Source organism: Pleurodeles waltl, chromosome 4_1 (assembly GCF_031143425.1).
Source record: "Pleurodeles waltl isolate 20211129_DDA chromosome 4_1, aPleWal1.hap1.20221129, whole genome shotgun sequence".
Classification (NCBI taxonomy): Eukaryota; Metazoa; Chordata; class Amphibia; order Caudata; family Salamandridae; genus Pleurodeles; species Pleurodeles waltl.
In genome coordinates, this window is record NC_090442.1 from 889,883,989 (window position 1) to 890,172,346 (window position 288,358).

General features: G+C 44.5%; 2 protein-coding genes across 2 annotated transcripts; one reads left to right on the forward strand and one right to left on the reverse strand.

The window, feature by feature from the left end:
* Window positions 1-11,387: 11,387 nt before the first annotated feature.
* On the forward strand, window positions 11,388-158,294 carry LOC138288251 (ADP-ribosylation factor-like protein 8B-A). Its single transcript, XM_069229645.1, has 7 exons — window positions 11,388-11,613; window positions 54,767-54,847; window positions 62,262-62,335; window positions 73,282-73,375; window positions 134,613-134,680; window positions 150,548-150,618; window positions 155,575-158,294. The coding sequence occupies exons 1-7, from the start codon at window positions 11,491-11,493 to the stop codon at window positions 155,622-155,624; spliced, it is 561 nt and encodes a 186-aa protein (XP_069085746.1). The 5' UTR covers window positions 11,388-11,490; the 3' UTR covers window positions 155,625-158,294.
* A 9,121-nt stretch (window positions 158,295-167,415) lies between these two features.
* On the reverse strand, window positions 167,416-171,996 carry TMEM229A (transmembrane protein 229A). Its single transcript, XM_069229646.1, has one exon. The coding sequence runs from the start codon at window positions 171,619-171,621 to the stop codon at window positions 169,291-169,293; it is 2,331 nt and encodes a 776-aa protein (XP_069085747.1). The 5' UTR covers window positions 171,622-171,996; the 3' UTR covers window positions 167,416-169,290.
* Between the last annotated feature and the right edge of the window lie 116,362 nt (window positions 171,997-288,358).

Below are 288,358 nucleotides of genomic sequence, written 5' to 3' on the forward strand. Positions count from 1 at the left end.
GGTCAGTTTCAAAAGAAACAGTTGAGACTGGCCAATATCCCAAGGCACTCTCCCAAAACTAAACCGTTCCCTACCATACCATAAACATCACCCTAGTACATCCTTATTTCTCTGACTCCCCCATATTATGCCCTAGCTCGTGATAAGAAAGAGCACGTAGAGTGAAAACATGAGCGAAAACCACATTCCATAACATGTGCACGGAAAAATACATGCATGGTGTTTAAAGCAAGGTTACGCACAAAATGGAGTCTATAATTAAAATGGAGCTGGTGGTCACCAATGTTCCGGTGTGCAGCTAGGCTAAGTACAAAGTGGAGTCAGTGGTCAAGATGGAGCAGGGATTAAATACAGATATCATTACACCTGATCATTGCTGCCTCCCATTTTTTTGCTGCCCTTTAGCTCACCACAAAAACCCAGGCTCCCTCCACCACTAGATTGTCCCTTTATGAGAGCCTATTGCTATTGGCCTCTCACATTACCTTGATTCACTGTCCTGCTCTGAACCTGGCTTTTCTGATGCCAACCTCTCCTGAGGATGAGTTACCTGATTGCCTCCTGATTATAGCCCACCTGACAAAACCACAGACCGATCTATTCAATGAACCAATACTCAACTGCGATTGTGCCAATTTTGTCTACAAAATAGTATAGAACACTTGTAGCTGGTTAAGCTGCATGTTCATTGCACGAAATTCATGAAAACCAACGTAAACCACAATTCCAATCATGAAGCCTTGACCCACCCATGGGTTTTTCCTGATAAACACTTTGAAACTGTATTCATACTCCAAATATGCTTTTGGAGTTGGCCACAACTTTGAGCTTCTGTGGAAGCACACTCCAACCAAGAAAGAGAGGTTTGTACAGAATTTGTTAAATACTCTCATTCTCCGACTGCACACAGCAGTTGGAAAATGTGCTGCACATTGATCTACCTCAAGTGAATTGTCTCAGGGAAATGTGTTAGTTGTCCAAGCAGCTAGTACGGCTGAACTGTCCTCCTAATGGTGAAACTACCATGTATGTATTACAAAATGATGTATTACCTCTACTTACTTTTAACGATTTGTCTACATTGCAGGAACTACCATTCAGTGTGTGAAAAACAAATGTGGATCAAGCAGGACTGTAAAAAGTACCCCAAAGGAGTGTGGAGACACAGCACTAGCAGAGTGATTGCTCTGAAATTATTGCTTTCCAGCCTATCTTGATTGCATCACGACTTTGCCCATGTTGGAAGGATAGTAAGACTAGCGCTGCAGTGGCCAGCCTACATACACCCTTATTTCCTTCTATTGCCCAGAACTATTGCAATGTCACTTCCCAGGCTCACAACAAAGTAAAAGGTCTTAAGCTTACCCCTGGCCGAGTGTCAAACTGGCATCTGCTACGACCTGAAGCTGGGTGAAAGCACTCTTTGTAGCTACTGTGGAAGGACACCTATCAAGTCCTGCTGAGCTCCAACACTGCAGGGAATTGTGGTTCAAAGCCAGACACTGCAAGCATGCACCTGCACCTTCAGATGCCCACCAGGTTGCCCCAGCTGTGCATCTGGACCCCGAAACACCTCCTAGTCCTGGGCCTGCTCCAGCATGTCAAGTGAACAGCCTGTTGCCTGCACCTGTTCAACCTCAAGATGCGATAGCCCCTCCTCATTGATACCAATACGTTCATGGTGACCAACTGGATACCCGTTACCATCTTTTCTGCAAGTCTCCTTCTTTGGATTTCTGGTACCTCATCTGACTTGCAAAAGTGATTTGTGTGGGAATAAATTGCTTCTGCAAACCTCAGGATCTGTTGTTTCAAATACCAGAACAACTATATGTCCCTTGGACAGCTACCAGAAGAGTTTTAATCTTTCATCATGCCGGATTTGCACTTACTTGCCTACTGAATCTCAAGAGATGATGCCAATGATTCATGTGCCCTTTAGCAAGGAAGAAACCTGCTTAGACCTGTACTTCCAAGGTCATCACATAGAAGAGTGTCTTTCTTTCTTCAAGAAGTACCCCATAGACCATAATGGATTTAAACTTCCTTATGAATGCCTCATCGCCCCACCCGTCCACCTTGCCCATTGGCTCAGGAAAGGTTCTACAAGACAAGTAGTGGAAGTGACTTTCTGGGCTGCAGCTTGTGTGACATTGTTTTTGACATGATTCCTGATTATGTTGCCCTTTTCACCATTGGAATTCTCTACACTTGTTATAACCCTGATGGATAATGCATCTTTTATTTTGCATATAGCAGACAAGCTTACTTCTGGCTCCCTAGAGGCTGGGCAGACACCTGCCAAGTTGCCTATTTAATGGCTGGCGTTCTTCACATGTCTAATAAACTTCTTCACAAAGAAATATTTCCCTGTATCATTTCAGAAACAAAATGTTTCTTTTACATAGACCGCTATGGAGTTGGACAGGCCAACTGTGAAGTTAAAATAAGTTCTCATGTATGAGTCCGGAAAACAGCATGCTCCGGATGTGGTCAGAGAGGTAGATGGTGGTGTCCGTGCCATAGTTGGTTCTGAGTGCTAAACAAATATCCCTAATACTTCTCTCAACATTCATGAACAAATAGATACCACTAGAGACAGTGTTAGGGAACTGAATAAGATGAAAGACTCATTTAGCTTAGATGCAGGAGAGATGTGGCCCTGGCCGAAGGGTATCTTTGAAGATGGGAAACGATTTGTGAAATAAAACATGCAATGCTCGTTCTCTTGGTGGTTGTTTATACTTTCATACAGTTGTGCACGAGCACTATTAATCATGTTGCAGCTAAAAAAGGTTAGGTGTTCATGCTTATCCAATACCAACTGCTGAAGATTGCTCTAGTGATATCCGATCTTGCATTTGTGATGTTAGAGGAGACATCATGAAGAAGAATGTGCTACTGAAATAAACCGAATAAAGGCTATAAGTGTTCTTTAATTTGAATCTCGGGGTACAAAGGGGTGAGATTGTGAAAACGATTTGTCATTCCGTTGATTTATGCCAACTTACACTGTATTTAATGAGAATGCCATATTTATATGTAGCCATTTTTGTAAGCCCATGTTATCGTAAAGCCTACTCTGTTTTTGAGCTTCTGGTGTATGCATCCTTCTTTGCGTATTGGCAATTGTAAGCGATTATTCACAAAACACAAGCTAAATATCGGCGAAATGTATAAGATGTGTATCTTTTCAAGGTCTTTTCCATCCTTCTCATGACAAAGGCTTGCACTTGCTAAAACTTCCACTGTCTGAAGTTTTGGTTTCTGTCACACGTATCGTTTCCATTGCTGCTAATAGGTTTAAAATGCATAAAAGTGAGTAAGTAAGTAAGTGAGGGAGGAGCATTGTATTGCATTACTCATGATCTTAGGAGGTGAAGTGCTGTCTCTCTGAATCCTTAATTTGATAGTGTTTGCCTTAACAAACATACTTTAGACTTCAAGTAGGCATGAAGCTATTATTTTCATTAATATGTTTAATTCGCTCGTCTCATCTTAGGAGCAAGAAAGTGCACTTGTGATGCAAAAATGTTGCAGATGTTTACCTTACAAACTAAACATACACTCTCTCACTGAACTGATTTTACAATAAGTCTGATCCAGAAAATGTAAATAATAATAATGAATATATTTTTTGTGGCTGTTCCTCTAGGCCTCAAGTCTTTTTAGCGGATGTCCCGCTAGGCCTCATGTCTTTTGAATGCTGCCCTGTATATTTATATTACATAAATTCATTTTTTTTAAATTCTAAGTTAAGCTACCGCTGCAAGTATTCATGGAAAGACCCCACTAACTTTTTTGCTTTCATTGCCCCAAAAGCCTATTGACAGCCTAGAGCACGGCACTAACACAAATATCTGCTGTTAGTGCATTATCCCACTGAGCATTTATCACTAGTTGGAGCCTCAGACTGGAAGTCTGAACACTGAACTATGCTGCATGCCCTCACCTTGCTGAGCCATCATACACAACTCTCTAGAGTATTCAACAAAATAATTGAGCTACTGTAAGGGGAATCACTTACTCTGAGATATATATTCAGAAGCAATTATATTCCTGTAATAAAAATAATAATTCTACTTTAAATGTGTTAACTGTGAAGTAATCAACATTAGAACATTGGAATGCCGGGGGCTCCATTGAAAACAATGGAGTGCTGCGGGCTTTTACAGGCCGGTAAAAGCCCGCAGCGCCAACATTCCAATGTTCGCTTTGTTCACAGCAATAGCTGTGAACAAAGCCTCACGGAGCCCGAGGGGATTTTAATCCCCTCAGGCTCCGTGAAATTTTTTTTTTTTAATAGAACATTCTGCCCTGTGTGGCAGAATGTTCTAATAGCCTTAGAACCCGCCGTAGCGGGCTCTACCAGCTATTAAAGTCCCTCTCAATTGTTAAATGCCCTCGCCTTCGGCTCGGGCATTTAACGCGGGGAGCGGGCCTTTAATAGCTGGTAGAGCCCACTATGGCGGGTTCTAAGGTTATAATATCTGACAGCACTAGGTAAAGTTTATATTTGCTAACAAAAATGTTATTAACATGGTGGACAACATTCTGAACATTCAGAAAATGTTTCTGAAATCATCGGGATGATTCAGAATTTGCCAAATAGAAACTAGTACTGTTTCTGAAATAATCAGAAAGCCATTTTAAACAACCTCAAATCTTAATGGACACAATTATAAAAGTAGATGATGTCTTAAGACCGTGTTGATGTTTCATGACAAGGGAATGGCATTAATGTAGTAGGATAATCATCCAGTGACTTCACAGTCGTCTCTACAATAATGCCATTTTTCGTGGCAACCAATCAATAAATCAGTGCATAAGCTTCAAGTTTGAAGATGTAAAAGACAACACCACATAGCAACTGAAAATAAAGACCACAGATGCCAATATTTTAGAATAGCTATGCAGCAGATTTAGAAAAAAAAAAACTTTGGAGGTGGCGTCAATTTCTCCATTCATTTTCAATGCTGAGGAAGTTATTTAGGGAGAAAGCATAAATGACATTTATTTGCTATAAAAAAATGATGTTCTCATTTACAGAGGAAGTGTTGGCATAGACCGATGATTTAATCAATTACTAAAATAGAGCCACTTAGCAAAGCCATAAGAAATAGCTTGTTCTAGACACTGCCCAAGTCGAAAGAGAAGTACTGGTTAGTGTTCGATCTTCCAGCAGTGAACATCAATAAAAACCGTCAGTGTACCTTTCAGTGGACTACAAATTGGAACCACCTTCCTCAGGACAATAGGAGTTTATTTAGTGATATTCATGGGACTTTCAGTCAAACATTTTTGAGGCCATCAGTGAACAAATAGATAATTGTCTCAAATAGTATCAATATAATAACATTAACAAAACGAAAAACAAGCTAGCTTGACCGGTTTTCAGAGATATTTGGGAAGATACTTTTTTTTTTTTTAGTAAAGCCTACCAGTTGACCACGTTACCATGGACGTGGTGTTAAAGACTGAACGGCAAAAATCCTGAATGTGGATGAATTTTCCCGATTATTAAAGTTAAAAAATATGTTTGTTTAGTTTTCTCACTCTCGAAATGTCTTCTTCGTGTAAGTTAATGGGCTGTTCTCAAACGTTCTACTCCTGTTTTTTTTTGTTTGTTTGTTTAACAACCTACTGGGTTATGTATCTTGTAGGCTTGGTTTATTTCAGATTACCCTTTTTTAATAAGATAGGCAAACTATGATTAGAATTCTTGGTGACGAGGAGCCGTCTACTGGGATACCTTGATAATCACCATGGACCTAAATGTATTCCAGTCCATCAAACAAATGCCATTCTAAAAGTTTAAAAAACACCCAAGAGTATTTGTTTTTTTCAGAAACATATCAATCAATCAATCAGTTAATTTGTAAAGTGCGCTACGTATCCGTGAGGGTTTTAAGGCGCTGGGGGGGGGGGGGGGTGCTGCTACTGCTCGAAGAGCCAAGTCTTGAGTAGTTTTCTGAAGGAAAGAAGGTCCTGGGTCTATCGTAGATCCGGTGGGAGGGTTTTCCAGGTCTTGGCGGCGAGGTATGAGAATGATCTGCTACCGGAAGATTTGCGTCGGATGCGGGGGATGGAGGTGAGCGGAGCGGAGATGCCGGGTGGGGGTGTAGAAGCCGAGTCTGTTGTTCAGGTATGATGGTCCAGTGTTGTGGAGTGCCTTGTGTGCGTGAGTGAGGAGCTTGAAGGTGATCCTCTTGTTGACGGGGAGCCAGTGAAGGTCTCTTAGGTGGGGGGTGATGTGGCAGTGGTGAGGGATGTTGAGGATGAGTCGGGCGGAGGCGTTTTGGATGCGTTGGAGGCGTTGGAGGAGTTTAGATGAGATACCGGTGTAGAGGGCGTTGCCGTAGTCGAGTCTGTTGCTGACGAGGGCCTGGGTTACTGTTTTTCTTGTTTCTGTTGGGATCCATTTGAAAATTCTGCGAAGCATGCGGAGGGTGTTGTGGCAGGAGGAGGAGATGGCGCTGACCTGCTTTGACATGGAGAGTGAGGAGTCGAGGATGAAGCCGAGGTTTCGTGCGCTGTCGGTGGGCGTCGGTGGGGGACCCAGCGTAGACGGCCACCATGAGTTGTCCCAGGCGGAGGGGCTGTGCCCAAGGATGAGGACCTCTGTTTTGTCCGAGTTCAGTTTTAGCCGGCTGTCTCTCATCCAGTCGGCGATGGCTTTTAGTCCCTCGTGGAGGTTAGTTTTGGCGGTGTGCGGGTCCTTTTGGTGAGGGAGAGGATGAGTTGGGTGTCGTCGGCGTAGGAGATGATGTTGAGGTTGTGCTGACGGGCCACTTGTGCGAGGGGGGCCATGTAGATGTTGAACAGCGTCGGGCTGAGGGAGGAGCCCTGGGGTACGCCGCAGATGATGTTGAAGGCTTTAGATTGGTACGGGGGAGGCGGACTCTTTGGGTTCTGCTGGTGAGGAAGGATGCAGTCCATTCGAGGGCCTGGTCCTGGATTCCTGCTGCGTGGAGGAAGGATTTTAGGGTGTGGTGACATACGGTGTCAAAGGCGGCTGATAGGTCTAGGAGCATGAGGGCTGATGTTTCTCCATTGTCGAGGTGGCTTCTGATGTTGTCTGTGGCGGCAAGGAGGGCGGTTTCGGTGCTGTGGTTTCGTCTGAAGCAGGACTGGGAGGCGTCGAGGATGTTGTTGTCTTCGAGGTACCGAGTGAGCTGAGTGTTGACGATTTTCTCGATGACCTTCGCCGGGAACGGGAGCAGAGAGATGGGCCGGATGTTTTTCAGGTCCTTGGGGTCCGCCTTTGGTTTCTTGAGAAGGGCGTTGATTTCGGCGTGTTTCCAGCTGTCTGGGAATCTTGCAGTTGGAGCGGGTGGAGTTCGTGGTGGGTGGGGTAAGAGCGTCTGGAGTGTGAGGGGAGTTGAAGCTGCCGTGGATGTCTGTGATTTTTTGGTGGAAGGCGGTTGCTAGGGCGTCGCAAAGTTCTTGGGAGGGGGTGATGTCGTTGACGGTGGCGTTTGGGTTGGAGAGTTCTTTTACGATGATGAAAAGTTCTTTGCAGTTGTGGGCGCTGTTTTCTAGGCAGGTTTTGAAGGAGGATCTTTTTGCTAGCCTGATGAGTTGGTGGTGTTTGCGTGTGGCATCCTTGAGGGCCGTGTGGTTGTCTGGAGTGCGTTCGAGTAGCCATATTTGCTTGAGTTTTCGGCAGTGGCGTTTGGAGGCTTGGAGGTCGTCGGTGAACCAGGTGGCTTTTTTGTTGATGTGGTTGTTGGAGGGTTTTCTGAGTGGAGCAAGGCAGTCGGCGCAGTCGGTGATCCATAGCTTGAGGTTGTGTGCCACGATGTCAGCATCGGTGGGGTTGACGGGCAGTTTATGGCGTTGATTAGTTGAAGTTCGGTGACTTTGCCCCATCGGCGGCGTGGTGGTTGTTTGGTGAGGAGGTGTTCTGTCTGTTTCTTGAAGGTGAAGTGAATGCAGTGGTGGTCGGTCCAGTAGAGTTCGGTGGTGTGGTTGAAGGTGACGTGGTTGCTTGTGGAGAAGATGGGGTCAAGGATGTGACCGGCTGTGTGGGTGGGTGTGTTGATGAGCTGTGTGAAGCCGAGGTTGGCGCGGTTTTCGGTCAGGGTGGTTGATTTGGTGTCATTGTTGTTTTCGAGGTGAAAGTTCAGGTCCCCGAGGAGGATGTAGTCCGTGGAGGCGAGTGCGTGGGTGCTGGACAGGTCGGCGATGGCGTTGCTGAAGGGTGCCCTGGGTCCTGGGGGTCTATAGATGAGTGTTCCTCTGAGCGTGGTGTTGGGGTCGGTGCGGATTTGGAAGTGAAGGAGTTCGGCGGCACTCAAGGAGTCGTCTGGGGTGGTTTTGACTTCGAGGGTGGCTTTGTGGACGATGGCTATGCCTCCTCCGGTTCTGTTGGTGCGCTCTGGGCGAGCGACTTTGTATCCGTTCGGGATGGCTATGGGTGCTGAGGAGTCGTTCCACCAGGTTTCGGTTAGGAAGGCCACGTCCTGGGAGGTGGGGTCGAGCAGGTCCCAGACTTCGATGGCTTGCTTGCGTGCTGAGCGGGTGTTGAGGAGTATGCAACGGAGGTGGTTGGTCTTGATCCTAGGAGGCATGTGGGCTCAGTTGCAGGTGAAGCTGCAGTTGTGGCAGGAGAAGGGTCCGTGCGTGCTCTTTGGAGAGGCCTGGAAGCAGGTGGTGAGTCGGCTGGTGTTGAGTGCGCGGAGGGTGTTGGCATCGTAGCAAATGCTGCCGGGATGGCTGTTGCTGGGGCCAGGGGTTCTGGCGCTGGTCGCGGTCCAGGCGCGGACGGGCGCAGACGGGCTTGCCTTTGGCGCGCCTATGGCGCACCAGCTCCGTGGCCGCCATAAGAGGAGGGGAGGAGAGGGGAGGGGTGGGTGGGAGTGGCAGCTAGGAGGGGCCGCAGCAGCAGGAAGAGCAAAATCAGGAGGTGGCAGCTAGGAAAACGGGATGGAGCGCGGAAGGCGGAGCGGGGAGCGACCTGCCTGCAGTAGCAGGGTCAGAGGTCGCTCCCTGTCACCGCGCTGCGGCTGCCATAAGAGGAGGGGAGGGTGGGAGTGGCAGCTGGGAAGCGGGAGGGCCTGACCAATGAGAGGGCTGGGGGGAGGGGCCGCAGGGGACGCAGCGGCGGGAAGAGCAAAATCAGGAGTTGGCAGCTAGGAAAACGGGATGGAGCGCGGAAGGCGGAGCGGGGAGCGACCTGCCTGCAGTAGCAGGGTCAGAGGTTGCTCCCTGTCACCGCGCCGCGGCTGCCATAAGAGGAGGGGAGGGTGGGAGTGGCAGCTGGGAGGCGGGAGGGCCTAACCAATGAGAGGGCTGGGGGGGGGCCGCAGCAGCGGGAAGAGCAAAATCAGGAGGTGGCAGCTAGGAAAACGGGATGGAGCGCGGAAGGCGGAGCGGGGAGCGACCTGCCTGCAGTAGCAGGGTCAGAGGTCGCTCCCTGTCACCGCGCTGCAGCTGCCATAAGAGGAGGGGAGGGTGGGAGTGGCAGCTGGGAGGCGGGAGAGCCTGACCAATGAGAGGGCTGGGGGAGGGGCCGCAGGGGACGCAGCGGCGGGAAGAGCAAAATCAGGAGGTGGCATCTACGAAACGGGGTGGAGCGCGGAAGGCGGAGCGGGGAGCGACCTGCCTCCAGTAGCAGGGTCAGAGGTTGCTCTCTGTCACCGCGCCGCGGCTGCCATAAGAGGAGGGGAGGGTGGGAGTGGCCAATGAGAGGGCTGGGGGGACGGGCCGCAGGGGACGCATCGGCGGGAAAAGCTGAAAACGAAGCGGAGAGAAGGAGGGGGGAGGCGGGAGGGGCCGCAGGGGACGCAGCAGCGGGAAAAGCTGGAAATGAAGCGGCGAGAAAGAGGGGGGAGGCGGGAGTGGCCGCAGGGGACGCCCCAGCGGGAAAAGCTGGAAACGGAGCGGTGAGAAGGAGGGGGAGGCGGGAGGGGCCGCAGGGGTCGCAGCAGCGGGAAGAGCAAAATCAGGAGGTGGCAGCTAGGAAAACGGGATGGAGCGCAGAAGGCGGAGCGGGAAGCGACATATTGTTTTCATAGATAAGCATATTTCTCACTTCATCATTATTTACAGTGTTACTAACTTTGGCTTCTTCCTCGCCTTTCAACAAGCACAATACCTCCCATCTATCAGAAAGGAGTCATTGATCCAGTAGTACAAGAACGGTTTCTCGAGTGGGACTGCTGATTAGCAGCATCAAAGTTCTAAAGACATAGGATTGTGAAAAGATGAATTGCTTATTAAATAGAAGTACAATTAATGATGGGTTCCCGTTTAGTATGGGGAAGTGCTAGATTCAATAATGCAGTTTGAAATATATTACATGAAGCAAATGGCTGAATCGGGATCTTGCGCTTGGGTCGGGACGCCAACTTGTGCAAAGCTACTGCATTTTTTTCCTGAACACAAACTTTGCCAGAATAGACCTAGCAGAATTTTTACATGAAAACACTTAAACCTCTTAATAACAGTATCCCTTGTTACAAGTTGCAGAACACAAAACATTGTAGTTGCCGGAATACCAAACCTGGCAAATACAGAACTACAGCTGTATTTACTGGGTTTGGCTACTTCCTCCATGACGTGGGTCTCGTAATGGGTCCTGGACTTTCAATGTTTTTTTTTTAACTGCATTAAAAGAGTATTTGGGAAATCCAGCAGATGTTTTTATTTAAGTGTGCTATAAAATGTCTTCTTTCACGCTCTCTTGTACCCCAGCAATAGTGTCAATTGTAAATAGTTACAAAATGTCTTTCCTTTTGAGCAAGGAAAAGTAAATATTATGTATTAAAACATGTCAGCAACTGGCCAAAACATTTTGTCTGACTGTCTTTGAAAAGAGCAACTGTTGCAAATGAAACACGCAAATGCATCTTTACTGATAGTCTTCAACATTAATGTTAATGTTATGTTATGTGGGGGTGGATGGTGGATGGTGCGCTGAAGCACTTCCCACTGCCTAGTTTAGTTCAGCTGACACTGCATCCAACCCGAAAACACGCATCCCTCTCTCGAAATAGTCTCATCCCCCATGGGACAAAACAATTGAACCTCCAAAATCACTCGATATCGTCTGCCGGGGAAATCTAACAGTAAATGGGGGTTACAGCGAAAAATCCAGCTATTATCTTCTTCACAACGTCACAGTTAAAACGGTACTCGGTGAAACGCACTTGCCGGAATGCCTTACTTCCGTAGTGCTCGGAAGAGGAGTGGCGTTTCGAGGGTAGTTAGACCAATGGAGGGCACGCCTTTAGGAATCAATCATAGTAAACCACTGATAGTTTCCAACAGTACCCCGGAAGCATAATAACAGTATCCCTGGGGCACTGAGCCCTGTCTGTACCCCGGGGGCGCCAGAAGGAGTTAAAGTCCGCTCTCTGTCGCGTCTCGAGTTGTTGTCTTGTGACGTGGGGTGGTCATATGACATTTGCTGCCTGAGCGGCGCTTCCCTGTAGCCCCTATTCTGCTCGAGCTTTGCGGGTGCTTCCCGTCCCTTCCACCGCTGACATGCTGACCCTCATCAATAAACTGTTGGACTGGTTCAAGTCTCTATTCTGGAAGGAGGAGATGGAGCTTACGCTGGTGGGGCTTCAGTACAGCGGCAAGACCACCTTCGTCAACGTGATTGCGGTAATTTAAGGCAGGATCGCTGCCACCATGATACAGCACAGTTATATTCACCTCCTGTGTTACCGTTTAGACGCCCTCACTTTTCTTCCGTGTGTCTCTGTAATGCAAGGTGGCAAGAAGAGGAACTCGTCCGCCCTTCCTGTGCTATATCTGATTTTATTTCACATTACTCTATGCCGTACATTCCGCCCATTCTGCTTTTTCTGTTCTACCTTTCACCTTGTTCCTGACATCTTACTCTTGTCACTTCACCCACCGCGCCTTCCACATGTATCCTGTTCCCATGCCCCCTTTCTCGAGATCTGTGCCTAGGTAACTCAAATAGTTCATTTTCTTTTGTCGCACTCTGGTACGTGAGCTCTAAATTTCTCCACTTCCCTCCCAGTTTTCTACCTACATATGTTATTGTTCTTTTTGCCAACTCTAGCCATTTACATTGTTCCAGCGTGCCCAGCATTCTCCCGCCTCCATTTCATTCCTCAACTCGTTATTCTACTTTCTTTCATTCTTCTCCCACCAAACATTTCACCCAAGTTATCTTGGGTAACCCTTGTCCTTTCCCCCAGGATCGGAGTAGAATGCTCCAGTATCCGGGCCTCGATGGTAGTATTTACCATCCCGCTCTTCTGATACTGCTCCCTGTTCCTGTTGCTCTTGACCGTGTATTTACTTGTTTAGAAAGTTTTATGACTCTTTTTTTGGTAATTTGTCCATTCTTGGGTGATTTCCATATCCACCAACATATTCTACAAGCGCACCCTTTTCCGTAATTAGTTATGTGGTGAATGAAAGCCTAATATCTAACAAATAAGGCTAACTATTAATGTAGTGTTAATCACGATAGTAAAAGAAAACATCATGTTGTGTCTCTGTCGACCGCGTGAATCTTGGGAACGAGTTTTCGAGGTTTGTCCTGCTACTCCCCAAATCAGAGAAGCCTTCTTCCTGTCACGAGACTAGGAGTAGCATCTTGAAATTTAGTGTTATTTTTTTCCTTCAGGCCTCTGGGTATTGCGACAGATTGTCTGGGAGGAAAGTAGAAGTGTGAGAGATGCACTTTTCAAGTTTCGTCTGTTTTGAAAACGAGGACAGCAGTTCCCCCCAGGCTTTGACATATTGCAAAGTTATTGCTTATGTTGCAATGACACATTGTATGCTGCAGACAATAGTGATGTGCATTACTGTTGCTACTTAACTATTGTTTTTCCTTTGTTGTTGCCAGTGGAAGACACAGTAGAACTTGATAGAAAAAAAGAATACCTAAACTTGAGAGTGTAAAGGCATGGTCAGTGAAATATTAGAATATTTGGCTATTTCTAATCATCAAACATGAAACGCTTCCTTAAACGGAACACCTTTTTTATTCCGTTGCCACTCTTCATGTACATCTTTGTTTTTTAGTTTATTTTTTTAACTTGTATTCTTTTAATATGCCATGAGAATTTTTAAAAACTCATAACCTGGGGGACCCTTACCACTAACCTCATTACATTTGTGCTCATCGGTGCATTGTAGAGTTTGTTTTCTAATCAAACCTAGAAAGGTGTCTATTTTACTTGTTGGGTCGGTTAGAAGTTGACGAATGTTAGTCTGAAGCCTGGATTTCCTGTCAAATACAATCTGATGAACTTGATGTTGCTTATCAGATTAAATTTCTTCTACTTCCCTTCTATCCGAGATTAATTCATTTTGTCTTTAAAATGCATTGCTCGATTGATACCTTTACATTCTTTGTTATGGAGGAAGTGGGGGGAGGAAGTGCCTCTTGTTATATTAACCTTTTAAACGTAAAGCATTTCCCCCCCCCCCCTTAGGTTGTTAGCAAAGACGTGTGTGTGTGTATACACACACACGCACCTATAACTTGCACTGCTAGCACCAGTTTAGTTCTAGTTAGTTCTGACTTCCCATAGGAAGTGCATTTTTTTGTTTCTTTAACCCCTTCGCTGCCAGGCCTTTTCCCCCCTCAGGTGCCAAGCCTTTTTTTGGCTATTTAGGGCAGTTTGCGCATAGGCCTTCATAACGTTTTGTCCACATAAGCTACCCACGCAAAATTTGCGTCCTTTTTTTCCAACATCCTAGGGATTGTAGAGGTACCCAGAGTTTGAGGGTTTCCCTGGAGGAGACCAAGAAATTAGCTGAAATACAACGAAAATGTTTAAAAAAAAAATAAATAAAAAAAATGGGACAAAGGGTTGCCAAAGAAGGTTTGTGTTTTTTCCCTGAAAATGGCATCAACAAAGGCTTTGCAATGCTAAATCACCATCATCCAGCTTTCAGGAACAGACAGACTTGAATCCGAAAACCACATTTTTCAACACAATTTTGGCATTTTACTCGGACAGAACTCATTTGTACTTTTTTTGTGCTTTTTAGCCTCCTTCCACTTAGTGACAGAAATGGGTGTGAAACCAATGCTAGACCCCGGACAACTAAATGTTTCTGAAAAGTAGAAAAAATTCTGAATTCAGGAAGGAGTCATTTGTGTAGATCCTACAAGGTTTTCCTTCAGAAAATAACAGCTGAAATAAAAAAAAAAAAAAGCTATTGAAATTGAGGTTAAAAAAAACGTCAGTTTCTCTCTGCATTTTACTCTGTAACGTTTTCCTGCAATGTCAGATTTTCAAAATCAGTATACCGTTACGTCTGCTGGACTCTTCTGGTTGTTGAGATATATAAGGCTTGTAGGTTCATCAAGACCCCTAGGTAGCAAGAGGCAATAAAGGAGCTGCACCTTGCAATGGGTTTTCCTTGTATACAGCATATCATTTGCTGAAACTTAAAGAGTGAAAAATAGGTATCAAGGAAACCTTTGTATTTCCAAAATGGGCTCAAGATACGTGTGTTGAGAAGCACTGGTTATTTGCACATCTCTGAATTCAAGGTCCCCATACTAGCATGTGAATTACAGGGCATTTCTCATATAGTCATCTTTTTTTTTTTATACACTGTCTTACATTTGGAAGGAAAAAATGTAGAGAAAGACAAGGGGCAATAACACTTGTTCTGCTATTCTGTGTCCCCCCCCCTCCAAGTCTCCCCATAAAAATAGTACCTCATATGTGTGGGTAGGCCTAATGCCGGCGACAGGAAACGCAACATGGACACATCACGTTTCTACATTGAAATCTGATGTGTTTTGTGGAAAGTGCCTAGCTGTGGATTTTGTCTTTTAGGGAAACCTAGCAAACTTATACATTTGTGAAAACTAGACACATAGAGGAATTCCGAATGGGGTGACTTGTGGGGCTCTCACCAGGCTCTGTTACATAGAATCCTTTGCAAACCTCAAAATTTGGCAGAAAAACACCTTTTTCTCACATTTCGGTGACAGAAAGTTCTAGAATCTGAGAGGAGCCACAAATTTTCTTCCACCCAGCATTCCTCCAAGTCTTCCAATAAAAATGGTACCTCACTTGTGTGGGTAGGCCTAGTGCCAGCAACAGGAAATGCCCCAAAACACAACATGGACACTTGTTTTTTTGCAAAGTGGGGCAGAATTTTTATAGCTGTGACAATGCTCGGTGGTACGAATTTTGTGGATACCTGTAGATTCCAGAAGGTTCCATCACAATGTGGGGAAACTGTGTGATTTCAAGCAAAGTTGGAGATGTGCAGGGCATTGTGGGTAAAAAAAAATGTTGCAGGGTACATGTGAAGCACACCACTCGTAGATGTTTCTGCATGGCAGCGTCCCAAAGTGCAGTCCTCACCATTTGAAGTGGGACGATTGTGAGAGTTAGACAAGCTCTCATGGCCCAAATGTAACACCAAAAACCAAAATAATCAAATGTCCTCTTGCTTGCCTTGGGATAAGAAGTTTTAGTGTGCGGGGGGCGAGCTGAAAGACTGTTACCCCCTTCAGTTGGGGTGGCAGCATAACCATGCCCATACTGGTTGGTAGCCACCACCCCACTATTTTTTTTTTTTTAATTCCCTGGCATCTAGTAGGCTTTCTGCTCCCGGAAAGTGGATCGTGGTAATATCCCCTTTTGCCCACTGGTGGCTAGAACAACTTTGTCCCCATTCATTTGGGGTCAGGGTATGGCCATACCACCACCCTCTTCGTTCGTTCTTCTTTTTGGATTTTTAAAAAAAAATAATTTCTTCCCTGGTGCCTGGTGGGCTTTCTGCCCCCCTTTGAGGGCAGATGGGCCTTATGAAAATAGGCAAATCTGCCCCAAAGGGGCAGAAATTGCCTAAAATGGCCCCTAAAAAATTGGAGAGACCCTTGCCTAAGGGGTCGCTACTGTTGTGTGAAATTGGTTAAAAAAAAAAAAAATCCCTGGTGCCCAGTGGTTTCTGCCCCCTCAGGGGGCAGATTGGCCTAAGGAAAATAGGCCAATCTACCTCCAAGGTGAGCAGAAATGGCCTGAAATAAAATTGGCCCCCAGGGGAGCGACCCTTGCCTAAGGGGTTACTTCCCTTGTGTGAAATTGTCAAAACAAAATCCCTGGGGTCCAGTGGTTTCAGCCTCATTAAAATAGGTTGATCTGCCCCAAGGGAGGCATAAATGACCTAAAATAAACTTGCCCCCCACGGGAGCGACCCTTGCATAAGGGGTCGCTCCTCTTCCTGAAATTGTAAAAAAAAAAATCCTTGAGTATCGTGGTTTCTGCCTCCCTTGGGGGCAGATTGGCCTAATAAAAATAGGTTGATCTGCCCCCAAGGAGGGGCAGAAATGTCCTAAAGACAATACCCCCCCCCCCAGGGAATCAACCCTTGCCTAAGGGGTCGCTCCTCGCCTCTAAAAAATAAAGCAAACAAAAATAAATGATCCCTGGTGTCTAGAGGTTTCTGCCACCCTTTCCTGGAGCAGAGCAGCCTAATTACAATAGGCCGATCACCCCCAGTGGGGGCAGAAAAGGCCTTAAAAAATGCCCCCCCCAGGGGACTGACCCTTGCCAAAGGGGGTCACTCCCCTATATTGTTTATTTCTTATGACACAAAATCCCTGGTGTCTAGTGGGCATTTCTGCAGCCCGATTGCTTCACGATCGTGATGCAGAAATGCTCAGGGAGACATCAAAGGAAAGGAAAAGCCTTTCTTTTCCTTTGATGCCTCTCCCGCCCCCAGCACGTGATTGGAATTGGCGACCTCTGATTAGTTCAGCGCACAGCTGCATGCTGATGTCATCAGATGTCACAGGGAGAGGGGGGGGGAGGGGGAGTGATTACCCTTCCAGCCCTGCATTGCAAGCGTTTGGGGGGAGGCCCGACGGGGGGGAGCGCTAGCGTTCCCCTCCCCCCCCCCCAAGGGCCTCTACCAGGACGTAACGATTATGTCCATGGCGCCTCAGGGCCGCAGCCAAGGATGTAACCGTTATGTCCTTGTTGGTCAGGGGGTTAATAACTGTGGCTCTGTTAGATGAATCTGTACTAAACATTCCAGAAAAACTTCACTCTCTTTGGCTTTTTCCTGGAAAGTTTCACACTGATGGGTCAAGCGTGGGGTAGGAAAAAGGAGGGCGGGGCATAACATGGATATGCCATGTTAATTCCCATAGGAAGCTTTGCTGTGAGATACAGAAAAAATCGCAACACACAAAGAGATGATGGACGGAGTGCTGAAACGTTTCAACACTCACCCCCAGTCACAGATCTGGGTTAAATCCATTGTTCTTTTGCTCACCATGCACCCCAGTTTTGGACCCAGCAATAGGCAAATCGGTCTTGAACTTGCTCCCCATGGCAACAGTCCAACCCAGATCTGTAACTGGGGGCACATGTTTGGAAAGCTTCAGCATGTTTCAAAAGCATCATCCTTTTGTGTTGCTAAAGATACTGAAAAAAAAGCCTGATCAAAATAACTCCAGATCTGGCACAGAGTTAGAACTTTATTAATAAAGTTTGCTTTTCAGTGTTTGGTATATATCCATTCAGTAGGTTTTGAGAAATTTTGTGTTTAAAAGTGTTTTTAAGGATCATCAAGGGGTTACTCTCCTAGCAAGTTAGTGATATCTGGACAGCTATGTAACACAGCTCTCCTGTGATACAGAACAGAAACCCTATTTTCTGTAGGCAGCTAATTTTATACTTTTGGGTGACCTCCATCGTCCTCTTGACCAGGTCTATGCTTCTCCCTCTTGATGCTTAATTAGGAACTTAATGTCTCTCTCTAGCTGTCTTTCCAGTGCTACCCACTCATATAGATGTGCATCCGTTAGCTCCTCTATGTTCCAACACAGCACTCGTGACACTTATTTCACTCGAATTGCTGTCTTGGATGGACCATTTTGTGGAGCTTTTCTGTTAACATATGTCACAGGCCCATAATGCCCAGGACCACGTCCAAGCAAATTCAGAAATGGCGAAAATACTCCTTTGAGAAGATGGTGACTGCTGTAGCCACAACCTCTCCTGTGTTAACAGAAGAGATTTCCAGTACTGCATCTTACTTCAAAGCCTGAACAAGAAATGACTTGGATTAAGTCGTACTTCTGAAAACTTTTCAGAGACTCTGGAAGACCCCTTCCTCTTCCTGGGTTATGATGAAGTTTTCACAAACAAATTGCTTTGTAAACAGAGTGCATATGGCACACCCATTACTTATCCATGAGCCATGATGACTGTGAGACAGCTATCAGTGATTAACATTAAAAATGCCTGCCAACGTTGTGCCACTAAAATAGCCACTGCCGGCAACTCGGCTAGGGAAATGTTTAAGATTATAAAATGTTTTTCTTATTCTACTGCATGTGCTCAACTAACCCCCAGTATTGCAGATAAAATCAACAAAATATGTGGCTTTCAAATCTTTCTGTCTTCTGCTTTGGAAAGCTGTGATAATCTTGCTCAGACTGTGAATGGTTCCTCACTTGGGGCCTTCCAACAACTAGCAAAGTCAGAAATTGAAACAGCTTTACTCTCCATCAAATCTGGCTCCCCGGTTGGCCCTTGTCTCTTCAGAGTCTTTGCTCAATTACCTTATCCTTCTGTCCATCATCTTGCGTCATTGCAGAGTGTTTCTATATAATCTTCCACAGTCCCAGCCAACTGAAAACATGAACACATGACCACTTAGCTCAAAAAAGCCTCAGAAGCTCTCAATTTTGCAAACTATTGCATTTCTCAGTTCTCCTGTTTTTAGAAAAGATGATTAAGCATCAGCTCTTTAACAATCTCAAGTCTAAATCTTTTCTCGTCCCTCTCAATTTGGGTTTTGTGCTAACCACAGCACTAGGCTAGCTCTGGTGGCTGCACTGACAATCTCCTAACAATTATGGATCAAATCTGCCTGGCTTCCTTGTTGATCCTGTGTTTGTCAGCTGCTTTTAACAGTGTTGCGCTCTATCCTTGTAGAACGACTTCAGGGAACAGGAATTGATCAGTCTGCTTTGAAATGCCTAGGGAAATTTCTCTCAGACAGAACCCAGTCGGTCTGCTATTCCTCTTTCATCTCACCGATATATCACTGAAATGAAGTGTTCACAAAGATCTGCCCTGAGCTCCACTCTGTTTAATATTTGTATGCATCTATTGACAATTTAATGTAATCTTTTGGCTTTGATGATGATCCCCACCTTTAACGATCCTTCAGTCATGAAACCAATTTTCAGGCATTGTGTGCAGTCTTTTTATGTGTGAACTCTAGCTGTTGGAAACTAAATTTGAATAAGACCAGGGTGCTTGCGCAGGGTAAACAGCGCACCTTGTGCTCCAGAGAGTGGTGGCCTACTACTTTAGGTACAGCACCTATCCCGGTCTCTTTTGTGAGAAATTTCGAGGTCATTCTAGATAACTATCTGTCTATGACACAGCATGCTCTTCTCATCATCCTTATTCTATATCTTAAAAACGGTCCGTAATGCTTTGAGTGCCCTTCCGCTGGATTGTTGCACATCTATCATTTGTGTGCTCAAAATCTATGGGCTGGACTAGGACAACTGTTTATTTCTGGGCACATCTCTGGATGTTCTGGCACAACTACAAAGAGTACAGAATGCAGCTGTAAGATTAATCCTTGACCTATCCTGTCCCGTTTACTTCTCCCCATTTATATGTGATCTCAGATTGGTGGCTCTCAGCAAAATTGCTATCTTCAAAACTTTGTTTTACTCCCAAATCTCTATCTGGCAGAGAACCCAAATATTTTCTAGGCAGTATCCAGGCCTATGCATCCAGAAGTCTCGTACACATATCCAATACAGGACTGATGTAGAGATCATACAATCTTCTAGCTAGCCCTTAAGAAATGAAACAACCGTGCCTCACCAATTTAATGCAAAACAGACTTTTAACAGCTAAAACAAAATAACAAAAAAAACTAATGACCTGGCTTTTTTCCTCACCTTAATTTCATAACACAACCCTCTCACATACTGTCTAGTGCCAGGACACTCTTTCCTGCATTTTACACGTTTATTTAAAATGACATACCATAACATCATTTAACATATCTTTCTCTCTCCATTCCAGTCAGTATTAAGGATGAGTGTCGTAAAAATTTGTAATAGTATTTTAGGCGTAACTACAAAACGTAAACGATATTGAGAAATGGATGACTTGGTGTGAAAAGAAAATCACTGTTCAGAAGATGGCAAAGTATGGTATTTAACTGAACATAATAAAATGCCAATAATTTGTTATGAGATTGAAGGAATATCTGGTTAAAAGACTTTAAGTGGTTATGATTATCTATGACATCACCTAGCAGTGGTTGAAAACTTAATAATAGTGAATTATTTGAAATCTTATATGCTGGGAATTCTGAGTTGTTGCAAAAGTCTGCATACTTAGCGTATATAGAGATCTTAAGTGATTAACGTGTATACCACCATACTCTGGCTGTGTTCGGAATAGTCTTTAGCCTATTTTTCTTTTAAAGAAAATATTTATGGGAATACTACTTTACTAAATCATTTGAAGGTAAAGATAAACAAAATCAGATGCAATTTCCCTGCTTCTATGCTGTTTGGAGCTAACATATGTTGAATTGATTGTCATCTAGCTGCCCAATAATATTTTATGAAAACCTAGTCTCTCTCTACGCCCCCTTGTTCTATTTTTCTGCATTAAGAACTTTAAAAAAAAAAGGGAAGATAACTTTGGTTGTTTCTATTTTCCCAGATAAAATGGGAAATATAAGATTCTAATTTACCGAAAAAGGAGTTAGGAACACAGAAGATAACGTGATGAAGTAAATAGAGTACTTTCTGCAATATTATTGTCTTTATAGAATTTACCTGACTGATCAGTGAGATAGACAGACAGGTTTTGATTACAATCTAACACTTGTTTTATCTTTTGCCCATCTCCAAAGGTAATTCAAGGGCAAAACATCTAACTTCTTGGGTACAATAACACCTAGATATTTATCCTTCTCCGAGTTAGAAGCTGCCCAATTATGTCGAATATTGACATTTCACTCTATAATTTAATGATTTGTTATAATCTTGTAACATGACATCGGAATCACGCTAAATTGGTTCAAGGAATGTACTACACAGGAGACTGAGTCCCACTCCCAGGTCAGCTCTAGAATTTCTTTGGCACATAACTTCATGTTACAATGGGCATCCCAAATGAGGAAGCTAATGGTTGAATTGATTTCATATCTTTATATCTGAAAGCTTAATAAATGAGTCAAAAAGTAAGGATGAAAGAGGGCATCTCTTCCCCATCCCTCTCAGAATAGAAATATAATGACATATTTTCATTCACTGCAATTTATTAGTGTTGGAAAATGGGTCATTGGTAAGGGCAGGTAGGTACCTACACTTAGCAATAGGCCACTAACCTCCACTTGGGTCCAGTTAGTTCTCAGTAAATTAACCCATCTCAACCCTTGGTAGTTTGGCAACGAGTGTCAAGGCTTAACTTAGGAGACAGAGTGTAAAGCATTCAAATATCACAAAACAGTAATTAAATAAAACACAGGAAACAGTTTAAAAATCCAAAACCAATTTATAAAAATAGATTATATTTTTATCTTTAAAATGACACAAAAACGAATAAAATCGGATAAGGTGAACCGGAGATATGAATTTTTAAAGAATTATTGTTTTTTTTAGCGCCTAGAAACAAAAAGCGCCAATCGGGTCATCTGGTTGCACCTTGACCGGGGCAAAGTCAAAGTTTAAGGCCGACCGCGATGGAGCCGTGCTCGGCTACAGGCCGCGGGAGGCCTCTGTTAAAAAGTTTACCTTCACACTTAGTCTCTTTTTCGAAGATTTTCTTCAGTGGGACGAACCTGCCAGTCCAATCCGACCTCCTGGAGCCCTTCTCCAGATACGTGTCACGGGAATCCTCGGTGGAGATTTTTACCTTCGGACTTAGTCGTTTTTTCGAGGTGAAAATCCTTTGACCGGGGTAAATCTGGATCTTGAGCCGACGTCCCTGGAGCCCTCCTCGGATACGCTGGCTGGGAGGTCCCGGTCAACTTTTTACCTTCGGACTTAGTCTCTTTTTCGGAGATTTTCTTTTCCGGGACGAACCAGCAAATCAGGCCGGGTCGCGGTTGAGGCAAGCCGGCTAGAGTTGCTGCGGCTGGTCGGTCCCTCTATGGAGCTTTTCTTCAAACGTTCTCCAAACTTCTGGGGCTTCTCCCAGATGTCCCTTTTAGGTTCTTTTGAGGTCCACAGCTCACCCCAAGGGTCCAGAAGTTCTGAGATGGTCTTTGGGGGTGCGGACTACAACTCCCAGAATGCACCTGGTACAAACTCCTTTTTGGCCACTGGACAGTGGTCAGCTGGTCGCTTTCTTCAGGAGTTGGTGCAGGGGACTCTGGTTAGCAATTTTTCACCTGTAGCAAACAGGGGGTCCCTCCTTGAACAAGTTGAAGCCAGGCAAAGTCCTTCTTGTGGTGAAGCCCAAGCGTGAAGCTGGTGCAGTCCTTCTGAGTGCGGGTTCCAGGTGCAGGCCAGGGGTCCAGCAGGGCAGCCCTTCTTCTCCTTTGGTTCTTCCTTGTTGGATGTGGTAGGGAACTGAGGTGTGGGTGCAGGTCTGCCAGTTTTATCCTTGCTCCTGGGTGAAAAGCAGGGGGGTCCTGGTTCTCCAGTCAGGTGCAGGGTCCTTCCCCCTGTGATGACCACTTCCTGGGAAGTGTGGCAAAAATCAATCCCAGGAGGCAACATTCTCCAAAAATCCATCATGGCTGAATCTGATTTTAGGAGGTTACATCTGGCTGAGCCCACCCACTGGTGTGGCTAAAAATCATAAACACACCCCTCTCCTGCCCTCTCCTAATCTAATCAAGGGGGCACCTAGTTGTCTGGTGTTGCAGCATGTGGGGATGTTGCTGGTTGCTCCAAATGTCCTTCTCTGCCTTTGAAGACCAGTTTGGCAACCCTCCCCCTTCCTGCCTCACCATCTGCTGAGAGGAGATTCCCTCCCACAGGCACATTCCTTTGTGTGAAGCCGGCCACTTCACACCTCATCAAGGCAGCCTGGCCAGGCTGCTAGAGGCTGGCCAATCAGAGCACAGCAGCAAAAACAATGCCGGGCTGAAATTGGCAACTTTTCAGGTAAAGTTTAAAACTCTTTACCTGAACTAGTTATATTAAATCCAACAACTGGAAGTCGTGGGATTTATTATAACAATTAATTTGATACAAAACTCTTGGTATCCATCATTTAAGGGGACTTTAAAAATTAAAATAAAGTCTCCCCATTCTAGCCTATGAAGGCCATTTACTACAATGAGGCAAAAATGAATTTGGCTGTTTTTGCCTCACCAGGGCTTATAAAACTATTTTTATAAGGTCCCTGCTTATAGTTACGTGGCACCCAGCCCTAGGGGCACATATGGCACACCTTAGGGGTGACTTGTATGTAAAAATAAGGTAGGTTAAGACTTTGTAACTACTTTTAATTTCAAAGTCGAATGTGTATATAACTTTAATTTAAAGCAGCCAGCAAGGCAGGCCTGCCTTTAAAATGACAGTGGGCACCTCAGCAGTGCACCTATGGGTGCACTACCTATGCTGTGGTCCCTAAACCTACATGCCCTACCATATACTAGGGACTTATAGGTAGGCTAACTTAGCCAATTATAATTAGCCTAATTTGCATATTGATTTTACACAGAGCACAGGCCCTGGGACTGGTTAGCAGTACCCAGGGCACCATCAGAGTCAGGAAAACACCAGCAAAAAGTGAAAAATGGGGACAAAAAGTTAGGGGCCTCTGCAATCAGCCCTGTTTTCTCACAATTAGTCATTGTGCCATGCTACAGTGCTCAAATAATAGCAACTGAGTAGAACTGTTCTAAAATAGCTCACAGACATGACCAGTAGACCCCAGCGGGATGCTTTCTGGCAACTTTCAAGTCTGTCAAGGGAGTGGGGGAGAGATATAGAGGTTGCCCAATCCACACACGTAATAGGCTCAGCTATATTTTTGTTTGTATCCACGCTCCGGTAAACCCTTGTTGGTCAAAATGCGTTTAGATGATTTAAAATGGCATGAATATGGGTTGCTAACAATTTCAAGCATATTTTATAGTCACAGCTTGGTAGGGAATTAGGGTAGTGTGCAGGACACAGAGTTCGGCCTTTCAGCATTGTAGCAGTAAGATATCATTGCTTCATGCCAAGATTTTTAAGTAGGTTGTTGTAGCAAACAGTCTTGGCAAACAGATGGAAATTTGCCTTTTCTGCATCGTCAACCATATTTTTTTGCCCTTTTGCCGAAATCTCTTTTTGCCACCCGTAGAACTCTATTCACTTGACAATTAGTACAGTGCTTGTGTTCCTTCTTTTAACATGATGAAATCGGTAAACACCTGATAGGTTTATTTCATTTGCTTATACGTGCCTAGTATATGGTACAAAGTGTACCCTATGCCTGTAAAATAAATGGATTGGTATTTAAAAGTGGCTCATGTAAAAGTTTAATGTTAAACATGTTCTCACAGTGAAAAAGCTCTGAAAGCTATTTTCACTGTAGCTGGGTTTATTGTTCCATAGGAAAGCATCGGAATGCTCCTTTTAGTTTAATACATTTTATCTCTGATTAGCAAACAGCTACAGAGTTAATTTTTTGGAATTTGTTAAGTATTTATTGCAAGCCCAATTTACTTACGGCTTCTGATTTGGAATACGTATTGTGGAATTATGACTTTTAGAAAGTTAGCTTTGGCCTGCCTGAACTCCCTGGAAGCTAACTCTGCATTTTGTTCTCTCACTACTGCCAGCCAGTAATTCTCACCTGTATAGTCATGAATGAAGTGTGATCTTGCACCCAGGAGCAAACAGTAGGCAGGCCTGAATGGGCAGAGGTGGCCCATCTGAACCTTACAGAATATCCTTGTGGGGCTGTGAGGATTCTTTTCTAAATTAAAGTGTCTGCTTAGGTTTTTCATATGATACTTTGGGCATACTTCAAAGAGGCCTCCCCTCTCACATCCATTTGTCACCCGTCACTTGGCAGGGCCCTTCTTTTTTCCTCCCAACCAGGGAGGCCCACAACGCACTTGGGCCTCTTTCACAATGAGCCTTTTTTGGCATTACTGTGTAGAAACATGCTGACAGGTCTGCGAGTTTATATGTAACATTTGAGGTTTCAGCTGAGGGACACTTCAAATGAAGGACACAAGATGCCAAAACAGTCAGTGTGTATTCACTATCTGTTTCTGAAACTCAGCTTTTTTTCTACTAGACTTCTGTCCCAGAGTTTGTTGTGGGTCCAAGACCTGCTGGATTACAGTGTTGAATGTGGGAGGGCAATAATGTTACAATATTACACTCCCCACACACACACACCCAGCCCTCAGAGCCCAAGTTGAGTGTGGCCAATGCTTTCAGCCATTTTGACAATTCCTAAAGTGTTAGGGATTAGCCCTGAGAACCTTTACCCCAACGGTTTGGGCATTCAAAGGGTCACTCCCACTCACTAGCTTGTGCCATACATAAACGATCATCTCCAGGCATCCACCTCACAACATGTAGAAGATCAGAAGATGACCTGGATCTGTTCTCCTTCTTGTACCCAGGAGAAAGAAGTGAACACCAGAGGTCATAAGGCTGACTTCCTGTACAAGCTACAGGGATACATCAAGCTGCAAGAGACATTTCCTGCATCTGGGCAACTGATCAGTGGCAACCGGACCTGCACTGGACTGTACTTGACACCTTGTGATTCTCTAAGTACCTCCATTGAGGTCTTGGTCGGCTTTAGAAGCATACTCCTATGGTGAATTGGGACTTAAAGGACTAAAGTCAGAAGGTAAAATCTCTTTTGTCCTGGACAACCCTGGTTGGTGTCTGACCCATGCTAAACTGGTTGGTGTATCTGATCAGTGCTTCATCCGAGTCAGCATCAAATTGTGCCTGTGTCCTGTTCTCAAGGGTGTGGAATTTATTAAAATATCTACTTGTCCATGGGGCAAGTTACTTCTTAAATCTACTTATCCTGTAAAAAAATCTACTTGTCTCTTTGGTGTCAGGTAGTGCGACGACACAAAATGGCAACAATCTCATTAGGTAAGAGTTCTGATAATAGCCTCTCTGATTATGTCAGGGCTACTACTATGGTAGGGCTTGAATACTTGCAATTTCAATCCCTACTATAGCAATATCCTCATTTTGCCACCTTCCCGCAGAGCTACATACTGGGGCTGGAGGAAGCAGTAAGCAATAGTTCCAGGGCTGGAATGCCTTTGAGTCGGCAAACCTACTAACTTGCATGTTTAAGGATTTCCACCAGCTCTCTTCTAATCTTTTCCCATAATTAGAAAGGTTGGAAATTTACTCCTGACAAAGGCAGAAGTAGAAGTTCTTCCAGGTTTGGAGGGGAAAAAAAAGAGGTTGGAGGGAAAGTGGACTTGTAAACGCTCACTAGATTTTCACATGAACAAATCTACACATGCATATTTAATTGTGCTAAAATACAGTTCACAAATATTTTCTAGGAGTACGATTTCCTGGTCTACTTCAGTAAGTTCTTGTGAATTCATGAAAGCCACTAATTCAAAGACATAGACCATGAATGTACTTCAGTGACATTCTTTAAGAATTGGGTCCCTAATTAGGTCTGGCGTTAACAAAGACATTTTGTCCCAGATTCAAGAAAAGTGGTGCTTCACATCTTAAAGTGCCACTTTTCTTGCGCCCCCCTAACGCTACTATTTAAGATACGGCGCACCATGGCGGAATTAGGTACAATAGTGGCAAACCTTTTATGCTATTGTGGCGCTTTGCTCCACTAGTGTCAAAACTTCTGATGCTAGTTGGAAAAATTGCAAGGAGGCCTATCGAATCCAAATGGTGCATCCTTTTAACGTGTGCTTTAAGCAGGCGTTAAAAATGACACCAAAAATGGCACAATTCAATTTTGTAGACTTCATTGTGCCATTTTTGCAGGTCTCCTTGTGCCAGAAAACCCCTTTGCATACATTATGAATGGCGCATGCATAACGTGGCACAAATGGTCACAAAGTGGCGCAGTGCATGCCTTGTGCCACTTTGTAGATATGGTGCAGCGTTTTTGGCAAACTAATGCACATTAACATCAGAAAAATGACGCTAATGTGGCAATAGATGGCGCAAGGCCATCCTTAAATTTGGGCCTTTGTTTTCAATAAACATCTATTTCACTATCTATTGGCTGGCTTTACAGTGAGTGATTGCCTTCTGCTGTTCCACAAGGAGCACATTGGCCCACAAAGTAGTTTTGTGCAGTGCCAGGAACCACTGTGGCAATCAGTGTCGTAATGAAACTGGAGGGGCCCCGCCTGCAAAGAATATGAAGGGCCCCTCCCTCCAGACTAACTCAGGGCAGGTGCTGTGCTGAGGGGGCCCCCTGGAAGGGGGCTGCTGGGCCTTTGTTACACCACTAGTGGCAATGTGTGCTTTTTGAGACCAAAAACTTTTTTTATTTTTTGCAAGTGTTTGTTATTATTTTATGGGCCGGGCAGCTCCCACAAAAATAGTGTTACAAAAGCCATGTCAAAACAAGACACGCATTGACAAATCCAAAAGAGACACAAAAAAAGAAAATGTCAGATTGGTTGGCTTTGCCAGTGCTTGTTTACTTTTATGCTTCTTATAATCTTGTTGAAAATGGTTACAGTGACTTTCCATTAGGAAATATTTTTGGAAATACTAGCATGCATCAACACATTTGACTACATGACGCTTCAAAGAAATAGCATCTTTCGTAGAAGCAAAACTTTTTTTTCCTGCTTGCATTTTTTTCAGAACATTGAATTTTAAAAACAAAAAAGCACTCTTGCTTACAAGCTGCTGCAAACATTTGCATCTAATCGGAGAGCATTTTGGGAGCATTATACTTAGTCTCATACTGTTAAACTTTTCAAACAAGTGTGTACACGTTTTTTTGTTGTTTTTTTTGTATTTTGTTTTTACTCTAGCCACTGCCAGTAGTGCAGTGTGTCCTTAAAATGTTTATTCACAGCGCTCACCCTAATAATAAAGGCTTTTAATTAATGAACCATAAATACAAGTTTGAACCGCATTAACTTTTGGACACACATATCACCTCAACTGCAGACAATTCCCTTCTCTGTAAACTGGCAGCCAAAGGGTTTGTGCTGCAGGGGGTTGGGCCCTACTAGTCCCAAGGACAAAATAAACATGAAAACTTGTTGCCCTCGAACCCAAACAATATGTCCTGGGCGTCGGGCGATAGGAATTCCACCACCCTGTGTTCTACCATAACCATTGACTGTCATGAGCAGTTTGTGTTTTTTTCTGCTGTTTCCAATTAAAACGTAAAAAAAAAAAAATATATCATGTTTTGCTCCTTTTATAATTTGTTTTGAAATTCTTATTGCTTTGCCTCACAACCTTATTACTGTTTATGTACTGCATACATACTTTACACAGAGCCTGTAAGGTAATCTAGTGTGGGCTGCACTATAAGCTACAAGGGGATGAACTCAAGTTTATTTAGCGGCTTTAGTGGTTCACCCTCACAAGGGTTGAGATTATTACTTAACGGGGGGGGTAGCTACCCCCTCTGCTAATTATTAATTTTTTTACATAAACCATGAGGAAACAATGGCTGATTTGGCTTAAAAATAAGTGGGACTCTGGGTCTGAGACTTTACGCTTTTTTTTTACAGACAATATTATTGATATCCACTTTTAGTTTTCCATTGGTTCTTGAAGGTTATTAACCGTTTCAGAGAATATCTCTTTGGGGATTTCAGAGGTCTAAGTAATATCGTTGGAACGCCTCCTTAATCTTGTCCCGGGATTGACAGTTTATACTACCAGAGTACATAAGGGTGACCTGTTGATTTCTTTTTCTTTTTTTTTTTAAATCTTATTTTGCCCTGCTAACATGTTACCACTCTTTTTCAGTAACCTCTTATAAATCTGCATTCTTCCTCATCAGCCTCTGAAGTTAAGTTTAATGTAACAATCTCTTAAACTTGACTTTGGCTGCTTTCATACCATTTGTGTATATATCTTACATTCTTGGGTCAGTATCTTTTACCAGCAGCTTTTGTTGATTTTAGGCTTTGCTCAGTTAGAAATCATGCATCATTTTCCTGCTTTTTCTTTGTTCTTTATGCATGAAACATTTATTATACACCCTCCTAAATGTTTTTAAAGCATGTCAAATCATAAAGAATTGGGCTTTACTACTCTTTAATCGAATACTTTCTTCTGTCTTTAATTTTAGATGACAATGGAATTCTTAATCCTGTAGAAGAGAGTAATCAAAAGACCAAGAGTTGGTAGGGAAAACCACCTGCCCACATTTCAGTTTCAAAGCAATTATTGCACAGTCTCACCAGTCACTTGAATATGGACACATCCAACTATTGATTGTTTGATTCCCTAGGAATTAAGAAGTCGTTGAATGTAGGAGAGGACTGAAATTAAAAAAAAAAAATACAAATTGTAACTAGGACTGAGAAGGATGGTAATTCAGTAAAAAAGAAAGTGGTTTATTAGTTTGTGTGGAAATTCTTAATTTCTTTTTAGGTAGTTTTAGGAAATATGTTTTTTTTTTCTCCTCGTTGAGTGTCTATCCAGTTAACTGGCAGTGACAGTCCAGTCACTTCCAGTTATGATTGATTTCTTCGTAGAAAACAGCTCATTTTCCAGCTGAATTGCTGAAGGAGGATAGTCTTTATTTGGGCCTAAAAGACTGGTTGCTGTTCAGATTTTATTCTGAATGTTTTTCTCAGTAATCAGCTATAACACCCTGAATGGCCAAATTTCAGTTTCCTCTAACCAAGACTTCAATATCTCTTATTGTTGATACTTACTGAAGGCAGATACTATTGAATCCCAAGGAGTTCTTTACTTTTTTATTTGATTGCAAATTTATTATGTGTATTGTAAAGCAATTTCAGCATTAGTGTCACTGAAAGACTGTAAATCTTTCTACTGTGTAATAGGCCATTAACATTCCAATAAACTACCTTAAATTTTTACCCACTCATTACCCCAAGACGAGTTACCTTTTACAAAAATAACTATCTGTTTTTCACCAGTCCCCCCATAGCTACGTTGACCTTGGTGCCTTCTAACTATAGTGACCTTACCTCCGTAGTCCCATACCCCTCCCCAGTCAAACCCCAAAATGCTTCTTTGAGCTGCAATAAAAATAAAGGGGCAACTTGTGATTGCAAGAGCGAGCCGCAATCATATTGCATAATCTGTGATGTCACATTTCCTAGTACAGTTCCTTTTTGTTATTCCTAGTTCATTAAACTGTGTGTCTGTGATGTTTCTGTATGTTATGCTCTAGTGGTAGCTTTGTGTTTTTGGGAACATATGCCACTGCATCCTTCAATATATTATATTACATTAAAGAAATTTATTTTGAACTTGCTGTGATGGCATATAGATGATCAAATGTTCTTACAAGAGTTTAAATACTCCACAAATGACTCCAGTAAATGGTCAGAATTGTGAATAAATTATTGATGTGGTAAACCAAACCCCCTCTTGCTGACTTTGTCCCTCATACCTAAAGCTGTTCCTGAAGATGCACTTCAAAAAAGCCTTAAAGGTGGCAGAAAAGACTCCATAGCTATGCCCTCTGACTGAAGATAAAAATTCTCAATAAACTCAAATTGTTTTCTTTACAGCGGTGGTCCTACCTTAACCATAATGCTACACTAAGGCAGTGACCGACCCCAGCGATGAGCGACTTTGTCCCTCATATCTAAAGCTGTACCTGAAGATGTACTTCAAAAAAGCCTTAAAAGTGGCAGAAAAGACTCCATAGCTATGCCCTCTGATTGAAGATAAAAATTCTCAAGAAACTCAAATTGTTTTCTTTACAGCGGTGGTCCTACCATATCCATAATCCTACACTAAGGCAGCGACTGATCTCCTGCATAAAAAAAGTATGTTCTTGATCCCCACTGAAGTTTACAATCTGGTATATAAAGATTGCCCTCTGTGTGACCATGTGATAACTAACCGCCCAAGATGTCTCACTGCTTTTTCCAAAACATCCCATCCTCGACAAGGAACCCAAAAATAAGAAGGCAGAAATTGACTGATAAAACGGGATACATGAACAGCCATTATTTCAACACTATACATAGCCTATCTACACAGTGACAGTTGTAATGAGTTGTGCACCTTAGGTAGCTTGTAAAAGTGACAGTGGTGGAAACTGTACATCTAAAACATTGAAAGTTAATTATTAAATACACCTATTTAATGTGTGGGTACCAACAACACATGAATTACCGCTGAAAAAGCAGTGATCGTTGTCACTCAGTCTTCTATCTCTGGTAGTCTTCGTCCTGCAACTGTTTTTTTACAAAAACGCCTCTATTTAGCTTGATTGCATTCCTTCCCTGTCTCTCAAATTGTCAACGTATCAAGACTATCGCAGACAGATCTCTCAAAGGCATTATGTAATTTAGCCTCCCCACCCATTGAGTTGAACAAAACCCTTTCATTCAGATCACTGTCACATTTTCTTTAGAATAATGTTTTTCATTCTTGTAGAAGGTTGTTATAGTAAAGACCATTCTCTGCTTAGTGTAATGAAAACAAGTTCTCTTGATACAGAATTAAAGGTGTACCCAGAGGTTGTCCCGTACATCTGATGTTTCACCTACTTGTGTTTCCTGCAATATGCATATGAACTTTCAACTTTTTTTTTTTTTTTTTTACATTTTGTTTATAATAATTTGTCAGTAGAAAGAATAAACAGACAAAAATAAGCACAGACTGCTTCCATTACTTCGAGTTAGGGTACAGCACATGAGAGTAAACATTACATCAGCACTAGTAGTTACAGGCATTACAACATTTCAACCATTCTGGCAGTATGCATGTGGTAAATATATGGATGTCATCTGAGGTTCGATACCTCATGTACCCCACTGTCCTCTGTTCACCTCTATACCTGTGAGTGGCCACCCTGCACATGTGGTATGTTGTGTCGGGGTCAGCAGACAACAGATAATTACGCAGGGGCTGCCATATGTTCTTGGGACGTGATGTGGGTGGTTGAAGCTCTGCGTATAATTCCGTAGTGGTTTCTCAATATATAACACTGTGTAGCCAAGCTCCTGCCTTGGGTGGCTTTTTATTTCACCAGTGTATGGCAAGTTCACATTTCGCTAGTAGCAGGGCTAGCGCTATATATAGCCTTACAGATTTGGAGATATCTACTACGTAACCTATAAGTGTGAGCATAGGACAGGGATCCAGTATAACTTCTATCATCAAAGATATTTTGCTAAAAATATCCTGCCAATACTGTGCCAACAGGGGACACTTCCATGTCATTGTGCAAAATCTGCCAGGGGTGCCAGGCTTTAGGACAATTGATGGAGCTTGAACGGTCTAACATGGCTGTGGCCACTGGCGTTATGTATACCTGTCGTAAGAATTTGTAATATATGAGTCTGTCGGTAGTTCATAGAGACTAATTGAGTTGGTAAGCAGCATGCCGCCCAAATTTGATCTGTGATCGGGCGTCCTATTTCCTCCTCCCAGGTGGCCCGCAGCTTGGCTTCATGAATTGGTAGCAGTTTGAGGCACATTTGAAATAGGCGAGACACCAGTCTGTCCCCTTCAGCATCCGTGATAATCCTAGTCGGGGTGTCAGAAGGCTCTTACCAATTACTTCCACTGGAGCAGATGCGAAGACTATTCCCAATTCCCTTCCCAGAACAAGATCTGCTCTCAAATAAAACTGAACAGAAGCGCTCTAAGGGGAGAAGGGGAATGTGGGAGACGAGAAGAGGCAGCCTTGTAGTCACTGGTTCCTTCTCTTCTGTGTGTTTTCTATCTTCTATGTGTAGAGCATGTGATGCTGCTAATTTGTTTTCTTATTGTGTAGTTTAGGATCTGCAAAAGAAAAACAACCATTATCGCTTTCATTTTTTTTAAAAACTCTACTACTTTTACATACCCAAAATGACTAAGGCTACTGCTCCTCTTCTATGTGTGTACGGTGTTACATATGAGAATTATATATATATATTTTTTTTTAAAGAAAAGTTGATGATTGTACTTCTGTCTAAATGAATAACCTTCTTGTTCCACTCCTTTTTTTTTTTTTTTTTTTTTTTTACTCAGAATTGTTCACAATTTGCCAACTAGTTTTAAATTTCCTTTTTTATTATATATAAAAATATATTGAGCGTTCATTAATTGTCTTTTTTTAATAGATGTACTTGACAGCTCCAGAAAGAACAATGTTCAAGGGAAAAGACCTTTAGCTTCACAAATTCTGTAGTTTTAATTTCCTTTTCTTATTTCTTTTTGTAAAACTGCTGGCCTTTCGATGCTAAGCGGAGAGTAATTGTTAAATTCAAGGTCAAACCGGTTCACTGAAAAGCCATGAAGGAAATAATGTTCCACTCTCTTTCTGACAGACAAGTCTTCGTTTCCTGGGAATTTATGGTTAAGACTGTCTAGCATTAACCACTGGAGGTACAATATTTCTCAAAACAGAAAGCAAGGAAAGCATCGAATAAAAAAAAAAAAAAATGCAGTGGAAAGACCCTTGTGACTGAAAGGAAAAATTAAATGTTTACCTTCCTAATCCAGGCTGCTGACATAAGAATTCTAAACTCTAGACACTAAAATACCGCTAAAATAACGATGCCTCTACCTTAACTAGCTTTCCCGACGGAGACTCTGGAGAAGGTTGTTCTCTGAGGAAATTCTTCAGTGAAGTGCACATTCCTTAGCTAGCGCGCTTCACATTCCATTCGTGCTTGGAGGAGAGAACAGCTAATGCGCTGCTGAGAAAACTGATCTGGCAGCCATCTTGAGGTTCCAGCGCTGCCAGTTCAGTTTCCAATTGTTTGTTTTCCTACTTGTTTCCTACTTTTGATTTTGGTTGACACTACACTGGCCATTAGAGTTTTGCCTACAGAGCCGTAAGATCCTGACTCAGGGTCTTAAAATCATCCGGTGCTAGGGGATATGTAGGAATCAGGGCCCTCAAGACGCTTTGGAGATGCCGCAGTACAAAGTGGTCCATGTTCGTGGCAGTGGAGAACCTTGCGTCTTCCATCCTTGAAAACACATACCCCCCCCCCCGGGAACAGGTCACCAAAGGTTTGGAGGGAGAATTTGAATAGTGTACATTGGACAAGTGTTTCCCTCGTGATAGGGAGTCATGAATTGTTTGATTGGGGAAATGCTGGGGAGTAGAGATGGTCCACGTGGAGGTGTTGATTCAGTTTGCGTCACGCCCAACAGGTGGTCAAAACGGTTTGTCATTGGGGTCTAGCGGGTATTCCTCCAGCAGGAGAGAGGCCGGAGAAGCCAGGTCCCTTTTGGATATGTTGAACTGCAACCTGGCGTCTGGGTGGTACCAGTGGAATGCAAAATGGCCTTGTGCAACTATGTTATACAATTGGAAGTGTGGAACTCCCAACCCGTTGCATTCATAGGGAAGTGTCAATATGTGCCAGTGGATCCAGGGGCGTTTATTATTGTAAATAGGCTCCTAAATTCCAAGAGGAACAAATTGTACAACAGTATAGGATTGTTCATGAATAGATAAGAAATCGGAGGATGACAACCATTTTAATAATGGCCATACGACCCGCCACCGATAGGGAAAGGCGGACCCATCTCTCTACCTGTGTGGACAATCTGTCAAGGGCATTCCCGTAATTAAGGCGAATCACTTGGTTCTTGTCCCCGTGTATATACACTCCCAAATATTTGAGGTGTTCATCACACCATGTCAGCAGAAAAAGTGACCGACCGGGTGTTGTCGTGTTTGTGAGTGGGAAGATTTCGGACTTGGACCATTTTACTCATAGCCCAGAATAGGTACCAAATTGAACCACCTCCTGCAAGACGGGGTCTAAATTGTCCCGAGAGTTCCTTACGAACAGTAGTGTATCATCTGTGTATAACAATATAAGCAATGGGCCTGTTTTGAACTTTAGTCCTCTACCTATATGTTTTTGTTGGCGGTGACACATGAGTGGGCCCATAGTGATAATAAAAAGTGGGGCGACAGCGGGCACCCCTGCTACGTACTTCACGAAATCAAAAAGGTTGGGGAAAAAGTGTTGTTAATTCTGAGTCTGGCTTTTGGCTCAGAATATAGGAGTTTAACCGGGAAAAGGAAGCCACAGGGGACGCACAGAGTTGCTACCAGAAATGGCCCCTCCAATGAATCAAATGCCTTCTCTGTGTCCAGGAGTGCCACCGCTGCAGGACAGTGGGGGAAAACTCTATCAAGCGTGGCACATGATGTATGAAGGTTGATAGCTGTCATACATTGTAGGACAAAGCCTGATTGGGCTGATGAGCTAACGCTATCCATCAATAGGGATAGTTGCATTGCTGGTAGCTTAGCCAGGACTTTGTTATCAAAGTTTAACAGTGAGATGGGGCAATGTGAGCTGCATTTTGTTCGGTCTTTGTCTGGCTTGGGCAGAAGCGTAATTACTGCTTCTCTCAGTGTTGGTGGTAGTATACCGGATTCCAGTACCTCGGTGTACATTTCCAATAGGCGAGGTGCTAGTATGTTCTTGTATGCCTTGTAGAAGGCACCAGTGAAACCATCGAGTCCAGGAGCCCAAGAGACATCCAAGGTCTCTATCGCTCAGATGATTTCTTCGCATGTGAATGGTTTTCTCAAAAACAGTTGTTGCACATTCGTGAGCCACACCATGGCTACTTCATCAAGATATTGTGTCAGGGAGGTGTTATCAACGTTCTGGTTGGAAGTATATAACTGTGTGTAGTAGGCGAGAAATTCTGAATGTATCCCTTCGGTGTCGGTTATGTGCGTGCCGTCCGCATCGTGTATTTCAGGTAAATGCGAGGAGGTTCTGGAGGGTTGATGGGACCTCTCCAGAGTGTGGTGGCAGTCGATACTAGCCAATAATCTATTTGTGTCCATGTGTTATGTGTAGCAGAGTAAATGTATAAGCAAGGGTATGTATGTTTTGTATGCGCCAGGGGTCCCGTAGCCTGTGGGCCTCACAGATGCCCCGCAGGATTCGCAAAGAGCGAGGTTTGATGGTGGGGTGTACCGATGTGGTGTCGTGCAGTGCGTCCATAATCATATTAAATGCTGCTCCCACAATAATTTGGTCTATTCAGGACAGCAGGGCCCGGAAAAAATCAGGGTTGTCTGTCTTTGGGGCATAAATATTAACCAACAAAACCTTGTGCCCAGCCAGCGATCCTTGCTCTAAATATATATTTTTCCTGTTAGCCCGCCGAGGTGGAGATTGGATGGAACGGCAGGTTCTTTTGCACCAACATACAGACCCGTCGGGGGTATGTGCTATAACAACGAGAAGTACCTGTGAGAACCCCAACTAGCTGCAAATTTGTGTGTGCCTTGTGGCAGGAGGTGGGTCTTGTAAAAATGCTATCTGTGCCCCGTGTCTATTCAGGTATTGCAGTACCTGTTTGCCCTTACATGGATTGTTCAGTCCTTGAATGTTCCAGGATAGAAAGACACCCTCCAGGCCCGCCCGCTCATCAGACTTATTGCCCACCAACTATATGGATATATATGTGTGTGTGTACAATGCACTACAAGTAATAGCAGTCTGTGCAAGAAAACAGTAAGGTGTAACTGATACGCAACAATTATGCAAGTCACTGTCCCATCCCCGCCCCCCACCCACACCCATCAACAAACTGCCTGGTGAATCCCCAACAATAAAACAAATAGAACACATAGAACAGAAGAAGTCAGAAAGCCCCCAAAAGATGCATGTGGTATCAACCATGAGGGGAAGCAACACTACGACTGCCGTCTCCTCACCGAATCAGGATCTGTCTTTGATAAGTTTCTAGATGAGCCCATTACGCTTTCCTGAAGCGCTATCTTTAGTGTCTTTACCAACTCACTCACAATTTCTGGATGTGTGTAGGCCAGGCCTACTGATGGACGCACCCCTGGCCCCAGCGCCCAGTTAATTCGCTGAGCTACTCTCCTGGAAACATGTCCAGACTGGCTGACTTTTGTGTGTCGGGTGGGGACCGTCCGGGTGAGACTCTGGAGCCCTTGTCACGGTGTTAGGCAGTGTTTTTACAAAACTCTAGAGCAACAGAGTGGTTCTCCAAGATGCACAACCTTACCATTAATGTCAACAACAGGCACGCTGGATACAGCATTCCATATCGAACCCCTGTTTAAGCAGCAGTAGTTTCACTTCTGTAAACTCGCGCCACACTTCTTGGACAGCGATTGTGAAATCAGGGAATATTGACACTGACATACCCTGATATTGCAAGGTGCCTTTCTCTCTTGCCAGGTGTAGGTCAGCATCCCAGTTCCTGAAGTTTAGAATGGGGGCCAAGATAGGTCTCCGTGGCGCACAGGGCGCAGCCCCAGGTTTCTGTGGGCATGTTCCACCACAAAAGTGGCGGTGAAGTTGTCACAACTTATCATTTCAGTCTCTACAAAAGTGTCTAGGCGGACAGTGTTTGTGGATTCCGCAATTCGTAGGATACAAATGTGGTTACATTGTCCACAGGCATCCAGGTCTTCATTTTTAATTGTGACCGTGCGTAGCCTGTTCTCCAGCTGCTCAATACGTTTCTCTGCTTTGTTAGCTTCATCTTCAAGGTGAGAGATATGATCTTTGGCTCCCTGAATTCTGGTGTCTTGCCTGTCCATTCTGTCCCTCATCTTATCCAGACGGGACACAATTGTGTCAAACCGGGCATCTAGCAGCTGGAGCGCAGTTCCTCCATTGCTGCGCCCAGATCCATAGGCTGCGCCACAACGAGGCCTTCTGCCGCGCCACCCCCCCTCAGCCATGTTCCCGTCTACAAAGGTGGTGCAGAGTGACATTTCAAATTTTAGCTTTTTTTGCTTGGAGCCCCCCCTGACCATGACCACCGCATGATGGGCCGCTGCGCACAGCTTGGGGTGTCTTGCTGGGTGGATGTTCCCAAATAGCCAATCCCTAATTTATAGCAGTCTGCACACCACAGCTCAGTGATCTCCAGGCACCATTTCAGTGCGAGCAGCTGCTATTTCGTTACCCACTTATCCCGGTCTGTCCAAGCTCATGGTGGCCATGGGGGAGGGGGGGGGCGCCACCGGTCCGTCAAGACTGGATTATGTGTAGGTGTGTAGGTGCTGCCGGTGATGGTAGTTTCCCGTTTTCGAAACTATGCGCAGGGAGGCCTCAAGCCTCAGCGGTATCAGCACTTACTAGGGGGCCCCTCTTCACTCCATCTAAGCCTTACCTGAGATTTCCCAACACTGCTGTTCATATCTTTCTCTCACTGGTGGGCCGCCAGTAGGGGTCGACCCCGGTCTGTAGTACGCGGATATCGGTGCGTGTTGCCGGGCTGCACCGGGCTCCACAGGCTCAACCGCGGCCTCTGTCACTGTGGGACCTCCGGAGTGTGAGACAAGACGTGAAGGCCTTGGTTCACCATGCAACATCAAGCGGGGGTCAGTGGAGTCCCAGCTCCCCCAGACGGTTGCGGAGGGATCGCCTGGTACGTCAGGCTGCACCACGCAGCCCCCCTAGCCCTCTGCCCCAGGTTTACCAGTGGCCCCTGTCACAGCAGGACCTCTGGGGCACGAGACAGGCCGGGGAAGGCCCCCGATGGTCCTCCGGCCACACACCTCACACTGGCCCCTCGCTTCACTCATGCACCTTCCATCCTGCACTGAACATCGGATGTGTCTTGTACTGGTCCAACTTTGCACAGTGAGCACATGCAGCATGGATGGAGGAGAGTGCCCATAGGAGCTTCAGTGCCTAGCAGCCATGTTAGTAGTTTGCGTGGTTCTGCCCCTGAAGTCTCAACTTAAAATGAATTGGTTGTACTCGATTCATAGAACACACATACTACTTGATTTGTGAGAAGAGCAGACTGAAAGAACACACACTTATGTCAGTATCACTAAGACTTGTATGAAATAGATCATAATCAAATTTCAGTCAGGATGGGTTTCACTAAAAGATGGCTCTGGGTGTGCCAAAATTCATATCTTCTCAACACAAACACATAGTAAAAAAGGCAAACCATTTTATTGACTTCCCAAAATATTTATTATCTGATGTGAAATGTATTTTTTCTCCAGAATTATCTACTTATTTGTATTTTTGTGTCAACTATTAAATCTTTATATTTCTCTGTGTTAGCTATGACCCAGTCATCCAATATCCTTTTCTGGTCTGATTTGACTGTGCAGTTGTCTGCCAATCCTACTGTTCCCAATTGTTTAATATACATAAAGGGAGGGCTTTGGCTTGTATGTGTTGAATTTTAGAAAATATCTTCTTGTCCAAGGGACACGATTTTTCAGAAGTTTGTTAGTCCTGTGCAAAAGTCCACTGGTGCCTCTGCAGGGAGATGACAAATTGATGGCATCATTCTCATTATATCAGAACTCTGATAATAACCTCTCATATTATGCCAGATTTCATTTCTAGAGTGGGTCTGATTATGCCACCTTTCATTAAAAGTACTGGACTCTGAAGACAATAGGGTTCTGTATATTTTAAATTATTAACTCAGGTGCTCATATTGTGAATGAGCTCTGTTTCAGCTAGCTGTTTGATCACACTAGAGCTCTGAATATGCTACACCTTCTCCATGCTGATGTTTTTATTATAGTCCAATTCAGAATACATCTTAGTCTTAGCTAGTGTCTTGTGAATTGGGCTTGAAAATGAAATATACTTTTAACCATTTATTCAATTTTACAATATTATATGATAAATAAATGAAGATTATAAATTCAGTCCAGTGATTCCTTTACCAAGTGAGGATTATTGACACCGCTCAGTCTGGTCTGCTCTACTTGACTACATTTTGTAATTACATCTCACTGTACCTTAGTTGCTTTGTTTCCCATAATTTCGAGGACATATCAAGAGGTGGATCAGTGACTGTTTAACATTTTACAAATAGATGAAATTGACAAAGTCTTGTAGAGTTAAAGTTTTGTGGACCTTACTAGAAAATCTGTTTACATATGCATGTTTGGCGTTTGTGTGCAAAAGGGGATGTTGTGCTCATAAAAGCGTTAACTATTTGAAGATTTCCTTGGGAAGAAATCTTACAAGGAATAGAAGTAGACTTGATGTTGTAGTCACAGGCCTTGAATTCTTGAAAGTTTGTGCATTCCAACAGAATTACTTGTTTAAGGGTATTCACCTGTTCCTCTCCATCCAAGTCACAGTCACACCCTGGAAACAGTCAGAAAATGACTCCTGACAGAAGGAGAAGTGAAACATTTATTCTGGTGTGACAGAGTCTCTCTCCAGTAAAAAGGTGAGAGTATAGGGAAATAAATATCCCTATAGAGGGGTAAAACAAATAAGGTTTTAAGAAGAAAATGTGTGATTGCTGTGCACGTTTTCACCTTAGCAAACATGCTTGTATATATATACTTTTTACAGATGTTTACTAGGTATATGTTTTTCAGGCTTACTTCTGTAAACGCTTGTAAATTCATAGTCCTACATCTGCACCAAAACAATGTCATCGAACAGCTTGTGGACTCTTCTAACTTTCTTTAAGAATGGGGGCCCCTAATTAATTTTTTCCTTTTTTCCGGATAATATTCTCTTCACTCGGTTTACACTTCCAGTGATTCCCAACTATTATATTTTTAAAGTACTTGGATACATCTTTGTTTAATTAATTATTACCTCTAGAGGATTGATAAAGTTGACCATAAAAATGTGCATGCTTTATCAAAACTGTCTTTAACCGTCATGCCTTTTTTCAAATTGCAAATATTGTTTGGGTACACTTTATTTTGAAAACAATCATGAATTGTGCCTCCTCTGCACGTCTTTAAAATTATTAATGTGCACTTTGGGAAACGTTTAAATAGCCACTGATTTAAACTATTTATACACATGTACACAAATTTGTATATTTGAATCACTGTCACTAATGCAAGCTAAGATTACAGCTTACTGTATTTTTTTTTTTGAACGCTTACCCTAACAATATGGCTTTGTGTTAATGTACAAAAAGTACGATTTGTTACTGTAAACTGTTAGCAAAAAGGGTTGTGCTGCTCGGGATTGAGCCCTCTTGTTCAGTGGACAAAGTAATTTGACAACTTCTTATGCTGGACTTTGAACAATACATCCTAGGTGTTGGGCTAGGGAATTCCACATGCCTCTCCTCTGCTCACCTCTCTCCCCATGTGGTTGGCGTTTTGTATTGATTCCTCCCCCTAAGTAACGTTTGCATTGTAGTGCAATATGGACTATATTAGTTTCAAGAATACTCTAAATCATCATACTTTAAATTCTGTCTCTCAATAAGCCATTATATTCACAAAACAATCTGCATTTTTTATGATTTTTTTTTTTTTTGACAGCCATGGACTTTTTTTTTAAAATAAATTATTTCATCCAGGAATCGAAATACATGCCAGCCCTATTGACTTTACCATTGACTGCTGTGCTTATTTGTTTTTGTCCGGAGTGCTCCACTTTAGATCAGTCATATTCAAATCATATTGCACATATTTGCAGAAGTCCAAATTTGTAGTCTTTTAGGAATTTTTGTGGTTCTGTTTTATGGGTTTTCACCGATTTGCTCTCTGCACATTTTAGTAAAACTCTATAGTTCTCTAATCTAGATTATTTTATACATTTGATTTATTTGAAGTACCAGCATATAAATTAGATTGAAATGGTGTTTAAAATGTAGTTTTAAAGTTGGAGTGTAAAGGTTTGCTGAAACAATTACTATGACTTTTGAAGAAGAGCTTCACCTCTTCAAAAACACGCACAAAATAATAAATCACCGGATAGTTACTTACACCTGAAGAATAGGACTTTATTTCAAACTCATCTTTATGGTGCCAGTTTGTAGACCATCATCTTAAAATACCTAGCATGTTTCTCTTTGGAAGCACCAGCTAGCTGTTAAGTTTTCTGAAACGTCTTTATAAAACAAAATATCTTTTAAATTCTATTCACTACTGAAAACAAAACTTGTATTTGAATTCTTTTGCTCATGATCTCTTCAGTGATCCAGCTAATTGGGTTCTTGTACAGAGGCCTTCTTGTGAAACAAGCTGTATGCATACTGCATGCTAAGTGGAAGCACATGCCACAAGTCCCGGTTTGAAATTCAATTTGTTGTACCTATTTAGGAAGTAACGATGAAGGGTTTAATTATGAAAATTCATCGGGACTTGCTAAGCAGTTGCCTAACTGAGAATTCTTGAAATGGACCAGTAGGAAGATTTGGTCTGTGGATGTACTTTGTCCTTTAGGGCAATTTCAAGCATTAGGCATAGTTGCAGACTTGTATCTTATTTGTTGGTTGTGAACACTACAACATTGCTTGTGTCAGTCTCATAATCTGCATGCCCTTATTGTATTATTCTTGTGCATACTTTGTCAGTTTACCCCTTGTGCTACTTCTGATGTGTCTGTTTCACTGAAGAATAGCAACATATGCGTTCTGTTGTCCCTTCTATTCCATGTCTCCCAGTGATTCTGTTCACAAAGACGCACACAGATCAACCCCATGTTCACTCAGTTCATTGACAGATGCACCACATTTATGGGTTTAGGTGGGTTTATAACATTATTCTCTGTGTGAATGATGTGTACTTGTCTAGTTGGTTATGTAAGGAACTAATCAGTTTGTGTTTTAGACAAAAAAAGATATCCGCTGCTAATTACACACCCAGCTATAGCATAGTTATATGTATGTATGTCCTGTGTTTGTGTAGTGTGTCGGAGATGCTGGGTAGATTGAAGTGGTTTGGATAATTCTCTGTCTGGATTAGTGTGTTTATAATTGTGCCTGTGTGAAACTTTTATTTGCATTCATACTAGCCTGAAGAGGGTGTGTTTCTTGTGTGATGGTATCTCTGTGTTTTGTGCCAGGTGTAGAAGGTCAAACATTATTTGTTTTTCAATATTATTAAATCTTTAATCTACACATTAAAAAGTTCAGTTTACTAGAAAAATAACTTGTACTTTATGACCCCGCCACCGGATTGTGGGATATGCAGAGCATGTTATTGTTGAGAACTTTTTTCTTTTGCAGAGTTATATGTTATGATTTTTCATTCTAGAGAATGAAAGGGTGAACACTTCACATGGCTTATAAAAATGTAAATCACATATTGCAGTACCTGCCTTCTAGAGTAAAGCAATATGTTTTATCCTAAAAGAAACACAAATTAAATAAATGTCCTTAATCACAATGTGGCTATTTTATTAAAAGCTTTTGCTCAGACTGTAAATGTAAATTTACTGTGTAGCCTAGAGGTGTTTGTGGGGCAGGGGTATTGGTACCGCTAGAAATTCAGGCCTTATTTTAACCTGGAGTCTGCACTTATTATCCTGATAACCTAAGAATAATCTTTATGGAATGCAACAACCATTGTGGCAAGTTAAATTCCTTAATCAGTGTTCAACCCAACCGTATGAGTGCGCCCCAGTTACAATGATCCACACATTTGATCAATTGAATGCCCTCTATAAAGAGAAATTGAAAACTGAAAAACTGTTTGATAGTTTGGGGGCATTTTCCAGAATTTTTCTGTCTCACCCATACATCTTCCACCACCCTCTTGCCCTGCCTGAACATAATTTGTCACAGTTGAGGGAAACTGATGAAGGTTTTACTTACATCTCACTAAACATAAAGCATCAGTTTAGATGAACACAGATACAATCCTCTTGGAGTCTTGATCTCTAGGAGGAAACATGCCAAACCATCCTAGTAATGGGTTGAATATTCCTCCACAGGCATAGATTGACAAGGCCATCTCAGCCTGCAGGCATCTCACAGGGATTCTTGTATTTGTCCCATGAATACATGAAGTCCATCACTTAGGGTGTATCTACTTAAAGTCAAGTCTTTCTATGTCATGACAGTGAAGAACTTTATGGCCTCAGGTGGTGGCTCATCATTAGTGGACTACTACTTCAGCTCCTTAATATCTGGACACCTGAATCCTACAGCATTATCATAAAGGGATACCACCTTGCACCACCATGGTGCCCAAATGTTCATGGGTGGCTCTCAACTGTATTGCCCTGATGTTTTAACTTTCACTAGTCGGTTATGCCTCAGTTGCAGATCCTTGCCTCAATCACCTTGCCTCAGTCTCCACACATTTCAGTGTCCATCCTAGGGCAAGAAACACTGATTCTTTATGCTACTCCCTCTCCGTTAGTTAATGCGGAGCTGACATTAGGTAGGATGCAACCCATGATGTGCTGCTTGATTACCATGACACAATCTTATGTTGAGGATGACTCTCCTGTCCATTTTCCTACCCGGAGGATGTAGGCCTTCTTTTACTCTGACTGCAGTGCTCTTCAAAGAGCTTGTCCCTCATAATGAAGACAACAATGAGGAAGCGGACAGCTTGCTCCAAGACCATTATACTGATGCTGGTTTATAACTGATCTGCAAAATGGCAGTGTCTTAGACACCTGCCCAGAAACTGAATTAAATTCACCCTTGGGGACTGAAATTAAGAAAGTGCCTCAATTGCGGTGGTGGAATGCAGAGCTATTGAGGTGTTGGATTTACTTTGGAAACTAAAGCTAATCTTATCACCAAGATCTTGCCGCCTGAGTCTTTGACTTTGAAGCCCTTGCCGCAGTTTAGTGAAGCCTTGACTGAGTAGCTCATGGCCATCTTGTCCAGAACTTGCCCTGCCGGCCCCAGAGAGTCATCCCATTGCTCAGTGACCTAGAACTGCACCAGGTGATTCAACCTTCTTGACACTGCATCCACCTCCAGAAAGCCTCATAATTCAATCATGTAGAAGTAGAATTAATTCAAATACATTAACCCCTGAGCCACTGGACAGTGATTCTAAGAAAACTGACACTATGGTTGAGTCATCACTTAGGCTAGGCACCCTGATCCTTGATTCCTGAATGCCACTTGAGTTGCAATATCTATGCCCCTTAGGACATGCTGAGCTAGATTTTGCCCTCCAAGTCTTTCCAGAACTCCATATTCCAGGCTTTGAGGGATGCCAAAGAAGTTGTCAAATATATTTTGACACCCACCTTGACACTACAGTTATTGCTTGGGCTGCGGGTAACAAAGTTGCGATCTGGTTCTATCCTTGGATACATGCGCCACCCATTTTTCCAAGGACTTCCAAGTGTCTCTAATGGATGAAGTTTTTGATGAAGCCAAGCTGCTTGGTGAGCTCTTCAAAGATAACAGGGCTATGGCATGTTCGCTGGGGCTACTCCCCCGCCCCCTCACTAATTCCACCAGCAGCATTTGAAATTTTGTGAATGCTCGAGAAATCTTGCTCACCACTAGAGGCTACTCTGACATTCTGTCTTGCAGCCAGCTAAGCCATTTCATGCCTCCAAGGGCAGGAGTGATGATTGAGGACAAAGCCACCAGCAAAAACAGCAGTCCTCCTCCTCTCCTTTTCCTGCCGCCACCAACAAGCTGTTTTAGGTCACCGTCCAGTTGCCGTCTGCAGCCAGTAGGGAGAAAGATTCATTATTGACTTTCTGGCAGGCGCATGATTACTTCAGACCAGTGGGTCCTTCAGAATGTTCTGTTTGGTAACCCTTTCCCTTTCCTAGCTTTTCCTCCCTGCAATCCCCCAGTTTTTACCCAAACAATGGTGGATTATACAAATATTCTCTCCAGGGAAGTACAGATGTTGCTTGCCAAAAGTAGAATCGGACTGGTGCTCAAGGTGGAGAGGGTACTGAGACTGATCTTAGACCTCACACTGAATGCCTTCCTCTAGGAAAACTAAGTTCAAATTGATGATGCTGATCCAGGTCCTGTGGGACTTTGACCCGAAGACTAAATGGTTTCATTGGACTTGCAGGAGGTTTACTTTCTTGTGCTAATCTCTGATTTTTGGTGAGACATTTTCATTCATGAACCTACCTTTTGGCCTTACGTCAACTTTGCGGTCATGCGCAGTGGTCATGGCAGTTTTCACAGCTCTCTTCAAAGGCAGGGATACATATATTTCCATATCTCGAAAACTTGCTCCTGAAGGCAAACTCACCTTATCTAGTCTCACACCACCTGCAGGTGATGGGTTCATCCTTGATCAACAAACCAAAATTCTTCCTTCCACCTATGCTGGGATTTCGTTTCAGAGAGGCCACCCAAGATACAGTGGCCTCAAAGGATTTTCTGCCCCACAGCGAGCCTGGAATAGTCAGACTATGATCCTGATGTTTCAGAAGCGAGCACATGTTCCACACCTGATGGTTGTAAGACTACTTGGGCTCCTGCCCTTGTCATCCTGCTGATGCTTCATGATGTTGGTGCATGCAGCTCTTCATTGGACCCTCCAACTTTGTTGAATCAGGCAGTGGAAGTACCTTGTGAACAACAGTCAAATTGCACACTAAGTGGCCCAGGATAGGTGGTGGTGTATGACGGAAGCCCACCTGGCTTGGACCATACATTTCTCCTTACCCTAGCTACTGTTTCCAGTGGTGATAGATGTGGCATCTCTGGACTGGGGCCATCTGGATGAGATGGAGATCAGGGCCACTGATGGTGCACCGTATCAGTCTTTTGTTGCTGTGCACTACCGTATGTCCCTTCAAGACTTTCACGCTTTCGATCAAGCCCATGTCAGTCCAAGTCCCAACAGACATGACTGCCATGTGATACTGCAACATGCTGGGTGGTGTGGTATCCTAGATGCTCTGAAAGTGTGGTGATGGCTGGAATCTCATACAATCTTCTTGAAAGTCAGTTAACTGGCAGGTTCCCTCAACAATAGTGCAGACTAACTCCAGAGGTGTCATCATGTCAGTTACAAGTTACTGCTGCATCCAGAAGTGGTCCAGTGTGTTTTTTGCCCAGTGGGGCACCCCTTTGCCAGATCTCCTTTCTTCTTCTGAGAACTGTCATGCCCAACCTTTTGTGCGCTGGAGTTTTCTTCCCTAGGCCGCTTTTGCAGGCTTCCTGCTGTTTCCCTAATCCCACAGGTCCTGAAGACGGACAGGTGGGAAGAGGCTCAGCTCATTCTGATTGCCTTGGACAGGACTTTAAGTGTCTGATACCGGGAGCTCCTGAATCTCAGCATATGCCCTCAGCTTCAACAACGTCTTTGGTATGACCATCCACTGGGCATGGTCTTGCATCTGATCATCCACAATCTAAACCTCCATGAATGACGATTAAGTGGAACCAGTTGAGAGATTTGATCAATTTCCGAGGTGGGGGGGGACTTAGTTTTGGCTGATCACTGACCAACCACGAAGCCTGTTTATTCTGTCTGTTTCAAATTTGTAAACTGGTGCTAGAAGAAGCAGATTGACGTTCATGATGATGAGTTTTTTTTTTAAAGGTCTTTTACATGTTTTTTCTGCTGTCCCCTTCAACATGCTGCACTAGGCTCTTCATTAGGTCCTTACTTTTCTGGTGTGTGCTCCCTTTGTGCCTCTGCACACTTGTACCCTGACATTCTTGACTCTGAAGACAGTGTTTCTCATTGCCATCACTTCTCCATGTCCTGTGGGCCTTTGACCCCGAAAACTGGATAGTGTCCTTGGACTTTCAGGACACTTACTTTCTTGTGCCAAACTCCAATTTGTGGTGGGGTAAGGACATTTTCATTCACCAACCTGCCTTTTGACCTTGCATCAGCACTTTGGGCATGCGCACTGGGCATGTTGGTTTTCATGGCCCACCTTTGAAAATCAGGGATACCCAGATTTCCGTGCCGTGGCAACTTGCACCTGAAGTCAAGCTCACGTTAGCTAGTCTCAAACCACCTGGAGGTGATGGTTTAATTGCTATCCGCCGTGAGATCATTGATTAACAAACCAAAATCCCACCTTCAACGTGTGCAGGAGACTTTCTTTCAGAGAGACCTTCCAGGATACAATAGCATCAAAGAACTTGATGTCACCAATATTATCCTGGAATACTCAGGCTATGATCCTGATGTTTCAGAAGCAAGAACATATCCCAAATCTGATTGTTCTGAGACTTCTTGACCTCCTGCCCTTGTGCATCCTGCTTATGTCCGTGGAAATATCACATATTCATAAACCCACATAGAGGGGAGCAGTGGGAAGCCCAAAAGCATTCCAGTAATAAACCATGCTGATGGTGGGAAACCATGGATGTAAGTGCTCACTTGCCATTTTCTCTGCTTAGAAATGTAGGTTGTGACAAACCCATCTGATAACATTGCCAGAATTAGTTTTTTTCAGGCATAGGAACAAACACAGTGTTAAGTAAAGGGATGGGTCAGTAGCTGTACTGGAGCATGACCAGTTTGGGTTGCTTCTCGTTTTTTTAAAATCGGCTCCTACTCAAGAACCGCCATAAAAGGGGGAGTGTGGCAATTTTTTTTGGCCCAGATGAGGCTGACCAATGATATCTCGTTGAACAGTGGGACAAGTTTATTCTTCTCTTACTGTTATAAATATCAGTGACCCGTGCGCAACCTCATTCTCTGTCCATCCACCGCAATTTTCGGCTGGATGCTAGAGTTAAAGAAAGACAGCATTAGGGCTGATAGGGCATTTAGGAAGCACCCTGATTCTAAGGTGCTGACCACTAAAGAGGCTCAGAAAGCGTATAAGAAGGCAGTCTTTCTAGAAAAACAGGGGTGCTCAAATATGTTCTGGGCAAAACTCCTTAGTGCAAGTAAGGATTCGAACCACAGAAGTTTTGGAGCCTTGTAAATGATCTGACAAGGAACCAGTGGAGATCTGGCCTCGCCAATATTGCGGAGAGTGATTGGGTTATATCTTTGACAAACCACTTTGCCCTTAGTAACTTGGAATGTACTGAGCAGGGCGGGGGTTGTAACGGGTTGGACACACCTCAGGTCAACCAACAATTGTAGGCGGTCGGCCACACGCACTTTACTCTGGAAGTTGGGTTCTTTTCCTTGATGCGTCTTCGCCGCATAATTGATAGGGCAAGATGGGATGGTGCCCCTAGGCCCAACGGTATCCCGCAGGCTGTGTTTAAAGAGTACGCCCCTTTTTGGGTGGACCGCTTTGCAAGTTTGTTCCATCAATGTATTTTTTTCCTCGAGGATTCCCGATTCATGGTGTGGTGCCATTATCCATCCGAACTATAAAAGTGGCTTAAGGTCAGATCCTGCCAACTTCAGGTTTAAAGCTCTCCTCGACAATGAGGCTAAGTTTTATGCTATTATTTTGAAAACATGGAGCAACCCAGTACCTATGGTTATAGGTGCTTATTTGAGACCTGATACTTTTAACCACAGTTTGGTTTTAGTTTTCATGTAAATAGCACTGCAACACTTATGCCAACACATAATTCACTCACACTGTGCTGTTATACAGTAGCACCTCGATTACTTTACTTTAAATTGTTGAATTTAAGTTTCCAATAAATGTGATATTTTATTCACAAACCTCATCGGTACAGAAATGTCTTTATAGTACAACCACTGTCGTGGAGGTTAATTCATATCCTTCCCCCAGAGGGACCAAAACATTTTTTTATATATTATAAGTTTTATGCTAGTCATCTCTTAGAGGATCTTCGATCCTGGGAGGATCTGAATGGCTTAATTCCCATTCCCAAACAGGGCTTTTGGTCACTACTGGCATGTCCACAAACCTTTTAGTATTGTCCATCCTAACAGACAAGGCATGACTCTTGGCCTCGGTGCTGCACTGTTGCTTTGTCGACTTTAGGGCAGCATTTGATCGGGTGCCCCATTGTGCTCTTTGGGCGAAACTACGATGTTGGGGTATTCCTTCTGTGCTCCTGGGGGCCATTATCCAACAACATACTGCCACTTGGATTCATATCAAACTAGGAGATGGTTGATTTATCTTTAGAAACATTCCAACGTTTCGTGGGGTAAAAAAAGAATTGTCCTTGCTCCCCTGCTGTTCAATTTGTAGATTTCTGATCTGTCATCTGCACTCGATTCTGTCAACTTACATTCCCCCAAAATTGGGGGCCTGCGACTGAGGCATCTGCTGTATGCAGACGACCTGGCAATGCTTAGCTATACAAGGATTGGCCTTCAAAGACTGCTTAAAAAGCTGGCCTGGTATACAGCTGAGAATGATTTAGAGGTAAATCTGCTTGAGACAAAAGTAGTCTCATTTTGCAGGAGAAGGCTGCTGAGCCCCAGTTGGTTCTATAAGACCAACAAGCTGACCTCTGACTCATCATATAAATACTTGGGAGTGCATCTCGTCGCCAGAGGCAGTTTTGTCATCCAAAGGAAGGAGACAGAAGCCAAAGCAGTTGCCTTGCAGGTTGCCTTCGCAAAGTTATCTAGAACATTGAAGGGGCCTAGTTTCCTCCCACTATTGAAGGCTATGACCGTAAAGATCATCCCTTCTCTGTTGCTAGAGCGCCCGGTCCTTATTAAGTAAAGTTACAAGGAGTTGCATATAGGTCGATGAACCTTTTGATTCCCATGGAGTATCCTAGTCATGGAGTAACCAATGCTCATCAACAATTAATATACAAAACCATAATCAGTAAGCAGTGCATTAATCAATAGTTAATAACGTCAACATTCATGACTAACCACAACTCCATATACGTTTTATCAATTTTATTTCCCTATTAGTTACAATACTAAGTGATGGAATTAATTCAAACTTTATTCAGAGCAAATCAAAATTAATTCATTAGTAACCACCAATAGCATAATCTAATCAGAACTTGTAACATAATACATTCTTACGCTTCAGCATAAGCCAAAATATGAATCAAAGGAGAATACGTCAACATGAGTAGCAGAGTTCAGCAAATCAGTCAGTCAATCATTTGTCACTGTAGTTGTCAGTATCTAGAATAGAAACCCTACCTAACCCAAATTAGCATGTGGGGCTTTATGTGAAAAAGGTTTGGAACATACATTTTGGAAAAACATCTAACTAAGACAAAAACCTATGAAACAGCGCAGTTGGTACCTAGAAAGAAAAGGCACAAAAGTTAATTCGGTCACATTGTCATAGTCTTCGTCTTCAGGTCATAAGTCGATCAGCATCTCATCAGCTTCTCAAGAGCATGAGCCCAATGACAGAATCTCGAATCTTCTCCCCCAGTATCGCATCAATTTCGGAATAAGGTCTGAAGAATTTTCCCTCTATCTCACGGCATTATATCAAAGTCACCCAGACTATCCCCTATTCCTAATTGGTCAATTAGTCACCAGTTATGACTCTGTCCAATTACACATTTACTCCAAAACGTGTAATTTTAATATTGTACAGTTCTCAGATTGTTGATTGGTTCACTCTGCAATGTCCTCATCCGGCTCGTCAGGTATCGAAAATGTTGCATCTTCTTCTCAAGTCAGTATCTCCATTGTTTGAGTCCTGGGAAAGTACATCCTGTCTGCTTTACACTGTCCTTGTTACAATTCTTGATTCCATCATCTCCTGTTCGTTGGTTCATCGCAGAGAAATTTTACTACGCAGATTTTATTGAACAACAAGCGGTTCATGGTCAGTTCAGCACTTTAGCTTCTCTACATTGCGTATTAAGACTCAGCTTCTGCACGAGGCCTGGCAAAACTAGGCCACAACTTCGGCTAAGTTAGCTCTACAATATAATGCAAAACATACATTATGGGGGTCATTCTGACCCCGGGGCCAGGGTCGGCGGGAGCACCGCCGACAGGCCGGCGGTGCCCCGCAGGCCATTCTGACCGAGGCGGTTCGGCCGCGGTCAGATGCGGAAAACCGGCGGTCTCCCGCCGGTTTTCCGCTGCCCTTGTGAATCCTCCATGGCGGCGGAGCGCGCTCCGCCGCCATGGGGATTCTGACACCCCCTACCGCCATCCTGTTCCTGGCGGGTCTCCCGCCAGGAACAGGATGGCGGTAGGGGGTGCCACGGGGCCCCTGGGGGCCCCACTTTGTATTTCAGTGTCTGCTTTGCAGACACTGAAATACGCGACGGGTGCCACTGCACCCGTCGCACCTTCCCACTCTTCCGGCTCAATTCTGAGCCGGCGTCCTCGTGGGAAGGATGATTTGCCCTGGGCTGGCGGACGGCCTTTTGGCGGTCGCCCGCCAGCCCAGGGCAAATCCCAAAATACCCTCAGTGGTCTTTCGACCACGGAGCGGTATTTTGGTGGGGGAAGTCTGGCGGGCGGCCTCCGCCGCCCGCCAGACTTAGAATGACCCCCTATATCTCTTAATATGACATACTACTACATTGTTATAATACATTTTCTACACTTCATACATTTATTCATTTAATTAGTACATTTGTGAATCTTTGTGATCGCTCTCCGAGGGCACATTTTCAAACGGGTACATTATTTTTCTACGTTATTTATTTCTACAATTGTGTATTATTCAATATGCATAAACACTCAATGTTTCTAATTAACATCCCTGCTTCAGCACTGTCCTATGGTCGAGAAGCAATGATTAATATTGGCGGCGGGTTATTAAATCGGCTGGTCATTAGGATCAATAAGAGGGTCTTACACCTACCGCAAACTACATCTCTTGCGCAGGTGAGGCTGGAAGTTGGGCTTTTGGACCAGCGAGCTATGGGCGCCGGGGTGTTTTTTAAATTCTGTCATAAATTGCGTAGGGCAAAGGCCGGCAGCTTAGAGTCAGTACTATGGCGGGAACTAAGCGCAAACGAGATAAAAGGGTCATATTACTGCTTTTTGGCCAATTGTAGACAGCTACTGGAAGTCAACATGCTTTGGGCTGCCAATCTTTCACAACCCTCATTTAAGCTGGGGATTAAGAAGAGCGTTCAGCTCTGGTCTTAGCATTGTGACCGACCGAAAGCAGGGCTGGTCAGTTATTAACTCTATTTCTCCTGTACCTATTGTATTCACCTGAAAGAAACATTTATGGAATTGAGGATGGGTGACTGGGACTTCCGGAAAGAAGCACCATCTTGGCGCTTAGCGGCAGGCGAGGGAGTTACGTGTAGGGGCAGTGGTATCGGGGAGAAATCCCTTCAACATGTGGTTTGCTTGTGCCCATCATTGCTTCAGGAGTGGAGAAGACGGCTAAAGGCTATGTGCAATGAACTGACGGTCCGCTCCTGTAGACAGGCTGTAATATCGTCGTTGGATCCTAAGAATACAATGTTAAATGTTTCAACAGTCAAATTTTTCAAAGCCCCCCCTTGGCCAAATTTCTTCGGGGACTGCGAGCGCGGTTTAACGCATTCTTGCTCCATCCATGTTGGGCTATTCTTCACATTACCTGAACTTTCACCTTGGTCACTTGGCATGTGCCTTATGGTTGTAAATGGGTTAGTGAATTAGGGCATGCCTGTACTTTAAGGGTAGAGGGTCTATTGTCTAATTCATGTCCTGTCGAAGCCACCCCCCCTTGTTAATTGGTAACTATGGGGATGTATTGTTAAAGGTTTCGGGTCCATGTTATTGCCATCAATAAGGATAGTTCTAGCTGTGTATTATATTATTGATTGGTATTGGTTTTTATTTTGCAATGGATTTAAATTGTAATGGATTTTATTATCCCAACAATGAAGATGTTTTGTTGTGTTTTTAATCTGTATTGCCATTTGATGTTTTTTTTGGCTGTTAATCTTAAATAATGTAGGTTGTATGAAGCCCAAACTAATCGGAACCTACATTCTTCTTTCTTCACCACACATTTCAAGTATTTATTTAGGACTTGCCAGTTCAAAGTGCTTAAAAAAATTGAGATGGGGACGACAACAAAAGTGGGGAGACCATTAAGGTGGATGCCTAATCGAAAGCTTTGCTAAATAACTGGATTTTTCAAAATTTCTGAATTGAATATAATTTGATGCAGAGGGGAGCTGACAGTCATTAATGTTCTAGAGTTTCAAGCCTTGGTCCACCACTGATCTACCATCCTGATTCCGACGTTTGAAGGATTATTGTTAGACCATAAGGAGAAGGTTGATCATACATTCCTGGATGTGATATGATAAAGTGCCATATTTAGATGATGGCTGCAGCTTTTGCTTCAGTAAGCCTATACATATTTCAGAGATTCTTATGCTTCATTCTGTTTAGAGCCGACTTCATACGATCCCTTATACATAAGTACAAGCACATTCATGCCACCAGATTCAGTAATCTTTGTAGCAATGGTTATGAAGAGATTTTGAGAGAGGCTGGTGTAAATCACTTTACTGTAGTCTGAACACACTATTACCAAGGCAAATGTATCAGCTCTATTGAATAATTAGTCTAGAAGAATTGTAAGATTTTCTTTAAAAGTGCAGCAAATTGTAAGTTGGAACCCTGAAACCTTATACGCAGCCTACAAATCAATGCAGTGGCTGAGTCAAAGATTATTCCAAGGCTCTACATTTGCAGGTGAATTGAAATCGAGTTCTTCTGGGATTCCCTCCTTGCACAGGACTTGGTAATGTTCTGAAGCTCTCATTCATCCAGCGGTGAATTTAGAATAAGCACTTGGTAGCTATAAAACTTTTCTACAAACATTGCGATCCTGGATGTTGTTGGCACATGTTTAAACGTACACCTGATCATACGTCAGAATGTGTACCAAGGGGAGCATGTAGGTGGATACAGTAGTAAATGTGGGAGAGAGGACCACCCCGTGGAACGTCATATAACTTTTACTGCAGGATAATACCAATAATCCAATTCATTTTTGCTGGCTTCAGATGCCAGTCAGTCCATTACAGCCTATATCTTCAGTCTCTTGAGCAGAATTCTGTGATTAAGGCCCATTTGCTTTATTGGACAAATATGGATTTAGTTCTGATTCATCTTATTTTTTGGCATTTAATAAAACGAATATGTGGAACATTTATTTCTTAAGGATTTTAGTGCATATTCTTTCTGGTAATGATGTTTGCTTGTTTATTTTATGTTTATTGTAGTCTGGACAATTCACAGAAGACATGATTCCAACTGTTGGCTTTAATATGAGAAAAATAACAAAAGGAAATGTTACCATAAAGGTAAGATTACTTTGCATTTTATAACTGCTTTAAATATGTATGAACAAGTTAAATTTGGTTTGGCTTGAACATCCTTTGTGTTACCAATGCACTGTAAACACTCTCCTATAACTGCATATGTATCCTTCTTTTGTACTTTTTAGCCACATCCAAAATTAATTTAAGAGTTAAAGAGGTGGAGAGACTCTTGAGTAAATAAATATGAGCAAGGAGGGACCAGTTTCGATCACAGCTGTGCCCAACAGTTGTGCTACACCTGACACTTGCGTGTCTTTTGTGTGTTCACAATAAACGAGCAAGGGTTCCTGTGTGTGCATCTTGCTATACTCATAAAATTGGCAGATTGGCAGGGTTGTTTGTACTGCCAGGGTGCTCGTTGGTGCCTAAATATCAGTGATTATTTGGGTGCATAGCTTAAGAAGAGAAGGTGCACCAGAAGGAAGTGAAGGTGAAAGTGAAGAGCTTTCATAGGCACTACACGTTGCTGTGGGCCATTTAAATGTTTTAAAATGTTTGTGCAGTTGTGGGCATGTATGCTTTTATATGTTTGCCCTTTGTGCTTGTAATCTATACTTTTGATGTATACCTTTGATCTGGAGGTAGTGAACTCTAGAAGTGGGTGCAGCATGTAACCATTACCTCAGGTTCTACTGAGCAACTGCAGCAAGCAAGACCACCATCCCTGCATTCCCGTTCTTCCACCTTCTTTGACTTTTCCTGTCCTTCCTTTTTAGAATAGATTTTTCATCACCCTGTCATACTACTGTCAGTCTAAGATACTCCGAAATCAGGATGAGAAAATGAAAGGTTTCCCACACACACCTCACCACCACAAGCCTTAAGCAGTGCTGGATTATAGATACTTCGTTGGCTCCGGCGTTTGAACTCTCACTAAGGTTCCCAAGATCTTTAAGTTTCAGATACAAATAGGAGTGTCTAATGTTAAACTAATATTATAAGCTCAAGTTAGGACATCAGAGTTGAAATGATAATAGATTAAAACACTGTCAGTAACAACCATCAACTGTTTGTACCAATGATGAGATATCTGCCAAAGCAGCAGCTGCTTAGTGGGGCGAGGGCAATGATGCCACATCAGTAGCATTGTGTGCCACCAACACAGCATGAATTAAGCACTTAGATTTCAGATTTGGTGTTTCTTGATAAATTGCCCTCCTCCAAACTAGGAAAAATATTTTTTTCTGAATGCTCTTTTTTGGCATATTTTACATATTAATGTGAAGCATGTGAAATAGTGGCCCAAGTTTTGTAAGAGAAATGAAGCTCTGAGGTTAAAGGGTACATAGTTCAAACTATGACTAGTATATCATTGTTTTGATAATGAGCCTACCAGTACTTGCACACTAGTTTAACACTCTCTGTGAAGTGCAAAAAAGTTGCTTTCACTCTCTTTTCCTATGGCAGAGGTTTGGGTAGACTTAGTGGTTAGTAGCTGAAAAAATTAAGTTGGACCCTCTTTTTTTCTGTGGCAGTGGTTTGGGGGTGCTTTAGGAGTTAGTAGCTGAAAAATTAAGGTTGGACCCACAAGCATCAGCAAGAGAAATGAGGGATGGTGCAGTGCAGTGCATCAAGTGCACAGCACAAGTGCTTGATCACACAGTCCTAAAATGTGTCCGGCACAGGCGCGGATAAATCTACTCACCCACTCTCAATGGTGAGTCAGATTTTATCAGGGCAAGCTATTTTTAGGGCCCACTGGCCCAGTCTGGCGAGAGAGCTTGAGCTGAGGAAGAACAGCTGTTCTGATCATTCAGAAAGTGAATGAGCAATAAAGATGCCCTCGTGTTTTTTGTCTCGTCACATTTGCTGTGTGTTCAAGGACAGAGTTCAAATGTCATTTTATGCCTTTTAACAAATGCTGCTTATTTTATCCTGGAGATTGGTGTTAACTTTTTTTACTCTGACTGCACAGTGAGAGGACCTTGTTAGGTGAAATGTCCGACAATCGTGTTGGGCACACAACATTAAAGTAGCATGTAAGTGACTTGTACAAGTCTTTCAAAATAAGTTATTAGAGAGAAAAACACTTTCTTGTAATTCTGAAGGGAGATGGAAGCAAAGGTTTTAATAGGATCTAAACAAAATCAGAATACCTTACTTGGTGATGTGTAAATTATAAATATTTGATGAAACCTGATTTACACTGTATCTTTTGTGCGCTATATAGTTTTATCGGTAAAACTGCAGGTGAGTGGAAAAGGCTGTGGTCGTTTCAATAGAAAATGTTTGTAAATGATAGTGTGCTATCATACTATGCTTTAGTAATATATATATATATATATATGTATATATATATATATGTATGTATGTATATGTATTTCAAGTGAGTTTTTAAATATGAACTGAGAGACTCATGCCCCGCCCTGATAACAGTGCTGTTAGTAAACTAGCCAGCAAGTCAGGAATCTTGCCACCTTGTACTTGCACAGGAGGCGAAAAATATATTGACACTCCTTAATCAAGGGGCATAATCCAGTCCTTTTGCTTATTTATGCATTTGCAGAAATATGCTTGGCTTAGACTTTAAAATACATAATAAGCAGGAAATGCTTCTTAAGACGGAAGAGGGGAATGCAGTGACATCAGCTAGTCACAACTTGTATGGTAGAGACCAAACTCCCTAATTAACTGCCACTGCCAAATGGCCCTTGTCTGCTCTGTGAGGCATGCCCTGTTGATGTTTAATCCCTGTACTTCTCCTTGAGAGAGCGCTGCTTTTTTAATTAAAACTAAAAATAAAGACCCTGCAAAGAGATTACCCTCCTTCCCCCGATTACCAGACAAGTGCAACCCTACACACCCCCTTCCTTCAGTTTTTTTCAGAGACTTCATACTAGTTCTTGTAGCCACAAGATCTGCCCCCTTCCATTTTGTCCACCTCACCACAGCTCATTTGCTAGACATGTGGAAAGCGCTGAGGAAGTGCATAGTGTAGTATTGACTTGGAATACTAAAAAGGTTTAGTATGACAATTTTCACACAACAATTCTTGTGCATAATAGAATTTAAATGATTGTTTTTAACTGAGAGGATGTCACATTCTTTCAGCTTTTCACTGTGATCTGCCATCTTTTTCTTTTGTTGTCACCAGACATTGTTGTATAGATTGCCTGATTTTGCAAATAATCCTGTTTAAAATACAAAAACGTATTCCTTTAATAAACAATTCTTACACAGGATACAATACATTGGCTCTTCATTCAATCGTATCCTTCCTTCCTCCCCTCCCCTCCCTCCCTCAACAGCCATAGGAGTTATTATTTACACCGGCATAATTCAGTAGTAGTGCTCCTAGTTGAATCTGTAGTTGTTCATATATTTTGGAACAAAAAACATATTTTAATTGCAATAAAAAGTGTTGGGTAGGTATCCTTCATAGGAGTTCAGTTCTGTGTTGCAACATTCATGACTCCCCGTGCTTACTTTTTCAACTCTGATTAGTTTGAGCATTCCTCTGCATTGCACTAGACTTTTCAATAAATTTACCTTTCCAAACATAGTGATAGAGATGAATTCCACCTCGGACTCCGCACTCCAGTACTACCGATCATAACCTCTACAAAATCACACAATTAACTAACAGACCTGAATGACTTCTACATTGGCCTTCAATCAATCAATCAGATATTTGTTAAGCACGCTACTCACCCTGAAGGGTCTCCAGGCGCTGGGGGGAGGTGCTACAATTCGAAGAGCCAGGTCTTGATGTGCTTCCTGAAGGTCAGGAGGTCCTGGGTCGAACGTAGGTTGACAGTGAGGGAGTTCCAGGTTTGGCGGCAAGGTGGGAGAAGGATCTGCGCCGGTTGTGGTACGGTGAATGCGGAGGACGGTTGCAAGGGCGAGGTTCGCGGTTGAGACGCTCGTTGAGGTAGGCCGGTCCGTCGTCGTGGAGAGCTTTGTGGGTGTGGATTAGGAGTTTGAAGACGATCCTTTTGTTGATGGGGAGCCAGAGGAGGCCTTTGAGGTTGGCTGAGATATGTTCATGACGAGGGTGGTTAAAGAAGGAGTTGAGCTGAGGAGTTCTGGATGCGCTGGAGTTTCTTCTGGAGCTTGGCCGTTGTTCCAGCGTAGGGGGCGTTGCCGTAGTCCAGTCTGCTGCTGACGAGGGCGTGGGTGACCGTTCTTCTGGTTTCCACTGGAATCCATCTGAAGGTCTTGCGGAGCATTCGAAGGGTGTTGTAGCATGAGGACGAGATGGCGTTGACTTGCTGGGCCATAAAGAGTCCAGTATGAAGCCGAGGTTGCGTGCGTGGGTGGTTGGCGTTGGGGCCGACCCCTGAGTGGCAGGCCACCAGGAGTCATCCTATGCTGATCTGTCGGGGCCGAAGATGATGATCTCTGTCTTCTCCGAGTTCAGCTTGAAGCAGCTTGCTTTCATCCAGTTGGCGATGGCGTGGAGGTTGATGCGGGGTCCTTCGTGAGAGAGAGGATGAGCTGAGTGTCGTCAGAATAGGAAACGATGTTGAGGACATGGGATCGGACGATGTTGGCGAGCGGAGCCATGTAGACATTGAAGTGGGTGGGGCTGAAGGAGGAGCCCTGTGGAACTCCGCAGATGGTCTTGGTGGCCTTAGACAGGAACGGGGGGAGGCGCACTCTTTGGATCCTTCCTGAGAGGAAGGAGGTGAGCCAGACCAGGGCTCTGTGGCCAATTCCGGCGATAAAGAGGCGTGTGCGCAGGGTGTGGTGACAGACAGTGTCGAAGGCTGCGAAAAGGTCAAGGAGGATGAGGGCAAGGGTTTCACCTTTGTCGAGCCTGTTTCTGATGTCGGTGCAGGCGATGAGGGCGGTCTCGGTGCTGTGGTTTTTGCGGAATCCAGACTGGGAGACGTCGAGTAAGTCGTTGTCCTCCAGGAAGCGGGAAAGTTGGTTGTTGACTATCTTCTCGATCACCTTCGCAGGGAAGGGGAGGAGGGATGTAGGACAGTAGATTTTGAGGTCTTCGGGCCGGCTTTGGGCTTTTTGAGCAAGGCGTTGACCTCGGCGTGTTTCCAGCTCTCCGGGAAGATGGCAGTCTAGAAGGAGATGTTGATGATGGTCTGGAGTTGGGGGGCGATGGTTAGGCTGGCCTTATTGAAGATGTGATGAGGGCAGGTGTGAGTGGAGGAGCCGGAGTGGATGGTGCTCATGATCTTGGCAGGTTCCTTATCGTTGGTGGGAGTCCAGGCGCTCAGTACGTTGGTGCGGCAGGGCCTGATGGGGTCGACCTTGGTGGTGGTGGGAGACAGCAGTGCGAAGCTTCCATGGATGTCTTGCGGTGGAAGAAGGGGGCGAGGGAGTCGCAGAGGTCTTGCGAGTGGGGTGGTTCAGCAGACCAGGATTCGGGGTTGGTGAGTTACTTGATGATGTTGAATAGCTTCTTGCTATTGTGCGCGTTGTTGTCCATTCGTTCTTTGTAGAAAGATCTTTTGGTGGACTGGATGAGCTGGTGGTGTTTGCAGATGGCTGATTTGAGGGCGGCAAGGTTGCTTTCTGAATGTTCTTGGTTCCAGATCTTCTGGGCTTTCCGGCATTCTCGTTTGGAGGCCTGAAGGTCTGCGGTGAACCAGGGAGCTTTCTTGTTGGCGTGGGTGATTGTGGTTTTCTTGAGTGGGGCAAGGGTGTTGGCGCAGTCGTCAAGCCACTGTTTGAGGTTGAGTGCGGCGGTGTTGAGGGTGTTGGTTGTGGGTGGTAGGGCGTGGGCGAGGTTGGAGATCAGTTTGTCCTTGGAGATCTTGTTCCACTTGTTGTGGGGGATCGGGAGCTGTTGGTGGTGGCTGGTGGTGAAAAATGAACACAACGGTGGTCGCTCCAGTGGAATTCGGTGGTGTGAGTGAAGGTGATATTGCTGCTGGAGGAGAAGATGGCGTCGAGTGTGTGACCAGCTGAGTGGGTGGGTGAGGTGACCAGTTGCTTCAGGCCGAGGTTGGCGAGGTTGTCCAGTAGGGCAGAGGAGTTGCTGTTGCTAGAGTTCTCCAGGTGGAAATTCAGGTTGCCGAGGAGCATGTAGTTCGTGGAGGCGAGGGCGTGGGAGCTGATAGTGTCAGCGATGGCGTCGCTGAATTTAGGGTGGGGGCCTTGCGGTCTGTAGACGAGGGTTCCTCTCAGGGTAGTGTTGGCATTGACATGTATCTGGAAGTGCAGGTGTTCTGCGGCGTCCAGGACGTCGAGGATGTCTGTTGAGGTCCTGATGGAAGTTCTGTGGACTATGGCGATTCCGCCTCCTGGCTTGTTGGCTCCGTCTCTTCTGGTGATCTTGTAGCCCTCGGGGATGGCTAGGGTGATGAGGACGCAGGCAGTGGAGCAGCCGGGGTTGAGTGCGAGGAGTTCTGAAGCAGTGTAGTGGCGTCTGGCGGTGAGGGAGGCGCGTGGGGCAGGGGGACTGGCGCTGGGCGTGGTCCAGGCGAGGGGGGGCGCAGACAGGCTAGCCCATGGTGCACCTCCGGCGCGCCAGCGCGCGGCTGCACTGCAGCCGCCATTAAGAAGGGGAGGTGGGAGGGAGGAGCAGCTGGGAGGTGGGAGGCGGTAGCAAATGGAGGTGTGAGTGGGCGGGTCCTTAGGGGATGCAGCAGCAGGACTGGGGCGAGGGAGAGGTTCGGGCAGACAAGGCAGTGAGAAAAGGGGCAATGAAACTGGCAAAAAGACAGCGGAAAATGGCAGTAAACAAAAGCAAAACAAACGGTAAACAAAAAAGGCACAGCAAAATGGCACAAAAAGGCACTAACACAGATTACAGACACACACTATACTTACAGCAAACCACTAGACACCAGGGATGAGGCACAGGCGGGTGCCTGCTGGGTGGTGGAGGGCCTCGAACCCTCGTCAGTAGCGAGGGCGGAGTTGGGGGCTCAGAGGCAGGCTGGTGGAGCTGCTCGGCGTGTCCAGTGACTCCTGGCCTTAAGGCAGGTCAGGGGTCACCCCTTAAGGCAGGTCAGGGGTGGCCTTCATGTAATTACGACCTTTAGTGCCTTGAACTTTCACTTGCAAGAGGAGTACTGTTTTAAAGAATTTGCCTTGTTCGTTGAGCAGTAGATTAGCCTTTTCTTTTAGTCTAGTTTAGACTTGAGAGTTGGCATGTATCAATGGAAATGAAGAACCTACTCTGTGAGATCCCTTTTGCCTCAAACTGCGATGAATGGAGATTGTTTGATTCTGGGTGCAAATTTGTTCAGAAGCTTACATATAACAGCACTATTGAAAGCTTTCACTTCATATGACCCGACAGGTGGGCCCCTCTGACCTGTCACCCCCTCTCGTCCGGTATTGGAAGGGAAATTATCCAATTGGATTGAAGTTGTTCATTTGATCAGTGGACAAAAGGATGGTTCTGCCTTTTTAAGAAACTGCTCTTGTTGCTGATTCGAGTGAAATGTATGTTGCCTTTAACTGACAATGTCTTGTTCGTATTTAGGTATGGGATATTGGAGGGCAACCACGTTTTAGAAGCATGTGGGAGCGTTACTGTCGAGGCGTCAACGCAGTTGTGTAAGTATTCATTTGTTTATTTAGACTGCTTCCTATTTTTCATTGTAAGTTTTTCTTGTGTTACATTGTTTTTTATTTTCTATAGTACCGCTATGATAACTTTTAAAATACCCTTGTCTAGAATTCGTAAGTTGTGCACAGTCTCGAGTATTTTGTGTGCTTCAATATTTAATAGTTCTGCTGAAATGTATGCTTTTGTGTAGGTAAAAGCACTTTGCTTATCCAGACTTATAACTAAGTAATCACTCTATATTCATTGGTCTTGCACATTTGATTATCATTTGTCATACTTACTGTGGCCCCTGTGCCTCTCCTGACATCATTCCTTATAACATTAATAACCATTTAGTCTATTATTTGGTGTATTTCCTTAATCCTCATTACTTCTTCCAGAAGGAACAATTTAATTTCTCCGCCATAGCCAAAGAAGTCTTCAAAGTCCTAAAGGAACTTTGTTAAAATGCAGGCACCAGAGAAATTTAAGTTGATGTGTGATTTACTTCCTGAAAGTCATCTTTCACTTGGATACTATGACCAGTCACCAAGCATCACTGTCTTTGGTTAATTTGCTAATTATACTACTTTCACATTTCTCCCGAACTTCCTAAATTGCCACTGCTTGTTGCCTCTCCACTTCTCTACCATAATATGTGCCCAAGAATTTGATTAAACATGTCATTTTGAATGGATTGTGACTTAAAAAATGCATAAACGCTTCATAAGTTAAGAAAGGAACAAAGACGTAAAATACAGCAAATTATCACTCATTCTCTGTTATCCTCACCTTTTAAATGCCTGGGAAAAAGTGTCAGTGAGTCACATGAAAATAAAAGAGTAACGTTCCTACTCTCAAGCGAGCTTCCACCTTTAAACTGCAATGGGGTCTGTAATGGTGGTGATTGTTTTTGGATAATCAAGACTCCAGGTTATGTCTTTGTGTTTATACTCCTCTTTCTGGATCATTTGGTGGCTTGTGACAGCATTTATCATTCTCTGTTGTGTCTGCATAAACTCTGCATTAGTGCTGTCCTTGAACTCTGCCAGAAGCGCGGTGAATGTCATATCTGCCACACTAACAATTCCCCTTCTCTATTTAGTGTTAAGGGAAGTGACATATTTCCGATGAAAAGCATATGCTAGCTCACCCAACGGGCACCTTTGACGGATGACTCTTTGGACTTAGGGCTGTTGGTTAAAGTACTTCACACTGTCCACACTATCTAGGGTGGATGTTCTTTTTTCCTGTTTGGGACAGCAAAGGAAAGCTGGAGAGCCCTGAACAAGAAAGCATCTCTGGGGTTTTGTATTTTTTTTCTCCAGTTTTTCAGTAACAAACTCCTGCCTGTGAAGTTTGTTTTTTATTAAAAAAAGAATGAACATATGTGGATGAGCTGATCTATTGAACAAGGGGCCAGTTAAAGTTTCAATGCCCTCTGCGGAGCCGTGATGACGGAGGCTGAGCTGAAGGCAAAGAGATTGTAATCTTCCTAGTTGAGGTCTCAAATTATGTCAGTTGGTCTTCCTAATGAAATTTAAAGAAGATATTTTTTTTTCTCAGCCATTTTATCTTTCTCACTCCTGACCACATTTAGCTGTAGTCATTAACTTATTTTCAGCCCTTGCCCTCTATAGCCACGTCATTTGTGGTAAGCATTCTCTTCATTTCGATCCAAAGCTGTTGATTCACCAGAAAAAGCAATAGAATTTACAATCACAATTTGACATTCCTCAATTTAATGTCCTAGGTTTTGAGAATGGTGGACTGCTTTGTTCCCTTTTTCCATTCAACCTCCTTTTCATCCTTTTTGAGCACATGCAGTTTTGTCAAAAGAACTTATTTAGGCCACTGTGTTCTGGGGGAGGTACACGTTCCTTAAATTTTCTCTTTTTCTTGTTGGCCATTAAAAAGGGATTGAATGTCCCAAATTTAAGGGTCAGTTATTATTTTAGACCACCGAAAAAAAAATCTAACATTAAATAGAATTTTATATGGGTAAGTGGGAATAATGCAGATGTTTGTGTTCCGAGTGACATTAAATAGTTAGTAGTAGCAAAGCTCAAGTTGCCTGAGATGTTACCCAGAACTGTAAGATGTAAGTGATTACCTTTATTCATTTTTCCCCATGTTTAATTATTTAGTTATGTATCATACTTCTTTTTAATCTCCCCTTCTGTCCTGTGTTATGCAGCATTGGAGGACTCGTGGGGGAACCACATAAAATATGGACTCACCTGTGCTCACCCTTGTCCAGTATAAAACCTGGTGTTCTGCTACCAACCCCCCCAGCTGCTCGCCCTCTATCTCTTCTGCCACTCACATTTTAAAAACTAAACCTGGCATCCTACCACCTTCCCACTCCAGAATGTTATTACAAACAGCTTTCACACCCAAATATAAAAGTAAACACCCAGTGCTGTGCCAGCGTCCCTAACCACCTTCAGCATTTACCCTTCCCTCCCCCACCAAAAGAAGCAGCTGCAGGGTCTGGCACAAATATTACAAATACACAACTATAATTTTGCACTCCTTTCAGCCTTTTTAAAAAAAAGTGAATAGACAAAGTGGGGTGTGGTGATTGCAAGAGAAAGAGACCTTGAATGTCTGAGACAAAGGCCTTCGACAGTTCATCTGTGCGAATTGGAAAAAACAGTTCTTCCGTCCAGTATTTACATAGTTTGTCTAACCATGTGATCCACAGTATACTATTAAGGTTTGTAATTGGACTCCATCCTCTCCACTCTCAACCCTCTTTGGTAGAATCCTTTAAGAATGCAGAATGGCTCTGTGATTGTGGTTTAAAAATGCAAGTCGCAAAAATTCACATTGCATGTGACTGCCTTTATATTTTAAGTGTGCTTTGTACATTTTTTAAACCAGTTCTTTTAACTTATAAGGTCGCGATCAGCAGATATGGATGTCCTCTTTTTGGCACAATATGTGGACGTAGCCTGTGCATGGGCTAGATTCTTAATGGCTTTAAATGGTTTTATCCCCATAAATTGTTTGTTATTTCTGGTACTATTTTTAGACTGTTGTATTATTTAAATGCTTTTATAATTTCTTACTTTGATGGATTGCTATTATATTGTTTGAGTGGTCAGCTGTCACCTAAATTAAAATACTTGGTATCCTGCCACCCTCTTCATGATCCTCTATCTAGTTCCTGTACTTCCCACACCTTCATTGGAAGGCATACAGAAGAAGCATTTTCTTGTTCAGTAGTTTCTTGTGAAATGTATCATCCACTATAGCTAGCTGCTGCAGTTGAGACATTACATGTGGTTGAACCTTTTATAAATATATATGTTCGATGGCATCTGTCGCTGTAGATACGCATGTTCTGCAATAGCTCGCCATCTGGTGTTGGGCCGGAGTGTTACAAGTTGTTTTTCTTCGAAGAAGTCTTTCGAGTCACGGGACCGAGTGACTCCTCCTTTTGTCTCCATTGCGCATGGGCGTCGACTCCATCCTCGATTGTTTTTTTTCCGCCATCGGGTTCGGACGTGTTCCTGTCGCTCCGAGTTTCGGAACAGAAAAAATAGTTAATTTCGGAAGATTTTCGTCGGTATTGTTGCGTTCGGGATCGGCATACTTACATTCAACACCGCATCGAAGATCGAAGAGCTCCGGTGCCCTTCGGGGTAATTTTTCGATCCTCCGTCGGGGCCTGGTCGGCCCGACCGCGTGCTGAAGAACGCCGATGGAACGGACCCCGTTCCGTTTCTGCCCCAAATGCCACAATAAATACCCCTACACAGACCAACACTTGGTCTGCAACCTGTGCCTGTCACCTGAGCACAGCGAAGACACCTGCGAGGCCTGTCGTGCGTTCCGGTCCCGAAAAACACTCCGAGACCGTCGAGCCAGAAGACTTCAAATGGCGTCCGCACCGACAGCCCGACGGGAGTTCGAGGAACAGGAAGAGGAAGGTACCTTCTCGATCCAAGACTCAGACTCCGAAGGATTCGACGATACACAAACCGTGAGTAAGACGTCGAAAACCACACAAAGAAACATTTACAAGGCCCAGGGGACGCCACTGCCACCAGGCCATGGCTCAACCCATAAAATCGGTGACCGACCGTCGGCACCGAAAAAGGCCCAAACAGTGCCGAGATCGTCCGACTCCGGTCGAGACACCGGCACGCAGCCTTCTCGGGACCGAGAAAGTGCTGGAGACAAGCCTCGACACCGAGATGCCGGTGTGGACACGGCTCGACGCCGAGACAGCGGCACCGAAACAGATCGACGCCGAGAGGTTTCGGCCCCGAAAAAGAAAAAAAGTCACCTCGGAGCCGAAAAAACACGCAGACAAAGTTTCGACGCCGAAACAAACTGCAAGCGAACCAGCTTCAGGCTCTTATACAGAAGAGCACTCGCTAACCTCCCAAATGCAGAAGCATAGGTTTGAGGAAGAGCTACAAGCAACTGATGCGGACCATACGCAAAAGCGTATCTTCATTCAGCAGGGGACAGGAAAAATAAGCACCCTTCCCCCCATTAGGAGAAAGAGAAGGTTGGAGTTCCAGACGGAACAAGCACCACAACCAAAAGTGGTGAAAAGAGTTACACCACCACCCTCTCCTCCGCCCGTGATTAACGTTTCACCAGCACAAACGCCATCACACTCCCCAGCTCACACCACCATGAGCCAGGGTGACCAAGACCAGGACGCATGGGACCTATACGACGCCCCAGTGTCAGATAACAGCCCAGAGGCATACCCTACAAAACCATCTCCACCAGAAGACAGCACCGCGTACTCTCAGGTGGTGGCTAGAGCAGCACAATTTCACAACGTAAGCCTCCACTCAGAACAGGTCGAGGATGATTTCTTGTTCAACACACTCTCCTCCACCCACAGCTCCTACCAAAGCCTGCCTATGCTCCCTGGTATGCTCCGGCACGCAAAAGACATATTTAAGGACCCGGTCAAAAGTAGGGCAATCACACCAAGGGTGGAAAAAAAGTATAAGCCGCCTCCTACAGACCCGGCTTTCATCACAACACAGCTGCCACCAGACTCTGTTGTTGTAGGAGCAGCTAGGAAAAGGGCCAACTCTCACACATCTGGAGATGCACCACCCCCAGATAAAGAAAGCCGCAAGTTTGATGCAGCTGGTAAAAGAGTCGCAGCACAAGCTGCAAACCAGTGGCGCATCGCGAACTCCCAGGCACTACTTGCGCGCTATGACAGAGCCCACTGGGACGAGATGCAACATCTCATTGAACATCTGCCCAAAGACTTCCAAAATAGGGCAAAACAAGTGGTTGAGGAGGGACAGGCCATCTCCAACAACCAGATCCGCTCCTCCATGGACGCTGCAGATACAGCTGCACGGACAATTAATACATCTGTAACTATCAGAAGGCATGCATGGCTCCGAACGTCTGGATTTAAACCAGAGATTCAACAAGCAGTTCTCAATATGCCTTTTAATGAAAAAGAACTGTTCGGTCCAGAAGTGGACACAGCGATTGAGAAACTCAAAAAAGATACGGACACTGCCAAAGCCATGGGCGCACTCTACTCCCCGCAGAGCAGAGGGAATTACAGCTCATTCCGTAAAACGCCCTTTCGAGGGGGGTTTCGGGGTCAAAGCACACAAGCCAGCACCTCACAAGCCACACCGTCCAGTTACCAAGGACAGTATAGAGGAGGTTTTCGGGGACAATATAGAGGAGGGCAATTCCCTAGAAATAGAGGAAGATTCCAAAGCCCCAAAACCCCTACTACTAAACAGTGACTCACATGTCACTCACCCCCTCCACACAACACCAGTGGGGGGACGAATAGGTCATTATTACAGAGCATGGGAGAAAATCACTACAGACACTTGGGTTCTAGCAATTATCCAACATGGTTACTGCATAGAATTTCTACAGTTCCCTCCAAACATACCACCAAAAGCACAAAATTTAACAACACACCATTCCAATCTCCTAGAGATAGAAGTGCAGGCACTATTGCAAAAGAATGCAATCGAATTAGTGCCAAACACACAAATAAACACAGGAGTTTACTCACTGTACTTTCTGATACCAAAGAAGGACAAAACACTGAGACCAATCCTAGACCTCAGAGTAGTCAACACTTTCATCAAATCAGACCACTTCCACATGGTCACACTACAAGAAGTATTGCCATTGCTAAAGCTGCACGACTACATGGCAACTTTAGACCTCAAGGATGCTTATTTCCATATACCAATTCACCCATCGCACAGGAAATACCTAAGGTTTGTATTCAAAGGAATACATTACCAATTCAAGGTACTGCCTTTCGGATTAACAACCGCACCAAGAGTCTTTACCAAATGTCTAGCGGTAGTCGCTGCACACATCAGAAGGCAGCAAATACATGTGTTCCCATATCTAGACGACTGGCTAATCAAGGCCCATTCGTTAATAGAGTGCTCAAATCACACAAATCATATCATACAAACCCTCTTCAAACTAGGGTTCACCGTCAATTTCACAAAATCCAAAATTCGGCCACGCAAGGTACAACAATACCTGGGAGCCATAATAGACACATCAAAAGGAGTAGCCACTCCAAGTCCACAAAGAATTCAAAATTTCAACACCATCATACAACGCATGTATCCAACACAAAAGATACAAGCAAAGATGGTATTACAACTCCTAGGCATGATGTCATCATGCATAGCCATTGTCCCAAACGCAAGACTGCACATGAGGCCCTTACAACAATGCCTAGCATCACAGTGGTCTCAAGCACAGGGTCACCTTCTAGATCTGGTGTTAATAGACCGCCAAACTTACCTCTCGCTTCTGTGGTGGAACAACATAAATTTAAACAAGGGGCGGCCTTTCCAAGACCCAGTGCCACAATACGTAATAACAACAGATGCTTCCATGACAGGGTGGGGAGCACACCTCGATCAACACAGCATACAAGGACAATGGAACGTACATCAAACAAAACTGCATATCAATCACCTAGAACTTCTTGCAGTTTTTCAAGCACTAAAAGCTTTCCAACCAATAATAGTTCACAAATACATTCTCGTCAAAACAGACAACATGACAACAATGTATTATCTAAACAAGCAGGGAGGGACGCACTCCACGCAGTTAAGCATGTTAGCACAAAAAATTTGGCATTGGGCAATTCACAACCAAATTCGCCTAATTGCACAGTTTATACCAGGGATACAAAATCAACTCGCAGACAATCTCTCTCGAGATCACCAACAGGTTCACGAATGGGAAATTCACCCCCAAATACTGAACACTTATTTCAAACTCTGGGGAACACCTCAGATAGACTTGTTTGCGACAAGGGAGAACGCAAAATGCCAAAACTTCGCATCCAGATACCCACACAAACAATCTCAAGGCAATGCCCTATGGATGAACTGGTCAGGGATATTTGCTTACGCTTTTCCTCCTCTCCCTCTCCTTCCTTACCTGGTAAACAAACTCACTCAAAGCAAACTCAAACTCATATTGATAGCACCAACTTGGGCAAGGCAACCCTGGTACACAACGCTGCTAGACCTATCAGTGGTACCCTGCATCAAATTGCCCAACAGGCCAGATCTGTTGACACAGCACAACCAAAAGATCAGACACCCAGATCCAGCATCGCTGAATCTAGCAATCTGGCTCCTGAAATCCTAGAATTCGGGCACTTACAACTTACCCAAGAATGTATGGAAGTCATAAAACAAGCAAGAAGGCCATCCACCAGGCACTGCTATGCAAGTAAATGGAAGAGGTTTGTTTGCTACTGCCATATTAATCAAATACAACCATTACACACAACTCCAGAACATGTAGTGGGTTACTTGCTTCACTTACAAAAATCTAACCTAGCTTTCTCTTCCATTAAGATTCACCTTGCAGCAATATCTGCATACCTGCAGACTACCTATTCAACTTCCCTATATAAAATACCAGTCATTAAAGCATTCATGGAGGGCCTTAGGAGAATTATACCACCAAGAACACTACCTGTTCCTTCATGGAACCTAAATGTTGTCCTAACTAGACTTATGGGTCCACCTTTTGAACCCATGCACTCCTGCGACATACAGTTCCTAACCTGGAAGGTGGCATTTCTCATCGCCATTACTTCCCTGAGAAGAGTAAGCGAGATTCAGGCGTTTACTATACAGGAACCTTTTATACAACTACACAAAAATAAAGTCGTCCTAAGGACCAATCCTAAATTTTTGCCAAAGGTTATTTCACCGTTCCATCTAAATCAAACAGTGGAACTTCCGGTGTTCTTTCCACAGCCAGATACAGTAGCTGAAAGGGCACTACATACATTAGATGTCAAAAGAGCATTAATGTATTACATTGACAGAACAAAGAACATCAGAAAGACTAAACAACTCTTTATTGCATTTCAAAAACCTCATGCAGGAAACCCAATTTCAAAACAAGGTATAGCCAGATGGATAGTTAAATGCATCCAAATCTGCTACCTTAAAGCTAAACGACAGCTGCCCATTACACCAAGGGCACACTCAACCAGAAAGAAAGGTGCTACCATGGCCTTTCTAGGAAACATCCCAATGCAAGAAATATGTAAGGCAGCCACATGGTCTACGCCTCACACATTCACCAAGCACTACTGTGTAGACGTGTTATCTGCACAACAAGCCACAGTAGGTCAAGCTGTATTAAGGACATTATTTCAGACTACTTCCACTCCTACAGGCTGATCCACCGCTGTTGGGGAAATAACTGCTTACTAGTCTATTGCAGAACATGCGTATCTACAGCGACAGATGCCATCGAACTGAAAATGTCACTTACCCAGTGTACATCTGTTCGTGGCATCAGTCGCAGTAGATTCGCATGTGCCCACCCGCCTCCCCGGGAGCCTGTAGCAGTTTGGAAGTTACCTTCAATTATTTATATATGTATCATCTCAACCTTAAATAAGTGCATACTTAGTCACTCCATTGCATGGGAACTATTACTACAATTCAACTCCTACCTCACCCTCTGCGGGGAAAAACAATCGAGGATGGAGTCGACGCCCATGCGCAATGGAGACAAAAGGAGGAGTCACTCGGTCCCGTGACTCGAAAGACTTCTTCGAAGAAAAACAACTTGTAACACTCCGGCCCAACACCAGATGGCGAGCTATTGCAGAACATGCGAATCTACTGCGACTGATGCCACGAACAGATGTACACTGGGTAAGTGACATTTTCATTCTCTCTCGTGTGTGTGTGTGTGTGTGTGTGTATATGTGTATATATATATATATATATATATATATGTGTGTGTGTGTATGTAAATGCGCACACACAATGACGGTCACCACTGGTTAGTTATAGTTAGGACCATGTTTCCTTAGGAAAAAGCATTTTTTTTGGCTTGCTTGTAACGTTGGTGCCATTCAGCAAATCCTAATGAAACTTTCCAAAAAATGTTGCCTCCGCCTCAGCTCCTTCCTGGAAAGTTTCTGGGTGATTTGTCAAGCAGGGCTGAGAAAAACAGGGGTAGAGTCCCAAAAACACATTTTCCCCATTAATCTTCCATGGGAAATTTAGATACAGCTACAGCCCTAACGGGTTTACATCAAATTTCACAGAAAGGTGGATCTTGGTCGAGAAAATGTGTGTTTATTTTTGATTGGTGCTGTCTGTTCAGTGTTTTTTGAGCAATTAAGACTCAAAAGCTTTGTATATTTCACGCCGCAGCAGATCTCATGATGAGATCAGATTGGCTGCCACCACATTAACAACAACATGGTGACAACCATAGTTTGACTCAGGACTGAGTCCCAAGCCCTAGGTAAAAAGGTTTAAAAAAGATTTAACGGGGTAGGGTAGGGATACCCTGCACTCGTCCATGTCTGGTGAGGTGTGGGGGGTGAGTCCCAGAGCCTTCCTGGGTCTAAAAACAAGTATTTTTTAAATTTTACAGCAAATTTGCAGTGGATCCGAAAATCTGTGGTGGTTACGTGAATCTGCAGTAAAAATTAAAAACATTATAAAATGCAGTGTTCTGCGCTTTAAAATAATAACCACCTGGGTTGGGACTGGGCCTGGGGGAAGCAGCATAATCATTTCTTATAGGGCAAGAGGGCATGAAGCTGCTCTCCCTAATGCCTGTTTGGAGCCCTGGGGATTCCATCCTTAGGGGCCAAAACTTTAATTAAAGGGGATGGGACACATGACCCTCCGAGGCATTCTATGGCTCGAGGGACTTCATTCCCTTGGTTTCCCTGTCCTACAGAGCACTGTTATGAGCTCCCACCGGTGCAGGGTGAGAGCACAAAAGTTTCTCTCTGTCTGCTCTCTTGTGGGCAGGGAAAAACACAGAATTTCTCCTGCCCGGGAGCAGCAACAAAAAAAAACCTGCTTCCGGGTGAAAGAAAGGCAGGCTCCTGCCATACCCAGGATGGTTGCAGGCTGCAAAGGCTCTGGGGCTTCCCCACAGCCCCCAAAGCTACAGATGCTGTGGAGTGCCACAGATGGGCACACCGAGGCACCCCATTAAAAACAGAAATTAGCAGTGCTGCTGCTTCCTGCACTATCAGGGAATTTGCCCCCGTGGTCCCAACATCAAAAAAGGTGTAGGGTACTCGCAGTGGACACTGGGGCACCCCAGATTTTTTTAAAATAAATGTTTGCCCACTCCTGCTCAGCCCTTTGCAATATGGCCATGTGCAAGGAGCTGGTTGGCCCATGGTACCTATGGGACTACCCCTACAGCTCCTAACAAAAAATAAAGATGTGGTTGCACTTCTGTTGCTGATGAAATACTTCGAAAATTCTGTCTTGTTTTTGACTCGCCCTCCACTTTCCCACAAATCCTTTCTCGTTATTTAAGTTGAGTATGTGGTGTTCAAATGTATGGCCAGTCGTAATCTATATGATTTTATAATTTGCACAGAAAGGTATATTATTTTAACCTAAACAATATTAAAATGAGTGTGTATTTCCATTCATAGGTATATGGTAGATGCAGCTGACCTGGAGAAAGTTGAAGCTTCCAAAAATGAACTCCACAATTTGCTTGACAAACCTCAGCTGCATGGAATTCCAGTGAGTGTATTTGGTTTCTTTTCATGGTAATTATGCAAAGTCTAAATATTTACAAAATGTCTTTCAACTCTTACTTTTTTTTAAAGGTGTCTGTGAAGATAGGTGATGTCTGGACCTGTAATTTTAGAGAGTTACCATAAACAAGATTGTGCCTAGGCTCCATCCATAGTCACAGATCATAAATGGTCCAAGAATCTGGCTTCGCATTTAATGCCAACAAGCTGTACTTTGTTACAGTTTGAAAGGGTTTCCATCTATGGAGCATGTTCAGTGCTTCAAAGAGATTAGTGTTGCTCTGTCAATCACCTAAAAATCACATGAGAGTCTGAAATGTTCTATAATTAGACCGCTATAAGGTGATAAATGACCTATTTTATCGACAAAGATTATATGAAGACCTAGTGAAGGGCAACCTGTTTTTTCTTGCAAAAATTCAGCAGTATTTTTAATTTTCCAACACAGTTCTTTTTTGGATTAACTCAAATGTATGTTATTTATGACATAAAAAGTTGAGACTGCAATAATTCTGATGTGATGCAAACACTATGGATTAGCAGTTATGATATCTATGCCTTTATTGGTGAATTTGCTTCTGCACCTCTGTAGTTATCATTGTGTGTTGCTCCTAACTTCTTATTGAGGCATTTTTCTTATACCGATTTTCGTTACAGACTGCTATTCTGATCATATTTACTGAGGCCTCTACTAGGCCTCTACTAGCGGTTCTCTTAGCAAACTAGCTCTTGTATTATTTTTTTTAGCTGCTATCGGAAATGAAACACTGGCTTCCTTTTTAAAATATTCTGTTTGTCCCTTATTTCCCAAACAGCTTAATCTCAGTTTTATCTTATGCCATTCAACTTTATATCAAGAGGTGTTGTACACTGCACTCGAATCGGACCACATAAAACTTGGTCTTAATTATACAGCAGTTTGTGGCTCAACATGCATTATCATATTTTCTAGTTAATGAAATTGTGATGTGTGTGTCTTGTGCAATGGATGTAGTGAGTGTTCTAGTGCACTTTCTGTAGCATTATCCACTTGCCAGTTTAGTACAAAAAGGTTTGCTACTACTCTTTGACAAACTTGTTTTGGGAACCAATTGTACATCTTTGGTAAAATGGTAATGCATGTCAGTTATATCATCATCTGTTGTCTCATATATGCTTCGTCTTACAAAGAAATTAAGCCGTTTATTAGCCTACTGTCCTTTATTGTCATTGTCATAAACATTGCTGGTCATCTATTCAAGGTAGGGCCCTACCAGTTAAGCAGAGTAAGAATGTAAGGGTTAGCCCAGAGAAGGTCACTAATACACCTGTAGCTTTAATCCCCCTATAAGTGCCCCTATAAGTCCCCCTATAAGTGTGTGGTACTTTTAGCTGGATTCCAAGTACGCCCAGTCTCCATAGGAGCACATGTTAAATCTACCCCTACTTTGACCTCTGCACCTGGCCAGCCCAGTGTTGCTGGTGGTGGGTGTTTGGGGTTAACTTGAACCCCAACCTATGGACATCCTAACCCCCAGAAACTGGAACTGTAAGCCTTGTACTTACCTTGAAACTGTGCTAACTTTTCTTACCCCCAGAACTGTTTCTGAAAATTGCATTGCCAACTTTTAAAACAGATATTTGCTATTTTCTTGAAAACAGTTTAACTTGCCAAATTGAAAAAAGTGGTGTTGATACATATTTTTGATGATTACTTACAAATGTACTTACCTGCAAAGTGATTCTTGTGGTTCCAGGAATAAAGTAACAAAATATTATTTTGCTGAATAAAATAATTGACCTGGAGTTAGTCATTGAGTGTGTGCTTCCTTTATTGCCTGTGTGTGTACAACAAATGCTTTAAGCCTACCCTCTGACAAGCCTTACTGCTTGACCACACTACCACAAAGGAGAGCATTAGTATTATCTACTTAGGCTCTGTTAAGTCTTTGGAGAACCCCTGGACTCTGTGAACATAATATGTAATTTTGATATAGTACATATAGAGCCAGCTTTCTACAGCGTTCCTATGCAGACTCAGTTTTATGCGCTTTTAGACCTGGCATCCTTGGCGTGGTTTCCCCTGTCATTTTGCCTCTGCCTCTTTTATTTTTGACTATGTGCTGGTTAAAGGGCTCTTTTATTTTTGACTATGTGCGGGTTAAAGGGCTACCCACATGAGTAGCCCTTTAACCATGTCTCAGACCTGCCATTGCAGTGCCTTTGTGCGCAGTTTTAAACTGCCATGCCGACCCGGCAAGTGCACCTACTTGCCAGGCCCAAACCTTCCCTTTGAGTACATGTAAGGCACCCCTAAGGTAGGCCCTAGGTAGCCCCAGGGGAAGGGTGCAGTGTATTAAAAAGGTAGGACATGTACTTGTGTGTTTTACATGTCCTGATAGTGAAATACTGCCAGATACGTTTTTCACTATTGCAAGGCCTGTCTCTCCCATAGGTTAACATGGGGATTACTTTTGAATATCTTTTAAGCCCAGTTTCCCGTTGAGAGCAGATACAGATATGGAGTTTGGGACCTCTGAAATCACAATTTAAAAATACATCTTAAAGTAAAGTTGGTTTGTAGATTGTGAGTTTGAAAATGCCACTTTTAGAAACTGGCCATTTTCTTGCTTAATCATTCTGTGCCTCTGCTTGACTGCTGAATCCACGTCTGGGTCAGACTGACAGTTGGGATGTTTGTGAATTCACTCTGGACAGTAACACAAAGGGAGCTGATGTGTGTCTTGCATATCTTGATATGTCTTCCTGGGCTGGAGTGGGAGGGTGGAGCTGAGCTGGAGGTACTTAAAAGGGCTGAGCCTGACCTCACACAAAAAAAGTCTCCAGCCCCCCAGAGTTTGGCTAGGGCAGGGCAAGGAAGAGGCAGGATCTTGTGCACTACAAAGACTTTCCTTTGAATTTTGCCTACTTCAAATGCAGATGAGTATACGTATTGGACTGCTTACCCCACAATTAGAGAACACTTCTGGATCAAGAGGAACCGCTGCCAAGGAGAAGTACTGCACCTTTACTGTGCGTGCCTTGCTGGGTTTGCCTGCAGTTGCTACTTCTGCATAAGAGAGGACAAAGACTGGACTTTGCTCTGTATCTTGCTTGTGAAGTTTATCCAAGGGCTTGGACTGAGCTTTCCTCCTGTTATGGAGTCTCAAGGACATCAAAGACTTAATCTGCCAGTACCTGGGCTCTCTTGCTGAGACCTCTGACTTGCCAAATGGTGTCACCCCAGTCCCAGGGGCCTTGGGAGGAGAAGCTTGAGTGAAAATCCATGGACCGGAGCAGAGCGGCAGAAAAATTGTTCCGGCACCCGTTCCGCGGCTGTAAAATCAACGCAGCACCTGCCTCGTGGCTGTAAAACAAAATCGTGCAGTACCAGTTCCGCGGCTGCAGAAATTGACACATCGCCAGCTGTGCGCGGTTTCATTGTTAATGTGCGTCCGGATTTTCCAAGCATCGTCCATGGGTGTCAAAACTTCAAAATCGCCGCACAGACCCCAGGCTGCCTGTCCGGATACAGACTGAATGCTTCTCTGTGAGGAAAAAATCTATTCATCGCTTACCTGAAATAATTGATGCACGGCCTCACTTGTGAGTAGGGAATCTACACATCGCTTGCATTTCAATGCATCCTTGCCCCTGCAGCTTTATTTTTTACGCATACCAGGTACTTTGTTCTAAAACAATGCATCCATTGATTCTCATGGATTAGGACTCTTAACTTTAAAACGTGACATCTTTACTTGTGTATCTTTTATTTTTGTTGTTTTGGTTTTGTTTTAGATAAGTATTGGCTATTTTTCTAAACTGGTGTGGAGTCTGTGTACAAATACTTTACACATTGCCTCTGACAGAAGTCTGACTGATTGAGCCAAGCTAAAAATGGTTGAGCAGGGGATAGCTTAGCTGCCTGACTCCCTTACCCCGACTAGAATTAGGATCCCTACTTGGACAGGGTGCAAACCACAGCCAAATAAAGACCCCATTTCTATGGTATTGCTAACCACCAATGGTAAATTTCAGTGGTTTGACAAGCTTATGCAATACTAAATATCTCTTTTTCAACTGTATTCTTCAGTGATTTTTTTATTTTTATGATTTACCTAATACTGTTGTGTGCAACAAGTCTATGTATCCTGTCACCACCGCACATTTGGAGCCTCCCTGTCACCACTCGATGGCCAGGGAAATTATTTTCTAACAGCCAATGCTCTTGAATTAACACTGACTCATGAGTTTTCAAGATGGAGGAAAAAAGCATTTCTAGACATAATCTAGGGAATTACATTGTGTGAAATATCAAAATGTGATTCACCGAACCAACTTGTGTGTTTAATCAGCATAGATGTTCAAAAGTGTTTAACCTTTAAATATTGCCCAGCATCTTTTTTTAATGTGAAAATCTCAAAATCTACTAAGAGGATGTAGACAAATAAAAAAAAAAAAACACAAAAAAACAGTTTTGTGAGCAAAGTTCTACTTCAATGCCATGATGGATGCAAATCGGTTTAACTGTTTGTGTTCTGCCAATTCCGTCAAGTAGTTTTGGCGCTATAGCTGTTCAATTTTTCCTATTCCTAAACAGAAAGGTAGGTCCTAGTCCAGAAAGCAACTTTTTTTTTTTTTTTTTTTTTTGGTGTAACTCCGTTTGGTAGCTTGTGAGAAATTAAGGGGAAACAAATTTGAAATATAGGGACTCGAAGGATTCAACCCTTCCCAATCTTGTGCTGAGATCTGATTGGTTGTCAACCCTTCAAACAAGAGGTGTTGGCTGCCATCTTGGGACTCAGCAGCAAGTCCCCCAAAAAAGGCGACAAAAAAAAGGAGCTAGGGTACAGACACTCTGACCGTTTATCTCTGGTGGTGGGGACCCCCTCAGGGCTAAAAAGTATTTTTTTAAAACTTTTTGCTGCGATTCATGTGGATCCTGTGAAAACTAAAGAATAACAAAGCACGGACTCCTGTGCTTCTTCTTTTGAAACCCCGGGTGGGCCATTCTTTAAATAGAATGCGGGGGACTGCTCCCCCACCCCCAACATCCCAGGGACTACCACCACCCTGGGGCTAAAATAATTAGTGGCATGGTTGAGGCCCGTCTGTTTCCCTACAGCCCCGGGGTCCGGCATCTCCTCCGGGGCTTAAATTAATTTATGAATTTACAAGCGGGAGTGCCATCTGGCTCCACACCGCCCCAGGGACTGCCACCTCCCTGGGGCTTTATAAATCAAATAAGGGGGGTTCCCGGCCCTCTCCGCCCAAGGAGGCTGCTCAGCACACTTCCCCCCCCCCACCCCGCCCAATCCCAGGAGACCGCCACCTTCCTGGAGCTTGATTTCTATTGAGTGTGGAGGAGGGCGCACGGCCCCCCATTGCCCTGGGGACCACCACCTCCCCTGAGGCAAATATTAAAAAGAAGTCAAGGGGGTCCTGGAGACCCCATCTCCCCGGGGCTATACTTGTTGGAGGGTGCGCAAACCCCTCCTCAAGGAGCCAGTGATGGCCCTGGGTACCCCCACCCCTCAGGACGGCTCCTGCTATGTCCTGGGGTGCCCATCCCCAGGACACAGCTGTTTGCTGTGTCTTGCTGTAGCTTTCACAGCTGCAGCGAAGTCACTGCAAACCCTCTGGTTTCAGACAGTGGGATCTGTCAAGCAACGATGAAAGCTTTGCTTCAGAAACCACGGAGCTGCTACTTAAAGCAGCTCCTTGCTTGCTAAAGCAATGGGACTGCAGGGGATGCGTTTAGGCTTCCGCCGGGGTCCCACATTATACAATTAAAGAAAAAAAAACATATGTAGGGACCATGGGGAAGCCCTTGAGGGCTCCCCCATGGTTCCAGATAGTCCATAAAGGGCTAAAAAAACATATTAAAAGAAACCGAGAAAAGCCACAGACCTTCACACTGAGCATTGAGGGTTTGAGTTCCTCCAGACTCATTTACCTCCTCCTTTTTTTTAATTTGTTTTATTTATTTAAAGTAGAAATGTTTAAGGCTCATACAAATGGTGATTTTACAATGACAAGTACATTTTTCTTTTCAAATTGTGTAGAAATCTCATTCTAGCTATTTCATACATCAATGCCTAAAAATCTGTCTCGCTCCCTCTGTCTCTCGCTCCTTCAATCTTTCTCCCACTCACAGACGCCCTCTCACAGACCCACTCAGACTCTTGTTCACCCGGTCACAGTCAGGCCCTCGTGCACCCACTCACAGACCCGTTCAGACTCTTACAGAACCACTCAGACCCTGAGTGGGTCTGTGTGAGAGTGCTACTATGAGTGAATGATTTAGTGTATGAATTACTCTGAAAATGTTTTTGTTGCCCCCGATATTCACAAATTTGATGCAACATTACACCAGGTTGGGGGGGGGGGGGGGGGGGGGGGCGTGGAGGATGTCATTGAGCATCGTGATGTATTTGCAAATATCGCCTGGCGTGCAAAAAAATATTTTAAAGTACATAATAGACCCTCACTGAACCCTATATCACAGCTCTAGGATCAGGGTTTCTCCACCTTGACCCCATATGCCACATTTTATTTTATTTTTCAGTCCTGAGGACTGTGTCCCATTACCTAAAATAGCGCCGCATCTTTCTGGTCAGGTTGCGGCCAGCCAATCACAGCACTCCTGTTGGGGCGCAAATTCACAGTGATCACTCCGAAAATGGCGTGGCCCTGGGTATACAGATTTGTTTCCCCTTAATTTCTTGAAAACTACTGATTGGATTTAAACCAAATATGCAAAAGTGTAACCTGTGAACCGAAACTGACCTTTCTGCCAAATTTGGTGTAATTCTCTTCAGCAGTCCGGGCTGTAGTTGTGTTCGAAACTCCTATGGGAATTAATATGGGAAGTGCACGTTTTTTGACATATATGTAATCGATGACCTGTGTAGCTGCAGATACACATGCTTTGCATAAGTCCACCATCTAGTGTTGGGCTCGGAGTGTTACAAGTTGTTTTCCTTCAAAGAAAACTTTTGAGTCACGAGATCGAGTGACTCCTCCTCTCGGTGATAGTGCGCATGGGCATCAAGTCTTTTGTTAGATTGTTTTCTTTCTGCCGTTCGGGTCGGGCGTGGTTCCTCTTGCCGGTAGATCTCTGTTCGGTACTATCTGAACTTCTCTCTTCTTTTCTATAAACATCAGTACAGTTTTTGATTGAGTTTTACAATCTTATATTCAATCCGATTGTAATCGTGAACAATGTTGGGTTGATGGAACGGACTCCGTTTCGCTTTTGCCCTCGGTGTCACGCCAAGTTTCCATACACCAATCAGCACTCGGTATGCGATCTCTGTCTCTCTCTCCGGATCACAGAGAAGAGAACTGTGATGCTTGTCTGTCATTTAGTTCCAAAAAGACTCTTAGGGATCGAAGAGCGTGTAGATTGGAGATGGCGTCCAAGTCATCGGAACTTACACGCAACATCTTCAGGAATGAACACGCAGAAGAGGAATTGGCACACCATGTGACCGTTTCCATCGCGGACTCTGATTCGGATCGAGATTCCGATGTTGACAGCTAATCCATTCTACCGGCATAGTACGTGAGTACACCAGACCACTCCCATCACCCAAAAACAATCATACAGACTTATTCACTGGTCTTCAGCCCCCCACTGCTTGCCAGCCATGGTTTGACCTGAAAAATACAGTTGGATGACCAACCTTCGATTTCGGCACCTAAACAAAAGGCCAAAGTGCATTCCGCACCAAGCAAACAGCTTGCCACACCTGTTTTGGTACCGAGCCGAAAAAAGTAACAACGCTTTCAGAGCCGACATTCTAGGAGCGACTCAAGCATTCGGTATCCAAACTTTCAGAGCTGAAACCGGTTGTTGGTAAATATGCTCCAGTTACTGAGGAGTCTTAAGAAATAAGGCCCATTTTGGAAGTAATGGATGCTAAACAGCGAAAGATATATATATATACATAAGGACACAGGAAGGATAATAGCCTCTCCTCCTCCAATAATCAAAAGAAAATTGACTTTTCAAGAAACTTTGGAAGCTGGGCCTCCACCTGCTAAAATATTTGAACAAAAGGAGAAACCAAAGGCACCACAACAGCCTTCACCACCACATTCTCCTTTACTTTCTGCTTCTACACCACCAGATACTCCACCACCTTCACCTACACAATTTTCACCACAATGCCCTGTTTCACCACATAGGGAGGATTTATATGACACTCAAGAGGATATAGACCCATGGGACATATAATGACACAGATCCCATTCCTCCTAATGATCCTGATTTATACCCTGCAAGGCTATCTCCACCTGAAGATACCACTGCTTGCAATCAGGTTATAGCTAGAGCAGCTGCGTGTCATAATGTACAACTGCATACAGAACCTATTGAGGATGATTTTTTATTTGATACCTTAACCTCTTCTCATAAAGAGTATGAGCGTCTCCTTATGCTCCCAGGCATGTTTAAACATGCAGAAGACATTTTCAGAGAACCAGTAAAATCCAGAATCATTACACCAAGGATGGATAAAAATTATGAACCTGCACCCTGGGGTCCGGTTTTTATTAGAACACAACTACCACCTGCGTCTACAGTGGTCAGTGTAGCAATAAAGAGGGCCAATAGCCAATCTATAGGGGATGCTCCTCCTCCAGACAAGGAAAGTCGCAGATTTGATGCAGCAGGTAAAAGAATAGCAACTCAAGCTGCTAAATATTGGAGGATTGCAAACTCTCATTTATCAAGATATGATAGGGCTCATTGGGACCAAATGGAAGACTTGTGGCAGTACTTTCCATCAGAACATCAAAAAAGGGCACAACAAATAGTAGCGGAAGGGCAGCTTATTTACAATAACCAAATCAGATCCACTAAAGATGAAGCAGATACAGCGGTTAGGGGGATCAACACACGTATCATCATTAGAAGACACGCATGGTTAAGGGCTTCAGTTTTTAAGCCAGAAATACAACAGACAGTATTAAATATGCCCTTTACTAAAGAACATCTATTTGGGCCAGAGGTTCATACCACAATAGAGAAGCTGAAAAAGGACTCTGAAACAACTAAAGCTATGGGTGTGTTATACACTACATCTACTCGGGGAACTTTTCGTAGGCCACAGTTTGGGGTGGTTTCAAATCATCAACCACACAACCATCCACATCCCAACAAAAACAAGGGCCACAATATTACAACAGAGGCTCCTTCAGAGGAAATAATTATGGAGGGAAAGGTAGATAAACCGCGCCAAGAGGTTCTTCCACCTCAACAAAACAGTGACTTCCTACACATCCCCACAGAGCATACATCTCCTGTGGGAGGAAGATGATTTTTTTGTTACCCACAATGGCACAACATTACTAAAGAGCAATGGGTTCTGTCAAGTATCCAACTTGGTTATTGCCTAGAACTCATATATACTCCATCAAACATTCCCCCTCGTTCACACAAACTTACCCTGAAACATCTTAATTTATTAAAACAGGAGGTACAATCAATATTACTCAAAGGTGCCATAGACATGGTACCTATATCCCAACAAGAGGCAGGAGTGTATTCACTATACTTCCTCATACCAAAGAAAGATGGTACTGTCAGACCAATCTTAGATCTCAGACCCCTCAATCAGTACATTCTTTCAGAACACTTTCACATGGTCTCTGTACAAGACATCATTCCCCTACTAGAGAAACAATATTACAGGTCTAAAAGATGCTTATTTCCACATTCCCATATATCCAGCACATCAAAAATATCTAAGGTTTGTTATAGCAGGAAAGTACTACCAATCCAAAGTACTACAATTCGGAGTAACAAGAGCACCAAGGGTAGTCATCAAATGCCTAGTGGTGATTGCAGCCTTCCTCAGAAGACAACACATACATGTCTTTCCGTATCTGTACGATGGCTCATAAAAGCCAGTACAATTCAGATCTGTCAACAGCACACACAGTATGCAGTGGACACCCTACATAACCTAGGATTCACAATCAATTATCAGAAATCTCACCTGCAGCCAGCCCTAATACAGCCACATCTAGTAGCAATTCTGAGCACTCAATCAGGATTAGCATACCCAAACCCAGTGAGGATTCATACATTTTACTGTTTCAAATCTCAGCTGCAATACAACCACATTTATACAGTGAAGTTGGCCATTAAACTATTGGGAATGATGGCCTCATGCATAGTAATAGTACCCAATGCACGACTACACATGAAACCACTACAGCAGTGTCTTTCTCAGCAATGTTTTCAGGCACACAGTCACATTCAGGATCTAGTGTTGTTGGACCGCTAGACTTATCAATCTCCGCAATGGTGGAATCACACCAGCTTATTAAAGGGGCATCCTTTCAGGACCTTGTGCCACAGACCATAATCGCAATGGATGCATCAATGACAGGTTGGGGAGCCCATCTCAACAACCTCACATACAAGGGGAATGGGACTCAATCCAACACACTTATCACATAAACCATTGCAATTACTAGGAGTGTTCTTAGCACTCAAAGCTTTTTAACACAAATCACACACAAGACAGTGTTAATAAGGACAGACAACATGACCTCAATGTATTATCAGCAAAAACAGGGGGCAGCACATTCATCTCTATTGTCCCTTTTGGCTACAGACAATTTGGAAATGGGCAATTCACAATCCCATTCAACTACTAGCAGAGTATATTCCAGGGATCCATAATCAACTAGCGAACCTCATAATCAGTCCGCAGCAGCAAGTACACAAATGGGAGATTCACCCACGGGTGATTCAACAATACTTCCAAATGTGGGAAACACCAGACATAGACCTCTTCGCCACAAGCGAAAACGCAAAATGCCCTAACATTGCATCCAGGTACCCACTCCCTCAATCCAAGGGCAATGCTCCAGGGATCAATTGGTCAGGGATATATGCTTACGCTTTTCCACCTCTCCCACTAATTTAATTTCTGATCAACAAGATCCATCACTATGATACTCATAGCTCCCACGTGGGCACGTCAACACTGGTACACAACATTGTTGTATCTGTCTGTAGTACCGCTTCAGATACTACCAAACAGACCAAACCTATCTACTCAAAACAAAGGTCACATCAGGCATCCAATCCCAGTATTCTCAACCTGGCAATTTGGCTCCTGAAGTCATAGAATTTGGCTATTTACAGCTTCCATCTGAATGTATGAATATTCTAAAGGTAGCGCGCAAACCTACAGCTAGACAGTGCTATGCAGCTAAATGGAAACATTTTGTCTGTTATTGTCAGCCCAAACATTAACACACTTAAAGCTTCAGTACAGGATATAGTCTGTTATTTGCTACATTTACAAAAAGCAAATCTTGCATACTCCTCTCTTAAAATGTATTTAACAGCAACAGCTGCTTACCTCCAAAACAGACAGCACACATCTCTGTTAAGATTTCCTGTTATAAAGGCTTTCATGTAAGGCCTTAAAGGTATTATCCCACCTAGAGCTCCATGAGCTCCTGCCTGGAATCTTAACATTGTACTCAACAGACTTATGGGCCCACCATTTGAGCCCATGCATTCTTGCCCTCTTCAGTTTTTATCATGGAAGGTTGTCTTCTTAGTAGAAATCAGTTCTTAAAGAAGAGTTAGTGAAATTCAAGCATTCACTTTAGAAGACACCAGAACAAAATAGTCCTTAGGACAAACCCAAAATTGGTACCAAAAGTAGGTTCACAGTTTCATATCAATCAGTCAGTGGAATTGCCAGTCTTCTATCCATAGCCAGATTCAGTTGCTGAAAGAGCTCTTCATACCCTTCATGTTAAAAGAGCTCTCATCTATTATATATATAGAACAAAAACTTACAGAAAGTATAAACAACTCTTTGTGGCTTTTCAACAACCTCACAAGGGTAGTCCTATTTCAAAACAAGGATTAGCCAGATGGATAGTAAAGTGTATTCAAACTTGCTATCTTAAAGCTAAAACACAGTTACTAGTAACTTCTAAAGCACATTCCACTACAAAAAAAGGAGTTTCAATAGCATTCTTAGGAAATATACCAATGGCAGATATATGTAAACAGCCACATGATCTACACCACATACATTTACTAAACACTACTGTGTGGATGTGTTATCTCAACAGCAAGCAAAAGTTGGTCAAGCAGTGCTTAAAACACTATTTCAGACTACTCCAACTCCTACTGGCTAGCCACTGCTTATTTTGGGAGGGGACTGCTTTACAGTCTATACAATATGTCAAAAACTGTTTTGGTCCCTCTGGGGAAGGATATGAGTTAACCTCCACAACAGTGGTTGTACCATAAAGAACTTTCTGTACTGATGAGGTTTGTGAGTAGTATATCACGTTTATTGGAAAGTTAATTCAACAATTTAAAGTAAAGTAATCGAGGTGCTCCTGTATAACGGCGCAGTGTGAGTGAATTATGTGTTAGTATAAGTGCTGCAGTGCTATTTACATGAAAACTAAAACCAAACAGTGGTTAAATTTATCATGTCTCAAATAAGAACCTATACCCATAGGTACTGTGAGCTTGCTGAAGTTTTCAAAGTCAATCCACAATTTCTAATACAATGTCGATGTTTTGACCCCAATCAAAGAAATTAATTCAGGCGGGTCATCATCAGGGCAGAATATTGAAATAGGAAGCACCTAGAATATAATACAGAAAGCATGTATCAGTACTTTGCCTGCCTTCTGGTCAGCATCTATTGATTCAACAGTACAACATATTGTATGGTTATATTATCAAATCCATATTTAACATGAGTTCACTACTTCTTGATGTGATAGTCGACCTCTTAAGAGATGGAAACAAAATTTACATAATTAATTTAGAAAATAAACCAATTTGAAGGCGTACTCACCCCTATTTAATTGTACTCTGACACATCCTAGTCATGTTAACAATAAAACTATACCAATTCACCTTCCATCTCATGTAGCCCTGGTGTGTTGTTAATAATACCACTTTTTTACTTTGCATCTAGAGAACATTTTTATATATATATATATATATAATTGTCTTATTGTTGTTTCCAAGGTTGAGTCTTCTGTATAGGGTTTGAAAATAAAGCGAAAAATTGCTTTATAGTTACCCAATGACTTCAGGAATTTCTTAGATTGTTCCATGAAAATGAGCCAAGTGTTTAAAGTCCTATTTAAAACTTGTTGGCGTGGTCCTATGTTAAAGTTAAGGATCTGCAGCCCTGATTTAATCAGGTTAAATGCTCTAGTTTTGGGTAGAAAGTAAACAAAATATGATGAAGTCAGATAAATGAGTCTCTGCTAGCTAAAAATTGCAGCAATCTTGTTGATTTGATCTACTTAATTGGCTGGTAGTTCAGCCTCACGGTGAATCCATTAGAGCCTGCTGCCTATCTTGTTCTATTTATAGATGAGGAAGCCAGACTTGTCTAACGTGTACGTGCACAAGGATACAGTCTATACAAAGCATGTGTATCTGCAGCTACACATGCCATTGAACTGAAAATGTTACTTACCCAGTAGACATCAGTTTTTACAAATAAAGTACTGCAATGGCTACAGGCTTCCAGGGAGGAAGGAGGGCACATGTGAATCTGCAGCACTACATGCCACAAACAGATTTCTACTGGGTAACACACATATATATATATTTTATGTTCTGGTTGGCAGAGATGTGCACTCTGTCCAAGCAGGAACCACAGACCTAGTCAGGGTAAATCACAAAAGCACCCCAAAATAATCTGTGCTCACCCCCTAGTGGCTTGGCACAGAGCAGTCAGGCAGTGTGTGAAGTATTTGTTCTGCACTTCAAACAGTAAAACAGTGCAGACACCACACAAAACGTTACCTTGTTAGAAAACAGAGCTTAATTCAATGAACAACACAGGACCGAAACAATTTATGTCTAATAAGTATAACTTGAGATATTAATTTTTAAAGAATAAATTGAAATGTAGTGCTTAAAAGCTTAAACCGCCAACTGGGGCTATCTGGTCGCGGTAGACCGGCTCAAATCTGAAAGTTCAGGCCGACCACGGATACAGAGACGGCCTTCTCCTGCTGCAAAAGTACCTTGTTTGCGTTGAGGGAGGTGGAAGAATAGGGGAGGCAATGCGTTGTTGTGGATCCCTAGGATGCAGGCGATGCATTCGGTACGAGCTACATAAACTTGGAAATGCATTATAAATGAAGGCGAAGCACCATGCCGTTGGCGATCTAGTGTCATTGATCATCGCAGCGATGGTTTGGCAAGGATGGAGATGTGCGTATTCCAAGTGGGTCACTGGTGTTAAGTGTTGATTTTGACTGGAGCAGCTCTTTATACCCACTTTTTTTTAATACTTATATTTTATTGGAATTTCATAAATTACATTTAGTTTACATCACATATTCTCCAACCATTGTGCATATATAGCTGCTTCAGGTGTACACAAGTCCACGGCACGGGCATCTCAGCGAACTTGTCCCAATTAGTATAGGATAGCAATTTTCAAACATGCAGCCTGTATGTAAGATAATTAGAAGTGATATCTACTTGTTGGTATAATGTAGTCCATGGCCAGGCTAGGGCCGGGTTGACTCAGGGAGTAGAGTATTACGTGTTGACTTAACATCCAATGCATTCTTGCCACATATGCAGAACTAACCAAACTTAAAAAAACTAGACACTATGAAGTCACCCGTGGTGTAGACACATCTCAGGTGCCCTAAGTAGCTGTAGCCTCGCTACGTTGTACCATCCATTCAATACCAACTAAAGAATCCGTGGGGAATAGGCAGTGGAAAGGTAGGTTTGAAAGGGGTAGGTTTGAGGGGCCCTAGCCTACCAATCACTCATGCCCTCAGTTTGTATATCTCCTCTACTAAGTCATCACTGTCTGGCTCAGTCTTCACTTCCTGAGGTTCCCTCTGAGTCGGACTCCTCGCCCAGGCCCATTGTTTCCCACTCATCTATCAGCTTAGTCCACAGAGGAGCTATTGGCTTACGCATGATCTGTTTACTGTCCTCCCTCCTCCAGACCCTCTCTTCTGCTTTGGCTCACTTAGTAACATCCACACACCATGTGAATAGGCTAGATCCTCTGCTTTGTCTCCAGGCCAGTGATACTCTGCGTTTAGGCACTTAGCAAGGATCAAAGCCAGGTCCACAAATTTGTTACCAATCCCCTTGGGACAAGGTTTACTGTACAAACCCAGGAAGCAGGTTGCTATGGAGTTCTCAAGTCCTCTCTACAGGACCCAATTTATTGTTTGTATGACCCTGTCCCAAAAGTCTTGAAGTCACGGGCACCCCTTGGTCATATGACCAAAGTCTGCATCCTGCATGGTGCAGTGGGGACAGCACACCGCATCACCGCTATATATAAGCCTAAGCCAACGTGGAGTAAGGTAAGTACTGTGGGTGTGACTGTACTGAACATATTTCAGTTGTGTATTTCGAGACACTGTTGGCGCTTAAGCTAATAACTTGCTCCACTCTAAGTCAATGAGGGTTATATTCAGGTCGGTCTCCCATCTGGTACGGAGGGCATCTAACAGACTAGGTATCATTCCAAGCAATGCTCTAGATATCCAGGAGACAAGGTGAGAACCCCCTCTGATAGACAGCATGGTCTGAAGGACCATATATGTTGTTGGCTCCTCTGGTGCCTCTTCCTAGAGGTCCAGAATAGCCCTCACCACTGCTTCGTATGTCAAGAATTGCCCTTGAGGATAGCCAGTTTGCTCCGCCAGGTTGCCAAACGGAATCAGCATTCCCTGGCAGTGCAGTTCATTCAAAGTTTGTATTCCTGCTGCCGTCCAGTGACATAGCTGTCTTTTTATGAAGCAGGAATATGGGTCACCTGGGGGATTTCCACCAGAGGAGTAGCCGGCGCATAAGGTGCTCCAGTCTTTGTTTTCCTTAGTGCCCTCCACCAGTTGGCGAGGGCTGACGCCATCAGTACACCTGGTTTGGGGCCCCCAAGATTAGATTTCAGTATTGAGGCTAGAAGCCCACTCCGATTCATGTATTTCGCATTGGGAGCTGTCTCTGAAAGGTCCACACCACTGAGCCAACTTGTAGGGAACTGGAACTGGACTGCCAAAAAATAAAGCTCAAAGTCTGGTATTCCTAGCCCTCCTGCCTCTGCTGGTAAGCGAAGAGTGGCCAGGGCCACCCGCTGACGCCCACAGTCCCATAGTAGTTCCCAAAGTAGTACATCCAATGACGAACTAGGAGGCCAGGAGCAATATGGGCAGATTAGCAAAATAATAGAGTAGCCTGGGAAGCATCATCATCTTAGTGAGGGACATGCGTGCCATAATGGGTAAGCAGAGGGAGCGCCAAAAGGTGACGGCTGCCCGTAGCACTCAATGCGCCTTTCCCAAATTGCCCTCCCGGAGGTCCTGAAGTTCATGATAGATCTGAACACCAAAATAACGGAATAAGCGGGGTGCCCAAGTGACGACATCTGGGCAATATGTGCCACTCGTGATAACTTCAACGCCCGTCCCTGAGATATACAAGGAGGTTGTCGGCATATAATGAGACTACATGGCAGCTTCCGTTCTGATATAGTCCCCAGTCGTGTCTCACTTCTCTGAGTCATGCTGCCAGGGGTTCAATGGCTATAGCAAACAGCGGTGACAACTGACACCCCTGTCGTGCGCCTCTTTGAATGCTGTAACTACTTGAAACCACCCATCTCGTCTTAACCTGTGCAGTAGGGTGTGAATAAAGTAACTTGACTCAGTCACCCCAAGCAGTCATAGTCCCATCTGCAACGTGGTGTTCCCCAGGAAGTCCCAGCTCACAGTGTCAAAAGCTTTCTCAAGCTCCACCGACACATTTATTTCTGTTGGGCTTGAAGGATAGGAGTAGTCATATAGCAGGGAATAGAGCCTACGGAGGTTATGGGAGGTGCCCCGGGTAGGTATGAATCCATTTTGGTCATTGTGTATCAGAGCGCACACGTGGGGCAACAATCTGGTCGCTAGGGCGTTGCAGAGTATCTTAAAGTCTGTATTCAGCATGGACAGCAGCCGAATCCGTAACCCTCACATCAGACTGTGTGGATTTAGGTAACGGGACTACCACTGCTTCGTGTGTTGAGTACAGCAGGACCTGCCCCTCAAAGGCCTCGGCATACATCTCTGTGAGCCGCAGTGCCAAGACTCCAGTATACAGTTTATAAAATTCCAGCAGCAAGCTATCGGAGCCCGGGGTCTTACACGTCATCAAGGTTTTAATGCAGCCTTAATTTCCTCCACTGTCAGCCGTGCCTCCTGTACATCTCTATCCGGCTCAGAGAGAACACCCTGGAGTAGGGCAGCCAGGAAGCTCTCTTTTTTATCAGACCCACCCACCTGCAAGGGGCTGTGTAAAGACATATAGGTGGTCAGAAACTCTGTTTATATGAGTGGGTGAATACAGTGTGGTCCCCTCCATGGTGGTCAGTTTGGTGGTCGGTGTCCCTTCAGCCCCCGAGCGAACCAACCAGACTAACCACCTTCCTGCCCTTTCTTCCTCATGCACTCTGCTAATAAATTTCTTATAGTTGTGGCAACGAAGGCGCTCCAGCCCAATATTATATAGTTCCTGAGTCCCCAGAAGCCTTGTCTGTGCCCCGGGTGCCATATAGTTCATTGTCGTATTTGTGGAGGATGGCTTCTAAGCACGTGGCATCTGGCTCAAGGTCTTGCCTAATGCCCACTGTTTGTCTCAGGCAGTGCCCTTGCATTGCCACTTTTAAGGCCTCCCATTCCACTCCCCGGTTAAATGCTGTCCCAGGGTTCAGTGACAAATAGTCAGTCAGCCTAGCCGTCAATGCCTCCTGATAGACCTCGTCCTCTAATGCGTTGGAGTGTAACCGCCATGTCAGGACCGGCAGGGGCGAGCCTCTGTAGTGAGATTCGCAGAGGGCTATGGTCAGATATGGTCTGACCAAGGTATTCTGTCTGCATGACCATACCACTAATGGAAGCAGAGCATAGAATACAGTCTATTCTAGTGTGTGCCCAATATAGAAGGGAGTAGTACGAGTAGTCTCCATCATGGGGGTTTTGAAGGCGCCATATGTCCACCATGCCCCACTGGGTTATCCAGTTTGTCATGCCCGTCGCCACCCTAATTGTCTCTGTGCCCTGCAACTGCGGCTCGAGCGGTCTAGGAGAAAATCCAAGACTCTTTAAAATCACCCCCTAGGAGGAGTGGGACATCAATGAATCTTGTCAGGCAGGCAGCCACAGAATGTAAAAAGGGGATATGTTCTTGGTTAGAGCCATATACAGCTCTACAAGTTTACCATAGAGGCATCCCTCCACAAGCACATAACGGCCCTCTTTGTTCACATCCACTGAGGAAGCTTCAAAGGGTACCCCCGCTCTCACCCGGACTGTTGCTCCCCTTGCAGATGCAGAATATATAGTTGCAAATAACTGCACCCCCCAGCGCCTCCAGAGACGCTCCACCTCCACTTTTGTGTGGTGTGAATTCTGCAATATGGCGATATGTACCCCCTAAGTTTCATTTAAAAGATAATTTTATGACGTTTGGCCATGGAGCCCAATCCCCGGATATTTCAGGACATTAATTTAAGATCAAAATGCGTGGCCACCATTCCAACTACTGAGTGCATTAGGTGTTTTAGTCCACACCTCCCCATGTCCCCCCCCCCCCCTCCCCCCCCCCCACAGGGCCCCTTAACATTGTAATGTGTTTCCAAAATGACCACAGGCTTCAGCTGTGTGGGTTTTGTCACTCAAGCAGGTTCTGCTGAGGCCCGTGAGTGCTGCCTCTTACCTTGGCGCCTGGGTGGCCTAGGGTCCTTGCAACCAGCCATCTCGACACCCACGTCTCAAGCCATGCCCAAGCCTCATCTGGATCCTTGCAGAATTTGGTGCAGCCCTCAAACATGATCTTTAGTGTAGAAGGAATCATCAATGAGTATCTGATTAATTTGTCACATAAAACCCATTTCACCGCAGTGAAGGTGGCACACCTGGCCTGGACCGCTACCATGAAATCTGGGAACATTGTGGCCCAACCACCACCTACCTCAAACGGGCCTGCTTCACGTGCTGTCCGTCACGGTCTTTGTAGTATAGGCGTTTAGCCACAATTGGTTTGGGCGACCTCCCCAGTGCCTGCGGGTGGGCCGGGACCTGGTGCACCCTTTCCAGTGCAAAGAACGGCATGGAGGGGTGATCCTCCATAAGTGTTTGCAGCTGGATTCCAGATAGGTCATTGCGTCCGGTCCCCCCAGGAGCCCCACAATGCGCATATTGGTACGCCTGCTGTGTCCCTCGGCATCTTCTGCTCGATGTTCAAGTTTCTGGACCTGCTCGGTGAGTGGGGCAGTGTGTAACTTCATTGCCTGATGGTTCCCCAGCGCCGCTCCAGCGTCCTTCACCCTATCTGACAATTTGTGATGATCGGTGCATAGGTGGCTTAATTCAGCAGAGACCGTGCCTATCTCTTGTCTCAGAGTCAATTTAGTATACTCAATTGTCCCCAGTATCTTATTCAGGGTGTCTTGCATATTGGAGGGTGCAGGGCCCTCACCCACTTCTCTGTCCGATCAGAGCACGAGACAGACATGTTTGATCCTTGAGATTTGGGCCGGGGCTTTCCCATGGTCAGTGTGTGCCAACTATTGAGTAAAGGACTGGAACCACAGCGCATGAAAGCCGGCACCAGGATGCCAGAGGAGGTCCCCGGGCCAGCGCGTTCCGCTGGACTGTTGATTGAGTAAGCCAGGAGTCGCGAGTTTCAGGGGCCCCCTTGGTGGGAGCAACTGTCGCAGTACATATATAATCAGGGTGCCTCCTTGCTCTACCACCAGGGCCAACTGATGGGTCCGTCTCACTGGCAGTGTACAGGTAGACCTGCGGGGCAGGCCACATCCCTGCAGCCCCTTTCACCAACTTCCATGCAATACCAGTGGGCCACTGCTCAAATGCAGGAGGGTATACAGACACCCGATGGTCCCAGGTTCACTGCCTCCACAAGTTAATAATGGTCTCCAGAGCCACTCAAAGCGTCGCCATCAGGGCAAGATCCACGTTTTCTCAACGACAGGCCGGGTGGGTTATGCAACACAGTTATCCCACTGAGTTCTATGCTGCGCCAGGCCCCAGCTCCCCTACAGATCGGACTCCACCAGGCCTCCAGCTGAGGGCACCTTGATCCAGGAGGGCCCAGGAAGGAGCCCCAAGCGACCCACAGTGACCCCAAGAAAATGGTGATCTGTCTTCACAGCCCCTTGCACAACTGGGCCGTCCTGCCCCAACATCAGATGACTCTAGTCGAGCAGGGTTCCTGAAGGCTCCCTCCATTAGGTCGAGCTGCTCCACATGCGGTGACCGTGGGGGGCCTATATGCGTGCCCCGCCTACCTTCTGCCGCTCCTCACCTCCTCTGTACTGTGCCAACTTCTCTGGGAGGTGGGGTGAGTGGCAGTGGGGCAGACCCGATCTCTTCCTGAGGGCGCAGAGAGCCTAACTGCATTCCCATCAACCCCGGCCCCCTCCCGCTTATCGAGCGGTGGTGGATTTGGCTCCAGATCATCCCGAGAGGGTCCGAGGCCTAACTGCTCTTGTCTGCGGGTCCAAGTTCAGGCCGTGCCGGTCTAATATGCAGGCCCCGCGATCCCGTGCCACAATGTTCATCAGGCCCGCACACCAGCACCTCCCTGACCCCACTTCCAGGCAGCAGGAGCCCCTGTCGCCAGGACAAAAAAGAGGATGTTTGGCGGGCTCTGAGATTAGGTGGCTGCCATCTTAGCTAGTTATGCTCCGCCCCCCTCTTTGTACCCACTTCAAAGGGCTCAGGACTGGATTGGCACCACTTGTTGGACAAGACTCACAATTGGCAGATTCCAGGTGCTGTAGCTGAGGACTTAGACATCTTTTACATCCCTGAGACTTCAATCAGGAGCCAAACCAGCAAGCCCTTGGAGTCACTTTTGTTCTGGTTTGGAGAGATCCAGGTCCAGTCCTTGTCACTCACAAGCAAGTAGGGCACCAGGTCAACACAGTAAAGCAGAACTCCAGCAGAGTAGCAGTCCAGCAGAGTGGCAGTCCTTTTAGCAGCACAGTAGTCTTTCTGCCTGGCAGAGTATCCACAGGTCCAGAAGTGTACTGAGTTGGTGGTGTCTGAGGTCCAGTACTTAAACCCCTTTAGGCCTTTGATGTGGGGAAATCTGCAGAGAGATGCCTTTGGAGTGCACAGAGTCCCTTCCCTTCAGCCCTGGCTCCAGACTCACTTCAGGGAGCTATGCATTCCTTTGTGTGTGGATAGGACACAGCCTATTCAGATGAAAGTGTCAACCCCTCCCTCCACACCTGCCCAGGATGGCCCATCGGGATGTTGACGGTCCATCAGTCACACCTAGGCTCCCTTTGTGTGTGGCTTTCTAGAGTGAATGGACAAAGCCCAGCTGTCACTCACCCGAGACATGTATTCAGAGATAAGCAGAAGGCATAAAATGGCTGAAGGAAGAAGCTGCCAACTTTCTAAAAGTGACATTTTCAGAATTACAATTTAAAATCCGACTTCACCATGAGTTGTGATTTTAAATTCTGTTTTCAGAGACACTAAATGTAAGGGTCCCCTCATTTCCCATTTGGAAATCACACTGCTAAAATGTAATGAGGTAATCCCAATGTTATCCTGTGGGAGTGATAGACCTTTCAGTGGTGAAAATGGAATTAAGAGTTTTTCACTACTAGGACATGTAAAACTGAAAAGTACATGTCCTGCTTTTGTACTACACTGCACCCTGCCCTTGGGCTTTCCAGGGCCTGCTGTAGTAGTGACTTATTAAAGAGGAAGGCTGGTGCCTGGCGAGGGGGTTAACTTGACAGATCCACATAGCAGTTTAAAACTGCACACACAGGCTGTACAGTGGCAGGCCTGAGACACGTTGAAGGGCTACTTAAGTGGGTGGCACAATCAGTGCTGCAGGCCCACTGTAGGAGGCTAGCCTGGCTTGTAGTGGGTACCAATGGTACTTACACCTTGTGCCAGATCCAGTTATCCCTTATTAGTAGAATAGAGTTGTTTCTAGCAGCTTAGGCTGAAAGAAGGTAGCTATGGCAAAGCAGCTTAGGCTGAACTAGGAGACATGCAAAGCTCCTACTATACCACTTATATCATATGCACAATATCATAAGAAAACACAATACACAGAGTTACTAAAAACAAAGGTACTTTATATTTATGACAATATGCCACAAGTATCTCAGTGAGTACCCTCAGTAAGAAGGTAAGTAATATACACAAGTTATATGTGCACAAACCACAAATAGGTAAGTAAGAGTCAGAAAAGTAATGCAAACAGTGTAGAATTACAATAGGTTGCAATAGGCAAGCATAGGTCTAGGGGCAACACAAACCATATACTCCAAAAGTGGAATGCGAATCACAAATGGACCCCAGACCTATGGGAGCTTGTAGAGGGTCGCTGGGACTGTAAGAAAACAGTCAGGGTGTCCAAGATACCCCAACCCAAGACCCTGAAAAGTAGGAGTAAAGTACACCTACTACCCCAAAAGAGCACAATAGTCGCGATAGGGGGATTCTGCAAGAACAACAAACACCAGCAGTGCACTGAAAACGGATTCCTGGACCTGAGGACCTGCAAAACAAGGGGACCAAGTCCAATAGTCGCGACAGTGTCCAGGGTGGGCAGGAGCCCAGGAAACCCCGGACGAAGGTGCAAGGAAGCTGCCTCCGGATGGAAGAAGCTTGGAATTCTGCAAGAACGAAGAGGACTAGGAACTTCTCCTTTGGATGGAAGATGTCCCACGTCGCAATGAAGGTTGCAGAAGTCCCACGCAGAAATACTGCAAACAAGCCTTGCTAGCTGCAAGGGTCGCGGTAGAGGTTTTTGGGTGCTGCTGAGGACCAGGAACGACCAGGATGTCGCCCCTTGGAGGAGTAGACAGAGGGGGCGCTCAGCAACTCAGAGAGCCCTCACAGAAGCAGGCAGCACCAGCAGAAGTACCTGAACAGGCACTTGGAAGGTTTGTGAACCGAAGTCCACGCAGAGTTACAAAAGAGGGTCCTACGACATCAGAGGCCAACTCAGCGGGTTGAGCACTGCAGGACGGAGTGCTGGGGACCCAGGCTAGGCTGTGCACGAAGGAAATCCTGGAAGAGTGCACAGAAGCCGGAGCAGCTGCAAATCACGCAGTACACAGGTTTGAAGTCTAGCGTGGGGAGGCAAGGACTTACCTCCACCAAACTTGGACTGAAGGATCACTGGACTGTGGGAGTCACTTGGATAGAGTTCCTGTGTTCCAGGGACCACGCTCATCAGGATGAGAGAGGACCCAGAGGACCGGTGATGCAATCTTTTGGTGCCTGCGTTAGCAGGGGGAAGATTCCGTCGACCCACAGGAGATTCTTGGCTTCTGGTGCAGGGTGAAGGCAGGCGACCCCCAGAGCATGCACCACCAGGAAACAGTCGAGAAAGCCGGCAAGATGAGGCGCTACAATATTGCTGGTAGTCGTCTTGCTACTTTGTTGCGGTTTTGCAGGCGTCCTGGAGCAGTCAGCGGTCGATCCTTGGTAGAGGTTGAAGATGGAGATGCAGATGAACTCTGGTGAGCTCTTGCATTCGTTATCTGAAGAATTCCCCAAAGCAGAGACCCTAAATAGCCAGAAAAGGAGGTTTGGCTACCAAGAAAGGAGGATTGGCTACCAAGAAAGGTAAGAGCCTACCAGAGGGGGTCTCTGACGTCACCTGCTGGCACTGGCCACTCAGAGCAGTCCAGTGTGCCCCCCACACTTCTGTTTCCAAGATGGCAGAGGTCTGGGACACACTGGAGGAGCTCTGGGCACCTCCCATGGGAGGTACTGGTCAGGGGAGTGGTCACTCCCCTTTGCTTTGTCCGGTTTTGTGCCAGAGCATGGTTGGGGGGGTCCCTGAACCGGTGTAGACTGGCTTATGCAGAGATGGGCACCATCTGTGCCCATCAAAGCATTTCCAGAGGCTGGGGGAGGCTACTCCTCCCCAGCCCTTCACACCAATTTCCAAAGGGAGAGGGTGTAACACCCACTCTCAGAGGAAATCCTTTGTTCTGCCTTCCTGGGCCAGGGCTTCCTGGACCCCAGGAGGGCAGAAACCTGTCTGAGGGGTTGGCAGCAGCTGCAGTGGAAACCCCGGAAAGGCAGTTTGGCAGTACCCGGGTTCTGTGCTAGAGACCCGGGGGATCATGGAATTGTCCCCCCAATACCAGATTGGTATTGGGGGGACAATTCCGTGATCGTAGACATGTTACATGGCCATGTTCGGAGTTACCATTGTGACGCTATACATAGGTAGTGACCTATGTATAGTGCACGCGTGTAATGGTGTCCCCGCACTCACAAAGTCTGGGGAATTTTCCCTGAACGATGTGGGGACACCTTGGCTAGTAACTTGGCACCCAACCTTCACCAGGTTGAGGTTAGACATATAGATGACTTATAAGTTACTTATGTGCAGTGAAAAATGGCTGTGAAATAATGTGGACGTTATTTCACGCAGGCTGCAGTGGCAGGCCTGTGTAAGAATTGTCTGAGCTCCCTATGGGTGGCAAAAGAAATGCTGCAGCCCATAGGGATCTCCTGGAACCCCAATACCCTGGGTACCTTAGTTCCATGTACAAGGGAATGATATGGGTGTACCAGTGTGCCAATGAGAATTGGTAAATTTAGTCACTAGCCTGCAGTGACAAATTTGGAAAACAGAGAGAGCATAAACACTGAGGTTCTGGTTAGCAGAGCCTCAGTGATACAGATAGGCCCCACACAGGGAACACATACAGGCCACATACTTTGAGCACTGGGGTCCTGCCTGGCAGGATCCCAGTGACACAAGGGCTAAAACAACATACATACAGTGCAATATGGGGGTAACATGCCAGACAAGATGGTACTTTCTTACACCCTCTAGTAACATTTAATTTACGGGCCCAGGGCATAGGTAGTGCATTTTACTAGGGACATATGAGTAAATTAAATATGCCAATTGTAGATAAGCCAATGTTGCCATGTTTTAATCAGAGAGCATATGCACTTTTGAACAGGTTAGCAGTGTAAAGTGCCCAGAGTCCTAAAGCCATCAAAAGCGGTCAGCAAAACGGGAGGTCTGAAGGCAAAAGTCAGGGGAAGGCATGCCAAGGATGCCAGGTCTAACAAAATATGTATATATAGCAAATTGCTACATTGAATTCATTTTCTGTCAACCCCATTTGTCTGTGTGACTTTGATCGCAATGATTATGCGACCATAGATTGAGGACTTCATCTTACTCCTCACCTTTGCTGATTTGAATACTACCACTAATCGCCGTTATCAATGTAGCTTGTCTTCTTTGAAGACTGTATTGATTATCCATAGTTTGTAAAATTGAAGTCCTATAACTTTCTTCATTACAGCTTTTGAAGCCTTGTTTTTTGTTCCTGTATGTAAGAAATGAGCCACAAAGTGCTGTTTAACATACCACCATTTTACCGGAAAGGACTGCTCAAAGTCTAGATTTAATCAACAGATGTTGGGGGGGGGGGGTTATGGGCAAAATGGGCATGCGCTGACGATAGTTCTTTTATTCTAAAACATGTTTTTGGTGAGCACTCCTTAAGGCCTCCTGTCTGAGAGTCACGATTTATGTACAGATCTGATTATTATTACATTCTCTAATTGAACAATACTAGTACTGGCTGGCCAGATTCTGTTTATCACTTGTTTAAGCTTGCTGCTGCTGATGATGATGGTGACTGCCATACGAATTGTACCACAGCTTTCAATCCGAAGCATGTTAGAGTTGCAGCACAATAACACATGCTACACAGAACAGAACACTTCAGAAGTAATGGCCCAGCCACACTTTTATCTACACTGCTGTTTCTTGGGCTAATTGTGGCATCAAAGAGTTCTAAGTCGCCTTTAAAAATCGAAGCTGTTGCTTTCTCTATCCCACAAAAAGAAAATGTAAAAAGAAAACCATGTTGTTTCCTAAACTGGAGAGATGGGGAGGGGAGGGAGTGACCGTGAGAATATGTCTGCATTATTAAAATAAATGATTAAATTTAATATTTGCTCCTCGTGGCCATCTTGGTACATTAAAAAAATGTGTGGGCAAAATACTGTTTCAAGATGGTACCAAGCAGCGGCTGTGCGGCTTGGGGACTTGCATTTAGAGCTGGTTGGGCTGTATCGACCCAGCCATGCCAGATGTTCTCGTTTTACCAATATACTTTTTTTTAACAACTTTTCTCAGTGTTTAGTATTTCTCAGATTTACAAACATCAGTCCTGGAACAGTAACAAAAGAGATGCTGCCCTCAATGTCTACAGTCCGAACAGTAGCAAATATGTGTGGAATATCCTACAGCACAAACACCTAATGGTGTGTAGAGTGTGGATACCTGCTCAAACTAATGGAAAACTCACCTATGTGTGATAACCCCACACTAAGAAGAAGTAGGGGAACGCAGATTTGTTGTGGTATGTTTCCGGATAGTCCTGTGGTTACACCCATGACCAAAAAACAGGTCGCCTAAACCAGCATTTCACTTTGTTATTTTCTAATTTTCTCAAGAGCACTGGACGGAGTTAATTCCCTTTAGGAACCATGTCCCCTTACAAAAATACACGTCTGGTGCCCTCAAGCTCAGGAGACCCAGAGGAACAAAGATCTGGGTATGAAGCCTTAGCAGGGATTTGTTCTTGTGTGTGGGTGACAGGAGGACATCACTATTTTTTGGAAAAAAATAAATGTGAAAGATCTGACGAAGGTCAAGTTCAGTGCGATCTCCTAGCCCGCCAGTCAAGATGAGGGAGGTCTTGCACCCAATCGGTAGAAAGCTTAGGTTGCATCGATGTTAGGATGTGCTATGTTTTTGTAAAGCCCAGAGGATGTATGTGTGACTAAAAGGCGTTTACTCTAAACAGACATTTCTCTTGCTAATTTTCAAAATGCAGCACACCAAATGTTCGTCCATCTGAGAAAACATTGAGCAAATTTGTTAACATATTTTAAAATATCACAACATTTTAAATTATAGATCCAGGTTTGCAATATGATATTGATGTGGGATTTGCACCGATACATGAGTGTCCTGAAAAAAATAAAAGTATATAGCTTATGTGGGTGCACAAACAAACCAAATAGGTACATGGGCAACCTAAAAATACCTTTTTGTCTTGTTTTGTGTTTTTTGAATCTGAAGCTCCATCATAGAGGTGCGTAAACACATGGGCAGTGAAACTGTTAAAATATCATTGGTCTGCAGAGACTCTCCGCAACATGACCACACTGTCTTTTTTAAATGCCTCTGCTGCCCTGAGGGATGTACCCCTTGAGAAAAACAATTTTGGTTGGGATCTGAGAATTCAGCCACAGGTTTAGATTATGATTACAGACCATTAAAAGGCACATTTTCGAAGGTGCCCGAATATTGAAGTATAACTTGGAAGTATTGTCAAGTAGCTAAATGAAAGTTCTTCTGGACATTGTGTGCAACTCTCTGACTTCGTTGAACGGTACCTGTACAAGTCCAGACGACCTGCAGATTATTCGGTCACCTTTAATAGATGAAGGTTTCATTTGCACTCTGTCGGTTTTGTGAACTGGCTCATGTAGCATGTCGTGCGATTGTTATTGACAATGAGGTCAGGCCGCCATCTACAGGTTGGTAGATTTGTGTGTTGGAATCATAAATCGCAAGCATTTCTGTTGTTTGCAACGTGGCTTATTGTGCTGGCAGGTAAAGTTGTGTGGTTTTTAACTCGACGTTCGATACCATTTGTTTTATTTTCTTTTTTCTTTCTTGTGTAATTGGTTTCTATTGTTTTTGAGGAGAAGCATTACTACATGAACGGCGCTCGCAGGTTGAATGTGTAACACGCTTCACCTGAGAACAATGCCTGAACTGTGTGTGCTTCCGGTGCTGCTGTGGTGTAATCTAAAGGAAGTAATTGTGGGTTCACTAAATGGTCACTCTCTTTAAAATCTGAATCTAAATTACGATTTGCTATTAAAAAAGAGATGTGCTTGCTAAAAGGTTGGACCTAGTCGAACTAAGCAGTACATAATTGAAGAGCTGACTCTTTGATCCTGCTAAGTGTTTGGGAATAAATCTAGTATTGGTTAGTGTTGCTTTTCTAAGAAAATAATTGCTATTATTATTTCAACAGACTAGCTGTGGAAGGAATTCTCATCTTTCCTGGTATCTGGTTATAAAGCGAGATAATCAGCTTGCCCCTATTTCTGTTGCCATCGTCTCGGGCTGTCATTAGGAATGCCTTAGCTATGCATAGAGCTCTCTGGCACATATAGGTCTGTTTTTCTTGTACCCTATAATCCGTGGGCTAGTGAGTCAAGGCATTTCAGGTTTCTTGGTAGGGCTAAAGCCAAACCGAATAAGAGACCGCTATCAACTCTAGCAAAAATGAAAAATATGTAAACCAGTACCACAAGGCGGTAGGCCTCGAGTGGCTGCTCTGAAAGTATTCCGCGAGCCTTCAGCCTACCTGGGGAATGGCAGAGTGACCGAATAGTACACATGTGCACCCAATAAGCTGGAAATCCCCACACAGTGCAGGAGAGTAGGAGTCCAGCTAATTGTTTGGCGGTTCTGCTCAGCCCATGTCCATTACGGGGTACATTGGCGGCAGCCTCAGAAGCTCTGTTGTTTTGGTGTTGGAGGGTGGAAGCGGGAAATTTAATGTGCTCGGCACAAGGCCTTCCTCCTCTCCACAGGGTAAACAAGTTTCGTAGGTTGGCAGGTCTGGGGAAACCTTTTTTTATTCAGTGTTAACAACTCAGACAATGCAATGTTACATATAGTTTCCGTTTTGACCTAGTTCATTCGTGATAAATATGAAAAAATACTAAAACCTACGTGCAGTGCTGGAAAGTAAGGGTTCTCGTAGGATCCCGGTTCGGGCAGCATGCATGGGCTGGATCTGGCCAAACCAGGCAAATACGCTGAATTTGACTTCGTGTGTTTTCTGTCAATGGGACTTAATTAAGTTGTGCTTGCACGTAATCTGCATTCTGTTTGGTGCGGCAACCTACAGGCAGTGAGAGGTGTTTCTTATTTTCTCCTCCAGCCAGGCACAAACACCTAATTTAAAGGGGCATCAGCCCTTTTTAGGGTTGAGCCTGCGTCGCATGCGCTTGCGAGATGCTTTAGTAGTTCGAAAAGGGCTCAGAGCCCCGTCCATGTCAGGTCAGTGTCTTTCATTGGTTCGTGTGCTTGCCTTTTAAAATCTGCTTGCTTTCATTAGTGGAAGGCACGCATAGGTCATGCCTTTTCCAGCGGTTAGCCCTCCGCGAGCGCAGCAACGAAGTACTGAAAACATGCAAGGCTCGCTGTTTTCCATCCGGGTTGTGGACTACTTTTTATCTTTTTTCGCAGTGCAATCTCGCTTGGCAGAAGTCGAACGCTTTGCATGACATCGACCCTGTTACATAGTTAATTGCACTTTTGCCGGTTACGTAGATAATTGCAGTTTTGCATATAGGTTTCACTACGAGTGAACTGTAGCAGCGCGATCGCACTTTTATTTATTTTTTCCATTTAATGTGGCAAAAATCCAGTTGGGAATTTACAACTGCTAATAGCTCTAACTCGGAGACATAAGAGACCCGTTGAATTGCAAATGCTTGTTTCAGTTATCAACCTATCTAGGAACCGTGTGGGGCCTAGCACCTAGATACCAATGCAGTGCTAGGAAACAAAGGCACCTAGCTTACCAATTCATAAGTAATTTATAGAGACTATGGTGGTCATTCTGACCCTGGCGGTCTTTGACCGCCAGGGCGGAGGACCGCGGGAGCACCGCCGACAGGCCGGCGGTGCTCCAATGGGGATTCCGACCGCGGCGGTAAAGCCGCGGTCGGACCGGCACCACTGGCGGGGTCCCGCCAGTGTACCGCGGCCCCATTGAATCCTCCGCGGCGGCGCAGCTTGCTGCACCGCCGCGGGGATTCCGACCCCCCCTACCGCCATCCAGATCCCGGCGGTCGGACCGCCGAGATCCGGATGGCGGTAGGGGGGGTCGCGGGGCCCCTGGGGGCCCCTGCAGTGCCCATGCCACTGGCATGGGCATTGCAGGGGCCCCCGTAAGAGGGCCCCTACATGTATTTCACTGTCTGCTGCGCAGACAGTGAAATACGCGACGGGTGCAACTGCACCCGTCGCACAGCTTCCACTCCGCCGGCTCGATTCCGAGCCGGCTTCATCGTGGAAGCCTCTTTCCCGCTGGGCTGGCTGGCGGTCTGAAGGCGACCGCCCGCCAGCCCAGCGGGAAAGTCAGAATTACCGCCGCGGTCTTTCGATCGCGGAACGGTAACCTGACGGCGGGACTTTGGCGGGCGGCCTCCGCCGCCCGCCAAGGTCAGAATGAGGGCCTATGACCTGGAGGCGGGTTTTTGACTATGTTTAACCTCCTATGTAACCGATGTACCTGCACTATAAACATGTAAGATTTATGTCTGTGTGTGAGTAATTTCATTAATAATCCCTTAAATGGCAACTACTAATTTAGTTTTAATGTAATTCTTTTACAACGCTACTCATACCAGTGTAGGGTCTTAGAGCGCTTTACATCACACACAAAGACTCAGTAAATGACACAAGAGTGTAAAGCGGGTACAGGAAATTTTCCTTAAGACAATGAAATTATTCCTTGGCGCACAAAGATCTGTGCAGCAGGCATTTTAACTCTGTCTAAACTCTTTAAGTTGTTTTAAGATGCAACCTCTTTGTCACCAAGGAAGTGAGCTAGAAGAAATTTGTCATTACATTTGTCTTCGTTGCCAAATTCTTTGCAGCGTATTTCAAGTAAATGTATAGGTTGACTGTCAGACTGGTTTTGAAGTTATGTCCCTTATGCCACACCTTCACCCCCAGTTCATGGGTTCCTAGGGTAAAAGTTTTTCAATTCCACACTGCTTATGTGTGATTCACAGCGATGGTGAACACAGTACTCAAGAAATATGTTAGCTTCATAATTGAGGGCATACATGCTAAACTTCTGTTAAAGGCATACACTTAGTATGCTAATGCTTTCAATTTTCAGTCCTGAATGTACAGCAGCATCAAGGATATTTGTCGATAGACGTTTGCTGGTCATCCAGGGAGCTCTTTTTAAACTTCTGGTCTGATCCAGGGAATACCTTTAAACTGTCCGGTGAAGCACAGGGTGCATTCAGTGTACCTATGTTTTCATTTTTTTCTTTAATCGAGTTATTTTTCGTGGGTACTCCTAATTCTTCAGCACAGCACTAGAGATATGGTTAGGAATCTAAGATCATGTCAGATCAGGTAGCAATGTACAAGAGACCTATGATTTTCCGACTGTTAAAGATCTCTATAACTGTCTAAATAGAACACCCTGACCTCGTCCGTGTCTTCGCCTTTGGTTACTGTTTGACATACAAAACATCTGCCTTTAGAGAATTTGTTCTTTGTCGACCCGGTTAATGGCATGTATTGGTGTCACATTAAAGGGAAACGAGCAAAACCAATGTGTCTAATCTGTGCAAGATCTGTTGTAGAGCGCGTGGCTGCTGTGAAGCATTCCTGGAAGTAAAAAAAATATATATTATGCGGTCAATGCTGGCCGTGTCATAGTTCAACCATACTTCACAACAGCTGCTCTGCTGTACAACATAACTTTAAAACATTGACAAAGACAAAAAGTACAGCTTTTTGACTTTGTCACTTTTTATAGCATATTGTACAGGAGCACAGCTGAAAGTGTTTACAAAAAAAAAAACGCTTTATGCCATGCTGCACAGCATCCACACTGAAGTTTTAAAAAAAAAAAGTTGACAAAGCAAATAGGTCGCATAGGTGAGTCCTATTGATTTTGCTAATGTTGGGTTCTTTTTTAACCATTGTACACTGATAGTGTAGTCCAGCAGGGTTGGGCCTGAATCACGACTTTTCAGAATTTTTTGTGTTGCTGTGTCTTGTAGTCCTAATTTTACAATGGTGCAAACTACACAATGAAAGAAATTGGCAGCTCCGTTAGCTAGATACCTTTGGGGTTTGTTCCTCCCATTATAAACATTAGCTTCCAAGCCTTTGTTGGCAAAATGCGGTTTGCTAGAAAGCAAGAAGGTCCAATGAAGTAAAACTTGGCGTGAGGCATTAAATAAGAGCCTTGATTTGGGAACTTGGTCCTATGTGATTAAACATCACCTGGTAATACTATAATGAAGAGAATAACATGCAGTTGCGGCTGCTGCAAATACCAATGGGAAGGGGAGAAGGAATAAAAAATAAAAAAAAGACTTACCGCTCGCTGCCGCCACAACCATCCTCTGCCACTGCCTTGCTCGTCCTCCTTTTCTACATTGGTGTCCCAGCATTATCTGGGACACCAGAACCAGCTCCCCAGCAATCCTGGTGCTGCTGTCAGGGTGTCAGGCTCCTGCCCTACACTTCCAGACCCTCAGGAGTCAACTGTGGAGTCCCCCAAGGATCCTCACTGAGTTCCACACTGTTCAACGCATACGTTTCACACAGGAATGGAAGCTGTCGCCGCCTCAAGCTAAACTCTGACAAGACGGAGCTCACCATTTTTGTAAACACCACGTCAGCTTGGGATGACTCCTGGTGGCCCACATCCCTCAGTGCCCCTTCAGCACTGACCGAACACGCCCGCAACGTAGGAATTATTCTCGACTCCTCCCTATCCATGACCTGCCAGGTAAACTCTTGTCGCCTCCTCCTGCTGGGACACACTCACAAACTTCTGCAGATCTTCAGATAGATCCCAGTAGACTGCCACAGGACAGTCACCCACGCCTTAGTCACAAGCACGCTCGACTACAGCAACACCCACTGGCACCTCAACTAGGAACATCAGAAAACTTCAACTCATCCAGAATGCCGCCGCCAGACTTATTCTGGACCTCCCTCGCCGACAACACATCTCCCAACACCTGAGGACCCTCCACTGGCTACCGGTTGAGAAGTGAATCGCCTTCAAGCATCTCACCCACACGTACAAGGCCATACACAATGAAGGACCAGCCTACCTAAACCACCAGATCTCCTTCCACACCCGCCAGATCCCTCCGCTCTGCCCAGATGGCCATGGCCACCATCCCTTGCATCCGCAACACCACCCCTGGAGGACAATCTTTCACCTACACTGCGGCAAAGAGCTGGAACAACCTCCCCCTGCACCTCAGAAAAAGCCCGTCGCTCACCATCTTCAGGAAGAACCTCAAGACATGGCTCTTCGGCTGAGGCTCCTCACCCCCCCCCCCCACACCTTGAGACCCTCACGAGTGAGTAGCCACGCTTTACACAGATTGATTTACTGAGTGACTGTCATGCTAAAGCTAGCATATAAGCAGGGCCAGGATTGGTCTAAGCCACAGTGGCTGCCGCGCAGACAGGACCTAAGTGCAAGTGTGTGTTTGGCCGGCCATCTTAGGCTGTCCAAACACTCATGCGCACTTAGAGCTGTCCATTCTCATTCCACCTACCAAGGCCATGCCATGCCCTTCCCTTCACATACTGGCTCTAAGCCAGAGGGGCAACGCGCCATTGTGAAGGAGCCGACTCAGATAACATGCAGAGCTCTGTGCTTGCAGTAACGTGAGTGAACCAGCCTAGTGGGTGCAGTCTCTCCTTCCGGTAGGAGGGTCTTACTCATACCTGGTACAAAGATCCCCCTTTGGAATTTCTGGTGACATGGAGGTGTATCATCAGGGGAGGGGCCGTCTGCTCTGTCATGTGCTGGGATGTCAGGCCTGCAATCGTGACGGGACAGAAAGATTGTTTATAAGCAAGGGCATGGTGAGCACCACATGACCGTATTAATAAATTTACCACTCTGGAGCCACAGTACACATCTGTGTTGGTATGACATCATGTGAATAACCACAGAACGTATAGGGTAGTGAAAGAAGACATGAGGTGGACCGTGGTATCACATGTAGGTGGCTTTGGTATTCAGTAGCATTAGAGGCGAGCTCGTAAAAAAAACTTTGGGCACTGCAGATGTTATTGTTTTAGAACTTGAGAGTTGTTTTTGTTTAAAGCATCTGTGCACTCTGGGACGGGTAGTTTTTGGTTTCGACCATCATACCAGAAAACAATTACATGTTGAAAGGAAGTTCAGTATTGAAAAAGCGCTACCCTAGTCACACTTGTATCATGTAGTAACCCTACAAACGTGGAAATGAGTGCGTTAAGGGTTACCAATACTGCTATACGTTTTTTGTCACTGATTTGACAGTAACCAGTATCCAAGCGGCAGTGAAAAGATTTTGTAAGGAAATAGTTCTGAGAAAAGAAAGTCACGAAACAGTGAAAGAAGAACAGATGTTGAGCGAAGGTAAGATAATTATATTGTTATGCGTGACAATACCTCATGAAAGTGCTTAGGCTACAGCGGCAGTTAAGCATTCCCTCAAAATCGTAAAGCTGTTACAAGGTGGATAAATCTGAAACAACGACGGGAGGAACAAGCGATATTGGCAAACAAGTAGAGACGATGACCAGCAACAGCAATGGAGGAACAAGCAACAACAATGGGGGTAAGCAAGGATGACAGGTGAACCAACCAGAAAAAAGTACCTCAATTTGAGCGCACTAGTAAAGAATTTTATCAGTACTTGGTCCATGCTTCAGGAAAGGAGCAAACGCTTATTGACGAAGTGAAACAGGTATGTGCTAACTAATCAGCGAGCCAGCAAATAAGCATGATTATAAAACAACCAAAGGTACGTAATGGGCAGACTCTGAGCCCTTGTTTTAAAATTATTTTTAAGTTATAAAAGTTCTCGCAAGTGACAGCGCATGCGCTGTTTCAGGTGAAACTTAAAAACAAAAATGAAAGTCATTGTTTATTGGTGGCAGGCTCAGTTAGCTCTGTGCATTATAACCAACTGGAAAAAGAAAACTAAAGTAACTGATCGGCGACTCACCACCTATGAATGCTTTGTCCGTTCTTGGAAAATCACTCTAAGGACAGAACAGTCAAGATCAGGCAAAATGTATAGATAATATTTCAACAAAGTCAAGGGCTAGCATTAATAATAACGCAATTAATAGTGTACGCAAACTTAATGCCACGTTTATTTTGTGAACGGACATTTCGCCTCCTGCACTGCCCATTTTAACACAGCTGCAATTGGAGGTGGAAAAATGGCGGAGGACAGGATGGAGAGAGAAAGGGAGACAAAAACAAAAAAATAAAAATAAACAAGGTAATCCCTCCCGGGTAAACACAGCGCTGAGTGTGTTGGTATTTGCCCCACAGTGAAATATTTGCAAATTTGGTAATAGAATGTTGGCTAATAAAGCAAAAATTTCTGCTCTAGAGTGTGTGATAGGCGATGTATGCTGGATAAAAAAAAAATCTTAAGGTCTAAATAATCAGAGTTTGATCACATCTAGACCGTACAGTGATAATTGCGTGGTATGATGTACATTTTTCTAGAAGTAGCTCTGATTTTATTTCTCCAGCAATAATAGTAATGTTGTCCATATTTTACACTTCCCACCTTATCTTCGAGCATGTAATTCTTCCATGTTTAGGGAGAGTCCAAATCAGTAATTAGATCAAGCATTTAGTCTAACAGTGTTAACCTGAGATTTTTTTTTTACTCGTGCATTGTTAGCTTTCGATGTGCAGGCTAATTCTACATGTTCATTCTCCCGATTTAGAATGTCTCTTCCCTCAATCAGGAGAGGTCCGTACTTCCTGCATCTGGATGTATTACGTGCAAGAACACCAGATTTTAATTTACCAGCTGAAAAATCGGAACGGTAAAAATACCTTGTAAACTGTCCAATTTGTAGCCTGAACCTGTTCCCTGGACCCATACTATTCCAAGGCAAAGCAAAATGGAAGCATGTAATGCTCCTCTTTGTCAGCCAACATTTTCCCCTTCTCTCCCCGATTCTCCACCCGCCTTATACCAACCGCCTCACCAATTTACCACCAGCTCAGAGCAGGTGGTAAATGTGTGCTTTTAACCCAGTGGAAAAAGAACTACCATGAGGAACAAGGAGGGCACAAGTCTTAAAAAAAAAAAGTGGGGGGGACTAACCAATTTAGACAGTATACACGTGACGTCATGGTGCGTGATATCACAGCATGTGACATCATGGCTTGTGACATCGCAAGAGGCATCACAGGAAGTGACATCACAGGAAGTGGCAATACAACCCATAACCTCACAGGAAGTGACATCACCAGATGTGACACATATGTTCAGCAGGTCTATAAGGATTACATTTGAGTGAATTACCAGATATAACAAATGAAATTTTATGTTGGGGTTGTGCCAAAAAATGACATAACCCTGGGCCTCAATTATTAAATCTCTGCCATAAAAACCTGACACAAGGAGAAGCTTGGCAATAACTTTGTTCTGCTTGTTTGCAAAGACTGAATTTTTTTTTTTTTTTATGGGGATAAGGCACCTGCTGCAGAGATATCTGTATGCCCCGTAAATCTCAGAGAAAAATAATAATGGTAAAATAACTCTGGTGGTTAACATATTTGCTGGAGAGGTGTGTAATGTCTCGTCCAAGTTTTGAATTATAATAACACAGAGGGTTAACATGTCTCCTGCAAAGCACATTATGACAGATTTTTATTTTATGTAGATAGGTAAGTGGGCTACCGCTTTTAACACAGAGATGCTATTGTTACTTGCAGTTCATACATTGTAATCCTTTTAATATAGCACAGTGATATATGAAGGACATGTGACTCCTATACCTTTTAACCTTCATCATCCTATATAACAAATCCTGTACATAGATTTACACATGATTTATTGTCAGTGTGTACATGTGATGTAAAGCTCTGCATTGGGATAAGTAGCGCTGTAGAAGAAATTTAAAAAAATGATATTCAAATTGCTATTTGTATATGTACAGGAACAGAGCAGCATATCTGATATTCTTTCTGTGCATGCATATCTTCTATATCGAGGGACTGACTGTAGGAAAGTGCCATCTTGCCCTGGCATGTTACCCCCATATTTCACTGTATATATGTTGTTTTAGTGTATGTGTCACTGGGACCCTGCCAGCCAGGGCCCCAGTGCTCATAAATGTGCCCTGTATGTGTTCCCTGTGTGATGACTAACTGTCTCACTGAGGCTCTGCTAACCAGAACCTCAGTGGTTATGCTCTCTCTCTGCTTTCTAAATTGTCACTAACAGGCTAGTGACCAATTTCACCAATTCACATTGGCATACTGGAACACCCTTATAATTCCCTAGTATATGGTACTGAGGTACCCAGGATATTGGGGTTCCAGGAGATCCCTATGGGCTGCAGCATTTCTTTTGCCACCCATAGGGAGCTCTGACAATTCTTACACAGGCCTGCCACTGCAGCCTAAGTGAAATAACGTCCAAGTTATTTCACAGCCATTTACCACTGCACTTAAGTAACTTATAAGTCACCTATATGTCTAACCTTCACCTGGTGAAGGTTGGGTGCTTAGTTACTTAGTGTGAGGGCACCCTGGAACTAGCCAAGGTGCCCCCACATCGTTCAGGGCAAATTCCCCGGACTTTGTGAGTGAGGGGACACCATTACACGCGTGCACTATACATAGGTCACTACCTATGTATAGCGTCACAATGGTAACTCCGAACATGGCCATGTAACATGTCTAAGATCATGGAATTGTTACCCCAATGCCATTCTGGCATTGGGGAGACAATTCCATGATCCCCCGAGTCTCTAGCACAGATCCGGGTGCTGCCAAACTGCCTTTCCCGGGGTTTCACTGCAGCTGCTGCTGCTGCCAACCCCTCAGACAGGTTTCTGCCCTCCTGGGGTCCAGCCAGGCTTGGCCCAGGAAGGCAGAACAAAGGACTTCCTCAGAGAGAGGGTGTTACACCCTCTCCCTTTGGAAAAAGGTGTCAGGGCTGGGGAGGAGTAGCCTCCCCCAGCCTCTGGAAATGCTTTGATGGGCACAGATGGTGCCCATCTCTGCATAAGCCAGTCTACACTGGTTCAGGGATCCCCAGCCCTGCTCTGGCGTGAAACTGGACAAAGGAAAGGGGAGTGACCACTCCCCTGACCTGCACCTCCCAGGGGAGGTGCCCAGAGCTCCTCCAGTGTGCTCCAGACCTCTGCCATCTTGGAAACAGAGGTGCTGCTGGCACACTGGACTGCTGTGAGTGGCCAGTGCCAGCAGGTGACGTCAGAGACTCCTTCTGATAGGCTCTTACCTGTGTTGCTAGCCTACCCTCCTTCCTAGGTAGCCAAACTTCCTTTTCTGGCTATTTAGGGTCTCTGCTTTGGGGAATTCTTTAGATAACGAATGCAAGAGCTCATCAGAGTTCCTCTGCATCTCTCTCTTCACCTTCTGCCAAAGGATCGACCGCTGACTGCTCAGGATGCCTGCAAAACCGCAACAAAGTAGCAAAGACGACTACTGCAACCTTGTATCGCTGATCCTGCCGCTTTCTCGCCTGTTTCCTGGTGGTGCATGCTCTGGGGGTGGCCTGCCTCCTTTCTGCACCAGGAGCTCTGAAGAAATCTCCCGTGGGTCGACGGAATCTTCTCCATGCAATCGCAGGCAACAAAAGACTGCATCACCGGTCCTCTGGGTCCCCTCTCAGCACGACGAGCGTGGTCCGTGGAACTCAGCAACTCTGTCCAAGTGACTCCTACAGTCCAGTGACTCTTCAGTCCGAGTTTCGTGGAGGTAAGTCCTTGCCTCCCCACGCTAGACTGCATTGCTGGGTACCGCGTGATTTGCAGCTGCTCCGTCTCGTGCACTCTTCGAGGATTTCCTTTGTGCACAGCCAAACCTGGGTCCCCGACACTCTAACCTGCAGTGCACAACCTCCTGAGTTGTCCTCCGGCGTCGTGGGACTCCCTTTTGTGTCTTCGGGTGAGCTCCGGTTCACTCCTCTTCCAAGTGCCTGTTCCGGTACTTCTGCGGGTGCTGCCTGCTTCTGTGAGGGCTCCCTGACTTGCTGGGCGCCCCCTCTGTCTCCTCCTCCAAGTGGTGACATCCTGGTCTCTCCTGGGCCACAGCAGCATCCAAAAACCCTAACCGCGACCCTTGCAGCTAGCAAGTCTTGTTTGCGGTCTTTCTGCTTGGGAACACCTCTGCAAGCTTCTTCACGACGTGGGACATCTATCCTCCAAAGGGGAAGTTCCTAGTCCTCTTCGTTCTTGCAGAATCCACAGCTTCTACCATCTGGTGGCAGCTCCTTTGCACCCTCAGCTGGCATTTCCTGGGCATCTGCCCAGTCTCGACTTTGTCGCGACTCTTGGACTTGGTCCCCTTGTTCCACAGGTACTCTCGTCTGGAAATCCACTTTGGTTGCATTGCTGGTGTTGGTCTTCCTTGCAGAATTCCCCTATCACGACTTCTGTGCTCTCTGGGGAATATAGGTGCCCTTTACACCTACTTTTCAGGGTCTTGGAGTGGGCTATTTTTCTAAACCTCACTGTTTTCTTACAGTCCCAGCGACCCTCTACAAGCTCACATAGGTTTGGGGTCCATTCATGGTTCGCATTCCACTTTTGGAGTATATGGTTTGTGTTGCCCCTATACCTATGTGCTCCTATTGCAATCTACTGTAATTTTACATTGCTTGCATTACTTCCTTTTGCTATTACTGCATATTTTTGGTATTGTGTACATATATCTTGTGTATATTTGGCATCCTCATACTGAGGGTACTCACTGAGATACTTTTGGCATATTATCATAAAAATAAAGTACCTTTATTTTTAGTATATCTGTGTATTTTGTTTTCTTATGATATTGTGCATATGACACCAGTGGTATAGTAGGAGCTTTGCATGTCTCCTAGTTCAGCCTAAGCTGCTCTGCTATAGGTACCTTCTATCAGCCTAAGCTGCTAGAAACACCTCTTCTACACTAATAAGGGATAACTGGACCTGGTACAGAGTGTAAGTACCCCTTGGTACCCACTACAAGCCAGGCCAGCCTCCTACACTGACCAAAGTCAAAATTCTGTCTCTTAAGTACCTATGAAGTGACAACAAGCTGTGTGCCTTTGTTTCCCCTGCCATTGCATTTGCAGGTAGGTGTGAGGCTCTAGATAGCTCCATCGAGAACAAAAAGAGGCCTGATGGCCACTTAACTACGGCTTTGGTTTTGGCCCCAGCTCGAATTTAAAATAAAAAAGCCCCCTCATCCTCGCCTGCAGGTTGCTGGCTGAATGCGTCGTGCTTAAACATAAAAACGGGACGAGTTCAGCATATTACAGTGCTGCACAATTACTTTGCAGGGTGGACGGCGTCCACATTGTGAAAATAGTGGGTAGACGCTGTGTACCTGAATGTATGCCAACTTGTTCCCTGGGAACAATGCCGGTAGGTCAGCACAGATATTCTCCATTCATGGGTTTTAAATCGAAATATTATGGTACTGGTATGGTTTTACTGCTCATTATTAGTAATTACGGTTGCATTGTTACTACACGTTATCGTATGCAGGTTGTGGATTTTTTCCCAGCCACTACAGTGCCATCGTATTTGGGGCCTAAGCTGTATTTTGCTTGTTACCCTGTCCATGCATGAACATCGATGTTAACCATTTGTTTGAATATGGTGTCCCTGATTCACCGACTGCAGTCATACTTCACAACATGCAAGTATGACTACTTTGATTGTAGGTTACCTGTAAGCAACTTACATCAGCAACTGCTTGTTAATCCTACTGATCGTTCTTCTTACAGGCTCTTTTTGTTATGGAATATGGTATATTTTGGCAGGCATCTTTAAAATAGTTTGTTGTCCTTTTTGTCAGTTACTTGTGTCTCCAGAATCATGTCTCACTATTTTCCTACCTAACCAAATTAAGATATTTTTCTAGTTCTGCCCAGTGAGGCAGTCTCATTTGTCTGAGTGGTGGTGTGTTAATTGTTCTGAAGTATTTGTTAATTTCCTTACAAATTCTTAAAATATCCTAGTTATGTTTTGGCTTTTAAGTTACTTTTAAATTGTCAAATTAAACGCTGAGCTCTTGTCTTCCTCTTTTTAATGTGCATTTCCCGCCTGACAAAATGCAGGACTTAGCATTCTTCAATGCCTAGCCTAGCAAGCAAAATATTTCTTGCAAACTCAAGCGGAAACATATTGGTCAGGAGCCTTTAATGCATTAAAAAGTGACTAGCAGCATGTTCAGCAAATTAATATTTATGATTGGAGTTACTAACAGCCACGTTTTAAACGATTGCATGCCCATCATTCTTTTTTTTTTTATTTCAAAGCATTTTTGAGTTTTGCAGAAGTTAAACGGAAGACGGGTACAAGATACATGGTAAACAGAAGAAGGCACAAAAAATTGATTAAAAAACATACATACCTGATTAATCTTTACATCATGTAAGAGTGGGAGTAGTCTTAGAGGAGATAAGAGATTCTAAACCCAAAACAACTATATAGTGTATTGAGACTTCCTGGCCACAACCACTGCACAGCAATAGCTAAGGTAATATCGACACTGTGAACAGAGCTATATGAGAGTTTAAATTCATTCATCTGGCTGGACACTTGCCTATATGTAAGTTAAACACAATGCAGGGATCTAATAGGTGCATAAAGTTGACCGCCTTGTAGAAGTATCTTATAGGAGGTAGTGGAGGTAGGAGCAGGGCAAGAGGTGGGGTTAGGAGAGGTGGTCAAGGCGAAATAGGTTGCCTATTAGTTCCATTACATGTGTGAGCCATGTAGTGTCAGTATTGTGTATGAAAGCATCAGAAAAGTTCCATATATTAGGAGAGTACTGCAGACTGTCTACCTGGTTCATGTTGGCAGAGTGGGTGCTGTGTATGAAGGTCACCTACACCCTCCATGAGTGGAAGGATAAAATATTAGCATATTCCCATTCACACAGGATGAGCTTGGTCGCATTGTTAAGAGATGGAGGTGGCACTGCTGTAAGCAGAGACAAAATAACAGCCAGGATATCCAATACAACGTGGGTATTGACGATGCTGTTGAGGCAGGTGGAAATTTGCTCCCAGTAAGACTTAATAACTGAAGAACTAAAAACATATATTTAATATTGCACTTACAAGCTAGACAGTTCCAGCGGATGTTACAATCTATTAGCTTGATCTTTGCTAGTCTGTCAGGGGTCCAGAATATTTTGTGTATCAAGAACAATTTAGATTCAGAAAGGGAGAGGATGGGTTTGTACTTGGTTGCCTAATTGCAATTTTTACACCAGGTGTTCCCCATGGGAGGGGGTCTGTCTGCGAGCGCTAACTCGAATTCCCATTTCTTCTGTATGTGGTTGGACAGTTTATTCGTCGGGTGTTTATAATTATATACATTTTGAATATAGAGTGCCCTGAGGTGTTCAACTTCCTACTTTGGGAAAAAACATTGGGGTCTTTTAGTGAGCCAAGTGTGGATATGTTGGCTGCAAGCTTAAGAAAGCTTTTAAAGTCAGTGTTTTGGGAGATTGTATACATTTTGGCAGATTGGCAAAAGATAATCTCCCGTCAGGAGAGTACAGGTCACATATTCGGGGTAGACTCTTATTAGCCTAAGAGTGAATTTACAAGGGAGTTGCATCTCTGTATGTTTGCTTGTTGTCCATAGTGCTATTAATTTTGACTTGGTTAGTTTATTATTCATCTTTTTGTCTAGATCTCAGAATGCTACAACTCTGCCCTTAAATATCTGTTTGGAATGGGGAGTACTAACTGGTTGCATTGTTAGGAGGTAGAAAATGTGGCAGAAGACGCTAGCTTTTGTTCAGTGGAGCGCCAGTATGTGTGATTGATGATCTCATCAATGGATCAGCAGATTCTCTGACTAGCTGGGAAAACTCTTTCGTAATTAAACCAGTTGGGAACGTTGTAGCCACCATGTTGGTGATCTAGACATCATTTTTGGTAGGCTTTACTTGAGTTTTGGAGCCCCACAATAACATAGCTCTAATTTTATCAATGAATGTAAAGAAGTTGCTTGACAGTCTGATTTGGAGCATGTTAATATTGAGGTAATCTTCATTTTTAGGGTTTCAATCCACCTCACCATGATGTGTTTAGATAACCAGGAGTCTAAGAGGTCTTGGATTTTAGAAATGGTCTGTCTGTTGTATCTTACTCTTTGATAGGTCATAGGATCCGCATAATGAGTTATTTGATGTATTCGGATTGCCTGTCTAGACTAGTGCTATCTATACATTCCAGAAGCCACACTAGGTTCAGAAGGATTAGCTCAGTTTTTTTTTCTCTCTGTTCAGTGTGTATCCTGAGACATTAAAGAACTCATGAATAAGTTATAATATGGCCAGGGTTGCAATTTCACACACTCAGTAAAGATCAAGATATCATCCACATATGCGGCTGTGCTTAGCATGTCGAATTTGAATTGGAAGCCTTTGATGTGCTCACAGATGTTTATGGTTTGTAGCAGGGGGTCGTTTGCTAATAAGAGTAATAGAGCCTCAAGGGTGCAATTCTGCTGAGTACTGGTAAGAGGATCTGACGGGTTGCTATTGATTCTAATTCTTGCTTTGGAGCCTGCATATAGTGCTGTAGTCATTGTAGTGAATTGTATACCTAAATAGTGCTATTGGGAGACAGCCTCGAAATAGTGTCAGGAGACTTTATCAAAGGCCTTTACTGCATCTAAAGCGGTAGTGGATGCTGTAGATTGGGAGAAAAATGCTTTTTCAATGTTGTGATGGATTGTATGGGTATTGTCAGAGGCCAGTGTGCCTTTGACAAGTCCAGATTGTAATTTATGGATGAGTTTTGTAATTATTTTCTTTAGACAAGTGGTTAAAACCTTAGCATATTTTTTCATGTCCATATTTATTAGTGATATAGGCCTTAAATGTTTTGGGTCTTAATGGTCCTTCCCTTCTTTAGGTATGACGATAGCCATCTGTGCTTCAGTGCCTGAGAGGTCTCCCTTTGATGCATAGCTATTGATTGCTATCAGTAGAGGGTCAGTGATCGTATCCCTGAAATTCTTATTAAAACTTTTTAAAAACCCATTGGGGCCCAAGGCTTTACCAGAGGGAATAAGTTTGATAGTATCGAGAATTTCTTTTTTCTCAAAGGGCCTATTTAGATACATTTTGTCCGACGGCTTGTTAGCAGGGATCTTTTTTTCTTTTGTTATTAGATTGGGGACTTCTATGATTAAGTATACAAAGTGAACAAAGAGCTTTAATATTTCTGTCTCTTTGATCAAGATCTTCCCATATTGATCCTTGATACTGGTAATTGTGGCATTATTTGTCTTTATGCTTAAATAGGCAGCCAGGGTTGTCCTCGCTTTATTAAAGTGGCATTGTTTTAATGTTTTGGGGGGTGTAACCATAAACGTTCTCTAGTGCTACCTATCTTATTGTATTCATATTTAACTTTTTGTAATGTGTTCTAATGAACCTTATTTTTAGATTGCCTGTGTTTCTGTTCTGTTTCTTTTACATCTTTTTGCAGTTCATCTAATTTGGATATGATCTATCTGTTTTTCTTGGCCATGTAACTCATTATTATACATCTTGTATTGTATTTTAGGTTGCCCCATATTGTTGCTGGGGAGGAAACTGAATCCTTATTGTTGATAGTTAAAGGGCATGGACTTTTATGCCCTTTAATACTTCTGTCCTGTTTTTGAGTCTGCTGATAGTTCATCTCCCCTCATCATTCTCTGAGGGTGATATTTAATCTGGAGTCCTTAGATATTAATCATCCCATTTATTTTACCGTCAACATATAAAGATATTACATCATTAGCCCAATCTGTATTCATAGTCCAGGCTTCACAATGACTAGTTTTTCGATTTTTGAAGAAGGGCTATGTCTGCCTTTAGGTTAGCATAGTAATCTAGTATTTTGTTATCTTTTTAAAGGGTGGCTTAGACCCTTGGTTTTTAAGGATATGATTTTAATATCAGTTGCCATATGTCAAATAGGAATTGCCATGTGTACTTGGTTAGATGGAATTATGGAGGCATGACATACTGGGAGACAGAGCTTACTAAGTGGACACTATTATAAGCAGTGGAACATTTGTGATGTTTGATGTGTAATGGAAAAGCCCACTGGAGTTTGTGGAATCCTTTTCTTTTGCAAAACATCATAGTAACAATCTTTGGTCAGACAACCAGAGGTATTGTGATAAATCGTTTGCCTTGAATTGAGATTAATTGGAAACAACCCATAGTGGGCTACACCTGCCTCTCACCTTTTGACCTGTACTCACCTACTCACCCCTGGAAGACCAGCGGGTTCCTAATCACATACATTGATGCTATGGTGGAAAACCAATAATCGATGGGCAGGAGGGAGGCCTCCCCACTGGCAAAACATTGAAAAGGTTGAAGCTTAATATGCAAATATGGACAAACAAATGATGGAATCAGTGAAACATTTAGATGTATTCACTAGTAACAAGAATTCAATGTAACATTTCAGTGAAACCTTTCCCTGACATTAAACCACAAGGATCTTAGCCTGTAGATAGTGCTAAGAGTGGCACAAATTCATGGCCCCCATTGACTATATTGACTTGGGCATGCTGTTAGTCTGCCAACATTAACACGTGTCTTAGTTTGTGAATCAATGAACTTAGAAAAACATTGATTTAACATGATCGTAATTTTTCTACAATGATCCCAACAAACGCCATAGAAACAGAATGTACCAGAACATACCTTGAGAGTGATTACATAGACATAACGAAGTTGCCTGTTTATGTTGCGTTCTTCATGAGGTTTAATAAAGGTTAATGATTTGAAAAGAATATGAATATCCTCAATATATGTGTGAACGAGATGCATTGTAACAAGAGTGCAGTACATGTTATATAAGTGTAACTATTATGAATGCTGAGCAGTTGAGAGTGATTAGTATTACTGGATATGTTGCAGATACAATTGTTTGAGTGAACATGACAGAAATGTATTTATCTGGGCGGGAGTACTTATCATCCCTATTTTGGGTCTAACACTAAACTGACATTGTAATACTACAGAGTGATGATACAGTGAGTAGTCTAAGTGGGTGCTGTATTGAGGTAATGGCAATGAGTGGAGTCTTTCTAGATGGCAGTATCATCAAATCCCACTAATCCTAAGGCATACCCAATATCAAGGGCTCTGGGTGATTTTTATTTTGTGGTAATAGTTCTAGATGAGTTCATGACTCCATGCCAGATTCCGATTTGTTTGTGATGAGTTTCTAGTTTGGAAGGCTCAAAGGCTTTTCTGGAGAAGGATGTGTTCAGAGTTGTATGTATCCATGGAAGGCAATGGATGAATTCTGAGTCAATAAGTGCAGTCGGGTAGATGAAATGGAAAGGACTCGCTAGAGATCACATAGGAGCCACCATCTTTCTTGGGCGCCAAACCACACTCCTGGTGCTGATCAGGGCATTTACTATGCACATGTAAGATTGGAAGCAACAAAATTAATAGCTGTGCCAAAAAAGGATCATATTGTTAAGGCATGGAATCAGATTGTTACAGCAGAGTTATAATAATCTTATTACAAAGTTGACCGCAGTTGGCAGTAAAGGAACTAATACCATAAATGGAGTAGATGGGAAGCTCAATAACGAAGGGTTGGATGATGAAATTTGAGAATGAGTGCAGGTATATTAGAAAGCCTATACAGCAGTTAGGCGATTCTGAAAATTATTGTATGGTTGAGATTCAGATTGAATTGAAAGTAGAAAAGCAGTCCCTTAATAACTAGAGTTGTAAAAAAATGCTAGAAATTATATCTTACACCGTAATTAGGTGCTTGGTGTGGATGAAATGATCTAAGCCTTTAACAAGAACCGGTAAAGGCCTTGAGCTCCATTGTCCAAGGGTTCTCCCAGCAATATAAAAGTAATCAATCATACATAGAAATCAGACCGAAAACAGGGAGCGATTTGAGTATAGCAGAAATAACAGATCAGTTTAAAAAAGCACAAGTCTGCTAAGTTGATTTTAGTCTGTTACCTATATTTAGTTTGGCTTGAAGAGATGTCTAGGTTGGATAGTATCTATCCATTCCTCAGCACTCGGCAATGGTTTATAATCCAGGAAACTTAAGGTTAGTCTACCTAGATCCTTGTTATAGAAAGGGCTACTAAGAGTAAAGTCCCAAAATACTTGTTTTAGTCGGATCTTGGATTGAGTTGTGAGTGTATGCGGTTCATCCCAATACACTTTCAGCCCTAGATTGTAAAAACATTGCCTAATATAGTGAAGCCACGGGAGGGAGATGGCCTTGTCCAAACCCATGATCTCTGTTAGTGCTTGCCTGTATTGGATCAATTCAGTGGTTGTCCAAAGTCTACACCAGTAAAGCAGGGGCCTCAGGGCTGCCAGTTTGCCTATTTGTTTCATATTAATGTCATAGGCTAAAGGGATCAACGGAGTGGATGGAGGTAGACCTAGTACCCCCCTCATAAAATTATTTTCCTGAGTAACCAATGGGGTTAATTTTGTGAACCCCCAGAGTTCAGCACCATATAGAGCAGCGGCCTGTGCTTTGCACCTATAGATCTCAAATACTGGTGACACAATGCTCGTCCTTGAGCATTTGTATTTTTTACTAATTGCCATGGAGCTATGAGTTAAGGAGATAGCAGCTTTAATGATGTGCGGAGCCCATGACAATTTGGCATCAAGCAGTATCCCTAGGTAATTGAAGTTTTTTACTCGTTCCAGTGCCTGCCCTCTAATCCGAATGTTTCTCTTAAGTGCTTTATGGGGGTTAACAGTCAGGTATTTGGTCTTATTTGTATTTATTTCTAATCCCTTCGAGCTGCAATACTCATTAGGTATTGGGTCTGTCAACTCTCCCTTTGGCCCCCACCGAACTTTTGCAAATGTATTTTCATGTAACCTCTCCAGCTGGCCCAGGAGGTTCCCTGGCATGCCCTGTTTTCCTAGTGCTGCCCATAAGGAGTCTCTTGGCACCAGATCAAAGGCTGCACGCAGATCCACAAATGCAATATAGAGGTGACCTTTCCTTAGTCTAGTATATTTCCACATTATTGTCAATAGCCTAAAGGCCTGGTCGACTGTACTCGTCTGCTGTCTAAAGCCTGCTTGGTATATAGTCATTATGCTGTTCTCTTCTATCCAGATACTAATTCTATTCAGGATCTGTCTAGCGTACATTTTTTGCCTAACATCTATAAGGCTGATTGGTCTATAGTTCCCTGGGTCTTCCCTGGATCCTTTTTTGTAGATTGGAATTATTTCTGCCCCTTTCCATGTCTCGGGTATTAGGCCTCCCCTTGCTATAGCGTTATTTAAAAGATTTAGATAAGGTGCCCAAATTTCTATGCTATGTTTGAACATATCCCCCGGGATCTTGTCCAAGCCGGGGGCTTTTCCTGGTTTGATTGCTTCAATAGCAATCACCGTCTCCTCCAGACCAAATTGTAACTCGGGTAAAATGCCCCAAGTAGCTAGGGAATTATGTCTTGAGGGATAGAAATCGTGGGTGGGGGGGTCAGAGTAAAGGTGTGTAAAGTAGTTAACCCATGTTTTGGGATCTATATGATGATCTGTGGTAAATATCCCCTCTTTGCTGCCATGGGTAACTATTTTCCAGAAGGTCCTTGTATCATTGCTTTTTGCTGCTTCCAGCAGGTCTTGCCATTTTTGATCCTCCCAGTTGCTTTGGGCAGTGGCCAGCGTTTTCTTGTAGCTGGCCCTTGCCTGTTGTACGGCTAATTGATTTTTTTGCTTTAGTGCCTCTATCAGTACTCTTTTCCTCTCCTTACATTTGATAGTATACCATGGACTGATTGGGGTGGTTTGGACCTTCTCCTTTGTATGCTTGTTCTGTAGCTGTTTGGTCAGGATGGGTCTTAGTGCAATACTCAACGAATGGTGAATAGCCGTAATAGGAATGTCACAAGGTTTATTTTCTGCATAAGGCTCCAGGAGATCAGAAAATATGTTGTAAATATTTGTCATTGTATCCTGATTACCTAGTATTGCTGGCCATTTTACAACCCTTCTATTGTTACTGAGGGTGGGTTGTAACTCCACCTTGTCATGTTCTGTATATTCCAAGTCCAAATCTAGGAGGTGGGCCCTGAGTTCAATTATTAGCGGGAAGTGATCGCTATCCCTTCTTTTATCAATTTTAAAATTCGCTAATCTTCCCCATGTACTTATACTATGCAGAATGTAGTCTATTTTTGAAGTTGAGTTGCCTCTCTGGAAAGTATCCAGATTAAGGCCTCCTTCACCCACTCTGCCATTGCACGCCCTCAGTCCGTTGTTTAATGTAAGGCCCATGAGTTGCAGTGCGGCCACTGTGCCTGGAACAGTTTTTTCTATTGTTAGGTAAGGAATTGCTCTCATTGGATCTTCCTCTTCTGCTAAATGTTCGAATCCAGTTATAGGTTCATAATTACAGTTAAGGTCACCCCCTATCATAATTGTCTCTCCTACTGGGATTTTTTTGAGCAGGTCATCTAGTAGAGTTATTTCGGGAGACTCCAAGTTTGTCCTTCTAGGTCTTATATATACATTCAACAAGTGGGTTATTATCTTATTTTTTTTTCCCACTACCAACCATAAAATGTCCTCTGACTCAGTGTCTTGCATACATATCTCGACATTTAATGAGATTTTTGCCCATATAACCAACCCCCCAGACGGTCTCCCTCTGGCAGCTGAAGTTGCACTAATAAAGTAGGTTTTATATCCTAATTTATACGGTGGATCTTTAAGCCATGTCTCTTGAAAGAGACAGACATGATATTGATCAATATAGTCCTGCCAATCTGGGTCTATGAGCTTATTTTTTAAACCGGCTACATTCCAAGAAATCATGGTAATAAGGCCCCTTCCGTTTACGGTCGTAACATTGGAAGTAGGACTCAGATAGGTTGTTGAATCTTTCCTACTATGCAAAGGCTCCCCTACACTCCCTGCCCCTGTAGCATGAAAAACATTCCCTTCGTGGGACTCACCTACTGTTGGGTCCCCATTGGGTCCCACTTGTGCCTGATCTATCTGGATTAGTCAATCTATTCTTTCAAGATTGGAATCACCATTTCTCTTTTGCAATCCCTCATTGTGATTGTGCTTGTGCCTCTGGACACGGAGTTTGGTAATTAATGGATCCGAACTAAACCTCAGGTGTTTCCTAAAAGTGCAGAGTGAGGTTAGTTATCTCAGGTTGGGTTTAACCCCTTCGCTGCCAGGCCTTTTCCCCCTCCTGTGCCAGGCCTTTTCCCCCTCCTGTGCCAGGCCTTTTTTTGCCTATTTGGGGCAGTTCGCGCTTAGGCCCTCATAACTTTTTGTCCACATAAGCTAACCAAGCCAAATTTGCGTCCTTTTTTCCCAACATCCTAGGGATTCTAGAGGTACCCAGACTTTGTGGGTTCCCCTGAAGGAGGCCAAGAAATTAGCCAAAATACAGTGAAAATTTTCATTTTTTTTTTTAAAAAAAGGGAAAAAGTGGCTGCAGAAGAAGGCTTGTGGTTTTTCCCCAGAAAATGGCATCAACAAAGGGTTTGCGGTGCTAAACTCAGCAGCTTCCCAGCTTTCAGGAACAGGCAGACATGAATCAGAAAAACCAATTTTTCAACACAATTTTGGCATTTTACTGGGACATACCCCATTTGTGCAATCTTTTGTGCTTTCAGCCTCCTTCCAGTCAGTGACAGAAATGGGCATGAAATCAATGCTGGATCCCAGAAACCTAAACATTTCTGAAAAGTAGACAAAATTCTGAATTCAGCAAGGGGTCATTTGTGTAGATCCTACAAGGGTTTCCTACAGAAAATAACAACTGAAAAAGAAAAATATTGAAATTGAGGTGAAAAAAACATCAATTTTTCTCTACATTTTACTCTGTAACTTTTCCCTGCAATTTCAGATTATCGAAAGCAATATACCGTTACATCTGCTGGACTCCTCTGGTTGCGGGGATATATAGGGCTTGTAGGTTCATCAAGAACCCTAGGTACCCAGAGCCAATAAATGAGCTGCACCCTGCAGTGCGTTTTCATTCTATACCAGGTATACAGCAATTCATTTGCTGAAATATAAAGAGTAAAAAATAGCTATCAAGAAAACCTTTGTATTTCCAAAAAGGGCACAAGATAAGGTGTTGAGGAGCAGTGGTTATTTACACATCTCTGAATTCCGGGGTGACCATACTAGCATGTGAATTACAGATCATTTCTCAAATAGATGTCTTTTTTTACACACTCTCCTATATTTGGAAGGAAAAAATGTAGAGAAAGACAAGAGGCAATAACACTTGTTTTGCTAATCTATGTTCCCCCAAGTCTCCCGATAAAAAGGATACCTCACTTGTGTGGGTAGGTCTAGCGCCCGTGACAGGAAACGCCCCAAAACGCAACGTGGACACATCCCATTTTTTTTAAAGGAAAACAGAGGTGTTTTTTGCAAAGTGCCTACCTGTAGATTTTGGCCTCTAGCTCAACCGGCACCTAGGGAAACCTACCAAACCTGTGCATTTTTTAAAACTAGAGACCTAGGGGAATCCAAGATGGGGTGACTTGTGGGGCTCTGACCAGGTTCTGTTACCCAGAATCCTTTGCAAACCTCAAAATTTGGCTAAAAAAACACATGTTCCTCACATTTCTGTGGCAGAAAGTTCTGGAATCTGAGAGGAGCCACAAATTTCCTTCCACCCAGCGTTCCCCCAAGTCTCCCGATAAAAATGATACCTCACTTGTGTGGGTAGGCCTAGCGCCCACGACAGGAAATGCCCCAAAGCACAACGTGGACACATCCCATTTTTTGACAGAAAACAGAGGTGTTTTTTGCAAAGTGCCTACCTGTGGATTTTTGCCTCTAGCTCAGCCGGCCCCAGGGGGGGGGCAGAAATGCCCTAAAATAAATCCCCCCCCCCCCCCCCAGGGGTGCAGAAATGTTCTAAATACAAATTCCCCCCCAGGGCAGCGACCCTTGCCTGATGGGTCGCACCCCATCTCTAAAAAAAAAAAAAAAAAAAAAACACAAAAAGATAATTTGCCCTGGCGCCTAGAGGTTTCTGCCCCCCGGGGGGGGGGGGGCAGAAATGGCCTAAAATAAATTTGCCCCCCAATTCCCCCCCCCCCCCCGGGAGCGACTCTTGCCTACGGGGTTGCTCCCCCTGCGTGACATTGGCGCCAAAAAACAAATCCCCGGTGCCTAGTGGCTTCTGCCCCCTTGGGGGCAGATTGACCTAAAATCGGCCCATCTGCCCCCAAGGGGGGCAGAAATAGTCTAAATACAATTTGCCCCCCAGGGCAGCGACCCTTGCCTAATGGGTCGCTCCCCACCTCTAAAAAAAAAAAAAACAACACACAAAAAAATTGCCCTGCCGCCTCGAGGTTTCTGCCTCCCCTGGGGGCAGATCGGCCTAATAAATGGCCTAAAATAATTCCCCCCTCCCCCCAGGGAGCGACCCTTGCCTAAGGGGTCGCTCCCCTTGCGTGAATTTCACGCAAAGAAAAAACTCCATGGTGTCTAGTGGTTTCTGCCCCCCTTGGGGGCAGATTGGCCTCATCAAAATAGGCCAATCTGCCCCCAAGGGGGGCAGAAATGGCCTAAATATAATTTGCCACTTAGGGGAGCGACCCTTGCCTAAGCGGTCGCTCCCCACCTAAAAAAAAAAAAAAACATAACAAACAAAAAAAATTATCCCTGGTGCCTAGAGGTTTCTGCCCCCCCTGGGGGCAGAAAAGGCCTTCCTGAAAAATGCCCCCCCCCTGGGAGCGACCCTTGCCCAAGGGGTCGCTCCCTTATGTCAATTTCTGAAGAAAAAAAAAAAAAATCCCTGGTGTCTAGAAATACATTTCCTTCCCTTTGAAGCCCCTCCGGGCCTCCCCCAGTGATTGAAAGAGAAATGCTTTGCATTTCACTTTCAATCGCGCTGGAAGCAGAGCTGACGTCACGGGGGGCGGGGGGTGGTTCGGGGTGGAAGGGGAAGGTCTTCCCCTTCCATCCCCGCCTTGGGGGGGAGGGGAGTGCACAGGGGGGGGGCGCGCTAGCGCTCCCCCAAGTTCCTGTGTGTCTTGGACGAGGTGACCTCGTCCAAGGCACACAGGAACTGTAGCCTTGGACGAGTTCACCTCGTCCAAGGCACAGAAGGGGTTAAGCAGATTTTAGGGAAGAAACGTTTTTGGGCATGGGCAAAGTGGGCAATTCTCTGTTTCTATTTCCCTATTTAAACCTCTGTTCCTCTGTGTCTATCTCTAGTTCTGACTCTCACTTTCTATTCTGTCATTTAAATAATTTTTTGAGATCCAGAACAAGGCACATTTCAACTGTTTTTGTATGAACCTGTTAAAGTTTTACATATAATTTAGTAGATGCTTGGTGTCATGTTGGCTTAAACGAACAGGAAATGGATAATACAACAGGGGGCCCCGAATATATTCTGTCAGGGTCTTCAAATCCTTTAAATAACACTGTGTGAAACTGCTGGACTTGTGGATGATTGTTTTCGTGCTGTAGTTGATTTGAAATTGGGTATTTCCAGGAGCAGCAGTTTTCTACCTCTTAATCCTCTTTTGCCATTGGAGATATTTAGTGAATTGGCTATGTGGGGTGTTCCATTGTTGTAAATGTTGCTTTGTGGTTCAAGAAACATAATTAGGGAATTCCCTATGGCTGTGATTCAAAGCGATGTAAGTCCGACAGTACAGAATTTAAGCGGTTACATTTCAGTGCAGCATGGGAAGGCGGGCTGCCAAGTGTAGTAATACTTTTGGGGTGCAGTGGCTGATGGAAATACACTGAGTGATGCAAGGTTTCCTAAGTATGATTTAGATGGGCATGGTGTGTGAATAGATAGTCTGGTGAGGTAGGATGCTGGGCGTTCTTTGTTGCATGCAGGTTCTAATTGGTGGCTTGAGTTGATTTATTTATCATTGAAAGTGAGGAGTCCAGTGTAAAGCTAAATACTTTGCTGATGGAGATGGTCATGAATAGAAACCTTCATGGTTTAGTGCTTAACCTAACAACCTTAGGGTGCGCTGTCCCCAAAATTTTGCCTGCTTGCCTCCAATTTTGCTGAAATCATTTTTGTTGGCCTTGGGACTTTGTGCACTTTACCGCTGCTAACCAGTGCTTAAGTTATTGTGCTGTCACCCTAAAACATGGCTTGATTGGTATATACCCAATTGCCATATTTAATTTTTTTATAGGTTTCTAGTACAGTGCACTACATGTGCCCAGGGCCTGTATATTAAATGCTACAAGTGGGCCTGCAGCACTGCTTGTGCCACCCACTTAAGTAGCGCTTTAAAACATATCCAAGGCCTGCCATTGCAGCTTGACTGCTGTGCTACACTGCCATGTCCACTTGGCATTTAAAACCCCCGGACAAGTCTTAAACCTCCTTTTTATTACATGTAAGTCACCCCTAAGGTATTTCCTAGGTAGCCCATAGTGCCGGGTGCTGTGCAAATAAAGGCAGGGCATATGCATTTACTTTTTACATGACCTGGTAGTGAAAAATCCTAAAATGTATTTGTCACTACTGTGAGGCCTACTCCTCTTATAGGATAACATTAAGGGCTCCTTAGCACTCTTATTTAGCTGTAATTCCTAATTGAGAAGTATTATATATGTCATCTTTAGTACCTATAGAATTGTAATAATAAAACCTCTTTAATGATAATGTCAGTATTATTGTTACCATTTTGGAAATGCCCTTTTTATAAAGTTAGTATGTTCCTGCTTTTAGCCCTGTGTGCATGCAGCCTGCCTCCAATAAACGTCTGGAGTAAGTGACAGCTGGGCCTTGTGCTTTCCCTATAGACAGCAACACACAAAGAGGGCTTAGGCACGACTGATGGGCCACCCTGGAAAGGATGCCAGAAAGGAGGTGAGCACAGCCTCGCACTTATCCCTAAATAGGTTGTGTCCTGTCCCCACATAAAGGACTATTTAACTGCCTGTAGTTAGTCTGGAGGCAGGGCAGGAAGGGAGGACCTCTGCACTTCAAACTCCTTCTTTGAAGTCTCCCCTACTTCTAAGGCACCACTGGGTATAAAAACTGGACCTCAAACCCTACCGACTCACAACACAAATGGACCTGTGGATACTCTGCTGGGGAGAAGGACTGTTGTGCTACTACAAGGACTGACACTCTGCTGCTCTGGAAGAATTACTTTCTTGCTGTACTGACCTGCTGCCTCCTCGCCTGGGTGAAAAAGGCCAGCCCCACATCAGTTGAACCCAACACTCAGAGTGACTGCAAGGCCCAGCTGTCTGGTCTCCTGTATTCTGAAGTCTCAGGGACACAAAAGATTTCCAACTTTCCTGCTACTACACCTGGACTCTGCCATCTGTGATTCTTGCCCTGCCAAGTGGTGCCAATCCAGTCTTGGGCCCCTGAAATTGGGTATAAAGTGCTGCTCCAGTCAAAATCAACTAATCACCATTGTTGTGCTGTTCGGAACCGTCACATCTCCATCGATTCTGACGCAGCACATCCGCTGCAAGAATTGAGGGCATTGCATTGCTGATTGCGCTGCCCATCGCCTGCATTTCTGACACATCTCTGACTTTGCGCAGCTTGGAAGAGATTTTTTGCCTCCATCCAAAGGATCGACGATGCATCGTTTCTCCCTGCTCGCTTCTTCCTCAACGTAGAGGCTTATAAAGTACTTTTGCAGTGGTCTAAGGCTGGTCCGTGTACCAGACTGGCACTCCATTGCAGTCGGCGTGAACTTTCAAATTCAACCCGGTCTAGCGTGACCAAATAGACCAGGTTGGCGCTTTATAGTTTTAAGCACTATATTTCAAATTATTCTTTAACAAGTTATGTCTCATATAAGTTCTGCTTATTGGATTTTTGCCGTTTTGGCCTTGTTTTATTCATTAAATTAAGTTCTATTTTTCAAACTAGTTGTGGTATATTTTTTTTATGTGGTGTTTTCACTGTTTTACTGTTTGAAAACGTTACACATTGCCTCTTGAGTTAAGTCTGGCTGCTGTGTGCCAAGCTACCAAAGGATTAGCACAGGTTAATTTAGTATGTGTATGTGACTTACTGTGACGAAGATTGTTCTTGCTTGGACAGGATGCATACCTCTGCCAACCAGAAACCCAAGTTTTAGTATAAAAAAAAAAAATCTGGATTGATTTTCTTTTTGATAGACGTTGAATTGTTTCTTTGCGGATGCAGAAGTAGAACTTTTTTTGACATTCAGTTTTGAAGATTGATAAGGCAGTTGCTTTTTGCGCAATAGCACTAATAATTGATGAACTAGTAATACATTTCTGATTATGCATGCATGCCAGACAGCCATTTCTTAATAAAGCATTGGTTACTAGCCTGACCAGACCTTAGTTGTGTGTGTCATGACGCTGCATTTTGTATGTTGTGAACATCTCTAAAGATTTCCAAAATATATTGTGTAAATGTACCTGAAATATACTCATGACTCTTGGCTTTCTTAGGAATGTATTCATCTTTGGAACCAAGCTGCATTTGAATGCCTGGGCTAGATTACCTCCAACATCTGTAAAATAGTTATTGTTAATTTATCAGATTTGGATTTTTGTTTGCTGCAAGCTCTTGTTAGTTGAGGCATTTAGTTCCTTCTTTAAATGGGTCTGTAAGTGCTAAGTATTCAGCCTCTAACACATCTCTGGCCTTCATATTGTTTGGTCTTCTATGTCAAAGGACACTAATCAAAACTATTTACATTTTTCTTTAAAACGGTGTCAATCCTTACAAGTAGATGCAGATATTAAAGATCTTAATAGGACACACAACAAGTCGAATCTATTTTTAAAGTAAGCCATTAATGCCTATTGTAAAGAAGCAGAAATCTTGTAACTAAGCTTTAAGCTGGCCCATGTCCTATCACATTTGAAAATTTATGAAGCACTGAGATTTCTTTCTTGGATGCATCACAATAGGTGTTTTTTGAGTTTGTTTTATATTAAATAACTGGAAGTTGGTTTGTTGTCCCCTAAAATGAAAAGTAGTTTTGATTTTGCTGAACATGTTTTGACAATTTACGCATAGTGTGTGATTGTTATGTATTACAAAAGTTACTGTTGAATACTGGACTTATAGGAATATCAATTATTGACAAACCTTCAAGAAAAAATAATTTGTGTTTAATTGTAAAGATTGTTTAACTTTAAAAGACATATTTAAGCATCTCAATGTTTTCATGCCATTTCTAAACTTGTTATGAATGTTGTAAAGTTTATATAGTAATGTATTAGTCATAAACGATAAATATTGCATGAAAAAGGACAAAAGTGCATTTTATTTTAGTCAAATTTCATTTGATTGATACTAAAACACTAGAATGTTTCTTTACATCTTTTATAATTCGCAAGGGAACTCTTTTCATCTGATTATGAGACACTTCTCTAATTCTGTAATTTTTTTTTTTTTTAGTCATGTCAGTTTCCTCATTTTAGAATTACCTAAAACTGCACCAAAACATGAACTATGGTCTTCTCAATAGCATGTATTTTGCCTGTCAAAAGGAGTACTGTTATTTTTGCATTTTTGAGACTGCTGAAGCAAAGCATGATTCCGGAGACTTGCAGAATATGCCCACCCTGCTTAGTATTAAATGTGTTGGGTTTTCAGTGCTTTTGTCGTTGCTTTATTTTTCTGCCATTTTATTTGTCACACGATAGTTGTCATTACTTGTAATTTATATTACTTTGATGGTCTGGGTGTAGAACAGAAATGCTTATGCTCTGCAATGTAATGCTCAGAATTTCCATTGACTGGGAATCTTATTGTTCATTTAATCAAATTGGAAAACCCATACCACCCTGAAGTTTCCCTGTAGCTTTGTTCAGATTCCTGTAGACAATTCTGTGGGAATTTAATAATCTCAGAGCTGTAATGTCTGTATTTTGCCTAGCAATATGAAGTAATGCTTTTATTTTACCTTTTTTGATTGAAAGATATATCCCTACGGTGACCAGTGGTTCTATGTAGCTTCAGATGTTTCCTCAAAAAAGACAGGAAATTAGAGGAAGCAGTGTCTTGTTGAATCCATCTTGGTGGAAAAGATGATTTTTTTTCTTTCAGGCAGCTTGAAGCCCTATGTGGAAGGGGGTGCTAGTGAATATGGTTTTGATTTCTTTGTCACAGAGAACTGCTGCAGTCATTTCTAATGGATGGGCTTAAGGTTTAGCATGAGCACTTTTATCAAGAGAGATTTTGTTATGCCAGACATGCCAGACAAGATATTGCTAAATCCAAAAAGATGGAACTCTTTGCGAGTGGGAAAAACATTGTGTATTAGAATTAGTTTAGGATTCCCTATCAATTTCACAATCACATGCAAAGCCATTGAACCACCAGAACAAGCCCCAAAAAAGAGAACAAGGGAGAATGGAATGTAGTAATCTTTAGCCTGAATCATTGTTTCAAGGGCTTTCTCTAAAACTTAAAGATCAATTTCTGAACAGATGCCCATACCTTTGCTTGTATCTGCTATGGTGAGCCTGATTTACCTGCTAGGTACTTGCTGCTCCGGTTGTCTTGAGCTTAGCATGTCCTGCAATAGAAGCATGTGCTTGACCATTTATGGACCGCTCAGCTGGTCTGGAGGACATTGTGGACTTACGTCTGTGGTAGGTAGATCTCGATAATCTTTTCTGAGATGACTGGAGTCACTGATCATGTGCAGAAGTAACCATTTTTTAAAAATCAAACAATTATGTGTACCTGGAAGAATTCCAATTTGAAGGATTTTCTGCCTTTTTGTGGGACAAAAAAACGTAATTGAAGATTTCAGAAAAGTACTGTGAACACTACAACTTCTTCAGACTAAAATATGACCATGACACATACACCTTGTGTGGTAAGAATCTAAACTGCAAACACTATGGAGGACCCAAGAGCGAGTGTTTGGCTGTTGTCAAAAATCTTTTTGAGCATGCATGTTTGCTGCGATCTGTGTTTCCTACAGTTAGTCAGTAGGGCAGAATGTGCTCGACAGAATGCTACAGTGTAACACACTTGTTATATTACATCTGCCCTAGTTTCTTCACAGCCCTGGGGATTAGCAGCATCAGGTATTAGCATTTATGTTACAGTTCATTGTCACTTTTATTCAATTGTTAATTACATAGATCTGGGTGGAAACCCACATCAACAATATAGTTCCAGACGGCACATTTATATTATCTCGATGTGAAGTGTTGTTCTAACAAGCTTCTCACGTCTTAATCGAAACACTGCCCAGTGAACTGCAATATCATACTAACAAATGGAAACAAAATACGGTCTTCAAAGAAAGCATGAAACTGATGAAGTTCCAATTAGGAATGAAAAGCATTCGCTGGACTGATGTTGTTTTATGATCGATGCAGCAACTCCATAAAGTTATTCATCAATGACAGAAGATGGGTATGACATTATTATTGAACCCTTAGAGTTTGGTTTGAAGTGATATCCTATCCTACATTTGCAACACTTTCTGATGAAATTGTAATGGTCCTACAATAGACTGTTGTGGAATCCGAATGATTTGGAATGTCCTAAATCGATGAGGTGAAGAGAAAAATATTTGTGTCTCTCTCTTTGAATGGAAAAATGTAGATATGGACTGTCCAAAATTATCAAACATTAAGGCAAAAGTAAGCCAACAGTAGGGCTCAATCTGTTCTGCTTTCTTGCACTTTTAGAATTATGTCCTCAATCCCCCCCACCTTCTGGTCCCACAAGATGTCCTTCAGTCATTTCATCCCTACTGCATTGTTAGTTTCTCGTAACCTCTGGGTGTATCCCTATCTTCAGATGCATTGTCGCTGTGCTTGCACATCATGGTAGGAGAAGACAAGAGAACCAGGAGTGGAACCTCTGCATAGTTGTCATTCTACTTCCAGATTGAGTTGTTTTGCAGCTGTAATTTGGGGGAAAGAGGAGGGATCTACCTACATGTCTAGGAACTGGGGGAGTTGTATGATAGCTGGAAGACTTACACAGGGCATAGCAGATGGGAAGTATCTGCATGAGAACAATTCAGAGGTCAGAGACTGCATGGAAGCCATAATTTTCCTTAGCCCAGCTACCTGTGAGGAAGCTAGAACCTCCATCTGGACCTGTTTCATCAGAAGGATAAGCTGCATTGTACCCAAACATCCCTTGTTAGTTAGTTGCCTGTATACCCTTTTCTTCCAGCCAAGAGTGATCAACAGCCTGTCGGTCTTCGCTTAGTTGGGGTGAGGTCCAGTTCCACTGTCTAGAGGAAGTTGTCTTGAGTTAGGAACCATGTAAACCCTCTTTATGGTTCTACAGATAGGTCATGAATGGGCTAGCCTGAAACTGAAAGTTAAATCTTGACTCTGACTAGTAGCCCCCCCCCCCCAAAGCTATCGGCTTCTAACGTTTGTCACCGAGGAAATACTATTGAGCTCACCCACAATTTTCATACGTTCTTAGGGTCCAGTTGGACAGCACCCACCTGAAGTACCTGTGCCCTTAGATAAACTTTTATGGTTGATGGCCAGGTTGTTTGGGCATTTTAATTTTGAGCTGTATGTTATAGACTGAGCAACCTTTATTCTGGCTAAAAGATTATTATTGTGGGTGACACATTTTATTCAACACCTTCTGGTACATATTGGTACCCAGATGCAAACTTAGGACCTGTAATACTGGCCCACCTTTATATCCATTTAGAAGATGTTTGGCCTTGGCTAAGAATTAGTGTCTTGAATGCTTCCCCGAGTTGACACAAACCAAGCCCAATAGGGTAATGTTTCTGAGAAGACCAATTTTTTAAATAATATTATCTCGGTCACAGAGGGTGCTAGGATCTTATATTTTGTGTATGTATAAAATATATTTTTTTTTATGAAGTATAGCACTGACTTGATATTGATGTTATTAAGCATTATTTACTGGATTATAATAAATGTCTCTCCCGCTGAACTTATTTTTTGGAGCTAGTCTTAGTTGCTCGCTTTTGCTAATGAGAGCAGCAAGAGCCTAAAAAAAGTAACCTGACTGTCCACTTGAACTGCACGATTACTGTGGCAATAGCGAACTAGGGATAAATGGAGATACCCTTACAGAGTACTACCAGCAAACCACTAACCTCCATTGGCATCACCTACACTTCTGCAATAATGATTTTAATATTTCTGGTGGTCGATTTTTCCTAACAGTTAAACTCATATAAATGTAATATTTCATGCAAAGATTTCAACTATAATTTACAATTTTTCTTTCATCTTGCATATTTTATAAATTTGGTTTGATATTTTGGATCTTCAACATTTCTTGTGAAACTCTTGTTGTATTAATAATCTCATTTTATTTTAATATATTATTATTCATTTTCTTAGGTGTTAGTCCTGGGAAACAAGAGAGATCTTCCGAACGCCTTGGATGAAAAGCAGCTAATTGAAAAATTGTAAGTCTTGAGACCTCAAAATCAAATCATTCATTTCCTGAAGATAATGGAGTGGCAGAAACATTTATTAATATATCACATTAAAAAGTGACTCCAATTCAAGAGACCAGCATCCTCATAGTAAATTGTGATTTTAATAGTGTTTTGAGATCTATATACATTTTCCAAGTCAGTATGAGTCCATTTACCCTTTAATGTGTCCAAGTTAAATGAAGTTAGCATATCTGAATGTAATTCTAAGTCTAATTCCTATAGCAAGTAGCATTTTCGTATCTATCTATCTATCTATCTATCTATCTATCTATCTATCTATCTATCTATCTATCTATCTATTCACTGAAAAACAAAAGGCTACAGGGACGTTATATTTAGGAAGTAAAGTAAAAAGAAAACTTAGAAGTTCACTATAAAGCCAAAGGTTACAGGGACTTCATAGTTAGCTTCAGACTTTAAACACACAAAACCATAGAAATTCAGCTGTTATAGTTAGTTATTTCAAGTAACTATAACTCGTGTCCTAAGGTAACTTCATCCTTGCCATGCACAGTTTTCTCATCAATAATTTTACTGTAAATGTTCATGATATTATCAATGGTGTCAAAGAAGATGTCATGTATGATGTAATATCTCAGGTAAGTTATAGTTACTTGAAATAACTGTAACCGTAGCAGCTGAATTTCTATGGTGTGTGTAAATTCTGAACCTACCCATAACATCCCTGTACACTGTTGTTTTTTAGTGAATTTCCAGTGTTCTAACAAGCTTTTCCCCATTTATTTTTCCAAAGGGTCTTTAGACATGCCTACAGCCCAAACAGCTGAATGCAACTACACCAAATGTGGCAGGAAGCTAGATCTTGTTGTGCAGATTGGGCTTTTTGTGATTTGCTGTAAATCCGTTCAGTAGTTTTAGCGATATCAAAGGGGACCAAATATAGGTATCTGGGGACGTGGATCCTCTGCAGGTTGATCCGTGGATTTGCGTGCCACAGGAAGAATCTGAGAGAAGTTGCAGCCGCCATTTTCTATAATACGGGAAACGGTGCCCGGGGGTCTAATGTTGGCTGCAATGTGGATGAAGGGGTCAAGGTTGAGAGTCCCTGACTCCATGGGGGGATATAAGTGGAGTAAAACCACGAATTTTGTTTTTAAAGTACGTGAAAATATATTTTCTGACATTTTGCAAAATTTGCGGCTTCAACAGCGGGCCCCACGAGTAAATCTGTGGATTTCACAAAACGTCAAAATAATATATGTACTCATGCACCCACTCAGACCCAAAATATCAGTCTCACACTAACTCGCACACCCAGGTTAACACGCTCTCACACCTAGATAGACACTGTCACATCCATGTACACTCAACCCACTCACACCCAGAGAGACACTCACATATTCACTCTCAAACCCAGACATTCTCACAGCCTCTCTCACACCCAGGTACACACTCTCAGCCGCTCTCATACCAATTAGCCACTCTCACACCCGCCTACACACATTCACGACCACTCTCACACCTTCTCACTCTCTGACACACAATCACGCACCCAGAGACACCCTCATAACCCAACTCTCACACCCAGAGAATCACTCTCACACTTAGCCTGACACCTAGACAGACACTCTCACACTCACTGTCACACCCAGAGAGACACTCGCACACTAAAAAATGTTACAGGAAAGTTATAGTTCGGGAATAGAATTTTAAAAAGCATAGAAATTATCTTACAAAAAAAAAGGTTACAGGGGTGTTATAGTTTAACAGTTGCCCCAAGTCAGAGCAAACACTTTGGTTCCAGCAAGCAAGAGCCCCGGGGGTTGTACCCATTGAGGTAGCACTTACTACCTAGCAAGTAGAAAGTGCTCCAGATGGATAGACATTTTGTGCAAACTATGGACTCTTGATGGATAAACTAGCAGGTGAGCTTCTGTACTGGCCACGATGCTCATTTCACAGAAATTAAACCTCAACAGGTAGCACTTACAAATATAAACATATCAGGTGTCGCAGTTGAAGCTCCACGTCTGGAAATTATCCTAATTCCTGGGCTTGGCAAAGCAAGTGTATTTACGCCGCAATTCCAAGTTGAAAAAAAGATCTGAAATCCTTTGTGGAGGTGAATGCATCTTTCATCTATTGGAGCGCAATCAGACACTCTCACTCCCAGACAGATACTCTCACACCCAGAGAGACACCCTTTCACACCCAGAGAGACAGTCCTTGTGGTGTACTCCCACTGCTTCTAGCCAAAGGCTGTGCACAGTGTGGGATTAGTCGGTTGAGGGGCTCTGCGGCCAACCCATGCGCGTCGGTGGTTCGATTATCCTAAAGTATTAAAAATGACTTTACGTTTAAAAAAACTTAGTAATTCACTGAAAAAAACAAAGGTTATAGTGATGTCATTGTTACGAAAAGAATTTTAAAAAACTTTAGAAATTCACTTAAAAAAACTAAGGGTTACAGGAACGTTATAATTAGGTTCGGAATTTACTTGCACAAAACCAGAAAAACTCAGCAGTTATAGTTAGTTATTTCAAGTCACTATAATTCGTGGCCTAAGGTAACCATAACTTGCACCTCCGCCATGCACTTCTAATTACCCCAGATATTACAGCACTCATGACAACTTTTATAATGCCAATAAAAATATCAATTAAGTAAGTCAAATTTATAGAAGAAAAAAACTACATGGCAGGGATGTGAGTTGTAGTTACCTGAAATAACTATAACTGCTGGGTTTCTCTGGTTATGTGCTAGTAAATTCAGAACCTAAGTATAACATCCCTGAAACGTTTGTTTACAGGGAAAATATATATATATATATATATTTGATGGCATGTGTAGCTGCAGATACACATACTATGCATAAGTCCGGCGCATAGTGTTGGCATGGGAGTGTTACAAGTTGTTTTTCTTCGAAGAAGCTTTTTCGAGTCACGAGATCGTGTGACTCCTCCTCTCAGTGATAGTGCACATGGGCATCAAGTCCTTTGTTAGATTGTTTTCTTTCTGCTTTTGGGTTCAGACATGTTCCCTCTCGCTTCGGTAGATCTCGGTTCGATACTATCTGAACTTCTCTACCTTTTCTCTAAAGATCGGTATTGTTTTTCGATTGTGTTTTCCTGACTATACTCGATACGATTTTATCGTCTGGATCAATTAAACGCCCTTGCGGATGACCGTGCCCTTCTCTGGCCTACTTCGACACAGGCTGATGGAGCCCTCAGTGCCATGCCAAGTTTCCCTACACCGACCAACACTCTGTGTGCAACCTCTGTCTCTCTCCCATTCACAAGGAGGAAACCTGTGAGGTGTGTCGGTCCTTCCGCTCCAAGAAAACTCTGCGGGATCGAAGAGCGCATCGGTTAGAGATGGCATCCAAGTCGGACGGAACAAACGACCAACATTTTCAGTGAGGACCTGGCTCAGACTGAATTTTCCATCACAGATTCTGATTCCAACTATGATACTGATGAAAACAGCCAAGCGATTCCAGCAGCTTAGTACGTGAGTACGCTAGCCCCTTCCCATCACCAAAAAACATCCTAAAAGTCATCACAACTGGTCTTACGTCCACCATTGCTTGCCAGCCATGGTCGATCAGAAAAATACATCTCGATGGCAAACCCTCGGTTTCGGCATCTAAAAAGACCAAATGCATGCAACGTCAACCGAACAGCGTTCCACACTTGTTTTGGGATTGACTCGAAGACTGGAGGCTTCCACCTCGTAGCCGAAATATCCATCTTCCACCTCGGAGCCGAAACAGCCAACATCCATTTTGGAGCCGAAAAAGCTTCCACCTGTTTCGGAGCTGACATTCTCGGCCCGATTAAAACATTCGGACTCCAAGCTTTCGGAGCTCAGACCTGTGGGGAAGAAATATGTTCCAACTGCAGATGAATCGTCAGACATTAGGCCCATACTTGAAGTGATGGATGATAGCGCAAAATCCATAAGGATACTGGAACGATTATTGCTTCTCCTCCTCCTACAGTTAAAAGGAAACTATCTTTCCAAAAGACTTTATCTGCCAAGATTTTCAAACACAAGGAGAAACCAAAGGCAGTACATCAGCCTTAACCACCACATTCTCCTTTGCTTACCACTTCACCATCTGATACTCCACCACCACCACCTTCACAACTTTCTATACAATCCCATGTTTCTTCACATGAGGATGACTTTGGTGACAATACCTACTGTGTAGACCCATGGGATTTGTATGACCCATAACCTATTCCATCTAATGATCCTGATATATACCCCACTAGGCCATCTTCACCTGAAAACACCAAGGCCATATAATCAGGTCATTGCTAGGGCAGCTGCATATCACAATGTGCAGTTGCACTTAGAACCCATAGAGGATGTTTTTGTATTTAACACACTATCCTCTACACACAAGGTGTACCAATGCCTACAAATGCTCCCAGGCAATCTTAAACATGCAGATGACATTTTTAAGTGCCAGTAATGGCTATGGTACTTACACCAAGGGTGGGCAAAAAAATACAAAGCTGCACCATCAGATTCACTCTTCATCACACAACAATTGCCACCTAATACTATTGCTGTTAGTGCAGCAAGGAAAAGGGCAAATAGTCAGTCCACTGGGGATGCTCCTCCTTCCGGGGAAAAAAAAAAAAACGTACATTTGATGCAGCAGGGAAAAGAGAACAAAGGTCAGCCTGACTGACACTCTTCATTTTCAGCTCAGACAGCCAGGAGTGAGACATGCGCGATTTGCGCAGACTTCTGGCTGTCTGAGCTGAACTTTGCTGGGCTGAGGGAGGTCACAGCTCCTATGGGCGTGACCTCCTCGGCTCAGCAAAGGTGCCTCGAGGCCCTCCCCTGGGTGACGAGGAAATCGACACCCATTGGCACTCGCCCTTGGGGCTTCAGGTTTAAGCCCTGAGGTGCCTGGTGCGAGTGTCAATCAGTGACACTTCGTCACAGAGTGGGGTGGGGTCAGCAGTCTCACTGACCCCATCCCACTCTGTGACCTCCAGGCTGAAGGTAAGTGTGTGTGTGTGTGTGTGATGTTTTAAAATGAATGTTTGGTGCGTGCATGTTTGAATGTTATGAGTGTTAATGGATGTGCGTGCGTGCGTGTGTAAAAGAATGAGTGTTTGTGTGTGATGTTTTAAAATGAATGTTTGGGGTGTGGGTGCATGTTTGAATGGTACGAGTGGTAATGGATGTGCGCGTGTGTGTGTGTGTGTGTGTGTGTGTGTGTGTGAAAGAACGTGTGTGTAAACTTTTAAAATGAATGTTTTGGTGCGTTTGTGCATGTTTGAATGTTATGAATGTTAATGGATGTGCATGAGTGTGTGATGTTTTCAAATGAATGTTTGGGGTGTGCGTGCATGTTTGAATGGTACGAGTGGCAATGGATGTGTGTGAACGAACGTGTGTGTGAACTTTTAAAATGAATGTTTGGTGCGTGTGTGCATGTTTGAATGTTATGAGTGTTATTGGATGTGCATGCGTGTGTGAAAGAATGAGTGTGTGTGATGTTTTAAAATTAATGTTTGGGGTGTGCGTGCATGTTTGAATGGTACGAGTGGTAATGGATGTGTGTGTGAACGAACGTGTGAACTTTTAAAATGAATGTTTGGTGCGTGCGTGCATGTTTGAATGTTATGAGTGTTGTTAATGGATCTGCGTGCGTGTCTGTGTGTGAAAGAGTGTGTGTGTGTGTGCTTCCTGCCCGCCCCCCTCCCTCCTAAAGCTGCCGGCAGCCACTGTATGCACCAAATGACTCGCAGTGGTTGCAGCATACCTCAGAAGGCAACATATATACATGTGTTTCCCTATCAGCACCATTCAAACCTGTCAACAGCAAACACATTACACAATCTATACTCTACACAGTCTAGGGTTCACAATCAATTACCAACAATCTCATCTGCAACCAGCGTAAATACAACCATATTTGGGAGCAGTTCTGAACACTCTGTCAGCATTAGCGTACCCAAACCCACAGAGAATTCAAGCTTTCCACAATCTCATATCACAGTTACAATACAATCAAACTTGCACAGTATGGTTTATCATGAAACTGTTGTAAATGATGGCATCTTGCATAGCAATAGTACCCAATGCACGTCTAAACATGAGACCCCTTCAACAGTGTCTCTCGCAACAATGGTCTCAGGCACAGGATTAATTTCACAATCTAGTGTTGTTGGGCCGCCAGACTTGCAACTCTTTGCAATGGTGGAATCTCACCAACTTATCATAAGGGCGGCCATTTCAGGACCCTGTGCCGCAGACCACAGTTACCACCGATGCATCAATGACAGGTTGGGGAGCTCCTCTCAACAATCTTACAATACAGGGAGAATGGAACTCAATTCAAAAAACGTACCACATAAATCACTTGGAATTGCTAGCAGTGTTTCTAGCACTCTGAGAATTCCAACCATGGATCACAAACAAAACAGTGTTGATAAGGACAGACAACATGACTATCTGCAAAAACAGGGGACACACACACACACACACACACACACTCATCTAACTGTCCCTTCTTGCACAGGCAATTTGTAAATGGGCAATTCACAATCACATTCAACTTCTAGCAGAGTATATCCCAGTGATACACAACCAACTAGAGGACCTCTTAAGCAGGATGCAACAACAAATACACAAATGGGAAATTCACCGACAAGTGATTCAACAGTAGTTTCACATGTGGGTAACCCTAGAAATCGACCTATTTGTAACAAGCTAAAACGCAAAATGCCCAAACTTCACATCCAGGTACCCACACCCTATATCCAAGGGCTATCCTCTGTGAATCAATTGGTCGGGGATATTTGCTTACACTTTTCCCCCTCTCCCACTAATTCAATTTCTGGTCAACAAAATCTGTCACACCTCCCTCACCATGATACTAATAGCTCCCACGTGAGCATGTCAACACTGGTACACAACACTGTTGGATCTGTCTGTAGTACCACATCACAAGCTTCCAAACAGACCAGACCTATTGACTCAAAACAAAGGTCAGATCAGACATACCAATGCCAGTATGCTCAACCTAGCGATTTGGCTCCTGAGGCCATAAAGTTTGGATATCCTCAGCTTCCATTAGAATGTATGGACATTCTAAAAGAAGCGCGCAAACCACCTACAACTAGACCGTGCTATGCAGCTAAATGGAAACTTTTTATATATTACTGTCAACCCGAAACATTGATCCACTTAAAGCATCAGTACAGGATATTGTCTGTTATTTGCTTTTACTTAGCAAATCTTGCATATACATCTATTAAAATTAATTTAACAGCAATATCAGCGTACCTCCAAAACACACAGCATACTTCTCTGTTTAGAATTCCTGTCTTAAAAAGTTTTTATGGAAGGCCTTAAAAGAGTTACTCCACCTAGAGCTCCACCAGCTCCTGCCTGGAATTTTAACATTGTGCTCACAAGGCTTATGGGTCCACCATTTGAACCCATGCATTCTCTGGCTTTTCAGTTTTTCCCATGGAAAGTTGCTTTCCTTAAGGAGAGTTAGTGAAATTCAAGCATTCACTTTAGAAGAACCTTTCTGCCGAATTCACAAACACAAAATAGTACTTCGGACAAATCCAAAATTCCTACCCAAAGTGGTTTTAGCATTTTACATCAGTCAGTCAGTGAAATTGCCAGTCTTCTTTCTACAGCCAGATTCAGATGCTGAAAGAGCTCTTCACACTCTTGATGTCAAAAGAGCCCTCATGTATGATACAGATCAAAGGTTTTCAGAAAATCTAAACAACTTTTTGTGGCTTTCCAGCAGCCTCATAGGGGCAATCCTATTTCAAATCAGGAATTAGCCAGATGTATAGTAAAGTGTATTCAAACTTGCTTTCTTAAGGCTAAAAGGCCACTATTAGCAACTCCTAAAGCACATTCTACTAGAATGAAAGGAGCTTCAATTGCATTCTTAGGAAATATACCAATGGCAGACATGCAAAGCAGCCACATGGTCCACACCACACACATTTACTAAATACTACTATGTGGATGTGCTATCTCACCAACAAGCAAATGTTGGTCAAGCCATGCTTAAAGCACTATTTGAAACTACTCCAATTCCTACAGGCTAGCGACCACTTATTTTAGGAGGGGACTGCTTTTCAGTCTGCAGCTACACATGCCATTGAACGGAAAATGTCACTTACCCAGTAAACATCTGTTTGTGGCTTGTAGTGCTGCAGATTCACATGCACCCTTCCTCCTCCCCGGAAGCCTGTGGCCGTTGTAGTATTTTCTGTATGTAACATCTTATTTTCTTACTATATGTGTGTGTATATATGTGTATATATATATATATGTGTGTGTGTGTGTGTATATATATATATATATATAATATTATATATATATATATATACGGTGGCATGTGTAGCTGCAGAATCACATGCTGTGCACTGTTCCTGCCATCTAGTGTTGGGCTCGGAGTGTTACAAGTTGTTTTTCTTCGAAGAAGTCTTTTCGAGTCACGGGACCGAGTGACTCCTCCCTTTCGGCTCCATTGTGCATGGGCATCGACTCCATCTTAGATTGTTTTCTTTCCGCCATCGGGTTCGGACGTGGTCCTCTTCGCTCCGGTTATTCGATTCGGAAATATTAATTAATCACCGAAAAAGCGTTGGTATTGTTTCGATCGCGAACTAGCTTCCATCGACGCACTGGAGAAACACACTTTCGGTTGCCCTTCAGGACTCCCGCACCCATCTGGGCCTGGTTAGCCCGACCGCAAGAAGCGTCGAAGCCTCATGGACCGGACCCCATTCCGATTCTGTCCTCGGTGCCACGCCAAGAATACTTACACAGATCAACACCGGGTCTGTAATCTGTGTTTGTCACCGGACCACCGAGAGGATACTTGTGAGGCCTGCAGGTCCTTCCGTTCGAAGAAGACCTTGAGCGATCGAAGGGCAAGACGACTGCAAATGGCGTCGAAGGGTTCCGAGCACCTCGACGTCTAGAAAGAGGAGATGGCCATCTCCATCCAAGGTTCCGATTCGGACGACTCCGACGCAGACCGACCACCCACAGCAGGCCAGCACATGAGTACGCCTGCCCCGACCCAAGCCCAGAGTCAGTCCAAGGCAAAACAAAAGGCCACGGGGATGCCACTGCCGGAAGTCCGTGGCTCAACCCACAAGAGATCAAGCGGTGACCAAGCAACACCTTCGGCACCGAAAAAGGCCACTTCCACGCCGAAGTCTTCGGACTCGAGCCGAGACACCGTGTCCGAGAAAACTCGACATCGACTCCTCGAGTCGAAATCTCGAAAGAGTCTTTCGGAACCGAGGCCTACTATCAGCATGGGCATTTCGGTGCCGAAAAAAACGCCTTCGGAGCCGAAAAAAGCCTCATATACTGAGGAACATGGACTTTCAAAACAAATGAAAGAAAGACACAGATTCGAGGAGGAACCTCACCAAATGGAGGAGTTTGACGAGACACAGGGAAGGATACAGATCCATAAGGATACTGGAAAAATCCAAACAGCACCTCCTCTCAAATTTAAAAGGAAACTGGCTTTCCCAGGACGTTCAGACACTGAGCAGCCAAAGGCTAAAGTGCCCAGAGAACAATCTCCGCCATGCCAGTTTTCCCCAGCACGTTCTCCTCTGCATTCTCCTCAAAGAACGGTTTCTCCTCTTGCCACACCCACTGCACAGTCACCCACACACACTGTGCAGTCGCAACAAGACACAGACCCATGGTACCTTTATGATGACCCTGTGTCGGACAATAGCCCGGAGTGCTTTCCTTCTAAACCCTCTCCACCCGAAGATAGCACCTCCTACACACAGGTCTTGGCTAGGGCGGCTGCATTCCACAATGTGAGCATGCACACAAAACCATTAGAGGACGACTTTCTCTTTAATACCTTGTCCTCAACGCATGCTTCTTACCAAAGTCTGACCATGCTCCCAGGCATGCTTAAACATGCCCAACAGATTTTTCAGGAGCCCGTGAAGGGAAGACCCATAACACCAAGAGTGGAAAAGAAATACAAGCCACCACCATCAGACCCAGTATTCATCACCCAGCAGCTGCCACCAGACTCGGTGGTGGTCAGCACAGCGAGGAAGAGAGCCAACTCGCAGTCATCTGGAGATGCACCACCTCCAGATAAGGAGAGTAAGAAGTTTGACGCGGCAGGAAAGAGGGTAGCGTCACACGCTGCCAATCAGTGGCGCATAGCGAACTCTCAATCCCTCCTCGCAAGATATGACCGAGCTCATTGGGACGAGATGAGCGACATTATCCAACATCTCCCCAAAGAATACCAGAAAAGAGCTCAGCAAGTGGTAGAGGAGGGACAGGCGATAACTAATAATCAAATAAGATCTGCATTAGATTCCGCCAATACTGCCGCAAGAACAGTGAACACTGCAGGGACAATTAGACGCCATGCATGGCTTAGATCCCCAGGTTTCAAACCAGAGATTCAACAGGCTGTCCTCAACATGCCATTCAACCAGCAACAGCTATTTGGCACACAAGTGGACACAGCCATTGAAAAGATGAAAAAGGACACCGATACAGCCAAAGCGATGGGAGCGCTTTACTCATCCCAATACAGAGGGACATTCAGAAAGCCACAGAATAGGGGAGGTTTTAGACTACAGTCATCAGAACCATCCACCTCTCAAACAAAACCCTCATACCAATCACAGTATCGGAGAGGGAGGTTTCGCGGGTCCTTCAGAGGACAATTCCCAAGGTCCAGGGGAAAATTCCAAACCACAAAGCAGGCCACTAACACCAAGCAGTGACTTTGCCATCACCTTCCCCCAACACACATCCCCTGTGGGAGGAAGACTGGAAATGTTCCACAATCAATGGTCAAACATAACAACGGACACATGGGTACTATCAATTATCCAATATGGTTACTGCATAGAATTCACACATTTTCCTCCAGATATTCCCCCAAAAGCACACAAACTATCGTCGCAACATCTAACTTTGTTACAAACAGAGGTGCAAGCACTTTTAACAAAACAGGCCATAGAACTAGTACCTCATCTACAAAAAGGAACAGGGGTCTATTCCCTGTACTTCCTTATTCCCAAAAAGGACAAAACACTAATACCAATATTAGATCTCCGGACCCTCAACCTATACATCAAATCAGAACACCTTCACATGGTGACACTACAAGATGTAGTCCCATTACTAAAACAGGGAGAATACATGGCAACACTGGACTTAAAAGATGCGTATTTTCATATACCCATCCATCCATCTCACAGAAAATACCTCAGGTTTGTTATACAAGGAAAACATTACCAATTCAAGGTATTCCCCTTCGGGATAATAACAGCCCCCAGAGTATTTACAAAATGCCTTGCTGTGGTAGCGGCATACATAAGGAGACAACACATGCATGTATTCCCATATCTCGACGATTGGCTAATAAAGGCCAACACTCAACAGCAGTGTCAAAATCACACACGTTACATAATAGATACCCTACACACACTAGGGTTTTCTATAAATTACCAAAAATCACACTTGCAACCATCCCAAATTCAGCAATACTTGGGAGCTACACTCAACACTCAAAAAGCGATTACAAGTCCAAGCCCACAAAGGGTACAATCATTCCACATCATGGTACCAAAAATACAACGAAATCAACAGCACACAGTCAGATTTGTGATGAGACTCCTAGGCATGATGGCATGCATCGCAATTGTCCCAAACGCACGGTTACACATGCGGCCCTTACAGCAGTGCCTTGCAAAACAATGGTCGCAGGCACAGGGTCACCTCCAAGATCTAGTGTTGATAGACCACCAAACACACTATTCGCTTCAGTGGTGGAACCCCATAAATTTAAACAAAGGGCGCCCTTTTCAAGACCCTGTGCCTCACGCCATTCTCACAACAGATGCATCAATGATTGGGTGGGGAGCACACCTCAACAATCACAGTATACAAGGAGAGTGGGACAACCAGCAAAAACAGCTACACATTAACCACTTAGAGCTACTAGCAGTTTTTCTAGCACTAAAAGCTTTTCAACCTCTTCTAGCTCACAAACACATTCTTGGTAAAACAGACAATATGACAACAATGTACTACTTAAACAAACAGAGAAGAACGCACTCAGCACAACTTTGCCTCCTAGCACAAAAAATTTGGCATTGGGCAATTCACAACAATATTCGCCTAATAGCGCAATACATCCCAGGCATTCACAATCAATTAGCGGACAATCTCAGTCGAGATCACCAGCAAACTCGCGAGTGGGAAATACATCCCCAGGTACCACAAAAATACTTTTGCCAGTGGGGGACACCAGACATAGATCTGTTTGCCACAAACCAAAATGCCAAAACTTTGCGTCCAGGTACCCACACCCTCCGTCCAAGGGCAATGCTCTATGGATCAATTGGTCAGGGATATTTGCTTACGCTTTTCCCCCTCTCCCACTCATTCCTTTTCTAGTCAACAAACTGCGTCAAAACAAACTCAAACTAATACTCATAGCACCAACGTGGGCACGCCAACCGTGGCACACGACACTGTTAGACCTCTCAGTAGTACCTCACATCAAACTCCCAAACAGACCAGACCTGTTAACGCAACACAAACAACAGATCAGACACCCCAATCCAGCAATGCTCAATCTAGCAATCTGGCTCCTGAAGTCTTAGAATTTGGCTATCTAAATCTTCCAAACGAGTGTTTGGAAGTCATTAAACAGGCAAGAAGACCTACTACCAGGCATTGCTATGGTAATAAATGGAAAAGATTTGTTTTTTACTGCCAAGCAAAACACATCACACCGTTGGATGCGTCCATACAGGACATCGTAGGCTATTTACTACACCTACAAAAAGCAAATCTTGCCTTTTCATCAATCAAAATACACCTCACTGCAATTTCAGCTTACTTGCAAATTAAACACACAAAATCACTATTTAGAATACCAGTCATTAAAGCCTTTATGGAAGGACTAAAGAGAATCATTCCTCCAAGAACTCCACCGGTACCCTCGTGAAATCTTAATATTGTACTTACACGACTCATGGGGTCCACCTTTTGAACCCATGCATTCTTGTCAAATCCAGTTCTTAACTTGGAAAGTGTAATTTCTAGTAGCTATCACTTCATTATGAAGAGTTAGTGAAATACAGGGTTTCACTATTGAGGAACATTTTATACAACTACACAAACATAAAGTTGTCCTCCGCACAAATCCAAAATTTCTACCAAAAGTAATTTCACCGTTTCATTTAAACCAAACAGTGGAACTCCCAGCCTTCTTCCCACAGCCAGATTCAGTGGCAGAAAGAGCACTGCATACATTAGATATAAAAAGAGTTCTAATGTACTATATAGACCGAACAAAATCATTTTGTAAAATGATGCCAGATGGTTAGTTAAATGCATACAAACTTGTTACCTAAATGCTAAAAGAGAACTACTCATTACACCAAAGGCACACTCCACTAGAAAAAAAGGAGCAACAATGGCCTTTCTAGGTAACATACCAATGACAGAGATTTGTAAGGCAGCGACTTGGTCCACACCTCATACTTCTACCAAACACTACTGTGTAGATGTGTTAGCAACACAACAAGCCATAGTAGGACAGGCTGTACTAAGAACATTATTTCAAACAACTTCAGCTCCTACAGGCTGACCACCGCTTTCGGGAGGATTACTGATTTGTAGTCTATGCACAACATGTGTATCTGCAGCTACACAAGATACCGAACGGAAAATGTCACTTACCCAGTGTACATCTGTCCGTGGCATGTTCCGCTGCAGATTCACATGCGCCCTCCCACCTCCCCGGGAGCCTGTAGCCATTTAAGTTGCAATTAGAAATTGTATATATGTAAATAAACATTCCTTTACCTCAAACTATGTACATACATATCTATTCCACTGCATGGACATCTTTACTATTCTCACTCTACCACTCCTACCTCACCCTGTGTGGGAAAACAATCTAAGATGGAGTCGATGCCCATGCGCAGTGGAGCCGAAAGGGAGGAGTCACTCGGTCCCATGACTCGAAAAGACTTCTTCGAGAAAAAAAAAACAGCTTGTAACCCTCCGAGCCCAACACTAGATGGCAGGAACAGTGCACAGCATGTGAATCTGCAGCGGAACATGCCACAGAGATGTGCACGATCACCGAGAAGTCACTCGATCTTGTGACTCAAAAAACCTTCTTTGAAGAAAAACAACGTGTAATGCTCCAAGCTCAACACTAGATGGCGGACTTATGCATAGCATGTGAATCTGCAGCACTGCATGCCACGAACAGATGTCTACTGGGTAAGTAACATTTTCCATATACATTCAAAACATGACTCTTGACTTGCAAATGGGGGTGATAAGCAAGTGTACCCCACAAATTACCAAATAACGTTTTAATGCTTTGTGTAAGGCACTGAAGAGGTGAACCACCGCACTGAAGATCACAAACAGGATTTCAATCCTGTAACTTGGCACCCTAATTGTTTTGTTTAGTGTTATGTTTTTCTGTTATTAAAGTACTTTATTTTCACTAAATTATAAGAAGTTTATTGTACAATACGTTGTGTCTGAAGCAAGTCCACCATGCCACTATTATTGCCTCCTTTAATCTTTGAGTGCATTGAACACTCTTCCTACTTACCATCCCCACACCTTTCTTTAAGAAAACAGATGACTGAAAGCTCTTGTGTAATCACACTCCTTTCTCTAACATCTTTAACCCACCTTTCCCTGGCTGGATTGTGGCAAATGAAGTAACTACATAGCTTTAAGATGACTTGACTTTATCGCATGACAGCCAGCCCAGATTCATGACTCAAGAGGCAGTGAATCTGTTCTCGTAAACATGAACTTCTACTGTTAGACCTCAGCTTCGGATGACGCAAATATTACCACCAGCTGAAATGTTTAGTATCCTGTACACTGCGCTTCCTATGAAATCCATTGCAATGCTGCAAAAACCCCAAAACCATGTGGCCAGTCTTTGGCTACGTTTGTTGTTGCATGAACGCTCAAAGCCAGCAATTAAAGTGCGACATTGGCTTCTTGTAGGTTCTGGAGTCAAGTTTAATGTACCCTGAATGGTAAACGTACTTAGAAACGCCTGCACCCCATCATATACCCGAAACGATCCTGCAGTATGTCCCTGTACACTTAAGTCATCGAAGAGTATTAAGTCGGACCAAAGATGGAGGGCGGGCCTTGTGGAGTCCTGGTTTCCAGGCTGTGGAACACATTGAACGATTGCTTGTCTGGAACTGCCTGAAACGAAAACTCTTCTCTCGCTGCATCCAAACGCAAGCTTCTGTTACATCCAAACGCAAGCTTCTGTTACATCCCCAACACTCTGAATTAACCAAAAGAAGAAAAAAATGTTGACAACCTTAAACTTGTGTGCTCAATTTTGTGGTTGGGAAGTGAGATTTCTCATAACACTATGCTTGTGATTTTTTTGAGATGGGTTACCTATAGAAACAGATCATACGTTATTATCGGAGTTTGTTTGGACATTGATTCTGGTTTCATGTGAGATTGCTGATAACCAGACGCTGTTGCTGTGCCTGTGAGAATCCGTGTGGGTTGTGTCCAGGCACTGCCCTTTGGTCTAGGTTAGAACGTAATGCACGCTATGCATCCTGACGTTTTGTATCCATGCTCGCTGATCGCTGCTGTCATTTCTGTAGTGTGCGTAGTGGGTAGCTTCCCGTCATACCTTTATTCAGGAGTGCAACCAAAAGTACTCATTAAATAAAACGCCAGCACAATCTTATTTTACCAAGCTGATACATTTCGAAACACACACGATTACTGATCAAATTAACTTTTTTTTTGTTGTTGTTGTAAAACTAGAAACCTTTCAGCGATTCAAGATCGGGAGATCTGCTGCTATTCTATTTCATGTAAAGAGAAGGACAATATAGGTATGTATATTGTTGCCCTACTTGTTTCTCCTTTGGATTAATAATATTTTAATTATTCCTACTTTGCTTGTATGAAATAATCCTGTCTCGTCCTTTTCAGGTGACTACGCTTTTTGCTCGTGTTTAGGGTGTCCCTTCTATGATAATCCTCCCAATAATCGCTGCGTTTCTGCTGTTTCCAATAGATTCTAGAACTCTTTTACGGCTCTGTCGTTGTCTCCTTTTATGATTTTCTACCGGTAGCAGACGCAGTCTTGCAACCTATTATGAAATTCGGATTAGTCACAACCGGACACACTGATGCACGTTTTTTTTTCTCTCTGGTAATTATGTAGGATGATACAGGAAAAAGTAATGTATTTGTTTTACAGTCGAAACCAGCATTTTAAATTATGATGGTGAAGTTTCAAAAAAAGTGGTACAGATAAAGCTAACTGTTATGGCATGTAACTACATTCTTTTATCTGCATTGATGAGGAACGAATTTTACTGTGTTCCCCAAAAAAATATGATGAAGGCAAAAAAAATGCATGATGTTGCATAAAACATTTATGGTAGTAGCTAACAGGTCGTTTTTCCAGAGTGCCATCGCAAGTAAACGTTATAACCAATTCCTTTTTCCGATGTAGCCTGCACATCCATTGTGCAATCCCATTGTAATACCACTTGAATAATTCATACACAACCTTTTACTTATGAAAAATACATTTGTTTGTAGCTAAATCTGCCCATGCGATCAATGAACCGTGTAAGGCTTTACAAAACTGTTTGTAAATAATGAACTTACATCCCAAGTGAAATAGACTCCGGCTGCGGTATCTGCAGCCCGCACCCCACCGCAAGCATCCTTAACTCGAGGCCGGCCCTACCTCCGCTTCTGTGGAGCCACCGGTGCCTTTGTTAACACTGAGCCACAAGAAATGTTTCTAACCTAGAACTTCCCCAGTTGCTATAATAAGTAACGGCAATGAAAAGCAAAACACAAGTGAAGGCTGAAATTTGATTCAAATGATGGAAACCTTTTTATTTCTTGAAATGCACCCGATAATTTTGATTCAAGTCCCAGTGGCTGAACCATGTGACTAATTCACCACTTCTGAAAAGAACATCCTCAGCACTCCGAAGTTGTTGCTGTTGTTTCCACACTAATCCTTGGATTTATGCAGGTTATCGAGTTTATGCCGATTTTTGGAGGTTTGTGGGTATAAAAGTAAATTCTGGGAACTGCCACATACACGTTCCTGCTTATCAGTTGTAAAAGAGGTGGGCAACAAAGCTAATACGAATCCATGCCACTAGAGATTAACATGAGCTGACCTGCTTAAAGGAAGGAAGTCCTTCAGGGCACTCCACAATTTCAGAAGTTGTAAGGAACCTAGGTGCTAAAACTAACAGGACACAAACGCAGAAGAGCACACCATGGTGGGTTATTTAAAGTCGCTTGTCTGAGAGGTTATGCTTTATTAATGCTTTGTTACATTTAAATCTACTGAAAACTGTTCTCCTGAAAGAGAATCCAAGGCTTTATAGGTCAGGGGATTACCCGGGTACTCTTGATTGCACTAAGATTTGTTCAATAAACTGTGGTTAAAACACTCTTTACCAAGACGAGTTGTTCCCAAATGATAGCTTATGTAAGCGGTAGAAGTACAATAGATCTGGGGTGAATCGGAGCGCTTGAAAGTTGCGTCAGCGAGTGAACAAAGAATCTCATCATCATTATGACTATGGTGTGGAGGCCATTTCACAAAGAAAGTAGGTTAATAACAATTTAGTCAAAATTAGATATGACGCTTTTAAAAATAAGTTGCTGTGGACTTCTTTATATTTAGTTGCCCATGCTTTTTTCTGTATTCTTTGTGATTATTTTGTCATGGATAACGTTTGTTTTCTGTGGCAGTATGCTTTAGGCTGTTCAGGAACAAAAAGAAATGTAGTTCTTATCTGCTCTTGTGATGTACCATGACGAGAGGACTTTTATCAAACATTTCTTATTAGGACTCTGAATAACCGTTTATGCCAAAGTTAAAGCCTTCAAATATTTTATGAGTTTAGGTAAATACGATATAGTGCAAGTCATTGATTTTTATTTTTATTTTATTTTATTTTTTTAACTAGATGAATGAATTGATTTGTGGTGGCTCTATTTGTATAGCACGTCAAGATGCATAAACGGTAGACTGCAAGTCTTTGTAGTAGTGCACCTTAAAGAAAAATTGTGAAGCTGTGAATTTGATCATTTGATAATATTTCCAACTGTAGTTGTTTCAGTGGGTTGTACTTAAAAATGATACTTATTGGAAAGTGCTGTCCCATATCATTGTATATTTGCAGTTAAGTTCGTCATTGCTTTTGCCAGTATGTGTCTGAAAGTAGTTTCTGCTTTTTTTTTATAACAAAATAATTTTCCAGTGTTCTTCTGTTTGCACGTTTTATGTTATGCTAATGATTTGTGTTTTTGAGTGAGAGCTTAATTCACTGGAATACCGGACAGCTGGTTATGACTTTTGGTCAGAATTAATTTGATCAATCAGTTAAAAATGAGTTTTTTAGACAAAGTGTATGTTTTAGTAGCTTGTTACTCAAGCAGGCAAAATATATCCTTCTTTAAGTAATAGAGCTCATTTAATGAGAGCTCCTGCAACCACTTCTGACATTCTGAGGAAATTTTCCATGACTGGACATTGCAAGTGTGCCGACGTGGGCTTGTTTGTTCTCTCTAACAAAGCTCTAGTTGATGAATGTTGATCCCAGGTTAGGGGAGCATGTCCTGCAAAGGGTTTTCCACAAAGGTTCCTAGCTGCTGCCTGCTCTTATCTTTCACATTGCTATGTGGCAGGATTTTCAGAATGAGATCTTTATATGCTAAATAATGAAAGGGATTCATGTTACCCATAACTGTGCTTAATGGTGTCCCAGGTAATTATTTAGCACTATCTGCAAAAGACAAAATGGTTCTTCTGTTGTAGTGAGTGTAACAATTTAAGACACATGCAGTGTGGACTAAACATTCTCTTTGAGTTGGTCAGTAGGTGCACCAGGGGGTGCAAACCTGGTCAAAACGATGTAATGCTTCTGTAGCTTATTCAAGTCTGATGTCGAGACCGACATTTCCATTGACAAGGGACAGACAAATGTACTAAAAGAGATAATGACCTGCACAGATATTAAAATGTTGGGATGTTTGAGGAGAAAGGAAAACTACAAAAATAATTGGATATAAATGAAGTACATGCTATTGTAATAGTTCTTTTAAAGGGACATACAAATAAATGACTTTGCTTACCTTCCGCTTGAGAAATAAACAGAGTGGTAGCTGGAAAGAGCATTTAGACATTTTCTTTTTACTAGAGGGATTACATTTCCTACTACATACCTGCTGTAACTCCCTCATCATTCAAGGACGTGTATAGACGTTCTTGCACTGTAAGCAGGAGCAAGGTTTCCCCAGCATCCATCTGTTTCCATGCCATCGCTTATCTGTTCTTAAATAGATGTTTTGTCCTAGTAAGTGTGTGTGTGTTTTATATATATATATATATAGATTTATTTATTTATTTTACATACTGGCAGCACTAGTAGGTAGTTATAGTTAGGCCCTAGTTTCCATAGAAAACAAATTTTTTGGTTTGGCTATATTTTTGGCGCCGTTTGATGAATCTTCATTAAATTTTCCAGAAAAAAGTGTCCACCGGGTCTTGTTGCACATGAAAAGTTTTGGGGTGATCTGTCAAGCGGGGCTGAGAAAAAGGGGGGGCAAAACAGTGTGATTTCCTTGTTAATTCCCATAGAGATTTTAGAGACGACTACAGCCCAAACTACTAAACGGGATTACACCAAATTTGGCAGAAAGCGAGTTCTTAGTCCTGAAAGCACACCTTTATTTGGTGTAACTCTGTTTATTAGTTTTGAGATGTTCAAAAAAAATCCAAATTTGTATATCTAAAAGCGCAAATAATTTGCAAATACTCCCCATCTCGTGCAGAGATCTGATTGGCTGCCCACACTTCAACCAGGAAGTGTTGGCAGCCATTTCGGGACTCTGCTTTGGCAGAGTTCCACAAAAAAACATAAAAGAAAGAAAAGGTGGCAGGGTACAAATGCTGAACCCCCTAGCCTTGGTCCTGGGGTCCCCCTGGATCCCACCCAGGGCACAAAAGCATTTTTTTAAATTAATGGCAAATAGTCATGAATTACGCGGTGAAGAAAAAAAAAAAAGGGGGGGGGGGGTGTCCCATCACTTTTTTTTTTAATTGAGTCCCTGGGTGGGCCAGATCCCAGGGACATATAGGACCACCACCACCTTCCTAGGACTACTTTAAAAATATATATATATTGCGGGGGGGGGCTGCGCAGACAGCCCCGGGAACCACCGCCTCCCTGGGGCTTATATTCCTTTTTGGAAACAAGGGTGGGGGGCTGCATGGATCTCCTTCCAAGGGATTTGAGTAGCCCAGGGGACCACCACCTCCCTCGGCAAAATTAAATGTTATGGAGGGGGTCCGTGTGGACCCCCAGCTTTGGGGACAGCCACCTCCCCGGAGCCAAATTCAAATTTGAAAACATGGAGTGGGACCTTGTGGCCCCCTTGTGGGCCATATACAGCCTTGGCGACCACCATTCATTTCCCCCCCTCCTCCTGCTATCCCCCGAGGTGCCCACCCTCTGGAGATAGCTGTCTGTTTTTGCTTGGTGGAGACTATGACAGACCCTGCCAAGCAAAAGCAAACACTCGGCTTCCAGCAAGCGGGAGCTGTCAAAATACCTGCGCTTGCTGGAAGCAGAGTTCATCTTTTTTCCTGCCCACAGAGACCTGTTAAGATTATAGAAAGGGTCAAGGCTCCAAAAGCTCTTAAAAAGCCTATCTACATTTTAACAGAATATGTTCTTTAACAGTATGTATTTACAATTATGATCTTGTTTCTCTGTGTAATTTGATGTGTAATTGTCTTTCAGACATCACATTACAATGGCTTATTCAGCACTCCAAATCAAGGCACTACTGAAGAGGCGTTCATATTTCGTCCCCACGCTCATCCACTCTGGGTATAGTACTGGCAAAAAGGGAATGGAGTTTGGACACTACCAGGACTCATACTTCAGCCGATTCTGTTAAAACTAACTTCAGCCTTATGTGTCCTTTTTGAATGTCCATGTCTGTCAAAGTTCCCTTATCGCCTTAAAATGTCAGGAAACATTCTGTGCTGGGGTTTTCCAGTAAGTGTATGCATGTGTGGTGATATGTAGTGTTTTGTCGTCAGACGCTAAAAACACATAATAGCAATCCCTTATAGCTTACCAAATATGTTATTGCAGAGATGATGTAAATAGCCATATGCACAGAGACCTGTTATTTTGCTGTTTTAAATTAAACGCCAACTTGGAAATGCTTATATTTGAGAACATGGGAGGTTACATTTGTATTTAGAGTAAATATATATACATGCTATTTAATAGTTGCCTTACTTTAATAACCACATACTTTGTATGAAAAACAAATGGGGTCAGTGTGGAATTGGTAATTTCTTTTCATGTTTTAAGCACCATTGAGCACTTGCAAAACCAGACTACCATTGCCTCCATTATAATAAACATATGCATTTTCTCACCTGCTTCAGATTTGCTTCGGAAGTCGTTACATGGATTGGAAGGTGCAGCTTAAATTACTGGTTATGAAAGTATACGTTATTGCCAAATGAATTTTTAGAAAGCTGAACCAGCCCACAGTGGCATTTTAGGGTGCTGGCCAATCCTCCTTTCAACCATGCCCTTACCTCCTGTTATGTGCCTGCAATGAAGCCTTGCCCACCACCTCGGAACATGGCCAAGACATCCTTTCTCTCGCCTGGGCTAGCAGGGAAGGATGCTCAAAGGGATTTAGAGACATGCTACTTTTTGCATCCTAAACAGCATTTTGGTTTGCCAAAATAAAAGGTACTAGGATCATGTAATCCTTCGGTAGAGCAGCACCAATCTTTACACTGTAGGATATCCAACCCAAATCCGGTGTTCATACCTGCTCGTGACTGTAAGCACAATGCAACAGAGAGTGATTGACTCTCAGTATTACATAGGGTATACATACTGTATGTGACTTGGAGAGGGGGTTTGGGGTGGAGGGTTGGGTTTGAGGTTAAGTGAGGGTCTTGCGCTGGTGAACTGTGGCAAAATGAAAAGGGTCAATATTTTATGCGGAATATTCAAAACTACTGTGAATGTATTTGACTTTTGTTTATCAAAGTGTGCGTCCTCTGTTTTGGTTCTGGAAGGCCTCTGCACTACCATCTTACACCCTAGTGAGTTTTCAGATGTGCTAGACATAGAATTTCAGACAGTGTGGTAGTTCCCGTTTCTTTCATGAAGTTAATACTTTGTGCGCACCTATTAAACTCTATGATGTCAGACATCTGCCTTTGTTTTCAGATGAATGTAGAACTCGCATTTATATTGCAGCCAGCAGGTCCATTCCATTTTTTTGTGTGCAGTGTTTTAAACTGGTTCTTAAAGCGATACAAACTAATTTTCACTCCAAGCTACTCGGACCCTTGCAGATTCGTAATATGTCCTCATAAGTTGTGACAAAGAATGGTCTCAAGCGTGTAAGTCATTTATCGCGCTTTCCTTACAGTTCACATTTTAGTACTTGCACCCACAAGCTGCATGTAGAAGATATCCCTGACATATTGAATTGTAAATTGTATGCCAGAACGACTCATAAACCACATCACATAAGTAGTACAACCAAAAAACCTCTTCTGCAGCTCCTGTGAGAAACACACTAAATTGTCATGTCATGGCTAAAAAAACCTCCCTGTGCCATTCTGTTTGGAATTTAGTATTGCACACTTTGCCTATTTAAAAAGCCGCACGTGCAGCATTTAAATGCCTCAATTATATTGAGATCTTAAAACCCATGTTACAGCAAGCAAAGGGCAGGATTGTTGTGGGACATTCCTTTGAGTGTTTATAAATATTCTGTGCACTTACACCTTATTTAACAAATGAAGTAAAAGATGCTCTTATTAAGGCCAAAATGTTGGATGCAGTTACCGGAGTCATCAGTTTATTCCCCCCCCCCCCCCCCATTGTTGGACTTAATGCTTGTTTCATAATAATGGATTCAAGTCCCTAAAGAAATATCTAAACTTTAATCGTCCTGTTATTCTACACTTGGCCAGCCTATTTTCAGGCTTAAACTAGCATACATCACAGGCAAATGTCGACACCCTTTCACCTGATTTTAGTTTGTCCACAACATCACTTTCTTTTGATGTCCGAAGTCTTGATACTGTACTTTTCGTGTGTGAGCATTACATGACCTTCTGATAGCAAGTGTGCTTTTATCAAACTTAAACTGAATGTACGTATCCACCATTTTTTCTTATTTGACAGACTCAATGTTGCGGTAATTTACTCCAGCATGCTTTTCCACACTGATCCCTTTCTTTATTTTAGCAGAAACCTTTCCCGCTATTTTTGTCTTCACAATTAATCATGTAAGAAATGATGCCCCTAGAGTGGACTCGTTTACAGATGGTGTAATCTATTGTGTAACATACGCCACATTTAACTGTATGCTGTACAGATGTAAGGCCTTTGTTTTTCTACGTGTACACCGATGTGAAAGATTGCAATAAAATGGAACGGATTCTGTTTAATAAAGGGTTATTGCACTCTCTCGTAGTTTTATCAATCTTAAAAAATATTGTACCAGCACTGCTTGAGATGCATTTTACTGTGGATTACATTAGAGCTAAACTGTAGTAGCATTTAGCATGATCATTATGCAGGGCTTTAAATCCAGGACAGGTCAAAGATTAAAATATCAAAATAAATGAAACTTTGTAAAAAAATTTTTTAAAAAAATGTAAAAAAAAAAATTTCTGAAAAGTCGTGTGCATGAAATGAACTTTACACCCTACCCTGCTCAGAGTGAAAACAGTCTTAATTGGGTTCTAGAAGAAGAGTTCTCTTTCAGAATGCGGAGTGCAACAGTGGTGCCTTACTACAATTTTTGGGTCTGTCGGAGAGACTGCTTTAGTTTTTTTGTTAGCCTCATCTAATAAAAAAAACATATCTATCTCACTCTTGTTTTTTTAGAAAACTTCGTCATCTTTTGGTTTATTGATGTGTCATTCGTAGTTTGGGGAAGGGAAGTAGGTCAGTCTATTTCCGCCTTTGGCTCTGTTGTACTGTGCTGATGATATTTTGTCTAATCACTTATGCACATTCACCTAAAAAAGAAGTGGACATCAGTGGCAGGATTAGTGGGTTTATACATTACTTTGTCAATGCTTTTTTCTTCCCATGAATTATCCTTTGTATTTTTTTAATATCTTTTTGTGTCTTTAAAATTTGTCTTCTTGTTATTCTAGTTACAATGATTCATAGCCAGTAGTACATTTTTTTTTTTTGCACCAACAAAAATCTTATTTTTCTCTGAAACATGTTAAAACAATTTTGTGTTTTATATATGTTCTAAATACACCTGCCTAATAGAAAGCACCCACAATGTTTTTTTTTTTAATTTATATATATATTTTTTTTAGGTGATGAAATGCTTTCTTTTTCTTTCTTTTATTTTTTTACATTTGTGGAATACTAATAATTTAAAAAATATATATATTGGCCCAGATGGTCGTCACCAGGACTGTTGACTTTGCCAGTACTTGCTCCTAGTGGCCATTGGCATGTCATTCTCAAAAACTGTATTTTACACACACACACAGCATGTCACACCTCGCATTCTGACAATAAATTACATTGATTGTAGTTTTGTTAATTAGATGTTAATTTTCTTTACTCCATTTGAACGTAAAGCAACAGGTAGACTAGATGCTACTACACTCATTCCACATGTACTTTAAAATGCTACAAAACTGGGATGTTGGGGACGAGGATATGGCCTGTGGCATCTCAGACAAATGAGCGGCGTAGTCAGCATAGGTGTAGTCGGGCAGGGTGATGTAGATAAATGAGTGCCTGATGCAATACTGTCATTGTTTAGCAAAACTAAAGTTCACCATTATTGGAGTGGGGCACAGCGTTGGTGTGTAGGCTCATGTGGAAATTACAGTAGATCCTCATTCAGTGCAATGATGAAGTAGGCCAATTATAGTGCATTGGATAGCTATAAGTACTGTTGCAGAATATCAAAGCACGCATACTCACTATTCTCTGTAAACCTTTAAGCACACACATAGTGTTAGGCCTATTTGTCTTCAGTACTGCACCAAGCAAACCTGTAGAGAATATTGCTGTGGACATCTTTAAGAATAGCACTGAATGTGGTTGTGCTTTTAATAGGCTGGTGAACATAAAACTGTGCAGTGGGAGATACGAAAGAAACCATACCTGCTCAGTTAATGCACTATGTTTTGAACTCTACAAATAGTCGAGGTTAAGACACACAGACACAGTGTGACTTTTTGAGACAATTAGCTGGATGTAGTGAAGCATAACAGAAAAATACCACTTGTTAAAAAAAATTATGATTCAGTGAGGCTTCGCGGTATGCTATACAAATGGTTTTGGTCTGTATTGGTACCATTACCATCAAGTCCTCCTTTCTTTCAAGAATCTTGTGGTGGAGGTGTTATACTGCATTGTGGTTGGCCTGATCAATTGAAGCTGACTTCATTTGCACTTGATAAGCGATTCTAAATGTGTCTTCTCTCTGACTTGAAGTACCGTAGTGCATTTTCCTTGCACACGTGACAAGAGTCTCATGTGTGTCCAGCTACTTTTTCCTAAATTTGTCTTGATTGGCATTTGTTTGTCTTGCTTTTTGAAAGTGTAGTAGGAATGATTAATTTGTTTATCTCATGAATGTACGCCTGAACTAGAAGGTGTTCATCTAATGTAAAAATTAACCAATTTGTTTTCCAGTTAATTCGCCCTGATTCATATGAATAAAATACCGAAACATTTATGGGCTTTAGGGTGTACCTCCCAAAAGGAAATTAGAAAATGAATGCTGATACCTTTGTAGATTTAAGAATTGTGCATGTGCTTGTGGTCAGGTTAAATGAAATAATGTTTTATCTGGGGACCTTTCCTAGAAAATGCAGACATGGCTGCGAATGCTCTGATTGCTAACTGATAATTCGGATTACATTGAGTTCTGCTCTTCCTTGTGACGGTCCTTGCATTATCAGGCTGAATCATCTCAGGTAAATGGGAAGCTAAAGGTATGCTGTGCTAAGGTAACCGTCTTTCCACTTTTCAGGAAAAAGCAGTTTTTTCTACAAAAATAAATAAATAAAAAAGCCTTTTTTACACCACAGTTTTTGCATTTTTCTCAGTGGCAAGTAATTGTTTCCTATTTTTGTGATTTCTGTCTTCTTGTCATTTCTAGTTGAAACAGATGTGAAACCGATGGCTGAACCTGGACACCAATACATTTCTGAAAACTAGATACAATTCTGAATTTAGAGCAGGGATCATTCATGTAGACCTGCTCATATTTTTCAAAGAAACTAATTGTTGAAATAAAAAATGACAATAAGCAAGACAAAATAGCAGTTGGTGACAATTGTTTTTTCTGTCGTTTTTTTGCTCCGATATGCAAAGATAATCTATTGTTATGTCCATCAGACCTTTCTGAACGCAAGGATATATAGTGTTTGTTGGATGTCCAAAAACACGCTGTACCCAAAGTGAACAACTCAGCTGCAGTTTGTAATGATATTTCATTGTGTACTGGCCAAATTCTTATGGTAAAATCTGTTCAATGAAAAATGGTTAGAAGGAATTCTAAGTATTTCTGAAGTGTCCCCAAGATAATGAGTGTAGGATTGGTGGTCATTCGTAAAATTCTAAATTTGGGGTTTACCCGTATTAGCACGCGATTCACCTGGTATTTTGCCAAATGGCTTCTTTCAGGCACACTGGCATCTGTTTAGAAGCCAGAAGTAAAGAGAAAATCAATCTGCAATAATAAATGTTCTACTACTTTGTATTTCCACATTTCTCCCAATACAAACAATACCACACTTAAGTAGCTTGGCCCATCACCTGTTACATCTAAGGCCCCAAAATGCAACATGGAGACAGCAACATGTTTGTCTTGCAAATTGACCATTTTGGTGAGGTGGGTATCTGCAGTACTTGAGCCTGGCCACCAATTTGCATCACATTTCTCTGAGGGAAAGTTCTGTAACCTATGTCATACAAGTAGGGTGTCATTTTTATCTGGAGAAGTGTGTTAGGTGGTAGGAATTGTGTGGATCACTGCAGATTCTGGAACGTTACCTCCAGAAATGTGAGAAAATTGCAGGATTGTAGCCAGCATTTTAAGTTACAGGACATAATCTTGTTGGGGTCAACAAATGCCACAACACCTGGGATTCATTGGGGTTTCTAGGTCAAAGTTTCCCAAGGTTCATAGGGTTCACTGGTTGTCGGCTGATCCAGAGCTTGACTAGTACTGCCATTCATGATGGCAAGTGAGAGGAAATTGGGATTTATACTCTCTCTGCCGGGCATACCTCAAAACGATGTTGCAAAGAATCTAAACTTGCTGCATTCCATATTTTTTCCTACAAACTCCTTGTATCTAGAAGGTGTTTATCACCCCCTGGGTCCAGATTGGGGTATCCCTCCCGCCACCAAACTAGTTCCCAGGGCAGCAGAAGGACTGCCATGGCAGATCGCCTCCACTATTTCTTTCTATTTTCCCTTGTGTCTAGTGGCCTTTCTGCCCACCAGTGAGGCAGATTAGTGGTAAAACTCAATCTTTGACCTCTCCTGGTAAAACTCACTCTATCTGCCACAGTGGGGGGAGCGCGGGAGGAGGCAGAAAGATAGTTAAGGCAGTTTTGGTTTGGACAACCGCACCCACCCCTTAAAAAAAAAAAATATATATATATATATATATATATATTTACATACAGACATACCTAAATATATATACATACACTGAAAAAAAACAACGGTTAGAGGGATGTTCTAGTTAGGTTCTGAACTTACTTTTACAAAACCATAGAAATTCAGCAGGTATAGTTGGAGTTCTTTCAAGTAATTATAACGCGTGCCCTAAGGTAACTATGACTCGAGCCCCCATCCATGCACTGCTAATTAACCCACAAATCACAGCACTCATAACATCTTTAATAACATCATTGATAATGTCAATGTAATATTTGCAGTAAACGTTTTGATGAAAAAACTGCATGGCATGCACAGCTGTCTCATCACTAATTTTATTGCAATTGTTGCAGTGATAATATGAAAGATGGCACTGAAGATGTAATCAATGATATGATATATGGAGTAATTAGCTGTGCATGGCAAAGGCACAAGTTATAGTTACTTAAAAGAACTCCAACTATAACTGCTGAATTTCCATGCTTTTGTACGAGTAAATTGAGTGAGCGAGTTGGAAAAATTGAAAGAGAGAGAGAGAAAGAAAGTTATAGGGTGAGAGATGTAGAGTTTTTTAAGGCTTTGATTTCCGATATACTTAGAATAAGATATTTGTGTACAATTAAAAAAAAAAAAAAACTAAAAAAAAAAGTATCTGCATTTTAAAACAAAATAATTTGTACTTTAATAATAAATAAATTAGAGGAAAATGAGTCCAGCTATACTTGAATGCTCAATGCTCAGACTACATAGGTTATGGGTTGGAGTTGAGCATTTCATCCACTGCATTACAACGGTTAACATGAACAGTGGCACTTGATATAATGAATATTAGTTAGAGCATTACCAGTTCATGTATTTTCCTTATCACAGTCCTTACATTATGAGGATATACCAATTATTGTTAAGTTTATACCCGTCATTGCTTTGGAATCACCTGCAAGTTATGCAAAACTCATGATCCACTTGTACCAAAATACTGCTAGAGGAAATGAACTATCTGAAGACCTGTCAACTCGCTGATAACTGTCACTGTACTAACCTTACTGAGGGATGGCAAAATTGATCTTCTGCAGGATGGCAAGTATTCTCAGTAAGTAGAAACTCACTGAAAGCACACAACAGCTGCTTGGACACATGGGTGTGCCAGCAGATGTAGTTATCCAGGCTGCTTAAGTGACTGCCTAAACTTTCTCCACAGATCAGCACAGGAGATCTCTGAAAGAAAAGCATATCCTTGATCAAAAGGAAGAAAAATACCAAAGGAAAAAGAAACAAGCATTTGCAATGTAAAGGGTCTCGCATTTTCTCGAGTTAGAGCTATTAGCGTTGTAAACTCCTAACAGGACTTCTCTTGCCACATAAGTTGAAAAGTAATACAGTTTCACATAAGCGAGCTGATTCAAAGTATCATGGCATCAATGTGAAGGAGCACACAAAAGGAAAAAGAAGTTTGCTTGCGCTTAAACGTGTCTGTAAAAGTGCAATTAGCCATTCAAAAGGGGCGATGGCCAAGGCAGTAACTGAACCGCCCAAGGAGGGACAAGCGTAAAGCATTTACCAACGAAAATAAAGGATTTTTGAAGGGCAAGTCCATGAACGAGTGATAGTGATGGGCATGGGGTGGGGTGGATGTGGTTAAAAGCCCAGATACATTCCATCACATTGGAAAAGTAGCACTTGCTTGCTATCCTCGACCTAAAAAGAATCACTCGTCTACGCTTCCACTGCATACCGATGAAAATAACCGTGGACAACAAGAAAGCAAAGTCCCACAGAACACACGTATAGCACGACAAAGGTTAGAATAAGAGTTGGTCCAAGGAATATTTTTTACTCAGTGGCATCTGGTGTGTAAGGTAATAGTCTGAACTACTGCAGTTCAGGTTGCCTATCCAGATTGTTTTCCAACCGTCCTGAAAAGGAAACGAACACACGTACCAATCTCCTAAGTCATGAAAACAATGTAAGTGCACTCATGAACCCACCCAAGAGCAGCAAAGTTGAAGTGGCAGTTGGCTTCCTTGCAGGATGGGCTCAGTGACTGAAATCGTATTTACATTTTTCTTTCATTTTTTGTAAAGAAATCAGATCACCCAGAGAAAACAGAAACTAACCAGCAGGCGAAAGTGATGTTTTATCAAGCCTGCTCAAGAAGGTCGGGGACTTTTTCAGAATCCAAAATAGCAGCACAAGAAGATGAAATCTGAGTATTTAACCTGAAATGGAATCGCTTCTGCGAGCACCGAGGTATTAACCAACCCATTTTGTAAACCTGAACCTACAGAAAACGGACAGGAATGACCACGTTAGAATGAGACCTGCCAGTCGTCAAAACCAGCCACGTTTGACCCTGTAAGATACAAATAGAGAATGTGACAAAGAAGAGCTTGCTGACACAAATAGCCAGAGTTTTACATATTAAAGTGCAGTAATAAGCAGTGGTAAACAATTATGGGGTTTTAATAAAGCTAAACTGACAACTAAAGCAAGAACAGGAGCATAAATACTTCACACTACAGTATTTGTGAAGTGCCTAAAGCCATTTCCCTGCAGCCTTAACATGCTGTTAATTGAAGCACTTTTAAAGTCTACCAAAGTCAATAAAACTTGTGTAAACAATTTTACAAGCATGAAAGTGAGCTGGGTCTAGCTAGCAACCAATTCCGTGACCAGCAGGCCCCACCTAGACCTCTGCAGCAGATGCTAAACCATCTGAACTAACCCAAAACTTCTAGCAAGTGGTGTGCCACAGAGTGAAAAAAAAACATAGAACAGAGTACCCTTAAGAAAGGACAAAACAATACCTTCCACTGATGGTATACGAAACGAGAATTTATTGCAATCCCTTTAGTAACTAGGGCTTGTGTTACAATACAATAAGACATTTAACCTTTGCTACTAAATAGAAAGATTATTTGAGCACTTCATCATTTTGATTAAATAGCCTGATAAGTGACAGCAAATAACAGTGTAAGTACTTAATCACCCTTCTGACCCATAGACATGTTAGTGATTAGGCCTTTAGGAGCTGTAGTCCTGAGAAGGTTAATCTCAAACATATTTATTCCACACTAGCCAGTGCCCCTGTGTAGCAAGTCCCTAATCAGTTTACTCTTGAAACGTGGAAGGTCTTTGGATATTAATCACAGGACACAAATCATAATAAGCATTTTCAATGCAACGGGTCTTGCATTTGCTCGAGTTAGAGCTAATAGCGTTGTAAACTCCTAACCGGACTTTTCTTGCCACACAAATTAAAAGAAAAAAACCGCAGCGCGATCGCACTGCATGGAAAATAAACAGATAAAGTATTCCGGAAACCATGCTGAAAACATCGAGCCTCATATGTGTTCAGTAGTTTACCGGTGCTGTGTAGGTGGGCTAAACACCAGAAAAGGCCTGACGTATGCATGCCTTTCACAAATGAAAACAAGCGGATTTCAAAAGGCAAGCTCATTAACCAATAAAAGTGACTGACGTGACATGGATGTGGTTGGAAGCCCAAAGAGAGATTACTACAGGGGATGGAGCACTTTGTGCTGGCAACTAAAAACATAGAAGGGGGTTCAAGTGGTCATCGAATAGGCAAGTATAGTAAAGCTTTGAGTAGTCTGTCACACAGAAGAGGACAATTCCTATGTACGTTATATATGCTCACCACATTGATTTCACCTCATCCCCATCACCAATACAGGATTACAGATGTCAGGAGGAAGCCATAATATATGACCCAACAACACTTGGCATCAGGCTCCCTTCCATACAAATACCTACATGATTCACACCATTACCCTCTGATCATTCCCTTCCCTCTACATACTAAAAATAAACTCCTTTCTGGCATCATATCACTCTCCCCATGCACCCTTTGCTACACTCTACACCAATTAAAAAAAACATTGCCTGATGCCCTATTGTCCTATACCTCCCTCTGTGCCTTCTCTTCCCATTTTAAGCTGCAATCTCCCCTCCCACACTGAGAGTGCAAAGCTAGTGCCATGCTGACTGACTCTGTGATGGCGGTATGTTTTTCCAAACTCGTAGTGAGGGGAATATGGCTCTTTACAGAGAAAATGTTCTACTTGTGTTTCCTGTCCCCCTCTAATAGGTGGCGACCCATGAGAAGGCAGAAAGCAAGAGGTGAAACCACCAGCTTACCAACAGTAAGAAACAGTTTTCCTACTGTTGCAAACACATTGTCGTGAATATCTGGATGCAGACACCGGTATTTACTCTAATGGCTCCCCGTGACAGCCATTGACATGTAAATATTACAGAATCAAGAGTTTTCTAAGGGGGTCAGGCTCATATTTATCAATCACAAGAGTTGGGGCAACCAGCTATCACATAAGACTCCAACACATATGAACAGAAAGTTATGTCATCTACTTTGATGTTTGTCATATGGCATGGTATTCCCATTCCTGATAACAACAATTAAATAAGGCATGTGAGAGTACCCTGGACTCCAACAAGGGTTTAAATCTGAGAAGATTTTGGTTGGTGGGAGAGTGGAAGGTCATCCTGCTTCCAGCACTTTCAAAGCCTTCAACAGTAACCAAGGTGGGAAGTGAATCTTCACAGCAGGTTAGAGCTCCCAATTTGTTTAAAACACCAGCACAAACCTTTGGCTATGTTTAATGAAAAAAACAGGCTTGGCCTACAGCTCTTTATCAGTTGTCTCTATTTCTCTTCACGCCAAGGAAAAGATAATCTTGGCGAATTCAAATGGGGGAGGAAACCGGCACCACTGACACACAATACAAACATTTGAAAGACAGAATAAAGTGTACTATTGGACAGTATACAACCCAAAATGGCACAGGTCAGCTCGAAAAAAGAGCCCTAAGCAATGTATGTAACAGCGAACACTCGAAAGCAATACAATGCCACCCAGACATAAGAATGCATAGCTTGATTGATCCTGATAAAGAACATAGAAAACCAATTTATTTCTTGTTGAGTACTAAAGAGGACTGCAGAAGCTGAACCTCCCAGCAGGCACAGCTAACCAAAACTAAAATGTGGAATAGAGAGGGAACTTCGGTAGATAAAGACCAGCATCCAATGCAAAGTTTATCCTTAGAAAACAAAATCAAGACATCTAATTGAGAGAGTCAAGAACTTCTGTCCTCTTGGTGGTGGGTGCGGGGGGCACACAACATTTTTGTTCCATTTAAATAGCTTGCACAGTTGTCTGTTTGTCAGACATTACTTATCCTGATGATTTCAATAATGTGATGAGGAAGAGTGACAGTGGTAATAGCCAGATATGTTTGTGCCAACCATGAGCTTTGCCTTTTTTCTCAATAGCTTCCACAAATAAAGATATCGATTTTGAGTTGAACCGGGGCAAAGCATGACTCATTGCTATTCCTGGATAGGTTGGTTGATGTAAAATTGGAAGCAGGTTGAGGACTTATGTGCTGGTAGACCTGATTAAAGGATTCAACAATATTTTAAGTAAGGCAGATTTGGTGAATAATGAAAAATAGTGGGATAAACTCCACATACTGTTCAACATGCTAATCCACCATCAGTCATAATTCTAGTACAGTTATCTCATTATACAATATTTAACCTCGCTTCCAAATGGGGGTAATTTCTGTCTAGGGCAAATTATCGATTGGTTATCTCTTTGAGCAATCAAATAATTTTCAACTTCCTTCAATCATACACTATCTTGATTGAATCGTCGTTAATGTTTTAGGTACTTCTGACGGTTTGTTTACTTTATGTGGTTAGCTTGCCTATTCTGAACTCATTTAGCATCTGAAATGTAAGATAAAATGTCATATTTTAATGAAGGATGCAGGATTAAGCAATCTTCGGGTGCCTGTTTTGATATTTTCTCTTTTTGGTGCGGAGGTATTGTTTGATAGTAGTGAGTTAACATTCCAAATATGTGTTTACTTTAAATACGGCACCTTTAAAGATTATATCTTTTTGAAGTCAAATCTGTCCTAAGAATCATTTTAAGTAAAAAAGAACATGGCCAAATCATTATCACCATCGTTTGGATGTGTTACTCTTGGGGTGCAGGGCCTTGCAACCCTTCGGAGTCCAATCCATTGTTTCTGTTGACTTCTGCGCTCCTGTTTTTCCACTAAAGATTAATTTCTGGTTCGAACCGTACACAAATGTGAATTTCTTTTCCTTTGTTAAACAAATGGATTGAAATTTGGGCACCATGGTTATGAATGGAAGATTTCAAGGCATTCAATATAATAGGAGTCCTCCCATTCCCCATTAAGCCTCCTTGTACATGTTTGGAACCTGAGGAGGGGTTGATTTTAAAGATGTTTTTGAAGATGTTGAAGGCAGTCTTTAAAATGAAGAGAGGTAAGGGTCCTCTATAAAATAATGCTTATCAGCTGCTGAGAAATGCTAGTACTCTTCTATTAAAAGTATTACACCAGTGCTGAGAAGGTTCTACCTTTTAAATTAAAGAGATCTAGTTACTCATTACATGACCGTACTTCCCCATTTAAAGCGACTGGGGATCAAATGCAACTAAAATATGTCAAAAAATACGTAGCATTATCTGAAAATTTAACACAATCTTTGAGCTTTCACATTGCAAGTTACAGCTATGAAGCCAGAAGTTTTTGGTCCCGCAGTAAAATAGTCACTCTTTTACTAGTACTAAATTTAACAAGTCAACCATGTGCAGGTTAGTCTCCGTAAAGGTTTCTATATTCAATATAGTTGGAACAGCAGCTTTTATTTCTCAGTTGTTTTCATCACTTGCATTACAAGAAATCTGGAAATTGAACACACAGTCACTCAGGTTGATTTTTCTTTCTAGCTTCCCTGACTGTACCGGACGTGAAGCAATATATTGAAAAGCATGTCTTGATAGATACTGAGAAATATCCAACCTGGCAAGTACATCAGTGTAATCAGTCCCATAAAATTGAGGGGATAGTGAGAATAATCCCAGGAGCATGCACCACACTCGCGCAGCAAGAGCCCCCAGGTGAGCTCCCACGTATAGATGAATAGGATGTAGAGTGGGAGACGCCACCGTGTGCTCCAGCCACGCTTGAGGTAGAGGTGGAAGTACAGCTTCTCAACCACAAAGCTGCAACTGCCATATATGAAGAAAGACCAGAGGGACGTATGGCCGCTCAGGTCCCCCTTTGGAGTTTCCAGCAGGTTGAAAATAGAAGTGAAGATAATTTCATCTAGCAGGCCGTGCATGCCAAAGAAGGTGAAGCGGATGGGGTCAGGAAGCCCAGGGCAAGCAGTGGCAGGTGTTGGACAAGGATAATCACCCCTCCCGTCCACTGCTGTGGAAGTAGCTTTAGCTGGTGGTACGATGCTCTCCTCCTTTTCTACAGCAAGAACACCAAGATTTCCATTTACTGTACGGAGAGAAAACAACTCATTGGAAGCAGAACAATAGTTGCCCATTACCCTGTTAATAGTGGCAGCATTATGTGGCAAATCCTCTTTTTTATCATGAATAGTGTTTGGTAGAGCTTGTTTTGCCAAATCCACATCATACAGTAACTCCAATTTATCACCTGGGACAGTTGGTGGTAAACACCTCTTCCCATATTCTACGTCCCCTTTTATCTCATCATTGCTGTATCCCACGTCCTGCTTCCTCTGATATTTGCATGTATTCTGAAATAATTGTTTATTATTTTTCTTCCGATTTTTAACAAGTCGTAAATCACCCCCCTGATTCGTAGCTGCTGGCAAGTTTCGGTATCTCATATTCTCAGCAGACAACTCCCTCTTCTTCCCACTTGTAGTAGGTGATAAATTCACCTTTTCATACATTGCAGAGTGCAAGCAGACCTGCCTCCGATTATTTTCAGGTAGTAAATTCCAACCTTCTTTTTTTAGGGCAGGAAGAAAATTATCCTCGCTACATTTCTTAGGCATTAAATTCCACCGTCCCTGGTTCACAGCAGGTTCTAAATTCCCCTCCTCGTAGTTGTTAGGTAAGGCACACTTTTCCCCATGTTTACTAACAGTTGACAACGGCCCCTCGTGGTTCTTGGTACATGGTATGTCCCCATCCACTATGTTATTAGCTATTGCTGGATTCCCTCTCTCATGGTTTGTTGCAGGTGGTGTAACCCCCTCTGCATGCTTCTTGGTTGGTGAATGTCTATCTATGTTCATGGGTAAACCCCCAGTAACTTGCACATTGAGTGAAGAACGTGCCTTATGGACCATGGCAGGATGAAAAGTATCTCCTTTGCTGTGGTTATTGGGTGGGAAATCTCCTTTTGAGATCATGGCAGGCCGCACAGCCCTTTTGCCCGAGTTCTCGGGCGATGAACGTCCATTCTGGTCCTTCTCGTTTGGCAGATCTCTTTTCTGATCCATGACTGTTTGTAAGACCCCGTTTTCCCGGCTGTTGGGTGGCGAGTGTCCACCTCTGTTCATAGTTAGCTGTAAGCCTCTCTTTCCACGATTCTTGCTCGGTGAATGTCTCTTCTGGAACCCCTTGGGAAATGAATTTCTTTTCTGGTTTGTGGCTGGCCCTAAGCCCCAACTGCCCAAATTATTGGGAGGTTGATCTCCCTCCCGGTCCTTGCTCGGCTCTAAACCTCTGTTCTGCACGGCAACCCCATGACCCCCGAGCAGTGGCGGCTCTCCAGGGCTGTAGTGCAGTTGCAGGAACCGTTTGAGGAAGACCTGCGAGTGGTAGACCGACAATCCGTACTGCAGCGCCAGATACAGGGCACCCACCGTCGGCTCGCCGCCCGGCGCCCCCAGCAGCAGCAGCTGCAGGCCCAGGTACACCGCCGGGAAGAGGACGAAGCGGGCAGCCAGGGCGCCCTGCCCCCGCAGGTACACGCGCTCCAGGGTGAAGTGGCTGAGCGAGTGCAGCAGGCATCGGGCAGGGGACGAGAATCCCAGCATCCGGCGGTCCGGGGCGCCGTGCAGCAGCCGCAGGCAGGAGGAGGCCAGCACGTCCAGGGTGATGCCGTGCATGCCGTAGAAGTAGAGCCGCATCCAGGCGGGCAGCGGCGCGCGGGTCCCGGAGGAAGGGGCTCCTGGACACAGCCGCCTCAGCGCCTGCCGAGCCCCCGCCATCAGTCGCGAAGGCGGCCGCGAGACCACGCTCTCCCCCGGTGTACGGGTGCCCCTGTGCCGCCGTCTCCTCTTCATGGGCGCTGCCGGTGGGGGCTGGGAGCTGCGGCAGCCCCCTCGCAGCCTCCTGTCCCCCGTAAGGTACTCCGGAGAATACCCCTACCTCTAGTAGCAGAAGGAGTAGGGAGAGCCCTTACTGGCCGCCTGCCCAGTTCCACCTGGACACCTTTTCACCACAGGCTCTCCAGGTGATTTTTTTTCATTTTCTTTATTTTGTCTGTAAATGCTGCAGCCTGGCGCCTGTGTCCTGGTTCCGGGTAGGTCTGGAGGCCTCCGCACGTTCTGTCCTGTGCCGGCCCTTTCCGAGTGTGCCTCAGACCGACCTCTCCTCGCTCAGTATGCATTCCAGCGCAGAGCTGTCCAGGGTCCATCACACCCTCTAGTGAGCCTTCTTTATTTAGCCTGCACCTCCGCCCACTCTAGCATCACAGGCCTGATGCTTTCTCATTTCTTGCTAGAAATGCCTGATACTTATTTTTTTTAATGTATTTACATTTTTACTTTCGTGATTGCTGCTGCATCCACTTTCTTGTGAACACAAATGAATGTCAACAAATACACTGTGAATGCATAACGTGTTTAACGCACAGTGAGACATTTTAAAACACAACACACTAGATACCGCGCATAAATAGATTTTAAAGCATTTCGTTTGAATAATATACTAGTGTAATGATTAAGATGTGCAGAAGGGGTTCCCCAATCGACCACACTTCATAATACAGGATTGGGGTCGTGGGGGTTAACGTCAGCAGGTATTTCTTTACTTATCCATAAACAACATTTTCAGTATAGCCTTTAAGCACAAGCCATGGATGAGATCGCTAATTTTAGAGAGAACATATTTTCCAAATTAACAATTTGTGCTTGCAAGCAAATTAAATTTACCAGTCAGCATCTTTCATGCATAAAAACGTACCTAAGGCCAAACTGGCTTCGTCTTAAGATGGTCCCAAAGGTCATTTTATGCTTCAGTACATTTTTAGGTCGAGCGCGCAAATACTTTGACCTGCTAGAATAATTGTGGGCTTTTAACCACGTCCACCGCACACCCATCACTTTCACTCGTTCGTGGGCTTGCCTTTCAAAAATACCATTAGTAAATGCTTTACGTTTCTTCCTCCTTGGGGCGGTTTGTTACCGCCTTGCAGACTGCCCCAGTTGCATGGATAATTGAATGATTGCCGATACCTTTGACTGTGAGTGAACTTTTTTCTTTTTGTGTCTCTCCTTTGCGCTTATGCTCATGGCGGCCATGACGCTTTGAATCGTCTCGAATATATCAACTGTTTTACTTTTCATTTTCAATTTAAGTGGCATGAAAAGTCCAGTTAAGAATTGACATCGCTAGTAGCTCTAACTCGAGCAAACACGAGACCAATTACATTTGCTTGTTATTGTCATGCATAATTGGCATATAGATTAATGAACAAGACAAAGTTACACTAGGCAGTACCCCCCCCCCCCCTCCCCCCACCCTCCTGAAGCCAACCATACATACTCATGCTGTCTTTCGGTACCGGCTGTCAGCCAATTTTTTTCATTATTTTTCATGTCCCTCTTATTGTGGTTAAGCTCGTTGGCTCTAATAATTTGTAGTGCAGTCAACATTTTTTGGAAAGTAAGTATTCTACAGTCTTCTCAAAAGTAGTCTAGTAGTGCCCTGAAGTGCAAATCTGTATCTGTAATCAGTGGCCTAGCAAAAGCCTCCATAGTCACTGTGGTGTGGGGGGCCCCCAAGCTCCCGGGACCCCTCTATGGCACTGTTCACAGGCCCCTGGCTGTGTGCTTCTTACTGAGTTCGGAGTGTGGGGAGGCCCCCTCCATGTGTTTTGCAGGGAGTTCCCCCCCCTCGTTAAGCCACTGGCTTAATGTTGCCATAATATGTAGCAACAACCCTGCATGAGTGATGTTGCTGCTTTTCACCCTTGGCGCTGTTTGTCTGCTTGAAGCAATAGGTTTATAAACTAATGGGTACCTTTACCATGGTCTCACTTCACATCAGGCATCCATCCCAAATGCATATTACTTAGGGGTATTCGTGTGTATATTGCATTATCATTTTAATGGCTTTAACAATTTTCACAGCAATAGCTGGTGAGAGATGGAGCACACCCCTTAAATACCAAATGTTGGAAGGTGGGTCATTAGTTGTGTGGCCTGCACAAGTAATGAGTCCGCACACGACCGCCACTGGGAAGCAAACACCCCATTGTAGCGTTTGACTCTCATAGGGTAGCTTTGCAGAGCAGTCCAAGGCTTACTCTAGGGAAGTGGTGTGGGCTAGTAATCCCCATTCACGAGCACACAAGCATGATTCTCAATAAATGGTTGTCCAGTATGTGCTTTTTCTTTTGATAAAGTAAAAGTACATTTATTATTCTCACACACTACTCAATACTATGCAACAATCTACAAATATACACAAAGTGATGGAATCACTCTGGGAAAACATTGTGTAATCTCTCATGTTTCCTCCAGAGAGAATATAATCCAACAACCCACATGGCAAAACAATCCCCGGTGTCCCCCTTGCAACATTTGAACATTTGACAGTATTGAACATTTGACAGTAAGGTGAAATGAATACACCTACATTTGCAATTAAATACTTCCATCTTGCCAAGAGGTGGCTGTCAGTGTCATTATTCAAATTAGCATAATCAGGGAACATATAGGACTATATTCAAGCAATTTAACCATTAGGATTACTTTTGGATTACTTCCAATTGACCATAGAATAACAATTCAATACATTGGTTAATACCAGCCTGCACCTCTAGTAGGCACCATCCCACAAGCTGGAACAAAAGTTTACATAAGCTTGTGCTCCAAGCACAGGTCGAACCCTTGGGGGGGGTTATCATTCATTTGTCCCACCCTACCTAGGGTGGGGACACAAAACGATGTTGGGGGGAGGCGTCGCAGCTCCTGCAGCTCCCCCTGTCTCTGGGCATGTACTTGGTGGTGGCCCCATCTCCCAGGGACCACCACACGCTGGTATAGGTGTCGAAACTGCGGCCCCTGCCCCGCAAAGCATGCTGGGGCAGCCGCATAGGAGATGAGCGCCTCTCCCGCTGTGCTGGGGAGAGCCGCTGTGCAGGCAGAGCTGACATTCCCCCAGAGGGGTGCCCGGTCCCACCCGGACACCCCCTCACCTTGCAAGTGCTCCCTCGTTGGAGGGCGGCCCAGAGAGCTCACCCCTCTCCGCCCCTGCCAGCTCACCGCACGGCCAGCACCTCCGGGTGCTGCCGCGGGAGCCGACCTGCTCTGTGTGGCAGATGCAAGAAGGCTCACAGCTGGACGGGCTGCTTGAGGGAGTGCAACGGCACTCCACCCTTCCTTCCTCACAGTAAAAAGTAAAAAACCAGGTGGTCAAAAATCGAAAAATCAGGGCAGACCTGATGGTCAAGACCGTCCTCTAACACCAAACATCCGTGTTCATCCTTAATTCTACCAAGAACATTTAATCGTTGGGTCTAGGGCTACCTTGAGTATTTGTATTCACTGCCTCCCTCCCCTGTGTGTGTGTGTGGCCCACATTAAATTGTTATTCGTTGCCTCCCACTCGTTTCTGGTGAAATGCACCCCCACTTCTGGCCCCTTTCTGTAACTGCTCACCCTTTAATAGGATATTACATATCCAAGAGACTAAAGAGTCATCTGCCACGCTGATGAGCAATTTTTTGAATGGAGTAAGCGAGTGACAGGCTGCATCCTTCATCTGCATGGGTGAAATTCAGTTGCCACTGAAATCCAGTGTAATACTTGCACATACCTGTATTTTTCTTGCTCATTCAAACCACAATCTTGTTTAACTTACTCTATTTTATTTCCCTCTTGATAAATAGGTTTCTTGTATTCATTATGCCTTTTTCCTGGCTTTACAGGCATTCCTGTTGAGAGTGGGAGCAAAATATGGGTTGCCACTGAGTGGTGTATTGGAGAAGGGATTGCTTGTTAACAAGTATCGTAAGCATGTTTCATCCCAGACTTCTAGGGAGTCATGGGGGATTCAGGAGTCCTTTATGTTTGCTCTTCTATCTCTCACTCTTATTGAGGGCACACATGCCCAAGTCCAAAAATGGCACGAGCACTGTTTCTCTTCATGTTGTGGCCAGCCAATCACAGTCCTCACTTCCCCAGGGATTAGTCTCGGTTGGGTGAATCCAGCCAATTTGTATGCTTCATTTGCTGATACTACCTTGGTACTCCCTTAGTAGTCCATCAGTAGTACAGAGTCGCTAGATATTCATACATTTTTTAAACTTAATTTCTCTGAAATGGCTGAATGGATTTACACCAAATCACAGAAAGTTCACTTCCTGGGTAAAGATTTAGCTTTCTGTAAAATATAGTGTAGCTACGTTCAGCTGTGATAGCTGTAGCATTGTCTATCCAATAGAAATGCTGGTCATATCTATCGATCTATCGATCTATCTATCATAACAAAGTTGAAAAACACCACACTCCAGGAATTTATTCACCATAGTACTTTTATTTGCAGCACTATCAGAACAAACCAACCCAATCATTACGGTCTAGGTCACGCTTGGTTAGTCTCTCCTTTATTCCCCATTTAACTGTGGTCACTTTGTATTCACTGTGTCATTATTCTACAATCCAATTAGTCAATTTATGTGCATTATATTTATATTAATTGGTTTAGTTTGTGCAAATGGGTCTTGAATTACCGACATAGACATTAGTAAAAGAGAAGGAACATCGTTGCTAAATACAACCCGAAAGATCACTTTTTTAAAGAAGAAAAGTGACTAATGTGTATGGACCAACAAGCAACGAGAAGAAAGGGCCATGTTCGATGTAAAAAAAAAAGCACAAAAAGAAAGCCCACAAGAGGCAGTGGAAGAAAGCATACCCTCTACGCATCTGGAAGAAATGAAAATTCAAACAGATACGGAGGAAAACAATCTAATGGTAAACCTATCTGACCACAATCTCACAATGGAGGAACAGAGTCATTGTTTTTCTGTCCAGAAATCCATTTTAATTTAATTATGTTAAAATTCACATTGACACATACAAATTTGTGTGCAAACTTAAATTGGCAAAACTGTATGCAAAGATGATTAACAACCAAAAGGCCTCAGAAAAAGAAACATGAGACCCTTGGGAGGAATTAAACATCGAACAAATACAAGACCTGAAAACGTTATATTATTTGGTGTGCAATCTGTGTGATGAGGAACTAAAAAAAACACAAATATTGAATCAATCGAACGTAAAGTTCTGCCCTATTTTATCACCACAGAATAAGTTTGACATATGTCGAGCGAACTACAGTAAAGACATGTAGACATGAGGGGCAAAAGGAAAATCTAACCAAAAATGAAAGGAAGGCCTTGGATAATTTGAAAAAAATAACATGTTGATAATAAAACCCATTGATAAAGGTGGCAATATTGTAGTTCAAAAGACAGAGGATTGCCTGAGAGAAGCCTACAGACAACCTAATAATGAGAATGACTATAAAAAAATTTGAAGCTAGCACTATATCTGCAATATTAAACGATCTTAATCAGAAATTAAAGAATTTGAATCAGAAATCATTACTAAATGATGATGAGTATAAATATTTGAAAATGGATAATCCAGCAATTCCCTCAATTTATTTTCTCCCAAAGACACACAAAACATTGATAAACTCATCTGGCAGAGCAATAGTGTCAGCTTGTCAGTTGCTATATGAGAGGACATCTACATCTGTAGATTATTACTTGTCTCCAGTAGTGAAACATTGAGTTCATACATCAAATGCACACTAGCGTTATTATGGAGCATTGATAATACTCCCTTGTCAAAAAGGTTCTCTTCTAGTAACAGTTGATGCAGTCCCCGATAAACATCAACAAGATATGATGTAGGCATCCATTCTTGTGAGTATTTTTGCAAAAAAACAAATTTGTTGATGAACTGAAACACTCACAGATGTATATTGAGATGATAAGATTGTGCCTGACAAATGTATTCCTTTTCAATCATTAACTATACCAACAAAAATGTAGGACAGCCATGGGAATTTCTTTTTCTCTGAGCTATGCCGATCTCGGCATGGGATGGTGGGAAAAGGAAATAGCTTGAGGGAAACCACATGGAAAATACTTGAAAATAATTCTTCTTTGGTTAAGATTCAGAGATTATTTTTTCATAATCTGGAAAGTAACAGAGGATGAATTCCTGATGTACTTTAATGTCATATCAGAACGAGTTGGGATTCAAATTCACGCATAGCACAAGTAAAATTTAAATTAATTGTCTAGATATAATGGTGTATGTGGAAAATGATATGCTCGAAACAAAAGCACTTAGAAAAGCAACAACTACCAACAGCATTTTACATGGAACAAGCTTCCATCTAAAATCATTAGCACTGAGTATACCATAAAATGTATGAAGAGAAATTGTTCAAACAATGAAGATGTGAAGAAGTACAATGAAAAAGTGATTGGAAAAACTCAAAAGAAGAGGATATTGTTGGAATAATCTGAAACAAGGTGTGGAAAAAGCCAAACAGAAAAAGAGAATGAAAACTTTAATTCCAAAAAAGGAGAGGGAATCACAACAGGAGACACAATCAGAGGAAATCAGATTTATTCTCACCTGTAGAAATGAAAGTAAAAATCATAAATCAAGAACCTGATATTGGATGGAGATTGGGTCAGCAACCAAAAATAACCTTCAGAAAAGCCCAATCTTTGCCAGATCAACTAATAAGAAGTTTTTTTACAAAGGGACAGACCAGGAATTGGCCGGAGACATCAAGAGTGGGCTTTTCTAAGTGCACCACCTGCAAAGTATGTAAGATAGAAGAAAATATCAAAAACATCACAGACAGAAATGGTAAAACCATTGAGATCAGACAAAGAATTGCATTTCATTCAAAGTATGCCATTTACACACTAGAGTGTAAATGTGGACTGAAATATGTTGGAAGCACTACTTGTGCTCTAAAGAAATGGATCCTGGAAAATATCAGGGTGGTATGCAACAGAGAGATCACATACGCAGTGGCAAAACATCAAGAACGACATCCTCAAAGCAACTGGCGAGATTTGAGGTACTGTGAGATTGATGTAATATCATAACTGAACAACAATGAGGAGGAGATAGAGTGAGACAACTATGCCACCTGGAGTTTAAATACATCATCAGACTGGGTACAAAAAGTACATTGGGGCTCATCAACAATGAGGAAATGCACATTGATCTATAAATACTAGCATTAGGAGACAATCAAGGATCTCCTAACTTTGTGAACTGCAAAAAAATGAAACAATGGGAATTTGGTACATTTAATTGGCTGCAAATATCAGCACTCAGGCAACAACAATAAAATATTACCTGTGATAAAACACAAACCATCATGAGGATATAAAAGTATGAAATATACTCATGCTGTACGGTCACTGACTCAATATACAATAGAATCTGTCACTCAGGGGGAAGTATCAAGTAATTCTGATGCAGTGGTGAAACAACATTGAGTATATGGCAAATGACTTTCATAACAAAAGGGAGGTGAGTGTATCCTCGTTAATTCAAGCCCCATTTGCACAGAAACATAATGCGCATAAATTGACTGATTAGATTGTAAAATAGTGACACAGTGATTAGAAAATTAGCAGTGCTTTCGTACATTGTTGAAACCATTCATAGCATATTTTGATCTGTTTTATTTTTTTACAATATGTTCAAATGGTGTTGGGGAACTACATATCCTAGAATATTGGACAGAATGGGCTTTTCTATAAATAGTTTGAAAAAGAGGTTAACCAACTCTGACGAGGACCTTGATGGTTGAAACCCATTTGTGCTGCTAGTGCTGTAAATAAACATACTTTGAGCAATAAAATGCTGTAGTGCAGCGTTTTTGAACTTTGTTGGAACGATATTTGTGAGGCTCTGTCTGGCCCCCATGTCAGCACCAGCTGCAAGTGCACACCAGTAACGATGAAAGACAATATAAACACAATAGTGTTGTCATAATAGATGTAATTATAGCTGTAACAAGTTAGAAAATGTAAAACTTTAACATGGCAGAAGTGATGTTATATCAAAGGATATAAACAGTGCATGTAGAAGGGGTGAGTTATAGTTAATGTGGTGTTCCAAATTTTTTCATAACAGTCCGTTGTAATAGAATAGCGATGACTATGGGCTTAGTTAGATAAGTTGTTGGGGAATTGAATTAGTAGCATGTCGGTATAATTCCTTCAGTTGCTACAGTAGGAAGAGCGAATGCAAATATTTACTTGACATGTATGTTTCTTTTTATTTATTCATTTATATAAAAAAAACACTGTGCTGTAAGGGGAGTGACTTATACTATTGTATCCCAGTTCGTGGATACCCTCACCGGTGATAACTGCGCTTTACAAATCTGATGATTGATTGATTGTTAGTTTAATTGTTTTTGTATATTGTAATAATACATAATGTCTTCTTAACCATAAATAGGCTTTAACCTTTGTTTTTTTTCATTGAATTTACATTTTTATGTTTACAACATTAATTTATATAATCTCAGTAATTAATGGCATGTTTGCATGTAAAAAGTGATATAGAACCTAATGTGTATGATAAGGTATTTATATGTATTTATGTAATATATTTTAGTTAAGGACAAATAAACTTTTCTTACTTTCCTACAGCCACCACAATTTCTATGGTTGGTGATCTAACATAGTTGTATTGGTCTGTGTTTATAGACCATGATTGACAGAAAATATACTATCTATGGTTGCTGGGTATTTTTTCAGTTTGGGCTATATTTGGGTTATGTTTGTAACCCAGACACTGGAATGGTTACAGTCCGAGTGTTTTTGAATTTATTATATATTTAGTTTGTAAAAACACACAAAGGCTGTTGCAACAGTGGTGGCTATATTTTGTATCTGTTAAATCTATGAGCATATTTTATTTTTTTGTAGTTCACCGGTTCCGCAATACTTTCCAGATACTGTTGGGGTACTACAACAGTACTTTGTGATTTTAAAATAACATTTGATAGACTTTAAACAGTGCACATTATAGGAAACAAGACCTTTGCACACCTTTGTAAGCCTTTCCACTCTAAACTTTTAAGGGGAAGGTGTTGTTATTTTCCTGATGCAATATTTACCCTCTGGTTTGTTAATTGGTGTGCAGAATGGCTGACCAAGTACATTCTGGCAAGTATAAGAAAAAGGAGGAACAGCAAGAGAATCAAGTCCTGCTGCAGAAGGAAGAAGAGAAGGGCAGGAGAGGAAAGCTTAAGTCAGTGGTATGGCAATTTTTCTCCTTGCCACTGGGGGAGAAGATACTGAATTCTCCACTCGACACCTGCGCCTGAAGGTCACATCTTGTGGCACAATTGATCAATGCTCCTGTGGCACATTGGGGATGCAGAAACACCTGGCGCCCATCCACTCCTGAGGTTGGCACAGGCAGAAAGGAAGCAGTTGCAGGAGTTGCAACATATTTAGCAGCCACAGCTCTTGATGCTGCAACCCGTTCTACTTCTGCAGCATCAGCTGGACCTACACCATCACCCACTCCATCGGTTCTCCCCTCCCTAGCTGCTCCTGGGAGTGCAATGCCTCTCCACTTCTTCAGGCAGGATCGTGACATTGTTGAACAGTATGGCAATACATCCTCCTGTTGCCTGCTGCTCATAAACTGATATTTGCCAAAGAGAAGACTTTGAATATTCATTGGCAACTTGTTATTGCTCATAAGTGTCCTTCTCAACATCCCTAGTTTTATTTTTCCCTGCCATTCCTTCCCCTCCTGTATCCACTCCACCTTCTTTTGTTTTTGTTGGTCTCGACCTGTTATAAAAAACATAAAATTAAAAAAAAAGATAAAAAAATGAAAAAGAAGAAAAAAACCGTTTTTAAAGAACTGCCCAAATATTTCCAACAATAAAAAGCTTGTGTTAATAATTCCCATATTGTTTACAGGCAACATCACAATCTTATTGTATATAATAGGTAAGTCAGACGTGTGTATGAGTTCCATTGTGTGCCGTACAGTAGAGTGGAGTGTCATACTATCAACTGTTGTTCAGTCGAGTGTTGTTCACTCGTAGGTCATTGTGAGAAGTCTTGTTTACTGCAGTATACTTGGGTATACTCTTAAGAAGTGTAATACAGTGAGTACTGTGTCTGAGAGTGCAGCGATGTGTAGTGCAGGGTTGTGTACTACAGTGGTGTGTCGTATACTGTACTACATGGAGAAGTGTAGGGTGGAATGGTGTAGAGTGGAATGGGATGTCATACTATAAAGTGGAGTGTGCTGAAGTTGAGTAATTTGTCATATAGTTAAATGCCATGTTTTTAGGGCTTAAATTGACCACTCGAAAAGTATGACAAAGTACCTGACAGCCGTATACAATGGAGGCATATACTTAATTTGTGTTTTATAAAGGTTACCTGCAATTCTTCAAAATAGTAAGTTAATAACACAATACTACAGTGATAACTGAATGTATGTCACAAACAATATATTAATCGATTTTTGCTTTATATATGTTTCTCAGCTCTTAGTAACGTTTTTGCAACTGAACTATGTCATCATTTAGAACCTTTGCAGGTCAAGGTGATCATATTTTATTAGTCACCATGAAACACTGGGGAAAACAACTCAATTGGATTGTAAAAAACCCTCATAGACCTGGCCCTTTCTGCAGTGTCATCGCCATACTTTTTGCCTTTCTCCTTCCCTTTTTTGCTGAATTTGTTTTTGATGGCTTTAGGACTCTGGGCAGTTCAGCAATGCCGAAGTGCATGAGCTCTTTCCCTTAAACATGGTGCCATTAGCTTATCCACAATTGGAATATTTAATTTACTTATAAGTCCCTATCAAAGTGTACTACATGTGCCCAAGGCCTGTAAATTAAAAGCTATTAGAAGGCCTGAAGGACTGATTGTGCCACACACTTAAGTAACCCTTTAAACATATTGTGTTCACATGTATATACAAAAGGTTGATACAAGTTATAATTCACAGTTTGGACATAAGTTAAATTTTACATTTTTATATATTAAAGGGCATATTTATCAGAGCCTTTCACCACTGTTGTATCACTTTTAGTGATGCATCTGCAGTGCAGACCTCTCAACCATATCTATTTGGCCATGTAAAGCCACTTTACATGGCTTTGAATGGCCTCACAGATGTGGAGTAAGACAAGGCAGCGCAAATCTCTGCATTGTCTTACTCTGCACCAGGGAGATGTTCCATGGGCAGTGCAGTGGGATTTCCCACGAAATGTCCATTGGGTTTTGATGCATCCCCAGGTTTACAAGAGCTTGTAAACCTGGGAATGCACAAAAACCTTATGTCTCCCCAAGAGAGGCTCAACGAGGAGAAATAAATTTCTCCTTGTTTTTTCTCTAAGCATGTGTGCTGCGTTCTGCAGCACACATACAAAGAGAAAAAAGCCTTGCAGGATTGTTTGTGTGCAGGGAGATGCCCTTTTCTCCACAAAAACAATCCTGCCTACAAAGCAGACACCCTTGCACCATGGTGTAAGGGTGACTGCACTGGCGTAAGGCTGCTGAAATGGCACCAGCGCAGGGGGAAAATGCGGGAATGCACTGTATGCCATAGATAAGGTACATTCCTGCTGTTTCACTTTGACACAGGACAGTGCAGCAAGGTGGCTTGCTGCACTTCTATGTACCAAATCCCCATAAATTTGAGCCACAATTTGTAAATGGAATTGATTTGCAGTCTGGTACTGGTGTATATATACACATCTTTCAAATTCTGTAACAGCTGAGCTTGAATGTAGGCAGTGGAAGCAATCATGTTCCAAAGAGTAGCTTTGACCAATGACGTCAGATCTCAGTGAGTCTCATTAGCCATTATTTGTAGAACAGCCTCACACAATTTCTGAGCATCTTGCTGTTCATTGATAGGAAACCAAATAGCTCCTCTACACATATCTACCATATCTCTAATGCCCCTGGTAGAGTAGCATATATGGTTGTCTGACAGAATTTGTTGATGAAAATGTGTCAAGGTTTTGCAGAAAGGTTGATCTACATTTTGGTTTATTCATTCTTTGACAGTAAGTATAAAAGTAGATTAACAATGGCATTGCTATAGCAATTAATGCTATTTACATTTTTAAACTGATGTCCTGAAATTTCCGTGTGTTTTGTTTTAGTGTTTGCTTCTAAGGTTGTTCCAAATCTTGCTCGTAATTGTAATTTGATTGAATCTTTCTTTTGAAAGAAGGTTTAGATTTTGTAAAAATGGAGTTGTTTACCAAGATGAGGAACGTACATCTTTTGCAAACTATTGTATTCGCTGACACAGCTTCTATCTGCATTAATTGTTGCACCATCAAAATCAATAATATTCAGTCCTGTTGTTTTTTTAATGCAAGATAGATGCCATTCCCTTTTTAAATACTGTTGAGTCAATGTTAATTAGCGCGTAATCTAAGCTTAGTCTTCGAGATGTATGTATTGCCAGTGCATTGGACATATAAAGAGGAAACTGTTCTCTTTGATTATATAATTATTTGATAAGTAAGAATCTTGCTGCACACCGAGAGATATTCTTTTGCTCTTGAATACAGTCAAATTTCACCAGAATAAATTAAATCTCTTCATTCTTTGCAGACATCAGAAAGTCCACTACAAACCCCATAGCTCCATTTACGAGTCCTTCTTCTACATATAAATTGTGACATTAAAAAAAATATATATTTTGTAATTTTGTAGCTAAACATTTGCTTTTAGGTATGTTAGTTCTGCGACTCTCTACTTTATCTTTACAAGGGATATGCATTTTTTTCCAGATTAGTATTTCATTATTTATTTGGGCACATTCTTCAACACTTGGCATTAAACATACCACAGGTTGTGATTGTGAGAGAAGATAATACATTACTTCAGCAGATAAATGCAGGGTAGGAAACTATTCATATTTCGTTCCTGTAGCATAATCTTTGCTTCATTTGTCATAATGCTGAGGCAAGTGTCTTTTAATGTCTTGGCATATACATCATCATTTGCTTTCCTTATGTTCTTTGTTTTTTTAGTATGTAAATTGCAAGCAAATGTTGACATTCCCTATACCTCCCAAAGAATTCCAAGTTTGCTCTTGTAAAATTTTCTTGAAAATTGGCCTTTCACAGGTGTTAGTTTTAATATGTCTACAAAAACAATGACATTTTTCCCTCCAAAGAGGACTTCATAAGACATTCTAAGTTCTTCTTGCCCCTGCTAATGAACAAATGGCAACATTAAGTTGGAAACTATGCTGACTTCATCAATGATCAAAACGTTTAATTTTTTTAGAACTCTCCAAAGTTCTTGACTTGTATGAGTGTTTTATTTTAAGTATTCCAATTTGTTGTCATGCTCCACATGCAGTAACAGTTGATGATGTAAAGCAATTCCTTTGATGTTATATGCTGCTATCTCAGTAGGAACAGTATCTCTACAAGATAAATTTGAAGTTGTTTCTTTATGCACATAAACTGTAATCACTTTAATAAGAACATTTTTTTACAGTTCCAGCATCGTCGCTCGCATATTGTAATGTAGAGTCAAAATTAGTACATTCACATAATTAATTTTGATGTTGAAGTTCATGAACTACTGCCTGTTTTATGTCTTTGTATATTTATAGGTGTTCTGAATTTAATTGCAATACTAAGTAATCTAAATTCTCAACGTTCTTTTTCACTTTGTCAATTGCATGTTGAACCTTGTCCCTGGCAACTATAGCTTTCTTACTAATGATTGGTCATCGAAGTGGGTCACCAGTCCTGGAAGTGGAAGTATTATTAGTTGATGCGGTATTGCATTATAGTTATTCCATTCTGCTATTTCTTATTCCAACATTTCTAAGTATGTCTGAAACTGAGGTACTGTAATGTGATTTTTATATACATTGAATGCATCTTGATCAATTCAAATCTTGTCTTCTTTGCACAAAACTTACTTTTTTCTGTGTCACAATTCAGTTTCTGATGATTAATATAAGTAATATTAACAGAGGTAGGTTTACAATGACATGTTAAACTTCCATTGGTTCCTTCAAATCAAAATTTCCCAGCGTTGATGTCTTCTGCCATACTACTTTCATATATTTAGAACTGAGCCACATAACATAGCAATAGGTTTTCTAACAAAGAACTTCTTTCAGGGCAATACCTGTGCAGCTTGCTTTTTTTCAAAATGTCTTTGTTAGTGGGATTGAAATGTGCAAGCTATTCAATTTCTGGTAGACTTTCATGAACTCTTTGGCATGATGATGACAGTCCTTAACTAAGCCACACGGTTGCCCAGGATTTAGCAAATAAGCTTGAAGAACTCCAACTGTCACATGCTTCACAGCAACTGACCTCACAGTGGAACAGGAGTTGGTATAATCTTTTACTTGAGGATGTCTCAGAAGATATTGCTTCCTTCAAATCAGTTTTACAGCCTTTGTAACATAGGAGGGAATATAATGTGAAACCGCTGTAGAGTTATCTGCAGCATATTGTATATTTATGTTACCATCCTCAAGTTGGAAAAAACTCAAAGACATGTTAACAAGACTGTCTCAGCATTCGAGTGGACATCATGGAATGTCTACCATTTTTCATTTCGATATGAAATATTGTAGTGCAGGGTAATATCATCCACATGATGCACATTTTACAAGCTATGGAAACCATTTTTCCTTTCCAGCCGTACAAATTGGCTTAACCAACATATTTGTGTGTTTACTCAATCAAAGGCCCTTTTAAGAACTTACCTATATAATCAGTAACAAAACATTTTAATTTGTAATTAAACATTGTTTTGTGATACTGCTGCACTTCACCACCTGTACTGCCAGGGGGTTGGAGCCGCCTGGCCGAGAGTTGACCACCTTCGATCCGGCAGTCCACCTAACACCTACCACAGTATTTTGAGTATCCTTACCACCAGGGATTCCGTGGCGGCAGCCCCGCCACAAAATCCCTGGCGGTAAGGATACTGGCAACAGGAATACTCATTCCTGTAGCCACAGCACCACTCCCCAACCCCCCTCCATGTAGGAGGCCCCAGACCCCATCAGAAGCCCCCCACCCCCACAAGCAGTAACACCCCCACCCCCTTATCCCCATTCTGGCCTTCCAATCCACGTACTACCCTCCAGCACCTCCTATCCATGCATGCACACACCACACTTCCGTGCTCACGCATTCACACACACATGCACACACATGGCCACAACACACACCCCATACCCCACATCCCGCATACAGGCATTCACACAAGCACACAGACACTTGCACACACACACACACACACACACACAACATCCCTCTTGCCCTCCATGGTCGTTGTACTGCCACTAACCCTCCCACTTGCAATGCATGGTCTTGTGTGCCACCACAACCCTTCCGACCTGCTCTGTGTGGCCACCTTTCTGCCCGGACCCCCTCCCACCTTCTCTCCTTTGTCTGTGTGTATGCCATTATAGTCTCACTATTGCCCTCCATGGTGAGTTGTGCTTCTAGATCCCATCCCACCTGCCCTCCATGGTCAGCTTGCTGCTCCTGCCCTGCCCCCTGGGCCCCTGCCCTCTGTTTTCCATGTTCAGGACCCTAGCCCCTCCCTCCTGTCTTGGCTGGTCCCATGTCGTGCCTCTGTCCCCTCTTTCCTTCCCTTCATGGCCTGTTATGCTGCAAAAGTCCCTCTTGTCTGTCTGGTATGATCAGCTTTATGCCCTTGTATCTTTCCCTCTACTCTCTGTTGTCCATGTGCATGGCCGTGTCCCCTCCCTATTGCTTTCCATGCATGAATCGGGTCTGTTGGCATATATGGTTGTTTTGACACTGCCTCTTCCTTCTGCCCTCCATGGTCTGTTATATTGCCACAGCCTCTCTTCCCTGTCCTGTATGGTTGTTTTTTTTCCTCTGCCCCCTTTCCCCTGCCCTCCATGGTCTGTTGTGCTGCCACTGCCCCTCCTGCTTGCCCAGCGCGGCCAACTTATTGCCTCTGCAACCTACTGCCTGCACTCCATTTTCTGAGTCTGTGCCCTTGACCACTGCCTCCCCCACAGTATTCTAATGAACAACTAGATTGCTAACATAATATATATTTGTTACAAAAGTGAGTCTTGCCTGACGTCATCTTGATGTAATCAAAACTGCAATACCTAAAGCATTTCCTTGAGAAAGTATAAAAATGAAAGGGTCTTATTCCCATAGAAATTGTGGTTAGTGCTCTAAAAAACTAGCATGAGGACATATTTTCTGAGTTCTGAAATAGCGACAAAGCACTTTTAAATTGTTTGCTTTCTTTATGGTTTATTATTCAATTGATCACTTGATTATATTTTATACTTAGGGGTGAGGATGTGGCGTGATGGCCAGAGCTGCAGACTTTGCAACTGGGGGACCAGGTTAAATTTTCAGCATCAGCTCGACATTTTGTGATTCACACACACACCCATTCATGCATACAACACTCAGCACTCCCCCCTCAACTGTCGGACGATCACCTTACCTGGTGGTCACGGTGGACATCCGGGAGGGAACAGGGTCCATGGCGCTTCCTCCGCCGCCAGCGCCCCACCAACACAACACCACCACGCCGTTTACAATGTTGTAATATGGTGGACAGTGTTGTGGTGATGTGGCGTGGTGGCGGAACAAGCTCCACTAGACTGCCGACCGCCAGTATGGCGGCTGGCGGCTGGCGGCTTCCCCGCCAATTAGTGGTGGGGAGCAGCCAGCAGCCATAATATACCGCCAACACTGGCGGTCATATGGTGGCAGTGACTTTGCCGGTCTACAGAATAGACTGCAGAAGTCATAATGAGGGCCTAAGTGTTTTGCACACTTTTGTCTTTAAAGTATACTTAATGTATAATAATGAAAATTACTATACATTAAAAAAACATAGAAATTCACTGAAAAAACAAAGGTTACAGAGATGTTATATTTAGGCTTAAATTTTAAACATACAAAACCATAGAAATTCACCTGTTATAGTTAGAGTCATCTCAAGTGACAATAATTTGTGCCCTAAGGTAACTATAACTTGCGCCCTCGGCATGCACAGCTAATTACCCAACAAATTACAGCACTCATGATATATTTGATAACATCACTGATAATATCAGTGTAATATTTGCAGTAAAAATTTGTCAAAAAAACTGCATGGCGGGTGCGCGAGTTCTAGTTATCTTAGGGCACGAGTTATAGTTACTTGAAATAACACCAATAGGTGAATTTCTATGGTTTTGTACGTTTAAAATGGGAGCCTAACTATAACGTCCCTGTAACCTTTGTTTTTTTCAGTGTGTATGTGTATATATATATATATATATAGATATTTATATATATATGTATATTCACTGAGAAACCAAAGGTTAAAGTGAGGCTATAGTTTGGTGAAAATATCAATTAATATTACAATTTAAAAAACCACACTGAAATTCCTCAGTTATAATTTACTTCTAATAATACCTTTCCCCCTTGCCTTGCCTTACACTGCCCGTGACTTCACATATTACATCACTCATAACATATTCAGTGTCATAATTGATGACATTACTGATGACAACTCAAATGACATCATTGATGATAACACAGTTTGCTTTCCAGTTCAGACAAATAAACAGTTTGTATCTCATTTATTTTTTTCAGCTTCCTTTCTACAATAGGTAGGTGTAAAATCATATATGTCTTCCTGTGTAGCAGTCGCCTGTCCACAATTCCATGTGAGCTTTTTATTACTTCTTTCATTACTGTCCACTTTCAGATCCATTTCCGAGTGTCCCTTTTTAATGAAGTGACCGATGTATGGTCCAGTTGTATTTTTGAACCTAATCTTTGAACTCTGTTCAGTGATCTGGGATTTTAGCTCCTGCTTCATATTTCCTACATACGCTACGTCACAGAGAGATCTGCTAAAGGTAACCTGCAACTCTCTTACAATTTACAAATTAACTTTATACCAGTTACAGTCCATTTGTGTACACCACATCATCCACGTTGATGGAGGTAAACTAACTATGTTTCTCCTGTACATAATATATTTTAAGTCCATTACATGTATTGTAATCGTTTATAATGGAGTAAATGTTTTTGCAATCAAGTCTTGTTCGTCTACTACCATTATTGCCTTTGTGTAGATCACTGGTTTATCTATTTGAATTAGAGATTTAAGGAAAAGTGTTTCTTAAGTTTAGGCACTCTCCGAAGGTGGTGTCATAATTTAAACAACTTTCGTATCACTAAGAAGCTTGTTATTCAGAGGCTTGTTTACGTTAAACAGTGTGATGGGTGCTGTGTAATGTCAGGAAAATGTATTTATGGGTATATTGCCAGTTATGTGTTTATTTAAAGTGCTCACACAGTGCTAGTTTAGGAGCAGTCCTACCTTGCTGTCTGACCCCCTGTGTATGTAATTAGCACCACTCTTCTCGTCTTTTCAGTGCTCGTCCATTCAGCCAGACACAACAATTGTTGAAAGATTTTTAGACATTGATTGTATATAATTATTTTCGCTCGCGACGCTTCAATGGGGCCTCGGGGGGGGAAGAGGAGGAACGAGGAGTTCCCCCCCCGGGGTTTTTGGGACAGGTGGCACGACCCGGGACGTGTTTGGACGTCCGGGGTGCCAGTTATAGAGGGGTGGGATGGGTATTTATACGGCCATTTTATGAGTACAGGCACCATTTTGGGAAGGTGACCTGGTGGCCAGGGTGTAGGCATGCGGGCTCAGTGTTTTTCTTTCCTCGTGGCGAGTTAAGGTTGTTTAAAAAAAAAAAAAAAGGAAAAAGAAAATTTATATATATATATATAGTTATATGTATATGTGTAGTTTCTAGAAGCGATCGAGGCATTGCTTGAGATATAATTTAGGGCGTTTACCTTCGTCGGGGGGTCGTTGCTGGAAGGAGTGCGCTGATTTCACCAGGATGGAGACGGATGCGAAGGTTCTCGAGGCCGTTGCGCTGCTGCGCCAGGCAGGCCGGCTAGATTTGTTGAAGGACGGAGCGCTGGCTCCGACCCGCCCGGCGCGCAAGGCCTCTGCGGGAGTCGCGGCGGCGGTGGCCGCGTGCTCCCCGCCCCGGGTAGCACCGGCCGGCAAGGTAAGGGGTGCGGCCAGTGGGGTGGGGACGAAGGGCGGGTCTGGGGAGGGTATTAGGAGTTTCTCTGGGCGGGAGCGGGGTGGGGAATCCCCGAAGGTTGCTCGGGGAACGGGACGCGCTGGGCGGCGTTCGGGCTGGATCCCAGCTAGAAAATGGAGGGCGGGGCCCCAGGTGTCAGCGGAGCAGCAGGCCAGGGAGGGAAAACGATCTGGGGCGCTTGAACAGAGCGCCGTAAAAAAGGTGAAGGGGAAGAAGGCGGGCACGCCCCAAGGGCACCCGGGGGAATACGGGTTGAAAAGGAGACAAGCGAGTGCTGCGGGAGCCCCCGCGTACCCCATGGTTTGTACTGGGACATCGGCTGCTCCCTCGGGCAATATGGAAAAAGTGGTTAATACTGTTGGGGCAGACTTCGGTCCTTTGGACTTGGGTGTTTCCCCGAGGGGGGGCCAATCCGGGTTTCTGCAAGAACAGGGGGCGGAAGGGGACCCCACGGTTCTCTTGTCATTAAAATGGCCCACCATGCTCCAATGGAGCAGCGACGAGGAGGGAGTGGGTTCTGAGGGCGCCAGGTGTACGGAGGGTGGGGGTCCCCCATTAGGCAGATCCGGGGGTGCCCCCAGCAGGTTCCTTGCGGCTGGTAACCCTGAGGGTGAGTTTAGGGGTTGGAAGGAGGGATGGGGCGAGGAGAGCTTGGAGGGGGTGGAGGGCTTTGGTTCGGGTGGTCAATGGGATATTAGTTCTTCCCCTGGCACACCAGACCTTTCTTGGCAGGAGCCCTTGGATTACGGCGATGAGGACCCAGGCGAGCAGGACGCGGCTCGCGTGCACTGGGGAGAAGGGAAGGCTGCCCCTGGGCGGCCAGCCGGATAGCATCAACAGGATGGAGCAGGCGACGCAGTGGGGCTGCGGACGCTTCTACTGGGCGGTGTGGAGGAGAGGGCGTTGCGCCCCCCGGCGCTGCGGCCCAGAGGGAGCAACGTCCGGGCCCGTCCAGACGGCGATCAAAAGACAGAGGGGAGTATTCAAACTGTGTGAGATGCGGTGGTTCGGGTGCGAATGCGGTCGTGTGGGAAGAAAGGTCGGAGGAGAGTTTGGAAGAGGGCGAGTTGAGGAATAGTGGGAGTGAGTATGAGTGGTGGGAGAGCGGGGGGCGGGGTACGTCTAACCCTGTCCGTCAGTCATTACAGGTACAGCGGTCAGGTACGCGGTGCGGTGCAAGTCGCCGAGAGCGGAAAGGAGGAGAGGCGCGGACGGTTCAGGAGCGGCCCCCGTTGCTATCTCCAGGTAAGATTTCGTCATGCTCAAGGATATCGGTGGCATCAGAGGCGAGAGAAGAGTCCGTGCGCTTGGTAAAGGGAGTATACATGCAAGACACGGGGGTGTCGACGGAGAGCGACGGGAAGGCAGGGAAGGCAGGGAAGGATGCGAAGGGTGTCGGTTCTGGGAAAGGGGGGGACAGTACAGAGGTCGCTGGGCGGAGAAGGGAGCGAAAGATGAAAAGGAGGGTGAGCCGGCGCTGAAAAAGGTGAAGCTGCCCTATATGCCGGCGACAAAGGAAAAAATTTGGAAGGGAGAATATGTGTACATCTTAAAGTTGCTACATCGGGAGATCAGGGCCAAGGAGGGCTCCAAGGAGGAAGAGTGGGAGCTTTCTAAACGGCCAAAAGTGCCGGTTACGATAGAGAACTGGACGGCGGCGTTCTTGATTTTCGCTAGCGTTTATTGCGAGCGATTCCCTGAGAGGTCGGTATCCCTTTTTAAATATATGGATATCATTAGAAAAGCGCAGCTGAATTATGGGGGATACGCGTGGCGCCAATACGATGAGGAATTTCGGGCGCGCATGGCGGCAGATCCAGAGGTACAATGGGGAGAAATTGATACTGATTTGTGGCAGCACACCATGGGGCCGGCAAAGTTTGGGAAAACAGTGTTTACGGCTAGTGGTTTGCCCATAATATATCGGCCCTTTCGGGAGCGCCCCACCCAAGGGGTGGGGTCCCGGGGCTCCAGCCCCAATAGAGCTATCGGCGCAGGGGCCGGAAAGGGAGCATGTTGGGACTTCAATAAAGGTATATGTACCAGAGAGTACTGCAAGTTCCGTCACGAGTGTACAAAATGCGCGGGGTGTCATCCGGTCACAGCGTGTAATGGACAGCAGACTGGGGTCAGTGCAGGGGGATCGGCAAGTGGCAGTCAAGGGGCCAGTGTGGGAGGAAAGGAAGGCCAGCGCCAGCGGACAGGCGTGGCGGGAAAAGGCGACTACGCCGGTTAGGGTTGACAGGTTGCAGGTGGGGTTGCAAGGTTATGACAGGCAGGATGACGCTGAGTTACTGATTTGCGGTTTCCGGGATGGGTTCAGGCTGGGATATCAAGGTCCGCGGGAGCGCCGGTGGGCGGAGAATTTGCGATCCGTGCGGGGAAAAGAGGAGCTGGTCCAAGGGAAGTTGATGAAGGAGGTAAAGGAAGGGCGCATGGCGGGCCCGTTCTCTTATTGGCCCTTGGAAAATCTCATAGTCTCTCCAATTGGCATAGTGCCCAAAAAAGAGGAAGGTCAATTCCGGTTGATTCATCACTTGTCCTGGCCGGAGGGGGCATCAGTGAATGAATTCATCCCGGAAGAATTCACAAAGGTGTCGTATGCGTCGGTGGACGTTGCGGTTCAGATGGTGGATCAGTTGGGGCCGGGGGCTTTGATGGCAAAGACTGACATCAAGTCAGCTTTTCGGTTGCTGCCGGTGCACCCGGATGATTTTGAATTGTTGGGCATCCAGTTACGGGGGAGCTGGTACGTGGACAAGGCTCTGCCCATGGGTTGCTCCAGCTCGTGTGCGCTGTTTGAGCGATTTAGCACGGCGTTACAATGGATTTTCGTGAAAAGTACGGGTCACCAAGAGGTAACGCACTACCTGGATGACTTCTTTTTTGCGGCGCCACCGGACAGCCCGCGTTGTGCGGCGGTGCTGAGCTGGTTTATGGATATTATGGGAGATCTGGGTGTGCCCCTGGCTCCCGAAAAGACAGTGGGGCCAACTACGGCGCTGTCGTTTTTGGGGATCGAACTGGACACGGTGGCAGGTATCGCGCGGTTGCCTGCTGGGAAACAGACAGACATGATCAAGCGGATTGATGAAATGCTGCGGAGGCGCAAGGTTACGGTGAGGGAGGTGCAGGTGTTGTTGGGGCATTTGAATTTTGCGTGCAGGGTAGTGCGAGCAGGCAGGATATTTTGCAGACGACTTTCTCTAGCGCTCGCGGGGCAAGCGCTACCCCACCATCACGTGCGTTTGAAGGTGGGTGTTCGAGAGGACTTGCGCATGTGGTCAAGGTTCTTGGAGTCATTTAATGGGATTCCTCTGAAGGTCTGGAGAGAGTGGGAATGGGACGCTCAGATGTTTTCGGACGCGGCGGGTTCGGCGGGTTTTGGGCTGTATTGGGAAGGGCGTTGGTGTGCGGAGGAATGGCCAGTGGAGTGGAAGCACGGCGGTCGTAGCATCGCGTTTTTGGAATTTTTTCCGTTGATCGTAGCGGTGTGCTTATGGGGTAGTGAGCTGCGGCATTCGCGGGTGTTGTTTCGGGTCGATAATTTGGCAGTGGTTCAGATGGTCAACCAGCAGTCGGCGCGGGAAGCAGGGTTGTTACAGCTGCTACGCGTTTTTGTTCTTCAATGTTTGCGTAATGACATTCACTTCAGTGCAAAACACGTTCCGGGGGTGAATAATGACATTGCGGATGCTTTGTCTCGTTCGCAGTGGCAGCGTTTCCATGGATTAACCACGGGCGTGGCGTTGAGAAGAATCCGCATGCCGGAGGTTTTGTGGAGAGTAGGCGATCCTGGATGCTTCGACTGGTTATGAACTCCTTGGCACCGTCAACGAGGCAGGCTTATGCGAAAGCGTGGGAGGAGTTCCTGGGAGCTGGGGCGCGACGGCGGGCGCGGCAGGAAGAGGTGGTGGAAGATGTGATTCAGTTCATTATGGATTTGATTGGTAAGGGTTAGTCGAGAGTCACGATATCGGGTAAGTTGTCGGCCATCGGGTTTGTGGGTAAACTTGTATGGGGTTACCCGCCGTCGGCAGGGGAATTAGGTACGAGAATATTGCAAGGTTGGGAAAAATCATTTGAAAGAAGGGGTCTGGATCGTCAACCGATATCTCTGGCTATGCTAAAAGGCTTGATAGCCATGATGGGCAGTCTGTGCTATGACGAGTACGAGGCCAGTCTCTTCGGGACCCTCATGTCTTGGATATTTTTTGGAGCGTTTCGGGTATCGGAGTTACTGGGCCGGTCGGGAGATACGGGTATCTTGTGGAGGGAGGTTCGGGTGGTGAAGAAGGGGTTGGCTCTCTGGGTTCAACAATCGAAAACTGATCAAAAAGGCGCCGGGGTTACGGTCGTTCTTGGTCGTTACCCTTACAAAGACATTTGCCCGGTGAGGTTGGGTGTCTTACTGTGATCGGGATCAGAGGCTTCGGCGGGCCCGGTTTTTTGTCACGCGGGCGGTCGCACGGTGACGGCGGCGCAACTCCTGGCAGTATTGAGAAAAGGGTTAGCGGGTATGGGTTTGGAGGCGGAGAGATTTGGGACACACTCCTTTTGCATCGGAATGGCTACAGAGGCAGGGAAAAAAGGCTGGGATAGAGAGGAGATGATGGCGTTGGGTAGGTGGAGGTCGGATTGCTTTAGGAGGTATGTGCGGGGAGGTGACAGTTAATATGGATTTTGGGAGGAGTGGGAATGAATACTTTCTATATTCTTCTCTTTCAGGTGTGGTCCTGGGGCCAGAAGCGGCCTATTTGGAGATATGGGTGATTGGGCATTCTTTCGGGAAATGGGCACAACGACAGGCACGAAGGACTGCGGCGGGGTGCAACCTGGGATTTGATAACGATCGTTATCGGGTGACGTGGATTGCGAAAGGGAGAATGCTATGGGGCGAGCTGATACATCGGCTTCAGGTAACGCGAGGGAGGAGACATTGTCCGGATTTGCTTTGTGTTCATCTTGGGGAAAACGATTTAGTTAGATCTACGGGCTTGAATTTGCTCAAGGTTATGAAACGAGACCTGCAGCTAGTGAGCGAGCAGTGGAATGGATGTCATATCGTTTTTACGGCGTTTATGCCGCGACGGGTGTGGAGAGGAGCCAGGAAACCGGGAGCCATAGAGAGGGCTAGACGGAAGATTAATAAGGAAATGAAAGGGCTTTTGCGTGGGGCGTGGTATATCATTCTTGGAGCATGCAGACATCCGTTTTGAGGACGCAGAGTTTTTTAGGGATGATGGGGTGCACCTATTGTTCGTGGGAATGGAGTTATACCTCTTCCAGTTGAGGGAGCAGCTTAAGGCTTTACTACAGGAGACCTAGGTGGGGGGGCAGAAAAAGTCAAGGGCTTTTTCTGGTGGCGGGGACAGCTGCAGGGCAGCTATTAAAAGCTAGGGGGTAGGACGGAGATGGCAGGGAAAGACAGGTATTAGGACGGGGGAACATTAATTAGACAAGGACAGGCAGGAGACTGCTCAGGAGCGGACAGGTTCAAAGAAGTAGGTAGGGCGGGAGAAAGTAAAGGAGACGAGAGGAAGGAAAAGACAGGTACAGAAGAAGGGGGGAGGGATCGGGGTAGGGGAGGGGGAGGGGCGGGGTCAGGTAACTTGATGTCTAGTGAGGTTTTAGTTTTGTAAGGCAAAGGCCAAGGGGGTAGGCCTAGGGGCACCTGTTCCAATAAAGCGGCCTTTTACACACACAAACGAGTCTCAGTGGTCACTCTGTCCCAATGGGGCCTCGGGGGGGAAGAGGAGGAACGAGGAGTTCCCCCCCCGGGTTTTTGGGACAGGTGGCACGACCCGGGACGTGTTTGGACGTCCGGGGTGCCAGTTATAGAGGGGTGGGATGGGTATTTATACGGCCATTTTATGAGTACAGGCACCATTTTGGGAAGGTGACCTGGTGGCCAGGGTGTAGGCAGGCGGGCTCGGTGTTTTTCTTTCCCCTACCTCCCTCCCTCATGTTATGGAGGATTCAGGGGTCTTTCTTGGAGCAGGTGTCCGGGGTGGGTTAGGTCGTCGTCGCTTGGACAGGTGCTTGCCAAAGCGGGGACAGCTGCAGGGCAGCTATTAAAAGCTAGGAGGTAGGACGGAGATGGCAGGGAAAGACAGGTATTAGGACGGGGGAACATTAATTAGACAAGGACAGGCAGGAGACTGCTCAGGAGCGGACAGGTTCAAAGAAGTAGGTAAGGCGGGAGAAAGTAAAGGAGACGAGAGGAAGGAAAAGACAGGTACAGAAGAAAGGGGGGAGGGATTGGGGTAGGGGAGGGGGAGGGGCGGGGTCAGGTAACTTGATGTCTAGTGAGGTTTTAGTTTTGTAAGGCAAAGGCCAAGGGGGTAGGCCTAGGGGCACCTGTTCCAATAAAGAGGCCTTTTACACACACAAACGAGTCTCGGTGGTCACTCTGTCCCAAACATCCCTTCTCCTCTTTCTATGGACGAGCTGACGCAGTTCACACATGCATGTCTCCTGCTTGTGGATCACTAATAATTAAATCCCCAGTCTCAGAACCGTGGTATGTCCTGATAAATCGCACTGATTGGATTAGCCTCTGCACGCGGGGCGGTGTGCAACGACGACGCATGTGCGTTTTTATTTTTGTTTATTGCGGTGCGTAAACTTTAAAGAAGTCCAATGAAAAGTATAACGCCTGGGAGAGGCTATGGCCGTGCCCGATCCTATGGCAGGAGGCAAGACAACAGTTATGGCTTTGTGTTAGTTTTTCTCATGAGCACAATATATGATTTAGGATCTCCTCAGCTGCGTTGCACAGACAGCAGGTACGATCTGTATCACACATTAGCCAACCATAACGATAACCCAGTGGCGGAATGGAATTGGAGGATACCCCCCTGCACAGAACACAGAGAGCCCCCCTCCGGACTCACTCATGCTAGGTGCTGTGCTGAGGGAGCCCTTGGAGCTAGGACCCCCGCACTGTGTAGGCAGCGGGGGCCTTTCTTACTTCACTGCGATAACCTCTCAAGTGAAACAAACATATCCTTGCTCTTAATAATTCTCTCTTTTGATTAATTGTAAATCACAATTCTCTACTCAACCTAGCGTAGGGGTTTATCGATTGGCAGTCCTATACTTTTTCTTAGTTCTCTTGAGGGTTGTGGTTTATTGTCCGCTGTAACCCTGTGGATCACATTAGTTCTCTGATTTATATTACTTAGTGGCAGTCGCCACTAGATAGTTATAGTTAGGACGTAGTTTTTATAGAAAGAGTGTTATTTGTTTTTCCTGTAACTTTGGCGCCGCTCGACGAATCGTCACAAAATTTTCAAAACTTATACTTTGCTAAGTTCAGCTTCTGTCCTGAAAAATTTCGGGAGGATCTGTCAAGCAGGTACTGAGAAAAAGAGGTGGTCCCAAAACGCGTTTTTCCATAGGACTTTTAGGCATGCTTACAGCCCAACCCACTGAACGTAATTACACTAAATCTGGCACAAAGCTAGATTCAGTTACGCAGATCAATCTTTTTTTTTGATTTGGTGCGTATCCGTTCAGTAGTTCTGGAGAAATGTAAGGCCAAAAAAAAGATATAGGGACGCGGATCCTCCATGGATCCAACTGTCGCCGTGCTGATATCGGATTGGCTGCCGACACTTCAGCACAGAAATGTTGCCAGCCATCTTGGGACTCTGCTTCAGCAGAGACTCAAAAAAAAAGACCCCAAAAAAAGAAAAGGGACCAGGGTAGAGTCACCCTGACCCCTTAGCCCTGGTGCTGAGGTCTCTGTGGGACCCTGCCAGAGCTAAAAAAGCATTTTTTTGAAAAAACAAATCTCAGGAAAATCCGCAGATGGATCAGTGGATTTTTCAAAGTAAAAAAAAAAAAAAAAAATGCTGTCTCACACACTTTTTTTTTATTTGACCCCTGGATGGGCCACGTCCCGGGGGCATCTTAGAGATGGGGTGCACATGGGGCCCCCTCTTTAGGCCTAAATAAGCCCCAGGGACCGCCACCTCCCCAGGGCGAATGTCCAAATAAGAGCAAGCAGGCCGCAGCCACCTCTTTCCCTGCAACCCCGGGAACCACCACCTCCCCAGGGGCTATGAGCATAATTAATTCAGGGGGTAAGAGGCTCCCCACACCCTAGGGACCACCCCCAGGAGCTACACTTTATTTGGAGCAGGGGGCTGCGCAACCCCCCCACATCCTGGGACCACCACCCCCATGGGCAAAAAGCAATTTATTTTTGTTGGGGGGGCTGCATGCTCCCCTGCTGCACCAGGGACCATGAACCCCCAGGGCAAATCTTCAAAAAAGGAAAGGGGGTCCTTTTGTGCCCCCAAGCCCTGGGGACTACCACCCTCTATGGCTATGTCATTGTTGGTGGGGGGCTGCGTGCCTCCCCTGCCCCCCACCTTGGAGCCACAGTGTTTGAGAGCAGGACCTTTAAAGCAGGTCCTGCTGTTAAACAGAAGAGTTTCATCTCTTTCCGCTGCACGCATGCAGAGGACAGTGATAAAATGCTTGAGCAAGCACAGAGTTGCTGTCAAAGCAGCACTGTGCTTGCTGAAGCAATTGCACTGCAGTTTTCCCTCCAGTGCCAGGTAGCCTATAAGGGCATTTTAAAATAAATAAAAAAATATGTGGGGACCATAGGGGTGCCCTTGAGGGCTTCCTTGCAGTCCCAGATAGGCCATAAAGAGCTAAACAAAAATAAAAAAAAAAGCAAAACTTAAACTCCGTGGCTCAGTGAGAAGGTAGTAGACCTTCACACTGAGCTTTGGGGGTTCGACTCTAGCTGGACTCATTACCACTTTTTTTTTATTAAAAAAAAAATTATATTAAAAAAAATATACACTATTTGTTTTAAATTGAATGGAAATATCTCATTCTAACTATTTCAGACATGTAAGCCTCTCACTTTCTTTCCCTCTCTCTCTCTCTCTCTCTTTCAATCAATTCACCAACTCACACCCACTCACTTATGCACCCATTCACAGACCCACTCAGACCCTCATGCACTCACTCAGAGCCTGTCAGGCCCTCACGCACCCACTCAGACCCACTCAGATAGTTATGCACCCCCTCATGCACCCCCTCAGACTGCCACACACCTACTCACAGACCCACTGACACCCTCATTCACCTACTTACAGACCCGTGCACACACTGACACTGATATACGTAATCTCACACCCAGACAGACAATCTGACAGCCACTCTCTCCTCCAGATACAAACTCACACCTATTCTCACACCCAGAGAGGCTGCAGACAACTCCCGCCACGCATGACCAAAGGGCAATGAGCAGCAGGGGGTTGGGTTGTTAGGGAGGTTGGCTGCAGGGTCTGATGCAGGCCAGGTCTTGCGGGCAACCTCTGCTGCACATGGGTGAAGGCTGTGAACGGTGTAAGGTTGGGTGATTGTAGGGAGTTGGTCACAGGTCCACGGCCGTGCACGAGGGTGGTTGGATTAACATATAGTAAGAAAAATTACTATGCGTTAAAAAAACATAGAAATTCACTGAAAAAAACAAAGGTTACAGGGATGTTATAGGTGAAAAATACAATTAAAAAAAACAAAGGTTACAGGGACCTTATAGTTAGGCTCACATTGTAAAGTTAACAAAACTTATAAAGTCGCCATTTATAGTTAGAGTTATTTCAAATAACTATAACTTATGCCCTAAAGTAACTATAACTCGTGTCCTCACCATGCACAGTTTTATTGTCAAAACTTTTACTGCAAATATAACATTGATACTATCAATGATGTTATAAAAGATGTCATAATTGCTATAATTTTGGGGTAATTACCAGTGCATGGTGAGGGCACGAGTTACAGTTACATTGGGATATCCTTGGGGAATGACCTGATAACCGAATTTAGGAATTCAAATTACTTTGTTATTCAATACAATCTTGTAAACACTTTTTTAAAATCTACTTTTATAGCAGCTAATCATATGATATATATATATATATAAATGTATATATATATATACCCCTTACTAGATTCTCTTTTTGTGTTAACTTACATATTTTAAGTAGTCATATTCATATTTTTGTGCCAGTCTACCAAAGTACCACACAAATTTGGATTCTCACCCAATTAAGCGTTTTTACTCGGGTGCAAATTGGGCACTACATCGGCGTTTTAGCAGGTAAAACTTGGTCTTGGGGAACAGTATAATTAATGTCTGAGTTTGAGCATCTCGGAACGGGCATCACATATCATTATTGTTTTATTCTCTCTTCCGATGCCAGAAACTCTGAATGATGTGCAGATTGCACACCTAAATAAATGGCGCATTTCGCGCTATCATAATTTAAAACGTGCGCAATTTGCTCCTGAAATACTCCGAGCTCTCAACGGGATGCTAAATGTTTCTCGCCCATCTTGTATCGAAAAGTGCGTTGACGAGGCCATTAATTCAGTGCCGCATTTGGTCCCATAAGGCCACCATACAGGGCCATTGGGAAACTATCTATTAAATACTGCCTAATTAAAAAACATTTACCACGTCATCTGCTCCCCTAGCAAGCTCGGGATAATTCAGTCCTTCGTGAGACGGGAGAGTGGCTCTGTGTGTGTGTGAGGGGGAGGAAATAGAACATTTCTTTTCTCCAATATCAGTTCAAACCACACACAGAAAAATTCTCAGAAACTAGAAAGGCTCTGTTTTCCTGTTAGTTCCAAACGGATTAGCTCTCTGCTTTTCAAAGCTCTTTTTCATCTCTGGTGCAGCTTTAGCATTACATGGGATTATTGCTGGCTAACCGTGGCAGAGTCGAACAGACTGCGGTTAAAAATCAACGCAATGCAAAAAAGATCACATCTCTTGGAAAGGACAATTGGGTGCAGCATTAGTCTGAGATTTTTCTCCTCTGCATGCACATGAATAAGGCTCTTGGTGCTATCTCTTTTTATTTCATTTATACACACTGCTTGCTTAACTCATTTCCTCACATACGTGGCAAACCTTATTCGTAAATAAATGTTACATTAAATGAGAAGACGTAAATCAGTATTTTTTGCAAAGAAACAAGAGGGAGCGTGGATTCTGTCAACACACCTGCATGGGGGTAAGGAGGCCCACTCATAATTTCTACATTTGGTGTGCATTACATTTCCTCTATGGACATATCCCTGATAAGTGATAAACATATTTATCTTGTGTGCTAGGATGTTGCCACAGCATTAGGCGACGTTGATAAAGTTAAACTGTGGTGGACTGTGTGAACTCAGGGAGACAATTTATAGAGAACATTTAGAGTTAGTAAAGATGTCCACTGTGTAGGGATGTAGCATTGAATGGAAATGTGCATTGGCTCACCTTGCTGGCCCACACCGTCTTCAAGACCAGCTGCATTATTTACAAAGCTATACTGACATGCACTCAGATTTATCTTGCTGACAAGCTTATCATTTCTGGTGAATCTCGGCCCATCCACAGCCAAGACTACTTCAGACTGCAGACTAAGGAATGTAAAAAAGCAAAAACAGGACAGCAGACCTTTTCCATCTATGCACCTAGGATATGGAACAACATCCCAGTATGTATCAGGACTGCCCCAAAGCTGCTCCGGTTTATGAAAGAGCTGAAGACTCACCTATTTTAAGAACACTACATCACAATGCATCAATCGTCCACAACCCAGCTGCCTCTCCTATTGCTCTTTGGCTTTATGCTTTTGCTTACCTGTGTACAGTGTTCCACTGCCTTTGGTTAGGTTCATGCCATAGAAATAGCATCTATGTACATGAAGAATTTATAAGTTGCTGGTCCCACGTGTAGCAGAGGTCATGCGATATGGTGCAGCTAAAGAGTTGAACACTCATTGCAAAACTATTTTAAGGGTATTTCTGAGATGCGCACTGGAGTTAACGTTGGGAAAACTAGGCTCGAAAAAATAGTGAAAAAATGGAAATTGACCCCTTGCATGTTAAATTAAATTACAGATGAAGTTTCATAAATTTCAATAATGATACACAGCACAAATTCTCTTTGTACTTTGAGTGTTCACATTCTTCTGTCGAGCCTCCGTCTCTCCACTCAATTCACTGTCTTATTCTTCATTTGTGAAGTGACACAAATATTGTTGAAATTATTTCATCAAAGCTTTTATGATTCTTTTGTATTTTTAAGGTTTTTCATTTGAAGTATCACTTTGTATCATATATTGAGATCAAGTTATTAAAAGTATAAATCATAGACATGCATCAATATTCTGAAAATTATTCTTGCAGCATATTATAATGCAACATATTTTAAGTTAGACAGGTAAAGTGCAACATGTGGCATTATAATAAATGGTAATACGATATTTTGTAGAAAATACCATTTCAAAATTGTCTTCATTTTGTTTTCTTACTCTGTTGCTTTGCTTCTCCATGGAAAGTTTGTAACTTTATGAAGGTTCACTTGCAGTTGATAATAATAAAATGTGAATAAATGAGGTAACCAAAGAAGTGGTGGGATACTGTTTTGTGAAAATCTGTACAAATTAGGAAATTACAAATTCTGTAATTATTGCAAATGATTGCTTTCCTAAATATATTAAAGAGAAATGTCATTAACAAGTTACAAGGAATAATATCAAACTCCCACCCTGCATATTATCAGAATAGGAGATGAAGAAGGGCAAAGGGAGAGAAAGACGGAAATTAAGCTAAAGAGACAGAAAGATAGAGAGAGAGAGAGATAACTAAAGGTGAGACAATGCATAACATTTCTGGGCTTTGCTTCTTTGGTCAAAGGGTTCTAATTATGGGACCTATTAGGCTGTTGTTTGACAAGCTATGTTTTGAAGTAGAGATAAAAAACAAATGATCCATGATGACCTTATATAATCTGACAAATCCTGCATTCACTTACAAACACACTAAATTTCATTACTTTCCAATAATTAAGAGGCATTCACAGTTAGCATTATACCTTTGGGCTAGACTGAGCACAGTGCCTTGCTGTTTTTGGCCAGTTGACTGATTTTAATTTAAGCCGGCTGAATTACAGAAGGTCCTGGAGAGACACTTTTCCCAGTGTTAGACCTGTTAGCCTTCGGGTGGTCTTCCTCCAAACCTTTTGCCTTACTCCTCCTGTTTTTGCTGAATTTATTTTTGGTGCCTTTAGGACTCTTTGCACTTTACCACTGCTAACCAGTGCTACAGTGCTTATGCTCTCTCCTTTAACCATGGTGAAATTGACTTGCACCCAACTGGTACATATAATTTACTTGTAAGTCCCTAGTAAAGTGGTACTACATGTAACTAGGTCCTGTATTTTAAAAGTGTTAGAAATGGGGTCTTTGGTTGGTAGTCAGGTTACACCCTGTCCAAGCAAGGACCCTTACTCTAGTCAGGGTAAAGGAGAATCACCCTCAGTTAACCCCCACCCACCCCCTTGGTAGCTTGGCACAAGCAGGTAGGCTTAAATTCAGAAGCAACATGTAAAGTATTTGTACCAACACACAGTAGTACAGTGAAAATGCTACAAAATGGACACCACACCAGTTTTGTTGTGCCGCTGCGCGTGGCATGAGCCGAACATTCGGCTCGGGCCGCAGCACGCGGTCCTCTTACGCGCCGCGCCCCAGTCTGCTGTGTGCTTTAAGAGGCCCCAAAGTGGGCATGGGGCCTCGTTCTTTTGCTGTGCAACGCATTTTTAGGCATGTCTGACCCCCCACTCACCTGTTCTTTTCTTCTTTTCTTGGGCATCTGGTTGTGCCTTCCTTTATGTTTTTTCCCCCTTCCCATATTACCTTTCTCTTCCCAGCATTCCTTGTTCCCTATTCTCTATGGTTCCTAGTCCATTCTGTTCTATGTGCTTTTCCCTATCTAAGATGGTGGCCTTTTACTTCCTGTTGGTCGTTTCCTGTTTGATGGTATTTAAGGGCTGTGATTCTTTCTCTCCTTGCGCTGCAACACTGTCTGTTTGGATGGTGTGTTCGCTCCTGCTTCCTTGTATTCCTGTGCTGGTTCTCGTCAGTCCAGAATACTTTTTCCTGTATTTGCTCTTGCTGATACCTCTTCTATTTTGTTCCTGTTGTAGGAACATTTCTTTGTGGAGTTTGTTTCCCCTTTTCAGGGTTTTTTTCCCTCTGGTGCTACTTCTGAGGGACACAGTCTGTTCTTGGCGTACCCATTGCCTGCAGCACCGTGGCTACCAGAAAGAGTCGCCTCTACTTGGGCCAAGGCCGAACATTCAAGAACAGGATCCACGCCACTCGCTCTGCGGCCTCCAGGGTAAAGCAGCACGTAAGTCGTGACAGATTGCAGTGCCAAATACTCCTGACGTCGTCTAACATCATGGATGACACAGTGGAAGCTGCTGCAGATCCTGATCAATCTCTTCTGGCAACCATTCAGCAACAGGCTCAGGAACTGCAACAATTACGCAATGAGAATGCTGCTTTACGACAAGCTTTGGCCTTTCGCAGTGCTGATGTTCCAGCCGTCTCCACCTCTACTCCTCATTTCTCCGGTGAACCAACTAAGCTGCGAGAGTTCCTCGATGCATTAACTGTGTATTTCGCCTTCCGACCTACCCAATTCACCCACGACAAGACTAAGGTGGGTTATCTTATCAGTGTGTTATCCGGTCCTGCCTTGCCAACACCGATGGTATCCTCCAATGACCCAGTATTATCAGACTATCCCGCCTTCGTGAATCGGTTTAAACAGATGTTCAGTCGTCCAGGATTGGAGGCCTCTGCGGAAGAAGCCTTATGTGACATCCAACAAGGCTCACAAGATGTCCTCCAATATATTACCCGCTTCCGACAGCTAGCGACTGAGACCACTTGGGTGGAACGAACTCTGGTGACTTTATTCTGTAGAGGACTTAAAGAAGAAATCAAAGACGAATTAGTACACTCCACCCGAGTTGAAGATCTTCGTGGTCTGATGGATCAGGCTCTTTCCATCGAATACCGTCTCCGAGAGCGACGTATGGAGAAGAGAAAGAGTAGAGGATCATCTCAGCCAAGCACTTCACGTGTCTTTATGCTTCGTCCCGAGGAATCTCGTCCTCCTGCCAGAGACGCCGAAGGCGAACCTATGCAGGTGGATACCACTCGAGGACCACTTTCCGTTAGCGAGCGGGAAGACAGACGTAGGAGGGGATTATGCCTGTATTGTGGTGCTGCCGGCCCCATGCTCCGGACCTGCCCCGTTCGTCCTCAAAGGCCATCGGGAAACGCCACTTCCCGTCCTCTGTAAGAAGGGAGGGGGCGGGATCATCAGCTATGCTAAAGTACAAAGAAGGGTCCTGATGAATGACTTCCTGTAGAGAATGCCATATTGTAAGAACTGTGGGAACTAAAACCAGAGGGCATGGACCCTGGTCCTCCTGCTTGCCAAAATACTATGTGAAAATATGGTAAGCTCCCACAAAAAAGTTTCTTCTAGTTTGTAGCATTAAATGTGCAATACAAAATAAGGGTCCAGTTCAGCAGTTTTTAATTGTAGACTGTAGTTAACAATGTTCAGTGATGTAATACTCCGATTAACACAGTCTTTTGATTTAAAGAACAAAGCGGCTTCCATTGTTCAAAGATGTTACAGCCAACACGTGTTTCGCCCCTTGTTGCTATTACGCCAGGGCTTTCTCAAGGCTGGAAAACATATATATAAAAAGAAAACTAAGTAAGACTAAAAATCAGTCATAAACAAGAGAATGGTGCTACCAAGAAGTGAGTATCCTAATTGCAGGCGGATGAAGCATGCATCCTTTTCTACTGTGCTCCCAAAAAGTGAAAAATTGAATGAAATAGTGAAGAAGAACTACTTGAGAAGGAGTAGTGATACAAATGTGACCCCATCTAGGGGTTCACGATTGAATGACTATTACTGTAGAGAGTACGACTAGAAAAAGTGTACAGTAATGAGGAAAAACATGCGTATCACTATACTCAGTATCATATCTTACTTGGTGAAAAGGTAAAGAGGTAAGAAGTAAAGGAAGCTAAAAACCGCATGCTGGCACTCATGAGAATTAAGTGTGATCACAAGCAAAGCAAAATAACAATAATTAGACTAGAGATAGTGAAAAAATCACCTATGTTGGTAACATACCATATGACACACAATAAACGAATCTTCGGACTAAAATGTCCCAATTTTGAAGTAGATCTATACATAGAAATATATATAGTAATTAAGCCATACTTAGTAAAAATATACAATATCCCAATCTAAGCACACACACATATAGAAGGAGTACAGTGAACTCGTAAGTAAACTGTCCAAAAATCAAATAATGACTGTCCGAAGAGATAAACGAACAAATGAAGGCCAATTTTAAACTTCCTTCTAGTGCAAAATATCATGGAACAATAATCAATACGTAAACAGATGCATAAAAGGAACAAATGAGGACTGGCAATTCTATAGGAGAACTGATAGACTGCTACAAATATCGATTAGACAGTAAGCGTCCCGATGTGTCCTGCAAGTAATTGCAGAGGACGCGCTAGGGGAGAACCGCTTTTAAATAGCAGTGGTCCTTCCTCCGTACAATACTTCAGGATCTAGAGGGGGGGGAAAAAACATAGTCAGAGGAGAGCGGTAACGTAATGAAAGGGACCAAAGCAGGGCCACCCAAAGACTAATGATACTGTACAGAAAGCTGATGAGAATTTGGACTTACCCAAATCAAGGCAAAGAGCGGAAAAACGTCCCGACGCGGCGTCCTGAGGTTAATCGCTAGAGACGCGCCGGGGAGAACCGCATTAAATAGCGGTAGTCCTTCCTCTGTTCAGGGGCACCGTAACAGAGGAAGGACTGAAAAGCGAAGTCGCAAAACTAGAAAAAGCGGCGCCATTTTGGAAAAGGGAAAGGTTAGGACCAAAGTAACCGAACAAAATGGAATGTGTATAATAAGAAAAAACAAGTGCTGAAAGTAAAAGAAAAAAAATAATATAATGTAAGAGTAGTTATAGGGAGAGTCCACGTATAATTAAGAAAATGGACAGAACTCAAGAATATAAAATCGAGGAATACAAATATTCAAATAAACAGAAAAAAAACCGAAAAAACATAGAAAACAGAAAAAAGGGGAGAGAAAAGAAATATAATAGAAAGATAAAAAGGTAGAAAAAAGGGGAAAAGGAAAAAGGAAAAAAAGGAAAGAAAGAAAAAAGGGGAATAAAAACAAACAAGCAGATATAACAAAGAAAAAGCTAAATAAATAACATCTGGCAGTAATAAATGTAGAAAATGTACAGCAGTGAAACTGATACAAAAACGTCAATGCAAAGATACAGATGTTGTGAGTAAGAAACAACAGTCGCATTATAGCAGCCAGTAATGCCACTCATGGTCCTTATTTAGACCAGTGTTCACTGTGTCATAATGAATGATCATCCGACTTTCTGCCTGACGTAAACGCAGGTGTAAGTTGCCCCCCCTTGGGGACAGTGTAATACGTTGTAGACCACAGAAAGTAAAGGTGCGTTCATTGGAATTAAATTCTTGAAAGTGTTCCACAAGAGGTGCCTTGGCCTCCAGTTTAAGGACATTACGATAGTGCTCTTGGATACGAGTTTTTAGAGGACGAATAGTGCTACCAATATAGGCCTTTTGGCAGGGACAGAGAATTAAATAAACAACATTGGTACTCTCACAATTGATGAAGTCTTGAATAATAAATTCCTTGCCATTGATATTGGTCATAGTGGATCTATTAAGGCCTAATTTGCATGTTGAACATTTGGTGCAGGTATAGAACCCCTTTGGTTTCGGAAAGAAGGGTCCAGGGGATTTCAGTTGGAGGAAGGACGGGCAAAGTTTATCCCTGAGATTGGGGGCTCGACGGAACCCAATTTGTGGATGATGAGAAATGTATTGTTGAATGGAAGGGTTGTTGTACAGTAAGTGCCAATGTTTCCGTAAATACTTGCGGATAGAATGATGACCATTGTGAAAATCAGTAATCAGACGGATAGTGGTATTCTCCTTTCGCCGATGTGTAGAGTTGATCATCTTGTTGCGGTCCAGTTTAGCTAACTTGTCCTTTGATGAGTGCAAGGTTTTATAGTTGTACCCCCTCGATAGGAGTCTCGCTGTTATTTGTGAGGAAAAAAGGTTATAGTCACTCAAGTCAGTACAGTTCATTCTGGCACGTCTGTACTCGCCTTTTGGGATATTCTTGATTATACTGGGAGGATGGCAGCTAGTTGCATGCAAGATTGAATTCGCCGCTGTCTCTTTCCTGAAAAATCTAGTCTGCAATTTATCATTATCTACATAGATCAAAAGATCTAGATACTCAACCTGCAAATCCGAAATTTGATATGTGATGTCGATGTCCCATTTATTGGGTACAAGGGACTGAAGAAATTTAGTCAAAAGAGCCTTTTGCCCTTGCCAAATCAGCAGGATATCATCAATGTAGCGCCCCCAATAGATAATATGTTGGGAGAAGTGTTCATTCCTTTCACTCCAGAGCCATTCTCGTTCTACTGCACCCATAAGGATGCAGGCATACGGAGGCGCGAATTTGGCCCCCATTGCCGTCCCTTGTAATTGTAGATAAAAATGGCCATCAAATAGGAAATAGTTATTTTCCAAACAAAACTGGAGTATGTCAAGAATCATTAAATTATGTGTAGTAAATGTCACCGGTTTGGTTGAAAGAATAGTTTTAACTGCTTCTAGGCCATCTTGATGTTTAATAGATGTATAGAGACTGACTATATCGATAGTGACGAGTAGATAATCAGATTGCCAATCAATGTCTTGGAGTTTTTGAATTATATCCTTGGTGTCTCTCACAAAAGATGGTAAGTTGATCATAAAAGGTTGCAATACATGATCAATTAAGGTCCCTAATTTCGAACAAATTGAATTCACACCAGATATAATTGGCCTGCCTTTCGGAGGAAATTCTTTTTTGTGAATTTTAGGTAGAAGATACAGAGTGGGAATCGTAGGATAAGGTAGGAACAAAGCAGATTTATCTTTGTGTGAGATAACCTGGCGGGAAAGCCAATGGTCAAGAAGGGCAGATAATTTCTGTTGTATTTGTGGTGTTGGATTGGAGGTGAGGCGTTTATAGCACTTAGAGTCATGAAGTTGTCGATAGGCCTCTTTAAGATAATCGGTGGTGTTGAGAATAACAATATTCCCCCCCTTGTCAGCTTCCTTGATGATAATATTGGGATTGCTCCTTAATTTAGTTAGAGCTAGTGCTTGTTGGCGATTGATATTTGATGGAAAATATTTGCGCTTATGGCAGTAGTGTAAGTATGCTGAGTCAAGGTCTCGCAAAACTGCTGTTGAGAAAAGATCAATGGAGTTCCCTGCTGGGAGAGTAGGAGTAAAAGTGGACTTGGGTCTGAGGTCCATGGGAGGATACTTGTTGATATTTAAATCTAGATCATGTGCTAGTATTGAGAGAGGAAGATCGGATTCAGAAGTATTAGACAAATTACACAAAAGTCCTATATCTTCAAGATCCTGAACAGAAATTTCACTGGAGTCAGAAGGGAGAGAAGAAAGTGAGGAGGAAGAAACAAAGGAGGAAAAGAAAGACTTAAGCTTAAGTTGACGGACAAATTTGAAAAAATCAATTTTGGTTTGTGTAATATTCCAATAGTTAGTGGGACAGTAGGACAGACCTTTGTTCAAAATATGTATTCAATGGGGGACAAGGAATAATCAGAAAGATTAACTACTAGTTGGTCATCTTGTTTTAGGATCGGAGAGTCTTGCTGCGGGCCCTTGTTTGTATACCTGAGGTGCCCGGTATGACTGTTGCGGTATCTAGTGGTTTGGCCTGAGTATCTTGTAAGGTTCCTAGGTGATAGCGCCGTGCCTCCTCTAAAAAATTGACCCTGGGTCTTGTGGATAGTTCCCTGTCAGAATCATCAGAAGTTTCTATTTCAGAGGAAAGAATGGTGTCTGGCAACTTGGGATGTCAGAGGGGGGGTTAGACTCCTGAATATGGTCGTATTTTTTACTAAAAGTGTAAACTCTCCACTGTTGGTAGTCGCGGAGGTCTCTTCAAAATTTGAGATTCTTTCTTTGGATTATATCAGACTCGTAATTGTCAATTATGTTGTTAAGAATAGCATAGTTCTTGGTGGTAATATCTCCCCAATTAGCCTCTTCAATTCGTTGGGTAAGTTGGTCCACCTCATGTTTATGTCGCTCATACTGTTCTTGAGAGATTTCAATAAGTTGTTGAATCATGTTCACTGAGGCCATTTTAAGATTATCTTCCCATTTCTGGAGGCTTTCTTGGGAGGTGGTATCAGTAGGTGGAAAAGTCATCAGCTATACCTTCCATCAGTTCATTCAAGGACAATGCCACTACTTTGTTTATGTTACCTGTGGCTTTACATTTACCGGACGGCCATCAAGAGAGAACACTAGCTTTACTTGATTGTGGTGCCAGTGGCATATATATGGATAAGACTTGGACCACGACTCAACAAATACCAACACGACCCAAAGAAACCCCAGAACAAGTTCACACAGTGGATGGGTCCTTAATATCCTCTGGTCCAGTTGATACCACCACCATGACACTCAGTTTACAATTTGGAAACCATCAAGAACACATCTCTTTTGATCTAATATCATCCCCCAATCATACTATCATTTTGGCAATTATGTGGTTCATAAGACATAACCCTTATGTAAATTGGGAAACCTGGACTATTTCCTTGTCCTCACAGTTTTGTCATGAGAACTGCTTTGCTTCAGACACTTATTGGTCACCCAAGAGGTTGATGCCTACTGAAAGTATTACTGGATGTTCCATCAATACAGTTCAAGGAGTTCCCGATCACTATCTAGAATTTCGAGATGTGTTCCAAAAACCAACCAGACCTGTGTTACCCCCACATCGAGATTACGATTGTGCTATTCCCTTGGAACCCGGAGCTATTGTTCCCTTTGGGAGGATGTATTTACTCACTGAACCTGAAAGAGAAGTACTAAAAGAATATCTGCAAGAGAACTTACATAGCGGTCTTATTGTACCATCGTCCTCTCCGGCTGGGGCTCCCCTCTTTTTTGTACCCGAGAAGACGAAGGATCTTCGTCCCTGCCTGGATTTTCGCGGGCTAAATAAAATAACTATAAAAGACCGTTATCCTTTGCCTCTCATTAAGGATATACTAGAGGCAGTCAGAGGGGCTCAACGATTTACCAAACTTGATCTTCGTGGAGCCTACCACCTTTTGCGTATTAAAGAAGGAGACGAGTGGAAGACTGCTTTCCGGACCCCATTTGGTCATTATGAGTACAGAGTTATGCCTTTTGGTCTTACTAATGCCCCCTCCATTTTCCAGAGATTCATGGATTCAGTATTCTCTGATTTCTTGAACCATATGGTCGTCATCTATTTAGACAATATCCTTATTTATTCTAAATGTCCTGAACTTCATTCCTCTCACGTTAAACAGGTCCTCCAAAGACTCCGGGAACATCAACTGTCCTGTAAACCGGAGAAGTGTGAGTTTGACAAGCCCGAAGTCAAATATTTGGGATATCACCTTAGTCCCACTGGCATAGCTATGGACCAAGAATAGGTACAAGCCATTCTAGATTGGCCTTCTCCTTCCTCTATTAAGGAAAAACAATGTTTTCTAGGATTGGCTAATTTTTATCGGCAGTTTATCTTGGACTTTGCAGAACAAACCAGCCACATAACGCAAACATTAATAAAGGAAAATCTAAAGAAAGGCTTCGTCTGGACCAGGGCGGCTAAACAAGCTTTTCAGAGTCTATAAAAGGCCTTCACTCAGGCACCGATATTGAGGCACCCAGATACCAACAAACAATTTATTGTTGTTACAGATGCTTCTGAAAGAGCCATCGGAGCTGCCTTACTCCAACAACAAGAAGATGACAGTCTTGAACATCTTGTGTTCTATTTGTCCCATGTACTTTCGGCGTCAGAACAACATTACTCAGTACTTGAAAGGGAGTTGTTACCCTTGAAAACAGCCTGCCTTGAGTGGAGACAGTTTCTTATGGGTTCCAAAGAGCCCTTTGAGGTGAGAACAGACCATCGCAATCTACAATGTTTATGTAACTTTTTATGCCAGAACAGTCGTCAGGCTTGTTGGGCCTTTTTCTTCAGTCAGTATGACTTTTATGTCACTTATATTCCTGGATCCCAAAACATTCTGGCTGATGCTCTGTCTCGCCGTTATCCAGATTGCACTTCTACCTCTTCACAGTAGCTCAGTCTTTCCTGTATGAGGTACAACTGGAATATTCCAACCTGACTGATCAAGAAGTAAAGAAACTGAACATATGTAAACTGCAAGGGTAATATTATTATAAGAACTTGTTGTTTCTCCCTACCAATGGAGTCAGAGAAAAGGCACTACAAATGTGCCATGATTCGCCGGTTGCTGGTCATAGAGGCATTAAGGCCACACAAGAACTACTCTCGCAATCTTTCTGGTGGCCTACCTGGAAATCAGATGTCGAAAGATACGTTCAGGCTTGTCCCATATGTGCTCAAGTAAAGATTCCCCATACCAGACCTGCAGGATTACTACAACCATTACCTGTTTCACCGGCTCCCTGGCACACCATTTCTACTGATTTTATGTGTTCATTACCTCCATCAGCAGGAAACCGGGTTATCATGGTCACCATAGATTCCTTTACTAAGATGGCTCACTTCACTGCTCTGAAAAAACTACCTAATTCCCAAGAGTTAAGTCAGATATTTATCCATCATATTTTCCGTCTCCATGGACTTCCACACAACATTGTATCTGACAGGGGACCTCAGTACATCTCCCGGTTTTGGAAACATTTTTGTAGGACACTGAATATCAACATAACACTTTCATCAGGTTTCCATCCTCAAACCAATGGACAGACTAAGGTGGTCATTCCAACCTTGGCGGTAAAAGTCACTTACCGCTGTCAGAAGACCGCCAACATACCGCCGCGGCCGCGGTAAACCGCCACGGTCATTCTGACCCACAACAGGCAAACCGCCAAAATGCAGACATCCACAAAAGTCCGCCACACCAAAGGCCAGCGAGAAACTGACGATGACCAAACCTCCACCGTCACGCCAACAGAAATACGCCCACACTATCACGACCCACGAATCCACGTGGCGGTCTTTCAACCGCGGTAATCCATTGGCGGTACACACCGCCGCGCTCAAAATACACACACATTTACAAAACACATCCACATTGGACAAATCGAAAAACACACACCTGAAACACATACACACACCACTCCCACACACCCAACACAATATAAAACACACACCCACATCACCCACAAACCCCCACTTCTACAGAATCGGGACCACGCACTGAGAAAAAGAGAACTGAGCACCCAGACGTGCATTTTACTTTCACCCAGCAATATTTCCACGCACTTCACACAACACACCAATACACATCACCACACAATCCACCCCACACATCACCCACACCACCCCATGGCACCGCAAAGACACTCCAGGTTCTCCGAGGATGAACTCAGGGTCATGGTGGAGGAAATTGTACGGGTAGAGCCACAGCTCTTCGGGACACAGGTGCAGCACACCACCATTGCCAGGAAGATGGAGCTATGGAGCAGAATAGTTGATAGGGTCAACGCTGTGGGACAGCACCCAAGAAATAGGGACGACATCAGGAAGCGGTGGAACGACCTACGGGGGAAGGTGCGTTCAATGGTATCCAGGCACAACATCGCGGTGCAGCAGACTTGCGGCGGACCCCCACCTCCTCCCCCAGAATTTACAACATGGGAGGAGCAGGTCTTGGCAATCCTGCATCCTGAGGGCCTTGCAGGAGTAGGCGGAGGACTGGACTCTGGTAAGTCTCATCTTCACTACTTCATCCCCCCCACCCCACCAGCATGCCAACTCATACCCCCACCCTCACCCCCATCACATCCTGCTCCTTGCAAATGTCTCCACATCACAGCCCACCCATCCCAACACCAAGCCCTGCATGCGACCACAAAGCATGGACACCCATCACCAAAGCATGCCCACTGCACATACCCATCCCCCACCAAATCACCGTCACAAAAGCCCCCACACGGGAATGCCAGCACTGGGGTACAAGGGCACGTCAATCAGCGGTGTGTCCACCACTACAGGGCACCCAGGTTAATCCCCCACCCCAACAACAACAGGGACCTGGGGGCAGTGGTAGTGGGCACACGGTCCAGGGGACAGAGGCACAGGGAAACAGGGGAACTGGGAGGGCTGCTGTGCGACAGGGGGGGACAGGCCCAGGGAACCCACTCTCCACGAGGCCCTCTCCTCCATCATGGGAGCCTACCACCACTCCCAGGAGACGATGGCGACGGTCCTGGCCAGGTTTCAGGAGATCCAGCTTCTGCAGGGGGAACAGTATCTGGGGCTCAGGGAGGAACTACGAAACATCACTTCCGCCATGGGCACCATTGTAGGGGCTCTGAATCAGGTAGTCACCACATTGCGGGACACTGTGGCACCACAAAGGGCCCCTGACACTAGCATGGACCAAGAACTGCCTACTACCTCCTCCGGCGCTAGTGGCCAGGACGCCCCGCCACAGGACCAACAGGCTGCCAGCACCCCACCCCCTGCAGAAGGAGAACCACCCCGCAAGCGGGCCCTGAGATCCAGGAAGAAGACAGAGTAAGATGCCAAGACCCCCGCCAGGAAAGGATACCTCCCTGATTGTCATCCCACTGTCCCACATTGACACCCTGTCCATTCTTATACTGCCCATGCTCCACTTTCCACAGGCATTTGGACATTGCACCTGTGAGACTAATAGTCTGGACTCTGCCATGGACAATCCTCCACCATCACCCCTCACCGACTTGCAACCACCCACCAATATAGGACACTGAAATAAACAGTTATTCGACAAAACAATCAGGAGTCAGGCTGTGATTTTGTACTAATGTATTAGACATTACCGTCCCAAAATGCATATTTCCATTGTGATGCCAACATACCACTGTCACACAGCTGTAGTCCATGGGGAAATAAAGCAGATGTCACGCAGTATGGCCCACATCTCTGAAATTGGAAGGGAAAGTCACAACTCAGTTACCATACACAGGGGGAAAAGGTCAGACAGTAGAGAGGTAGTAGGGGTTAAGTATATGTAATATGACGGGTTGGACTCTTACCTGTGTGTCATTGAAAATACTGCTGTATTACTGTGTTCCTGTTGTCTATGTCGTCCTCTTCGGCTTCCTCTTCTTCACTGTCCACAGGCTCCACAGCTGCTACAACACCACCATCTGGACCATCCTCCTGCAGAAAAGGCACCTGGCGTTGCAAAGCCAGGTTGTGAAGCATACAGCAGGCCACGATGATCTGGCACACCTTCTTTGGTGAGTACAATAGGGATCCACCTGTCATATGGAGCAGCGGAACCTGGCCTTCAGAAGGCCGAAGGTCTGCTCGATGACCCTCCTAGTTCTCCCATGGGCCTCATTGTAGCGTTCCTCTGCCCTTGTCCGGGGATTCCTCACTGGGGTCAGTAGCCAGGAAAGGTTGGGGTAACCAGAGTCACCAATTAGCCACACACGGTGCCTCTGGAGTTGACCCATCACGTAAGGGATGCTGCTATTCCGCATGATGTGGGCATCATGCACAGAGCCAGGGAACTTGGCATTAACATGGGAGATGTACTGGTCTGCCAAACACACCATCTGTACATTCATCGAATGATAACTCTTCCTGTTTCTGTACACCTGTTCACTCCTGTGGGGGGGAACCAAAGCCACATGGGTCCCATCAATGGCACCTATGATGTTGGGGATATGTCCAAGGGCATAGAAATCACCCTTCACTGTCGCCAAATCCCCCTCCTCAGGGAAAACAATGTAGCTCCGCATGTATTTCAGAAGGGCAGACAACACTCTGGACAACACCTTGGAAAACATAGGCTGGGACATCCCTGATGATATGGCCACTGTTGTTTGAAATGACCCACTTGCAAAGAAATGGAGTACTGACAGCACCTGCACTAGAGGTGGGATCCCTGTGGGTTGGCGGATGGGTGACATCAGGTCTGGCTCCAGCTGGGCACACAGTTCCTGAATAGTGGCTCGGTCAAGCCTGTATGTCAGTATGACATGTCTTTCCTCCATTGTCGACAGGTCTACCAGCGGTCTGTACAGGGGAAGATTCCTTCATCTCCTCGCATGTCCCAGCGGACGGTGCCTATGTAGGACAACAGCGAGCACAGAGTCAATCAGCCCACAGGTATGTAACCGCAGTTTGCACAAAACACATTTCCCAATGCATTGAATGGTTTGAAGGAGTGTTGATGCAAGGCCTAGGTATGTGTGACGCAGTTAAAAGTAAGCCATGTGGGCCCTTGAAATGGCGGCTGCCTGACCTGTGAAGTGTGACAATGGGATGTGAGGTCAATGCGCTGGCGTGGCACACCGTGGCGGTAGGCGGGCGAAGACCGCGGCGCAAAGCAGCATTGGTTAACATTGAACCCTATGGGTCTCAGGAGCCAATGACGATGTGCGCCGGCGGTCGGGGTACGCACCGCCGCAGGCGTGACCGACATTTTCCATCTGCTTAATCACTCGATACCTGATCTTCGACAGGAGAGGACCTACACTGCAAGTGCTGCTGTGACCTCGGTCTGGAAGAGACAATGGCTCATGCGACTGGGGAAAGGGCCCCTGCCTTCACTGCTCAGGAATTGGAGAAACTCGTGGATGGGGTCCTCCCCCAGTATGCGCGACTCTACGGTCCTCCAGACCAACAGGTAAGTACACTGGGACCATGCTTTGGGGGCAATGCCTGTGTTGAGTCGGGAGGATGAAAGATGGTGGGGAGGGGAGCGAAGGAGGCATGCATCAGACGGCGGATGACAGGATGTGCCACATGGCAAGGGTAGGGATGGGGGGCCACTCACATTGAGGGTGCAGAAGGTGATGACTCTTTTTCTCCCCCTGTACATTTCACATAGGTCAGCGCCCACCAGAAGATAGACATCTGGCGTGCCATCGCCAAGGACGTCCGGGCCCTGGGGGTCCACCAGAGACGGGGCACCCACTGCCGGAAGAGATGGGAGGACATCCAATGCTGGAGCAGGAAGACGGCGGAGGCTCAGCTGGGGATGGCCTCCCAATGTGGGAGGGGTGCCAGTCGTACTTTGACCCCCCTGATGTCCCGGATCCTGGCGGTGGCGTACCCCGATTTGGATGTGCGCGTGAGGACATCACAGCAGACACAAGGGGGTGAGTACAACCTCATTCTGCTGACTTAGCGCGCAGTGGAGGTGTCTGGGTGGGGGAGGAGGGCTGTGGGTATCCCTAGGCCAGGGCGATTTCTGTAGGCTAGGCCCCTCCATAAGGCATGCCCCTGTGCCCCCGCCCCCACCTCTGTAGGGTGCCAAGTACAGTTATCCATGGCCCTGTGTCATCTATGTGTGCATTTGTCGTCCATAGGCTTGTAGGCCATGTCCCATGGATTGAGTAGTGGACCCCAAGTGCGCAGCGTAGAGCAGGGGTTTCTGTGTCTGTCCTCTCCGCCAACGGTGTCACCAATGCATGAACTCAACATGTCTTTATTTCCCCCCCCCCTTTTTTGTGGTCTTCCTGTTCATGTGTGCATTAGCATCATCAGGTGGAGGAGAAGTGGCATCGGAGCACGAGGGAGCTGTATCCCACATGGCCCTGGAGGGCCATGCAACATATTCCGAATACACCAGTGGGACGGAGGGCGAGGGGAGCTCCACAGCGGGGACTCGTGCAGACATTAGTGACACAGACTCGTCCTCTGAAGGGAGCTCCCTTGTGGTGGCGGCAACATCCGTGCCCCCCGCACCATCAGGTACAGCCGCCACCCAGCGTACCAGCACCGCCCTCCCAGCAGCCCCTCAGCGAATGCCCTGTGCCCGCTCACCTAGGAAGGCGGGCATCTCCTTCGCCCCAGGCACCTCAGGTCCTGCCCCTGTCACCCCTGCTGCCCTCAGTGAGGAGGTCATTGACCTCCTGAGGACGCTCATTGTTGGGCAGTCTACCCTTTTGAATGCCATCCATGGTGTAGAAAGGGAGGTGCACCAGAGTAATGCATACCTGGAGGGCATTCATTCTGGTCAGGCTGCCCATCAGCGATTGTTCAACACTCTGGCCTCAGCACTGATGGCAGCAATTGTCCCTGTCTCTAGCCTCCTCCCTCCAACTCCCTCCACCCCTACCCTATCACCTGTACCTCTGCCTATCCCAGACACACCATCAGACCAGCCTGCACACACCTCAATACCCAAGGGAAGCTCATCCAGACATAAGCACCACACATCACACAAGCATTCACACAAGCAACATCCACATACAGACATACCAACACCCACTGCCTCCACTGTGTCCCCCTCCTCCTCGTCTCCCTCCTCCCTCCCTGTCACGTCTCCACTCACACCTGCATGCACAACATCTTCAGCCACTACGTCCATCACCAGCACACCCACCAGAACCCCCAGCACACGTGCAGTCACCACCCCCACTACCATTTACACGTCCCCTGTGTCCTCTCCCACTGTGTCTGTGACCCCCTTTTCCAAGCTACACAAACGCAGGCAGCCACCCACCCAACAGCCATCCACCTCACTACAGCATCCAGCCCAAGCACCTGCACCCAAAGACACCAGACTGAAGACTCCTACAACCACGACCTCTTCCTCCACTCCCATACCCACTACACCTACCCGTCCCTCTGTTCCTAAATTGCTTTTCCTTTCCAAACTTGACCTCTTTCCTACAACTCCCCCACCCCGTCCATCTCATAGGACTCCAGTCAGCACCTCAGCCACCACAAAAGCGGGACCTGCAATGACAGTGTGCCATGGGCTGTGGAGTCCCCCACTCTCAAGGGCAGCCAGTTCAGTAAGGAGCCAAGGCACGGCCAGCCCACCCCCGGTGAAACATCCGAAGATTGTCAGTGGCCGGCGCAAGAGGCCGAAGACACCAGGGACCAAAATACCTACCATGGCTCCGGCAGGAAGTGTGGTGCCACCTGGCACACCGCCAAAGGTGGGGAAGGGCCACAGGCGTACAGGGAAGGCTGGGAAGGGCAGCACGCCCGACAAGTCTGCCGGCAGCCCAGCTGGCCAGGAGGGCCCCGCCAGCCCCATCCCAGGTGGGCAGGAGGACACCCACAGGCCCGGTACTGCAGCCCAGGAGGGCCCCGCAAGCCCCATCCCAGGTGGGCAGGAGGACACCCACAGGCCCGGTACACCAGCCCCGGAGGGCCCCGCCAGCCACACGACAGATGGGCAGGAAGGCACCGCCAGCCACAGGTCAGGTGGCGAATGACCTCCATGCCATGGCCGGATCCGCCGAGCTGGACACTCATCCGATGCACCGCTGAACAGGGCACCGCCGTCTCATGCACCGCTGAACAGGGCACCGCCGTCTCATGCACCGCTGAACAGGGCACCGCCGTCTCAAGCACCGCTGAACAGGGCACCGCCGTCTCAAGCACCGCTGAACAGGGCACCGCCGTCTCATGCACCGCTGAACAGGGCACCGCCGTCTCATGCACCGCTGAACAGGGCACCGCCGTCTCATGCACCGCTGAACTGGGCCCTTCATCTCAAGCACCGCTGCACTGGGCACCGCCGTCTCAAGCACCACTGAACTGGACCCTTCATCTCAAGCACCGCTGCACTGGGCACCGCCTTCTCAAGCACCGCTGAACTGGGCCCTTCATCTCAAGCACCACTGCACTGGGCACCGCCGTCTCAAGCACCGCTGAACAGGGCACCGCCGTCTCATGCACCGCTGAACAGGGCACCGCCGTCTCATGCACCGCTGAACAGGGCACCGCCGTCTCAAGCACTGCTGAACTGGGCCCTTCATCTCAAGCACCGCTGCACTGGGCACCGCCGTCTCAAGCACCGCTGAACTGGGCCCTTCCTCTCAAGCACCGCTGCACCGGGCACCGCCGTCTCAAGCACCGCTGAACTGGGCCCTTCATCTCAAGCACCGCTGCACTAGGCACCGCAGTCTCAAGCACCGCTGAACTGGGTCCTTCATCTCAAGCACCGCTGCACTGGGCACCGCCGTCTCAAGCACCGCTGAACTGGGCCCTTCATCTCATGCACCGCTGAACAGGGCACCGCCGTCTCATGCACCGCTGAACAGGGCACCGCCGTCTCATGCACCGCTGAACAGGGCACCGCCGTCTCAAGCACCGCTGAACAGGGCACCGCCGTCTCAAGCACCGCTGAACAGGGCACTGCCGTCTCAAGCACCACTGAACAGGGCACCGCCGTCTCATGCACCGCTGAACTGGGCCCTTCATCTCAAGCACCGCTGCACTGGGCACCGCTGTCTCAAGCACCGCTGAACTGGGCCCTTCATCTCAAGCACCGCTGCACTGGGCACCGCCGTCTCAAGCACCGCTGAACTGGGCCCTTCATCGCAAGCACCGCTGCACTGGGCACCGCCGTCTCAAGCACCGCTGCACTGGGCACCGCCGTCTCAAGCACTGCTGAATTGGGCCCTTCATCTCAAGCACCGCTGCACTGGGCACCGCCGTCTCAAGCACCGCTGAACTGGGCCCTTCATCTCAAGCACCGCTGAACAGGGCACCGCCGTCTCATGCACCGCTGAACAGGGCACCGCCGTCTCAAGCACCGCTGAACTGGGACCTTCATCTCAAGCACCGCTGAACAGGGCACCGCCGTCTCAAGCACCGCTGAACTGGGCCCTTCAACTCAAGCACCGCTGCACTGGGCACCGCCGTCTCAAGCACCGCTGAACAGGGCACGGCCGTCTCATGCACCGCTGAACAGGGCACGGCCGTCTCATGCACCGCTGAACAGGGCACCACCGTCTCAAGCACTGCTGAACAGGGCACCGCCGTCTCATGCACCGCTGAGCAGGGCACCGCCGTCTCAAGCACCGCTGGCCCATTGGCGGAAGGGGCAGGCCCGCCTCTGTTTCGGGCAGGGCTGCACGAAGCACTCTGGGCACCAGTCCCCCTCCAGAACCAGTGGAGACTGTTATCCACTTGTGAGACTGTGGCTTTGCACTCCCCAGGATGGCACAGTGGGCAAACCACCCACTGTAGAGACTTGTGAGACTGTGGCTTTGCACTCCCCAGGATGGCACAGTGGGCAAACCACCCACTGTAGAGACGTGTGAGACTGTGGCTTTGCACTCCCCAGGATGGAACATTGGGCAAACCACCCACTGTAGAGACTTGTGAGACTGTGGCTTTGCACTCCCCAGGATGGCACAGTGGGCAAACCACCCACTGTAGAGACTTGTGAGACTGTAGAGACAGTGGGCATGGAGGCCCCTCGTGGATCTGGCGTCGTGGACTCATCTGGCTGAGGTGCCCCCCCTTCCCTTCCCCCTGAGGTGCCTGTAGTTTTGCTATCTGATGCCCCAGCAGTGTTCTCTCCGTTGGAGTCAGGTATCCTGTGTGGGCTTTGCCCATGTGATTTGGGCCCAGTGGTCCACGGACAATGCCTGCTACAATGATCGGACTTTAAAATTTATGTATATAAAGGTTTTAGATGTGTGATATATTTTTGAGCCAGTGATACAATATATTCCAATGTTTGGAATCATTTCCTTTGGTCTTTGCATTCTTCCTGGGGGTTTGGGGGGTGTAACTCTGAGTTGTTGATATGCATTGATGTGTGTGTTGTAGTGGGTGAGGGTGGGGGTGGGTGTGTCGCGTATGTGTGTCCCCGTAATTTTTTCCATCCCCCCTCCCCTGTGTCGTAGGTGCAGTACTCACCGTTGTCTTCTGCGCCGGCGTTCGTGCTCCTGGTAGAGAAGCAGGAAGACAATCGCTGGGAGGATGTGGAGTTCGGGTTCCATGCTGTCCAGATTCCTCGTGGGGTGTATGGAGGTGAGCGTTTTCCGTTAGAAATGGCTGTTTCCGCCGTGTTTTTATCGGCGGGGCTACCGCCCCGGAAAAGGTGGCGGATTGGTAGGTTGTGATGGGGTGGGCGGTACATTGACTCTCTCCTGTCTGTTGGCGGTGACCGCCGCGCTGTTTGTTTGTCCCACCGTGGCGGGTGGTGTGTTGAAGTGGCGGTCTCTGTTGGCGGTTTCCGCCAGTGTCGGAATTCCATTTTTTTTACCGCCAGCCTGTTTGCAGTACCTTCGCTGTTTTTGTAATTCCACTCAGAGCAACTGGAACACTTACCTCCCTATCGCTGAATTCTCCTACAATAACTCTATCCATAGTGCTTCCAAGGTCACTCCTTTTTTCTGTTCTTTTGGCTATCATCCTACCTCTTTTCCTACTTCTCCTCAGTCTACCTCTTCTCTTCCTGCTGTTACTTCATTCTCCTGACGACTTTTACAGATTCATAGATTGATTTGCTCTAACTTGTTGAACACCAAGAGATACATGAAGAGAATAGCAGACAAGAAATGGAGGGATGCTCCAGAATATCACCTTCAGGATAAAGTCTGGCTTTCATCAAAATGTCTACCTTTACGCCTTTCTCAGAATAAGTTCACACTTCGTTACTATGGTCCTTTCCGAATCCTTCAGCTGATCAATCCCGTCACTGTCCGTCTTCACTTGCCTCGTAACTGGAAGATTCACCCCGTCTTTCATGTTTCTCAGCTCAAACCCTATGTACCTGATCCTTACTCTTGTCAGTTTCCCTGTCCTCCTCCTGTGTTAGTGGATGATGTACCTGAATATGAGGTACAGGAGATTTGTGATTCTCGTATCTTTCACAAACGTCTGCATTACTTGATTCATTGGAAGGGTTGCCCTCCCAGCGAATGCTCTTGGGAAGATGCATCTTCTGTTCACGCACCTCTTCTGATTCGTCATTTTCTCCGCTTGTTTCCGCACAAGCCTGGGCCTTCGGGGGGGACCTACTGTCGCGCCGCTGCGCGCGGCACGAGCCGAACATTCGGCTCGGGCCGCAGCACGCGGTCCTCAGACGCGACGCGCCCCCAGTCTGCTGTGTGCTTTAAGAGGCCCCAAATTGGGCATGGGGCCTCGTTCTTTTGCTGTGCAACGCGTTTTTAGGCATGTCTGACCCCCCACTCACCTATTCTTTTCTTCTCTTTTCTTTTCTTCTTTTCTTGAGCATCTGGTTGTGCCTTCCTTTATGTTTTTTCCCCCTTCCCATGTTATCTTTCTCTTCCCAGCATTCCTTGTTCCCTATTCTCTATGGTTCCTAGTCCATTCTGTTCTATGTGCTTTTCCCTATCTAAGATGGTGGCCTTTTACTTCCTGTTGGTCGTTTCCTGTTTGTTGGTATTTAAGGGCTGTGATTCTTTCTCTCCTTGCGCTGCAACACTTTCTGTTTGGATGGTGTGTTCGCTCCTGCTTCCTTGTATTCCTGTGCTGGTTCTCGTCAGTCCAGAATACTTTTTCCTGTATTTGCTCTTGCTGATACCTCTTCTTTTTTGTTCCTGTTGTAGGAACATTTCTTTGTGGAGGTTTTTTCCCCTTTTCAGGGTTTTATTCCCCCTGGCGCTACTTCTGAGGGACACGGCCTGCTCTTGGCGTACCCATTGCCTGCAGCACCGTGGCTACCAGAAAGATTCGCCCCTACTTGGGCCAAGGCCGAACATTCAAGAACAAGATCCACGCCACTCGCTCTGCGGCCTCCAGGGTAAAGCAGCACGTAAGTCGTGACAAGTTTAGAAAAATACATAATATTTATCTGAATCAAACAAGACCAAAACAACAAAAATCCAACATACACAAGTCAAGATATGAATTTTTAAAAGAATAAGAAACTTAATCTTTAGAAAACAGTGAGAATGCTGTTGTTACGCAAAGTACCTGGTTAGCATAAAAAATAAAGCCACACAGGTGAGAGTGCATCGGGAAAGGCAGCAATGCGTCAATTCCTTCTTCGCAAGGGAGGCCGTGCATCATTTTCTTCTCTGGTCGGGTCAGCAATGCATCGTTTCATCTACCTCGCAAGAGAGCAATGCATTAATTTCTGGATGGGCCACCTGGAATACGCACAGAGTTGGGTTGACTTTGACGCCCCCTTAGCTGATGCATGGAAAATCCTGTTGCACAGTTTTAGAAAACCGCACTGCATGTGGTTTATATCATCATCAGCCTCTGTAAGTGGGTTTTGCGCATCATTTCTCCAGCTGCGATGCGTCGATCTCCCAGCCATGATGCAGGTGGAGTGTCAATTTCAGCCGCAAACCTGGCAGCGCATCAGGAACTGGCTAGGGCACCACTTGGCAGGGCAGGAGACTCAGCAGAGAGTCCAGGTTCTGGCAGGGGAAGTCTTTGATGGCCCTGAGACTTCAACAACAGGAGGTAAACTCAGTTCAAGCCCTTGGAGATTCTTTTGAAGCAGGAATGCACAACAAAGTCCAATCTTTGTTCCCTTTCACAGGCAGAAGCAGCAACTGCAGAATAGCTCAACAAAGCACAGTCACAGGCAGGGGCTCCACTACTCTTCAGTTCTTCTCCTTGGCAGAGGTTCCTCTTGAATCCAGAAGTGATCTAATTTTTAGGGTTTTTGGGTCCAACTTATACCCCTTTTTGCCTTTGAAGTAGACCTACTTCAAAGGAAAGTCTCTCTTGTTTGTAAGATCCTGCATTGCCCAGGCCAGGCCCCAGACACACACGAGGGGGTTGGAGACTGCATTGTGTGAGGGCAGGCACAGCCCTTTCAGGTGTGAGTGACCACTCCTCCCTTCCCTCCCGGCATATGCAGGCTACACCGCAACTCCCTTTGTGTCACTATGTAGTGGAGAGGTGCAAACAGCCCAACTGTCAAACTGACCCAGAGAGGGAATCCACAAACAGGCAGAGTCACAGAATGGTTTAAGCAAGAAAATGCTCACTTTCTAAAAGTGGCATTTTCAAACACACAATCTAAAAATAACCTTTTCTGTCCTAAAGGGAATTTGCACTTTAATAATATTTAAAGGCAGCCCCCATGTTAACCTATGAGAGAGATAGGCCTTGCAACAGTGTAGAATTAATTTGGCAGTATTTCACTGTCAGGACATTTAAAACACATTAGTATATGTCCTACCTTAAACATACACTGCACCCTGCCCATGGGGCTATCTAGGGCATACCTTAGGGGTGTCTTACATGTATGAAAAGGGGAAGGCTTAGACCTGGCAAGTGGGTACACTTGCCAAGTCGAATTGGCAGTTGAAAACTGCACACACAGACACTGTAGTGGCAGGTCTGAGCCAGGTTTACAGGGCTACTAGTGAGGGTGTCACAACCAGTGCTGCAGGCCCACCAGTAGCATTTGATTTACAGGCCCTGGGCACCTTGAGTGCACTTTACTAGGGACCTACTAGTAAATCAAATATGCCAATCATGGATAAGCCAATTACACATACATTTTACATAGGAGCACTTGCACGTTAGCACTGGTCAGCAGTGGTAATGTGCCCAGAGTATCAAAAACAGAGTCCAGCACACATCAACAACCTGGGAAACAGAGGCAAAAAGTTAGGGGAGACCACTCCAAGGATGCCAAGTCTAACAAAAAGCTACTAATAGGCCTGCAGCACTAATTGTGCCACCCACCTAAGTAGCCTTTCAAACTTATCACAGGTCTGCCATTGCAGCCTGTGTGTTATCACATTTACAAAATGATAAATTTCAATTGGCAACAGGTAGGAATATTGAATTTGGTCTCTAAAGAATTGTTATTTAAAACCCTCTTTAATTCTGAAAATGTAACTTCTAGAAAGTTGGTATTTTTTTGTCCGATACCATTTGGTGCCTGTAGTCTGTATCCTGGGTCACATGTCTAGGTGTAGCTGGCTGTTTGTCTTTGTGTATTATTCCCAGACAGTGAGGCAAAGGGGGAATAGGTGTTGGCAGGACAGGTCATCTCTGACTTGATGATGGGGAGGAGCTGTCACCTACCACACTTGCACATCACCAAGGCTTTTCCTCATACACTCACAAATGGTTTCACACCAGTCTATTGTGCCCCCAGACAAACTGGGGCCAGGGCAGGGAGGGAGGAAATTCCAAACACCTTGGGACAGTACCCTCTAGAAACCTCTCCTACTTCAAAGTTGGCACCAGGTATACATATTGGACCCTCAGACCCAACTCCTCGGCACACCTCTGGACCTCTAGAAGACTCTAAAAAGAGTGATGTGCTACTAGAAGGACTTCTACTCTGCTGCCCTGCTGTATGAGTGAGAAGGACTCGGCCTCCATATTAAACCCAGGACCACCAGAGGGATTCCAAGGGCTAGTTGGCTGGCCTCCTGATCATAGCCTCATGGACAAAAAAGGGTCTCACGATCTTGAACCATGCACCTGGGCTCTGCCAGCTGTTAATTTTGTGGTGCAACCCAGTCCTGGACCCTTGTAAGTGAGCCTGACGGTGCTCTGCCAACCCAGCTGTGGCCCAGGCACAACCAGTGTAGCATGACACATTGCCTTATAGCCTTGCATTGGAACCCCTGTTGTGTGAAACATCCACAATGCAGAATCCTGTAGCTCCTCAGAATTGTCACTACAAAATGTCACCTCGATACATGACCTCACATCGCAGCCCAGTTACTCCTCAGAACTGCTGCAGTGTGATGTATCCTCGGCGCAGGGTCTCGCATAGAAGCCCAGACTCACTGCCACTTGACACATCCTTGATGCAGGACCTTGCAGCTCTCTTCAACCAGGATTTAAGGTACTTTGTTCAGCAGCCCTAGCATGGTCCCTGTATCCCACCCGTGTTGCATCACGCTCAGCGTGAGCTTGTGACTTTTTCCCAGTCCGGTGTGACCAAAGAACAACAGTGGGCTCTTTGTGCTTTCAAACACTACTTTTGCCAAAATCGTTAAAATTACTTATCTCTGATTCTTCTAAATGAAGTTTGTTGTTTTAGTAAAAAAACAATTATTAAAATATACTCTATTTGTGTAAATTGGTGTGGGATTTTTCTTGTCTTGTGTTATCAATTGTGTGTTGCATAACTACTTTACACATTGCTTCTAAGTTAAGCCTGACTGCTTTTGTGCCATGCTACCAGAGGGTTAAGCACTGGTTAATTTGGGGGTGATTGTGTTTGACCTTACCCATAATTGTGGTGGCTGCTTGAGTAGGGTTTCACTCCCCTCAACCAGAAACCTGGTTTCCTACAGTCTGCATCAAGGACAACCTTAGTTCTTGTTTGGAGGAGGAACATCTGCAGAAGTTAAAAGTACTTTTTAATATTGCACTGACTCACAGAGCGGTTTAACTGTCTCTACCAAAACAGTTTGTAGTTATGAAGTGAAAACTTTGCATATAATATTAACTTGCAAAATGATCTTTTAAAGGTAGTGAATTAGCTCAAAGTAATACGTTGCACCAGGATTCATTGTCCCTAAACGATATTAAAGATAGTGGTGGCTGCATTAGTTTCTATCTTTATGAGCTTTGTCTTTGCTTCTTTGAAAACTAATTTAGTTCATCAGTTTTTGAAATTTTTTAGATTATGCCATTAGTCAAAAGATTTAGGGCCTCATTTACGAGAATATGATGCATCGGCTCTGGTGCGTCAGATTCCTTGCGCTGCCCTATGACCCCCCCTAATGACGCCATGGATGCACTGTATTTACAATACACAGCTCCATGCATATGTTTTCACAGATGCGTCAGAAATTGTGACGCATCTGTAGCGCTAAATTCATGCATTGCTGGACTAGAGTAAAAAAAATGAAGCTACTCGAGCAATGCCAGGAGGCCCCCATTGAGAAAAGCTCTGCATCAGTTTTATGCCTGCAGTAAAATTCTGATGCAGTGAAGTTTCAGAATGATGCAGTGAAATGTAAGTTTCACTGGGTCAGTTCTGTGTGACTTTTCCCATGGGAACATCTGCCTTGCATACCTGGGGCAGGTATAATGTGACCCAAGGCTTTACAATCTGACGCATTGGGCCCAGTGCCTCAGTTTGTAAATGCTGAGCAGTGTAGAGTACTTATTGCGCCACCGTTGGGTCAAAAACAAATTACACAACGGTGTTGCAAAGGCCTTGTAAATGAGGCCCTTAATTTAGACCGGCATTGTTCTGACGCTATAGGCCTGTTTCTCATATTGCATTTAATTGAAGATCTTTGGTAGATTAGCCTCTGTGAAGCTCCAAACGCATATTGAAGCATATTCTATTTTGAGTTATGTCCAGCCCAGCTTCAAGTTTATCCAGGCAGTGGACAGGAGACTGCCTTCTTTGTTTTGTGCAGAGGAATTGATGAAGGATTTAATCTAGTCAGCAGTCTTCGACATCCTCAACTATCTAGTTTTAGTAAAAGGACTAGAGCTTGTAGGGGTGGCAGGGTTGGTTTATAACTGGATGAGATATGTCTTGTTGAAATGCACTGATTCTGGAAGAACTTTGCAAAGAACATGTCTTAGGTTTCTCACAGCATTGTGGGTTACGAAAGGTATGAGTAGTGTTGATTTTCAACACATTTTCAAAATTGTTTACTTGGCAGAAAATCACAGAACTTATAGTTTGTGTCCTATTCTTCAATATTCAATTTAAAGATATTTATGTGCCAGAACAGCCAATTTAAACCTCAGCTAAGTGATGCACTAACCTCCCTCTGCCAAGGTACCGCATCCTGGACATGGTCTATAATTACAAAGTTGGACTGGAGATGGGAGTACAGTCAGTCAGGTAGTGTTGCCCTGCCTCCACCCATTGGCCCACAGAGAAACTGCATTGCATAACATTTGTAGTCATTCTCTGCAGTCCTGCCACTCTCCTGGTCCATTTGCTACTGTAATCGAGGACACTTAACTGCAACTTCTGTGGTTGGAGAATGGTGGAGTGATGACTCGGCTTAGCCCAAGAATAAGTAGGTTCCTCCAATCATGTCTAAATGAGAACTGAACAGTTTTGCTCAGTTGGGTTTTTACAGTACCAGTAGTGTTGATTTTCTTCAAAATGTCTGTAATTTGTAGAAATTTTTTAGAAAATCACAGTTGTTTTTGTATTCACATCCTAAGGTGAATTTCCAATTTTAAAGTTCAGTTTTGTAGACTAAAATTACCATTCATGCTTTTGATCACAGTTCTGTCACAAAATGAATCTTGTTGTACAACTTTTTACATTCCATGGTAAACTTCCAATTGCTTACGTCACACGTGAGCTAAGTTCGAAAGTTTTGAAAACCAAGTACTTTGGGCCATTTTCAAGAGTATAATTAGTGTTGATTATTAACAAAATCTAATTATTAATTGGTTTCCCAGAAAACCACAGTAATTATTTTATTTCAATACATAATGCTCATTCAATTCTCAAAGTCACTAATCGACTATAAATGGTAGTTTTATTCAGAGATATGGGTCTGCACCACAAATATTTTGTTTTTTGCTCAGAGCCATTATGTGCTGAAAGGGTTTAATAGCTCCATGTTTGATGTGGAAATACTTCATCACAGTATCACAAATGTGGTTTGTGGTGGTGGTGATATTATGTGTCATGGGTGCACCTAACTTTTTGCCTACCTTCTCTATGTTTCTGACCTCGTTTTTGCTGACTTTGGGGCTCTGTGCACTTTACCGCTGCTAACCAGTGCTAAAGTGCTTGTGCCTTCTCTCCTAAATCATGGTAACATTGGCTTCACCACAATTGGCATAGTTTATTTACTTATTCCCTGGTCAAATTCACTACATGTGCCCAGGGCATGTAAATTCAATGCCAGTTGTGGGTCTGCTGCACTGATTATGCCACTCACTCAAGTAGCCTTCAGTTTTTATACATATGTCACCCCTAAGGTATGCCCCGGACAACCCAGAGGGCAGGGTTCAATGTATTTAAAAGGAAGGACATGTACTCTTAAGTTTTACATGTCCTGGTAGCGAAAAAATCCCAAAGTCGTTTTCCACTACAGAACAGCCTATCTCTCCCATAGGATAAAATTGGGATTACATTATTACATTTTATAAGTGTAATTCACAATCTGGAAGACATTTGTTTGTCATGTTTGGAGTCTCTGTCCCCACAATTTAGAATCACAACTTATGGTGAACTTAGATTTTAAATTACCGTCCTGAAAATGCCACTTTTGGAAAATGTACATTTTCTTCAATTAGTCATTTTGGTACCTACTGCCTGTCTCCAAAACATGTCTGAGGTGGGGTGACAGCTGGGCTTATGCATTCCCTCTAGACAGCCACACATAAGGGAGCTTAAGCGTGACTGATGGGCCATCCACAGACTGATGGGCCTTTCTGGACAGGATAAGGAGAGAAGGGCTAAAACACCTGAATAGGCACTGTCCTGTTCCCATACAAAGAGCTGCATACCCCTGAGTAGTGAGTCTGGAGCCATGGTTGGAAGAGAGGATCTCTGTGCACTTCAAAGACCTTTATTTGAAGTCACTCCCACTACAAAGGCACAGGTGGGTATAGGTATTGGACCTCTGACACCCAGGGCTTTAGCGCCTGTGGTGCCCTGTGCAACAGTCTTTTTTGCCACCCCATGACCACCTTCTCGGATTCCCTCACTACCACTCAGCAAATGTGCCCCTCATCTCTCCATAGAGCCCCTTTCACATACATTAATTTGTTTTAAAGTGCTTGTAAAGGCTGGATTTACTAATCCACTGAGCTATCCACATGAGATATAGGGCCAGATGTATCAAACCTTTTTGCATTCGCAAACAGTGCGGATGCCCGTTTGCGAATGCAAAAAGCCATTTCAGAATGTATCAAAGGCATTCTGAAAGCAATTTTAAGGAATCGCTAAAATAGCGATTCCTTAAAATTGCGACCCTGTTTAGAGAGTCGCAAATTGCTAATCTCTAAATAAGAAATCGCAAATAAGGATTCCTTATTTGCGATTCCTAAAGCACATGTAAGAAGCAATTCCTTAATGCGAATTGGGCATTAAGGAATCGCTATTTACCACCAAGTTGAACTTGGTGGTAACCATGTGCAAATTTAAAAAATGCATTTAAAATGCATTTTTAAAATGTACATGTAAAGCACACATGCCCTTTTGGCATGTGTGCACCTTACATGTCCTAAAAAACTTTTTGGGGTGCAGCAGAGGGGGGCTTTAGGCCCCCAGCACCCTGGGGTTTGAATTTCCAGTTAAGAAATCGCAATTTTGGAAATGCAATAGGTGCGAATGGGGCCGGTATCGCAATTTGCGATTCGGTAATAGCATTAGCGATTTTTAAGAAATCTCTATTACCGAATCGTAAATGTGATACATTGCATTTTGCGAATCAGAAATAGCGACTTCTTAAAAATCGCTATTTCCGACTTGCAAAAGGCATTCTTGATACATCTGGCCCATAGTTCTGTTCTTTGCAGCAGGTACATTAACCATCTACGCTACTTTATGATGAGTCAATGCTGCCCCTAGACTAAACTCCCATCTCTCTACCTAGCAGGAACATTAATCACAAGAGGTATTTTGACATTTTAATTGCTTCCTGAAGGCTGGATGCACAAGGAACTTTTCAGCAGGTGCTTTTAAATCACAAGTTTCTAATTTATTGCTAAACACAAAGCCCCTTGAGGTCAGCGTCCCCCATTTCAGGTCAGCACCCGGTGCAGCCACCCCACTTGCACTGCCGTAAAGCTGGCCCTGCAGACACCACCAACTCAGTACACTTCCGGACCTGTGGATACTCTCCAAGGAGGAAGGACTGCTATGCTGCTACAAGGACTGCCACTCAACTGAGCTGCTACTCTGATGGACTCCTGGTTTTCTGTGCTGACCTGCCTGTTGCCCTCTTGCCTATGAGTGAGAAGGACTAGACCTAAACCTTTACAATCCAGTGTGACTCCAATGGCCAGCTGACTGGTCTCCTGTTTTCTGAAGTTTCAAGGACACAAAAGATTTAAACTCATCCTGCTACAGCACCTGGTCTTTGGTTGCTGCAAGTCTTGCCCTGCCAAGTGGTGCCAACCCAGTCCTGGACCCTTGGAAGTGGGTATGTAGTGGTGCTTCAACCAAAACCCACATATCTTTAGCAGAACTGGCACATCTTTTCCTTTGTGTGAGTCAGAACCAACACATCCTCATCTTTGTCTTGATTGGACCTGATGCATCACCTTTGAAACCTGTGCTTTGCCTTTGGACTCAAAGCCTCACCTACTGTGGGAGCAGCAGCTGCACATCAGCATCAGAACCAGCACATCACACTCAGAACCACTTCATCACTGCGGTTGCATGGAGGAAATCAACACATCTTATTCACTGTGTGGCTGGACACCAACACATCGCTTCAGCTATACCTCGCATCTTCGGCGGCGATGATGCATCCCAGATCAAGGTACTTTGTTTCAGCGGGAACAACCGGGTTCCTGTATCTGGCCCGCGCTCCATTGTGTTCAGCCTGATATTTTGACTTTGCCCCAGCCCAGCATGACCAGATATCTCTTTTAAGCACATATTGCTTCTAAACGCTATTTTACATTCATTGTATCATATCTCAACTTCTACTTATTGGATTTTTGTAATTTTGGTCTTGTTTTATTTATTAAATTAAACTCTAGTGTTCTAACGTGATGTGGATTATTTTAGATTTGTGTTTTCTCTGCGTTACTGGGTGAAGTGTTGCACAAATACTAAACACATATCCTCTTAAGGTAAGGCTGAATGCTCTGTGCCAAGCTACCAGAAGCTGAGCACAGGTTAACCTAGGGTGTGTTTGTGATCTACCAGGGCTAGAATTGTGGTTCCTGCTTGGACAGGGTGCATACATCTGCTAACAGGAAACTCAATTTCTTACGCACACTTCAATGGAAGGGAAGATAGGACCACACAACAAGAACTAAACAGCCATAAAACTCAACACATGAATACAACATAAGAAAGCACCAACACATTGAAATACAATACACCAAGAATATATACGAGAAGTCACCATAACAACATTACACAGCAGCACTCCAACACAGCACGCATAAACAACAACAAAACTACAAAACAACACAACAAACCGAATACAGAAACAAAATGACAGCACAAGAACCTTACAACATGGCACAAAACAAAACAACACAATACAAAACATACAGTACATCAGTTACATAGCCAATCTAATGTGTTGTGTTTTCTGGTATGTTAGGTTGTGTTTTGACATTGTTTGCTTTTGTATTGGTATTTATTTATTTTGTTGCTTTGTGTAAAAGTGTTTGGTTGTGTTCTGGGTGGTTGTGTTGTTGTGATGCAGTGGTTGAGTCATTGTGCTTTTGTGTTGTGCTGCCTTTTGCTGCATTGATTTTGCTGTGGCTTGTTGTCATAGTGACGTTGGTGCATAACAGGCCTGCTCTGCTGTGTTCCATTGAGGTTTTTGTGGTCTATGTTTTGAGAGATTGCATTGTGCTCATCTGTGTTGTTTGCTGTTGGGCTGGTGCCATGTTCTGATGTTTCACTGTGTTATTTCTATGCTGTGTTGAATTGTTATGTGGTGGTATTGTCTTATTGCACTGTGCCACCCTGTAGTTGTTACATGTATCTTGCTTTATAGGCTTATTAACCCCTTTGCTGCCAGACCTATTTTGGGATATTTGGGGCAGTTCGCGCTTAGACCCTCATAACTTTTTGTTCACATAAGCTACCCACGCCAAATGTGCATACTTTTTTGCCAACATCGTAGGGATTCTAGAGGTACCCAGAGTTTGTGCATTCCCCTGGAGGAAATTAAGAAATTAGCCAAAATACAGCAAACATTTTTTTTTTTTTTTTTTAATGGGGAAAAGGGGCTTCAGAAGAAGGCTTGTGTTTTTTCCCCTGAAAATGGCACCAACAAAGAATTTGTGGTGCTGAAATCACCATCTTCCCAACGTTCAGGAACTGGCCAACTTGAATCAGAAAACCACATTTTTCAATACAATATTGTCATTTTACTGGGACATACCCAATTCTTACTATTTTTTGTGCTTTTAGCCTCCTTCCAGTTAGTGACAGAAATTAGTATAAAACCAATGCTGGATCCCAGAACGCTAAACATTTCTGAAAAGTACACAAAATTCTGAATTCGCCAAGGGGTCATTTGTGTAGATCCTACAAGGTTTTTCTACAGAAAATAACAGCTAAAATAAAAAATATTGAAATTGAGGTGAAAAAAACAGCCATTTCTCTCCACGTTTTACTCTGTAACTTTTTCCTGCTATGTCAGATGTTTTAAAGCAATATGCCGTTACGTCTGCTGGACTCTTCTGGTTGTAGGGATATATAGGGCTTGTGTGTTCATCAAGAACCCTAGGTACTCAGAGCCAATAAATGAGCTGCACCTTGCAATGGATTTTTATTCTATACAGCAATTCATTTGCTGAAATATAAAGAGTGAAAAATAGGTATCAAGGAAAACCTTTGTATTTTCAAAATGGCAAAATATAGGGTGTTGAGAAGCAGTGGTTATTTGCACATCTCTGAATTCCGGGGTTCCCATACTAGCATGTCAATTACAGTGCATTTCTAAAATAGACGTCTTTTTTACACACTGTCTTACAATTGGAAGGAAAAAAAGTAGAGAAAGACAAGGGGCAATAACAGTTGTTCTGCTATTCTGTGTTCCCCCAAGTCTCCTGATACAAATGGTACCGGACTTGCATGGGTAGGCCTAATGCCTGCGACAGGAAACACAACATGGATACATCACATTTTTACGTTGAAATCTGATGTGTTTTTTGCAAAGTGCCTAACTGTGAATTTTGGCCTCTAGCTCAGCCGGCACCTAGGGAAACATACCAAACCTGTGCATTTTCTAAAACTAGACACCTAGGGGAATCTAAGATGGGGTGACTTGTGGGGCTCTCACCAGATTCTGTTACCCAGAATCCTTTGCAAACCTCAAAATGTGGCAAAAAAACACTTTTTTCTCACATTTTGGTGACAGAAAGTTCTGGAATTTAAGAGGAGCCACAAATTTCCTTCCACCCAGCATTCCCCCAAGTCTCCCGATAAAAATGGTACCTCACTTGTGTGGGTGGGCCTAGTGCCCGCAGGAGGAAATGCCCCAAAACACAACATGGACACATCACATTTTCTTAAATAAAACAGAGCTAATTTTTGCAAAGTGCCTAGCTGTGGATTTTGGCCTCTAGCTCAGCTGGCACCTAGGGAAACCTACCAAACTTGTGCATTTTTTAAAACTAGACACCTAGGGGAATCCAAGATGGGGTGACTTGTGGGGTTCGCACCAGGTTCTGTTACCCAGAATCCTTTGCAAACCTCATAATTTGCCCAAAAACACTTTTTCCTCACATTTCGGTGACAGAAAGTTCTGGAATCCGAAAGGAGACACTAATTTCCTTCCACCCAGTGTTACCCCAAGTCTCCTGATAGAAATGGTACCTCACTTGTGTGGGTAGGCCTAGTGCCCACGACAGGAAATGCCCATAACACAACATGGACACATCACATTTTCCCAACAAAACAGAGCTATTTTTTGCAAAGTCCCTAGCTGTGGATTTTGGCCTCTAGCTCGGCCGGCACCTAGGGAAACCTACCGAACCTGTGCATTTTTTAAATCTAGACACCTAGGGGAATCCAAGATGGTGGGACTTTTGGGGCTCTCACCAGGTTCTATTACCCAGTATCCTTGTCAAACCTCATAATTTGCCCAAAAACACTTTTTCCTCACATTTCGGTGACAGAAAGTTCTGGAATCTCAGAGGAGCCTTCCACCCAGCGTTCCCCCCCAAGTCTCCCAATAAAAATGACACCTCACTTGTGTGGGTGGCCTAGTTGCCTGCAACAGAAAAAGGCCAAAAACCTGTAGAGATTGAGAAGATAGCACAGCAAGTTGATAAGTACATATTTATTTTTATATACATCTTTAGGCTGACTCTGCTTTTGGGACCCACACAAGTGAGGTATCATTTTACTTGAGAGACTGAGGGGAATGCTGGGTGGTAGGAAATGTGTGCCGGAACGATGATCCTACAAAGAAAAGTGAGAAAAATATGCTTTTTTAAGCAAATTTTGAGGTTTGCAGAGGAGTCTGTGAAAGAAAATGTTGGGGGATCCACACAAGCCACACCTCCCTGGACTCCTTGTGGTGTCTAATTTTAGAAAATGTCTGGGTTTGGTAGGTTTCCATGGATGAAGGCTACACCCGGGAGCAAAAACATAGATACCCCTTCCAAACACAGGTTTTGTAATAGATCATTTTGATGTGTCAACGTACTTCTGTGATGTTCCAAACACTAAAATTGTGAAAAGAAAAACACACTTAGGTTATGTTAAAAAGGCCCCTCACCCACCAACCAAGTTGGTGGCATGCTTCATCATCGGGGTCCCACCCAAGACACCTAGCGTGTCACGGGTGTTCTGCGACGCCTGATTGCAGTGGGGCAGGTTTTGTCATTTTTACCTCACATACTGTTTGGATTTGGCACGAGGGTGAGTGACGGTTCAGTAGATCAAATTTTATTAACAAGAGGTTTCACAAAAGTGAAATGCACTGTTAATAACTGAAAGGCCAAAAAACTGAACCAATGACTCACAGCTCGTAAGCTGTAAAGCTGCATCAAGGCACCAACCACTTTACAGTCCATTCACACACCTTTTATACATGACATGAACACGACCATTCACGCCGCCAGCCACGGGCCCAGCACATTACAACACTTGCATCAACAGATAGTGCCATTCAAGGGCCCATCACTTTCATATGCCCACATGCCTGATACAGCAATCACACCAGCTGATGGGAGTGTGTGGACTGGCACTTGACTGGCACCGCCAGCCAAGTGCCACTCCACGCACACCGCCAGCCAAGCACCAGTCCATGCACACCGCCATCACCTCTTTTTTGTTTTTAAACAATAAAGAAACCACTAATTATAAATACAGGGAGTGCAGAATTATTAGGCAAATGAGTATTTTGACCACATCATCCTCTTTATGCATGTTGTCTTACTCCAAGCTGTATAGGCTCGAAAGCCTACTACCAATTTAGCATATTAGGTGATGTGCATCTCTGTAATGAGAAGGGGTGTGGTCTAATGACATCAACACCCTATATCAGGTGTGCATAATTATTAGGCAACTTCCTTTCCTTTGGCAAAATGGGTCAAAAGAAGGCCTTGACAGGCTCAGAAAAGTCAAAAATAGTGAGATATCTTGCAGAGGGATGCAGCACTCTTAAAATTGCAAAGCTTCTGAAGCGTGATCATCGAACAATCAAGTGTTTCATTCAAAATAGTCAACAGGGTCGCAAGAAGCGTGTGGAAAAACCAAGGCGCAAATTAACTGCCCATGAACTGAGAAAAGTCAAGCGTGCAGCTGCCACGATGCCACTTGCCACCAGTTTGGCCATATTTCAGAGCTGCAACATCACTGGAGTGCCCAAAAGCACAAGGTGTGCAATACTCAGAGACATGGCCAAGGTAAGAAAGGCTGAAAGACGACCACCACTGAACAAGACACACAAGCTGAAACGTCAAGACTGGGCCAAGAAATATCTCAAGACTGATTTTCCTAAGGTTTTATGGACTGATGAAATGAGAGTGAGTCTTGATGGGCCAGATGGATGGGCCCGTGGCTGGATTGGTAAAGGGCAGAGAGCTCCAGTCCGACTCAGACGCCAGCAAGGTGGAGGTGGAGTACTGGTTTGGGCTGGTATCATCAAAGATGAGCTTGTGGGGCCTTTTCGGGTTGAGGATGGAGTCAAGCTCAACTCCCAGTCCTACTGCCAGTTCCTGGAAGACACCTTCTTCAAGCAGTGGTACAGGAAGAAGTCTGCATCCTTCAAGAAAAACATGATTTTCATGCAGGACAATGCTCCATCACACGCGTCCAAGTACTCCACAGCGTGGCTGGCAAGAAAGGGTATAAAAGAAGGAAATCTAATGACATGGCCTCCTTGTTCACCTGATCTGAACCCCATTGAGAACCTGTGGTCCATCATCAAATGTGAGATTTACAAGGAGGGAAAACAGTACACCTCTCTGAACAGTGTCTGGGAGGCTGTGGTTGCTGCTGCACGCAATGTTGATGGTGAACAGATCAAAACACTGACAGAATCCATGGATGGCAGGCTTTTGAGTGTCCTTGCAAAGAAAGGTGGCTATATTGGTCACTGATTTGTTTTTGTTTTGTTTTTGAATGTCAGAAATGTATATTTGTGAATGTTGAGATGTTATATTGGTTTCACTGGTAATAATAAATAATTGAAATGGGTATATATATTTTTTTGTTAAGTTGCCTAATAATTATGCACAGTAATAGTCACCTGCACACACAGATATCCCCCTAACATAGCTAAAACTAAAAACAAACTAAAAACTACTTCCAAAAATTTCAGCTTTGATATTAATGAGTTTTTTGGGTTCATTGAGAACATGGTTGTTGTTCAATAATAAAATTAATCCTCAAAAATACAACTTGCCTAATAATTCTGCACTCCCTGTAAGTACAAAACTACAAACACAAAAGCTCTAACTGAATACATGACAGTAGTGCCAACTGTGAAACTGAACATATGAAAATATAAAACAGCCGTTTGCGCTCGCAGTATTTCCCAATAATTCTTCTGCGTGTGGTAGCTCCTGAAACAGCCACCCACACACAGCCCAGGCTTTGAAGGACAATCAGGGCAGTACATTCTAGTCTCCTTCCTGATAACTCTTCGAGCACAGACTCTACATCTCTTAGCAGGAAAGTCTTTTTTGGCTGTGGGAGGAATGTGCTCAGCAAAGTGACTATCTTTCAATCTCGCTACATTCTCCACCACTGCTTGTCTAGGTACTCTTGCCTGTTCCAGCACAACAAGGCTTGCTATGACAGACTCCTGAAATTTAACAAATGTCATCCTTGACTCATGGGAACAATCCTTAAACACAATAAAAGCATTACAAGTTGGCATGTGGAAGAGGTGAACCCCTAATTTCTTGTACCAAACATAAGCCTTATGAGCAGCAGTGTAAGGCTCCAACCTGTGATCTACTCTATCAACACCACCCATGTGCTTATTGTAGTCTAAAATGCACACAGGTTTGTGCACTTCAGCAACTTGACCCCAAACAGCCACGGGTGAAGTACTCTCATCATGGAGGGTGGTTAGCATGTACACATCCCTCCTGTCTTGAAATTTCATAGCTAGCAGCTCATCATTCCGCAAGGCACTGCACTGTCCCTTCTCAAGTTTTTTATAGACAAGCTCGCTTGGATAGCCTTTCCGATTAGAGCGGATTGTGCCACAAGCAGCAGTGTCCACTCTGAACAATTCCTTGAATAACTGAACTCCAGTGTAGAAGTAATTTACATACAAATGGTGACCTTTGTTAAACAGTCATCTACCAAGTTCCCACACAATTTTCTCACTAACTCCCAAAGTGGGTGGACAACCAGGGGGGGTCAATGTTGGAATCCCTACCAGTGTAGACCCGTAAATTATAAACACATCCTGTACTACTTTCAGACAGCATTTACAATTTAATTCCATACCGTGCCCTCTTGCTACGAATGTACTACCTAAAAACCAAACAACCCTTGAACAGGACCAAAGACTCATCTACAGATGTTTCTTTACCGGGAACATAGATCTCTGAAAACAAATCTTAACAATGATCAAGGACAGGTCTAATCTTAAAAAGACGGTCAGAATCAGGGTGATCTTGTGGCAAGGCTAAAGCATTATCAACAAAATGAAACAACGAAGAAGAAGTTTATACCGGCTGTGACTCATGGTTGCAGGAAATATAGCAGTTGTCATCAAGGGACTAGTAGACCAATATAAAGACAGTGATGGCTTCCTTATCAGCCTCATCAAAAAAGTTAAACCCAAGAACTTTTTCAACTCTTCCAGATTTGTGGGAATCCACCGCTAGCTCTAGAGTGTGGCCTGAGTCTGGAAGAGTTGTCCCTCAAATACTGCTCTACATACAAATTAGTCTGCTCAACAATCTCTTCCAAAAATACATCACTCATAAACAACTCAAAAAAATTGACAGGCAAAAAGTTTTCCGTATTTACTCTACACCCTAGGAGACCAGTAAAGGCAGGCATCTGTGGCTGCTCCATGTTTGGGGCAACCCAGAGTTCAGGTCTTCCAATGGGAAGCCTTTCAGCCGCTGGCTGCTGCACCATTGGCACATCAGTTTCCTCCTCTAAAACAGGCACTTCATCAGCACTGAGAATGGCTTCATCATCAGACGATTCCTCTCTGACAGAAAATTCACTTCCAGAATCTTGCACTTCCTCCTCTGCCTCAGATGCAGACTCAGTCTCATAATCATGGTCAGAAGACGACTCAAAAATCACACCAACAACCTGCTGAGTGGCCATCCTAGGGCTAGCCATGATCCTTCCTAAGAAAAGTAACTGCACAAATGCACCACCAACAACCAGCACTGTGTAAGATAAGTAATAAACAGTGTGGCTTTATCACTAAGAGTTATAAACTCAAAAACTATACCACTCACTTGCCTGAAAAAGCTAGGCTCACCAGCAACTACTCTGCACAGCCACAGCAATCACCAATGATATCCCACTAAAAAGAAAAAAGAAAAGCAAATTAGACATAAGACCACAAAATATAATTGTGCATAAATCTAAGGACAATTTCACACACAATCCTGCATTTAGTACACCACCTACAAACATTTCATTCATGCATGGCAACAATACTCCTTTTGAGTAAATGTATTTACTTACTTAAAATATGCAACTATGAAAACTGCAGGTCAACCATTGCCAAAACTGCAACAAGCCACAGCAAAGGAAGCAAAATGGGCCTAAAAATAATAGGCTGATCTGCCCTCAAGGGGGGCAGAACTGTCCAACAGTGCTTTGCCCCCTTTGGGGGACGACCCTTGCCACAGGGGGCGCCCCTCCAACACAAAAACAAAACAAAGGAAAGAAAAAAATCTCTGGCGTCTTGGTGGCTGTTGCCCCCCTCGGGGCAGATGGGCCTAATAAAATAGGCCGATCTGCCCCCAAGGGGGGCAGAAATGGCATAGAATATATTGCCCCCTTCGGGGACGACCCTTTGCCAAGGGGCCACCCCCTCCACACACAAAGCACACACACATGATCCCTGGCGCTAAGTGGATTCTGCCCCCCCTTGGGGGCAGATGGGCCTAAACAAATAGGCTGATCTGCCCAACAATGCTTTTTCCCCTTTGGGGGGTGACCCTTGCCCAAGGACCGCACCCCACCCAAAAAAACACACAAAATTAATCCCTGGTTTCTAGTGGCCTCTGCCCCCCATTGGGGGCAGATCGGCCTAAAAATAAAAGGCCGATCTGCCCCAAGGGGGGGAGAAACGTAAAAAAATATTATGCCCCCTTAGGGGAGAAATCCTTGCCCAAAGGGCCGCTCCCCTTCTACAAATATACACACCCACACAAAAAACAACAACATCCCTGGTGCCTAGTGGCATTCAATCAATCAATCAGGGATTTGTAAAGCACACTACTCACCTGTGAGGGTCTCAAGGTGCTGAGGAGGGGAGGGAGGAGAAGGTGTCCGATCGCATCGCGATCGGGAAGAAGGAATGCTAAAAGAGACATTGAGGGAAAGGAAGAGCCTTTCCTTTCCCCAATGCCTCTTTCTGTGCAATGCCCCCCCAGCTGGAGGAGAAACTCACCTCATATTCACTCGACGCGCTGGAAGCAAATGGCTTCCAGTGCGTCTGGCACCCTCTGAGGACATCAGCGCACGATTGCGCGCTGACGTCATTAGGGGGTTGGGGGGCAAGGGTGGAAGTGGAAGCAATTCCCCTTCCAACCCTGTCCTGGGCGGGATGGGAGGGCAGTCTTTGGTGGAAGCGCTAGCGCTTCCCCTGAGGGCCGGTCCCAGGACGTAATGGTTACGTCCGTGGCGCCTCAGCGCCGTGCCATCGGATTTAACCGTTACGTCCGTGGCGAGCAAGAGGTTAAATGTAGCTAGTGTGAGAAAATTGGTTGTTGGTTGAGGGGTGTGAAACTCTACTCAAGCAGCAGCTACAATCCTTCTCAGAGTGTGCTACAAAAAGTCACTAAATTAACCTCTGCTTAACCCTCTGGTAGCTTGCACAAAAGCAGTCATTCTTAAAGTAGAGGCAATGTGCAAAGTGTTTGTAGACACAAACAGTAATAAAGTGAAAACACAAAAGAAGAAAAATCCCACACCAATTAAGAAATGTAGGCTATTATTGGACACCCAAAAAATACATTCTGCCAGGAAAACTGGAGATATGCAGTTTCAAGGATTTATGGTAAGTATTGTTCCTAAAATGGCAAAGCACCATTTGCAACTCTCTGGTTGTGTGAGAGCAGGTGAAAGTCACAGGTTCAGGCTGACCCCAATAGAGCATGGGCCTGATACAGGGGCCAGGTTAGTCTAGCTGAAAGTTACTTTCTAAAGTCTGGTGCAAAATATTCCATTAGCGATGGAGGAGGCCACAAGGAGCATAGAAAGCATTGTAGATGGTGGTCACTGTAGTGCGAAGAACTGGCCAGGCATCACAGACAATCACAGCTGTAGTGCGAAGATTGTGATGGGTACTACGGACAGTTATTGCTGAAGTTTTGCATTGGCTGTTACCAATGGCTGTTGATACAGTAGGGCAAAGTGCAGATCGCGTGTTGCAGGTTTTCACTGGCAGTTGCTGTAGCTCGAAGACTAAGGTTCACTGGAGCTTTGCGTTGGTAGTCAGTGCAGGTAGCAAGATCTTGATGTGAATGGGCCCATTCGCGAAAAGCCCAAAGCCTCAGGATTTCTCCTTGTCTTCAAGGAGTACTTCAAGCGATGCCACACCAAGGATCCAGGACCTGAGGGGCACCTTTTGGGGATTCAGGAAAACACTCCAGCATAGACCATCGGGGCTTAGGCAGGTCCATTTTGAGGTCCAGTGCAGCAGGCTAGCTTGGCAATGGTAGGAGGTCCTCTGGAGCATGTTATGTCCCTGTAGCACAGAAGAGGAGGTCACTCAGATGACCTTTAGAGCTACTTCAGCCTGGGATGAAGGGTGCAGGTTCAATCTTCCCTCTCAGCAAGCAGGGCAGGCCTCAAGCAGCAGGGTGTCCTTCTTCTGAAGTATCCACAGGTCTAGGAGTGTAATGAAGAATGGGTCTTAGAGTCCTCTATTTTATACCTGATGCCCATCTGGAGTTTCCCCTGCACAGAGGTATCTGGCATTTCCTGCTTTCCTACCATAGTCCTATTCTGTCTGGGGGAATAATAAGCTATTGTGAAGTCATGTATGTGTGAGGTGAGCCAGTGGCTTTGAAGTGCAAATACGTTAGGTGACAGCGCCACCCCATCAAGTCAGAGATGACCCATCTTGCCAGCACCTAACCCCTCCTTCATGATACTGTCTGGGAGGAACACACAAAGGGTAATTGCCTATTCATGTGACCCAGGGTGAGCTGCAGGCACCAAATGGTAAGGACATGAAAATGTCAACTTACTAAAAGGGACATTTTCAGAATTCCGACTAAATATCTGACTTTACCATCAAAAAGAGTTTTAAATTACAATTCATTAGACACCAAACATGACTTTTCCACTAGCTCCTAATAAAAAATGATCACATGTTAAATGTAATAAGGTAACCCAATGTTATCCTATGGGAGAGCTAGGACTTGCAATCATGAAAAAATGAATTTGAGAGCTTTTCTCTACCAGGACATGTAAAACTTAAAAGTGCAAGTCCAACATTTTACATACAAGGCTGCCCTGACCTATGGGCTGTTTAGAGCCTACCATAGAGGTGACTTGTATTAAAAAGGAAGGTTTAAGCCTGTCAAAAAGGTTTATTTTGGCAGGTCGAAATGGCAGTTTAAAACTGCACACACAGGCTGCAATGGCAAGCCTGGGGCATGTTAGAAAGGCTACTTAAGTGGGTGGCACACTCAATGCTATTGGTCCACTAATAGCATTTAATTTACAGGCCCTGGTATATGCTGTTCCATCTTACTAGGGGTTTACAAGTAAATTAAATGTGCCTTTTGGGTGTAAGCCAGTTTTCACTGTGTTTAAGGGAGAGAGCACAATCACTTTAAGAAGGGTTAGCAGTGGTAAAGTGCATAGATTCCTAAGACAAACAAAATCAAAGTACACCCTAATGCTGACAGGTCTAACAGCTATGTTTCTAAAACAGCACATTGTATTAGAGTTCCAGTAGAAAAGAAGCAATTACCCAGCCATAGATTTTAATGTACTGACTATGCCTTAAAATACTACTTTCCAAACTCACATTATGTCATGCAGCTCTCAACTTTGGGCAAAAGTCTCACCAACAATACCTCAAATTATAAATTATTGAACATCCCACTGTGCCAGAGATCAAGATTTGTTTGCAGATGTTTGAGCATTTTTTTACCAACACCTTTAGTGTTGATTTCCACCAGATTCTTAGCATTCTGTTTTGGGCACAAAATAACAGAAATAAATATTTATACCTTAGTAGATTCCACATATCCAACCCTTCAAATAACTGAGGACACAAAATTCTTATTTATATATTTGGACTTTACCTTTTTACTTTTTTCAGCCATAAATCACTCTCATTTTAATTTATTAGTTAAATCACTCTCATTTCAGTATATTAGTTTAACACATTGAACATCTTGTTGAATATGCAATTAGGCCAAAGATGTATGGTTTGGCCACTAACAGAGGGCTTGGTCTGAAGAGAACTTGCATCTACAGGATTGGATAGGAGTCAGACCTTGGCTCTTTGACCTTTGTTTCAAGTTGTCACACCATGCTGATGGTCTAGAACCATAATTTGGGCATTATTAAATGTGAAACTAGACTTAATAACATTTTCTCCTCATGAACCTGATATACACTCTAAATATAGAACCTGCATGCAGTTCAGCAAAATACCTCCCAGACACGGTGGAGCCTCTGAGGGTCTTGAGACTCACCTAGAAGGCTTCAAGGGTTTATCTCTCACCATTGGTAATCCACTATCCCGAGTACTGGCTCTACTACTTCAGGCATGAATCAGGATATGGAGCTAGTGCCTTTGATGGATGAGCTACTCTCAACTTCCTTCCTGGGTGAAGGCCTCCTCAGAAACGTTTCTGACAGGACAGTCCATCCTGTCACCTAGCCTGGCCTTAATCCAAACTCCAGTCTACTTCTCAACTAACCTCTTTCTCCTGTGAGAAAACCAATTCTAACTAGCTCAAAATAACAGCACAGACTCTGGGGCACAGGATCTGTTCACTGTCCGCTGCAACACAACACATCTCATACAGAAACATAATCAAAGCATTCAAGGTAAACACCAGCATTCAAAACATTTACCAGCTGTTCTTTAAAGAAAACAGTTAGGGGTTGTTAGACCTGGCATTCTTGATGTGGTATCCCCTAACCTTTTGCCTCTGCTTCCCAGGTTGTTACTATGTGCTGGACTCTATGGGGGTCATTACAACCCTGGCGGACGGTGTTAAAGCAGCGGAAATACCGCAAACAGGCCGGCGGACAAAAAAAGGGAATTTTGACCCTGGCGGAAACCGCCAACAAAGACAGCCACTTTAACGCTTCGCCCGCCACAGCGGTACAGACAAGCAGCGCGGCGGTCACCGCCAACAGACAGGCGGAAGACAATGTACCGCCCACAGTATTACAACCTGCCAATCCGCCACCTTTTCCGGTGCGGATTCACCGTGGATAAAAACACTGCGGAAACAGCTTTTGCTATGGGAAAACACTCACCTTAACATATCCCACGAGGAACGAGGAATCCATGGAGCCGGAACTACAATTACTCCCTGCCCTTGTCTTTCTGCTCCTCTACGACCAACAGCTACGTAGGCGCCGCAGACAACGGTGAGTACTGCACCTACGACATGGGGGAGGCAAAAGTTAGGGGGACACACGCCAAACAACCCCACCCTCGCATATTAAAACATACACACCAATGCATTCACAAAAACTCACAGTAACAACCCACAATCCCCCCGGAAGAATGAATACACAAAGCGAAAATCGGTCAAACAATGTAATGTGCCAATATACATGTCATACAAAAATATACAGATATATATTTGAAAATCAGTCATAATTATATACAAGACGAGAAGTAGTGCAGATATGTACATAACAATGTCCGTGCACCAACAGTCCAAAAATGCATGGGCGAGGCCCACAAACGATACCTGACCACAATCGGAGAGAACACTGCCGGGGCATCAGATAGAAATACTACAGGCACCTCAGGGGGAAGTGAAGGGGGGTCACCTCAGCCGGATGACTGCAAAGCCAGATCCACGACGGGGCTCCATGCCCATTTATGCCATCTGTGCCATCCTGGGGAATGCAAAGCCACAGTCTCTCAAGTCTCTACAGTGGGTGGGTTGCCCACTGTGCCATCTTGGGGAGTGCAAAGCCACAGTCTCTCAAGTCTCTACAGTGGGTGGTTTGCCCACTGTGCCATCCTGGGGAGTGCAAAGCCACAGTCTCTCAAGTCTCTACAGTGGGTGGGTTGCCCACTGTGCCATCCTGGGGAGTGCAAAGCCACAGTCTCTCAAGTTGATGCAGGTCTCTACTGGTCTTGGTGGGGACTGGTGCCCAGACTGGATGAGTCTCCCCGTGAAAGGTCGTGTCCTGTCACTGTCCCAGCTGCACATGGGATAAGGATGCCTGATGTGGCGGTCCATTCATTCCTACCTGTTGCATTGCCCTGTTCAGCGGTGCTCTGCCATGGCGGTTCAGGACTGTTCAGCGGTGCTTTGCCATGGTGGTCTTTGCCCTGTTCAGCGGTGCTTTGCCATGGCGGTTCAGGACTGTTCAGCGGTGCTTTACCATGGCGGTCTTTGCGCTGTTCAGCGGTGCTTTGCCATGGCGGTTCAGGACTGTTCAGCGGTGCTTTGCCATGGCGGTTCAGGACTGTTCAGCAGTGCTTTGCCATGGCGGTCTTTGCCCTGTTCAGCGGTGCTTTGCCATGGCGGTCTTTGCCCTGTTCAGCGGTGCTTTGCCATGGCGGTTCAGGACTGTTCAGCAGTGCTTTGCCATGGCGGTCTTTGCCCTGTTCAGCGGTGCTTTGCCATGGCGGTCTTTGCCCTGTTCAGCGGTGCTTTGCCATGGCGGTTCAGGACTGTTCAGCGGTGCTTTGACATGGCGGTTCTGATAAGGACATTGGTGTGTGGCATGACGTTCTCTACACTGGACATTGGTGTGTGGCATGACGTTTCATCATTGCCCAGCGGGGCTGTGGCAGCCGGGGCCCTCGAGGGCACTGACTCCGGCGATGGTCTCCTGACCAGTGACGATACTTGGGCCCTCCTGGGCTGTGACTCCGGCAGTGGTCTCCTGACCAGTGACGATACTTGGGCCCTCCTGGGCTGTGACTCCGGCGGTGGTCTCCTGACCAGTGACGATACTTGGGCCCTCCTGGGCTGTGACTCCGGCGGTGGTCTCCTGACCAGTCACGATACTTGGGCCCTCCTGGGCTGTGACTCCGGCGGTGGTCTCCGGACCAGTGACGATACTTGGGCCCTCCTGGGCACTGACTCCGGCAGTGGCGGTGGTCTCCTGACCAGTGATGATACTTGGGCCCTCCTGGGCTGTGACTCCGGCGGTGGTCTCCTGACCAGTGACGATACTTGGGCCCTCCTGGGCTGTGACTCTGGCGGTGGTCTCCTGACCAGTGATGATACTTGGGCCCTCCTGGGCTGTGACTCCGGCGGGGGTCTCCGGACCAGTGACGATACTTGGGCCCTTCTGGGCACTGACTCCGGCGGTGGCAGTGGTCTCCTGACCAGTGACAATACTTGGGCCCTCCTGGGCTGTGACTCTGGCGGTGGTCTGTGGACCAGTGACGATATTTGGGCCCTCCTGGGCACTGACTCCGGTGGTGGTCTCTGGACCAGTGACGACGGTGCTGGCGGTTGTGTCTCGACCGCCGGAAATGATGGCTCACTTCTCCGCCGTGACACTCACAACAGGCTGGGGAGACTTCCTCTGGCCCTTCCCCACCTTTGGTGGAGTCACAGCTGACTCTCCAATCCCCTTGGAACCCATGTCAGTTGTTTTCCCACCAGGAGTCTTAACACGGTCCCGTCGTCCACTCTCCAATTTTAGAGCCTTTACAGGGGGTTGGCTGCCAGTGCCTTTTCTCCGGGTCCTACTGCCTGCCCTGGTGGACGGTGCACTCCAAAAACCTTGAACAGGCACCACTGGTATTGGAGGCTTTTTGGCTGAGGCGCTACAACAGGACTGATGAATTGGAGGGGGGTGGTGGGGGCAAAAAGGTCAACTTTACAGAGGGACAGTTTCTGACGAACACTGGGATGGGTAGCTGGAGGGGGTCTGGGAGTGGAGGATGAGGATGTGATTGTAGGAGGTGTCACTTTAGGTGTTTTGGGTGCAGGTGCAGCTACTGGAGGCTGTCGTGAGGTGGATGGATGTTGGGTGAGTGATTGCCGGCGTTTGGGTACTTTGGGAGGGGGCGTCACAGACACACTGGGAGAGGACACAGGGGACGTGTAAATGGCAGTGGAGGTGGTGAGTGCAGGTGAGCGGCTTGTGGTGCTGGGTGTCCTGGTGCAATTCAGGGTGCCTGTAGATGTGGTGCATGCAGGTGTGTGTGTAGACAAGACTGGGAGGGAGGAGGGAGAAGAGGAGGAGGGGGACACAGTAGAGGCAGTGGATGTTGTTGTGTCTGTATGTTTGCTTGAGCTACTTGGGTGTGTTGACTTGTGTGCATGCTGGTCTGTAGGTGTGCTTGGGATGGGCTGGGGTACAGGAGATTGGGTCTGGGTGGAGGAAGTTGGAGGGGGGAGGCTAGACACAGGGACAATGGCTGCCATCAGTGCTGAGGCCAAAGATTGCAGGGTTCGCTGAAGGACAGCCTGACCAGAATGAATGCCCTCCAGGAATGCATTACCGTGTTGCAACTCTTGTTCTACACCCTGGATGGCATTCACAATGGTAGACTGCCCAACAGTGAGTGACCTGAGGAGGTCAATGGCCTCCTCACTGAGGGCAGCAGGGGTGACTGGGGCAGGGCCTGAGGTGCCTGGGGTGAAGGTGATGCCCACCCTCCTGGGTGAGCGGGCACGGGGCGAACGCTGAGGGGCTGCTGGGAGGGCGGTGCTGGTAGGGGAGGTGGCGGCTGTACCTGTAGAGGTGGGGGGCACAGATGGTGCCGCCACCACAAGGGAGCCCACATCGTCGAACGAGTCTGTGTCGCTGCTTGGTGATCCGGTTGCCGACGTGAAGCTCCCCTCGCCCTCCGTCCCACTGGTGCATTCTGAGTCTGTGGTGTGGCCCTCCATGGCCATGTGGGATGCAGCTCCCTCGTGCTCCGGTGCCACTGTACCTCCGCCTGTTGATGCTGATGTACAAAAGGACAGGGAGAGCAGAAAAAGGGGGGGAGACAGAAGAAAGAGGGTTTTAGTGCATGGCATACTGCTACAGTTGGCGGACAAGACAAACGCAGCTGCCCCCTGCATTACGCCGTGCTCCTGCCCTCTGCACATGCAATTTCTGGGATCTGGCCTATATGGCAATGGTGGACATCTGTGCACATGGATGCCACAGGGGCAACTATACCTCGACTTGGCACTCTGCTGAGGTGGGGTAGAGTGCCACATGGCCTACATTACGGAGGGGCCTTGCCTACGGAACTCGCCCTGGCCTAGGTACACCCACAGCCCTCCTCCCCCACCCAGACACCTCCACTGCACGCAAAGTCAGCAGAATGAGGTTGTACTCACCCCCTTGTGTCTGTTGTGATGCCCTCAAGCGCCCATCCAACTCCGGGTAGGCCACCGCCAGGATCCAGAACATCAGGGGGATCATGGTGCGACAGGCACCCCTCCCACGTTGGGAGGCCATCCCCAGCTGAGCCTCCGCCGTCTTCTTGCTGCAGCAGCGAATGTTCTCCCATCTCTTACGGCAGTGGGTGCCCCGTCTCTGGTGGGCCCCCAGGGTCCGGACCTCCTTGGCGATGGCACGCCAAATGTCCCTCTTCTGGTGGGCGCTGACCTACATGACATGCACAAGGAAAGAGGAACAGTCATTACCAACTGCACCGTCGTTGTGAGTGGCCCCCTCCCTACTCTGGCCATGTGGCCCATTCATTCACATGCATTAATGTTCTATGAACTCTGCCCCCTTCCCTCTTCCAACCAGCCCTCTCACCCAGGCCTAGCCCATACAACGTGCTCCCTTGGTACTAACCTGTTGGTCTGGAGGACCGTAGAGTAGCGTGTACTGGGGGAGGACCCCGTCTACCAGTTTCTCCAACTCCTGTGCAGTGAAGGCAGGGGCCCTTTCCCCAGACGCAGCAGCCATCATCGCTTCCAGACCGAGGTCACAACAGCACTTGCAGTGTAGGTCCTCTCCTGTCGAAGGTCAGGTATCTAGTGATTGAAGAGATAGAAAATGGCAGTGACGTCCGCGGCGGTGGGCATGATCACCGCCGGCGCACCTGTTCATTGGCTCCTGGGACCCATAGGGTCCAATGTTAACCAATCCAGCATTGTGCCACGGTCTACGACCGTCTACCGCAACGGTGTGCAACGCCAGCGCAGTTACCCCACAATCCCATTGTCCCACTTTAGAGGTCAGGCATCCGCCATTTCAGGGGCCCACATGGCTTCATTTACTACTGCGTCACACATAGCTAGGCCTACACTCAACACACATCCAGGAAGGGTTTTGTGAGTGGTGTAGTCTTGTGTGTGACTGTGGGTACATACCTGGAGGAATAATGACTGGTTCTTCGCTGTTGTCCTTCATAGGCACCGTCTGCTGGGACATATGAGAAGATGGCGGAATCCTCCGGTGTACCGACCGCTGGTGGACCTGTTGACAAAGGAAGAGCGACATGTCATCGTAACCTACCGGTTTGACCTTGCCACAATCCAGGAACTATGTACCCAGTTGGAGCCAGATCTGATGTCACCAATCCGCCATCCGACTGGAATCCCCCCTGACGTGCAGGTGCTGTCAGTGCTCCATTTCCTTGCAAGTGGGTCTTTTCAGACAACTGTGGCCATGGCATCAGGGATGTCCCAGCCTATGTTTTCCAACGTGTTGTCCAGAGTGTTGTCTGCCCTGCTGAAACACGTAAGGAGATACATCATTTTCCCTGAGGTGGAGGATTTGCCTACAGTTAAAGGTGACTTCTATGCCCTTGGACATATCCCCAACGTCATAGGTGCTATTGATGGGACCCATGTAGCTCTGGTCCCCCCCCACAGGAGTGAACAGGTGTACAGGAACAGGAAGAGTTATCATTCCATGAATGTCCAGATGGTCTGTTTGGCAGACCAGTACTTCTCCCAGGTTAATGCTATGTTCCCTGGCTCAGTGCATGACGCCTACATCCTGTGGAATAGCAGCATCCCTGATATGATGGGTCAACTCCAGAGGCACCGTGTATGGCTATTGGGGGACTCTGGTTACCCCAACCTGTCCTGGCTATTGACCCCAGTGAGGAATCCCAGGACCAGGGCAGAGGAACGCTACAATGAGGCCCATGGGCGGACTAGGAGGGTGATCGAATGCACCTTCGGCCTCTTGAAGGCCAGGTTCAGGTGCCTCCATATGACAGGTGGATCCCTATTCTACTCACCGAAGAAGGTGTGCGACATCATCATCGCCTGCTCCATGCTCCATAATTTGGCTTTGCGACGCCAGGTGCCTTTTCTGCAGGAGGATGATCCCGATGACGGTGTTGTAGCAGCTGTGGAGCCTGTGGACAGTGATGAGGATGAAGCTGATGAAGAAGACAACGACAACAGGGAGTCAGTCATCCAGCAATATTTCCAGTGAGACACAGGTGAGAACATTTTCATTTTTAGCAGTACATTAACTTTCACACGTCTACCTCTATCCTGTTTTTCGATTTCAATCACTATTTGGTAACTGAGTTGTACCCTCCCATTACGGTTTCACAGGTGTGGTTACCTACGTGTCAACTGCTTGCATCCTTCAAGGGCTTGTGATGTGTGACATAGGTATGTTAGCTTTACAATGGTAAACCCATTATGACACTGTCATTGATAATAAATTTTTACTAAATCACAGACTGACTCCAGATTGTTTTGTGTTTCAAGGGTGTTTATTGAAGTGCTCAGACATGGGAGGGGTTGTAAAATGGTGATGGGTGATGGCGGAGGAATGTTCATGGCAGAGTCCAGTCTATTAGTCTCACAGGTGCACTGCCCATCAGGGCATTGGAAGTGGAGCTGGGGCAATTTAAGTATGGACAGGGTAACAAAGTAGGAGAGTGGGGTGACAATCAGGGTGGTCTCATTTCCTGGAGGGGGTCTTGCCATCTTGCTCTGTCCTGTTCCTGGATCTCAGGGACCGCTTGCGTGGTGGTTGTCCGTCTGCAGGGGATGGGGTGCTGGTGTGTTGGTCCTGTGGCGGGGCGTCCTGCCACTAGCGCCGGCGGAGGTGGTGGGCAGTTCATCGTCCATGCTAGTGTCAGGGGCCCCTTGGAGCGCCACGGTGTCCCTCAAGGTCTGCTGTATGTCCTTCAGCACCCCTACGATGGTGCCCAGGGCGGAGCTGATGGTCCTGAGCTCCTCCCTGAACCCCAAATACAGTTCGTCCTGCAGGCGCAGAGTCTCCTGCAACTTGTCCAGGACCGTGGCCATCGTCTCCTGGGAGTGGTGGTAGGCTCCCATGATGGAGGAGAGGGCCTCGTGGAGAGTGGGTTCCCTTGGCCTGTCCGCCCCCTGTCGCACAGCAGCCCTCCCAGTTCCCCTGTGTTCCTGTGCCTCCGTCCCCTGGACCGTGTGCCCACTACCACTGCCCCCAGGTCCCTGTTGTTGTTGGGGTGGTGGGTTATCCTGGGTTCCCTGTAGTGGTGGACACACCGCTGATTGACCTGTCCTGGGTAGGGAGGTTTGGGCCCGATGGGTGGGTGCTGTGCTGGTGTTACCAGAGGGTGGAAGGTCGGTGTTGGGCTGTGCCTGTGCAAGGGGAACCGACTGTCCCGAGGCCCACGATGCTGGTCATCAGGATCGAGTAGGGCAGAGCTGCTCTTGTCACTGTGGGCCTCTTCTGGGGGTGGAGTGGTGTTGTCTGGACCCTCTGGTGTGGTGACGGTCCTTCGTGTTCCTGCATGGGCATAAGAGCATGATTATTGCATGTGTGTGTGTAATGGTGTGCAATGGGTGGGTGTTTGTGTACCCCAGTGCAAGCATTCCTGTGTGTGGGTTTGTGTGGTGATGGTTGTGGGGGTGTACTGGGTATGTGAAGTGGGCATGCTTTAGTGCTGGGTGTCCATGCTTAGTTGTGTCATGCAGGGCTTGGTGTTGGGATGGGTGGTTGGTGTCATGGGTACATTAGTGAGGAGTTGTAGTGATAGGGGAGGGGGTGAGGGAGGGTGTGTGTGATAGCATGCAGGTAGGGTGGGGGATATGATAGTTAAGATTTGACTTACCAGTGTCCCATCCTCCACCGACTCCTGCGAGGCCCTCAGGATGCAAGATGGTCAAGACTTGCTCCTCCCATGATGTTAGTTGTGGGGGAGGAGGTGGGGTCCGCCGCCAGTCCGCTGTACCGCGATGTTGTGCCTGGAGACCGTTGAACGCACCTTCCCCCGTAGGTCATTCCACCTCTTCCTGATGTCCTCCTGATTTCTTGGGTGCTGTCCCACGGCGTTCACCCTGTCCACTATTCTGCACCTTAACTCCATCTTCCTTGCTATGGATGTGTGCTGTACCTGTGAGCCAAATAGCTGTGGCTCTACCCGTACGATTTCCTCCACCATGAAAATGAGCTCCTCCTTGGAGAAGGGGGGTGTCTTTGGCGTGCCATGGGGTGGTGTGGGTGATGTGTGGGGTGGTGTATGTGGTGATGGTTGTGGTGAGTGTAGTGGTGTGTGGTGTTTTGTGCGTGGATGTTGTGTGGGTGATGGTGTTGTGTGCCTCTGTGTGGTGGGGTTGTCTATTCTGTGCACTCTCTCTGTCGCCTTCGTCTCTGATTTTTGGTCGTAGGGGTTTGTGGGTGATGTGGGTGTGTGTTTTATATTGTATTGGGTGTGTGGGTGTGGTGTGTGTATGTGTATCAGGTGTGTGTATTTGTAATTGTCCAATGTGGCGGTGTTTTGGAGATGTGTGTGTATTTTGAGCGCGGCGGTGTGTACCGCCAATGGAATACCGCGGTTGAAAGACCACCGCGTGGATTCGTGGGTCGTAATAGCATGGGCGTGTTTCTGTTGGCGTGGAGGTGGAGGATTTGTTTCCGCCAGTTTATCACTGACCTTTGGTGTGGCGGTGTTGTGTGGGTGTCTGATTTTCGGCAGATTCCGAGATGTGTGTCATAATAGCTGTGGCGGAATGCCGCTGCCGCAGCGGTGTATTGGCGGTCTTCTGCACGGCGGTAAGCGCCTTTTACCGCCAATGTTGTAATGACCCCCTATGTTTGCTGTTTTTCTTACCCTCAGCGCTTTACCACCTCTGATCAGTGCTAAAGTGCAAGTGCTCCCTATGTGAAATTGTATGTGTAATTGGCTTTTCCGTAATTGGCATATTTGACTTACTAGTAAGTCCCTAGTAAAGTGCACTAGAGGTGCCTAGGGCCTGCAAATCAAATGCTACTAGTTGGCCTGCAGCACTGATTGTGCCACCCACATGAGTAGCCCTGTTAACATGTTTCAGACCTGCCACTGCAGTGCCTGCATGTGCAGTTTTCAACTGTCAATTCGACCTGGCATGTCTACCCACTTGCCAGGTCCAAACCTTCTCTTTTTATTCACGTAAGGCACCCCTAAGGTAAGCCCTAGGTAGCCGCATGGGCAGGGTGCAGTATATGTTAAAAGTGTGGCATGTACTGATGTGTTTCACATGTCCTAACAGTGAAATACTGCCAAATTTGGTTTTCACTGGTTCAAGGCCTTTCTCTCTCATAGGTTAACATGGGGACTGCCTTTACATATTCTTAAAGTGCAGTTTTCCTTTGAGAGTAGATGGAGATTTGGAATTTGGGGTCTCTGAACTCACAATGTAAAAATACATATTTTAGTGAAGTTGGTTTTTAAATTGTTAGTTTGAAAATGCAACATTTAGGAAGTAGGAATTTTCTTGCTTAAACCATTCTGTGACTCTGCCTGTTTGTGGATTCCCTGTATGCCCAGACTGCCAGTTAGCCTGTTTGTGAATCTCCTCTAGATAGTGACACAAAGGGAGCTGTGTAGCCTGCTTATCCTGATGAGCCATATGGGCTAGAGTGGAGGGAGGAGTGATCACTTAAACCTGAATGGGCTGTGCCTACCCTCACACAATGCATTCTCCAACCCCCTGGTGTGTGTCTAGGACCTGGCATGGGCAAGGAAGGATCCTGTAAACAACTGAGACTTTTCTTTGAAGTTAGGCACCTTCAAAGGCAGAAAGGGGTATGCGTATTGGACCCAAAACCCCAGAAGGTTTGCTTCTGGAACCAAGTGGAACCTCCGCCATGGAGAAGAGCTGAAGAGCTGAGGCGAAGTGCTGCCTCTGCCTGTGACAGTGCTTTGTTGGGCTATCCTGTAGTTGCTGCTTCTGCCTGTGAAAGGGGACAAAGACTGGACATTGTGATATATTCCTGCTTGAGAAGAATCTCCAAGGTCTTGGACTGAGCTTACCTTCTGTTTTTGAAGCCTCAGGTACAGAAAAGGCTTCACCAACCAGTCTCTGAGTCTGCATGCTGTAGACTCTAGCTTGTCAGAGGGTGCCTTTTCCGTTCCTGGGCCCCCGAGAGTGAATTTCTGGTAAAATCCTGTGAAACGATGCCGGATGACAATGTGCGACTTCGCAAGGATGCCGCAACACGGAACCCATGACGCCGCCTGCACCTGAAGCCGTGGACCTCAGAGAAATGTGATGACCCCACTGACATCGCAGGCCTTGCCTCACCGACGGTGCTGTTGTCCCGAAAACTCACAAGATCAGAGTGTCGTAGCTCTGATGTTTGTGACACTCGATTCCTTTGCAGCACCTGTGGCCCTGTGATGTGACCGTGACCCCGTGAGGTCGCCCCGCAGCATTGTGACTTTGCCAGACTTCAACTTTGCCGGAGGTGTCCAGGGACCAATCCCCACAACTGATTCCTCCTCATCTTTACCACTCCGTAGCATGGACCCGACGCCTCTTCGTGACGCCTCCGCTCCTTTGCCCCGCAGCACCGGAACCGATGGCGCTTATGATCCAGTGATGCCTCACTCCCCGACTCCGAGCACTGGCCTGTTTTCCCCATTTTGGCTAAGGTACTGTATCTGGGGGTCCGTGTGACTCCGTAAACAGCGCCAGTGGCGTCGCATTGTGGGAAACGATTCCGTCACGACGCTGCTTAACATCAAATTGGAGCATTGGTACTTCTAGGCACTATTTCTGTGTTTTTACTTGCTAAAGTCATATTTTTTAATTGTATATTGTGGAGTTTTATCGTATTTGGTCTTGCTCTACTTAGGTAAATATTTGCTATTTTTCTAAACCTGTGTGGTGTTCATTTTGTAGTGTTTCACTGTAGTACGGTGTGTGTTGGTACATATACTTTACACATTGCTTCTGGGTTAAGCCTTCCTGCTCGTGCCAAGCTACCAAAGGGGTTGAACAGGGGTTAACTAGGTGTGTTTCTCCTTTGCCCTGACTAGAGTGAGAGTCCTTGCTTGGACAGGGGGTAACCTGACTGCCAACAAAAGACCCCATTTCTAACAGGGGTGTGCACAATTCACGTACATTTCTTTCTCATAACGTGAAGATTTCAACAGAATTATGCATAACTAAGCAAAATGCAAATCTGTCATTCCACACTATTTTTCAGCACAGTATGAGACCTTGGTGCAATTTTTGAAGCCAGGACGCATTTTGTGCTAAAAAATAGTGCTAAAAAGCAAAAACTCAGTGAAGAGCGGCTGCTCCCGTTCTGAGGCTCCCATGATTCACTGTACATTTTAACCTAAATGGAGCATTCACTGTAAATTGTTACAGCGAATGGTGCATATTTGCACAGAGTAAGCTAATGGCAAAGTTTTGTAAATTTCGCATAACAAGTGTAACATGAAATTCCTGAAATTACGTAAATTACACCAGAGTTATTTAAATTTCACCCTGGCCGAAAACAATACATAAGCACTTTCCTTGTTAGAAAAGAAGCCCGATATTGCTGCATACAACCTCCTGGGACTGATTAACACCTTTTCTAATTAAAACAATCCAAGTGACTAATCTTTTTAAAGCGGTAGATTCCTTTATCTTTGTTTTTAGTGTTTACAACTGGATGTTTCTGCCCACTATCAATATCACGTATTCAATAAAATGTGTTTCAAAAATGCTAGTGGGTCACCTTTAGAGATACGCTGGTAATCATGTGGTCCCTTGGAGGATCGATTGTGTGTGTGACGCCACTTCTCCTCCGATGCAGTGCAATGATGGTACATAAAATTGAGTCTCAGCTTTAGAATATGAAAAGTATTAAACTATTCTCTTAATGTATGCAACAAATACACGAGGCCTATTTACAAAAGCAAATTCAGCTCTTAACATTATTCTATGAGGGAATTTAACTTTTTCACCCCTGCCAGGAATTCTCAAAGGGATTCCCGGCTGGCATAAATGCATATACTATTACGAATGTCTTCACTTCAAATACAGATAATTGCTGAGCAGTAAATCCCACCCAAGAGCTGGAATGTGGGTGCTCCAAAGTGTGGTTTTCCTTTAGGTTTGTGAACAGACATAACCATGTGTGCTTATAGACATTGTCAAACTACTCTCTGACCCCTTTCTACCTTGAAAATGGTCAGACATTTACTCCTGTCCAGGCTGGAAACAGGGAGTAGTTTCAAGGGGCTTGTTTGGGGGTGTGACACCCCAAACAAAATGCATTCTTAACTTGGTAGTTGTGTCTAGGGGCCAGAGGTGAGTCTGCTATGTCTGTGTGAGTTTTTCTTGTTTGCATTGCAATGAGCAATTTTAACTTTTTAATTTTTTAGATTGGGAACTTAAATATACATAATGACTGTTCATCTAAACAGTAGTAAATCTGCACACACAGAACTAGTTATTGAATGGGTGCAAATGTACTATTTTCTTTTTTTTTTTTATTCACAACCTTTTGTAGTAGTGGGCTTGGACAGCTGTAGATTGCTTGAATTGCATCACTTCACAAATGGTGCAATTTGTGGTAAACAATGTACCACAAATGCACAGGCACAAAAGAAGGCGAGTGGCTGCATACTCGTGCCAAAATCTGCTGTGAGGATGCTTTGCATCCTAAAATATAGCACAAAACAATTAATTTGCATTTCACATAACTACACGTAATTTCACTGTACTATCATGTAATTAAGTGAGAGCAAATTACGTACACTTCGAACACCTTTAGTAATCCTAACTCCCTGATATACCTCAGTAAAAAAATTGTTGTCCAGAGATGTTCAATTCTGGTTTGTATTTTTGGATCATTAGAGAAGCAACTTAACCTGGATAGACATTGCTGATCCGGGCCAAATATTTCTGAATTACATTTTTTAAAATGGCGAACGTGTTGCAGTGATATGTCAGGAACCATGAGACCTATATACTTCATTCTGGTGTCAAAACATAGATTTTGGGGGTCAAGTAATCTTAGAGAGACAGAAAATAACTCCTCAGAGCAAACTTTCCACCATTTTCCAAAATGGCGGCTATAATAGAGGAAGAAGAGACATATATAGAAATGAAACAAATAATAATGCTTTTTAATCCTTTTATGCATACACCAAACAATGCTTATGATCAGAATATGAAAAAAATAATGTTTCTCACTCCTGTTTTAGACACATTTTCATAGTTCACTTTATTTATTTGTTTCAGCATTCGCTCGTGGTGCATTTGCAAAATGTTGAACCTTTGAGAAGAGCATATCAACAGGCACATCCTTTTGTAGATCAGCTTTTGCATGTGCATGTACGTGTACGTCTGTAGGCAGAGGCTTTACAAATTTCATAGGTTTTAGCACACTATCAATATCTTCCCAGCCAAATTCACAGCGATCTTCCTCTACATATGCATGATCCAAAACATTTATGCATCTTCTGATCAAGTAGAACACTCTTTTAGTTTGTCCATGCACAGAATATGATGTTGGTGGAAGGTCACTTAATGGGAATGATCTCTTGAACTCACTGTACCAAGGATTGTCAAATCTGTGACAGTCAGAACTCGTTTTCCACAGATGCACAAGGTATGTTTCTAAGTCTTTAAAGCCATATTCTTCTTCTGTCTCAGCAAATCCTTTTGGAAACTTCACAGGTTCAGCAGTGAAAGCTCAAAGCTTTATTCCAATTTTGCTCATAGTGTTATCACCTGTTAGAATATGTGCCTTGATAAGAAACACTGGGCATCTCTGGATCAAGTTTCATGTACAGAATATTAAGGATTAGGGGCCAGATGTAGAAAGCTGTTTGCATGGTGCAAACTGCAAATCGCAGTGTGCGCCATGCAGAAAGCCTTTGGCGATGCACATTCAAAATTTGCGAGTCGGTACCGACTCGCAAATTGTGAATGCGACTCGCAAATAGGAAGGGGTGTTCCCTTCCTATTTGCGACTCACATCGCTATGCTAAATTGCTTTGTGACCGCGGAAGCGGTCGCAAAGCAATTCGCAGTTACCACCAGTGTCACACTGGTGGTAACCCATTTGCAAAAGGGAAGGGGTCCCCAGGGGACCCCTTCTCCTTTGTGAATGTTGCCAAAATGGGTTTTTCAAAGCAGGCAGTGGTCCAATGGACCACTGCCTACTCTGAAAAACCGAAACCAAAAGGTTTCGTTATTTTTTTTATTTTGCAACTCGTTTTCCTTTAAGGAAAACGGGCTGCAAAATAAAAAGAAAAACTGCTTTATTTACAAAGCAGTCACAGACATGGAGGTCTGCTGACTTCAGCAAGCCACCATCCCTGTGAGTGCAGGGACTCGCTATGCGAGTCGCAGACAGTGTCTGAGACACCGTTCTGCATCCGATATTGCGACTCGGAAATTGCGAGTCGCACCAACTCGCAATTTCCGAATCGCAATATCGGAAATTCGTACATCTGGCCCTGAATGTCTTTCTCTCACCCGTTCCATAACGTATCCATAACACTGACAATCCTTGACTTATGAACATTGTAAGAAAGTAACACAATAATAACATCTTTGTCATTTGACAGTACAATAACTCAATTGGAAGCAATTTGAACAGCCCACTTAATGTGTGGCACAACACAAAAGTCAGTTTACTCCAATTTGCTGTTAAGTTCTTGAACAATATGGCCCATACATTTTGAATATATCTCTGCATGCACCCACTCCTCATTGACAATCATTCCACTTGCAAAAATTGGCAATTCAGTGTTCACTGCAGTGCCAGCAATGTTTTGGCGAGTTAACATCTCCAAGTTCATCTTGTTTGAAGTTGACCAGAATTTATGAAGTCACACAAATATAGGTATCAAATTTTTGATGCAGGCAAGGTCAGTTGTTCCACTTGTAGACATTTGTCTGATTCTCTCGCATTCTTTACAGAAAGTTCAAGATAACTATCTAAGACAATGTGCAGATCTTGCAAGGTGCACACTCACATTGGTATCTGTAGAACAGTCTGAATGACCTCTCTGAAGTTCTGCATGGATTAAATCATCACCATTCTTAGTTGTGACATATTGTCCACAACAACAGCTGTTTTCAATGAGGACATCTTTTCAAATTGAAATTCTTTGTTTGAAAGGTTTTTTTTCGAGTTCTTGTACGAGTTTGTGCTTCACTGGTTTGGTTGCAGCATCTCCATCAAAGATCATGCAACAAACAGAATGTCCTTGATAAATTCACCCCTTTCATTTGCTACATCCATCTCTCTATGTACTTGTGAAAGTTGATTTTTTGTAATCTGTTTTGTATTGGCTGGTTAGACGAAACTCTTACTATGGCAATTAAAGCATGGAAGTTTAGCTTTTGTGATGATGTCAAACAGCTTTTTCCTTTCAATACAAATCTCTCCTGCTTCAGTTCATATAGTTTCGATCCATGTTGCAGGACATTTAGTAGACTTGTTTTTATATCATTATCCACATATTGTTTGATCACTAAGTTGTGTAGTTTGCACAGGCTCAGTCATTTCAAAGGGATTTCCTTGCTGATGTATGAAATGAAGAAGGCTGTCAACATGTTTATTAAAAGGTTCCCCTAACTTTTCCACAACTTCATGGTGAGAAACAGAATTTATCCTCTCTTTGAAAACATGCAAAAAGAAAGTACTTCATGGTAAACTAGCTGCCATTGAGCAACATATTCACTTTTATGTGTCTGACCAACAATTCCCGGGGCTTTTCTGTGATCTCTGGATCATCTGTTCCAGTTTCATATCTGGAGCCACAGCATTGAACCTTCCCTCTCTGTCTTGCACCACAAAATGTCTTTTGATGAAAATTCTGTAGAGGTATGGTTTTTCCACCTTTAGCTCCTTCACTCTTTCTAAATACCAGGACCCATATCTCAGGTAGTTTATGCAATCAAATTGCTGAAACACAGTAATCAATGACTTTACAGTCTTCATGTGCAGCTCCCAATCACCTTCCTGATCAGCATGTACCAAGGTTTTCACTAGCGCTATCATGTGTAAAACATATCTCCAGTATTTGCAAAGTTCTGATTTTTCTTCACATTCTTTGACAAACTCTACAAACTTGGTTTTCAGGATTTCTGATTTTGAACTGAGTACATTGAACATTTCCTGGCTTTGTAATATGTCTTTTGAATGAAGTTCACTACTGAGATAAGATATGCAAAACATAATTTGCCATTCTTCTCCTAGAAAGCATTCCAACGCAATGTTTCTATAGCCTCAGACATGGTGGGCATACCTTGTAACGAACAAACATAATGAGTTCCGCTCAATACTGACTGGACAGTTTTGCTTCCAAAGATTTCAGCATCAATAAATGCATTGTCTATGCCACATCCACTGAGATAACGTCCTGGGCACCACAGCACATCATTGGATAAAAATCATCAGATTCTACTGGATTGTACATAAAAATCTCAGCTACAATACGGAAAACACTTTCATTGCAGGAAATTGGCCGAATAGGCTGTTTGTCAATGCACATTTTGGAAATTTTGTAGAGCTATGTATACTGTTGCGTAGTTTGTGACTGGAGATGGTATTAATGGTAAAAACCCAGTCATCTCCAGTGGTTTGGTGTTCTGGGAGATCAGAGCATGAATTTCAGCCCACTGAGAAACTGGCTTTTCTTCATCCTTTAGTCTGCACTGAATAAGTGATAGGATAAATTCTGTTAAATCAACTTTGTGGACCACATAATATAGTAGAAGAAGATCCATGTCCTCAGCCACTTTGAAACTTTCTGGTAGACTGGGAGATGATGATGGCTTGTAGTGATTTTTCACACGTTGGTAAGGCAGTTGGGTTATACGTTTGCAGCTTCATTCTGTTTATGCCTATTGCTGATAGATCTTGTTTTCCAGCAGCTACTTCATTGGTACAGTCTTGAAAAAGCACCCTGGCAGTATCATGTGTGCTGGATGTTCCAGACAGAGGAGAGCTGTCTTCAAAATCACAATTATCAAGAGCAGCAATTGTGAATCCTTTCCTGGTAAAGTGACTTGGAAGTGATGTGCTATCTGATTCACAAGATTTTACAGAATGAGCTGCTAACAAGTTCCTGCTCCTTATTATGTTATTAGAACTTGTTGATACGCCAATCCGATTCATTGATGTGATTAGCTCTCGCTACTTTTGCACCTGTCATAGATTACGTGGGCAGTCATCATGTGTAACAAAGTTTTCTTTTTGCTGTGATCTAATTCATAAAACACGATTTGGAAAAGACAGTACATTTGTACAGCATAAGCCTGTAAGTTCATGGGATTGTCTTCCATTTTTTCGTTATTATCTTAAAAGCCATTGTTAGAAATGGGGTCTTTGGTTGGCAGTCAGGTTACCCCCTGTCCAAGCAAGGATCCTCCCTCTAGTCAGGGTAAGTCACACACAGTCCAAATTATCCCGTGCCCACCCTCTGGTAGCTTGGCAGTGAGCAGTCAGGTTTAATTTAGAAGGCAATGTGTAAAGTATTTCTGCAATAAATCATTCAATAACACAGTATAGCACCACAAAAATACACCACACAGTGTTTATAAATATATATATATAATATTTATCTGATAAGATGCAGGTCAAAATGATTAAAATGCAATAAGTATATGATGCGATATCACTGTATAAGTGATATAAAGTGTCTTTAGTCTTTTAAAAGCAGTAAATGTATCTTTGAAGCACGCAGTACCTGGTTCGTGTTCAAAATCTCCCCAAAGAACCACAGAGGAGGAGATGCATGGAAAAACAAGGGGTGTGTGTTGATTTCTCGAGCCGCACACAGCGATGCGTCATTTAGTTTTCACGCAGGGACGGCTGTGCGTCGATTTCCAGTGCTTGATCGTGGATCCTCTTTGGGTTGCGGGGTTTTCGGACGCCCCGGGAATGATGCATGGTGTTCCTGCGCTGACAGGATGAAGTCACAGGGGCTGCGTCGATCTGGTGGGCGTTGCATTTAAATTTCTACTGCATGGCAGGTGCTGTGTCGATTCCTCTCTGGAAGTCGGGCCTGAGACAAGGTTAAGGTGCTACTTAAGTGGGTGGAACAACCAGTGCTGCAGGCCCACTAGTAGCATTTAATCTACAGGCCCAGGCACATATAGTGTACTTTACTAAGGACTTGTAAGTAAATTAAATAATCCAATTGGGTATGAGCCAATGTTACCATGTGTTGGACCTGGCCCTTTTTGCAGGGTCCAGGAAAATCCATGAGGGCTGAGATCAGTTCAGATGGTGGTAGCAAAAATCTTGTATCCAGTACTGCTGAAGAAGTGCACAAGCCCAGAGATGTGGTGCCCTACTTGAAGGAGGGAGTTGACACTCACCAGGAGGTTCTGGAGTATGAGGTAGCGCCCGTAATGCACAGGGTCCCTGAGGTGGATTGGGGAACCACGGGCCAGGGAGTCATATTCCTACTGAGGGGAGGGACTTTTTACTGACTCTAGATGAAAGTGACAGGGAGAAGGGTTCCCCCAGTTAGAAGTCCTGGTTATGGAGTGTGGAGACATCCCAGAAGAGTGTGGCTTGAGTGTCAGGGACAGTCAGGTACTGTCTCACCAGTCTCAGGAGGGTGATGTTGGGTACTTTTTCAAAGCAGAGTCACTGAATGGTTGGGTGAAGGGGCTGAGTGATGTAATTGCTGGAGAGCATATGTCTAGTCCTTATTTTCCAGAGCTATGCCAGCACCAAGTGGAGTGTGAGTTATCTGACCCCATGGAGCTAACACCGGAGGCAGACCTCTGGGTGAGTACCAGAGAGTTTGAAGAGGCATTTGGGGGTGCTCCTGAAGGGAGTGGTCTAGGTGTTTCCCAACCAGGTGAGGTGGGAAAGGTTTGCAGTGTCCTAGATAGGTCTCAGTGTAGTGGGATGGGTGAGGGACTCCATGTCCAGTCTCAGAGGAAAAGGAATGGGGATGGGCTGAGGCCCAGGGTGCCCGAGATCCAGTCCCAGGTCCTGGAGAGTTCCATGAGGGAACACCCGGAGGGGAACCTAGTATCTACCGTAGGGCCATCTGCTGAGGGAGACCCCACAATGTCAGGAGAACTTGGGGGGTGGCTGTAGCCAGCACCTCACCAGTTCTGGTGTCTGGCAGTACCACTCTTATTGAGGGGGTGCAGAAGTCCAGACAAGGGGTTGAGAAGGGGTTGCGGACCCCAGTGGAGGATCTGGAGGGTCAAGGGTCAGCTCTGAGAGCAGAGCCCCCCAGGAAGGAAACCAGCTGAGACCATTTCTGGGTTGGGGGGGATCCAGACTCTGCCAGATCGGCAGGGGTCAGGAGACCTGCGCCAGCTAGACTCTTGTGTGGTCCTTTGGGGATGGTGTGTCCCTTGTGGGGGATATGTGTGCCCCCCAGGAAGTCCTTGCGTGCCATGCAATGGTTCAACCACAGGGTGGTGACTCTGGGTTGAAGGACCAGGTTCAGAGGGTAAACTCTGACCTGGTAGGGGGTAGGTGTGCTCCCCAGGAAGTCCTGGTTTGCCAGGCAGTGGTCCAGTCTGAGGGCACAAACCATGGACTGGAGGATCAGGAACAGGGGATAAACCCTGACCTGAAAGGGGGGCGGTTTGCCCAATCACCCCCCCTAGTGTGATTTCTAGGGGCACTCTCCCTGAGGTGGGAGGGGGTGCAGAACCCTTGGAGAAGGGGCAGGGGAGAGCGAGACTCACCCCTGACCATAGTTCATTCTAAGGGTACAGACCCTGGATTGGAAGGCCAGGTTCAAGGTGTCCCCCCTGACCTGGACGGAGGGGCTACTGCTAACAGTGCCCCTACCATATTGTCTTCTGGTGGGGCCACTCCTAGTTGGGGGGGTACAGGACCCCAGAAGGGAGGGCAGGCGGAGGGAATCCTCACCCCTGACCCTAGTCCAACCTGAAGGCACAGACCCTAGGTTGGAAGACCAGTTGCAGGTTAAAACCCCTGCACTGGTGGTAGAATTGTGCAGGACTGCTTCTATAAGCACCCTGACAATTTTGGACTCTGGGGGTGCCGCTCCAGGAGGGAGGGTACAGAGCCCCAGAGGGGAGGACCAAGGTTAGGCTGTCATCCCTGACCTGGTGGAAGGGAGAGTGGTCAAATGGTGCCAGGCACATGGGTCTACCGCCCCCCACTCTCTACAGTCACAGTGGTTAGAGAGCTTTGAGAGGCCTGGGGCCTGGCTCTCAACCATGACAGGTGTCAGTGGCCACTGAGGCTTGCTGTCCTAGTGGATAGAGTTACCCCTGGGGGGGGAGAAGAGTCACACCCCAGAGGTAGAGTGGGCAACACCACTATGTTGGCCCTGGTGGTACTATTCGGCCCCTGGGATACATCTGTGAGCAAAGTAAGGTTAGGTGCTCCACAGAGGGTATCTGCAGGAGAGGAGAAAGGTTCCCCATGGGTTAGCTTAGTGGGCCCTGAGAGCATGGACAGAGGGATCCAACTGGAGTCAGGAAGGCATAGAACTGGAGCATGCCACTGCTGTTGTGGGCCTGAGTCCTTGTTTTATCGCCTCAATCAGGGAAGTACATCAGGATAGTTATTGTTCTCCCCTGGCTTTAGGCTAGTGGGGGGTCATGTTGGACCTGGCCCTTTTTGCAGGGTCATCCTCAAACTTTGTTTTGCCTCCTTCTCCTATTTTTCCTGACCTGTTTTTATTGGCTTTTGAACTCTGAGCACTTTACCACTGCTAACCAGTGCTAAAGTGCATATGCTCTCTGTTGGACCTGGCTTTTTGACGGGGTCATCCCCAAACTTTTTGCCTCCTTCCTCCTATTTTTTCTGACCTGTTGTTGTTGGCTTTTGAACTCTGGGCACTTTACCACTGCTAACCAGTGCTAAAGTGCATATGCTCTCTGTGTAAATTGTACTGTTGATTGGTTTATCCATGATTGGCTATTTTGATTTACTTGTAAGACCCTAGTAGAGTGCACTATATGTGCCTAGGGACTGTAGATTAAATGCTACTAGTGGGCCTGCAGCACTGGTTGTGCCACCGACTTCAGTAACCCCTTAACCTGGTCTCAAGCCTGCCATTGCAAGGCCTGTGTGTGCAGTTTCACTGCCACTTCGACTTGGCATTTAAAAGTACTTGCCAAGCCTAAAACTCCCCTTTTTCTACACATAAGTCACCCCTAATGTGTGCCCTAGGTAACCCCTAGAGTTGGTTGCTGTGTGGGTAAAAGGCAGGACATGTACCTGTATAGTTTATATGTCCTGGTAGTGTAAAGCTCCTAAATTCGTTTTTACACTAATGTGAGGCCTGCTCCCTTCATAGGCTAACATTGGGGCTGCCCTCATACATTGTTGAAGTGGCAGCTGCTGATCTGAAAGGAACAGGAAGGTCATATTTAGTATGGCCAGAATGGTAATACAAAATCCTGCTGACTGGTGAAGTCGGATTTAATATTACTATTCTAGAAATACCACTTTTAGAAAGTGAGCATTTCTTTGCACTTACATTTTTCTGTGCCTTACAATCCATGTCTTGCTAGGTTTAGTTGACAGCTCCTTGTGCATTCACTCAGACACACCCCAAACACAGGGTACTCAGCCTCACTTGCATACATCTGCATTTTGAATGGGTCTTCCTGGGCTGGGAGGGTGGAGGGCCTGCCCTCACACAAAGGACTGCCACACCCCCTACTGGGACCCTGGCATACAGGATTGAACTGAAAGGGCACCTGGTGTATTTTTTAGCCACTCATTGAAGTCACCCCCACTTCAATGGCACAATTTAGTATAAAACAGGGCCTCTGCCCTACCTCATCAGACACTTGCTGGAGAAGAAACCTGAACCAGAAACTACATCCTGGCAAGAAGAACTTCCTGGCTGTTCAAAGGACTCACCTGTCTGCTTTCTACAAAGGACTGCTGCCTTGCTGTTGGCCTGCTGCCTTGCTGAACTCTTGTCTGGCTGTAAAAGTGCTCTCCAAGGGCTTGGATAGAGCTTGCCTCCTGTTCCCTGAAGTCTCAGGACCAAAAAGACTTCTTTTTTTCATTTGGACTCTTCGTGCGCCGAAAATTTCAACGCACCGCTTGCTCCGAGGCGAGAAAATCGCCGCACGCCGCTGCTGCTCGACGCAACGCTTAAGGGGCGACCGGAACTTCAGACGACACGCAGCCGGAAAACAAGCCGAAGAATCCACGCACAGACCCTGGGACATCTGGTAATCCCACGATCCATAGAAGGAGACGGTCCGCGTGCCGGAAAATGACGCACGTCTTCCCAGAGTGAAAAATAACGACGCAAGTCCGTGTGTGAAGGGGCGAAACCGACGCACACACTGTTTTTCCTCCCGTAGAACGACGCTCGTCTCCCTGCGTGAAAAATAACGACGCAAGTCCGTGTGTGAAGGGGCGTAACCGACGCACCCACAATTTTTCCACGGATCTCCTCTTCTGCGGCCCTGTGTGGAGATTTTCCACTCCAAACCAGGTACTTTGTGCTTGAAAGAGACTTTGTTTACTTTTTAAAGACTTAAGACACTTTGGGGGTTATTCCAACTTTGGAGGAGGTGGTAATCTGTCCCAAAAGTGATGGTAAAGTGACGGATTTACCACCAGCCGTATTACGAGTCCATTATATCCTATGGAACTTGTAATACGGCTGGTGGTATAACCGTCACTTTTAGGACGGATTACCACCTCCTCCGAAGTTGGAATAACCCCCTTTATATCACTTTTCAGTGATATCTTTACAAATTCATATTGCATCTTTGATCGTTTTGACCTGCAAATACCCAGATAAATATTCTATATTTTTCTAAACACTGTGTGGTGTATTTTTGTGGTGCTATATTATGTTATTGTATGATTTATTGCACAAATGCTTTACACATTGCCTTCTAAGTTAAGCCTGACTGCTCAGTGCCAAGCTACCAGAGGGTGGGCACAGGATAATTTGGATTGTGTGTGACTTACCCTGACTAGAGTGAGGGTTCTTGCTTGGACAGAGGGTAACCTGACTGCCAACCAAAAACCCCATTTCTAACACTCTCTGTGTAAATTGTACTGTTAATTGGTTTATCCATGATTGACATATTTGATTTATTAGTAAGTCCCTAGTAAAGTTCACTAGAGGTGCCCAGGGCCTGTAAATCAAATGCTACTAGTGGGCCTGCAGCACTGGTTGTGCCACTACATAAGTAGCCCTGTAATCATGTCTCAGACCAGCCACTGCAGTATCTGTGTGTGCAGTTTCTAACTGTAAATTCGAATTGGCAAGTGTACCCACTTGCCAGGCCTAACCCTTCCCTTTTCCTACATATAAGACACCCCTAAGGTAGGCCCTAGGTAGCCCAATGGGCAGGATGAGGTGTATGGTTAAGGTAGGATATATACTAATGTGTTTGAAATGTCCTGACAGTGAAATACTTCCAAATTCGTTTTTCACAGTTGCAAGGCCTATCTCTCTCGTAGGTTAACCTGGGGGCTACCTTTAAACATGATTAAAGCATAGATTCCCTTTGGGAGCAGATAGACAAGTGGAGTTTGGGACCTCTGAACTCACAATTTAAAAATACATAGTTTTAGTAAAGTTGGTTTTGAGACTGTGTGTTTGAAAATGCCACTTTTAGAAAGTGGGCATTTTCTTGCTTAAACCATTTTTGTGACTCTGCCTGTTTGTGGATTCCCTGTCTGGGTTAGTTTGACAGTTGGGCTGTTTGCACCTCTGTCCAGACAGTGACACAAAGGGTGCTACGGTGTAGCCTGCAGATCCTGATGAACCATCTGTGCTAGGAGGGAGGGGAGAAGTGGTCACTCGCACCTGAACGGGCTGTGCCTGCCCTCACACAATGCAGTCTCCAACCTCCTGGTGTGTGTCTGATGCCTTGCCTGGGCACAGCAGGATTTCACAAACAAGTGAGACTTTCCTTTGAAGTAAGCCTACTTCAAAGGCCAAAATGGGTATAAGAAGAGCACCCAAAACCACAGACTTTAGATACTTCTTGGGGTAGACACTCTACCTCACAGACACTTCTGGACAAGAAACCTGCTGGTGAAGAATCCCTGAGCCAGACCTGCCAAGAGGAACTGCCTGGCTGCCCAAAGGACTCTCCTGGACTGCTTTTCTGAGAAGGACTGCTGCCTTGCTGTTTCACTGCTGCCTTGCTGCTCCCTGGCTGTGTTGAGATGTGCTCTCCAAGAGCTTGGCTAGAGCTTGCCTCCTGTTCCCTGAAGTCTCAGGACCAAAAGGACTTCACTCCTGCAACTGGACTCCTTGTGCAGTGAAAATTCATCTCACAGCCTGCTAAAAATGATGCACAGCCTGCCCCGCAGTGAGAAATCCACTGCACGCCAAACAGGAACGACGCAGCCTGACTTCGCAAGGAGAAGATCGACGCAGCGCCTGCGTAGCGACCGGAACTTCGACGCACGGCCCACAGGATCGATGCACAGCCGACCCAGGACGATGCATCCCGACTTCCAGAGAGGAATCGACGCATCGCCTGCCGTGCATGAGAAATTCCCACGCAATGCCCACTGAATTGACGCAGCACTTGTGACTTTGCTCCCTACAAGCCCAGGATTCCACGCACCTTCCCCGGGGCACCAGAAAATCCCGCAACCCAAACAGGAACCCAGTCCACATGCTGGAAAACGACGCAAAGTCTTCCCCTGTGTGGAAAATAATGACGCAACTCGGTGTGCCAAGGGGTGAAACCGACGCACACCTCCCCGTTTCCACGCATCGCCTCCTCTGTGGTCCCTTGTGAGGGTTTTGAGCGTGAACCAGGTACTTTGTGCTTGCAAAAGCCATCTATTGATTTTAATAGACATTTATTTGTTTTTTCAAAGACTTCAGATACTTTATATCACTTTTACAGTAATATCTCAACATCTACTTATTGCATTTTAATCGTTTTGACCTGCATCTTATCAGATAAATATTATATATTTTTCTAAACACTGTGTGGTGTATTTATGTGGTGCTATATGGTGTTGTTGTGTGATTTATTGCACAAATACGTTACACATTGCTTTCTAAGTTAAGCCTGACTGCTCAGTGCCAAGCTACCAGAGGGTGGGCACAGGATAATTCGGATTGTGTGTGACTTACCCTGACTAGAGCGAGGGTCCTTGCTTGGACATGGGGTAACCTGACTGCCAACCAAAGACCCCTTTTCTAACACCATGTTTAAAGGGAGAGAGCATATTCACTTTAGCACTGGTTAGCAGTGATAAAGTGCGCAGAGTCTTAAAACCAGCAAAAACAGTATCTAAAAAGTGGAGGGAGGCAGGCCAAAAGTTAGGGGTGACCTCCCCTAAGGCTGTCAAGTCTAACAGCCATCATCAATGTTGTCGGCTTCTATTCTGAAGTCAAGAACTTTAGTTTGTAACAGTTTTGCTTTGCATATATTAAACAGTGATATAAAAAGTGTTAAGACAACATCAGGCATTCTTGTTGACTCCCATGATTTGTGGAGCTCTAGGACATCACAAAATTTGTCATGAAGTCCGAAATCTAAATCTTTCAGGATGTTTCTTAAAATGGTTCCTGCTGATTTTACTTCATCCTGCAATCTTATTTTGGCAGCAAGAACTTCAGGTGTCAACTCAGCTGTGAAAATCAAGTGTCTCATTCTTTTTGTTAGGCTGACAAAAACGAATTCTGTGATTGTACTTTCTCACCAGAAAAATATTAATTACGTTATTATGGATCAATACAGTTTCATCAATGTTGACCATTATCACTGAGTGTGAACCCATTGCCAGCACACGAGTGGATTTAAAACTTCATTTGCTTTAATTCCAACAGTGCAAATTTAACTGAAGGCTGGTGGTTATGTTCTTCTGGGAGCTCATTGTGCATTCATATTTTCGAATGTATGCATGCATGCACTTCCGATGGGCATACATATCCGCTGCTGATATATTCACCTTGTTGTTTGGATCAGCTACTCAGGTGAAAATGTAATCATGGAAGAAACTAGCTGCAGATAAAAACGTGTTTGCCCTTTGAGGCTCACATAATCTGTACTTTGTTCTTTCGTCAATCCCTTTGGCTCTTGATCTGGCTAAACCACAAATAACACATTGAAGATCCTCTGCTTTATGATCAGTTGTTGAAGGTGGACGAGAGGTAGCCATCGATCTTCTAAGTGGATGGCCATTTTGTTTGATTGTATTCCATTCTCAGAAGACTCAGATTTTTGTTGTGATTAACTGGTTCTGCTATTTTTTCACATTTTTTCCAGGCTTTCTTCCCTTCTATACGACTTGTAGCACTTGTTGTTACAATGATAAAATATTTGATCCCCTTCACCCATCATTTTCAATCTTTTGTGAACTTTGTCTTGCCGTATTTCTGCAGTATCTCGAACTCTTTTCTGTTCAGCCGCAATTGATGTTAGTTCTTCTTTCGGATTTGTTTGACATATGATACCGTTTTCTTTGTTGAAGGAATCCTCAGATTTTATAGTTAGCAACACTCTGTCAGGAGCTAAAGATCCTCTGCTACCAACTGCTTCGCTCATGTTTAGAATCTGAATCAATGGAAAACCTGAAACAAAGACATTAAAATAAATTGCCGTTATGATGGCTAAAACATATCATTATATAGTTGTCATTTTGTAAAATGCTGGAAGGGTGTCTCTGAGGAGTTATTTTCTTTCTTTATAAGATTACTTGACCCCCAAAACCTATGTTTTGACACCAAAATGAAGGATATAGGTCTCATGGTTCCTGAAATATTACATCATCACTGCAACATATCTGCCATTTTAAAAAATATAGTCCACAAAAATTCAGCCCGGATCAGCAATGGCTACCCAAGCTAAATTACTTTTCTAATAATCCAAAAACATAAATTAAAAATGAAAATCTCTTGACACTTTTTCAACAGAGGTTTATCAAGGGGCCAGGACTGTAGTTCCACCCCATTGTCTTTTGCCCGCTATGCAACTGTAGACAGCGGTCCACCTAATGCAAATCTGTACGCACCCTGTTCCCCAGGTGAAAGGCACATCCCAAACTTTGGTTTTCTCACCCCTCCACTCTGTGGCCCAAGGCTTTTTTAACTGGGAAATGTGAGATCCCCCATATCTCACTGACTAGGCTACCACCATGGCTGAAAGTAACCCCTCATTGAGGATGAAAGGGCGACTGGGTTACCCCTAGCATCGCGAATAATATTTTTTCCAGGAAGGAAAAAAATGTGCAATTGCTTAGGAAGCTGCATCTCCCTGTGTGGAGTTCTCCGCACTAGTGGAATAGGAACCGTTAAAACCGCCCTCCCCTGACACTTCCAGAAATAGTCTGAAAACCTGCGCCTTGGGCAGCTATCAAGGCATAGTTCTGGGATTATCTGCAAAAAGGAAAAAACTATACAAGCATATTTATATAATTGCACCGCTCTTGTAATGGGGCACCGTGTATTCTTGTTAGAATTTCGTTCTTTACTCGCCATTAAGCTACGTTAAAAATTTGCCAAGAAACTGTCATTGCTTATGTATTGGGTTTTGGTGCCACCCTGTGGTACTTTCCAGTAAACACGTTGAAAGTGTAAAGAGCACCAGCATTTCGATCACCTCATCTGCTTCGTGCATATAAAACAATTCAGTAGTTTGAGGATTAATGAAAATATACAACATCAGTAACGTCTCACGGCTATATTATCATGGAACATGCCAGAAATACTATTTTCTTTTTAAACAAATCTCCTTTTCATTCAAATGGAAAGAAAATTGCTAAACAACACATACTTTGATCTGAATATTTCTTGTCCCCGAGCTCGAACTGTTTACTCTCTTTACCAAGCTCTTGGATCGTTGCTCTTGTGTGGTGTCATACTGGTTCCGTCATACGTATATTATTGTTGCCCTCGCAGCAGGCTTATTTAATATTATTCTTGATTTATTTACAGATATCGTAAAAATGTAAATGCTGCCTTTTGTCTTCTTGAATGCAGTTGGTTTCGCAGAGTGAGCTGCATTGAGTCTGTAGGACAAAGTAGAGACATCACCAGAATGGTGTTGGCAGTTGCAGGGAGCTGCCCTGCAATACCACTCCAAATGACCACATAAGGGCGCCAGATAGAGCAGGTGACTGTAAAAATCAGGCCTTGTTGGTAGGTGAAAGAGAGCGCTGTAATGGCAAACTGGCATTTTACCTTAACAACAAAGCTAGACATCTCTGAAAGAGGAGTCGTCTGTGGTGGTCTGCCAATTCAGGGTTCCGGAGGCCCTATTTATGTATTCATGTAGGTACTAGAAAACAATTGTCATTTATGCGGATGTATCTGGTGTGAGTCCAATGGGGAATGCTGGTCTTTGGTCTTTGCCCCTGGTATGGGCACTTTTTATGCTGGTTAGTGTAACCTCGACCACGCTTAGTCCAGAGGACAGCAACCAATCAGGGCCATGCCCACACCCATTCTAAAAAACTCCAACTCTTCCGTAACATGCCCAGATACGTGGAAACTTGCAAGTGTCCTCCCATTGCTTAAGAAACCTTCTGCAGACCCTTCATCACTCGTCAACTACAGGCCAAGCACCTTGCTACCTTTCACAGCTAAGGTCTTAGAGAAAATCATCAACAGACACCTCACCGAATACCTCAACGACCATCAACTCCTTGACACCACTAAGTCTGGTTTCAGACCCTATCACAGAATGAAAACTGCTATCATCACCACCGCAGAGGACATCTGCATGACTCTGGACAGGGAAGACATGGTGGCCCTCATCTTCCTGGACCTCTCCACAGCATTTGAGTTTCACACCCCATCCTCATCCATTTCTTACAAGACAACGGATGGAACTGTACCTTCCTGACTGGAAGGACCCAGTCAGTCAGCCTGGCACTGCACACCTCTCATTCCCAGCGCCGCACTTGCAAAGTTCCACAAGGATCCTCCATTAGCCTGACCCTCTGCAATGCATACACGAGCCTTCTAACCAGCATAATTCAATCTCACAATATCAATGGCCTGTCTGACACCAATGATACGCATCTCATTCTCTCACTCTCAGACAAAATGCCCAGTAGCCAGTTGAAGTTCAATGCTTGCATGTCTGAAATTGCCCCCTGGATAAAAAACAAGGCCCATATTTATGAAAAATGGCACACAACTGCGCTAACGCAGTTGTGCCTCTTTTTTTAATGCCAGATAACACCATTCCTTAAAGCCATCTGTGCCCCATATTTATGAAATGGTGCACAATGGCACTAAGGAGTGGTTAGCATCACAAAAAAAGACGCTTGCAGGTGGGGGATGGTGTTAGGGGAAATAGTGCTAGTGGGTCAGAAATGAGGTTAGGCTGGTTAGCGGCAAAACTTCTGCCGCTAATCAGCCTAGCGTCTTATATTGATGTACAAGCAGCCAAAAAATGACTCCTGTCTATGTATAGACAGGAGTCATTACTGTTAACGCCGAGTTTATTAATGAGTTTTCTAAATGAATGTTCATGTATTCTGAGTGTCGAATTTACATAGAAAATGCATTAACCTAGAGAAAAATAATGCACCCATTTGATGATGCGCCCACGTGAGTGGCCGCCAATGTTCACAAAGTGTACTTATTAATGGCTTATTAATATGAAGTGTTGAGCTTATGTTTGATTAATGTAGTAATATGCCATATTAAAGGTAATGCATTATATATTAGCTTCATTAATTATAGGCCTTAACTTAGCAAGGTCTTGGCCTAGTTGCACAGCCTCATGTCAAGCTGCATTTCTTAGGCGTTTAAAAAAATGGTTGCTTAGAGAATTAAATTGTGATTAAGGGTTTTAGTTTCATTGGACTAAATGTAAACATGCAATTCTTTGACCAATGAGGATATAGGAAGTAGTTTTAGGAAATCTAACTTAGCCAGACTGCACCAAAAGAAGAAGGCTATTCTCCCCCTTCTATTCTGTGTGTTTAGCCATTATTTTCTTGACTGTCCTGAGAAGAGACGTGCTTAACTTTATTGCTTAAGAGAGACAATACTTTTCTGAACTTTGATGCTGAATCCAGATGTCTTGCTGACCGAACTGATGTCCTGTTGACGAAGACTGTCACAGCTTGCTGAACCATATTGAGGACAGGTATATGATGACGTTACTGATTGTTATGTCTATTTGCTTTTGTTTCTAGGTACCAACCGCTAGAAAGAGCCCTAAATTGTTTTGCATGAAGCCCAAACATGCTATTCTAATTTGATGTTAGATAGGGTTCTCACTGATGAAGTTCGCTACAAGTAATGACATTTGATGTCGCTGAATCTAAACGTACGTCATATTGTTTGTGCAGCTATTTGTATTATTAATTTGTACTTTATCCTTAGAATGTGTAGTAGCTCAAGCTTTGATTAGATTGCCATTCTTTGGCTGCTTTGGTCAGCCAGTATTGTTTTTGTATGTGTATCATTTGATATTGAGATCAAGTTACGTGATATTAGCAGTGTTAATATAGGGAAAAAACAACTAACTTTTATAACGGTTTGGTTATTCATGACTGCGAGGTCATGGTGTGTGCAAATTACTGACTCCTATTGATTATTGATGTCATTGATTTCTACTTGCTATTGATTTGTATTGGTACGGGGTTATATGGTGGGAACAACTCAAAGCGCAGTCAAAAGGTCCATCAGCCTATACGCCATAAGCCCTGCATACCTAGTGACAGGCAGGGGGCCCCATGTAAGGGGCCCCCAATGGCACACCACACACATACACAAACACTTACTTGCAACTTACCTGGGATGGGCTCCCTCCTCCTGTAGAGTCCCTCTGGTGTGGGTGGTGGTGTTGCTGGGGCTTGGGGTGGGCATCTTTGTGCACATTCCATGGTGTTTCCCCATGGAAATGGGCTGACCTGCACATTAACACCTGGTCTGACCAGGCATTAAATAATGGCGCTAAGCTGGATTAGTACCATTATTTAGGCCTGCCTCTATCCGCCCGTCGTTTCTGCGCCGGGAGTTAAATATGGCGCTGGGTAGCTAGCGTCACTTTTAGGACAGGAACACCTACCTTGCATCTCACTGATGCAAGGTGGGTTCGCACATCCTAAAAATTGTGCCAACTCCAATATTTTGATGCTAGATGGGTCTAGCGTCAAAATATAAATATGGAGGAAAGTTAGCACCTTTTTAGCGCCAAAATAAATAGCGCTAAGGCAACGCTAAACTTCCATAAATATGGGTCCAACTATCTGAAGCTGAACACTGACACAATCAAAATCATGATCTTTTGGATGAGCACATCACTGTGGGAACCCACCGGGTGGGCAACAGAGCTAGGACTGACAGTCACCATCCACGCCAAGAACATTGGGATCATCATCAACAGCAAACTCAACATGACCCCTCCAAGTCAATGCCATCACCATCTCATGCTTCCATACCATGAAGATGCTGAGGAATAGTTCCCAATCAGCACACAGAAACCCATCGCACAAACCCTGGTCATGAGCAAGCTGGACTACGGGAACATCCTCTATGGCAGGATCAACAAAAAACTCACTAGAAGAAGGCATCAGAACTCCATGGCCAGAATCAATCTCAACCTCCCATGCCACTCTCACATCACACCACACCCGAAGGAGCTCCACTGGCTTCCCATTCACAAATGAGCATAATTAAAACTCCTTATGCATATTTTCAAGGCACTACATAACACTGGCCCAACATACTTCAAAAATCACATTTGCTTTCATAATCCTTCCAGACAACACTGCTTATGTGGACTACTACTTGCACAAATCCCATGAATACAGAAAACCAGACCCCATGGGCTAGGCTTCTCATGCATGGCCCTTAAAACAAGGAACAGAATGCTGATACATATAAGAGCCTCATCTGCACTTCTTGAGTTCTAAAGGAGCTGAAGACTTGGTTTTTTGAGTCATCCCACTAGGCCCTAGATATGCCTAGACTCACACCTGCTCAGTGCCAGGATGTCCTCCTAGTTGATAGTGCTCTCAACAAATCTGCATACTATAACACAACAGCGAACTAAGCCTGTGGATGTTGTAGAAGAAGTCAGTCTTCACTCTTGACAGTCACGATATTTTCCCCAGGAGCTCACGGTTAAAAAAGGGTGGACCATATCACCCTTGTTTACTATGTCTAAATCAGGTATTACCATAGTTTGTCAATTAACGAAAAACCTGCTTGCTTCAAACATGAGGGGCAGAATGAGGAATGTCAGTAAATTATGCTGTTAGACTATGTATCAGAGGCCAGAATCACTCTCAACCTCCTACACCACACTCACACTACACCACACCTGAAGGAGGTTCACTGGCTCCCCATTCACAAATGAGCGGAATTCAAACTCCTCACCATTCAGTGATTTGAATACTGGACATTTGTGTGAATGTAATTGAGAGACTACTTTATAATATGGGTCTTGTTACTAAAATGCTCAGATTGACATTTAGACCTTCATATAGATGATTAACAAAATACAATTTGGAAGACTATGGAAAGCTAATATAAGTAACTGTTGGACATGGCTCTGCTGAGGGAATTTTCCTGAATTTTTTTATTGTTTTTTCCTCCCAGTCTTTGCTGACTCTCTGTGCGAGACTTTAGGACTCTGGGCACTTCCCTTCAGTCTGGCAGTGGGAAAGTGGCCATGGAATTCCTACCTATGGTAGGAAGGGGTGGCTCTGGACATGGTTGAGGTGCTGTATCCAGGAGGGCCTCCCCCATGTGGGTATACCCTACCTATAGGGGGAGTCAGCCACATCGATAAGGTGGGCCAGTCTGCTACTGGTGGCCATGGGCACACACACCCTGTTTGGGCATGGGGGAAATGCACGTGCATGTCCTCCCCTGGAAGGGAAGTGGTGCTGACCAATGTGTGTGGGTACGACCATGGCAGAGCCCAAGATGTGCACAGAGACCATGGGGCCTTCAGAGGTACTAAGAGTGGCATACCAGGCCAGTGGGTGTACACTTACACAATGGGGGGATTTTATGTATGTTGCACAGAGCACACCTTGCCAATAGGGGCATGTAGTGAGCCATGCACAGGGGGCCTCTCCATGCCCATGTGCATGTGGGAGTTCATATATAAGGTGAGCTTGGCATAGCTGGCCTTGAGGTGCCTAATTGCACCAGGGAGCCATATGCTTAAATGAGACTGGCACAACGTGGCAGTGTGTGCACACTTGCACCTGGATGTTGTCATGTGCCACTCACCTGAGTGTCATCTTGGACCTGGGTGGTTTTCTTATATAGGCACAGGAGCTGGCATCACTTGCCAGGTTGTGCACATTTGTGCACAGGTACCTTAATAAAAGAACTGAGCCTGACAGAACAAGGCAGTATTGGTGTAATAGCACCTGTGTGGTGGCTTTAAAAAGGTGGCCCATATGCTCTGGCATAGGTGTGCCCCAGGGGATACGTGCCCTAAGCAGTGCCAAGTACACATGCGTGTTCGCACTACCTACGAGAGCTGCTCTGCCCATAAGGTAACATGGGAGATTGAGTCTTAATAAGTCTGGCTACAATAGTGGATTGCAGGGGAACAGCCTCATTAAATTTAGTATAGTTGAATTCAGAATGATAAACCCTATATGATGGTAAAGGTGGTTTTGTCATTGATACTCTAGAAATGCCACTTTGGGGAAGTGGTCATTTTTAGGTTTCCGAAGTGGTTCTGGTGTCCTATAAATTAGGATTCATTAGACGGGTCTTGGGGACAGAAGAAATCTGTGCATTCCCCAGGCAACTGCTATAAAATTCGGGCATCCAGAATGACAGATGTAGGAAAGTTTCTTTTTGCCCTATTCACCCCCAAGCTTTTTGGACAGATACTGGTGGTTACTGACTCTTGGCCGTTCCCTGAGTACTGCTTACCAGTCCCAGGGACAGTGTTTTGTGTAAAGTGGATATGCAAATGAGGCTAATTATAATTGGCAGTGTCAACCTACCTATAAATCCATAGTATATGGTAGGGCATGTAGGTTTAGCGACCCCAGCATAGGTAGTGCCCCCATAGGTCCACTGCTGAGGTGCCCAGTGTCATTTTAAAGGCAGGCTTGCCTTGCTGGCTGCTTTTAAACTGAAGTTATATGCAAATTCGACTTTGGAAATAAAGTACTTACAAAGTCTTAATCTACCTTACTTTTACATCTAAGCAACCCCTAAGGTGTGCCCATGTGCCCCTAGGGTTTGGTGCCATGTAACTATAAGTAGGGACCTTATAAAAATTATCTTATAAGCCCTAGGGAGGTAAAATAGCCAAAGTCTTTTTCCCTCACTGTAGTGAATGGCCTCCATAATGGGGAGACTTTATTTTAAGTAGACAAAGTCCCCATAAGAGACAGATACTTTGAGTTTGGTATCAAATTAATTTTCAGAATAAATCCCACAACTTGCCATTGTTGGATTTAATATGACTAGTTCAGGTTAAGAGTTTTAAAATTTCTACCTGAACGTTGCCAACATCAGCTCTGTAGTGCCCTTTTCCGACTGGCCAGCCTCTGATGAGGTATGAAGTGGGCTGGGCTGAACACAAAGGATGTGCCTTAGGGAGAAGATCTTACTCAGCAGATGATGAAACAGGATGGGGGAGAGCTGCCAAACTGGTCTTCAAAGGCAGGGAAGGATATTTGGAGCAGCTCAGGACCTCCCCCATTTCCTACAACTCCATGCAATTAGGTGCCCTCTTGATTAGATTAGGAGACAACAGGAGAGGGTGTGTTTAGGATTTTTAGCCACACCAGTGGGTGGGCTCAGCCAGATCTAAACTCCCCCGAAAAAATTCAGCCTTGTTGGTGAATGTTGTTCCCTGGGATTGACTTTTGCCACACTTCCCAGGAAGTGGTTATCAAAGGGGAAGGGAGCCTGTCTGTGATTGTACAACCAGGCCCCCTTGCTTTCCACCCCAGGAGCAAAGATAAATATGGCAGAGCTGCACCCACAGCTCAGATCCCTACAAGGAAGAACATAAGAAGAAGAAGGACTGCCCTGTTGGACCCCTGACCTACACCTGGACACTACACTTTAAAGGACTGCACCAGCTGCACACTTGGGCTTCACCAAAGAGAAGGACTTTGCCTGTCTTCAAAAAAGGGACTCCCTGCTTGCTACAGGTGGAAAATAGCTAACCAGAGTGCCATGCATCAAGTCCTGAAGAAACTGACCAGCTGACCACTGTCCAGTGGTCATTTTGGAGTTTGAGCCAGGTGCATTCTGGAAGTTTGGGTCCTAACACTCAAGGAGCTACTCAGAGCTTCTGGAACCTTGGGGTGAGCTGTGGACTCCTAAAACACATTTGAAGACCTTCTGGAAGAAGATACAGAAGTTTGGAGAAGATTGGAGAACTTTTGCAGGTTCTTCCTGCTGAAAAACTCTGGAGCCCTGGGCTCCAGGGAGGTCAGATTGGATTTTTGACTGTCCCGCTTAAGAAAATCTTCAAGAAAATGACTGAAGTCTGAAAGAAAGCTTTTGACCGAGGCTTCCAGCTTGCTGCAGCCGAGCAGGGCTCCATCGTTGTCAGCCTGAAACTTTGAATTTGCCCTGGTCGAGGTACGATCAGATGACCAGAGTGGCACTTTTTGTTTCTATGCACTAGAAAACATTAATTCTTTAAAAATTCATATCTCCGTTTCCCCTTATCCGATTTTATTTGTTTTGGCATCATATTAAAGGTAACAATATTTCCTATTTTTATAAATTGGCACTGGATTTTTAAACTGTTTGCTATGTTATATTTAATTACTGTTTGTGATACTTGAATGCTTTACACAATTTGTCTCCTAAGTTAAGCCTTGTTGCTCGTTTCCAAGCTACTAAGGGTTGAGCTGGGGTTAATTTATTGAGACCTAACTGAACCTAGTGGGGGTTAGTGGCCTATTGCTAAGGGTAGGTAATTACCTGCCCTTACCAATAATCCACTTTCCAACATTTTTGTTGCACAGTGGGGGGATCCAGTACTTATGTTCAGTATCATACTACAGTTTTAAGTACAGCAAATTAAAAATCCTTTAAATTGTTCAAGTGCAAACACTGTTTTAGTTTTTTAATTTGGATTAATTTCAATCTTTGCATTTTTGTGATTTCTAAATTCTTGATTGCAATTTTTTCAAAAGGTTTTTGTTGACACAAAACTAGGGAACCATGGAGCTTGATCTGGCTATCTTACCCACAAATGACAGTGGTCCAGCTTAGGGGATTGTGTACTGAGAGGGGGTTGCCTGCAGTCACTAACCTCTGGAAAATGTTTTGACAGCCTGGGCTGAGGCTCAAGAAATAGGCATAGAGGAAGCTTCAGGGGAAGAAGACATAGGAGAGAATGCCAGCTCCAACCACTCAGAGGAGGGAGGTCATCTGAGCCTTGGTGAGGATAAGGAAGACTGGTCCTCACTGCACACAGTTACCAGGGCCATATCCAAAGCTAGTTGTGGGAAGGGGGTGCCTTCAGAAGGAGAGAACCTGCCCCTTAGAGAAAGAGAGCTGGAATCCCAGCTAGCATAAATTGCTTTGGGGGCAGAGAAGCTGGCCCTGGAAAAGAAAACGTGGGCAAGGGAAGAGAAAAGAGATGGTGACAGCAACAGAGAAGCTGAGATGTCCATTGGTGGAGGGTTTTGTCCCAGACTACCAAAGGGGGTGGTTCATGCCTATGTAGAGGGGGATGATATAGCTAAATGGCTGGTGGCCTTTGAGCGGGCACTCCAGATGAGGAGAGTTAAGCCTCAATACTAGGGGTCACTCATATGGGAGTTGGTCCCCAACTCTGGGAGGGATAGGCTTCTGACCTTAAGTGGGGAGGAGGCAGATTCATACACAAGTATGAAGAGGTGTCTAACTAAAAAGTTTGGTCTGACCCCAGAACAATATAGGCTGAAGTTTAGAGACACCCAGAAGACAGCTACCCAGTCCTGGGTGGATTTTGTGGACATCTCAGTTAAGGCACTAGAGCAGTGGTTCCCAACCTTTTGACTTCTGTGGACCCCCACTTTATCATTACTGAAACCCAGGGACCCCCCAATGAATCATTATTGTAATGTGGGGACCCCCCACGGAGTCATTACTGAAAGATCGGGACCTAATCTGTTGACATTATTTAATTTTCTAAGCAGTCGCGGACCCCCTGAAGAGGCTTTGCAGACTCCCAGGGGTCCCTGGACCACAGGTTAGGAACCAACGTACTAGAGGGCTGGATACAGGGCAACAGGTAAGTACCTTTGAGGGGCTTTACCATTTGATTATGAAGGAGGACCTTCTGACTAATTGTGCCCAAGAGAAGCCTGCCAGTATCTAGTTGACTGTAGGTTGACTAACCCCAAAGAGCTGGGGGAGGCAGCAGATGACTGGGTAAGAACCTGAGTTAACCAGAAACCCCTAGGGGGTGAACAGAGAAAGGGAGGACATGGTTCTTCTCAGGGGAAGATTGAAGGGACAGATGATAAAAAATCCAAGGAGTTGTCATAAGAGTCCCCAAAGCCTTCTCAGGGTAGGGGACCCCAAGCAAGCCGTGCCATATCGAAGGGCAAGGGGTAACAGGGGAAGCATTATGATCCTGTTAAAGCAGGAAAGTTTCAGGAACTTGCTAAGGCTGGCAAGTGTTTTGAGTGACATCAGCCTGGACACAAAAGAGGGGATGCTATCTGTTCCAAGAAGCCCCCACTGGTGGGCAGTCACATGGGATTGCTAGTGTAGGTGTGGGGGTGGAAGTTGGCCCAGGGCTGAGATCAGGGAACACCGAGTTCACCTTAGTTTCCATGGGTGAGGTGGATATTGCAACTATGGCCACCTTCCCTTCCCACATGTCGAGGAATAGGCAGAGGCCTAATGTCAATGGGACTGAGGTGGAAGCTCTGAGAGATACAGGAGCCAGTGTGCCAATTGTCACAGAAAAGCGTTTTTCTCCAGACCAGGTCTTACCTGGTGTCTTCCACCAAGTGACTTATGCAGATAGCAGAACCAAACTCCATCTCTTGGCGAACCTGGGATGGGGAGGCGTGACTGGACCTAAGAAAGTAGCAGTAGCTCCTGCCCTCCCAGTAGAATGTCTGCTAGGAAATCATCTGGAAGCATCTGGATGGTGAGAGGTGGAAAGAAGGGTTCATGCACAGATGCTGGACCTCTCTGAATGGGTGTGTGCTGTGACCAGGTCACAGGCAACACAACAGGGAAGTGCTGGACACCTGGATCCTGGAACAATGGGCCAAGCCTCCAAGAAGAAGAGAAAGGGCACTGGATCTGGCTTGCCAGCCCCACCAAGTACAGAGAGTCAGGAGGAATCTAAACCTGAGTGAGAGGATCTGACCTCTTAGGGAGGGCCCCTTCCCCTGCATGCACTGCCTGACTTGGCAGAACTGCAAGGGGCAGGTGGGCCCACCAGACAGAAATTGTGCCAGGGACAAAGAGAGTGTCCCACTCTTGAGGGCCTGAGGCAGACTGAACAAGGGGATACCAGTGGTCCCCACAAGGTTTATTGGGAGGATGGAGTTCTCTACACAGAGGCAAGGGACCCCAAACCAGGGGCAACCAGGATAGTGGTGGTCCCCCAGAAGTATAGAGAGTTCCTCCTAACATCAAGCCATGATATTCCCTTAGCTGGACATTTTGAGCAGACCAAGACCTGGAACAGGCTGGTTAACCAATTCTATTGGCCCCACATGTCAGAAAAAGTCAAGGGTTTTTTCAGCTCATGTGTCACCTGCAAGGCTAGTGCAAGGCAGGGGGCAAGCCAAAGACCCCCTTGATACCACTGCCAGTGGATGGGACTCCCTTTGAGAGGGTGGGGATTGACATTGTTTATCCCATAGACCCACCAACTACCTCAGGCAACAGGTACATTTTGGTGGTTGTGGACCACACCACCAGGTACCCTGAGGCAATATCCCTCAGAACAGCTACTGCTCCCATAGTGGCTAGGGCCCTACTTGGGCTGTTCACCAGAGTGGGATTCCCAAAGGAGGTGGTCTCAGATAGGGGCACCGATTTTATGTCAGCCTATCTAAAAGCAATGTGGGATGAGTGTGGTGTTACATATAAGTTCACCAACCCCTATCATCCCAAGACCAATGGCCTGGTGGAGAGATTTAACAAGCCCCCGAAGGGCATGATCATGGGTTTGTCTGACAGACTCAGGAGAAGATGGGATGTTCTCCTCCCATGCCTGCTGTGTGCATACAGGGAGGTGCCACAAAAAGGGGTTGGATTCAGCCGCTTTGAGTTACTGTTTGGGCACCCTGTAAGAGGCCCATTGTGCTAGGTGAGAATGCTTTACACACTTTGGCCCTCATTTTAACTTTGGCGGTGAAAATCGCCTACTGCCACAGCGACGGGTGCCAAAAGACCGTTGCCGCGGCTACCAGCCGTCTGCCATATTATGACCACTGCCGGATTTCCGCCACAAGAAGGGTGGAAATCCGGCTGTGGCCTTGCTGGCAGATGGCGGTAAAGTGGCACTGCTACCACCAGCAGCACCACGCCATTAGACCGCCACCAGCGGTATTATGAAAAATAATGCGGCTGGTGGGTGCTGCTGGCGGAAGCAGCGCTGTCCCGTCTCCTGCCGGAGGATCCCCTGGATCCAGGTAAGTCGGATCTCCGACAGAGAAGGGGGGTGGGAGGTGTTGTGTGTGTGTGGGGGATGTGTGAATGTATGTGTGTGAGTGAATGCAGTTGTGCATTAAGTGTTGAATGCGTGTGTGCATCTACGGACGTGTGAGTGCATGTATGTAAAGGAAATGTGAATGCGTGTCTGCAGGTATGTTTGGGAGTGTGTGCGGATGTGTGTGTGATTGGATATATGTATGCGTGTATGTATGTGTGAATGAGTGGGTGTATGCATGTGTGTGTGTGTGTGTGTGTAGGGAGGGACGTGGATGTAGGAGGGTTGGAGGTAACTGGAGAGGTAGGGAGTGTGGGGGATAAATGGAGAGGTAGGGGGGACACCTCTATCAGTGACAGGGAAGGAATTCCCTGTCACTGATATGGCCTACCGCCATGGTTTTCATGGCATTACGAACGCCAAGAAAACCATGGCGGTAGGTGGGGTCATAATCCCGCAGGTGGAACAATGGCGGCCGCCGGACTGAAAATTAATATCTCCAGCCTGGCGGCTGTTACTGCCGTGGTGGTCGGAGAGGTACATTTATCCCGCCAATGTCATAATGTGGCAGTAAGTAACGCCAGCCTGTTGACGGTACTTACTGCCACATTATCACTGACGCTGGGTCCGTAATGACCTCTTTTGTCTCCTACGTTAAGCCTTGTTGCTCGTTGCCAAGCTACCAAGGGTTGAGCTGGGGTTAATTTATAGAGACCTAACTGAACCTAGTGGGGGTTAGGTACTTACCTGCCCTTAGCAATAATCCACTTTCCAACAACAGATCCCTGCCATGTGAGGCGTGGATAGATAGAGAGGGGGAGAGGTTTTTGAAACTTGGCCTCAGAACCAAAGTATGGCCCCACTAAAGATAAAGATCTGCATTCCAGAGCCTCAGGGCACACAGGGAGGAAATTTAGGGGAGACATCTGTGGTTCAAAGGAGAACCCTTTCAAGCACCCCTGCCTTCAAAGGAACCTTCTAGAATAACTAGGGGTAATCATTGTCTACAAGGGAAAGTAACCTTTACGGTGACATGGGACTGGTGCTTCTGGACCGTGTGGGTACACTGCCAGAGGAATCTGTTGTGCCCAGGAGGATAACTGTATAAGGAGGTGGTTCGCACTTCCCTTCCTGCTTAGAGTCTGGCCAGGGAGTGATTGCCTGCTGCTATGTAGCATCCCGAACAGTAACTCTTCAAGGGCAGGTTGGCTTGCCCCCTTTTCTCTGTAGAGGTCTCAGGGACATCAAAGACCTCCTGAGAGGGACTTACATTGATGACCAGTAATAGCTGGAGAGCAGTCTCCTATGATGCATCTACATCGTATGCTGGACTACACCTGGCAGCGGTGGCGTTAGCGTGGCCTATGCTTTGTGTCTGGAGACTGAAATTTCCTGGTGGCGAGCTTTCCAAGGACTGCCCTCACTTCAGGTGAGTGATTCTTCCTTGTGGGGACAACTGCACACCAAAATGTCTTGTTGGTGTGCAGGGTCACCCGATGCGGGACCCTGCAGTTCCGCTATTGTTGAGTGTGTTGCATTTAAGTCATGTGATCCTCAACTGCATGCTTATTGTGTGCAGTGCCTTGTTCGTTGGTTGCAACCTCGGAGGTGGGGGAGCAACCTGAGTTGTGCTGTAGTTGGCCTTGTGTAGGATGACTGAACTTGCATCGAAGCATTTGACCGGGGAGTCTGGTGTGACTATAAGTCATTGTGTACTAGATAGTGTGCCTCATTCTAGAGAGGTACGGAAACCAAGTTCTGAGTGTGACTGGATGATCTAGTGTGACTCAAGTCATTCTTTGCTAGACGTTTTGCCTCCCAGAGGGATGCAGGATTTACATCCTTTTGTGGGAGAGTCTGATAGGGACTCGTGCAGTTCAAGTCATCACGCACCAGATGGGTGCCTCAATTTGAGGAGGTACCATCTTGGGAACTGGCTTGTGAATGATCGTATGGCCAGGGCGACTCAGATCAGCGGACCCCTAATGTTGTGCCTCCTTTTTGTGGTGGTACAGCATTGAGCACTTTTCATGTGGAATCGTAACCATCTGGGGTCACTTGAGCGTTTGTGCCCCAGAAGTGGCATCACCTGGTACAGGAGATTCAGGCCTAGTAACTTGTCATGTGCAAGTGGAAGTGTCGAGGGCCACTCAGGTCAACAAGCCCGATGGTACCTCTCTGTTTCAGAGATGCTGAAATTAATAACTATTTGGTAACATTGAACTGTCTGGCTGGGCACCTCGGTGCCTAACCGCGGGCCCAGTTACCATCCACATGTGTTTTGCAGACCTCTGAGTTAACCTCCTGAGTGTAGCCCAAACGTCTTCTCTTCAATTGTTTAATGGCTGTTGTCTTTCCTTCACCCCCACCTTCATCCTGGAACCCTGCGACTTGTGACTCAGAGTCGAGCAGCCCAGTAATCAGGGAAATGTTAATGCAATCTTTTGTTCGTGGGGGGGGGATAGCTTAAGCTGGTTGGTGGGTGAGAGGCAGTTTGGGACCCAGGGTGCTTGCAAACACAGTGGCATCCACTATCCGGGTATCAGGGCAACGCATAAGGGTGCCGAGAGTGAGCACATGTGTGTGAGCATGCTGGCTGATACCCGTGGCACCACATTGCGGAGCAGGGTGGATGTGCAGGAGTGAGTGCAGGTGAATGCAAAGGCAAAACCATGGCACTGCTGGTCATATTTATCCTGTCAGGAAGTTCTTACAGTTGGCATTACATCTTACTAGTGCTGCTTCCGCCCTAGTGCTATGCGAAAGTGTTGTAAACCT

What these genes read in the sequence shown, in the direction of transcription:
- TMEM229A (XM_069229646.1), bottom strand. Translation starts at nt 171,621, where the DNA reads ATGAAGAGGAGACGGCGGCACAGGGGCACCCGTACACCGGGGGAGAGC.
- LOC138288251 (XM_069229645.1), top strand. Translation starts at nt 11,491, where the DNA reads ATGCTGACCCTCATCAATAAACTGTTGGACTGGTTCAAGTCTCTATTC. An exon ending in CGAGGCGTCAACGCAGTTGT is followed by an intron (nt 62,336 to 73,281) that starts GTAAGTATTCAT and finishes TTCCATTCATAG; the next exon opens with GTATATGGTAGATGCAGCTG. An exon ending in TAAAGAGAAGGACAATATAG is followed by an intron (nt 150,619 to 155,574) that starts GTATGTATATTG and finishes ATTGTCTTTCAG; the next exon opens with ACATCACATTACAATGGCTT.